The sequence below is a fragment of the Dromiciops gliroides genome, chromosome 2 (genome assembly GCF_019393635.1).
Source record: "Dromiciops gliroides isolate mDroGli1 chromosome 2, mDroGli1.pri, whole genome shotgun sequence".
Lineage (NCBI taxonomy): Eukaryota > Metazoa > Chordata > Mammalia > Microbiotheria > Microbiotheriidae > Dromiciops > Dromiciops gliroides.
Window position 1 is genome coordinate 30,659,228 of NC_057862.1, and position 288,358 is coordinate 30,947,585.

The 288,358-nt window shown below is 40.3% G+C and overlaps 4 protein-coding genes across 8 annotated transcripts; 2 read left to right on the top strand and 2 right to left on the bottom strand.

Annotated features, from left to right (window-relative positions):
• Positions 1–6,080: 6,080 nt before the first annotated feature.
• On the top strand, positions 6,081–41,907 carry SIRT1 (sirtuin 1). Its single transcript, XM_043985025.1, has 9 exons — positions 6,081–6,493; positions 9,436–9,549; positions 12,122–12,363; positions 15,859–16,011; positions 26,860–27,007; positions 28,574–28,653; positions 29,234–29,420; positions 34,055–34,600; positions 37,395–41,907. Exons 1-9 carry the CDS (start codon positions 6,124–6,126, stop codon positions 37,718–37,720), a joined length of 2,166 nt encoding a protein of 721 aa, XP_043840960.1. The 5' UTR covers positions 6,081–6,123; the 3' UTR covers positions 37,721–41,907.
• Positions 41,908–44,637: 2,730 nt separating this feature from the next.
• On the bottom strand, positions 44,638–136,502 carry HERC4 (HECT and RLD domain containing E3 ubiquitin protein ligase 4). Of its 3 annotated transcripts, XM_043985210.1 has the most exons (26): positions 136,297–136,502; positions 133,992–134,123; positions 133,180–133,479; positions 105,384–105,543; positions 98,871–98,947; positions 93,016–93,237; positions 90,429–90,520; positions 88,279–88,409; positions 83,984–84,144; positions 79,115–79,191; positions 77,994–78,118; positions 76,522–76,581; positions 76,302–76,413; positions 75,488–75,677; positions 74,445–74,617; positions 70,135–70,254; positions 66,927–66,950; positions 63,910–64,008; positions 55,507–55,674; positions 55,131–55,274; positions 54,283–54,449; positions 53,039–53,105; positions 51,955–52,037; positions 50,794–50,977; positions 47,350–47,452; positions 44,638–45,936 (listed from the first exon to the last, which is right to left on the bottom strand). In XM_043985210.1, the coding sequence occupies exons 3-26, from the start codon at positions 133,403–133,405 to the stop codon at positions 45,728–45,730; spliced, it is 3,174 nt and encodes a 1,057-aa protein (XP_043841145.1). In that variant the 5' UTR covers positions 133,406–133,479; positions 133,992–134,123; positions 136,297–136,502; the 3' UTR covers positions 44,638–45,727. The 3 variants fall into 3 exon arrangements, with proteins under 3 accessions (XP_043841145.1, XP_043841146.1, XP_043841147.1); XM_043985211.1 differs by lacking the exon at positions 133,992–134,123; XM_043985212.1 differs by lacking the exon at positions 66,927–66,950.
• Positions 136,503–161,881: 25,379 nt separating this feature from the next.
• On the top strand, positions 161,882–271,131 carry MYPN (myopalladin). 3 transcript variants are annotated; one of them, XR_006354972.1, is made up of 23 exons: positions 161,882–161,935; positions 164,640–164,706; positions 167,913–168,207; positions 183,144–184,055; positions 209,391–209,566; positions 210,013–210,064; positions 215,430–215,544; positions 216,715–216,786; positions 223,346–223,487; positions 224,024–224,047; positions 225,474–225,590; positions 226,989–227,355; positions 233,218–233,739; positions 236,776–236,914; positions 245,819–246,040; positions 246,344–246,493; positions 247,688–247,767; positions 250,900–251,026; positions 253,373–253,580; positions 255,821–255,986; positions 260,501–260,634; positions 263,636–263,920; positions 269,854–271,131. XR_006354972.1 is itself a non-coding variant. In XM_043987932.1 (22 exons), exons 4-22 carry the CDS (start codon positions 183,148–183,150, stop codon positions 263,803–263,805), a joined length of 3,891 nt encoding a protein of 1,296 aa, XP_043843867.1. In that variant the 5' UTR covers positions 161,882–161,935; positions 164,640–164,706; positions 167,913–168,207; positions 183,144–183,147; the 3' UTR covers positions 263,806–271,131. The 3 variants fall into 3 exon arrangements, 2 of the variants coding, with proteins under 2 accessions (XP_043843867.1, XP_043843868.1); XM_043987932.1 differs by having other exon boundaries at positions 263,636–271,131; XM_043987933.1 differs by having other exon boundaries at positions 183,147–184,055; positions 263,636–271,131.
• Positions 271,132–279,360: 8,229 nt separating this feature from the next.
• On the bottom strand, positions 279,361–279,816 carry ATOH7 (atonal bHLH transcription factor 7). The gene has a single exon (XM_043981534.1). The coding sequence runs from the start codon at positions 279,814–279,816 to the stop codon at positions 279,361–279,363; it is 456 nt and encodes a 151-aa protein (XP_043837469.1).
• Positions 279,817–288,358: the final 8,542 nt, after the last annotated feature.

Genomic DNA, 288,358 nt, shown 5'->3' on the forward strand with positions numbered 1-288,358 from the left:
GTCATATGCCTAGTTTTGCTGGATCAAAGGGAATATACACATTTGTGATTTTGAAAACAAATAAATTCAAATTGTTACCTCCTTCTAATTACTTTGTATTTCTTTAAGAGTCAGGTTACATGTTGCAATCCCAAAATGTAAGCTCTTTTGGGGCAGACTAGTTTCCTTTTTGTACCCCTAAACTTAAAGAAGTACTTTGTACATAGTTCACACTTAATAAATGCTTATTGAATTGAATCAAATTGAATTGTTAAATGTTTCCTCCCAGAATCAGTCAGAGCTGCATCCTTGTCTCAGTGATCAAGGCAGAGGATTTAGACTGCTAAATTCTATCCTTGGCTCATTAAGTAATCCTGTGTGTCAGCAATATGGGTCAAATTAGACTTATAGAACAGAGGCTTAATTTAGAATTATTTTTAAAATAAGAGGCAGCATTGTGTACTGGAATTCCAGTAGCCTGGATGTCAGGAGGCTTGGGTTCTAGTTTCACCCCTGGTTGAAGTCTCTGGGTCTCAGGTTGCTCATCCACAAAATGAGGTGGTCCAAATGATTGCCGAGGTGCCTTAGAGTTTTAAAGTTCAATGACTCTAAGGATTATGTAGACACATATACCTATATTGTAGAATTTGAACATGCTAATACAGAATACAATTATAATGGTCCCTCCCAAGTCCTGTTACCCACCCTTAGAATAGGTGAATGAATGTATGAAAGTGTTTACTCTGTGCTGAGTTTGGGGATACAGATAGGAAGGCAAGATGTCTCTTACCTTGAAGGGGCTCACATTCTAACAGGGAGAAATAATGTGAAGGTCATGTGGTCCTCAGGTGTAGCAGCAAAGCAGGTGGTGATAAATCATCTTTAATCTAACTTCTACTGATAAAACTGTATCAGTTTCTGATGTTGAAGCATGGCAGGGTCAAAGGCTTTGCTGGGGAGAACTTTCTTTTTCTGGTCTTCAGTAGCTTTGGCTGATGAAGGGGTATGGGGCTACAGCACTCCTGAAGAGGTAGTTGCCAGGTGGCACCTGCACAAGGGTTGATCCTCTGCAAGACATTTGAGGGAAGTGAGCTGGAACTGAAAGAACCTGTCCCCCAGGCATCCAGATTTGGGAGGACCCCTGAAGCCAAGCAGGGCAATCTCTATGTGAGTGGAACCTGACCCTCTACAACGGAAGTGATCATCAAGCCTCCCGGTTATGGAGAGATGACTGGTTAATGATGCTTATTGTCTATCTCTTCCTGGTTGGGTGTATATGGGTTTTTTTGTTTTTTGTTTTTTGTGAGGCAATTGGGGTTAAGTGACTTGCCCAGGGTCACACAGCTAGTTAAGTGTCAAGTGTCTGAGGCCGGATTTGAACTCAGGTCCTCCTGAATCCAAGGCCTGTGCTCTATCCACTGTGCCACCTAGCTGCCCCTGGATGTATATGTTTTAAGCTAAATAAAATAATTTCTAATGGTGGAGGAGATATTTTCAGGCAGGGAGAACTTTGGGTGTTTCTAACACACCTCCTCTCTTCTTTTTGCTATTTCTTATTAACCTAAATTACCTTAAGGCTTAGCTCATGTCCCTTGCCATATATATGACTTTTCCTGATCCCCAACTCCAACCCTGCCCAGTTGCCAGGGCCCTGGCCCTTGTAACTACTTATAAGCCAAGGCTAAAGTGGAGGAAAAGTTGGTGCATGATTTTTTTGCTTGCAGATGATTGTCTACCCAATGTAGCCTCTGAAGCTGAGATGCAACAAAGTGTGTATCTCCTGCTTGGGCTAATTTTGGCCTAACAATTATTGCTAAGAAAACACAGGTGCTTCACCAGCCAACACCACACCATCCATATATGGAACCATTGGCTTCAGCAAAGAGGGGAAATTTTAAGTGCTATGAATAAGTTCACTTACTTCAGCAGTTTACTTTCTAGGGATGTACACAAAGATGATGATCATGAGAACTAGCTCAGTGTTTGGGAGGCTCTAAAGGAAAGTGTGGGAGAAAAGAGATATTAGACTGCCTACCAAACTGAAGGTCTACAGAGCTGTTGTGCTGACCTTAGTGTCATGTGCTTGTGAAACCTGGATGGTCTATCAGAGCCATGCCAAGAAACTGAATTGCTTCCATTTTAATTGTCCTAGGAAGACTCTGAAGGTCACTTGTCAAGATTAAGTACTGGACACTGAAGTCCTTTCTTAAGCTAAACTGCCAAGCATTGAAAAGCTATTGCAGAGAGCACAACTCTGATGGGCAGTCTACACTGTTTGAATGCCAAACGTATATTTACCCAAAAAAACATTTTATGGAGAACTCACACAAGGCAGGTGCTTATATGATGGTCAGAAGTGATAGAAGGACACTCTCAAGGTCTCTCTGGCACAGGACCACCCAGCATGGTGGTCTGCCTAGTTCAGTGCTCTACACATGGTAGGCATTCAATGAATGTTTGTTAAATTAAGTTGAATTGAATGGGAGAAAATACAGGACTTTTCGATAGACTGGGTTTGGGGAAAAGGAGAGGGAAGATTCAAAGATGATTCCTAAGGGCTGTGTTAGGGAGAATGGTAGTAGAACCAAACTGATAAAAATGGGAATGTTGGGAAAGAGGTCATATTAGGAAGGACAATAGTGACTCTGACTTTGGACATTGAATCTTATCATTAGAGTTTGAAGGAACCTTGGAACCCATCTAGTCCAATGGTTTCATTTTACATGGGAAGAAACTGAGGCCCAAGAGGACAAAATGACTTGCCAAGGGTCCCTCCAATGGTAGAGCAGGGTCTAATAGTGAGTTTAAGGTGACATCTGGAAGCATAGATCTAGTTTAAAGGTCCAGGTTCTTGGTCAGGCTGGGAGGACATTTATGATCCATCACCAAGGAAGCAGTGAGGCTGAGGTACTAAAGAATATAATGAATAAAGGAGTGAGAGAAGGAAGGAGGAAGGAAGACAGCTTAGAAGAAAGTAGGTAGGAAAGGCCAAGAACAGAACCTTGGGAGATAGATACAATTATGGGACAGGAAGTAGGAAAGGAATTCTCAAAGAAGCTTTCAGGCAGTAGGAGAGGAATCAGGAAAGAGCATTTTGCTTTATTTTATCTCTAACCCTTTAATCCTGGAAAAAAAAAATACTATCCCTCCCATTTCTAGGCGTTGAGTCTTGGTCAGGCACCTGGATGGTATAGTAGATAGAGTGCCAGGATTGGTGTTCCTGACTCCTAAATTCAAATGTGGCCTTGGGCACTTAACAAGCTTTATTATCCTGGGCAAGTCACTTAAGCCAGGTTCCTCACTTGTAAAATGGAGATAAGAAGAGCATCTATCTCCTAGGGTTGTTGTAAGGATCAAATGACATGAAAATTGTGAAGCATCTAGCACAGTGCCTGGCACACAATAAGACCTTTGTAAATGTCAGCTATCATCGGGTCAAAGTCATCAGATTCAAAAATTTCATGTAAATAAGCTTTAATCCTGAGCGAGAATCATCCTTTTCCTTAGATTTAGGCAAGATTGGAAACTTTGGATTCTTACCTAAACTTGAACTGATTGAGGTAGAAGTGGCTACTGGGATGAGTTGAGAATATGTATCAGGATATTGATTTGTCCAGGAACTAGACCACTGTTTCTTGTTCTTAGAAAAACTCAGGATTAGTATTCAGGGTACCTGCTGTAAAACTCTGATGGACATGGGGCAGCTAGGTGGTACAGTGGATAGAGCACCAGCCCTGGATTTAGAAGGACCTGAGTTCAAATCTGACCTCAGACACTTGACACTTACTAGCTGTGTGACCCTGGGCAAGTCACTTAACCCCAATTGCCTCAATCAAAAAAAAAAGTGTAATCTAAACTCTGATGGACTATTACTTACATACTGTTATTTTAAGATCACAGGATCATAGATTTAGGGATAATGGAAGGGACCTTTAAGGTCATTTGATACAACTGCCTGTTTCTACAGAGAGGGAAACAGAGGCCCAGAGAGCTGAGATGACCTGCCTGGGACACAGAGTTACAAGTGCCAGAGGCAGGATCAAAACCTAGCACTTCTGGCCCACAATGTAACTCACTTCTCTCTGGGCCTCGGTTTCCTTCTCTGTCAAATGAAGAGGTCCATCTGTGGTGTAGGCACAAGATCACTGACCCCTTGAAATTGAACCAGAAACCCCAATTTAAGAGCCTTTCTTTTCAGGCCCTAAAATCCTTCCCATTATTCAAACCCTCTGGTCTTTTGTAAATACTCTTTATTTAGGAAATATGTTTACTCAAACTTACAAAGAAATTTAGGCTTGTAACAGAATGCATCACTTCCAAAACAGTAAGGTTTCATCTCTGTTGGTTCTCTTTCTACTGAAGCAGACTGCAATGATGAGATCCCCGGTTTAGAGCTGAAGGAGTTCAGGGGTCATCCATTCCACCCCTCTCATTTCACAGAGAGGAGAGAAAGGTCAAATCATTTGATGAAGGTCAGGAAGGCATTAAGTGACCAGTCTTCTGACTCCAAATGCAAATCTTTTTACTGTTCCATGCAACGTCTCCCACCACACTGTGGAGATGGTTTTGAGTTACTAGGCCAAAAAAACATGAGTTTCCTGGTGGTGATCAGCCTCCTGGTGATAAACTGGGCTACTGCTCAGACTGAACACTCGCCTCTCCTTCCAGGAGTGGTACTTGAAGTGTTTTCAGCCCGGCAGGACCTGCTAGAATAGCTCTATTTCCGTTGCCCTCATCCTAGAATAGGCACCAGGTGCCTGGACCTGCTTCCTTACGGCCTGTCAGCCTCTGCTTTCCTCCATCCTTCACAGGACTGCCACAAGTCTTTCCCACATATCAATATATATGGTCCGCGCACTGCTTAGCCCACACTCACTGTCCTCTCATGCCCCAGTCAAATGGATCCGCCTCCTCTCCTCCTTCCTTCCCAAACCAACGTGCACTCTCATTTCTCAGCGCCTTGGCTCCCGAAGTGGTTTCCTTTGACAGCAATGTCGTCCCTTCCACTCCATAATGTCTACCTCACGCGGCACTTCCTCCTGGAAGACCTCCTGATACTCCCAACCATCTGATCTCCACCCAACACCTTGTTAGCACTTCTTTAAAGCGGTTAAGTGATTTTTTTTTGCATTATTTGCAATACTGATCTTTGTAGCTTGTCTCCCCACCCTCACCGCCACCCCCTTAGACTTGTGGACACCAGGGGGGCTGGGCGAAGTCTTTATCTTGGCATTTGGCATGGTGCTTAGACATTGCTCTTCTCGGGGAGCTCCGAGCATGGCACCTCACTCAAAGCGATCGGTGCAAACGCGTCTCTTACGCAGGAGCCCCGAACGCTGCGCATTGCACCGCTCAGGCGCCAGCGGCCTTTGGGTCCTATGGGGCTTTGTCCCTGCCTAAAGCCCGGCTCCCGGAGCAGACGCGTTCCCTAGCCCAGCTCCCCGGCACGGGGCAGTTCGGGGACGCACGTAGTAGGAGCGCAAGGAGGGGGGCAGAAACGACTTTTTCTTTCTTTTTCCACTTGGGGCCCGGACATGCTCCGAGCAGGCACTAGACGCGCACGGTCTGCCTCCCGGGAAACAAGAGACCAAACTTATGCGCCGGCCCATATTCCCGCAGGGGATGAGCGAGCGAGGTGGGAGGCGGGGGCGGGAGGGGGGTGATCATCTCCCTTCCCCGAGCTTCCACCGAGTTAGAGGGGAGGATGGGGGGGGGGTGCGGGCGGCGCGAGCCAGGCACACGCCGGGCGGGCCCGGACTAGCGCGCGCGCGCCCGCGGGCCGGCCCGAAGCTGGAGCCCCGCCCCGCCCGCCCCTTCTCCCCCCACTCCCGCGCGCCCTAGAGCCGGGACACGTGACCCATTTTGTTGTGGTCCTGGCCCGCGTGGGTGTCAGTAGTGGCCCGGCCGGGAGGGGAGGGAGGGGAGGGGACGGGAGGGGCGAGGCGGGGCCGGGCGGCGCAGGTCACGTGACGGGGGTTTAAATCTCCCGCAGCCGGCGCGGCGGGGGCGCCAGAGCTGCTGCTGCGCGTCTGCCGAGCGGGTGGGCGGGGGCGGGAGCGGGCGGCGGAGCGCGGGCGGCGGAGGCGGCGCCGAGGCCAGGCCCAGGCCGAGGCCCAGGCCCAGGCGGGCGGGAGGCGGTTGAAGATGGCGGACGAGGCGGCGCTCGCCCTGGAGCCCGGCGCGGGCGGCGGAGGTCCCGCGGAGCCCGGCGGGGAGCCGCTCAGCAAGCGGCCGCGCAGGGACGGCCCGGGCCCGGGCCCGGGGGCGGAGCGGAGCGGCGGGGCGGGGAGCCCGGGCGCGGAGGCGGCGGTCGCCCAGCTCGGGGAGGCCTCGGACGCGGCCGCCCCCGGCGGGGACAATGGGCCGGGCCCGCGGGGCCCGCGGGGCCTGCCCCGGGAGCCACCGCCGCCGCCGCCGCCGGACGACGACGACGACGAGGACGACGACGAGGAGGAGGAGGAGGAAGAGGGGGGCGAGGACGAGGACGAGGCGGCGGCGGCGATTGGCTACCGAGGTGCGCAGGGTCCGGGCGGCCGCGACTGCGCACCGCCCCCCGCGGGCCAGCCGGGCGGGGAGGGCCGAGGGGGCGGCGGGGGGCCGGGCCTCCCCGCCCGGCCGGCCGGAGCGCCGCGGGGAGCTCCGGGGAGGCCCCGACTTGTGTCCCCGGCCCCGTTACCCTGGGCCGGGTTAATTAAGCTCCTCCTTCCTCTCGCCGCCTTTGCAGCCGGGTCCCTCCTGGGTACCCTCCCCCCCCCCCCGCGGGGTTAATTACGCCCCCCCCAGCCCTTGAGCTTTCTCTGCTGCGGGGTCACGGGGTCCCTTCCCTGCTCACCCCCCTCCCCAACTCTCTTCTGTGACTTGCGTCGCCTCCTGCGCAGGACCACTTGTGTTCAGGGGGTCCCGCTTTGGGGGCGCTTTTATTTATTCTGTGCCCCCCCTCTCCCCGAGGGTGCTCTGCTAGGACCTTCGTTCCCCTACCGCCCACCCCCCAATAAACATCCCGCCCCAGTGGAGAGTCTCGATGTTCTACTCAGTCCGAGCCCCGGGCTTCTTGACGTCGATAAGCACTCTCCATTGCTGCCTTATAATTTCCAGTTCTGATTGTTCAGGGGCTCGAGTTTTATGACCATCATTTAATTTTGGGATTCTGCTTTCCAAGAGCCAGACAGGTCTTGCAGACATATGTAGCAGAGCAGTTTCTCCCTGTAAATGGAGGTAGAGCTGTGGGCAAGGTGAATTGATGTCTCCTTTTGGTTTGGAGGTGGCTCTGGGCTCTCCAAGTTGGTGCCAAGAGGATCGTGAGGCCTGGACTGTGGTGCTGAACTGTAAAGAATGAACCCCTGTCCCATGGGACCTGCTTGGGGAGCCGGGAGAAGCTTCTCACCAAACTGGCTGCAGAGGGATTACTAGTTTGGCCGCAGCAACTCCCCTACAAAGAAGTTGGGTTCTGAGAGCTGAGGGAGTACTTACACCAAGGAATGGATCCTTGAAGTTTAAGGAATGTGGGGGAGATAACTGACAAACTTATTTATACTGAAGGACTTTTTTTTTTCCTCTCCAATCCTATTTCTTGCATGGCATTTTCAGCTTGATACTATTTAGAACTTTGTAAACCAAACACTACTTAAAAACTTGAATGATCCTTATTGTTAGGTATTTTCTTTTGCGGGAGAATAGAAGGAGAATTAATAGTTTCGTTTGTAGGCAGTAAATTCACAGGGAACTGTTTATTTCTGTTACTCATCAGCAGAAGTTGGGATCCTTTAGCAACAGTGAGCATCGAGTCATTTGAGACTCCTGTCTTTTGAAGTGAAGGTTACTAGCTCTTTGTGACCTTGGGTAAGTCTCTTAACTGCTGTTTGCTTAGTTTTCTTACATAAAATGGAAATAACAAATAGCACCTACCTCCCATGGTGGTTGTGAGTATTAAATCAGCTAATTGTAAAGTGACTTTTTTTTTGCACTAAATTAGATTGTTTGTTTGTTTTTTTAATTTTTGCAGGGCAATGAGGGTTAAGTGACTTGCCCAGGGTCACACAGCTAGTTAAGTGTCAAGTGTCTGAGGCTGGATTTGAACTTGGGTACTCTGGGTACTCCTGAATCCAAGGCCAGTGCTTTATCCACTACGACACCTAGCTGCCCCACTAAATTAGATTGTATAGTTGGATTGCTAATTTCTGGAAATCTAGAATGAGGTTTTTTTTGGCAGGTCAGTGAGGGTTAAGTGACTTGCCCAGGGTCACACAGCCAGTAAGTGTCAAGTGTCTGAGGCTGGATTCGAACTCAGGTCCTCCTGAATCCAGGGCCAGTGATTTATCCACTGTGCCACTTAGCTGCCCTCTAAATCTAGACTCTTTTGGATGAAAACACAATGCTAATCTCCTTAACTGTTTTAAACTCCAGTAAAAAAACTGTCTCGTAATAAGGAGGACCTCTGCCTACCCAAAGGCCAGTGAAGGCCAAGCTTAGGCACATTCTACCAAACTGGGAGTGTTGTGTGTTTTTTTCAGGTGAGGCAGTCTTGCAGCTAAGGACCAGTGATGAAGTTGGTCCACAGGTCATTAATGATTTTTAGCTACTGAGTCAAGAAACTCAATTTTGTTGGAGCTACAGTCTGCCTTGTTAGAATGAAAACAGGGATGAAAATCTTTTTTAGAAGTCATCCAGGGGGCAGCTAGGTGGCACAGTGGATAAAGCACTGGCCCTGGATTGATTCAGGCATACCTGAGTTCAAATCCAGCCTCAGACACTTGACACTTAGTAGCTGTGTGCCCCTGGGCAAGTCACTTAACCCTCATTGCCCCCCCCCAAATCATCTATATTTACTTAGGTGCAAATGTTGCCCCCAGTAAAATATGATACTGAAGATAGAGACTGATTTTTTGATCTATATATCTTCAGTGTCTTATCACAAGGGTTTGCAAATAGACATTTAATAAACAATTTGAAATCTTATCTGAAGTAGGGAAGGGAATAAGCATTTATGTGGTATTTACTGTATACCAAACACTTTTTATAGTTAGCTCATTTGATCCTCACAACAATCCTGGGAAGCAGGTGCTGTTATTAACCCCATTTTACAGGATGATGGAACTGAGGCAAACAGGTTAAGTGACTTGTCCAGGGTCATACAGCTAGTAATTGTCTGAGGCCTTGTACTTTTGAAGGTAATCATAATGGATCCTTAATAAGATGCCTTTTTGGGGGGGGGGGAGCTGTGATTTCCTACTGCAGGCAACTCATTGAGGAAATTTCCTCTGTAGCTTAGTGATTGTTTGCTAACTTGTCTTAGAGACTTAAACCTTTGGCACTGAGAAGTGACCTATAGTTTCAGAATCATATCTGTCTGACTGAACCTGAACCCTGGACTTGGAGGTCAGTTCTTTAGCCAGTATTCTGACCCTTGATAGAGATGTAGGCTATTTCTAAGGGGTTTTGTTTCTCTCTGTTTTGCAGAAAATCTCTTCAGTGATGAAATTCTTGCCAACGGCTTTCATTCCTGTGATAGTGACGAGTCTGACCGGGCCTCTCACGCGAGCTCCAGTGACTGGACTCCCAGGCCGCGAACAGGTGCAGGTTTGGGGTTGTTCTTATTCACTTTGTGGCCATTTTGAAAGTTCCTGTTGGTTTCTGTTGGAATGCTGCCCTAGCAGGGCCATGAAAGGTGTCCTTTAGTGGGATGGTTTTTTCTCGTGTAAACTTGAGTTCCAGGGTTCTCCTTTTTGGTTTGTTGTGATGTCTTTTCAGTAGCTCCTCAAGGCGGTGAAGGGGTTTGTTTCTCTTCCAAGGACGTAACATGAGAGTGTCTCAAACAGTTTTGTGCAGAAGTAAATTTGTCATTTGCCCAGAGCAGATACATGAAGGTGTGGCTTCCTGAATGTGAGGCAGGAGGTCTTTCCCATTCCCCAACACTAACTAGTTAAATGACTTTGAACAAGTCACTTAATCTCCTGGAGGTTGTGGCTCCTGGATACAGTGAAAGGACTGGAGTAGGTTGGTTTTTTTTTTTTAATCAAAGAGGACCAAAATGACATCACTTTGTTGGGGTCAAGGTACACGGTGTCAGAATATGGTTGACCGGACCAGTATAGGTTTGGAAGGTTCTACCACAGGTCGGGCACAAGTAGAAACATTTGGAATAAAGATGTCTTTAAATGTACGCATCTCACATTTCTTTTGAGCTGTAATTCTGCTATTGGCCATGCCATGCTGGGCTGTCCTGTGCCAGTGTCTCCCACGTCTCACAGTCAATTCCAAAGTTCTTCAAAGAGACAAAGTAGATAGACAGACCTTTGCAGTCCATTCCAGCTCCAGTACTAGAGAAGCCTTGTTGGTCTTGGATTTGTGTTATTTTATTATCCATGTCACCAGAGAGCCCTATTTAGGATGGTGGTTAGTACCCACCTAACTGGGTTCTTCACTTTGCCCAAACAGGAACCTCTACTGGCTGTGCTTGGCCTCCTTTTGATACTTCTTTAAAACCTCAGTCTAGAACCTTAGCAACCCTGATTTGGGGACACTCAAGTTGACTGATACCCCTATATATAGCACAGTGCTACCCTTTAGGATTTTGGTAGCTCCTGAGATAAAGCTTCTGGAACTCAGAGTCATATTTTTCACCCTGACATTTGTCAGGACGGTCACTGCCTTCTCTATCTTTTGCCATTCATGTGTCTCTTAACAGTTTTTGGCTTGGGCCTTCCCAGCTTCCCAGTTGATGTTTCATATTTGAAGGCTCTACATTTTTGCTTCGATATTAAATATGGTTCATTTTTCTAGATTTTAACATTTATTACTAAAAAAACTTTTTTCATAGGTGCATCTTAATATATCTCTAGGTTTTGAAATTCCTTAAATTCTCTACATTGTGATGCCAAGTTTTTTGGGGGGGGAGGGCTATAGAATTTCATTGAAGTCCTCCTCTTATCTTAGCACTGTGCCTGGCATATAGTAGGTGATTAATAAATGCTTGTTGATTTGATTCAACTCACTATCTCTGAAATGGGTATATGTACCTGCTGCCTCTGTGGGCTCTTTGAGATTGACTCTCTAGCTCTTCTGAGTTTTACATGTAAAGTATCTATAAGAGCAAGTATGAAACTGATAGGTCGTCCAGGAAAGAGGTCCCTTCTGCAGTTGTTCTCATAATTACGTCAGTGTGATAGGGAAGCTCCGTGCAAAAATTGGAACTTTGACCTTTTGGAGATATAGTGTCCTTCTCTACCAAGTCTTGGACTATTGACTATGAGAGTTTTGCTGATGAAACTCTTTGTCTTGCTGACATTTTAGTGAAGAGCTTTATTTTTTTAAGATTGTTGATTTTGGGGGCAGCTATGTGGCACAGTGGATAAAGCACCAGCTGTGGATTCAGGAGGAACCGAATTCAAATTCAGACTCAGACACTTGCCACTTACTAGCTGTATGACTCTGGGCAAGTCACTTAACCTTCATTGCCCCAGAAAGAAAAATTGATGATTTTTAAAATCTTAGATTCTTGCAGTGGTTTTTGTTTTTGTTTTGTTTTGTTTTTTTTTGCAAAGAATTAAAGGGATAGTATGTGGTATTCTCTTAATACCATAAAGTTTGAAAATCCTTGAGAAATTGGAAGAGGTAATGGTGGGGGCATGTTAACATTTTTTTGAAGGTGCTTTTGGGAGGTGAGGGGTTCTCAGTCTAAGTTTGTAAATGTTAACTTAAAGATGGCTCTCTGTGTGTGAGGCCACAGGAAAAGGAGGACTCGAGTGTTTGTGTCCACCTTCCACAGTCTGCACGGAGCTAAGGTGGGTAGAAGAGCCTGATGTTCATGAGGCTCCTTTGGCTACCATGTAGAAGCTCTGTGGACACTTGTAGCCAAAGTTCCCATTAGCAGGTGCTTTTTCTCCTGGCACTGTGAACTGGCTTCTTGTGGTTGGTGGGCTTGGCTCACTTGATGGCTAAAGTTTAAAGACTCAAATTTCAAGCATGTGAAAGATATCTTCAGGGGAGAAAGCTTACAAGTTTTGAGAATGTCTTAAGAATGAGTGGATTCTAACTGTAATTGCATTTTTTAACTTGACCAAAAAAAAAATCCAATTCAGAGTCGTAGAGGTCTTTAGAGTGGGGATTTGATGTGGTTTTCTTTTCTTTCCCCTTACGATCACAGGTCCTTACACTTTTGTGCAGCAGCATCTCATGATCGGCACAAACCCTCGGACGATCCTCAAGGATCTGCTGCCAGAAACAATCCCACCGCCTGAACTTGACGATATGACGCTGTGGCAGATTGTTATAAACATCCTTTCAGAACCACCAAAAAGGAAAAAGAGAAAAGATATTAATACAATTGAGGATGCTGTGAAGTTACTGCAGGAGTGCAAAAAGATCATCGTTCTCACTGGAGCAGGGGTACGTCTGCTCATTAAAAAGAGTGTGGTTTTCATGAGCATGTTTCTCTTCCTCCCTTCTATCCCAGGAGAGAGCTTAGGGCTTCTCATAATAAGTGTAGTTTTTGGTTATCCTGATCTAGAAATGAGTGGATGTGATTGATTGCAGGTACACTAAAATATGGCAGCAGGATGTCTACCCGTGGCCAAGTTAAACTTTTCCCCTCAACCTTCAGGGTGGAGGCTCCACAAGACAACAAGTGGCAGGTGGAATCAGGGCCTAGCCCTTCACCTGTTAGTTCCATACCATTGTTCCCCCAGAGGATTCAGGGGATTGGGAGATTACCTGCTATAGTGCCAGGGTGGGGAAGAGGAATCTAAGTCTTGTCAGCTTTGGACTGTGCAAAGCAGCAAGTAACTCCTGCTTCTCTAGGGGGATGAAGGGAGTGCAGGCATTTATCTTCCTGAGTGAAGAACCAGTTTATGCTATAAGGACAGCAAGAGATTTTGGTTTTTTTATTATTTTTTAAATTTTTTTAGTGAGGCAGTTGGGGTTAAGTGACTTGCCCAGGGTCACACAGCTAGTAAGTGTTAAGTGTCTGAGGCCAGATTTGAACTCAGGTCCACCTGACTCCAGGGCCGGTGCTCTATCCACTGCGCCATCTAGCTGCCTCTCATTTTGGTTTTTTAAAATCAGCCATTTAAATGGGGGTCGATTTATTGTATTCGCTTACTTTTCTGGGGCACATGGTTCTTGGTTTAAGGCCCTTTTCCAAAAAAAAGTTCAGAGTGGGACACTGGAGATGGAGCTTTCTGTTCTCTGGGGAAGGTTGAATGCAAATCCACAGGTTCTCTCAGGCGATCGATCACTGCCACCAGAGTCAGAGAAAGAAGGCATGTTCGGTAATGGTTAAGAGTATCTCCTAATTGGGAGATACTGAGGCAGCTTTTTGTGTTTGCCTGATCTAAATACCAGAGAGGCTTTCTTTCTGGGACCAGTATTCGGTCAAGCCAGGCGGCTATTACCCACCCACTTGGGGTGGTTCACAATCACCCACCACGCTGCTACGAGGAATTCTAGAAAGCGCTGCCCTCCCAAAGTGTTGGAATTGGCAGAATTTAGCCTGATGGTCTATTTGAAGTTGTGAGAATCGCAGTTGGATTGGATTTAGAGGTTTAGGGGTTTTTCTAAACACATTTTTAATGTGATCAGATAAAAAGATCTGAATAAAGTGGTAGAAGACCATCATCCTGGAAACGTAGCTGAAGTACTACAGGATTGGAGAAAGGTGAATTTTGTCCTGATGTGCAAAAAAAGCAAAAATGTTCTTGGAGTCGGACAGGTATAGACCAGTCAGCTCAGCTTTGATTCCTTACAAGATTCTAGAACGTCTATTGTTAATGGTTTCATGAATGTCTAGAAAAGGAAGTAGTGATGACAGAGCCTGCTTAGCTTCTCCAGGAACAGGTTGAGCCCAATGAGCCTTCTTTTCCTTTCCTTTTCCTTTTCCTTTTCCTTTTCCTTTTCCTTTTCCTTTCTTCCCCTTCCCCTTCCAGCAGGAGAATGTTGTCACTGGAGTTTATCAGAGCACCGGGTGGAAGGGGCCCACATGCTGTTGTGGACCAAATAGAGATGCCATAGCACAATTAGGTAGGTTCAGATTGAACTAAGTGGCTGAACCCTGAGTAGTCATTAATGGCTTCTCTGTCAGCTTAGAAGGAGATTTCTGGTGGAGAGAATGGCTCAAGGGTTTTATAATTGGCGATCTGTTGCATAAAATTTGGATCAACATTTCCAAAAGTGACATAAATCTGGGAGAGACAGCTAACACACCGGATGGAGGGTCAAGTTTCTAAATGATCTTGACAAGTTGGAACATGGGGCAAGATCTTGAACCTTAGGTTCAAAAACTCAGCAGCTGATACAGGAAGAGAGCTCTATGCTGGATAGTAGTTGATCTGAAAGGGCTGGGTCTGCAGTGTGACCTGTCAGGCCTGAAGGCCAAGGAGGTCATAGTCTCACTGTACACTTGCCTTTGGGAAACCTATGCTGGAGTCCTACAAGCTAGAGAGAATCCCCAGCAGGACAGCTAGAATGGAAGTATTTATCCTGAAAAGGCTGTGTTCACATAGGTACAGGGCTATCCTGGGGAAGAGGGCTTAGACTTGTTCCACCTGAAGCGAACAGGCTTGGAAGTTAAGAGTTAACTTGCAGAGTGTTAGAGCCCCTTGCCCCCATATGATGTGGGCCACCCCGGCAGGTATAATCCGGCACTCCCTCTCTGGAAGCCACTTGTCAGTTGGGGAGTAGGGATCCTCTTTCAGGCACCCAGCATTGGCCTGGTGGGTCCCAAGGCCCCTTTCAACCTCAAGAGTCCATGATGCCATTCCTTTCCTTGGAACAATGAATTTGTGTTCATTGCAAAAATGTTGCAAATTAACAGAGGCAAGAAACTGGAACAAAATCACGTTTGCAGGGCAGCTAGGTAGCGCAGTGGATAGAGCACTGGCCATGGAGTCAGGAGTACCTGAGTTCAAATCTGGCCTTAGACACTTTACACTTACTAGCTGTGTGACCCTGGGCAAGTCACTTAACCCCAATTGCCTCACCTTAAAAAAAAAAAAAAGTCACGTTTGCCACTTTGCCTGGTGAAAGCATCCAGGTGGTGAGTGTAAGACTCCAAAAGGGGTGCTCAGCTTAGGAGAAGCCAGTTTTACTCATGCAAGACTGGGTAAAATCCACCCTGGCAACAAACGTCCACTAAAGTAACATCAGAAATGCCTGATGACAAACAATGTGAGAAATAATCACATTTCCAAGTCTTTATCCTTATTGTATATTGATTTCTAAATGTTTATTGTGAAATGTAGATGTGTATGTATTTTAAAAATAAAGGCCAAATAACTTCACCGTTTGTGCCATTCTCTATAATCCAGACAAATGATTGAATTCTTGGGAAGGGGATCCAGACTCTGCATGTATAGAATTTACCTTGAGCTCCAAAAATCTTAATTTCCTTTAACAGATTATTGTTGAGAAAATTCTTAGCCCCTTTTGAATCTGAATAACTCTTATATTGTGGCCAGAGGCTGTTAAAATGACTTTCTTTCTTTCTTTTTTTTTGCGGGGCAATGAGGGTTAAGTGACTTGCCCAGGGTCACACAGCCAGTGTCAAGTGTCTGAGGCCAGATTTGAACTCGGGTCCTCCTGAATCCAGGGCCGGTGCTTTATCCACTGTACCACTTAGCTGCCCTAAAACGACTTTCAAGGCACCTTCTCCACACACCTTCTCCACTTTTGCTGTAGGCATAAGGAAATAAGTTGGCATCTGTTAATCGTGTTTGGTTTTTTCCCCTTTGAAATGATAGTTAGCCCATAGTGCTGTCCCTTCAAAGGATAATTGAACCACAATTGATTCCTTTCCTTTGCTTGTTTATCTCTAGTTGTGTGGTAAGAACCTAACTAATTATAGAGCTAGAATATCTAATTATAGAAATTATGCTATTCGTGTTCCAGGTATCTGTTTCCTGTGGAATACCTGACTTCAGATCAAGAGATGGCATTTATGCACGCCTGGCAGTAGATTTCCCTGATCTCCCTGATCCTCAAGCAATGTTTGATATCGAATATTTCAGAAAGGATCCAAGACCGTTTTTCAAGTTTGCAAAGGTACAGTCTTTTCTGGGATCAAATATAATGCTAAAGTGATTGCTATTTTATTGCTGAAATGAACTGTTTATTTTACAATAAATACCGCCTGTGGGGTAAGATAATTGAAATAAAGTGCTCATTAAGGTAACATAGGAGTGAATAACCTGACAGAGATGTGGCTCCAGAAGAGGTTTTTCCCACCTTTCTCCATCATGACTTCTAGCTGCTTATTTTTAGGGTGACAGGCTGAGACATGTAAACAAAGGGATAACTTGAAGAAAAATATTTTTTTTTAATTAGCATAGCTTCAAATATAGATTTCAATTAGGAATCCCTTAAAAAATTTTTTTTCTTTACAAATGCAATCTTGATTTGCTTCCAATTTTAATAGCTCAGCTTGAAGATGAGTTTTGGTTTGGGAAGGTATTTGTAACCTCAGTATTCAAGAAACCTAAAGTTTTCTGTTAATATTTTTTGGGGGGGAGATGCAGTGAGGTTTAAGTGACTTGCCCAGGGTCACACAGCTAGTATGAGTCAAGTGTCTGAGGCCGGATTTGAACTGAGGTCTTCCTGAATCCAGGGCCAGTGCTTTATCCACTGCACCACCTTGCTGCCCCGTTAATTTTTTTAAAAGTTTGATTTGTTACTGTTTTTACACTACCATCATTTTACTATATAATCCACTTCCATTCTCCCTTCGTAATAGAAAAAAAACAGTGAGGCAAATACAGTCAACATAGTGTATATCTGACAGACCGTGCAGTATTGCCTACCTTTCTATGTCATTTGTGCTCTGGCCCTGTGGTCGGCTATTAGAGTTATTCAAGGTCTTGTCAGATGATCAGGCTTTTCAGTGTCTTTGTTTACACTATTGAAAACATGTATATTGCTCTCCTCCTGTTTCTCCTTTTTTTGCTATACATTAGTACATAGTTGCCCAAGCTTCTTGAAATCCCTTTGCCTCTTAAAATGATACCATTTTCCATTATGTTCATGAATCACAATTTTTTCAGCCATTGTACAATCATCATATACTCAGCTTTTTGCTAGAGCCACAGGAGAGATGGGGGTAGAGTGGGGGGAGCTTGAGGGAAGAGAAGGTTTAGAACAGAATCTGTGGGGAATGAGACTGCCCACCACAGTGAGGACCCAGGGAAAGGTAGAAGAAATCTGGAATTTTCTGAAATTTATGTTCTTATTTTCAAATGAGACTATTAAATTTTCAAGCATGAATAATTCTTTCTTTTGTATATGAAAAGATCACTCTGTAGCATCACCACTTGTTCTAGGTATGGTATTACTCAGTCATTTTTAGGACCATGACGGGCGGCTGAAGCAGCCCTCAGAATTTAGGGTGGATGTACTCTGTGACCCTAAAGCAAAGTGAGCTGATCCTCTGAAAAGTTCAGCTCTTCAGAATCTTCACCAAGCCAGACCCAAAACTCTTGAGGGGAGTTTGTAACAAATTAATCCTAAACTAATTTCTTAACTGAACTAGAAAATAAAAATTAAAAGTAATGAACGTTAAACTTTATTTACATTTTTGCAAACAAAGTCATTTTCTCCCTACATTTGTCAGATCTATAATAGAAATGTACAAAATGAAATAGTGTGTGTACATATTCGCGCACCCCCCCCCCCTTTTAGCTAATATCTCATGTATACCTTTCACATATTGATGCATTATTTCAAAGAGCTGTCTGGTATGCCATCATGTTAGTATATTAATTTGCTTAGCGATTCTCTTGTTCTTGGAGCATTTCAGTAATTTACAAATTTTTCTTTTTAATAAAAAGTGTTGTTAACAAGCATCTTTGTACAAATTATTTTCTCCTTAGGTTATTTCCTTGGGAATGATCAGAATCAAGGTTGTGGACAGTTAACATATGGCCAAAGTACATGGGGTTTTTGAAATAAGTCAGTGATGCATGCGGGTTGATTTGTTTCCCAAATTAACTTTTGTCAGGAGGGCAATTATCATGATAGTGATGGTGACTGACATTTCTATAGCATTTATCCACAGATTTGCCAGATTTTTTACATATGTGATCTTATTTGAGATAGGTACTGCATATATTATTATCCTCATTTTACAAATAAGTAAACTGAGGCTAAGAGAGGTTAAATTATTTTCCCATGTTACACAATTGTCAGACAGAATTTGAATTGGATCTTCTTTACCCCAAGCTCTGCCTTTTATGTGTTCTGACTCACTGCTTCAATTTAATTTGGGTGGTATTAATAATACCCTAACTTGGCAAGAATTTCCATGTGTTTTGTTTAAAGACACATAGTAATTATTAGGGCTTGTCTTGTACATGTGATATAAAAGATTTAATTCAATAGTATATTTACATAATGTCAATAGAGACTTTTGCTACTAATTCAGAGGGAAAAAAGTAACGCAAATTGCCAAAGCTCACTTTCTACAATCAGCAAAACTCCTCATTTCTCCCAGATATCCCACTCTAGTTTACCTCTTAATATTAACAGTTAAGCTAAATATCTGAAATTCATTGTTACCATCTTATTGGTAATAGCTTCTAGGTACTTTGTTTTTAAAAGTACACTGCCTGAGTCTTGGAAAACCAGTGGCATCTGCATATAGAAATCACCAGGAAAGATGCTTGGTGGCTGAACAAGGATAGTCTAGTTTTTAGCATAACTTTGTCTTGGCTTACTGAAATAAGCAAAACGATTCTAAATGTCAAAAAAAAATTATGATAAACTGAATAACCATCAACAAAACAAATAAGCAAACCCATAAAATAAGGGGTAAAATATTGCAGAAAACCCATGGCATTTAACAGGATGGGAGCAAATGAATTAAGCAAAAACTGCTTTTGTTCTATGTTCCAGGTTTGTCCCAAGTTTCGCTCCCTCTAACTTTGTTTTCTCTTTGTTTCAACCAGATGGTTTTCTGATAAAGATAGCTCTTCAGAAAGAATTAAAAAAGATAAAAGAGATGTGTTCGAGTAAAAAAAATAGCATATGCACTATATTATTATCCTGTTTTGTGTGACATCACATATGTCACACAGAAGGGAAACAGTGAATAGAAGTTTGCAGAGGGAGAGGAGAGGGATCCTCTAACAAAAGTGTTGCCTGCTTGACTGTACTTTCAAGTAGAAATTAATAGCATCAGTAGAAGGTGACAAGGAACTCTTTCTAGTTCTTGAAGGTAACTCAGGCTAATGATTAATCAGTGGTATATGGGAGAGACAGAAGTAATTGGTCTTAAACTCTTGAGCAAATAATATTTGCTTTGGCAAAACATCCCAAGAATGAATAATTAATGCCCAGGGGAATTAAGATCAGCATATAAAAATGGGGGGGGGGGCAAAAGTAGGGTCATGTTTTTACTGGACTCATGAAGCTGTCTTAGCAGGAAAATTAGGAACAGAAATTGGCCACAGGCCAATAGTAACCTTGAGCAGAGAATGTCAGTAAAATGAAATTTGGGCTTTGCCAAATAAGTGAAGAAAGGAGGGAAAATTAATATAGTCAAGCTGTGAGAAGCTTCATTGTGGAAGAATTTGGAAAATAGTTCTTGCTTTGTTGGGAAAAGAGAGTAATTGCTAGACTTCCTCACTGTGGCCCTGGCACCCACAGAGACTGGTAGGATCCTCCATTCTCTCTGTGCCATGCCATGCGCCAGCCAGTAGGAATGAGGGTTAGATTTGGACCAAAGCACCTCCTCAGTAAAAGCCCCTATACATTGCTTTGTCCTTCACACAAAGGAAACTTCAGTTGAGTCTAACTGAAAGCTGTAAAGCAATGTCTTGTCATTTGGGGTGGCGGGAAGGGGGGCAGGGCAGTGAGGGTTAAGTGACTGGCCCAGGGTCACACAGCCAGTAAGTGTCAAGTGTCTGAGGCTGGATTTGAACTCAGGTCCTCCTGAATCCAGGGCCGGTGCGTCATCTACGGTACCTCCTAGCTACCCCCCTGTCATTATTCTTTTGGACAATAAGCTCTCTGGGGAAATTTAATTTTCTGATTACATTAGGAATGAAGAGCATGAAAATCCACTTCTGGTGACGGATGTCATAGATCTTGTACTTGGAGGCAGTGGAGGTGCAACGGTGTGAGGTACAGGGGTCCTGTTATTGAGATTTTGTACAGGGGTTGAAGTGTATGTGAGTAGACTAGCAGGGCTTCTGAGAGCTCATGTGCCAAAGTATTCACCTAAATGCCAAGTGTCCTGACTTGTGCAGAAAGGCTGTGACCCCAGGCCAGTGGGTAGATTATCCCTGCCTGCCTGTCCTCGTGGGGCCAAGGAAGAAGTTACTTTGTCATCCTGTAGCTATTGGCTCAGAATTCTCTGTATCTAGGTCCTATAGTAGTTTTTTGGGGTTTTTTTTTTTGCAGGCAATGGGGGTTAAGTGACTTGCCCAGGGTCACACAGCTAGTAAGTGTCAAGTGTCTGAGGCCAGATTTGAACTCAGGTACTCCTGAGTCCAGGGCCGGTGCTTTAACCACTGTGCCATCTAGCTGTCCCCCTATAGTAGTTTTAATTCGATTAAAACATGTTCATTAAGCAGCTCCTGTTTACTAACCCTTGAGATATAGAGCCAAAAAAGAAATAGGCTCTGAAAGAAATCAGTGACTTTCTGAAAGAAGGGCATGAAATGGAAGGACTGCCACTTGTCTACACAAATCAATACAAAGTAATTTGAGGAGATAACACTAATATTGGCACTCACCTGGGCTGAGCCTTGAATAAAGAGATGGATGGCTTCTGTTGCCAGGCCTGTGGTGTGGCTTGTAGGAAAGCACAGAATGCCAGGGCCGAGAGCAGTCATACGGGCCTTTCTTGGAGAGGGAGGGAGGCTTAGTAGTTAAAGGGTCTGATCTTGGAATCTTGAAGACCCAGGTTCTAGTTCAGAGTCTGAAGTGCTGCAAACTTCTAGCATGCAGATTCCCTTGGGATGTGCTAAGAAGATACAAGGAGTTGCTACTTTGCATGTGTGGAGGGGGTTTCCCCATCCCGGATAAAAATTCCCAATCCCAACTTCTCCCACAAATTACTATCAAAGTGTAAGTTATATTGGATTGATTAAAAACCCATGAACTAGTAATTCATTACTTTGAAAAAATGATTTAAATGAAAAGTCATGTTATTTCTTTTAAAATGATCTTGATCTTGAACGTTGTCCCTGAAAAGAGAACACTAAGTTCAAACTGAATGATTCAGACTTTGGGGGCACGTTTCTTTTCAGCTTCAGACACAAGAATGTGGACAGAGATTGATGTGCTCTAAGCTGTTTTGTTTTCATTCTTAGAATGTAACTTCAAGAAAAAAATAAATATATAAACCATGGTCTTTCATGAGGAATATTGGTTCCGTACATCCTTATCTCTAGCCCGCTGTGAAACCTGGAATATAGAGAGGTCAAAGGTGAACCTTACCACCCATGTTGTTTTTTAAAAATGTTGGGATAGTTCTGTGTGACTGAGTGGAAGGAGAGTGAGGCTCTTGTTGAATGGCTTTGACACAGAAGCTGAGGCTGCCCACTGCACACATGTAGGGCAGCCCTGGAGCTTGGGATAAGAAGAAAAGATTTGAAACGGGCATTGAGAAGAGGGGCTTAAGAAAGGATTATCCTACAGCAAGGGCCTAAAAGTTTCCAACCACAGGTTTGTAGTTGGTGAAAACAGCTTTATTTTGTGACCTATCCCAGTCATGTTCAATGAGCCCTGGAGCAAGGCCACAGATGACAATTTACAGTTTGGGAGTCACGGAAGCCCAGGGAAATGATGGGTTCCCTTGTCAGTTCTAGTGAAACAGCTGAGGGGCTGAGCCATGTATAGCCGTGGTAATGTTGGTGTTACTATCCCCAGAGGAAGAGGTGACTCGTGGGAAGGGGAGGGTGTAGCACCCTGCAGCTTGGCAGGAAGACAGCTGGAGCACATTGAAGTGGATCTGGGTCTGGCTGGGAAGGGTTGAAGATCACCAATCTATCAGGAGAACCTGGCCCCCAGGAGGGAGGGAGAGGGGCCACCCTGGAAGAGTAGAGGCAAGTGAGCCCAGCATCATGGAGATGGAATGGGCAAAGGAATGAAAAAGCATTTACCAAGTACTCACTACACGAGGGGCACGTTGTTCTAAGCTCTGGAGATTAAAAGGCAAGATGGTTCCTGCTCTCAAGGGGCTTTTTGTCTAATGGGAGAGACAATAGCTCCAAGTCCAGTGGAAAGGTCCTGTGGGCTTTAGGGCACAACATCAAAGTAGATGATAATGCATCATCTTTGGGTTTGTTTGTTTTTTTGTTTTTGTTTTTTAGTGAGGCGATTGGGGTTAAGTGACTTGCTCAGGGTCACACAGCTAGTAAGTGTTAAGTGTCTGAGGCCAGATTTGAACTCAGGTCCTCCTGACTCCAGGGCCAGTGCTCTATCCACTGCACCACCCAGCTGCTCCAGTGCTTCATCTTTAATGTCATTTCTACTAATAAAATTGTGCCCATTTCTGAGGCTGAAACAGTTGACATTGTCAAGGATGACACTTGATGGTGAGAACCTTCTTTTCCAGGTCTTCAGGAGCTATGGCAGCAGTTGCTAGACCACATCCCCATGGACTTTGCTGTGAGGGGCTTGGTCGGAAGCAGGACCAAGATGTGGGTTGGGAGATGCTGCTAGTAACCAGGGCTCTTGGGTCTACGTGGTCATCAGGGACAGTTGGTCAGTAGAGGTGGGTCAAAACAAATATGAAGGGTAGGTTTAATGTGAGTCAGTCATTGGGTAGAATTATAGGATGTTGAGAACAGAGGGTAGATGGCACTGTTTCGGATCTTTGAGGTGCAGCAGGATTGAGGTCAAGAACAAGGTTCAGATCCAAGGCCTACTTCTTGCCATCCATGTGATTCTGTAAGTCAGATCCTTCTAGGCCTCTTTCCCCATCTCTGAAATGAGGGGGTCAGACTAGATGGCCCCTGGGTTCTCTTCCCACTCTGAAGCTCTGATCACCTGATTCAATAAGATGCAGAAGTGTGAGGTGAGACTGCCATTGTGTGACTGAATTGGGAGAGAGGTGGGCAGCTTGCTTAGAGGCATCACCACATTGAAATTGTTGAGGTTGAGTTGGAGAGGAAGACCATGAACCACACACTGAAGTCTGGGAAAATTCGGTTGATGGTTTAGAAGCTGGTTAGGTGACAGTGAGGATGTTATAAGTTGTGCGCGTGCATGCACTTGAGGTGGGGCTGTTGAAGAAAGGTCTGGAAGTGAGAGCAAGAGCCAGCAGTATTTCTTCTATCCTAGTCCCATGAGGCACAGGGAATGAGGAGTTGTTTGTATTGAAGGATTGTTACGGATATGGCAGATCTTCATGGAGGAGATAGGTTTCTCTTGATGTGCTTGGCACATAGTGCATGCTTACTGACTGACAATGTATGACTTCAGATGAGTAGAATTTGACCCATAGAAGGTAAAGAAATAATTTAAGTAGCAAACTACTTCATTGGCAGCTGGGTGGTAGACTGGAGAGAGTGCTGGGCCTGGACTCAGGGAGACTCATCTTCCTGAGTTCAGATCTGGAAAATGAGTTGGAGAAGGAAATGTCAAACCACTCCAGGATCTCTGCCAAGAAAAAACCACAGGTGGGGTCATGAGGAGTTGGACATAACTGAAAAATGTAACTGAACTGAAACCACAAAGGAAAATGATAAGGAATATTTATTTTGACAGCATGTTTTCTAAAGAGATATCTGATTTTTAAAATACTTGTTCCAAGTTGAAAGGGAATAAGGTTGATGGTTTTTCTTTTGGTCTCATTACTAGTTAGACATCGTGGATGGAGGGAGGCCATGGAGTCTAGAATACTTAGCCTCAGATCCAGCCTGTGACATCTGCTGGTTGTGTGACTCTAGGAAACACAACCTGCGACCTCTGAAAACACTCCCCCCTCCCCCCAGCCATTCTAAAACTAAGTTACTAAGTTGCCACACTGTTTATGGAGGGAGTTTGCACTGGAGTTCTCTACACAGATGAAATCGCAGGTCCACACCGAACATTGATACAAATACTTTGCCATAGATCTATCTTAGGTCTTTATTTTTAGAGGAGAAACCTTTATTTGCTTGTTAAAGATGCACAGTACAGCCACCCACATTCATTGCCTTTAGCTACTCTGAGTGCTTCATGCCAGAGAAGGGACCTTCTGATCAGGAATTTACACCTCAGTTTTAGATTATCGAAGGCTGCAGTTTATTATCAAATGGCAAAGGAAAAACCGCCTTTTAAATGTTTGCTTTTCTACACTACTGTTGCCAGTGGCCTTTTCAAATTCTACAGTGATACTTTGCCACCACAGCTTTGAAACCTGAAGTTCTCATTTTTATCCATGTGCTCCCTTTTTTCTAAGAAAGAGCTAGACTCAGGTGGCCAGAAGAATTTTGAACAGCATAAATTGGTTCTTATTTTGGGTGCCTAGTGACTTAAAAACTGGGAGTTTTGTGGCCAGACTCAGCCCCTAGAAAGAAAACACCTTTTAGTTTGTTTCATTTTTCTGGGGGAATTCTGGTTGTTTTAGTAGATCAAAAAGATTTATCTGTTCACTTTAAGCATTTAACATCTGTTAGTACTAATATGTATAAATTACAATATCAGATAGCTCTGAAAAAGGTCAGACAACTAGGCCAAACCATGCTCTGGAAGATGAGCCATCAAAGGATAGGAAGAATCAGCGGTCAGAACAAGATTGGCCATGGCCAGCTCCTTACTGTGTAAAAGAAGGCTCCCCATCACTCATGGTCAAGCTGATGCCCATCAGAGTGGCTCGAGACCACTCCCCTCCCCGCATTCGCCCACCCCCACCCCCCGGCAGATGACAAAAGATGGGGGTGGGGGGGACTCATGCCATAGAAAGATGGATATGTTCATTAAAGAGTGTTGGAGAGTTCATGGTTATGATGTTCTTAACTATGAAGAAGTCTGCACCTCTAATTCAAAGCTGTGGTCTGGCCACTCTGGAAAATAGTAGTGACTAAAATTCTTATACCATCTTGGCCCAGAGAAGTCTCCTAGTCATATACCCCAGAAGGTTAAAGACAAAAAAAGTGCCCCTGACCCACCAGAATAATATTTGTAGCAAAGAACTGGAAACAAAGTAGAGGTCTACAGGTTGGGGAGCGCCAAACAATTTGTAGCACACAAGTGTGTTGGCTGATAAGTAAGAAACAATGGCTGTGATGAGTCTCAAGAAGACAGTTACATGAATGGATTGAAAGTGAAGGAAACAGAGGCAGGAAAACAAGAAAGGGTATTCCAAAAGTCTTTTTTTTAAAAATCATAAAAGTAGTATTTTCCAGTTACATGTAAAAATTGTTTTCAACATTTGTTTCCATAAGATTTTGAGTTCCAAATTTTTCTCCCTCCCCAAGACAGAAAGCAATCTGATATCAGTTATATATGTACAATCACATTAAACATATTTCTGCATTAGTCATGTTGTGAAAGAAGAATCAGAACAAAAGGGGAAAACCTCAACAAAACAAAAGTAGAAATAGTATGGTTCAATCTGCATTCAGATCCCAGAGTTCTTTTTTCTAGATGTGGAGACCATTTTCCATCATGAGTCCTTTGGAATTGTCTTTGAATCATTATATTACTGAGAAGAGCTAATTCTATCACAGTTGATCATCTCACAATGTTGCTGTTATTATGTACAGTGTTCTCCTGGTTCTGCTCACTTCACTCAGCATCAGTCCACTTAAGTCTTTCCAGGTTTTTCTAAAACCTGCCTGCTCATCATTTCTTATAGCACAAATAGTATTCCATTCCATTCATATATCATAACTTGTTCAGGCTTTCCCCAATTGATGGGCATTCCCTTGATTTCCCTTTTTTATGATATGTTTGGGATACAGACATGGTAGTGGTATTATTACTGGGTCCCATAGGCCTTTGGGGCATAGTTCCAAATTGCTCTCCAGAATGCCTGGATCAGTTCACAACTCCACCAACAATGCATTAGTGTTCCAATTTTCCCACAGCTTCTCCAACATTTACTATTTTCCTTTTTTGTCATCTTAGCCAATCTGATAGGTGTGAGGTGGTACCTCAGAGTTGTTTTAATTAGCATTTCTCTGATCAATAGTGATCTAGAGCATTTTTTCATATGATTATAGATTATAGATTTCATTTATTTGTCTGAAAACTGCCTGTTCATATCCTTTGACCATTTTTTAATTGGGGAATGACTTACACTCTTTTTTTTTTTTTTTTTTGGTTAAGTGACTTGCTCAGGGTCACACGGCTAGTAAGTGTCTGAGGTCAGACTGAACTAGGAAGATGAGTCTTCCTGATTCCAGACCCCTGGCACTCTAGTAAGTGTCAAGTGTCTAAGGTCAAATTTGAACTCAGGTCCTCCTGAATTCAGGGCCAGTGCTTTATCCACTGCGCCACCTAGCTGCCCCCATGACTTGCATTCTTATAAATTTGATTTCGTTCCCTATATATTTTAGAAATGAGGCTTTTATCAGAAATTCTGGCTAACCAAAACTCTTTAGTGTGGATTTAAACCACAACACTGTAAATGGAAAGAACACCCCCAAACAATGGAAACTTAATCCTATGGAACTAAAGTGACCAAGCTTGACCCCAAAGAAAAGATGGGAAGGTAGCTTTCTCCTTGCAGAGACGGGAAGGTCTGTGCAGATGGAATGTTACAGATATTTTCAGACTTTTTGATATGTTGGCTAATGTTATCAAACTGGTTTGGCTTTTTTTTTCTCTTTTATAACAGGTGTCTCAGGGAGGGAGATGTATAAGGAATACTTTGGGAAATTTAGGTGATGTAAAAACAAAAGATGTCAATAAAAGTTTGTTTTTTCAAAAGTATAAACTTGATAATTCTTTTATATTCTACAGGAAATCTATCCTGGGCAGTTCCAGCCATCTCTCTGCCATAAATTTATAGCCTTGTCAGATAAGGAAGGAAAGCTGCTTCGAAATTATACTCAGAACATAGACACACTGGAACAAGTTGCGGGGATTCAGAGGATAATTCAGTGTCATGGTTAGTAAATTCTTCAGAATTGTTTTCTGGGATTTTTTTTTTCATCTGCAAGGAAAAAATTAGGATTGCAAGAATATGTTATCAGTACAGTGACTGAGAAGTAGAATGAGGTGATAACACTGAATCAGTTAAGAGGCAATTATTACATTCCTCCTGGTGTACTATATGAAATCAAGTACTTGAAGGGAACTTTGCATTCTAACAAGGGCACCTGTGAGTATGTATGGGAGAAGCATAAAGAGAACAACAAGAGATAGAAAACGAATCCAAGGGGAGGGAAGGAGGGAGAGCAAGCCAGGCATGGGGAACTGCCATAGGAGGACATAGAGACAGGGAGGGATGACGGTGAGGCTGGGGAGGGGTGGGGCACACCAGGAGGGGCTTTGGAAGCTCAGCAGAGGGGGTTACATTTGATCTAAGCATCTATAAGAAGGAGCCACTGGAGTTGATTGAGGAGAGTGACATGGTCTCATTAGTCAAAAGGTCACGAAAATAGTGTGGCCCTAGGATGAAGAAGGCTGTTAAGCTAAGGTCATAGTGAATTGAGCACAAGTCCTGGAATCAGGAAGGCTTGGGTTCAAATCCTGATGCTTATTAAACTCTCACTCTGACCAGGTTACTTAACCCCTCTCTGCCTCATGTTCCTCATCTGGAAAGTGGGAAAAATAATAGACTCCACTTTCTAGGATTGTTGGAAAGGTCAATCGACATTTATGAAGTGTTTTGCAAACCTTAAAAGTGCTATCGCTAAAGCTGGCTAATATTGTCATTGTTATTGAAAATCAAGTTAAATGTAGACATTAAAGTGGGTCTTTCAGAGATAGATTCAGAAATTACACACGAAAAACTCTTCAATTTGGCTCTCTGTTATGTATCACGTTCCCCAAAAGTATATCATCCAGTTAACTGGCTCCTTTGGGCATTTCTAGATGAGTGACTGAGGAGAAAGGTGTGACCAGTCTTGCCTGGGATTTCTTTTGAAAAGGATAGATAGTTTTAGAGGTTTTCAAAACTATTTTCATGGTTATGATGTTCTTAACTATGAAGAAGTCTGCACCTCTAATTCAAAGCTGTTTAGGGGTTTTTATTATTATATTATATTATTAATAATTTTTATAACTATTCCTTCCTCATTTCAACAAAGTCAGTGCCAGACCCATTTGTACCAAGTGAGATATTTGCTGAGCCCTGTGTAATTCTGGGCACCTGTGTGTTTTTAGTGTTGAAAAAGGCTTTTGGTGTTTAGGGGGTCATTATGTTTTGTTTTGTTTTGCTTTGCTTTGTTTTTTTAGTGAGGCATTTGGGGTTAAGTGACTTGCCCAGGGTCACACAGCTAGTAAGTGTTAAGTGTCTGAGGCCAGATTTGAACTCAGGTACTCCTAATTCCAGGGCCGGTGCTCTATCCACTATGCCACCTAGCTGCCCTGGGGTCATTATGTTTTAAAGTCTATTTCAGCTATTTTGGTTGTTACTTAACTATTCTAGAATAGGATGAGAGAGTTTGTGCTCGTACACATGGAAGAAACTCAAGCATTCCTTCAGTAACATACATCTTGCTCTTTTTAGGTTCCTTTGCAACAGCTTCTTGCTTGATTTGTAAATACAAAGTGGATTCTGAAGCTGTACGGGATGATATTTTTAATCAGGTAAAGTCACTTGTGGTCCCAGGGGCTGAATTCTATTCCTTGAGCCTGGTAGAAGTATTCTGGGGAATAATGTTACGGCCTCTGAGCTGGCTCAGATGATTTGGGCACCTGTCGGGAACAGTGGCACTCACGTGAAAGGTGTATGTGTGTTCTATACTTGTCTCCTTTTTTTTTTTTTTTTTTTTTTTTTTTTTTTTAGTGAGGCAATTGGGGTTAAGTGACTTGCCCAGGGTCACACAGCTAGTAAGTGTGTGTTAAGTGTCTGAGGCCGGATTTGAACTCAGGTACTCCTGACTCCAGGGCCGGTGCTCTATCCACTGCGCCACCTAGCTGCCCCCTACTTGTCTCCTTTTTGAAGTAAAGGAACTGACTGTACTATTAATACCAAATATAGAAGGAGAAAAAAATATAAAGTAGCATTTGTATTAACCTAAATTAATCAGGTCTGAGAAAAGTTAAGTGGCTTGAATAACTTTATAATTGCCAAAAACTCATCCTCGAGTTTAAGGCTGGAAGCATTGCATTTTATTGACTTTGGGGGTTTTGTGTGTGCTGGTTCTGACCCGTGTTCCACATGTAGGTGGTTCCTCGATGTCCCCGGTGCCCAGCCGATGAGCCGCTCGCCATCATGAAGCCAGAGATTGTATTCTTCGGGGAAAATTTACCGGAGCAGTTTCATAGAGCCATGAAATATGACAAAGACGAAGTTGATCTCCTCATTGTTATTGGGTCTTCACTGAAAGTAAGACCAGTAGCGCTGATTCCGAGTAAGTTGGTGATGGGTCTCTGGGAGAGTAATAGGGTGTACGTGAGATTAGACAGCTAAAGAGAAGGGGATTCTTGCTATAAAATGACCCACTGGAGGAGATAGGTTTAAGGCAGTGGGCCCCCCCACTCCCCTTGTTCATAGCCACGGGAGTTAGTTATTGCCAGGAGCAGCAGTTGGGTCCTGCTTGGCATGGTTCCTGAGGGAATATTAGTAAATATGGTTTCTGTTTCTGCTTCTGCCTGAAGGAAATTAGGTGATAACACATTAATATTTTTGTGCTTTTGTGACCCTTGTTCTTAGAGGGCAATCAGACCCAAGATATTTAGAGACTTCTAGAAACAGGTAATGCAGTGTTTGGGGGGAGGCAGAACATTTCAGGAGAAAAAAAACTAGGTGGCTCAGTGGATAGCGCCCTGGAGCAGGGCTCAGCATGCCTGTGTACAAATCCAGCCTCAGACCCTTATTACTCTGTGAGCCCAGGCAAAAGAGCTTTGCTTCTGTCTCATTTTCATCAGTATTTCCATCTGTAAAGTAGGGGTAAGAGCACTTAATTCCCAGGATTACGGTGAGGATCCAATGAGAGAATATGTGTCAAGGGCTTTTACAAACTACAGAAATGACTATAGAAATGGGGCCATCAATGGTTGTTTTTAAATGCTGTAAAAGGCCCTTTATGTTTAAAGGGGAATTATGTTTTAAAGGAATTTCAGCTATTTTTGCTGTTTTTTATTCTAGAATAGCAGGAGAGAATTGGTACCTTGCTTTGTCAAAATCTAGATAAACTAGAGATGTGGCATTCCGTCATTTCCACAGGGGGAGCCTGGTCTTGACACCTCCTCCTCCTCATCCCTTTCCCCCAAGCTCTTGTCTGATCAGTGGGGTATATGCCACACTTCCTATAATAGCCAGTCATGGGGCTCTTCCTCACCATAACTACGTCTAATTCCTGTCCACTGCTTCCTTCCATTTTGCAAGCTCCCAACCTCCCTCTGGACAGTCACACCCTAAGGACCATCCCCACCTTCCTCTCATCATCTTGTGGCTGCATCAGGTTCTCCCACCTTGCCCAATGATGGGCCAAGCATGGGGACAATGAAAAACTGGTGGGTGGTAGATAGTCTTATCTTTATTTTCATAGTATAGTCCCTCTTGTTTTTAAGAACACCGCCCTGGCTCATGATCTTGTTATTCTCTCTAGTGCCTTCCGTTCCCTCACTGCGCCTATCCTCTCAGTTGCCCAACGCTGTCACTTTACCCATATGACATTTCTCAGATCTGTCCCCTTCTCTGTGCTCAGATAGCCACCATGTTAGTCCAGATCATCACCTCTCTCACCTCAGCTTTGGCAGTAGCTTCCTTGTTAGTCAGCTTGCCTCTGATTAGTCTGCCTTTGCCAGCACTTCCTCCGAGTGGCTGCCCAGGGGATTTTCCAAAGGTGCAGGCCTTTGCATGTTCACTCACTAAACTCCAGTAGGTCCCTACCGATTCTGGCATCACCTGCTAGTTCATATTGATCTTAGCCTTTTAAAATGTCTATTTCTTAGAAAAGTTTTATAATATGTTTTGTTATTCGTACAGTAACAGTATGACTCATCAGTGAGTACATATATACATGGGGGTAATGCCTTTAACTGATAATGGCTTAATTTTTTGCTGATCAGGTGTGATCAAAGAAGTCTTGGACACTGCTCTGATCTCTCAGTCTGTCAGAGAAAGGAAGGACGTTAGTCTGGCAAGACATCTTGATGAAGCCATTCTGGGGTGTTGTGATCACTTTCCTTTTCTAGATGTTCTAGATGTAATGATGGGGCAGTTAGGTAGTTCGGTGGGTAAAGTGATGGCCCTGGAGTCAGGAGGATCTGAATTCAAATCTCACCTCAGACACTGACCAGCTGTGTGACCCTGGGCAAATCACTTGACTCCAATTGCCTTAAATTAAAACACCTGGAGCCATCTCCAGTCCTCTTGATTTATATCTTGCCTCTGGACCCAGATGGCTCTGGAAGAGAAAGTGAGGCTGGTGACTTTGCACAGCCCTCCCTCACTTCAATCCGATTCAGTGCAAGCCATGACATTACCCCGATGTCATGGTCCTTTTCGAGAACGAAGGCCAAGCATCATCAGATGTAATGAATATCACGTTCTAGAATTTTGCCAGGAATTGAAGTTAAGCCCACTAATGTAGTTTGCAGACTTCCGTTTTTGGAAATTCAAGACAGGATTTTCCCCTCCCTGTTCTTAGGACACCCCTGCCCTTGTCTGTGATCTCTGAGGGATGACTGACTCCTTGCTCACATCTGCCACTTTTTCTTTCAGTTTGTCTGGGCCTGATGATTTGCACCCAAGGGAAGCCAGCCAACACTCAAGAACAGTAGGGAGATAGAAAGAAAGCACCTCCCTCTGCTCCTTCCTCTGGTCTAACCGTCAGCTTTTGGAGGATGAAAGAGTCATAATAGTGAGCCTTGAAAGTATTAGCTGCAGCAGGTGGACAGGCAGTTGAAATTCCCTTATCCCTCTGACTACTCTGTGATGTGTTTGCATTTGCTGCTCCGGGTGGCCTGTAGTACAGTCTGAGCCTCTTGGTTCCTTTTCTGCTCTCTCTGCACATTCTTGGCTCACCTGAGTCCCGGATTTCTACACCTTGGTGCATTCTCTTAGTATACTGTGCAACTCCTCTCCCCTGCTGTCTAGGTCTGGAGGCCAGTGGTGTTCATGAGCCCTGTGTAGATGCACCCTGTCTCTGAGCAGGAGAGCCCATGCCACCAGTATGCCAAGCTGTGGGCCAGAAATCTAGATCTGCTTCTCAGACGTCGTCCACCTTTTTTGACCTCTGTCCCTTGTGAATATCATTTGCTCTGGGGAAGCTCTTTTCTTCATTTGGCATCAGTGAGCTGAGCATTGGCTGCTCATTCTCCAGTCTGAATTTTCTTGCCCAGTACTTTGTTGAGTCCTCTCTGGAAGCATCAATTTGTGTCCATGTGAATCATCAGAACTTTGTGCTTCCCATCAAATTTGATACGTCTTCAGAGGTTTAAAAAATCTTTTTATTTTAACCTTTCTCTTTTTAAAAAAAATCCTAAAAGCCTTTTATTATTTTCCAGTTACATGTAAAGAAAGATTTTTAGTTCCAGATTTTTCTCCCTACCTCCCTTCCTTCCCCCCCTTCCCAAGGCAGAAAGCAATCTGATATATTAACCTTTCTCTTTTTCAATCTTACTGATGCTGCCCCCCACCCCTTTTAAAACATCAGTCAGTTCTCAGTGATAGCCACCTTCCTTGTACTAAGATATACAATTAAAACAGATGGTTGCATTAGTTATGTCTAAAAAGTGCACCCATAGCCCACTTCCTCCATGCCTTAACTGATTACTGCCTTATCAGAATTCTGAAGGCTTTACGAAGTACCTTTCCAAGTAATTTACAACTATCAGCTTATTTGTGCCCATTGTCAAGTGATGAATGCGGTTTTTGCTGTAGCTCTTTTTTTAGATTAAAGTTAAGTTTAAGAGAACCCACAAAACTTTAAATTGACTTGTTTCAGGGTTTGATCAATTCAAATTGTTATTGTGGAGAATTGAGGAGATCAGAACACCAGGTTCAAAATAACCACTTATTCGTTATAGAAGAAGAAATTGAACATGGGCAAACCTCATGTCAGTTCAGTGATGGGGGAGGGAGGCTTGTTCAAGTTCTGTCATCACTGAAGTATAGTGGTACTTTTTCTGCTGATCCAAATAATTTACTTCACTATGATGAGAGGCTTGAAAAGTCTGCGCCTTTAAAAACAGTTGGACATAAAGGTAGCAATTACTATGAAAGCACATATTCTTAACAGGGCCATTTGTCTGATTCACTTCAGTATGTGTTTGGGAAACAAGTACAGGTTACATATAGGTAGCTGACACACATAGGCTGTGGACCCCAAATAATATATCTTTGAAAGGAAAAGTACGTGTGTGTGTGTGTGTGTGTGTGTGTGTGTGTGTGAGAGAGAGATTAAAAACATACATTATGAAAGTGATGGTTTTGAACCACATGAAATCACTGAACTCTGCTGAGGTGTGGAGGGGATGCACTCTGCATGGGCACATTGAGTCAGATTTTTTAAAAGAATCTCTGCTTGCTTAATTGTAAGTGTTTTGTTGCTCCAGTGGAATGAAAGTTTTTTGAGGGCAGGAAGTATTTGGTTTGGGTGGGTGTTGTTTCACATGCTCACTCAGTGATTCGAATCCTGAATGTTTGTTGAAGTGGTTTATATTTCTTCCCATTCCAATAGACATTTTATTCATATTTCTCGTCATTCTTCTCCATCCTTTTTGTTGGTGATGTTTGAGGCCTACAAGGTATTTTAGGGAGGAAAGTAGGGGCTTCTCTTGCACTTAATAAGAGAGCTCTCAAGTGAATTTTGTGCCTGTCACTTAAAGTGTGGGCCTCTCCACGTTGGAAGGGTTTCTAGAATGCTTCGAAGCTGTCCACCAGTTGCCAAATCCCTAACACCAAGTTGTTGGGTGTTTTCTCTTGTTGATCGGTGGGTTCAGGTTAAACAAATGCACAGCCAGATTAGACTTCGGATGTGCGGTTTTGTCTGGTTGCCCAGCCTTTTCAAGAACCCTTTGTTCCTGTTGTTGCCAGGCTCTATACCCCATGAAGTGCCTCAGATCCTGATTAACAGGGAACCTCTGCCTCACCTGCACTTTGACGTCGAGCTTCTGGGGGACTGTGACGTCATCATTAATGAGCTCTGCCAGCGGTTGGGGGGTGAATACAGCCGGCTCTGCTCCAACCCGACAAGGCTTTCAGAGATTACGGAAAAGCCTCCACGAACCCAGAGAGAGTTTGGCGCTCATTGGGTGGCAATGCCCCCCACGCCTCTTAATGTTTCTGAAGACTCTAGTTCCCCTGGCAGAACTTCCCCACCAGACTCTTGGGCAGCTGAGAGGAGACCTGGGGATTCCGATGATGGGGCCACATCAAGGGGGGGCTGCAAGGCAGAGACACTGCCACCAGAAGGGCGAGCATCTTCAGGACACCCTGCAAGTATTATGGAACAGCTGGAGGATCCTGGAGCCAACAGTGGAGAAAACAGAGAGAAAAATGAAAGAACTTCCGTGGTGGAAACACTGAGGAAATGCTGGCCCAACAGGCTTGCAAAAGAGCAGATCAGTAAGCGGCTTGATGGTAAGTAAGAGGTAACATTGGTGTAAACCTATGTAGCTAGGCATCTTGGCAGGTGAGTTACCAGACCTGTGCTTGGTAGTTGGGTGGGACTCTTGGGAGAGGAGGCATTGAAAGAGACTCTACAGGGGCAGCTAGGTGGCGCAGTGGATAGAGCACCGGCCCTGGAGTCAGGAGGACCTGAGTTCAAATGCGGCCTCGGACACTTAACACTTACTAGCTGTTAAGTGTTTAAAAAAGACTCTACAGAAGCTGCTTCAGCAAGTGCTGTGAGGAGGGTGACCCCCATGCACAGAGCCCAGGAGGAGGAAAGGACAATGACCAGGTCACAAGGCTTTCAGATGAGGGGGAGAGCGCCTGGCAGCTCTAGCTCCTCATTTGGAAGAGGAGTCAGTGCAGCGCTTCTTAGGGAAGTGACCAGGATGAAGTGTGTATGACGTCAGTGTACATTATCTCCAAGTATGCGCCATCTCCCCTGGGCTACAAGTAATTCCCGTCATTTCCTTCTTTACCCGCACTTGACATTTAGTTCTCAAAAATACTCTCTAAATGAAACTGGCTTCTTTGCTATGAAACTGGCCTGGTGGCTCCAGCAAGGAAAGTCTTTGAGAAAGTGCTAATGAAGGTCTAGACACCCAGCTTCCCATATGGGAGAGTCAGCAGTGACATAAGGTGCCAGTCCCTGGAGAACGCTCCGAGAGCTGTCTGCCACTCAGTGCCCAAACTGAACGTTGGAGATGCTTTGTCTAATCTCTGCCTGGGGAAGGCTGCTCTTGGGACGAGATCACTTAGTGCTTGGACCAGGATCGGTTTGGGGCTTTTTCCTGATTATAATGTATGAAAAGCAGTAGCCTCTGTTTCACTCGCTTCTTTTTCTCTGTATTGGCAAATCTTTTGCCTGGTCCCCAGAAGACTGGCCAATGCCAGTTTCAGGAGGTAGACTAGATAACCACTAAGCCATTTATCTAGCACCGATATGACCCCTGTTTGCTCCTAGCAATTCTTATTTCTGTAGTTTTCTAAGTGGTCTCGTGCTCCTGGTAGGTGCAAGGCTCTGCTGATGGGAGAGAAATGAAGCACTTTGGGCAAAAGGGCTTGCCTTTGGTCCCTGGGTATTTTGACTTGTCACCAACCAGTGATAGTGCAGTGAGATTTTTTTTTTTTTTACCACATCAGCTCATAGTAAGTCTGAAGCAAAAGGGGGATGGGCTGGAGACTGCTTTGGTGGTATTGGTGCTCGGCTGGAAGAACCGTGGACTCTGGAAGGACGGCAGCATTGTTCATTCCTCCAGCCTCCTGGGCAGGCTCAGGGGCCTCTCCTGTTGAACAGCTGTCCTAGGCAGGGCTGCAGCTACTTGCTGCTTAAGAGCCTGTCTCTCCTCCCCAGCTCCCATTTGGTTAGCTTGCTGGTAATGATTTTTGGTAATGGTAATTTAGTGGAATGTTCCAGCACTCGTTTTTGTGATGTCACTTCCCCCTAAAGCTCCTGGGTTTGGGGCTTCCTCTGAAGCACAGAATTATACACCTTTGGGTGCCCAAGTAGACCATTCATCATTTGTCTGCTCTTTATATGTGACCTCAGTAGGGATGAAGGAAAGAGATTAGGGGATGTGAGAAATTTTTCTACCCATTCTCCTATTATTGTTATTATTTTGTGGGGCAATGAGGGTTAAGTGACTTGCCCAGGGTCAGACAGGTAGTACGTGCCAAGTGTCTGAGGCCAGATTTGAACTCAGGTCCTCCTGAATCCAGGGTCGGTGCTTTATTCTCCCCATTATTATTAAAGATTAAAAACCCTTGGAAAACTTAAAAAGGTTTTTGTTTCCTTTAGAGACCAGAGGAGAGGGAAGCAATTAAAACTACAAGGAATGATGTATAGTAGAAAGGGAAAGTGGGCCTTTGGAACAAAAGGAGGTGCCTGGGGAATTTTCTGGGGACTGAGGCATGAATCTTTTGGGATTCCAAGAGTAGGAGGCCTTGTTCTGGCCTCAGACCCAAGGAGGCACCAGGAATCTCACTCCTGCCTCCCCTTCTTTTCCACCCGTGTCCCTATTACCATGGTAGTGTTCTCAGCTGACAACTTTACACCATCGAAATATGCCTAGTGGTTAGGTCTGTACTGAAGATTCAGGTAGTCAGTCACGGAGTGGCCTGGAGCCCAGTGCATTGAACTTCTTTGATCCTTTGAGGAAAGGTTTTGAATATCAACTTCTTTGTAAGTTGAAGAGGGCCTAATGAGATGAAGTTTGTGAGACTTTTGTAAGGGCACACAATGCTTATTCTCTTTCCCTTCCCCTGTACTTGGAACTTCCTCCTTCAAATTTGTGAGTGATGAGACTGTAAGAACACGTTTTTTTAACTAGGCCCATTCTCTCTTCAACTTGTGGCATCCTTTTGGCTATTTGTTTTAGTGGAACAGAAATGACTTGACAGTGGGATTGTTCATTAGTTGAGGGAACATTGTTCTTTTTCTCATTAGTGAAAACTCAGAAAGTAAAAACTCAAGTTAGCATTGAGCATGCTGGATAAGTAGTAAGCAAGACTAAAGAGAAGCTAGAGAAATAACTGCCTTTTTCAAAAAGAGGAATTATGAACCTCCTTTTTAGAGAGAAGCCTCTGTCTTTTAAAGTGACAGATCTGAGGGTCCCCCTGAAATGTAAGTTATGTCCAGAGCTGGTTGTTATTTTATAATGGAATCAATTTGTGTCTGCATAACAAGAAACAATTGACATCCGAGTTCTCTTTGTGAGCAGAAAATAATATTGCTCTCCCTTTTGTCTCATGATCTGATTTTAAGGTAACCAGTACCTCTTTTTACCACCAAATCGCTATATTTTTCATGGCGCTGAGGTGTACTCAGACTCTGAAGACGATGCTCTGTCCTCCAGTTCTTGTGGCAGTAATAGTGACAGTGGAACCTGCCACAGTCCAAGCCTAGAAGAACCTATGGAGGATGAGAGTGAGATGGAGGAATTCTATAATGGCTTGGAGGAGGATGCTGATGCCCCAGAGAGAGAAGGACCTGGATGTGTGTGTGACAGAGATGACCAGCGTGCGGTTAACGAAGCTGCATCTGTCAAGGACGAGGCAGCTGAAGTTGACCATTCATCAGAAAGATTATAATGTCACCTTTGCCTGGTTACAGGAACTTTTCCACCAGCATTAGGAACTTTGGCATGTCAGAATGAATGTTTACTTCTGAACTTAAGACAACTTCAAGGGTGTGGTGTTCATAGACAGTTAAACCAGATTTTCATGTATAATTTTTACTTTTTCAGTAATTCTCTAATTGTACACTCAACACTAACTTTTTAAAAAGAAAGGTAAGGTACTAAGTATCTTTAGTCAGCTATTAGTCACTATGTTCACTTTTTTCCAAGATTCATTTTGTGTGATAATGCATCTGTATGTATATATAGTTTTGGGGGGATACCTAGTGAATTTCAGCATTTTAAAGTTTTCCAAAAGCCATTGGATATTAAATTAATATAAAGGGAACAGCTAATCTAGACCAAAGACTGGTATTTTCACCTTTTTTTTCTTTGTAACATTTTTTTTTCTTTGTAACATTTTGAATAGTTGTTTCACACCTTCATGCTTCTGTTCTGCTAAATTGTTTATTCAACAAAGTAGCCCCCTACCCCTTTTAAAAAAAAAACAAAACACTGGCATTTTCAAAGACTCTAGTGGCAGCTAACTTTAATTTTTGGTCTCAAAAACATGTCGTGTTTGTAGATTGAAGTTGATGATACCTGGGAAAGCACTAAAAGTCTTTGCTTTCATAAGACATGGGGCTGAAGAGATGATCAAGAATATTGTGTTTAAACAAAGGCTTTTCGAATTTCCTGTGGATGGGTTAGCAATGTCTGTACTGGCTCATAAAGCTAACATGGAAAAAACTTGGCTCCAAATGCTTCAGTGCGAGGTGCCCAGCTGGAGCCCCTTGGTTTAGAAGATACCTGACCATTATTGTGTAAATACCTATCACTGTGGTATAGCTCGCCTTGGGCCTTTTCCGGAAACATTCAACTGCCAAGATGTGAATATGCACAGCTTTTCTGAATCTGTAATAATGGTACTTCTAACAGGGGAGAGTATTCTCTCATTTATATAGATATATATATAGATAGATATATATAGATATGTACACATATACACAAATATATAATTTTTTTTTGGACTGCTGTTTTCCCTTCCCAAATACCACAGGAAAGTGATAGGAAGCTGATTATAATTCCAAAGTAATGCAGCATTCAGTATGGTCTGCCAGAAAGTTACGTCTCTGGGAGCTCATGCACATCTCCTATTTTGGAGGATTAATGCCAATTTCCGGTCTAGTATTGGACAGAGCTTGCCATAGCACAGAGGGTCAGCACAGTCAGTGAATGGAACAAGTTCCTGTAATGTAGCTTCGTTTAAATGTCATGTAGCCCTGCCTTAAAACTACATCTCAGTTCCTCAGCTACAGATTTTCCAGCTTTCTGAAGTTCCTATTTTATAAAATTGCACAATAAATAAAGCATTTATTTTCCAAACCACTTTTTCAACATGACCCAAAAACTACAGAGTATTCATACTTTGCTTTAATATTTATTACAATGTTTAGTGAAGGTTTTGAAATTGTAGCTGTTCTTTAAGCATAAGACACCAATTAGGACCATAACTGCCAGAGAAACCGAAAATTGTGTTTAAAAATGGACATTTGTTCATCTCAAAGATGTTGGCATGTTGTCTTGAAGTCTAAATTCTAAAAGATCTCAGACCTCATTTGGTTCCATTAAAGAATGCAGTATGTTTCGTTTTCATTTGCATGATACAATGTGTTTGTGCTATAGATGATATTTTAAATGGAAAGATTTCTGTTTTAAATTATTTTTACAGTGAGGATTGTTTTCAGCTCTTTTTATATTGTATATATAGTGTCTTTTATGTAATCTACTGGCATATGTTTTGTAGACTGTTTGAAATGACTGGCTCCCTGCAACTTTTGAAATACAAAACCAGTGTTTTATACTTGTACACCCTGTTAAAAGTCTATTAAAAATTGTCATTTGACTTTTTCCTTTCTGTTAAATACTTGCATTTTTCCAAGTATACAAATTGTTGAAATTGAGGGATTTTCCCACCTCTCCTTTGAGTAAATAGGGTATTTTAAAGAGCAGACACCTTGGTATTCCAAATTACTGCAAGTCATGGAAGGTTAGAACATGGAATGTTAGAACTTTTAATGGGTGAACTTAGCCCAGGGATTAAGTGGATGTCTGAGTGGAAGAAGCAGGACTAGAACCCAGGTCTCTGAGTTTCCCAGCGCCCGGGCTGCCACCTGACTACTACTTGTGTACCTTTTTCTCCTGGATGTCTGCCTTGAAGTGCCAGTCTACACACATGAGTGTTAACGCCAGCATCCCATTTATTCTAGTGACACCTTCAGCCTAATGATGAATGAAGCTGGTTCATGCTTTTAGTAACTTAGAGTTTGACACACTGGAAAAGTTCTTTTGCAAGAGAATACCGTAGCTGCCGTTCAATGTAAGAAACCAACTAAACAGTATATGGTGTGTGGAGTACAATTCCAAGATGTGCAGTACCTGGTGGTGAGGGGACTCCCGACACCTGCCAGTGCATATCTTTTTTCAAATACCTCTCAAGAATATGCCTGCATTCTTAGGATCTCTCTACTAGAGACTGCTCTGTAGCTGCTTCCCTTTCCTGGTCATACACACGTTTTGTGGATGTGTTAAAAAGCTGCTTTGTTCTTGGTAACTAACTCACTGCAACCTGCTCATGCCCACCATGCAGCTTTTCTTTTCATTCTCCTTAGTGTCTAAGATGGCACCACTGGGAAAATACTGTTTTGAAAAGAGAGAGGCTTTTGCAGTAGAAAACGATTTGGAGTTACTACAGTTTTCCAAACCCAGTCCAATTTGATCTATGCCCAGCTCACTACATTAATTTGTGTTCACTGTTAGGGACGGACGAGACTGGTTCATTCACCTTGGCACTATTTTGTTAAAAGAATTTGGTAAGGAGCTCTTATGATATTACAGGGCGTTATAACTTACCTGAAATGTTAGCTATACTTTGTGGATGCACTTCATGTTGAATTTATGCTGACAACATTTATATTAATCATATTCCTTAAAAGTCTGCTATTAGACAAACATAGTATGTAATTAATAAATAAGCATTTCTTTTAAAATAATTAGCTTCTACGTTAGGTCTTACCCCACTAGTATGGGATACACACACACACAAAATCCCAAGGCATAGTTAAGTGTTCCCTTACTTTTAAACTTCTGAGAGGATGACTGGAAAGGGATCAACAAAACAGAAAATGCTAATTTAATCAACTCAAAGACATTAAGGTGTTACAAGCATTTATAGAACAAGGTGGCAGAAACAGAGCAGGAAGCTGCTTCAAGGCCTCCCCAGATGGTTTTTTAGATCCAAATCCCACGAGCCCCAAGAAGCCTTGGCCTAGAGAACCTGACGGGAGAAGAGGAAACTGGGCAGTAACCAACTCTTTCCCTCTCCAGGCTCAGAGCCAGCCTTCCAGAAGAATAAACCAAAGAGTGTCATTTTGAGGTTCTTCCTACAGATGGCTTCTTTTGGCTTCACACACTCCTAGGATAGTTGCGGGGGACCAGAAGGAGTAGCAATCACTGACACTTTTAACGGTTTCCTTTGCTATTTATTACTTAAGCAAATGCTTTCCAATAGAGCTCAGCCTATCTACATTATATTCTGAGCTAGACCCAGAATTGGAAGGGCTATGGGCAACTAGAGGACAGAAGGGCACTAAATGCGGAAGGGGAAACAAGAAAGGTAGGTTGGGAGGTGAAACAAAAGGTATGGCTAAGGGAGCATGAAAAGGTAGGGCCCAGGATTGTGCATCTGTGTAGACTGTCTTAGGGTTGGGATGGCCATCCATCTACCTACCTAGCTATGGGCACAATACCTGGAATCGGGGCAACAAATCAGAGAAATCTGGGCTAAACTCTAGTATTACTTGTATATGACATATTGAGGGTCAGAGGAGGTGGCAACTGGGCAGAGGGGCTTTTGTGAGGCAATAAAGTGAAATATGCTTTTAATTCAGGACTTGAAGACTGTCTTCCTTCTATTCACTTGTATTCAATTATGTTGAAGTGTTGGAAATAACAAAGTATCTCAAGCCTATATAAGAAGTTGGCTGTAAACTGGAAAAAAGACAGTTGAGTGTGGGTCCTTAACATGTGCTAGTGAGAGGAGGATTGTTTTCTTGTCCTTGGTGTAAATCTATTGCTAATAAACTACTGCACTTCTGATATTAAAATATGCTAATTTAATCTAAAGACTTTTTACTTTTGTTGTCTTATGGATTTGATTCATTTAAGATTCTCTAAAAACCAAACTGGTTGGAGAGAAAAACCAAGTATTTCTTCGCTGTCTCCCCAGCAGCTTTATGGATACAAACAACCAAAGCCCCAAACTATAGCCAGACACTTCTCAATACTGGCCCACACCAAAGCCCAAGATGAATCTTCTTCTCTTCCCAGCCCCCAATTCACAACACTTAGCTGTTTATGCCATTACATTCACAAAGGTCAGGGGGTTTACATTCCATGTGAAGAGACTGAAAACCACTAGGGAAGCCAAATCACAATGTTGTTTTCCAGTTATCATTTAGGGTCACCGAGGAACCCAGAAATCTTGGACATCTCTCTGCTGATAATCCTGTTACTACTGCAAACTTTTAAAACTCCACTCATTTGAAGCAGAAAAAAGGAGAAAGAATTGGTCACAGTCAAGATAAAACTCAAACCCCAATCATGGTGCCTACTTGTATGTAGTAGCCCCTTAGTTGCCCAACACTTAACTGTTCCCCGCCTCCATCTTCCCTAGTGTTCTAGGTCTGAAGCCCAGTTAGAGTGCTGCACTCATCTAAGATAGCCACCCACTAAACACTAGCGGTGCTTAGTGTCTCAAAGCAGTTGCTAAGTGTTGACCAATCCACCACCACCAAACCTATTATTGCTTTGTAGAAATCAGTTCAGTGTAGGTTCTGCTACATGCAAATCACTGGGGATACAGAGATGAGAAAAAAACCAACAGTCCCTGTGCTAAAGAGGCTTATATTCCCCTAAATTGAAGGTGTAGAAATACTTATATGGTAAGTCTAATACAAAATGAGATGTGATGGGGGACAAGGGAGAGACATGGACCAAGTGAGTGATAACAGTCTAAGGCTGGTGAGATGGGGTGGGGGAGGGGGGAGATCGGAAGAGGCATGGGAAGGCTACATGGAAGCTATATCTGCAAAAAATTCCAAAGCCAAATCAATCTTTCCCCTTCTCCTTTGATAAGGAACACCAGTAGCCTCCTAGGCACTTAGCTTCACAACCTCAGTCACCCCTGACTCTGTCTCTATCCATCCCCCCCGTGATGAACTAAACGGGTCCCAGGTCTTATCAACTCCGATTCCACAAAATTCCTCCCTCCTCAATCTCTTCTTTCTCCTCACAGGGCTACCAAGTCTTCCTGGAGCCCTCCCCGAGAATCTTTGGTGACATCCTATTAAGGCTGGGATAAAAGACCCACTCCTCAGCTGGGCATTTGGATCCCTTCACAATCTTGCTTCAGCCTGAATTTACATGCTTATTTCCTATTAATATGCTTCACAGTTTCTCAATTTCAGCCAAAATGGTTATCTGAATCTGGCATGATTTCATGTCCTTGGTATATAATTCCAATGGCGGTCCCTTAGCAAATGCTGGTGTTCAGGCTCGTGATGCACTCCTCTCCTCACTTCTAGTTCTCAGAATCCTTAGCTTCCTTCAAGACCATGGGCAGCCCTTTTTTGTTCAGTAGTAAATAGTGATCAGTTTGAATCAACCTTGTCTTCTATTTATCTATCTAGAGGGTTTGTGGTTGTTTTGCTTTGCTTTTGTTTCACTAGTACCTAGCATGTTGATATGGACATAAAACCTGCGTAGGATGGCTCCTGGAATGTGGCAGGTACGTACTATTTGTTGTCTGTTGTACTGAAAGGTAGAAATGAGTCCAGGTGACGGCTTCTGTGAATCCACAGGTAGAAGCCACATCCAGTTTCATACATACTGAGTGCTAGACTCAAACTAATAGTTAAAGAGGACTAATGTGAAACAAGGTGTGATGGGGGCAGATAGTGGTGGCCTTTAACGCTAGGTTAAGAGGAGTCTGTATTTTCTCCTAAAAACAAAAAAGGAGGCTCTAAAGGTGCTTCAGTGATATGGTATGACCTGAAATTAGGAAGTAGGAAAATCATCTGGCAGCTCCATGAAAGGTAGACTGAAAGAGACAGAGGGGAAGCAAAGAAAGGCACAGAAAAGAGGCCTGCAATCATCCAAGTGGGTCCAAATTAGAATGAGGAAAATATGAATGGATAAGAAAAAGCAGCTTAAAGTGATTCACTCTGGCATCTGTTTATAGGGGTGGGGGGTAGGTGGAGGCATGTGCGTGTGTGCACATGGGCACAGTAGGTGCAAGTAGGGGAATAAAAAATGATCCCAAGATGTTCATACTGGGCACCTGGGGAGATGGTAGTGCTATTTGCAGAAACAGAGAAGACTGCAAGAAAGACCAGGGTCACAGTGGGAAGATGGGGAGACAGCACAATAATTACAGTACGAAAATGTCATACGCTTAAAGAGTCAGGTGAATGCTGTGAGAAAAAAGATGTTATGGATTTGAATGGTCACAGCTATATTCTGCAGCCTAAGAAAGGTTGGCATTTCAGGATGCGGTTGGTGCCCTGAACACTTATCAAAGGCAAAACCATGGATTCAGAGCTTCTGAATGCAACAGAGAACCGGCAGTGATTCTCTAGAGCATGTCATATTAAATTTACTGTAATGAAAGTTGAAAATATGTAAAGTTCATACATCTGAAAAAAGAAAGGAAAATAAAAGTCTAAGAGACCTGTCCTAAAAACCTTAGAAATTCTGTTTTGAAGAGCACTGGATCTTACATGAGAACCACTGAAAGTTTAATTATTAAACCAATAAATCTTTATTCAAGTATTTTATTTAAAGAGTTTTCATTGCATTTTATAAATTTAAAAAATAAATATCTGCACCATAGCTGAAAGTCACATGTATCGCATATCAACACACATTCCAGGACTTAATGACATGAGAAGAATAAAATCTGAAAGTGTTTCAGTCACAATCAGTATCTGAAAACTGTTTTCTTCAATTTATAAAACCCTGAAGAAAATTCTTCTACATAAGCCAGAAGCATTGTGGAAAATGTGACTCCAATCGAACCTTCACAGTTAGTATTTTTCAAAGCTTTGAGCTGGGGGTGCTGGATCTCATAGTGGCACATATTCCTACTCTTGGCAACCATGTGGAAAGCTCTATCCCACTGATAAATAAACCGTGCTTGATCATCAGTCCTCATTTAGCAACATCACAACAGTACTCCAGAAGGACCTAGAGGGTACTTAGCAGAACCCAGATCTGGGCACATACTAAGATACCAGAAGCCTGTCCTAGTACAAAACAAACTCTAAATTTTCACCCTTGTTATTTCTGCTACTTGAATTTCTAAGAAGGCAGAAAAAAATTTAATGGTCACAATTTTTAACCCATAAAAGTCATTCCAGTTCAATTACAACATAGAAACTGTAATGGTATCAGAATGTAACTATTTTATTACAAAAACTTTAACATTATTTACAAAATGAAAAATAATCAAGTGACTATTGCAAACCAAAGTTAAAGGTTCTTCACCCAGTGATTGAAAAGAATTAAGCAACCATTCCATGCACTCACACACCAAGATCATGTTTGTATTATGCAGACCATTAAAATTCATGTTAGTGAAACGTGAATGTATTCACAATACTTGCATGTTTATTAGGAGATGACAAAAAAAAGTGTCCATGGTTCTGTACAATAAGTCTAGGATTAACAGAGTTTGTTCATTTTCTTTTAGGACTTTTTGGCTTTCATGAATATTTGTATGTCACAGAACATTTTGTAAATAAGCAATTAATTCTATTATCACCTCTGTCACCTTGTCCACTGAACTCACCACCACAAGAGAGACACAAAGAATTAGTTTAATGCTGTTGCATTAAACTTAATAGTTATAATACCTCTAAAGTTATATTAGACTGAAGCCTTCATTGTGATCAATGGCCTGGATCAGTTTAGATCGTAGAGTTTCTTTCTCTGTGTATTTTGGAAGATCAAGAAGATTAAAACAGGTATGGGAGACTGGGAGATAGGCCTCTCCACCTCCAGTTGACTGAATGACCAGTTTAAGACTCTTCATACCAAGAATAGGAATCCGATCACTACCTGTCAAAAATACTATAACACACACACACACACACACACACACACACACACACACAAAGCATTTTTAAATGAAAACTCAAGACAAACATTTGCATTATAACAATACTGTGCAACTACATGTGATATTTAGTTATTTATCTACTAAAGCCACCCCAGTCAATGATTCTTGCAACTGGTTTATCCAAGGGGTGAGAAACACCCTAATCTACTTAGTGAAAATTTTTCACAAATTAGCTTTGGCTGAAGATATTGCTTATCATGATGTAAATGCAGATCACTGAAATATACCCATGAGATGAAGGATACTTCATATGCTAAACAACACAGTTCTCATTGCTTTTTGCCCACAGCTTCTTTCTGACCAAGGATGGTACCATCCAACTTGGCCACTTTATTCACCAGATTTGGTTTTTAAATAATTTTCTGCTGTTTCTAGAAATCAATGATATCCACTCAAAAGACAAGTGAAGATCTTATGCCATTAAGAGTATTCATGCTGAAGGCAATTCCAAAAGAGACGTTTCTACAATGTTTTGAGTAACAGTCACATTATCAGAAGCAGCAGCCACGTCTTCTTTGAAAGATGTCAACATTTTAATGTAAGTTATGGTTATTAGCTAATCCTCTCTGTAAGGAGAGGATCTGGTTCTGTGCTTCCTTGGTAGGGGGTATTCCCAGATGAGAAAACTCCTTTTACCAATGCAGGTCATAGTCTTGGAATGCCACCTTGTGTACGTCACTCAGTTTACTGACAGTCAACATGTGACTGAGATGGCACCTGAAGCCAGTGCCAGCTCTCTATCCCTTATGCCATACTGTTTCTTGTTATCCTTCAAACAGAATCTTATTTTAGAGCTAGGAGGGACTCTAGAGATAATGCAGTCCAAGCCCTCATTTTACACACAAAGAAACAAAGCCCCAGAGAGGTCATTTTTCCATTTTAAATAAAACATCATACATTTCTCAAGGAATCCAAACAAAACAACCAGCTAATCAATGATTTTTAGAATTTTTATGTGAAACATTTCATATAAAAGCTGGATGATAAGACTTTTTAAAAATCATCTTTTTTTTTAAAGTGAGGCAATTGGGTTTAAGTGACTTGCCCAGGGTCACACAGCTAGTGAATGTTAAGTGTCTGAGGCCAGATTTGAACTCAGGTCCTCCTGACTCCAGGGCTGGTGCTCTATCCACTGTGCCACCTAGCTGCCCCTTTTTTAAAATCATCTTAATCAATTATAAGACAACAGAACATTCTAATCTTTTTTGTAATTCAAGTAGTCACTAAGTGACTAATAAAACAAACTATACTAATACTAAAACTATACTAATCGCTATAAAGTTGTTCGATCTCATAAGGCAGAGATCAGATACAACAATTAAATTCCATTCTCATCTAAAATAGAATTAAATGGAAATACTTACAGAGAAATTGTTTTTTCTTTTCCAGTGGCAATTCATGAAAAACTTCCCAGAACATTCTTACTGTAGGATGATCTGCCCAATATTCCCCTTTGTATTCTGTATTCTAGAAACAGCAACAGAGCCATCAGGGCTTCAAGTTAGTAAGAGATTTCCTTGGATGTGAAACATTCATTCCATTAGAAAATGATGCTAAAGAGGGGGAGAACAAGGGCATGGCTCCTTAACTGGGTCGGCTGCCTTCCCACTACTTCACTGCCACAGACCCCTAAGAAAAAAACCATCCTAATCTTTACAGTTCACTTCAAATGAGCTCACAGGTAATGCTCACGTGTACATGTAGTAAAGGACAGCTCACCACCTGTCCTGCTGTCTCAGCAGACTACAATGATGACAACTGTGCTTTATCACACTTTGGATAAGGTAATTTATCCAAACACAAAAGTATCCTGAAATTTACCTTCTTTTTTTACTGTCTGTTTAAAACATTAGAAATTAGTATCCTGTTTCATTGATAATTATCTTGATAGACACTCTGTTCTCCCACAACTTATCACCAATCACTTGTGACAAATAAAAGACAGAAAAATATAAATTTTGTATTTCCTAAATTTTGGCTCGCCCTCATTTTTGCCTGAATAGTTCTTAGTCAATAATAATAATAAAAATATAATGTATATGTATGCATATATATAAATATATATAATATAATATTTTATATATATATATATATATATAAAATATAAAATGTGTCTGCACATACCCACCAATAGGAGTAGAGAGAAAAAAGTGGGAAGAGACAGGGGAATAAAAGTCTTTTAAAAATAATTTTGCTAGTGTATATTCAACATTAATAATATAAAAGGGTTTTTTCTAGGCTATAAACCTTCATTACTACAATAATGAATCAAGAGATATGATTCAAGAAAGAGGCACAAAGGAAAGTCTACCCAGGACGCCTTTTTTTAAATGTACTACTGTTGTACCTAAGACAGTTCCCAAGTTATGTTGTAATCATTCGCTATTATCATAACCCAAAAGATATTCTCCTTTGTCATGAATGTTACTCAGCATTCTGTGCAAAGTACTTAGAAGAAAACTTCCAATAATACTAGACTGGTGTGTAGATACAGTACTAGAGATAGTTTAGCTTGCTTACATAATTGACAAGATTTTCCTTTGCAATGGGGAAGATTTACAAATGGACACCTGTCTTGTAAAGAGAAATCTAAACCTTTCAACTCAGCTCTGAGCTTCAAAATCAACTTGTGGAAAATTATTTCCTACAACCATTAGCTAAACCAGAAATTGGTAGAAGAAACAAAATTGGAAGAATTACCAACAAATAGCAAAATTCCCCAAAAAGCAGAGGCAAAAGGGAAAAACATGACTGGAAAACCAGGCCCACCCTGACCCACAGGGACTGAGAGGTAGGCGTAAATACAAAGCATTCCCCAAACAATGTTCTCCCCTTTCTATTCAATGATCTAGTGTATGACTGAGAGCTGGGAAGGATATTAATGATCATACAGAATAACCTTATCTTCCACATAAGGACACTGAGGGCAAGAGTGGAGAAGGAATTTGTCCAAGGTCACACTGAGCTACTGCAGAGCTGGGATTCTCTTATCTAAATTATTAATTGTATATTAATTGGGAGCTACTAATAACAACAAAAGGCCTTTAGGCAGTTAGGCGGTGCCACTGTGCACAAAGCACTGGTCAGGAAAACTCAAGGTCAAATCCAGCCTTAGATACTTACTAGCTATGTGATCCTGGGCAAGTCACTTCACCTGTCTGCCTCAGTTTCTTCATCTGTAAAATGGCAATAATAACAGCACTGACCTCCCAGAATCGTGAGAACCAAATGAGATTATTATAAAATGCCCAGTGCAATGCCTGACACACAATAAGCACTGTAATAATTACTGACTTGTTTCCTTCCTTCCCCATCTATTAAGTGCTATGGGCCAGGCACTCCTTAGCATTGGCAATGCAAAACAAAAGCACAGACTCCCTGAGTTTCCAGAGCTCACATTCTAATGAAGAAAAACAACATGCCAACAACTAGTTCGCTAAGTTTTGATAAGTCAACTGTATCCTTTAGAATTGGACTGCCCTATTTATGGAATTATGAGGCCTCTGAAATCCTGAGATTTCCACTTGAGATTCTCTGAGTGCCACAAACATTTACCTCCAAGTCAACAACCAACCTTTTTTAAGTGTTTACTATGCACCAGGCACTGTGCTAAACCCTGAGGATACAAAGGCAGACAAAAACCAGTCTCTGCCCTTGAGGATCTCATGGTTTAATGGAGGAAACAACCTGCAGATGGCTTGTGGGCACTGAGACACACATGGGATAGGCTGGAGCCCATCTCTGAGCACAGGCGCTAGTGTTAAAAGGGCTGGGGAAAGGCTTCCCACAAAAGGGGGGATTGGAGTGAGACACAAAGGAGACCAGGGATGCCAAAAGGAAGAGGGGAGAAGGGAGAGCAATCAAAGGTCCTGCAGGAGGAGCACCAGGAAGTCAGTGTCTGCGGATCCATGAGGACGTGGAAGGGGCTGGGTACGTGCACTCTGAATACGCCTGAGAGGTGAATAGTTGTCTTGTTACCATTCTGCAGGAACTTATGCAGCTAAATATTTCAAAGAGGAATCAATGAAGATCTGCTGGAAATTCCCAGATATGGCTAAGAATACAAGGCTTCTCTCTAAGGTCATCATTCGTCCTTTGAGGAAACACTTAATTTTAATGCTACCCCTGATGAACAGATATTTCACTGCTAATCTAAAGAGAGATCCTTTCTGATAACTTGTATCATTGAAGCTCCTGAGAAAAGTTACAAATCACTGCTCTTTCAGCTATGAGACTGGTAGGGAAAAATGTAAACAAAAGACTTCAATACTGCAAGGGTTTCTCATAAACTTTCCTTCGCTAAAGTGGACAGGAAGGAAATCCACTCAGTCCTCACTGGGGCTGCCACCCAGCCAATGTCATGGACAACCCGCTTTTCAACAAGAAGAATGCCAGCAGCATGAAACACAAAAACTTTCATTCTCATGAAAGCCACGCCTTTCAAACACACATTTCAAAAATCATTTGCTGTTGGGGGGCAGCTAGGTGGCACAGTGGATAAAGCACTGGCCCTGGATTCAGGAGTACCTGAGTTCAAATCCAGCCTCAGACACTTGACACTTACTAGCTGTGTGACCCCAGGCAAGTCACTTAACCCCCATTGCCCAGCCAAAAAAAAAAAAAAAAATCATTTGCTGTCTAACATAAACTAGGGGTTTATTTTCCTTGCAAATACTAAGACCAATTTGAGTAAATGCAGGCCAATGAATGACAGGAAAGATTTCTACCAAAAACCAGTATTAGCTTGAATCCAGTAGCTTACTTGTATGTTGATCTTCAAAATTACCCACAAACTTGTTTCTCCTTACCTTTTCAAGTTCTTTCCAATCATAATTTGTGTTCCCAATCACCATTGCTTGTAGTTCATTAGGATGGAAGAGCTGAAGGACTTTCCCACCACATACTTTATGAAAGCCTTCATGAAAAGCATCAAATAAGGAAGCCACCGATTTATTGAATATGTAGTCCACATAAGCATCAACAAATTCCTGCCTAGAAATGGGGAACAAAAGAGACATACACAACCTAAAATGTTTTGCGGTTTTTTAAGTTAAAAGTTGCATTCCCTTGCTGGGAAGGCAGTGTCATCATCTATCACAGCAAGTGATCATTCATGTATGGAAGAGGAGTTCAAAAATGGCTGTCAATAGAGCTACCTATTACAGATAAAAACTGGGGGACCACCCAGAAGGACTCATAAAAGAACAAAAATACTTCCTCAAAAATGTGGCATCTGAACACCTGGAAAGCTACAAAGTATGTGGACCCACTTACTTTTGGTTCAGAAGATACTTGTACAAGTATAACTGAAACTGAAAGGAGTTGCTGGCTTCTGAACAAAGAAGACTAATTCTACATTTGGGGAACCTCACTCCATTTAACGGTCTGAAACCATTACAATCAGTGCTTGACAATCACCGGGAAATAATAATAAAACCTAAATACTGTCAATCATCTAGCTCACCATTAAGCTACTATGTGCCAGACAGTATGCTTAGCACTTCAACAGTGTCTCACTGGAGAATTCACAACTTAAAAGCCAAGCTGACTTCCCAAGGAACTAGGGAGAAAAAAGTAGACTACTCCAGAAAACTTCAATTTCATCCTCCGTGATGTAAAAAAGGGGGGAAAAAGGTAGGGAAACTGTGGCCTCACTAACAATCCCATGTTAATAATAATATTGCATCTGCATTCCCTTAGTAAAGCTGCCAAGGTGGGAGTACAAGACTGTTATTAAATACAAAACATGTTAACAAAAGAGAGTCCAAAGTACTTGGAAAACTTTTCAACTGGTTCTCCCCTGACCCTGAAGCTGTATTTTATATAAAAATAATAATAATATATTTTATATAATTTTATATTTTAAAATTTTGATCTGAAGGTAACTTTTCTAAGTTGAGATAATATAAGATGGGAAACATTCTGACCCACCTCAACGCTCTCCAGGATGCTAGGCCAAAGCCACTTACCGATTCTGTTTGCTAACAGCAGTGTCTGCCCCATTTGGAATCAGGTCTTTCACTTCAGTTGTGCCAAAGTTCTCGACAGTAATCTAGTAAATTTGTTTGAAAGTCAGGCTCAATTAAGCAGATGATTATTACTACTGTGATTATACTTAAACAATATTTCTGTTGTTCTTTTAAAGAGGCAAAGACACATACTAGTATCTGGGTGAGAATTTCTACCTTCTGCTTTTAATTCTTGCAAACAAATGGTACGTGTATACTATTTGTAACTGTCTAGTGATACCTCTGCTGCTAGGGAATAATTCTGTCTCTGGTAATAGCCTTGTACATAACCAGAGTGAAAGTGGCTTTCCCTGTGTCTCATTATCTCTGTTAGCTGGCTGACTGAGAACATACCCTCAATACTTCTACCACCATACTTCTGATCACCTTTTATGTCCTCCCTAAAAGCCCTTTTACTCCCGCTCCTCCACTTACTTAAAATTCAATCTATCCTGGGAAGCCCCAGTAAGTTTCCATCTTCTCTGTTGTTCTTCCACGGTCCACAAGGGAGTTTATTCAGCAGGCACACTTGGTAGCTCTCCTCTAGCACTTATCACAACCTACCAATCATCACAGAATTTTAGAGCTGGAAATACCTAAGAATGCACAATCCGACCCCCTCAGCAGATCTATAAACTGAGAGCCAGAAAGGCTGTATGACTGAACAAGATCACACAGTTAATAATTAAATGCCAAATCTGAAAAAAATGTCGTCCTTCAGCTTTTTGCTCACTGCTCCTGCCACAATAATACACATCTGTCCCTACTGTCTGTTCCTTTTTATCACTGAACTAGTATGGAAACTGGGAAGGCAGGGGTTGTACCTCATAGCCCTGTCACTTTAGTCCTGAACACAAGATGGTAAATAAAGGCTCAGAAGTTTCTTCTGAGTATTTGACTGAGAATCTAACTTTGACCAAGAAATGAGATAAAGGAAAAAAATAATCTATGTGTAAAGTGCTTTCCAATACTGAAATAAAAGGTGACAAAGCAACAGAGCAAGTGACGAGTGGCAGGTTATTCTATAACACCCCCCCCAACTCACCGTAAAATTAAGACAAAATGTGTCCTCTACATCATCTTCTGGATAATCCAATAACTGTTGCATGCTTCTGCAAAACAATATATAGGTTCCTTTAAGGTGAAAAAGGATAATCAGGGGTTCTGAATGTTTTGTCTATATAGATATCCAATTTTTTTTCCTAACACTAGCTAACATTTACATAGCACCTACCTACTACATGCCAGACACTAGGCTGAGCCTTTTACAATTACATCATTTGAGCCTCATCACAACCCTGCAAAGCAGATGCTATTATTATCCCCATTCCATATATGAGGAAACTGAGGCAAACAAAGGTTAAAAGTGACTCGACCAAGTTCACACAGCTAGTAAATACCTTAGGCTACACTTGCCAAGTCTTCCTGACTCAAAACCTACCACTCTGTCCACTGTACTACCCAGGTGCCTAATATTGCTTTTGGTGTATGTTGAAGTTCAATGAAATCTTTTTATCCGGTTGTACTTTGTGTCTCTTTCAGCATAGGGGAATCTTAAAGGCAAGCTTGAAAAATATTCTGGTTTCTTTTCTCTTGGTCCTTGTGAAGAAAAAAAAAATAACTGAGGTTTTGATTGCTTCTTCTGAATGCTAAGACAGGTGATGTGTCCATTTGGAGGACGTGTGTTTGTTCCATATTACATTTCTATTCCATGCTCTGTGTAATTCAATATGTGGTCAAAAGACATTTCTAAAACTTCCAGTTGGGAATAGAGGAAATAAAAAATAAAACTGATGTAAAAGTTTTCATTGAATTTTCAATTTTTTGTCCATACCATCAAAGATTTATCAGAAAATGCTAAACTCATAAATGTGTTCTCTGCTATTTGCAAGGGCCAGGGCCAACTTTTAAAAAACTAGTACAGAAAATACAAATCAGTCTCATTGAACAGTCTTTGATCTGAGGAATGCTCTGCAGTCATCATTAGAGACTTGCTTTTTCCATTCCATAAACTTTTGGTTTTTTGCAAGGCAATTGGGGTTAAGTGACTTGCCCAGGGTCACACAGCTAGTAAGTGTCAAGGGTCTGAGCCCAGATTTGAACTCAGGTCCTCCTGAATCCAGGGCCAGTGCTTCATCCACTGCGCCACCTAGCTGCCCCCATAAACTTTTATAAGTCATTTAACAATAATAAAATGAATCTGCTCATCTTAGACAAATAAATCAAGTTTCTGGAAAGAAGCTTTTTTCTTCCTCCTTACCCCCACTCCCACCATGTGTACCCACTGACCTCCCAACATCAGGCATTAGCTCCTTCAAATCATCCAGGGAAGCCTTCTTTTTCAACAGCTTCTTGTACAAAGCCAAAGGAAAATGGAGGTCTACAATAGTAAAGTTATAAATTGCTAATCCACAGATAACTCCAATCAAGTGGAACAAATCACTGTCTTCAAAGGTCTATGAATTTCAAAGGGAAAAAGAAATCAGTGATAACTTGAGGTCACAAAAATTAGTTCAAAAGTTTTTACTACAGTAAATAAAAATGAACATAATATTGCATCTTAAACACAGTCAGTTGGGCTGATTGGTGGGCTCATTTCAGTCTGAGACTCCTATTAAAAGGATAAAAAGAGTCCTAAATCAGAGCAGGAATGGCACACGAAATTCCATTCTGTGTACTGGTATTACAAAGATATGAGTATCAAGGTAAAGAACAGAAGCAGACTGACTATTATCGACTTCTTCAAATTCCAAGTTCTACAAGTGGAGTAAAGCATCTTAAGGAAGTTTACTCTGATCTAAAGGATTCATTTCTTAAGTGACAAAGCAGAGGAATGGCGACAGTGGTCTTTTATGGAACACAACACAATTACAATTCGTCTCAGATTTCAATTGTGAAAAAAGATTTCGGTGGACAGTCATCTGAAGCCACCTGCTGGTTGATCCCTCCCTCTGACTTACTAATGGAGTTTATGTGGGGTAAAGAGATTTAGATAATATAGACAAAAAGCTTTCTTAGTCTTGTTGACTATGAAATGTAGGCATTTTTACACCAAAGACTTTGAGTGATCACTGCTAAAAATGTGGTAGGTGTTTACTGTTATCAGAATAACTTGGGAAATTTAGGTAATTTCTTACCTTGTCAGAAAACCAAATGAGCCTAGAGTCTTCATGATACCTAAACATGCCATATTTTGGATCCAGCAACTCTCGCATGATAAGCAAGAAAAATTCTTTGCGTACACCTCCTGCATCGACAGCATCTTCTCCTACAAAAATAACCTACAAAGAGCACACTGATTTAAAAACAAATGAAACTATTTTGCATGGTATATATACAAAGCATGTTAACACCTTGAGCAAAATATTAAAACAAATTTTTAAAAACACAAAGAAGATAAATATGCTCAGTAAGCTACATGACAACATGAAACAGCACACACACACTAATGCCCAAAAGGACACAAGTCTTGGGATATGCTGCCATCAGAGAGAAAGAAAAATGTTCAATTACCTTGAGCGGCTTTTTGTAATCTATATTCTTTGTCTTCCTGAGGACCTCCATTGCATCACCTACAATATTTTCTCTACGTACTACGAGAATTAGACAAGGATTCACAGACTCAATCACAGGGAGAAAAAGGGAGGAAACGTTCTGTCTGTGGGCCTGGTCAATAGCCATCTGTAAAACAAAAGGTTCAAACTTCAGTGGTGGTATATATCGCCTAGAGGCTGCTTCTAGGAGTTGGACAGCATTTATCACTAAATTAATAAGCATTGTGCCAAGCACAGTACTAAGTGCTGGAGATACAAAAAGAGGCAAAAGATAGCCCCTACCCTCAAGTAACTCACAATCTAATAAGGAAGACAATGAACAAATATGTACAAACAAGCTATATGCACAATAAGTAGAATATAATTAAAAAGAAAGGCCCTAGAATTAAGTGGGGTTGGGAAAAGCTTCCTGAAGAAAATGGGACTTTAGTTGGAAATTAAAGAAACCAAGGAATCCAGGAGGTGCAGAATAAGAGGGAGAGCATTTCAGGCTGGGAGACAGCTAGAGAAAATGCATGTATAAGATAGTTGCCTTGCTTATGGGACAATAAGGATGTCTGTGTATCGCTGGATTGAGGTGTACATGAAAGGGGGCTATAAGGTGAAAGAAGAATGTAAAAGAAGGGGGGATAGAAAGAAATCATTATTAAGGGCTTTAAAGACCAAAGAGAAGATTCTATGTTGGATCCTGAAGGGGATAAGGAATCACTGGAGTTTAAAGAGTAGGGAGGCTGATAGGGTTGGAATTACACTTTGGGAAAATCACTTAGGCAGCTGAATGGAAAATGGATTTGAGTGGGGAGACAACACAGGCAGATCTATCAGGCGGAAGTTGATGAGGGCCTGCACCAGTATGTGGTAGCAATGTCAGAGGAGAGAAGGGGGAATATTTGAGATATGTTGCAAAGGTGAAATCAGCAGACCTTGGAGAAAGATCGGATGTAAGGAATGAGAGAGAGGGTGAGGAAGCAGGATTACTCCTGGGTTGTGAGTCTGGGAGGATGGTGGTGCCTGCTATAGTAACAAAGAAGATAAGAGGAAGGGAGGATTTAGGGGGAAAGAAAGATAAGCAGTTATTTTTAAGTAACAACTAAGTATGAATGAATGTGCCATCCCCAAAAGCAGTCTTTTTTTTTTTTTGCAGGGCAATGAGGCTAGTAAGTGTCAAGTGTCTGAGGCTGGATTTGAACTCAAGTCCTCATGAATCCAGGGCCGGTGCTTTATCCACTGCACCACCTAGCTGCTCCCAAAAGCAGTTCTAATATTCTGAGATCCACAACTTCATAGTCATATAATGCCATCAACACTAAGAATTTTAACAAAACTGATAAATTTGAGTACTCTGTTGGTCTCTAAAGATCCCCTGATAAGTGCAAGGAGCAGAGGCTAAGATTCTACAGATAATAAACTCACCACTTCTCGTTTTTTCTTTCTTACCTGTATTGTGTGATTGTAATTATATTGTCAATTAATTCACATTTTTTGCCGTCACCATTATCCTCAGTTGTTAAATCCATATGAGCCTCAGATTATGGGAATTTACCATTTGGGACATTCATTACCTTTATTCTGAGTTATTAGATCCTGAGCAGCCAAGACGCCACCCATCCATGAGAGGAATATATACAAGAGCAGGCATTGAACTGTCACAGAAGGGGAGACACACGAAGTCCAGGTATCACACTGCCTTGGGAATGGCCAAGAGATCGGCCACTAGCAAGAGCTGAGGTTGGATTCTCTTGGTTTAATTCTCCCCCACCCCCCAAATAGCACCAGAAGGCCGAGCTATGCCATCTCATTCTATGCCTGACTTTGATCCCCCCTGCTACATACCTGATACCACGGACATCTCAATCCCATGCATCTGTTTAAGCCTGACTCAGTTTCCCCTCCACATATTGCACTGGCTGTTTGCAGAGCCATAAAGTTTGGCAACGCTCATTTCTTTTACTTCTCTGTTCTTTTATGGTAATCCCATAATTATCTCAGATGTCATGATGGATACAATGTTGAATTTGGCCTTGACATGTTATCAGTTATATTAGATTCTTTAATTTCTCATAATGGCATGAGGATAATTAGGCACATGATGGCAAAAAGTGGTAAAATCAAGATATAAATCCTTTTCTTAATTAATTATCACAATTGTCTTAGCCCTGTATTAAAGAAGGCTATAACAGCATAACTTATGGACTCTCTTGCTTTTGGTTTTTGTTTTTGTTTTTTTTAGTGAAGCAATTGGGGTTAAGTGACTTGCCCAGGATCACACAGCTAGTAAGGGTTAAGTGTGTGAGGTAGGATTTGAACTCAGGTCCTCCTGACTCCAGGGCCAGTGTTCTATCCACTGCGCCACCTAGCTGCCCCTATGGACTCTCTTGCAAGTAATTTAAGGAGATACAAGTTATTATAATTTAAATTCATCTGACAATTTTTATATTACATCCTCTCAATTTATTCTCCAGAGGGGGGAATGTAGTAATATTAAGTTTTGGAAAATGTTTCAATTTTTGTTTTTATTATGAGTTTCATGTGTAACAACTGGACGATAATCATAAAATCTCTATAAGATTGTTAATTTATTTAGACATGTTGTTGTTTTTTCCATTCATTCATTTCGTATTTATTCACGTGCAAGGCCCTTATTACATGGAGTAGAGGTTCCCAAACTTTTTCAGCCCCCACACCTGGTAGCTTCCAGAAAACCTTCCCATACCCCCTCTTCAATATGAAAGGAAAGAAATTCTAGAGTTTATCATGTATAGGCATGCACACAAGGAATAATCAAATAAAGAGAATAGTTGATTTAAGGATAATATAGTTACTTAACAAACATTCCTCCATACCCCCCCCTTTTATTTTTGCAGTACAATGAGGGTTAAGTGACTTGCTCAGGGTCACATATCTAGTAAGTGTCAAGTTAGACATATGTTTTTTTGTTTTTGTTTTTATTTTTTTTTTTTTTATTTTTTAGTGAGGCAATCAGAGTTAAGTGACTTGCCCAGGGTCACATAGCTAGTAAGTGTTAAGTGTCTGAGGCCGGAGTTGAACTCAGGTACTCCTGAATCCAGGGCCAGTGCTCTATCCACTGCGCCATCTAGCTGCCCCAAGACATATATTTTTGAGAGCTCTCATTGTTTGACGTCTGCTAAGCATTCAACTTCCGGGGTGGGAGCTTAAAAGGCAAGGAGAGAATGGAAGTGATGTCTTTTTTCCACTCTCCCAGCCCACTGGTTTGCTCTGCACACACAGACGCTGACTGAGGTTCGACTCGGCCCACTTCTCCGTAACAGCACGTGCTTGACTGGGCTCTCAGCCTCAGAGGTGGCCTTGGGTTTTTGGTGAGTTCTATACGGAATACAGACTAATCTTAGATCTAAGACTATTTGTTTGTATTTCTACTTTCCTATCTCTCTAATCAACATCACTTTGTAATTCCCAAACAATAAAAGCCCTAACTAAAGATCAGAGGCTTCTTCCATGTACTGGTCTGGGAGATAAATAAGGGAAAGGTTAAAGGGGAGTTTAATGCTCTTGTATCCAAATTTAAATCTCACACACAGGTATTAAAGTCATGAAACAGTATCTGGAAAAAAACAAATCAAATGAGCAAACACACAGGAGATTCCATTCAAAGGCTCAAACATGTCATTAAACTGCGTACCCATCTTCAGAGTAGAATGTGTGTATCCATGTCCCACTACAGGGGGCTGGCCTTAGCTCTCACTTGGAAGAGGCCTCAGACATCATCGAGGTCAACCGTCCCTAAAGAATCCCACTATGCCCTTTCCACCACCTCTGGCCCCTCTCTAAGATGCCACTAGCACTCTTTCCAATCACATTTGCAGAGAACGACCTGGGGACAACGTGGCCTTTGGGCCCCGGGGAGCTTCCCAATAGGATGTGGCACCAGCTCAAATTTGAGCTCAACTTTGAATCAAAGAGGTCAGGTTGGGCTTGATCAGTCTGGTGACAGGCCACTTGAAATGTATATTCCAATGAACTGCAACTCAAAACACGATGCAGAAGAATAATTTTATTGCAATTTATTACTCTTGAGAAGTTTATTTAGGGTATCTTCAAAAGCTTCTATTGGGGACAAAAAAGATGAGACAACACCCTTCAAGAACAGCACATGGGTTAACAGGCAAGAAATGATTTGAAACTCACTGCCTTGGTGACATTTGAGGAGAGACAAGGAAAGTGTGTTTTAAGGAAAAAGACTTTGCAAACCTTAAATTGTTATACTCTTGGGGCAGCTAGGTGGTGCAGTGGATAGAGCACTGGCCCTAGAGTCAGGAGGACCTGAGTTCAAATCCCGCTTCAGACACTTAACACTTACTAGCTGTTTGACCCTGGGCAAGTCACTTAACTCCAATTGCCACACACACACACACACACACACACACAGAGTTATACTCCTGTTGTTGTTGATGTTATCATTATTTGGAAGGCGAGAGGGACATTTCTCTGAACAAGAGGCCCTGAGTTTCTGGGAAAAGCTGGAATCTGAGTTTCGTTTGGCACTCTAAGCTTATTCCTTATGGAGCTAACCAGAGCAAAGGAGCCAGTCAAGTTCTTTGAATACATCCTGATTTCATCTACATTATTGCTGAAGTCCAAAAGCCAGTACAGTAGAGCAAAGCAACAGGGGCTATCCACTCTTCAATTCAGACTTCTTGTGAGGGGGAAGCCACAACTTCCATGGCGAGTTCAATCCATCTTTCCTGAGACTTTGGCCTTACAAAGCCCAAATCTGCCACTGTAATTTCTACCTGCTGCTCCCAGTTATGCCCTCTGGGGTCAGCTGGAAGACAGCTTATCACGTCTCCTTGAGTCTTCTCGTATGCAGATTCAAGCATCAACTTCAGCCCTTTCTTAGATGCAATGGTTTGGAGGTCTTTTTCTGTGGGTCACCGCTCTTCTCGAATTTAGCAACATTTTAGACATGGCTTCGTTGTAGTGTCACCATCACAGCTCATGGCCACAGCACTAGGCCTTTGGAATGCTGCTTAGCACTACACATCCACTTTTCTTGCTATCATCATTTACTATTGACTCATACTGAGCTTTCAGTACACTAAAATCTCCAAATTTCTCAGACCCCATGTCTTGTGTTGATGAAGTTAATTTTTTAATCTCTATTAAATCAGGTCGTATTAGATTCTGCCCAATCTATTAACCTACTGAATGTCCTTGGATATAACTCTGTCATCCAATATGTTAATTATCATTCCAAGCTATGCCGCCTTCTGCAAATTTGAAAAACTAGCAACGTGCCTTCATTCAAGTCATTAGTAACCATGTTAGAACAGCACAGGGCCATGGAGAGGTTCTGGGGACCCTCCACTAGCGATGTCCTTCTAAAACGACAACAATCCACTAATACTAACTCTATGACTAAGTTCCTTCAATGAGTCTCAGATCCATCTAGCTACTATTAGCGTCCAACTTACAGCTCACCGACTCGTCCGTAAAAACAACACAAGAGACTCAGCCAAATGCTTTGTTCAATTAAATGACAGCAACAGCATTCCCATGAACTTCCAGTTCCAGCGACCTTTTCTTGATGAAGCAAGCTACTTATGTTTGTGATGTTTCCTTTTCTAGATGTTAAGTAACCATACCTCAAATAACATTATAAAATCTTGCAAAGAATGAAAGCCAGGCTCACTGGCTTATAGTTCATAAACCTCATTCTCTTCTCTCTTGAAAATAGAGAAAACCTGGTTAATAAGAGGATTCTATAAAGCTGTGAACTTATCACAGTTTTTTGAAACCATTCAATTAAACAAAGTAGTAATAAATATGCTCTATTTACCCACTGTCCTTTGTGCCAAAGTAAATTCCTCTATGTGTATGAGTGATCTCATCCCAACCCATCTTCCCCAGAAGATTCCTTTATCTTTCACCCCTATTCTCTCACTGATCTTTAATTTCTCCCTTTCTATTGGATGCTTCTCAAATGCCTACAAACAGACCCATACCTCTCCAATTCCTCAAATAACCCTCATTGATCCCACAGAGTCTAATGTAACAAGACTTCCTGTCTGGCACCATTTGACTTTACTCAATGAATTCCAAAGACTCTGTACACTTAGTGTGAGACCTTCTGACTGAATGAGATATGTTCTTACACAGTTATTTACATGGGACCTATCTCAGTACCACCAATGACTAATGACTACCACCTCCACTCAAATCCTAATGGAGACAGCCCAGGATCCTGAAACCAAACGCCTTGGAATGGCAGCAGTGCCCCCAACCACCGGCCCTACTTCAAATTCAGGCCTCAGAATCCCATCCAGGTGAAAAGGTTTCAGAGAAGAAGGGACCAGCTAGTGTCACCAAATGCCAGTCATGTTGGGAGCAATTCTTGTCAAGATGCAGCCTGGCACTTGTTCCCGTAGGTGCTACAATCATATTTTTTAACACCCCCAAAAGAAAATTCTATTATCCGAGTCCTTGGCCAATTCAAATGATAATACAAGATGAGAAATGGGTATGATTTTCTCAGAGGAAATGAAATTAAAGAAGAGACCTTACCATCTGCTTTGCTGCTGCACCCTCAGGACCATAGGACCTTTCCATCCGACTTGCGGCTGAAACCTTCCCTATGAGTTGTCTCCCCCATTAAAGGTGAGCTGTGGAGAACAGGGACTGTCTAACTTCTCTATTTGAATCTCCAGAGCTCAGCACAGTGCTTTGCTCAATAAATACTTTTATTCATTCTGTCCTCCCTTTCATGGCTAACTTCTATGAAAAGAGAATCTACAATCAGTGTCTCCACTTCCTTCCCTCTCACTTTCTTAATCCTGATTTTTAATCTCATCATTTAACTGAAGCTTCTCTCTCCAGTAACCAATGGTCTCTTAACTGCCAAATCAAAGGTCATTTTCTCAATCTTCATCCTTCTTGACCTCTCTGCAGCCTTTTACAGTGCCCATAACCCTCTTCTCACTGATAATCTCTTCTCTCTAGGATTCTGAGACACTGCTCTCTCAGGGTTCTCCTCCTACTAGCCCAGTTGACTCCCTCTCAGTCTACTTTGCCAGATCTTAACCAAGGTTACACCCAATTAATATGGGCACACCTGAAGGCGATCTCCTGGGATCTCTTCTCTTCTCCCTCTGTACTATTTCATTTAAAGATCTCATCAATTCCTGTGGATTCTAATATTATTTCTAAGCCAATGACTTGTCAGATCTCCTTATTCAGCCCTAATCATTCTCCTATCCTATGTTTACTGGACATCTGTACAGAGACATCTTAATTTCAATTTGTTCAAAACTGAACTCATTGTCTTTAGCTTAAAACTTTCCCCCTTTCAAACTTGCTTATTGTCAAGGGCACCATCGTCCTTCCAGTCCCCCAGGCTCACAACCTAGGTGTCATCCTTCCACTCCCTCACTCTCTCTCAACACCCCATATCCAAGCTGTTGCCAAGGCCTGTTGATTTCACCTCAACATCTCTCAAATATGCCCCCTTCCCTCCTCTGACACTGCCACCACTGGTGCAGCCTGGATGATTGCAATAGTCAGCTACTTGGTTTGTCTGCAACCTCAATCACACTGTCAAATTAATCTTCTCAAAGCTCAGATCTGAGCAGGTCACCAACTGTGCCTTATCCCCACCCACCCTCTCAATCAAAAAACCTCAGTGGCTTCCTACTACGCCCAGGATCAAATAGTAAATCTTCTGATTGGCTTTAAAGCCCTTCCTAACATAACCTTCATAACCTTTCCTCCTTTTCCAGTCTTCTTAGGCCTTAGGACCCTGAGGTAACTCATGATCCCAAAGCACTGGCTGCCCTGCTATTCCTCTCCCTTCTCCCCTGTCTCTTGGATTCCCTAGCTTCCTTCAAGTCTCAGCTAAAATCCCATCTTCTGTGAGAAGCCTTTCCTGATTCCCCTTAATGAATGTTAGTGTCTCCCCTCTGAGATGATCGTCCGTTCACCCTGTTTATGTCTTCTTTGAGAACAGTTGTATGTATGTGGTCTTCCCATAAGACTCTGAGCCCCTTGACAACAGGGACTGTTTCTGTCTTTCTTTGTATGCCCATGGTTATAACAGTGCCTGGCACATATGCTTAATCAATGTTGTGGTTGGCTTCCTGGAATGAAACCTTGGCAGTATTCAGAGGATCTTAGTTGTAAAGGACCACAGAAGTCTAATCATTCCATAAATCTAATAACAATCCTATTTTAAAGGATACAGTATACTTACCAAATCACAGTCGAACCAAAGAATGCAGGAATTCCCCCAAAATTTCTGACTACTAGTAAACTTAAAAACCATTTGCTATTTTGAAATACAAGGGATAATACAGTAAATATACCCAAATAATAAACAAAATATTTTTACCTGCATCTGCAAAACTGCATCTGTTTGTAATAGTGTAGTTTTTGCCTGGGCATCAAATACAAATGGATATGTACAAATTGTAACTGGGATTTCTGTTAACTGGAAGTAAAAAAAAAAATTAAACATTAGCCTATGGCCTTGTAAAAGAATTCTTTGTATGGCAAATTTCAGAATAATGACAAAGTTAAACAATGCCATAATAATTTATGTACCTTTTTTTATTTTTAAAATAACATTAGTTGGATTTTGCTCATACTGACCCATGTAAAAAGTGCTTTATTCTACCTCACATAACAAGATGTTGTTCATTTTTGAATACTACAAAATACTTAGTTAGCAGTGTGGAGACTCCCCCTAGAGATACCGATCTCAGTTCATCACTCAGCTGCGGCTGGAACAATGCAAAGCCACCCGACAGGCCTTTTCTTCATCTAACTAAGGTATGAAATAAATTTGTTTCTAATTATAGGTTAGGACAACAGTACTGAGGAGGTATAAAATGCCAAAGACGGGCATTATTCACTTAAAGATTAACAAAATTACCAGTTTAAGTAGAAGGGAGGTTGATCAAGGTAACTAATTCAATTTGATAGGAATACTTCTCTCTGTAAAGAGATGTGCCCACTGGTACTTTGTTAAGAGGACAAAAAAGACTCCCTGACTGATTTTCATTAAAGAGGGTTGCCCCTAAGATCTGGTTGGCTGGGACTCTTGGGAGAACACCAACTCCTGTGAGAAAGACCTCTCCTTTAGGCCGGCGTATGAAGCCAAAAACCGACTAAGCCCATTTTTCGCTTTTTCCTGTTCCAAGGACACACCAGACTGCAGCAGAGGGGACTGAGGTTTAGATGGTGGAGTTGAGGAAGTAAGCCTATGGTACCCATTAAAAGACTGGCAACGACTGCCTTTTAGTAGAAGCACGTGGGACTTAGGTGTGGTTCAGTCATCTCTTTCCTACCCGCTTGACAAGAGAAAGGATTCCCTGCTGAAGGACTTTTCTCAACCACAGAAAGAGCAACAGTTGGGGCACTTCAAAAGCACTTGGTAGGAGCATATGTATGTATACCTTCTTACATGGCCCCAAGCTGCTCATGGACAACGCTCCTACATGCAAACCTCCGGGAGAAGGGAGGAACTTCTTAGGCATTATGATCCCAGAATCTAGGATTCCCCATTTTCTGTGGAGGTGGGGAAAAAAGGCTGTCCTATGTCTGTCATGCATTTTGTTACCTTGAGTGCTTATATTGGCATTAGGAACCTCTTTCACCTACATTTGGAGATTTCCCATAATAAATGATGAGTGAGAGATTAAAAAAAAAAAACAACAACAAAAAAACAAAAAAGAAAATGGTCCCTTTGGATAAGGCTCCCCTAATCCCCCAAGTTTAGATCTGGGCTGTATAAGCCCAGGGTTGGGGGAGGAGAGCAGGTCATAGATTAAATAAATATTTCATTAACTGAGTCACATAAGAAAAAGCATCCACAAACTAGAGATTTGGAAGGTCACATGTCACTACTTAATACTCATCATTCACTTCTGCTACTGCCTGCCACAGCAAACAATTTCCCCAACTACATGTATTTAACACCATAATGATTAGCACTTAGCCAGGCTTAACCAATAATGTTTTGATATGGTTGTGTTCAATGATTATAATATCCATAAATTGAATAAATAAGTCACTAGGTAGAAGGGGGAAAAATGACTCAATACAAATGCAACCAACTAATTTCATATTGTCAGATATTAACCAGTTAACAGAGAATTCAAAAGATACAGGATAAGTATCTTCCACTACTAAGCATGTACTACTAAATGTTTTGATAAAGGAAATCTTGATGTGCTATTTCCTCCCAATTATAGGCATAATTCCTTCTATTTTTGGACGCTGTCATAGATTATACAAATGGATACCAGGTAAGGCTGTTTGTTTTTAAAATCCATTAAATTTAAGTGATAGAAAAAGAACAAATAAAACAAGAAGGGGTTTAAAATATTATCTTTTTACTTAAAGTCATATGTGTTAATGACATGGTTTGGTGCTGTAGAAACATAAAATCAAATTTCTAGGACTTTAAATAGCCACATTTATGAAGCAATATATAAAAGCGACAGAGTTGACAACAATCATTTGCCTATATTCTTTTACTTATAGAATTTAAAGATATGAGTAAGGGCAGCTAGGTGGCGCAGTGGATAGAACACCGGCCCTGGAGTCAGGAGTACCTGAGTTCAAATCCAGTCTCAGACACTTAACACTTACTAGCTGTGTGACCCTGGGCAAATCACTTAACCCCAATTGCCTCACTAAAAAAAAAAAAAAGTTAAAGATATGAGTAGTTCTTGGTTGTCTACTATATTTTCACTTCTTACATTTTGATTTTTTGGTATTGGGTGCAGTATAGTATTCTTTTAAATATTATTATGAGTGATTTTTCTTTAACATGTGATGTCAAATCTTTGTTGCTAAGTTTACCTGCTTTTTTGAGGTTTATGAAATATTTTTCTCACAACACTTTAAGACACATAATGTAAAGATCATAATAATATATAAGATATATAATACATAAAATCATAATCATCATTTTGCATATATGTAAAGTGAGACAGAGAGAAGTTGTTATTTGCCCAGCATCATACAGCTAATAAGTGCTGGGACTAGGGCTTGAACTCAGGTTTCCTGATTCCAAGAACACTGATTTCCTAGGAACACATTTCAGATTTTATGATGAGAGTAATTAGGAAAACAAGAATTCCTTTTATAGTGACCTTAGCTGCAACAAAAAGAGGACGGAATATCTGTAATGTCCACAAAGAAAGTCACTTTTAGCTAATTTCTCACAGAAAATGCTAAAGTTCTAGATGTGGTTATTTGAACGAATCCACGTTTCTTAGACCATACAGGATATTTAGAATCATAAAAAATGAAGAGGGTCACCTTTGGACGTATTGTCACAAAACCAAGACAAAGATGACTTGTTTCACTTTGAAAATAAGATTGTATTACCAAGCTTACCTCAGTCAATCCATGGTTGATATCCTAAGACAGCAATGTAGAATGTAGCAACAATGAGGAAACAGCAGTGTTAGTGTCCAAATTTAACTATTTCTATTCAAAGCAGCATTTCAAAATCTTTTTTTCTGTAGGTACTTAACTGAATTAACAGGACAATCGAAAATATGTGTACTTCTTTTTACTGTCCTTTTTACAAGGTGCATACAATGCACTTAATTTTTTTTTTTAATTCCTTTGCCTCAGCTTCTTCATCATTGTAACACTAGGGATGATGAACAGAATGAAGTTTGGTTTCTTCCCAGTGCATTCGACTACAGAGACACCCAAGTTCATGCTTTGCTATTTTCAGGTTATGTAAGCCCTCAAGAGCACCTTTTCAGGATTGTGCTGAATCAAGGCAATTAGGGGTCTCCTGGCACAACCCTGATTCAATCTTAAAGTCATGTTGTCACTCACTGGCTCAGTTTCCTCATCTGAAACATAGTAAGAATGTTCCTCAGAAACATTAATTAATCTTTGTAAAATGCTTCAAGTTTGACAGGTGCAAAGTGCAATGATGAAGCAACGGGTTACTTCTACTTTATGAAAAAAAAATCACTAAAGTGAATGGGAAACAGTCTATTAATAGTGAACTTCCTAATCAAAAGAAGTAAATGAAAACATAAGAAAGCAACCAAAACTTTTGGGTAGGGTGGGTTCTGGGCTTATGATTTCCTCGGTATGAAGAGCTACCAATAAGGACACTTCACTTACCACTGCAGATCTGCCACCTACTCTGCAGCTTATATATATAGCCTTGGTGAGGCTCCTGGGTCACTTAACTGAGAAGTGGTTCCAACCGATCAGAGACACAGAGCCAGAGCTATGTTCAAGGGGAACTTGAACTCAAGCCATTCTGGCTCCAAGGCAAGCATTCTACTAGACCTCTCAAACAAGACATCTCAACATAAAAGTAAAATTTAAAGCAAAAACCAAGGGAAGGTCCAAGGGAGTTGGAGGATAGAGAGGAGCAAGAGACAGAGAAGTTTATGAAAGAGATAACGGTTAAAACAGAAAGGAAGCTTTCCTCATCAAGCCAGAGGTGGCAAACTCAGAATGGCTACAGATCCCAAAGGTGCGACCCAACCACACAGATGAAATTTTATCACTGAATGATAAAAATGGGGCAAAAGAGCTAAACGTTCCTATACGTACAGATCTTCTTGCCCAACAGAGTTACAAAAGGAAAAAAAGTTAGAAGATTGATTTTAAGGCTCTAATTCAAAATTTTAATTTAAAGAGTAAACACAGTTAAGAGTAAGAGAACTCTAACTGCCATAGTCAGGTCCTCTGAAGAAGAAAATAAAAATCTCTGATTATAACTGATGATGACTGGGTTATGTGGTGAGACAAGTCACTGAATATAGCCCCCTTGGTGCCCCGACATCCAACTATTTCTGAGACAAGGTTGTTTTCCATCTGGGCTCACAGAAACGAGATCAGGATGGGCCTAATTTCAGTCTCTATATAACTTGGCAACATGGGCAAGAGAAACCTACAAGTAATCAATCAGAGTGACCAATCAGCTGTCAGGAAGACAAGTTTTAACCTCAAAGTTTAGTGGTTGGTTTTATTAGAAGTTAGAGAATACAAAGGGTTCCTTGTGACTAATAGAGGCAGAAGAGTCAACATGTAAAGAACTGCTTTGGAGTTTTACAACCACGATTGCAAGACTGAATTACAAAAACGGAGCTGGATGCTGAAAAGCCAGGGAAGGTGGCAAAAAGTTGCTATTACTAGAATGGTGGAAGGCCAGAGCTCCTAAAATACATATAGTAAACACCCAAACTTTAGCTTTAATGTTCACAAAGGCTTTGACTGCCAAGAAAACAACGCTATAACCCACCAAGATCAGCAGATGCTGTTCTTGGAGACACATGTGCAATTTAGCAAGCAATGGGTTAGGTGTTACCCCACTGACTTAAAGAGCAGCCCCTCACACTCATGCACTATTGGTGGAGTTGCGAACTGATCCAACCATTCTGGAGAATAAATTCAAATAAATGATCTAAGAGTAAATGATAAAATGGGGACCTGAACCCAGACCTTCTTCATAGGTGTGGCATTGGGCTCAACTACACCATGAATCTTCTCAGGGTAAATTAAGTTTTAAAATTCCAAACTACTTTGACCAGGAACCAGAGGATCAATCCCAAAACACCCTAAGGGGGCTGGGAATGAGAGTTTTTGTCCTAGTTCACAAGAAGAGGCATTTACATAAGTGCTTTATGGTTTCCAAAACACTCTACATATTATTTCATGAGGGAGAGTCTAGGTTTTAGCTCCCTTTTTCAAATGAGGAAACAGAGGCTCTGAGATGTAACATGACTCATCATGACCGTAGACCTACATGTTTGAGGCAGAATATAAACCTGAACATGGAGCTACTTGCTCCAAATTCTATTTTTCTAGATCAAATTTTTATGTAGCTAGGAAAATTACTCTTTGAAAATGACCTTCTAATGGATATATTTTTTAATTAGATGGTGCTTTTTCTGTCATGGGACTCAAGTAGCATTAATATGCACAGGAGTCTTGAAATCGTATTTTGTGGTTTCTTTGTTTAAAATATAAATGTGAACAGAGGAAAAGGGAGCAAAGTAAGTGTACGCTTATAGCCAGGTTTCCAAAACATCAACTATGAAAAAAGACAAATAGAAAAGAGAAAGGAAGGAGAGGAAGAGCTTAAAAAGAAAAAAAAGAAAACACACAAGAGCTGATGCTTCCTGGTATGGAGAACTCAGAGGTCTTCTTGTAGCCACTTTGAGATACTGCTCACCTTTACAAAGGTAAATGTATTGTCAAGACACTTCTATTACCAAGTAAATTCCATTAACATTTAATAAAGACCCACTACTATGTTAGATACTGGGAAACACAGATTAAAAACCACAACCATCCTTTTCTCTAAGGAACTTAAAACAGAAAAACATACAAATCCAAGGAAATACGATATCACATTTGCATTTTCTATAAGAAACCATTTGTTTCATTTCTTTACACAAGTGGAATATTGATTTATAAATCACGTGCTGTACATAACTTCTGTGCCATGTGTTTAAAATTTAAAAATAAGCGTTTAACATTTGTCTCAAAATATGGCTCCATTTTTTCAAAAAAAAAACCAGAAATATGAAAAAGCAATCACAGTACAAGTGAGGAGACGTACCATTCCATAGGCCTGCTGTTGAACCCAGTTGATGTAGTCGTTCCGTATGTCTATTAATTCTTGCACTTCATGAATATAAAACTTGTCATACTGTATAATCTGTCCTGTTCTCTCATTTACCTGTGGGAAGACGAGACTACTACTTATATATCATTGCATTACATATGTGTGTGTGTATGTATTTAAGTGGTCTAATATAAAGAACAAGATTTTTTCACAAAATGAGCAATCCTGAAAAACATAAATGCTCTGGAGCTTTTCTTTAACCTGTCAGTTTCATTCATTTATCAAAAATTCACTGTAGGCCCACTACATGCAAGGCACTGAGTGAGAAAACACAAGGGAATACAAAGGCACAAGACACAATCCCAACTCTGCAGGTACAATCAAGTACAGACAGAAGCCATATGGAGACAGATACTTCAAAAGAGAAAGCATATATTCTAAGATGGAGAGAAAATTGGCCCAGGAACCAAGAAGACCTGAATTCAAGTCCTGACTGACATAGACGGGAGCTGTGTGTCCAAGAGCAAGTCACGTAACCTTCCTTAGTTCTCAGACAACTCTAAAATTATTAAGGTGCAGAGAAGGGGTAAACCTGCATCGGTAAAGGCAGTCTTCTCATCTGGGAGTTCCCTATACAAATGAAATCTCAAGTCCAACTGTTATCCCTGCAATCCTATATATTACATGCTATGAGAATGATACAAAATAAGGAAATATAGATATTCTAAGGACTATATAATTTCTACCTAGTGTTGTCCAAGGTTTTATGAATCTAGATCTTGAAGGATGGGTATGATTGTAGTAGACAGACATGGCGCTGAGGAGACATTTTAGGCAGAGGTACCACCACAGACAAAACATATGGCAATAAGAAGGCCCACGCTAAGGATGGGGGGAGGGGGCCGTACTGAATAGTGCAGTTTAGCTGAAGTCGATGGCAAACATAATGATCTTCTGATACAACAGAATATAAAGATGGAAAGGTAGGTTGGAAGCTAGTTGTAGGGAACCTTGAATATTATGCTACAGTTTATGGTTTACTTAATAGACAATGGGAAGCTCCTAAAAGTTTATAAAGAAGGTAATGAAATGACTGAAGTATGGTAGTATAGCATGATTAGTCTCACAGTGATCTCAGAAAGATTAGAGCATGGAGAGATGAATGTAGGAAGACAAGTTAGAAAATTATGAGAGACCAGTCACAAAGGAGGGTCAGGCCTAAGGTGGTCACAGAATGAAGACTGGGAAGAAAGGAATGAATGGCAGACTATTACACAGGAATAAGTGACTAGAGTTGGTAATAAACTGGATTCAGGGATGAAAACAAAAGTAAAATTTAAAAGTATATGAATTAAAAAGGAGCTGGTTTGTGGGTAGTGGGTACAGAGAAGAGAAACTAAAAATCTGATTTATGATTTGTTGAGGTAGTAGTGCTGGCAGGACATTCAAATAGAATTGTTCAGGAGAAAAGACAATCAGAAAAATGGTACAGAAGCCTGAAAGAGAGAGAAATGTTAGCACAGGAAGCTCTCTCAAGACTAATTTTCAAGCACATAAGAAAAATCGATTAAGCTCTGGGTTGGTCTACTTTCCAGTTTCTCCAAAGCTCTGTGACATAGATTTCAATCAACGAAATGCTTATAATGTAACAGTTCACAATGAAGTACAATTCTATTGCCAGGTATAGCCCAAGAATAAAATAATTCCTTTATATCATATAAATGTCAACTGAAATCTTAATCCCATCATAATAATCCAAGGTCTATGAGGAAAAGCAGTTATTTAGAAATCATTTGGGAGACTATTTGGAAACCAGAAGGAAATGATAGATTCACACTGGGAAGCTAAAGAAAGAAGTCGGGCAGAAGCCTCATAAGGAATCCAAAGTTATTCTTTTCAAATTTATTTTTTAAATGGAGGATGTATATGGAATTCTGAAAAAGAAACAAGAATCCAGTGGCTCATTCACATTTTCAGACAGAGACCTGATATTTAAAATGTTCAATTAAAATCAGGCTCTTCAGGAATGTAAGCTTGTATTTCAAGAACATCAACCATCAGCTTTGCCATTAAGCAAAAACACCTGAGATTATGCTTTACCAATCTAATCTTTCTATTCCTTATAAGAAGGTAACTATACATCATTTTATATTATCGAAAGGGCAATGTGAAACCTTGGGCCAGGTGCACTGTGGCACCAGCTAGCTGCAGAATGTGCTGCTTTAATTCACCAGTTTGTTTTTCTGAAGGATCAGCCTTAATTAACCACTATCCCCAAAGCTGTGTCTCTCATTATTCTATCTGGAATATTAAAAAAGCTTTGGTCAATATATTTCCATATGGCGTGATGGGAGAGAGAAGAATATGCTTCTGCTAAAGGTGTGTTTATAAATGTTTCACAACTGGGGGGGGGGGGGAGGCCACAGAGATGGCATATTTTCAGTTTAATCTGCAGCATCAGCATTTCTCTATCACTTTTTTTTGTTTTGTTTGTTTGTTTGTTTTGCGGGGCAATTGGGGTTAAGTGACTTGCCCAGGGTCACACAGCTAGTAAGTGTTAAGTGTCTGAGGCTGGATTTGAACTCAGGTACTCCTGAATCCAGGGCCGGTGCTCTATCCACTGTGCCATCTAGCTGCCCCATTTCTCTATCGCTTTAAGCCTAGACAACAAAACAACAAATCAGGCCCTTGGTTCTCCTACCTGCCTGACCTCTCCTCGGTCTCCTTTGCTGGGTTTTCCTCCAGATCACACTGCCCAGACATCTGTACACTGTCCTGAGCCCTCTTCCCTTCTCCTATATACTGTATCACTGGGTGATCTCATCAGCCCCCATGGATTTAATCACCATCTCTATGCTGATGATTCTCACATCTACCTTTTTCCTGCCCCAATCTCTCTGCTGACTTCCAGTCTCAGATCGCCAATTCCTTTACAGTCATTTCAGACTGGATTCCAATAGATATCTTAAACCCGATTATGTCCAAACTTTCCAAAGTTCTCTATTACTCTAGAGGGTACCACCACTCACCATCCCATTGCCCTAGGTTTGTATATTAAGCATCACCCACCATGTCCAATCTGTTGCCAAGGCCTGTTGATTTCACTTCTACACTTCTCTTGAATATGCTATGCCCCTGTTTCCCCTCTAAAACTAGCACCACCCCAATGAAAGCCTTCATCTCCTCATGCCTGGACGACTGTAATCACCTACCAGCTGGTTTCCCTGCCACAAGTCTCTCTGCATTCAGCTGCCTAAGTGGTTTTCCTAACATGAAGCTCTGACCATGTTGCCTCCTCTCCTTAATCAATCCCAATGTTCTAGCCTCTATCAGGTGTTCGAAGCCCTTCCTAACCTGGCTCTGACACATCACACTCCCTGACTTCAGTCTAGTGGCACCGGCCCCTTACTTGCTCCATCTCTTCCCATCTCTTCACTCCAGGCATCTTCTCTGGTTACCTTCATACCCAGTGTTCTCCCTCTTCGTCCCCTCCTCTTTCCTGGTGATTCTGTGTGTGGGTGTTTGTATATGTTTGTTCACTTGTCGTCTTCCCAATTAGCTCAGGAGTGCCTCGTATCCCCAGCACTTTTGCACAGTGTCTGGCACACAGCAGGCACTTAATAAATGTTTACTGACTGACTGACTGACTTACCTTCATTCCGGGAGGTTAGGTCTAGAAACCTCCAACTGAGCTGGCTGAAAGAGTGAACAAGAGAACTAGTCCAGGTGGGTTTACCATTCCCTTCAAGGGTTGGAGACAAAGACTTTGCCATAAGATCACATCCTATGAAGCCTCTGAATAGTCTAACAGACACAGGACATGTCGTTTCTTCATCTATCGTCCATATTGCTAAAAATGTGACAGCACAGCATGGCAGGGAAGAGCTGGCAAACTAACGAACCAAAGCTATTTATGTCTCACCTGTCAAAAGCAGAGGTCTATTCTGACTGAAGCAATGAGCAGATAGGAACAAATAAAAATATGTTTAAATACCCAAAGCAATGACCATTCTCTTTCATATGACACTTAAAATTAAGGTGAAAATTCTGAAACTAACAAGACATAAATGTTTTCATTATAAAATGGGAAAGGGAGCCATTAGCTGTTAATTTGCTGTTTTCTCCCACAACAAATGCATAAGCATGCCACAGACAAATATGAGATGGCAATGACAAATACATCTTAAAGGGAACTAAGACTCCAGTAGCCGCTGATAGGAAGTTTGGGCTTCTATCTAGATCTAGAATGAAGCGGATTGAGAAATAAACAAAGCCACAGAGAAGGAAAAAGGAAATAAACCTACCCTATGCAGTATTTCCAGAACCTTCAGAGCAGTGTGAAGGAAGCTGTTGAAAACCCTTCTTTCGGAAGGAGGGATTCCGATCTTGTAGAGTTTCAAAAGATGAACCACAACTTCCTTGAACAACTCCACTATCTTGAGGAACAAGGGAGGTTCAAGTACAGACCACCAGTTTTCTGTCATTAAAGGATGAACATGTAAATAAAATACACACAAACCACCACTCTCACAGTCTTTTCTATCCTAAAATTTCAACAAATGGAAAAAGGGGCAGCTAGGTGGCGCAGAGAGCACCGGCCCTGGATTCAGGAGGACATGAGTTCAAATCCGGCCTCAGACACTTGACACTTACTAGCTGTGTGACCCTGGGCAAGTCACTTAACCCCCATTGTCCCACCAAAAAAAAAAAAAAAAGTATAACAGCATCTTCCTGGACAAGTTTTGCCTTGTTTTGCATCTCTGGATTTCTTAGTGTCCCCCATGCCTGGCATACTCTCCCACTTTACCCACTGACCTCCCTGGCTTCCTTTAAGTCCCAACTAAACTCCCTTCTTTTACTGAAGGTCTTCTCTAACCTCTTTTAATTCTAATGCCTTCCCTCTGCTAATTATTTCCTATTAATGCTACGTGTGACTTGACTGTACACATTTGTTTACTCGTCTCCCCAGTTATAATGTGAGACCCTTGAAGGCAGGCACTATCTTCTGCCTCTTTTTGTGTCCCCTGTACTTAGCACAGTGTCTGACATACAGTAGACACTTAATAAATGCTTACTGATTGAATGAATGACTGGAAACCCAACAGTACTCTATTATCAGCAATGTTTAAAAAAAAATTTATCAGAGGCATTCTGAAACTGAGGGTGCAATGCGCTGTTACATTCATCTAACATATTTAGGAAAAATAAGAAGAGAAATTACATGGGAGTGGCTGGAAATGGGAAGATAAACAGAACAGTGTGAGAGGCAGGGTGAATGAGGAGAGGCAGGAAGAGACACTCACACTGCTAGCTGTTCAGTATGTGCCTAGAAAATATCATGCCTTACCAAGTACTCTCAATGGTGCCTTTTCTAGATTCACAAGCGCTGTTCCAAAGGGAATGGCTATTGTTGTGAAATTATTGGAATCACTCATCAATGGACATTCAGGTAGAATGAGATAAAACCTCAAAGCTTCAACGTCAGGTAAGGAAGTGGTCAGTTTTGGAAGAAGATTCTTTTCCAAACTAGCGGCCACCTGCATTTTAAATAGAATGTAAAACCTAATTAATTCAAAGGGATATTATCCCCTCCCCCGCCAAAAAAACCCTGCAAACCTCTTCAATAAAGAAAATAGGAAATTGAAAGGTAAAAAGTACAAGATAAAAATCAGAAACTGAAAATCACTATAGTATAGCCTAAAAATCAATGTCTATGCTTTCAAAGATTCACAAAGCTTAAGCTATAACCTGTGCATAAAACTCAGATTAATACAGTTCCATCTGTGTCACTATGTAAGAGCTTAGCTTGTCATGGTTTGTTCAGCATTTTAATTACAGTTACACTCTACACAAAGCAATATAAACACACAACAGCTAAACTGCAGTTGCTTTAAAACAAAATCTCGTCACCATTATAATTAATAAACAAAAGTACACTGTATTTGAAAGAAAATCACATAGCGTACAAAATGGAGAAAAATTACTGGCTAATTTCATAATCACCTCCCCACACACACTCTTAAAGTTTCTGATTACTAATATACTATTGCCAATTAGAAAAATATTAAAATACTATAAATGTTTTAAAAAACTTTTTTAAAAGATCACAAAATGAGTTGCAGGACAAGTGATGCAAAATAAAAACTCCTTTAAGAACAAACCTGCTGAGCTATCAGAGGGTGGTCAGGTTGTATAAGTTTGTGAAAGAGAAGTCTAGCAGTATTCATATCAACCCCTGAGAACTTGGAGCCCGTTCTATAGTGATCATCATTGCTGAAAAAACATTAAGATAAAAAGATTCTCAGTAGGCAATAAGACATCATGTAAGCTTTCTTATTCAACAATTAAGTATGTTCAGATACAGTAAAGATTGACACTTACCTAACAGCTAAAAAACTGCCATTTAGACAAGCAGCCGAAGAAAAGGTTCCATCGATCTCACTGTTTACAACACAGAAATTGACATTAATTTTTCATTTGTTTGTTCATATTATTTATATGTTTAAATTCTCTTCACTATCACAGTGCTTTGAACTTGCTGCCCAAATAGTGAAACTGTAAATGATGCTAATAAATGGATATTGATTGTAAGGTGCTACTATTAATTAACTCTATGACTTTTGCTTTATTTACATTCATGTTTCTCAGACTCATTTTCTCAAAACAAACAGCTTTTTAAAATGCTGTGACTAAGATATATTTTTTGAACGTTGTGACTAAGATATATGCAATATAATAGTGGATTCTCGTGCTGGGATTAGAATCAAGACCTCCTGGGCTCAAATCCTACCTCTGCCTTTATCTGTTTTGTGACCCTGGGAAAGTAATGCAATCTCTTTATGTAAATTCTTAGGACTTAACTACTAACTACTGGTTGTTAAAACATGCTAACACTAAAGAACTTTTGTAAGTATTTCTAGGATGTGATGCATCTTTAAAAAATAGTTTTTTTGACATTACTATATGGGATTTTCAAAAATACTTTCAGTTTTGGAAAACATGGCCCCCCAAAACAGTTTAACACACAAAATATAAAAACCATTAAATAGGCCGTATTGTTAAAATGTGGGAAAGAGATTCTTTTGAAATTTTTACATGTGAAATATAAATAAGATGTCCATAATAATACCAGAAAGAATAAGTTTAAAAATAAAAGCTGATCAAAAGAAAGGAGACAATGAAAGATAAGATTTTGGTTGGGAGGCTGCATGGTATAGAGGGGCAGCTAGATGGCGTACTGTCTTGGAGTCAGTCAGGAAGACCCAAGTTCAAATCTAGCCTGTGTGACCCTGGGCAAAGAACTTAACCCTGTTTGCCTTAGTTTCCTCATCTATAATATGAACTGGAGAAAGAAAGGCCAAACCACTCCACTACCTTTCCCAAGAAAACTCCCCAAAAAGGGGTCACGAAAAGTCAGACATGACTAAAAATATCTGAACAACAAAAATATAGTGGAATGAGTGCTAAATGTGAAGGAACAACACCTAGGTTCAAATCCTGACTGGTACCTACTATCTCTGTGACCTAGGAAAATTCACTTCCTTGCTGAGCCTCAGTTTCCTCCTTCAGGCAAGAGATGTTGTTGGACTAGATGACCTCAGAGGTCCCTTCTAGCTTTAGAATAATTCCTAGCACATAGTAAGCATTTAATAATTCTTTTTTATTTGTTCATCTATGGGCCTATGTGACCTATAGCTACAGGCTTTCAAAAAACTGAAACATTCTCTTATATTTAAATGATTCTGACATGGTCCCCTAAATGGAAAATTCCAAGTAAAACCGATTCCACTTTCTACTTTCTTTGTGGCATATGATGTGTATATTTAATCACTACTGATAATTTTCTTCCTTACTTGGCTATTTCCAACGGAAACCTCCCAGGGGAGTAGCTCAGCCATCTTTGAATGAGAGATTCATTTACAGTCCAGATCTGCTTGGAAGGGTCAAGACATCTAAAATCATCTGGTGGCCCAAGGCTCTAAATTGTGAAAGAGGCAGACAAGTTTAAAGAAAACGAAGTGAGCTTTTACAAAAGAAAACAATAACAAACTGAGACTTTACTTGTCACCCTACAATTTAGAATTGGCCACATTAAGACAGAAGTGGATTATCACTAAAAAGTCTGAAGTAAAAATTATCCAAAGGGCTCTGACATGCACATTTGTTTTGTAGATCAGAAAGAAGGCCGACAGAAGGGGACACCTCTAGGGCCAAGCCAGAGAGGAACACAGAGCAACAGGGGAAAGGAGAAATAAAGAGCTGGGCTGAACACTGACAGAGATCTGGAAGGGGCAGTCCTTCCTTGCAGAAATAAGGGAGCTAAAAATTCAGGCTGAAGCTACTAGTTAGACCTATCTTTTCTATGAACCAAGAGAAATGAAGAAATGATCTGCTCTTTCCCCAATTTCCCTTCCAGTCCATATCCATTAACAGACACTGGAGAATATTCGACTAATTTCTTTACCCTCATGTAACCTGAATTTTTTCCTCAAGTGTACAGAGGCCAGGTGGTAGCCAGAGATAAATAAAAATTCCTATTAGGGTGTAAGTCAAATCTCTGCCTAAATGTTAGACATTTTCCTAACTAGGGGCTCTGAGATACTGTCATCATACTTCTAACTGTTATTTTCATATAAATTCCATAATGTAGCAAAGGAAGGGACCTTAATGACCTTGAAAGCAATTACATTGACCCAGGCTAAAAAAAATGAGTGAACTGCTCTAAAAGGATATGGCTAATTAAATCTCCAGAGACAAAAGGGATAGAAAAAGACAAGACACTGATTGTCCTACTGGTCAAAGTTACACCCACAATTACCAATTTGAAAGAAAGTACTCAATGATTTCTCATATCATCATAAACAACTTGGATACGTAAAGCATGTCTCCAAAGTAAAACTTCCAAGGATTCTTTGAAGAATTTTTAAAAAAGATATATAAGCTTGAAAATAGTTGACATGACTGTATTTTTTACCTGTGGACTAGAATAATGGGAAAAACTTTGGTCACCACCTGAAAAAATTCTTTTAACACAGAAGTATTCTTCACCATCTGTAAAAATAATAAAATGTTAATTATTTAAAATGCAAGCCTTCTGTGATGCATTTCAGAGCATCTGCTTATCCTTCCTGATAGTCTATGATAATCCTAACAAAATGCAGCCTTTTGTATTACATAATCATGGAGCCCATGACAGAAAGTCAAGTGGAACTCAGATTTCTACAGGGATTAGAATGATTGAATTAAGTACATCAAGGGTTGCCATGCAGGAACATATACTGGATTAACAAGCTCTCTGCAGGAAATGGCAATAGAACCTTGTCCAAATGTGTGCCCTCATTAACACTCAATTAGCCTTGCTATCTAAGACCACATAGGCTCCATTATTAGAATGCAAGTTTCTCAAAGGCTGGAACATTGGCTTAGTTGTTTCTATAGCCCTATCAGGATTTAGCATTGTACCTTAGAGATAGACGGCCCTCAAAAAAACCCGCTAAAAGTAAAGCAAATACTACATAAGTTCTGAATGAGTATGTCATCCTGAAAAAAACATTCACCAAAGGACAACTGAGCAGAACTATAGAAATACAATAAAATTAACAACGTTCGTTTATTTGCTAATAAAAATTATTCTTTTAGTCAGTATCTTACACTTGATGAAGCCAGGACATTTTTTTTTTTAATTTGCATTCAACTCATTTTTTGGTTTTATGGGGGGGGGGGGGGCGCAATGAGAATTAAGTGACTTGCCCAAGGTCACGCAGTGTCAAGTGTCTGAGGCTGGATTTGAACTCAGGTGCTCCTGAATCCAGGGCCAGTGCCTTATCCACTGTGCCACCTAGCTGCCCCTCAACTAATTTTTTTCTCCTTTAGGATCCTTAAGGATGAAGAGCTCTTCAGCCAATGGAGAATGTGTGTGTGTGTGTATACATAAAAACATAAAGACACACACACACTTGCCCTTAGTTCTCAAGTAGGACCATGACACCATGGTGATGTCATGACTTGCAGTGAATTGGATTTAAGTGAAGAAAGGTTGTGCCAGGTCACCAACCTCTCTCTCTCTTCCAGAGCCATCTGGGTCCAGTGGCAAGATATACATCAGTACGACTGGAGATGGCCCTGGATATCTGAGGCAATTGGAGTTAAGTGATTTCCCCAAAGTCACACAGCTAGCTAAGTATCTGAGGTGAAATTTGAACTCAGGTCCTCTTGACTCCAGGGCCAGTGCTTTATCCACTGCCACCTAGCTGCCCCAAGGTGGAATAAGCACTCATTAAGCATGTATATATCAAGAACTGTACTAACATAATTGAAGTTTTAAGTTAAGAAAACCACATTTCCCCCCAGGTCTGCCATTTCAATGGTCCAAGAAACTATTAATGAGGGAAAAGCCTCTTTATCAATTAAGACTAACACCTGTTCTTCCACTTGTCGCTTGGTAACACTCCCTGGGGCACTGCCAGGCTCAGTGATTTGCCTGAGGACACAGTCTCCCTGACTCAGAGGGAGACACACCATGTTGCCTTATAAACAACTGTGTTTCCCTAAAAAGGCATATGGATATCATGAGGTTGAAAGGGGTAAGTAGAGAATTCTAGAGAAAGGGCTAGTCTAGGTCTAGTAGCCATTCATCTCTTACTTTCTCTCTGAGTTTTTATCATTCTCACAATTCCTAGTAGATTTTTTTTCATCCTGCAGAAAGAGACTGGAACAGAACCAACTCTGTCGATCTCTAGGCCCTGAGGCTTTACACTAGCAACTGGTTTAACCCTCTGCAATGATAATTTACAACATCATGAACATACATTTTTAACATAATTACATTTACATATACATGGGAAATTACTGACTTTGAATTATAATCAGCAAATTCAATTTGTATAATATTTTGTACCTTTCAAAGGACTGGTTCATTAGTTAATTTATTGATCTTTACATCAACCCAATGAGCTAAACACTCTGAGTCCTTTTATGCCCATTTCACAGATGGGAGAAGAGAGAAAAGGGAATCAACTTGCACAGTTAGTTAGTGATATTGCTAAGGCACAAATCCAGGTCTCCTAACCCCCAACTCTAGGACTCTTTCTATACCAAACATAGATTTGTTTTTACATCATTAATCAGGATTTCTCAAAAGGGGTATCAAAAGTAATGTTTATAAAATACTGTTTTTCAATGAAATTGCATGTAATGTATGAGTGGCACTATACAACCAAAGGTATGATTTTTTATTAATTTTTAGATAGAGTTGAATCTTGAATACAATGGGCGCAACCACTGGAAAGACTGATTTTAATATTATGGAATGGATTTGTTACTAAGTTTAATGCTAAATGGCATTCATTTTAATAGACAATTACTTGATTCCCCCAATTTTATTTTGGGTGTTTTGCTGAAAGCAGGATCAAATATCTTTACTCTAACAAATCAAAATCCCTGAACTATTTATTTTTTTTAACCTCAGACTTCACCCAAAAAATTGTTTTTTAAATTTTTTTCTTCGCACTCTTAATATTTGTATATTATTCTCTGAATGAAGTCAACACTAAATCAGTATCTGTAAACTTTTCAGTGGAATTGTTACATACTGGTAGAATTAGGTGCTTTGAATTCAGTCTCCACATAGACAGAATCACTCTTTTGAGGGCAGTGTGCAGCTGGAGTGACTGTAGGTGCATGGGGTCATGGGGGGTGGGGGAGCGGAGAGTAGCCCACCCTTTCTCTAGCTTGATATGGTTTTCTTTGGCTTGTTTTTCCCCACACGTGCCTCACTCTGTGCCCAGCCCCCCGTCAGTGCCCTAAAACCGTCCTTGGATGCTGATGCAGGTCATGTGAAGGCACAGATTTTTAGTCTTACTGTCCAGAATCATTGTCCTCCAGGGTTGACTCGCTTCGTTACTCTATTCATTCAAACTGTTCCAGATTTCTCTGAAAAAGTCGCTTTTATCCCTCCTTACAAAACAACGGCACACTACATTCATAATTCAAATTTTTTTAGGCCATTCGAAATTGCTGGGCAACTCCTTAGTTACTAGTTCTTTGGCACTACAACAAGAGCTACTATAAATATTTTGTTCTAGATTTCTTTGAGGTAGAAGTCAAAGGAAATGTCCAGTGAAGTAATTTGGGGGGGCATAGTTTTAAACTACTTTCTAGAACAGCTGGAGCAAGCCACAGCTGCACCATTGATACATTAATGAGCTTGTTTTCTTAAAGTCCTTTCAATATTTGTCTCCATTTTGCCAATCTGATGGATGTGAAGTAGAACCTGAGAGTAGCTTTACTTTGTATTTCTCTATTAGTGATTTGGAGAATATTTCATGGCTGTTGATAATATGAATTTCTTCCTCTGAAAACTAACTATTCTTATCCTTTCGCTATTCACCAACTGGGGAATGGATCTTATTCTTATAAATCTGAATCAGTTTTTTATGTGTCTTGGAAATGAGACCTTTATCAGAAAAACTTGGTGTAAATATTGTTTTCCAGTTCACAGGTTCCCTTTTAATTTTAGCTAAACTGGTTTTGTTTGTGCAAAACCTTCTAAATTTTAAGTAATCAAAATTGTCCAATTACTCTTGTGGGATCCTCTCTACCCCTTGTCTGGCCTTGAATTATTCCCCTATCCATAAGTGCAAAGGTAATTTCTTCCTTGATTCTTTAATTTGTTGATGATGTGACTTTTTCCAATCTAAATCCTGGAGATACTGGGAGCTTAGCTTAGTATATGGTATGATGTCCACCAAGCTGATTTAGTTTTCCTGGCAGTTCAATAAATCCTTGCCTGTTTTAACAACCTTCTCTGCTTGTGACATTTGCTCTTTGCCACAATCTCCTTTGTGTTTGGCCTGGCCTATTTTCTTGATGCTTCTGCTTCCTCCCTTAGCTTGGCACTTTCACCAGCCTATACTCTTATAACACAATCATGTCTTACCCATTAACTGATGTTGGGATACATTCCCATTCTATGCAATGCACAGCTCGCCTGGCTGTTAATTTCTACTGTCTTGATGCTGGGGGGAATGGACGTGACAATATTTTCTCAAGCATTCCAAGATATGCTGCTTCCCAGGAGAACAAGGAACATTTATAAGTGATAAGTCTTTGGAAAATCAATTTATGATTACTTCTTATTGTAACCATGCTATTCAAACTGAATTATGGAGAAACTGCACCAAAGCCAGTTGTTAGGCTATTAGCTGCCACTTTCTCCCATGAAACTCATGATAAAACATCAAACATGTCATTCAGAAGCTCACAGGCAGGCTAATGCCTTTAAAATAAATGTGGCCTATGCTCTGAAACATAATGGGGATTAATAATTTCCCAGAGCAATCCTTCCCCATTTGGCTATGCAAAAACAAACATGTGACTCTATCTTGACATTTGTTAAAGATAAAGTATAGCTGAAATACCATCCTTTGGTTGGTCAAAAGAATAAAATTTGTCTATGGAGGGGAATCTTTGATGCTACTTCTTAAAAAATGCTAAAGGCAATTTCAAATGACACCCTTACAATATAAGAATCACTATGGATGAAGGACATTGGTTAAGTCTACTCCACACATAACAGAAACTTAAATCTTGCTTGCCTCAAAAAAGACTTAGAATTTTGCTTCTCACTAAAGGTTACCAAGTGTCATATCGGGAGCCAATAAGAACACATCTTACTATTTGGACTCAAGCATCACAACTGAATGAAAATCCCATTCAAAGGGATTCAGAGACTTATGAAAATAGGATGAAGAAAACAATTCTGAAATGGCAAAAGGATGGTCTGAGATAAAAGAAAAAATACTTTAGCTGTAGTAACTACTCTCAAATTAATGAACACACTTACCACTATTTGGTAGACACTTCCCACTGTAAGGGAACCAATTTCCTTTCACTGTGAAAGGGCTTTTTCTGTTGCTTGTTGATCCAGTTCCAAGCTGCCCATTGCCACCAAGCCCAAAAGAATAAATTCTTCCTGATGAAGGAACAAAAGCAGAAGTGTGCTGCCTAGGGCAAAAAGATAAAAAAATATATATATAGGCTTAATGTTACCCTCCAAATCATTCTTTTCTAGAGAATAAAATAGCTGGTTTTTAATTGATTAAGCAATCTTGGAGGGTTCAGAAGTTCTTCAGAAGGCATCTTTCCATGACTTCAGTCAGGGCACATTTTCAGTTATATAGCTTACTGAAAAGTGTAAAGAATACAAAATCCCACGGGATGTAGAATGTAAATGTCTTAAAGGCAAAGGACTAGCGCCTCTGGTGTAAGGCCTTGCCGAGCCCTTTTCATCAGGTGGTGGGGGTTTGGGGGCTGTCAAACACCTTTAGTGTCCACCTGACTGCCCCATCTCCTCTCACCTGTGGCTCCAAAAAGCTGTAGCATGTGCAGAGGTCATACCTTGTAAACAATCTGGGCAGACAGGCTAAACCAGGTTGAGAGTAACCAACAGGTCTCAAACCCATTGGTGAGTTAGGGGGATGTCTGCTCCAAGCATGTGAAGACTTTCCCTGGTGGAATGGCCACAGAGGCAGCTGAAGCAGGCACTGTGGAGCACTTAAGAGTTTGGTCAAACTTCAAAGATGGGAAGGCCATCCACTGCCAAGGCCAGGTATCTTCATTTTTGTCCTACCACTGTACTTTGATGGCCCAGGAAGAGAGTGAGGCTGATGACTGTGTACAACTCTGCCTCCCTTAAATCTCCCATGAGCCAAGACATCACCCATGATGCCTCTTTCAAAACAAAGTACAAACAGCGACCGTGAGAATGGCACTGTGCTAAATACGGAGGAGATAAGACAAAAGCAAAGTGGTCCTCCATTGAGAGCTTACACTCCACCTGCTGCCCACTGCACAGAATAGGCACTAAATCATTGCTGAACTGAAAAAGCATTAGACCTTGTAAAACAAAGCACAGCCTGAAGGATTTTTATCCAAGAAGGGGTCTTTCATGTGTACATTATAACTATTCCTTGATAGAGGCAACCAGAGAGATGAGATTTCAATAATCTCTTATCAATGTCAAGGAAAACATACAAAAAGGAGGTATATTTGCACAAAAATGTTTGTCACTGATGTAGAAGATGTGTTGAGAATAGTTCAAATTGAGGAGAATGTTGGGCTGACTGCAACAGACCCCAAAGCATTACAGGATCTCCTTAAATGAGATCCATGACAACTCAAAAGAGATGGCTTGATCTACATAAGAAAAAAATGGGTGAAGAATGTCTCTTCTATGGCTTGAAGCTGGCCAACAATCAAAAAGCATTTATTAAGTGCAGCAAGGATGTAAAGAAAGGCAAAAACAGACCCTCAAGGAGCTAAAATCACTTCAAAGATCTTGGATGAGCCCTATAAACTGACTATGAACTCTATCATCAAAAGATAGTGGTTGACTGAAGCATGCTATTTTTCACTTTCATTTTTTTCCTTTTAATCAAGTTTTCTTGTACAAAATGACAAATGTGGTAATGTGCTACATTCTATTTATTTACAATTTCCCCCACCTTACATGTAAAAACAAATTATAACATCAATTTTTAAAACTTTGTGTTCCAAATTCTCTTCCTTTCTTCCTATCCCCCCCTAGAACTCAAGCAATTCAATGTTATACATGTGAAGTCATGCAAAACATAGCAGACCAAAAAAAACTTGGTAACGTTTAACATAATCATACATGTATAACCCATATCTGATTGTTTGCTGCTTCAGGAAGAAGGGGGGAGGGGAGGGAGGGAAAGAGGAATAAAAATTGGAATCTGAAACTATAAAAAGTTTTCTTTTTTTTCTTTTTTTAAAGATAGTGGTTGAATTGAATTTGAAAAACTGTATGATCTTAAGCTGCTTCCTTACAAAAAAAGCCATCTATTAAGCACCAGAATTCTTCCAGAGTCATTTATGACCAAATCACAGAATTTCAAAATCTCAGCTCTCAGCCCAGTGCCTGGCAAAGAGTGGGCTCTTAATAAATAAAGAGCTGACCAGAACAATCAAAAGTACAGGAGATACCACAGGCAATGGGGAGATAAAGGGGTACATGTACGCATGTGGCCACACATCACCAGAGGTGGGATAGCCATTTATGTCCAGGCAAAACACAGCATAAAAGAGATCCAGGAAGTCTGCAATTGGAAAGACAAGTGGTGCAGCATGCAGCATGCCAACAAAAGTACAGGTATGGAACCCAAGGAAAGGATGGGCACTCAGGGAAGGGTGAACTGGGTAGATACCTCCCTGAAGGATTTATAAAAAGTGGACAAGAAATACGCAGCACAAGAAGGTATGGACGGGTTACAAGAAGCCCACTCAGGGAGTCCTCGTGTTGGTGAAACCATGGATACCTTTAAACAAGAATGTGGGGGAGAGGGTGACCATTACACCATAGGCTTGAGGAAGCAGGTAAGGAAAGCATCAAGGGGGAAGGTAAAAGGAATTTGCCTTAACAAGGTGAAGGAATGACTTCTTCAGAGACTGAGAATGATCATCTTTAGATGACGAGGACAAGAGCTACAAAACAAAACTTCTTCAGAATCTCAACCCTCTCAATGAAGCAGAAGTTTATCTTCTGTAAGTGTTGAAGGGAGGGGAATCTGAAGAGAAAACACATATCAAACAGTGGTGGTAACCCCCCCCCGCCCCGCCAGACTGGGAATTATGAGCGAGTAGAGCAGAAGGGTTACAAAGCCCTAAAGTAAAGAGGCTGAGTAAGTGTGGAATTCCTCCTTATTGTTAACTTTCTCCAAAGATTCACAACAGCCTAGAAGCTCGAGGAGATGCATCAGATAGAAGGACACACCAGAAATGGTGTCAAGTGTGGACAGTGGGGTAGAGTCTGAGGGGACTTCACTAGTCCAACCCAGGCTCAAAAGAAGTCCCTACTAGAACATACTAATCGAGAAGCTCTACCATCTCTTCTTTGACATCGCATCCCATAACGTGCATCCGTCGCTCCTGGTTCTGCCTTATGGGACCAAACACAGTAAGTCTAATTCTCTCCCCCATGATCATTAAAGTAGAACGTGCAATCACAGCTGGGGATGGAGGCAAATTCTAGAAATGGCCTGGAAGAGTAAGAAAAGGAAATGGCGTCAAAGGTCCTGTGAAGTGAGGGAGTGGGACAAGTGGAAGGGATCGCAGGTTAGAGGCAGAGAAAGGCAGTTCAGGTCCTCAGACATAGTGCTCTCCCGGAGGCAAAGAGGCCCAAGGTGTATCTCCACAGCCCAAGGCTAACATGGGGGAGAGAAGGTCTTTAAAAGGAAATGGCTGAGGAATCATGTAGCCCCAGTTTAGAAAGGTTTCAGACATGAATATTAATGTCTCTAAAGAGAATGGCCAGAGATGGCTTAGCAAGAAAGACTGAAAGCAGGATGCTAAGTCATCCAAGAAACTGGAAGAATGACGTGGACATGAAAGGTGAGCACTTTCGGGTGAGAAGAGGCTAAAATCAACAGAATGAATAAAGTTTGAAGGAGGACAGGCAATTAAGGCACAGTCAATGAACCACAAGTATTTATTAATTGGACAACTCTATGTCAAATACTGTGTAATGGGCTGGAGACCCAGAGGCAAGAAGAGTTCTGATGGGCCAGAAAGAAGAAAAGAATCTGTGAATCCCTATTCCTGACCCTTGGGAGTAGGCAGAGAAGAACAAGAGACATTCACCAGTGAAATGGGCTAGAAGGGATGCGCTCAAGGAAAAGCCAACTTTTCATTAACATAAGGAGGTAGTAGTACTGGAGAAATTGTTTAATCAAGCAATATATTTGAAATTTAACTTTTAATATTTTTGTTGTTGTTCAGTTGTGCCTGATTCTTCATGATGCCATCAGAACCACTAGAGTGGTTTGCCATTTCTTTCTTCAGCTCACTTTACAGATGAGGAAACTGAGACAAACAGGGCTAAGTGACTTGCCCACGTTCACACAGCTAGTAAGTGTCTGAGCCGAATTTGAACTCAGGTCTTCCTGACTCCAGGGTTGACTCTATCCACTGCACCACCTAGCTGCCTGAATTTTTAATATTACATAAGTAATACGTATAAAACTGTTCTTTATCTTAGATTGGGATACAAAGATGATAGGGAAAGAGAAATAATATGTTGGAGGAATAAAGACACTAGAATTGTTTTCCAATGTACTTTACCGTCCACAAGCAATCTGTGTGACAATGCTTCCCATAAGCTCAAAAACCTTTCTGGGGTTTATCTCATGACTGGTCGAGTTATGACCCAACTGACCATAGCCTCCAGCTCCAAATGTAAAGACCCCGCCTTCCTGGAAAAAAAAAATGCAAAGAACCCAATTTATTACAAAAGGACCATGCCTTGTAAAAATAAGTTTCTTTACAAGTCCATTCCCTCCCCCACCCCATTCCTATGCTTTCTCTACAAGATACTGTAATGTAAGGATGACAATTCTAAGTATTTTATAATTTTACTTACAGTTTTAGAATGAAGGCTAGTGGTACAATCACAGTTACTATTAGATTATTAATTTATTCATATAATTACTAACTTATTCTGAAATAAATATTAATCATTGTTACTACCCAAAACCATGAAAATACTCTTTTTTCTCTTGCCATTTTCCTTTATAACCATTATTATTATCATCTTAGTGGATTCTAATTATACACCTGCAGGATTCCACTAAACCTAAAACTGAAGTAGTTTTTATATTTTCATAACATTCTTAAACCTCTAAAATTGAAATCGTCACCAGGGGCATATGCATCAAATTATGTAAATGTTATTTTTACATTATTACAACTGAGAGATTATTTCAAAAACTATTTATTATAAATTATTTATTTAAAATTCTATCATGAAGAACCAGTTATGTTCTCAATTTTAAACCTAAGTAAAAGAGCCACAATTTTCTTCTCATTCCATATTACTAGAGATGGTGCACAAAAATTATTTAATTCAAATTGAGTAATTTTGCTTTTTGATTAGAACCACCTCAATTAAGAGCCTCAAACTGTTCAGTTGCAAAAATGTAACACCAGTTACCATTTCCCAAGATACATGAATAATCATTTTTAAAATTCCTATTTCTTCACCAGATATAAATAGTAACTTTGCTAAGTATGTGAATGACTTTACAAAATAAATTTTAGTTAACATAGTTAATACTATTAGTCTTCTTATATTAAATAAAAACCCTATAAAACACCTTGATTATTCTAATGTTTTCAGTTCTTCTAACTGCCAATAATTAATGAAAATTGCTAAAATTTTTGTTTGACTACATGATTTAATGATTGCAAAAAACCTGAGGATGAATGCTTAAACTCAAGCAAAAGCTTGAGAAGTAAACGTTTCATAGCTTAATAATAGCATTAAACTTGCAAATTTGTACTTTTTGCATTTTAGACATCTCAGATCGACAAATATTTGTTAATGACTAAGAATACCACTTATCATCAATCAATTTTTTAAAATCATAAATCGATCCTAAATATAAGGCAATATAAATTTTCAAATTCTATTGAGTACTTTATCTTTCCTAACCATGTCTATCCACCATGCAGAGCAGAAAAAAAGAGACAAGCATACTAAGTTCAAATCTGGTCAATGCAAGACCTTGCCAGTCCTCTTAGACATACACATTACTACAATAATGACCTTGAGAAGATTTGGGGGATCATGTCGATTGCTTCTTTGCGCTTAACTGCTGATCTCTCTATCAGACCAAGCAGCACTGACACTGAATCAGCACTCACCCCAAGACAGGGTGCTCCTTCCAGGTCAGGGTTGAAGCCACTGGCAAGATTGTGTGAGGAAAGCTCATATTGTAACTGCTTGCACAGTACTTGGCCTGTGGATAATAGAGGGCTTCAGTTTCCTCTACTACTTAGTGTAAAATATTTATAAGCCAAATGGATGTTAAATTAAAACAATACACAGCTGTACAGTATAATTTGGAATTAATCTACCCAGCATGGCAAGCCACAAATCACTGGAGAAGAAGCTTTAACACTGAAAATTTTATGTCTCAGCAATATTTAACATAGAGCTGTAAAATTATCAACAGAAAGTATTACGTGTAATGTCATGCCATTGTTTTTTCTTTTCTGACACAAAACAATGCCAACTGACAGAGAATGAAGACAACTTGGAGGTGACTGTTGAAAATTAGCATTTATAACATTCCCTTTCATTACTGATATTTTACTAACAATAAACATCAACTGCAAAAAGTTTTCATCATGTCCAAGAATTGTCCTGATTTTAGAATTACCTATATAGAATGAATACAAGAATGAAGGCGACAGTTTTATAAGTTTTATACCTTGGTAAGAGCTGCTGTATGATCTTCTCCACAACAAATATAAACTATTTTCTGTGATCTTAGTGACTTCAGCAAATTAGGAACAAACCTATCTGAAAATGTAAACAAAAATGGCAATACTTTTAAACACATTTAATTGTAAAATTATCTGTCAAAGATTTACTTTACAAAGTAAAGTTTTCCTTGAACACATCATTGGTGGGAACATACAAGGAATTAAAAATAATAGCTAACATTTGTGCAGCACTTGCTATGGACCAAGGAGAGGGCTAAGTAAGCCCTTCACAAGTCTTCTCTTACTTAATCCTCTCTACCACCCTAGGAGGTAGATACTGTTGTTATAACCATTTTATAAATGGGGACACTGAGGTAAACAGAGGCTACACCATTTTCCCATGTGTCTGAGGTCACCTTCTTGGCTCCAGGCCCAGCACTCTGCACACTGTGGCACCCCTATGGAAGGCAGGAGTCTTCACTCCCTCAGTTCCTAATGCAGTGCCTTGTACACTTACTCAATGTTTGCTGAAGTTATCTGTTGAATTTCCTAAGTGAAGGAGCAAATAAAGAGGATAACTGACTCACACTGAGAAGGCTGGAAGGGGATCAACTACATACACTCTAAATGAAGTACCACTAATACAAGGAAACATTATGTTGCAGAGACAAACTTTTAACATGGAATGAATGACAAGGTTGAACTGGTTTCTTGAGGCTGTAACCCCCGTTCTCAAATTTGAACCAGCCTCAAAGGTTAAAGCACATACTGTTATGCCGATTTAAAAATCCTTTCAGAAAAACATGAGAGGTGGTGCGACATAGTGAAAAACACCATGGAGTGGGAAGCAGGCAATGTGGGTTCTAGGCCTGGCTGTGTTTCAACCAGCCATTTGACTCTGTCCAAGATGCTCAGAGCCTCAAGCTCTTCATCACTAACACATCTTTCCCAGATAGAAGGTCAGGGCTCCATGAGAAGCTCACACTATGGAAGAGCAGGGATAGGGTGAGACCTAGAATTGTATCAGTGTGTGGATGTCCCAGGCAAGCAAAGTTCTGCTGCTAATGCAGGTAGGCACTTTCTCCACAACGGTCTGACTGCCCGAGAGCGCACAGAGACCATGGCTTGCCACTGTCAGTCAGTGGTAGGACTTTAACACAGCCTTCCTGACTTCTACTCTCTATCCACTGGTACCTACCTGTCCTTCAAAACTACTCACCCACTTCTTATAAATACAGAGCGAGACCTATATGACACAACTAGCCGCCAATCATATCACCTCTCTGTGGCATCAAACCCAGGCACAGGGACTACTAAGCTGTCCCTAAGGATCTCTGCAAGGTCGCATTACTGGCTTACTTTTCAGATGTCACATTATCTCTGTCCTGTTTTATTTTTGTTTGTTTTGTTAGCTATTTCCTAATTACATTTTAACCTGATTCAGGTCACACTTGGCAGTGTTGTGAGCTGCCTGTTGGACACTTTAGCTCTAGACAATTCTCTAAGACACTGAGTTGTAGGAAGGGTGTTGACCTGCACTGGGAGAGGGAGGTTCATCACCTGAGAGATTCTCCATAGATGGACTGGGCAGTCCCTATCCCTATGTCTAACAATAAACACATTCTTAATTCTTAAAATGCCATTTTCAAAGGCCAAAAAATTCTAAAACTCAAATAGAATGGGCTTTATAAACAATAAAATGTGATCAAAAGTAACAATAACTAGCTATTATATCATGCTTTAAGGTTTGCAAAGCACTTCACAAATATTATCCCATTTGACCCTCACAACAACCCTCGGAAGTAAAGGATGTTCTTATCCCAATTTTACAGATGGGGAAACTGAGGCAGTGGCTAAATAAATGATGCACCCAGGGTCACACAGCTAGGAAGTGTCAAAGACAAGTTTGAACCCAGGTCCTTCCTCCAGGCCCAGTCCTCTGTGAACTGTGTCACCTTTATGCCTAATAAATGTAAACTACTTTGTAGGAGATACATTGTTTTAAAAACAAACTTCCCTTTGTCAACTAGAGTCCCACAAATTGTACATGAGCATAATTATTTGCTTATGAAAACCAAGTGTTGGTGGGGATCAGCAATCCAAGTGCTGCACTCCCAGATAACTCTCACAACTTAAGAACACACATCTTAATATGCAGCTTGATGTGCTCACCACAAGTCAGGGGCTTTTGAAAGTCTAAATGTGCTAAACAACTGTTTTCATTGTTGAACCATTTAACATTACAACATCTGAGTTCCATTTCTGAGATCTAGCCAAGTGGCCCTTGGTCCTCTTAGAGACTCTGAGGGCTGAAAAGGAACTGAGAGTCTGACCCCCTTGTTTGGTAAATGAGAAAATGAAGGCCCTGATATGGCTGCCCAAGCTCCCAAGTAGGAAAGGTGAACCTAGAACCTCAGTTCTGTGACTGTCAACAGTACAATGTTCTAAGCACTGTCATGCGATGACTTCTGGCAGGTAAATGATCTTATAGGCCAATAATTATGAGGTACAAGCCTTGAGCTGTCAGGGGGCAGCCAAGGTTCAATATAAAAGTATCTACACTATTTTAAGTACAAGACAATGGGAACCTACCATTTTCATCATTAAGACCTAGCTGACCAAACTTGTTCCGTCCCCATCCAAAGATAGCTCCAGAAAGAGTGAGAACAAAACTGTGAGCTCCACCTGCGGCGACTTGCATGAAAGGGATTCCAAGCAGAGACTTAATCAGCTGTGGGGAACTCTGCCTTTTTAACTCGAACCCTAAACCCAACTGGCCATGTTTATTCTGTCCCCAGGAAAAGACTTCACTTCCTGTAAAAGGAAAAAAAAGTACATTTTATTAAAAATTTTTAAAATAAGTTAAATTTAAATTAATTAAAATTACAATTTTATTTAAATTATTTAAAAGTTTCTTCAACTGACAAATTATTCAAGGTTTTTCTTCTCTATCTTTTCTAAACTCCCAGAGAGCAGGGAATATTTCAATCTTTGTCTTTGTATCCCAGCACCTACCATATATTAGGCACTTGAACTGAATCAAATTGTAAATACAAAAGAGAAGCTACGCTGCTCATTACTGTCTTTATTTAACAGACACAACTAAAATTCAAATGGAAACAGAAGACGCTAACTAGTCAGATGTTCTGTGCTGGTACACTTTTTGAGTCTGAGTAGCTACATTAATCAGGCACAAATTATCACAAAGCATGGTGAGGATTATTTTACTTATCATCAATAACTGGAAAGGACAAAAAGAAACGTTCCTGTTACCAAATTTCAGCCACTTTCAAGCGGATGATGGTGCTAGGAAGTACACCACCCAAAAATAACACAACACTCCATGAAAGGATACCATCATGGAACAGTAAATCCTCTGACAGTACTGGCTACAAAATCCTATTTCCATAAATTAAAAGTGTAAAGATAATTATAAGGAAATGTCTAGATTGCTCATGAAAAACTTTTTTAGTAATTAGAAAAACACTTTAGTGTGTTGATTCTGCATGTTTCTTATCTATTCATTAATGCTGATCTAAGAGGACCTCTATTGGATAATACTTTGGGCTATTAAAAATGTCCATTAAAGTAATAAAATTCCATTTCTTTTACAGACAAAAAAATAAATCATCAGTGTGGAGGTTTCACCAATTCAAAATTCTCTCCTTCCTTTCACAATTGCCCCCTTCAGATGCAATCATGCTAGAAGTGGATACAAATCACAAATCAAAGTGTACTTTATTCTATAAGTGTCAAAAATGAATATCATCATGGGGCAGCTAGGTGGCGCAGTGGATAGAGCACCGGCCCTGGAGTCAGGAGGACCTGAGTTCAAATCCGGCCTCAGACACTTAACACACACTTACTAGCTGTGTGACCCTGGGCAAGTCACTTAACCCCAATTGCCTCACTAAAAAAAAAAAAAAAAAAAAATGAATATCATCATAACGTTAGCAAGTATGGCATGTAAAGGATGTCACAAAGTAATAACAGAGGAAAACAAGTAAGCAGTGGATAAAGTGCTGGGCCTGGAGTCAGGAAAACCTGAATTCAAATCTGGCCTCAAAAACTCACTTGCTAGGTGACCCTAGGCAAGTCACTTAACCTTTGTTTGCCTCATTTAGCTCAACTGTAAAATGAGAATAACGATACCTACACTTCACAGGACTGTTGTGAGGATTAAATGAGAACATTTGTGAAGCGCTTAGCACAGTGCCCAGCAAATGGTAGCATCCATATAATTGCTTATTCTCTTCCCTTTCCTCAAAGCAAAATGAGATTATATGAATGAATTTGATTAATCTAAAGATATCTTTTCCCACATAATAAATTACATATCCTATCACGTTCTTTCTTCTTCCTCTGTAGGAAACAAAAATAAGCAGTCTCAAGAGGCTTCTTACTCTCTTCCCTTGACCCAGACAAAAGTCAGAACTAAATATACTTTAGGCAAGCAATAACAGTAGAAGAAAAGGCCTGGGTCAAAGGCTCAACCTTCCTTAGAATAAGAGTTTAAAAAAAAACCCTGTGCTTTCAATGAATTTGAACTCATATAAATTGGTATTAATTTATCACTTATTTGGATCAGACAATTCAATTTGGTTGTTATTTTGTGCAGATGCCCCCCCCCCAAAAAAAACAGATTTCTTCTCTCTCAAAACAGCATGTGCTAAATGGTCTGGTCCAAAATTATGAGGCAGGCTAGGGTTCACTATACTCCTACTAAGCTGCCTGGTTTCAGTCACCTGACTCTGGCTTTGTTCTAAAAAGGAGAGTCTAAGATCTTGAGGTCATAAGCTCCAGTTTTGCCAACTGCCAGTAGCTGGCTATTCTGCAATCATAAATTTAAAACAAGAAGGTCACTTTGAAATGCATTAATCCAACCTGCTCATGTTCAACATGAGAAGAAGAGACCAGTGACCTGCTCAGGCCACACCAAGACCCTGAGTAAGGAGGCCAGCAGGTGATTCCAGGGCTCCTGCCTCCAAACCCAGACCTCTTTCCATTAGGCTACATGGAAACAATAAGCTCAACATAATATAATTCAACAGCAAACATTCAGGAAACTTTAAAAAGCTATGTAAATGAGAATAATAAATGATAGGGTAGGTACCCAAGCCCTGACTTCTCTCTCTTTTTTTTCTGCCGGGCAATGAGGGTTAAGTGGCTTGCCCAGGGTCACACAGCTAGTAAGTGTCAAGTGTCTGAGACTGGACTTGAACTCAGGTCCTCCTGAATCCAGGGCCAGTGCTTTATCTACTGTGCCACCTAGGTGCCCCCCCCCCAACTTCTAATAGATAATAAAAATAAATACACAGCAAGTTCTCTCTCTTCATAGTCTAATTCTAAACCAAGGAGACAAAATGAGCAGAACAGAGAACAACACAACAACAAAAAACCTCTTACTTAGCTCCACCTTCTCATTTTCTAAATTTAAATTTTCACCTGAAAAATGGAACTACTTCAGTGAGACAGAATCTAAAAGAGTAAGTAGTAACAGGGAATTTCAGATTCATTCTATTGGGGGGGGGGCTAGCTGCAATGATTTTTTTCCTTTAAAAAAACAAAAAAACAAAAAAAAACAAATAGCTTTATAAACATCAAGTTAAGAAATTATAGTGGGGGGCAGCTAGGTGGCGCAGTGGATAGAGCACTGGCCCTGGATTCAGGAGGACCTGAGTTCAAATCTAACCTCAGACATTTGACACTTTAAGCTGTGTGACCCTGGGCAAGTCACTTAACCCCAATTGCCTCACTAAAGAAAGAAACTATAGTGGGGAAAAATTATAGTGGGTTTGGTTCTATGTAAGAAAAAAAAAAAGCACTGGTATAGGAGATGTAAATGTATGGATCACTTTATACACTAATGCTAAGCAAGTGATCATTACGTCACTGTCATGTCATTTCCTGTGATGACATGATACTGTAGCGCAGGGTCAGCAAATGATGGCTCCTGGACTTTGGCCAGCCTTGCATCTGTATTTGCACAGTCCAAGAGCTAAGCATAGTTTTCACATTTTTAAAGTTGTATGGGAACACAGTCATCCCCATTGGTCTCCATATTCTCTCTAGCTGCTCTTATACCACAAGGCAGTCACATGATTATAAAAGACAGCATTTCAAATCCACATTAACAGTTGCAACCAATTTTCATGATAGGGGACATTAACTATGAACCTCAATTAAGCAAAACGTTATCCTTCAAAAGAGAATTCTAAGGGGCAGCTAGGTGACGCAGTAGATAGAGCACCAGCCCTGGAATCAGGAGTTCCTGAGTTCAAATCCGGCCTCAGACACTTGACACTTACTAGCTGTGTGACCCTGGGCAAGTCACTTAACCCCCATTGCCCCGCTAAAACACACACACACACACACACACACACACACACACACACACACACAACAACAACAACAACAACAAAGAGAGAATTCTATTCTTCTCTTTAGTAGACTTGTACTACACACACAAAAAGGTGTATTCAATTATGGTGATCATTAAATTTGCAATTAAGTCAATAACAAATTTGTGGAAACTTGTTTTCAGCCTTGTTACATAAATATCTACAGGATATCCTTGATTTTGCCCCTCAGCTTGCAAAGTCTAAGATAATTTATTATCTGGACCTTTACAGAAAAACTTTGCTGACCCCTGTGATTTACTCAATTTTTAGAAAGGGGCAGGATGATAAAATTCTAGTGTGAGGGGGAAAAATGAATGTAAAATACAGGTCTCCCTAAAGACTGACTAAAACGTACTTTTCTGGAAGCCTGGGAAAATGCAATTTCACAATTTAGTGCCTGTAATGAAATGTCTACATGGGAAAACTTACATTGGACTCTATGTTTGAATGTCTTCATAAACAGCACTCACTGCTCCACAAGGAACCAATGTCAAAAGTGACAGATGCAGGAGACCTCAAATACACTAGTGTGCCAGTATTTCAAACCAGACTACCTTCTGTTAACATATTTATCTTCTGTTTTCCAAACATCCCTATGTTGCCCTCAAAGACTGAGATTCTGGTATAACAGTGTTAATGATTTAATGGTAGCTTTAAGTAAGCATGGACTCAATCTGCATCAATTTGACAGGAAAAGCGAAGTGACTGCTCAGACATTTATTTCTCTGTGCTGATAATCAAAATGAGATAAAATCGATGATTAGCTCAGTTGGACAAAGTTGTAGTTTGATTTGGCCTGTTTATTAACATCAAAACAGATGGAATTTTTCTTCTTGTTCTATGCAGACAATAAATATGTGGCACCTGCCTCCCTGCTGAACAGAAGTGGGATATAATTTTGGCTACCTGGGCTGCATTATTTTTGGTGATGCATTCCTTGAAGAAACAACTCTTTCACAGTCTAACAAAAAGCTAGTAAAGTTGTTAGACTTAAGCTGTCTTGGAACATCAAAGAAATAACCCACAGATTACACAAATGGGTCTGACGCCATATATGTGAACATGTGAAGCCCATGTTATCTTTATAGAAGGAAGTTGGATGTGTAATGACTGGAATGACGCCACCTGCTGGAGACTTACTGTAGGAAAGCTCCGCCATGAGGAGAAGCATCTAAGGGCAAGACGTGTCTTTTCTTTGGCATCAGGAAGTGACGTTTGCATGTGGGAGGAAGGGGGGTGAGGCTGGCACTCTGAGGCTCTTTCGTGAGGACTCTGGTGGAGAGCAGAGCTAAAGATGTGCTCTCCCTTTGATAGATAGATGAATCTAGGCCTTTCTCTTTCTCTTCACCAAATTCTTATTCTCCTTAATAAATGCTTAAAAGTCTAACTCTTGCTAAAGCTTATAATTTATTGGTGACCACTCAATAGATATTTTAGACAGACTAGCTAGAATTTTAACCCCTTACAGATGAATTTTACATATGGTGCCTGAACAGTTAAAAGACTTATTTATAATTGACAAGAAGAGGAACGTGACTGAAACATCCCATCAGGCAATATAAAGTTCATTATGTTGTCAGTTTCACTGGATTGATATTTCATAAAAGAAGGACATTAGAATCTTCTCTCCAATCTTTCCAGCTCAGTTAGGAAAAGCATGTCACTGGACATTCCATTAAATAATGCAAAAATTCACTGCAGGGGAACAAAAGGTCACATAACTTTTGCCCTCGTTTATGGATATTTGTAGTAGAAATGAGGCCCACATGACACAATATGCTCTGGCTTTTCCAAAAACACTGTTCCTGAAAAAGCAATGAATAAAAGAAGAACAAAAAGGGGCAGCTAGGTGGCGCAGTGGATAGAGCACCGGCCCTGGAGTCAGCAGTACCTGTGTTCAAATCTGACCTCAGACACTTAACACTTACTAGCTGTGTGACCCTGGGCAAGTCACTTAACCCCAATTGCCTCACTAAATAAAAAAATTAAAAAAAAAAAAAAGAATAATAATATTAAAACAAACATACCAGAAAAAAAGATGCTTACCTTTTGAGAGTGCAAGGGAATGATAGTAGCCACAAGCAATCTGTATTATCTGAATATCTGTCAAACTTTTAATATTTCTAGGAGGGGGGAAGAAGAGAGCTCAATCAAACACAGATGTATATAACTGTTCAATGGCATTTTCTCATATAATGATCAGAGCACATTTTCCTAAAATTAGCAGATAAAATCATGAAAACATTAACTATTTTCTAAAAACAGTTTGAAAGGTGGACAGAGTACTGGCCCTGGAGTCGAGAGGACCTGAGTTCAAATCCGACCTAAGACACTTGACACCTACTAGCTGTGTGACCCTGGGCAAATCACTTTACCCTCATTGCCCCGCAAAAAAAAAAAAAAAAAATTAAATTTAAATCAAAATAAAATGTCTGCTCCCTTTTAAAAAATTTTTCCTAATGTTTTATTTCAAACTTAAAATTTTAACAATGTATTCTCCATGTTCAATATGAACTCTAAGAAAGCAAATGTTTTCTTAGGTGATTTTTATGTCTGGAGTTCTGGGAAAGTCTTATAAGCCTTATTTGCTCCTTTAAAGAAAAGCTTATTAATTTTTACATTTGTCAACTTTTTTAAACTACTAAAATCTAGTACTTTCCAATTTAAAACAAATCATAGACTGTTATTACATTATGTATAGTAATGAGGATGCTAAAGATTAAATAAAATTCCAACAAATCAACCCAGAATCCACATTAATGATTTTGCCAGTAATTACTAACAATTAGTCTGAAATGCCTGTAAACAGACATAATAAAAAGCTACACAAGTGTAAGAGATTGCTTAGTTAAGTAAACTTTTAAAAGAGGTTTTGTTTTGACCAAGTAGTTAACAGAAACTATTTTGAAACTATGAAATAGTGTTCTTTTTTTGTTTTTAAGAAAGAATATATTTCTTGATTTGGGTATAGGTATTATTTCAAATATTAAACCAAAGTGCTCACAATCAGGAAAAGCGACAGTTTGACATAAGTAATTAGCTACTCTAACAATCCACCCAAGTATGGCAGCAGTAAGTGGCCATAATTCTCAGAAATGCCATTTACTGTCTCAATGAGCTTGGCATAAAGCTCAACATGAGTAACAAAACCAGCAAGTTTGTGAAGTCCAACTTCTTTCAGTGTTTTCTTAAAATGTTAGTGTGAAAATTAAGATTTTAATCAACTTACTTTGAACTATTAAGGATAAAAACAAGAGTAAGTTAATATTTTTAAGAACACAAACCATCTTTATCCTATCGAAATTCATTGTTTCTTCCAAATTCCTCATTTCCACATATACCCTCAGCTGAAATCAGAGAAGACTTACTTATTAGGAGAATCTAGCAAATGGTCTAGGCATTGATGTTTCACCTGCATATAGAAGCATTTTTAGTACTACGTAGCACTGAGTTAAGTCCTTTATCAGGCCTTCTAGAAGAAACCCAAATTCAACCAAACCTGTGGTCTATTTCATTCCATTCCATAATTTAATGAAGACTCCAGATGCAGCCTATTGTTCATTTCTTAGGCTGACTTAAATACAACAGTACGCACCAGGAACCCCTTCACATTTCTCTACCCTCTTCTGAAAGGTATTTAGGCATTAGTTTTTACCTGAAAATCCTACCCACCTTTGCCTTCCCCACCCCTCATTTGTGTAGTAGGAATAACAGTGAACTAGAGGTAAGAAGATATCGTTCTATCTCCAGATCTGAAACTTCCTAAGCGAGGTGGCCCAGAGAAACTTTTGTCCTGTTCAGGTCTGTCACTGTAAATGGGAATAATGCCTCTTCAGCCTACCTCCTGGGGCCCCCTCAGGATTAAATGAGAAAAAACGAGAGTGCTTTATAAAATGAAAATGAAATAACAGAAGGCTGTATTACTGTTGCTGTGGTTTAGTTTAACATTAAATGGAAACAGTAGGTATTGATTAATGGGGGCCTGCTGGCAGCTGACCGTTAACGAAGTTTCAATTTGCAGGTGTCTAAAGTACTTTTTACATGGCTTCAGTACTGCTACTTGACACTGCTGGTGATTGCCTTTCATAAAAATACCTTTTGAAAGAAATATGAGTAACCCTTAAGAGGAATTCAAGTCCAGAAAAGTGGCAAGACATCAAAACAAATCAAAGTTTATCAATAAGACTCATTAAAAACAAACACCGGGGAAGCTAGGTGGCGCAGTGGATAGAGCACCAGCCCTGGAGTCAGAAGGACCTGAGTTCAAATCCAGCCTCAGACACTTGACACTTACTAGCTGTGTGACCCTGGGCAAGTCACTTAACCCCAAGTGCCTCACCCCCCCCCAAAAAAAAGTTGTAAAAACAAACACCACCCATAATAACTTGGTGTCGCGTAGGTTTTGAAAAGACAAAAGAGAGAAGTTTAGAAGCTGTAGATCTGAGTAAGATTTTCCCCAAAAAAGAGGGGGAGAGGTCATAAGTGTATCATCCAGTTTTATGCAATTTTCAAAATGCAATTTCAGTAACTGCTCCCTTCTGTCTCAATTTTTAAAATTCCTCATTTCTTTTCCACTCTTGATTTACTCAATTCTTTGTAGACATGAGAATCTGAAGGAAGGGTTATTTTGGGCTCCTACATTTAGAGTTTTCATCATCTAGTCCAACTGCCTCATTTTACAGATAAGAAAACTGAGGCTGAGAGAGGCTCAATGACTTGTCCTCGGCGGGACAGGCAGTGAGGGAGGAGACCAGGGGCTCTAAGCCAGCACTCCATTCATCGTACCATGTTGCCTCCCTGATGAAACCCACCCGGGCTGAAGGTGCACTGACCCTTTTGTAGAGACCAAGGCCATAGCTTAAGTGTGAATTTGAATTTTGGCTCAGCTTACTACCTCTGTCCCTGGGTGGCATTGGACAAGTCACCTTATCTCTCTGGGGCTGTCTCCTCATTTATAAAACATGGGCAGGGGGCAAGAAGAAAAGGAATGAGGTGATACCTCACTTCCAGCTCTTTGATCCTATAAACCCTATGACCCAAATCCTCTATATAAAAAGAATTTAGCAATAATGTAGAATGAGGAAGGAAGACAGTCAAGGGTACAATTCAGAAGGGGATTTGAAGGAGAAGGAGGAAAAGAGGAGATGAAGAACAATAGCCACTAAAAATGCTGCCACAAATCACTTTTAAAATACTGACCTAGAGGGGCAGCTAAGTGGCGCAGTGGATAGAGCACCAGCCCTAGAGTCAGGAGGACCTGAGTTCAAATCCAACCTCAAAAAGTTGACACATACTAGCTGTGTGACCCTGGGCAAGTCACTTAACCCCAACTGCCTCACCAAAAAAAAGAAAGAAAAGAAAGAAAAGAAAGAAAAGAAAGAAAGAAAGAAAGAAAGAAAGAAAGAAAGAAAGAAAGAAAGAAAGAAAGAAAGAAAGAAAGAAAGAAAAGGAAAAAAAAATACTGACCTAGAAAGGACTGACGTTAGGAGAGCTCACATCAAAGTTTTTTCCAGTCTTAAGAAGCCCACAGAAATCAAACTAAAGGCTCAAGTGAAAAGTTTTTCAGGAAAAAGGAAAGAAAGGAAAGAAGGGATTAGATGAGTGAAAAGAACAGTGGACATTGAGGTAGGAGACCTGGGTTCTAGGCTCAATGCTATCACTAAAAGCAGCTGGGTAAAATGTCTTCAAAAACAGCAGAAGTTGCATCTTTTTTGTTTGTGAAATTTTAAAATCGAAGTATCTTCCATAAGAAAGTGGACTGATGGGAGCAGCTAGGTGGCACAGTGGATAAAGTACAGGCCCTGGATTTAGGAGGACCTGAGTTCAAATCTGGCCTCAGACACTTAACACTTACTAGCTGTGTGACCCTGGGCAAGTCACTTAACCCTCATTGCCCTGAAGAAAAAAAAGAAAAAAAGAAAGTAGACTGATTTAAGCAGAATTAGGCAGCTAGGTGGTATAGTGGATAGAGTGCTGGGCCTGGGGAGCTGACACAGATCCAGCCCCAGGCAGGCCGTGCTAGAGAAATTTACCCCCAGAGCCTCTGAATCAGCTGCAGCACCAGCGTCTTCTGGAACTAAGCTCACAGTCTGGTGAAAGGGTCGAGCGGTTGGCTGGGGGAAGATTACAGGGGTCTCTGCTGGAGCTGAGGCAGAATTCGGTTGTTCTATACCAGCGGAGAATCAGGAAGCAATCTCAAGTGACAGTGGCCCAGGTGGGGGAAGGCACAGGCTCACCACCTTGGACCCCCTGGAAGCAGTGCCCCACTTTAAGAAAGAGTTAAAAGTCAAGAAATAGGCGGGCAAAATGAGCAGACAAAGATGTGGACCATAGAAAGTGTCTTTAATGACAAGGAAAATCAAGGTGCACCGTCAGAAGAGGATAGCAACATCAGGGCTCCTATATCCAAAGCTTCCAAGAAATAGAGTGCTGAGCCTGGAGTGAGGAAGACCTGAGTTCAAAACCAGCTTAAAAGACTTACTAGCTGTGTGAACCTAGATAGGTTGGCCTCTCCTAGCCTCAGCTTTGCCATCTGTAAAATGGAGGTAATGGGATGGGAAGGAAAAGGGAACAGGCATTTCTGTAGTGCCTATGTGCCATACACTACGCTAGCTAAGCACTTTTTACAAATATTTTCTCATTTGATCCTTACAACACTGCTATGAGGTAGGTGCCATTATTAGCCTCATTTTATAGCTGAGGAAACTGAGGCAGAGAGATGTTAAGTGACTTGGCCAGAGTCATACAGCTACTACATGTCTAAGGCTAAATTTCAACTCTAGGCCCAGTACTCTCTCCACTGCACCATCAGCTGCCTAATGACAGCACCTACCTTTCAGGGTCATTTTAAAGATAAAAAGAGCTAATACTTGTGGAATACCTTGCAAAAAAGTGCTATTACACAAATGTTAGCTATTATTATTTGGCTTTTTTTCTATGAATTCTCTATATTACCTAATTTGCCAGTATCCAGTTTAGCCTGAATTTCTTTGAGTTGTTTTGAATGGAACTGAAAGAAACACAATTTAGCAGCTTCAATTTTCACAGCTGTAGACAAAACTTTTACAAGCAACTACACTGTTTAGGAACATCAAGAGAGCTCAGGGAATTATGTGGGTCCACATTACTGCTGCTTCAGAAGAAACAAAGGATATGGAAAATGTCAAATGAGCAATAAAAATCATTATGTTAAACATTAAGAATTATTTAAACCTGTACTTCTACCTTACCAAAAAAAAAGAAGCCTTTGGACAAATACAGGAACATAATGAGATTTTGAAGGGACAAGCTGATTCATTTAGTTTAAATAGCTTCAAACAATAAAAGATTTCAACCTGACATAAATTCATCAGGAAGCTGAGAACTTGAATCCAAATCCTGCCTGACATCAATTTTTTTTTAATTTTTTTTTTAATTTTGTGGGGCAATGGGGGTTAAGTGACTTGCCCAAGGTCACACAGCTAGTAAGTGTCAAGTGTCTGAGGCCAGATTTGAACTCAGGTACTCCTGAATCCAGGGCTGGTGCTTTATCCACTGTGCCATCTAGCTGCCCCCTGACATCAATTTTGAACAAGTAATTTAATCTCTCTGGGCCAGTTTCTTCATCTGTAAAATCAAAGGATTAGATCACATGGCCTCTGAAATACCTGCCCAGTCTAGAGCTCAGATCCTATGAGATTTCATTTTCCTAATACAGTGAGAATAAATCCAAATTTAACGCTATTTTTTAATCTATGAAGAAGCATTAGCAAAGTGCATAAAGATAGAAAAAAGTCTACTTCAAATTGCTATTTTTTTTTTTTTGCGGGGCAATGGGGGTTAAGTGACTTGCCCAGGGTCACACAGCTAGTAAGTGTCAAGTGTCTGAGGCCGGATTTGAACTCAGGTGCTCCTGAATCCAGGGCTGGTGCTTTATCTACTGTGCCACCTAGCTGCCCCCCAAATTGCTATTTTAAATAAGCCTAAAATTATTTTAGTAATACCATGAAGAGTTTATTTCTTTTGTTCCTGTAACTATCACTAGGATAAGAAGCAAACCACTTTAAAAAAAAAAAACAAGACTTTTTGTACCCTACTACTTTTAGCCATCAAGAGAGAACTAGCAAGGTTTACATATTTGCATGGATTTTTAAAGTTTAGCTAATGGCTATCTCATATGTAAAAATCATAGATCTAAAATCTATGTAAAATTATGGCAGTAGGGAGGCAATTCCTATAAGACAGAATTTAGATTTTTAAGCAGGTCTACTCTACAAATTTTAGTAAAATAACTTCTATAACTAAACATTTTGATTTCTTAAATTAAAAAAAATAATAATCCTGACATTTCAGAACTACTACTCACCATACAGGAAATGAGAGCTCATCAAATGGCCTCATTCCAAACTCACAAAGGGGGAAAAATGTTTGTAAAATAACTCAGTTTTCCTTTGCAAAGCACAGGAGACTGGCAGAATGCTTAATAAGACCTTGAAAATAAATTTCACAAACGATCCTTTTCAATTTTCTAATAACTATTAAAAGGGAGAAAAAAGACCTTTTGTTGGTCCCCTTTGTTACCTGGGTACTTTGATATACTCTTCTGACCCTGGCAGACCCAGCTGTCCATCGGTATCAAGTCCCCAAGCATACACTTGGCCTTTATCGTTGAGTGCAAGTGTATGAGCGTCTCCACATGAAACAGCTACAATATTTTGGGCATCCAAGGCAACAACCTGCTCTACAGAAACCAAGAAGGGGAGAAATTATGTTCTAGTTTTGTACTTTTGATGAGAAGAATAAATAAAATTACCAACTGTATTCATTGTTCAGAGGGCTGTATCAGATCAATTGTTCTTAATACACCCTATAAACAAATCCAGTCTTTTGAAGATATAAAAAAACCATGACATGTTTTCTTTCCTACATATGACCTCATTTTTTATTAATGGTATAATTCTGGTTAATATTTACAAAATTCATTTAGCTGGGTCCTATTACACTTTGGTCAAGATTAATCAATTATTATATTTCAATAATGTTCTATCTATATTAAAGTCATTAGTGCCTGGGGTAAATAACATATTTTAATTTCTAAAAATGATTCCGTGTTTGTGTCTATCTATCTCCAAGGAAAAGTCTTCATTTTCCACCTGTTCAGGATACCATTTCATTTGGATACCGATAAATGTGTTTTAACTGTGGGGCAGAGATGTCAGCACAGAAGTTCATCTGAATTTACTGTGAGAAAAGAAAAAGTAAAACCACACTCAAGGTATAGACAGACTTCTCTCTTCCCCAAAGTTTTACTGTTTAAGCATCTGCTAATGAGCAGAGGTTGCCACAGCTGCCAGTCACAAGAAAGGGATCAGCTTCAGTTAATGGATAGACATAAACTCCAATCAGAGGAAAATCTAGGTAAAGTTATTTGCATGATGATATCCAAGTGAGTCAAACACACAAGACAAGCAAAACAACCGTAGCCCAGTGCCTGGCACATAATACACACTTAATAATTGTCAACTGATTGATATAAAAGATCAAGAATAAAACTCACCACATTTTTCCTATTTTGTAATATTGATGAGAAACAGAAATACACATCATCTGATTTTTTTCTTTTTAAAAAATAATCTTTTCCCCCAGTTACATGTAAAAACAATTTTTAAACATTCATTTTTTTAAAACTTTTGAGTTCCAAATCTTAGCCCTCCCTCACCTCTCACCTCTCTTACCAATATGGTAAGCAACCTGATATAGGTTATATGTATACAATCATGTAAAACATTTCCATATTAGTCATTTTTTGGAAGAAAACTCAAACCAAAAAAAAAGTGAAAAACAGTATGCTTTGGTCTGTATTCAGACACAATCAGTTCTTTCTCTGGAGGTAGACAGCATTTTTTCTCATGAGACTTTTGAGATTGTCTAGGATCACTGTATTGCTGAGAATAGCCAAGTCATTCACAGTTGATCATTATACAATACTGCTGTTACTGTGTACAATGTCTCCTGGTTCTGCTCACTTCATCTTGTATCCGTTCAAGTAAGTCTTTCCAAGTTTTTCTGAAATCATCCTGCTCATCATTTCTTATAGCACAATAGTATTCTATCACAATCATATCACTTGTTCAGACATTCCCAAACTGATCAGCATCTCTTCATTTTCCAATTCTTAGTCACCACAAAAAGGGCTGCTATAAAAATATTTTTTGTACAAATAGGTTCCTCCCCCCCCCCTTTTTTTGGTGGGGCAATAAGGGTTAAGTGACTTGCCCAGGGTCACACAGCTAGTGTCAAGTGTCTGAGGCTGGATTTGAACTCAGGTCCTCCTGAATTCAGGGCCGGGGCTCTATCCACTGCACCACCTAGCTGCCCCTACTTTTTTAATTAAAGTTTTCTTATACAAAATGACTAATGTGGCAATGTTTTACATAAACACACATGCATAACCTTTATCAAATTCCTTAGGGCCTCAGGGAGGCAGAATGAGGAGGGAAGGAGGGATAGAATTTGGAACTCAAAACTTTAAATGTTTATTATTATTTAAATAAATATAATTTTTTAAAAAGAATAAATTGTTTTCTTTCACAGTACAAGGGATGTGACGCTGGGCAAGTTACCCTGTTTGCCTCAGTTTTCCCATCTGTAAAATAAGCTGTAGAAGGAAATGATAAACCACTCCAGTATCTTTGCCAAGAAACCCCCACATGGGATCACAATGAGTTGGGCATGACTGAAATGGCTGAACAACAACATATACAAATTTCGACAAGTGCATACATTTATTTTTATTATTAGCATGCTTAATCTTTAAAATTAAAAGCATAATCAGTTAATTGCAAATTATTACCAAACTATGTTTCTGAACTAAACAACATAGCCCCACTAACCAGAATTTAGGTCCCTCTGCCAATCCAAATATATATACTTATATACAAGTCATAAATAAAAGAGGAAAAACAAAAGGGCATGCTTTCAAACCACAGATTTGTACTTATTCCCTAGCATTTTAAGAACAAAAAATATTAAAATTCCACTCATTAAATAAGGAAATATTAAGTAACTTACAGAAGCTGGTCTATCACATATACCAAAAAAAAAATCTTAATTCAGTATATATCTTGAAACTATACTTTAAGAACTCTCACAACATGAACATATTTTCCCAGTTTATGTCCTATTTAGTTAGATGTAATAGGACAAAGTCATATGCCTAGAAATGAAGCATCTGGCTGGTTGGATGTGGATACATCCTCACTTTCTGGGTAAATTCCACTTTCTGGAAATACCTATGTTGGTTATTTCAACAAATCTAGGAGAAAAAATTGGCAAAAAGATTCAAGAAGCCCTAGGACTAAGAGAAAACACAGGTCATCCTTTATTCCACTTCCAGAAAATGTAGTGAGTTCCCCTCCCAGCCATCCCACTTAAACCACTCCATCAAATGATACAAGTGGCTCTCCCTTTAAAACTGGACAGATGTTCTTGAAGAGTTGCTGAGGCTAAAAATAAATAAATAAATCATTCAGAATAACCTGGTGCTCAGCCTCTCCAAACTTAGCTAAGGCTAGATCTTCATCAGTAGGCAAACAATCTATCAGCAACTGAAGGCTGAAAGACAAAAATAAAAATCTGACTTCAAGTAGCTTATAGTCTGCTGAGGGAAAACAAGTACATACCTAAGTCAACACGACATATATACAAAGTGGGGGAGAGAGGCACTGGGAAGGGACTTGAGCTGAAGCTTTAAATGGAGCTAGGTTTTCCAAGAGGCATAATTTATAAAGAGAGAGAACATTCCACCAGATCCGATGAACTGTTTTGGAAAGGGTGAGTTTGAAATGCCCAGGGGAAATTCAGGTAGACATGTCAGGGGGAGCTAGATGGCACAGTGGATAGAGCACCGGCCCTGGAGTCAAGAGGACCTGAGTTCAAATTCGGCCTCAGACACTTGACACTTACTACCTGTGTGACCCTGGGCAAGTCACTTAACCCCAATTGCCTCACTAAAAAAAAAAAAGAGAGAGAGAGATGTCAGTAGGCAGTTGGTGCTACAGAAGCTCAAGAGAGAAGATGGCTGAACAGGTGTATCTGGCCTGTGCTCCTGGTATAGCCTGCCAAGACCTGCACTCTCTGGTATAGCCTTTAAGTTTCCCAAGTGGGCTCCGGGGCATGATGAAGCACTGATGATAGAACTGAATCCTTCTGTAATATACTAACAGAAATCTTATCTATCCTCCCATTCTCAATATACTTTTCTTTGGTATTTCACTTCAAGTTTATCCTGGTTTCTCTTATCTATCTACTGAAACTCTAAAACAGAGAAATTATCTGTTCTCCCTAAGGATTTTGGTCCACTAGTGTATTACTACACTTGACCTCAGTGTCACCCTCCTCCAAGTTCGGACGTCCTAGTGAAAGGCCTGTTTTCCCTATTCTAATTTTGTCTCTTTTCCCATGAGTCCTTTAGGTGTAGAAGGATGTCAAACCTCCTCCATTTCTCTCCTCTCTTCATCTTCCACTTGCTCCCTGTCATTCTATAGGTGTCTGAGACACGCTGGCTCCCTGAGACTACTTGCCAATTGGACAGGGAGTCAGCCTGTCGATTCCGGCGCTTGACAGTCATTCCACTTCTCTGGAAAGCCTCCTCCCTGGACAGCAAGAACAAAGGAACTTCCAGGGCTAAGTTTAGAAGCAACAGCAACTCCCAAAGACATCCCCAAAAAGAGAAAAAGACCTATGTGTACAAAATATTTATAACAGCTCTTTTTGTGGTGGCTAAGAATTGGAAATCAAAGGAATAGCCCATTAATTGGAGAATGGATAAACAAGCTGTGGTACATGACTGTGACAGAATATTACTGTGTTATAAGAAATGACAAGCAGGATGATTTCAGAAAGGCCTGGAAAGATTTGTATAAACTAATGCATAGTAAAGTGAGCAGAACCAAGAGAACATTGTGCACAGAGACAGCAATATTGTTCAATGAAGAACTGTGAATGACAACTATTCCCAAAGGACTATTGATGAAGCATACGATCCACCTCCAAAGAAAGAACTGATATTGACTGAACACAGACTGAAGAAGGCTGTTTTTCACTTTCTTTCATTTTTTTCTTTTATTCAAGCTTTCTTATACAAAATTACTAATATGGCAATGTTTTACATAATTGCACATGCATAACCTATATCAGATGGCTTACCACCTCACAGAGCGGGGAGGGAAGGAGGGAGAAAAGGTACATGAAAATGTCTAAGTGGTCTGTTGTTGTTGTTCAGCTGTGTGTCTGACTCATCATCAAAGTAGCTCATGGACCATAGCATCCATGGGGTTTTCTTGGCAAAGATACTGGAGTGGTTTGTCATTTTCTTCCCCAGTGGTCTACCTTCCCCCAAATACTATCTCAAACTACACCCTGTGGATCAGGCAGTGAAGGGGAGAAGGACAGAATTTGGAACTCAAAACTTTAAATAAAAATGTTTATTTTTTTTAAATGGAGAAAATTAAAAAAGAAGCATTAGCAGCAACCACCACTTCCAAAGAAAATTTGTGAAGTACAATATGCCTGCCCATTGCTGAAGCCATCTTCTTGATGCCCCATTTTTGTATCCCTAGATCTTAGGGCAAAGACTTGGTACACAGATCTTTATTAAAATCTGAATAGAGAGATAAAAAAGATGAATAATACAAGACAGTTCTTGCTTTACATAAATTCACATTATGCAAATTCAACTTTCCATAAAGAATTCTGAAAGAAATCCACATTCCAAAAAAATTACAAAAATCCTTTACACAAAACAGATGCTACATGATGAGACACAGTATGGTGCAGGCAACATAAATGGTGGTGAAAAGCTAGGTAGTTATCTCTGAGTCAATTCCCTGTGAATGAGCCTCTCACTGTGTTCAATAGTGATCCTTACATTTTCATCACGGCTGGCAACAAAGGTGCTCTCTCGAGGGGAAAAGCATAAGCCAATAGACTTGGAAATGAAAATGAAAATAATTTTAAAATTTGAAGTACAAAAATTGTCGTGGATAGCACACAAACTTGGGTTTGAAAAGTGGAATACGAATGCCACTATAAAGGCTGCTGCCCAGATAAAGAAGCGTACAAAAGGCAGCGATTACATGAAGTCAACTTATCTGTCGAAACAAAGAGAAGGTGCTATTCTAGAGATGGGAAAACTATTAACTATGTGGAAAGAAGAATATTCCTTTAAGTTTGATGACACCTTAAAGCTACAGTTCAAAGCCGCTTTGAAGATTTAAATGTGAAGTATCCTAAAGGAACACAGGTATTTACAGCAAGCAGTGGTTGTACAATTTAAAAACTGTGCAATATTATATAATGTGCAAACATCAGGAGAGGTTACTAGTGCAGATACTGAAGCAGAAAAGAAGTTCCCAGAGTCCCTGCAAAAAAATAATAGATGAAGGTCCCCACTTGCTGACGCAAATCTTTAATGTAGACAAAACCAGCCTATTTTTTCAAAGAATGCCATATCAAAACCACATCTTGGTAGAGTAAAAAACTATTCCAGGGCATAAGACTTTGAAAAAATACAAGTTATTCTTCTTCTTGGAGGGGATGCTTCTGGACCTTGTAAATTAAAACCTGTTCTTGTGCATCACTCTGAAAATTCTAGTGCACTGAAGGGAATAAGCAAGGTAACACTATCTGTGCATTATTTTGCTAACCCTAAGGTAAAATGATCATTTTTGAACAATGCACTGCTTCATTCCCAAAATTTTATAATGATAATGGCAATTCTTTCAAGAGTCTTTTGGATAAAGCCCCAGGTCACCCTCCCCATTTAGATGATTTTAATGAAAATGTACAAGTGGTCTGTTGTTGTTCAGTTATGTGTCTGACTCTTCATCAAAGTGACTCATGGACCATAGTGTCCATGGGGTTTTCTTGGCAAAGATACTGGACTGGTTTGTCATTTTCTTCTCCAGTGATCTACCTTCCCCCAAATAGTATCTCATTACTACCACCTGTGGATCAGGCAGTGATTGTGAATTTATATACCACATTTGCCCAGGCAATTTCGGCTTTGGATGTACATAAAGACTTGATGTTGAGAGGGAGCCTTGGAGAGAAGAGCTAGAGATCTTTCCCTCAGGTCCCCTCACCACTAAATCAAGTGCTCTTCCCAGTGCCTTAATTATACTGCTCCACAACAACCAGAGACTCTGAGAGACTTGTAAAGGAAAAAAAAAAACCCAAACAAACCCAACGCTAATAATGTGCTGTCTTTTGTATACAAAAATGATGCTCTTAACCTATAATAATATGGCCAAAGAACAGCTTATAAAGATTATTGTCCTGTTCAAAACTATAAAAGAGGTGTTTGGGAAGCAATATACATATTATGATGTTATTTCTATCCTTTTATCTATAGGCTTCAAAGACTTGTAAAAGTATTACATTAAGCTCACAAATCTTGTAAAATGAAACATGTATTTGCTATTCCTATTTTAGATACCACAGGAAAAACAGTAGGATCTCTGAGACAACTCCATGAGTCACTGGTGGAACTGTGTATTAAAACCAAAGAGTTTCTGATTCATAGTTCTATATGCCAAAAGATTTTTTTAAAAGATTTTTTTTTAAGTTTCAAGGGGGAAAAAAGACATCAGTAAATAAGAGACCTATTTTTCCTTAAGGTTGTAAGGGCTAAAATTCTAGCTATACTGTCTAAAATATCTAATGAGTGATCACCAATAAATTATAAGCTTTAGCAAGAGTTAGGCTTTTAAGCATTTATTAAGGAGAATAAGAATTTGGTAAAGAGAGAGAGAAAGGCCTAGCTTCATCTATCTATTAAAGGGAGAGAGCATTCCTAGCTCTGACACCAAAGAAAGCCACATGGTCCTGCCCTCAGAGGCCCTCTCCTCATGTTGGAGCTTTCCTACAGTAAGTCTCCAGCAGGTGGCGTCATTCCACTCATTACAAGGTTCTAAAGTTTACACAAAAATCCATTTCAAATTTTTTAAATCCTTTAGTTGTAATTGTGGTTAATTTCTAATAGTCCAGAATCCCTCAAAAAAGTTTTAGTTGTGTTTTGAAGATGCTACATATTTAACTTTTATGAAAAAGAAACATTCTAAGTAAACAAAATATCAGGAATTTATTCACAAAAATTATGTCTTGTGATCAGAATTCGGTACAGATTCAATCCAATGTTCTAAACATGCATTAAAAATAGTCCTCATGGGGGCAGCTAGGTGGTACAGTGGATAAAGCATGGGCCTTGGATTCAGGAGGACCTGAGTTCAAAACCAGCCTCAGACACTTAACACTAGCTGTGTCACTTAAAACCTCATTGCCCTGCCTCCCCCCCAAAATAGTCCTCATAAAGTGCTATAGGACTTACAAGGTCTACCACATAATTTCAGCAAAAATATATTTTGTGTTCTTCATTAATTATTACATGAAGTTTATCTTCCTCACTATGCTGTAAGCTCTTTCTGGACAGGGATCAGAAGTCAGACTTCCTTGACAATGCCCTCTTGCACAGTATGAGACATATAAATGTTTAGTGTCTTATTCTTTCTAGAAGCAAAATGGTTTCACTAATCTTCATGGTTTGGACTGGGAACCCAGTACCTACTTTTAACATTATTTCTTTTTTGTTTTTTTTTTAGTGAGGCAATTGGGGTTAAGTGACTTGCCCAGGGTCACACAGCTAGTAAGTGTCAAGTGTCTGAGGCTGGATTTGAACTCAGGTACTCCTGACTCCAGGGCCAGTGCTCTATCTACTGCGCCACCTAGCTGCCCCTTAACATTATTTCTTTAAGACTACACGTTACAGGACAGCTAGGTGGCACAGTGGATAAAGCACCGGCCCTGAATTCAGGAGTACCTGAGTTCAAATCCGGCCTCAGACACTTGACACTTACTAGCTGTGTGACCCTGGGCAAGTCACTTAACCCCCATTGCCCAACCAAAAAAAAATCTCTTTGAAGAATACACATTACAGATTTCAAAGTTATAAATATGAAGTGGAATATAACCCTTTTTTGGGTAAGCTGGAGTCTGCCCACCAGACGGTACTACTATTATATGTGATTCAGGCCAAGAAAGGAAACTTCTTAGTTCAAAGAAGCTAAGAAACTGACACATAAGTAAGTACTGATGTAAATAATTATGTGCTGCATTTAAACAAAAATGCTATAAACTTGAACAGTGTTTGTTGTGTCTACTCAAGCCCCCGTTTCTAAACTTTTAAAACTGTGTCTGTTGTCATGGACAAGTCACCTCTCTGAGCTTGTTTCCTCATCTATGAAGTAGAAAGCAGTGTATTACTTTCTTCCTGAGACTGTGGGAAAGCACAATATAAAGTGAGCTATTTATCGCAGTTTCTAAATTTTCCAAGAGTAGACACAGGTTAGTTAATTAGCTTTTGCAAAGCTAGCACAACAACCTTGCAAAGCAAGTGATTAACAAAAACTTTCATGACGGTACCAAGGAGACTCCAAATAATGATCATTAACAATAATGATATGTGGTGCTTTGAAGGAGGCTCCATTGCAAAACTCTGGTCAGTCAAAATTGCTCGATTCTACAAGAATTATTTCACGTAAAGTGCTTCCTGAGAATTCTTTCATGGTACATTTAGTCCTTTTATTTTTGTTAACAGCGTTTTCACTTTAAAAATATACATGGGGGGCAGCTAGGTGGTGCAGTGGATAGAGCACCGGCCCTGGATTCAGGAGGACCTGAGTTCAAATCTGGCCTCAGACACTTAACACTTACTAGCTATGTGACCTTGGGCAAGTCACTTAACCCTCACTGCCCCCGCCAAAAAAAAAAAACAACGCACAAACATACAATTCACATTATATGGCCATCCTATTCTATGTGGTTACAAACATAAGCATACACACACACACACAATCTCAATCCAACTAGTAATATACTATCCACTTCAATATTACGAATAGTTAACAGCCCAGTAATCCTGTTTTGTTGTGTTAGATACAACAAATTCTGCTGAATTTTTTAAAACAAATACTACACAAAATACCCATTTAATTATCAAGATTCAGTTGGCTTTTAGTAGGATAAGGATTATAAATGTACAGAACTCCCCACTATGGAAATTCCCCTATACCAAGGAAGATCAGGAACTATATATAACTTAAATCTTAGAGAGTTATGGATAATGATTTACTCCAGAGAATGTGTCAGACACAACTTGGACTTGGGTCTTCCTGACTCTAAGGTGGCCTCTCTGTCCACTATACTATGACACCTCTCTAACAGGTAGTAAGTGAAGCTACTATCCTTTCTCCATAGAAAACATGTCGAGTTAATTATCTGAATAGCTATACAATAAACTCAACAGAATGAAAGTCTCAGCATTAGAAGGACCACTCTCCCCCCACCAAAGGTCATCTGGTGTAACTTATCCATACTAGCGTCTGCTTAAACAATTCCAATGTTAAAAAACTCACTACTCCAAAGGATAACCCATTTCCATTCTAGAATGGAATTATAATTTCCCATGATTTTTAAAGTAGAAATGTGCCTCATTATTGTGGTAAAAATTATTTGTGGTAAAGATTAATATCGAAAGTTTTAGCTGAATCATTTGGGAGGGGCCACACCTGGCCCACCCTGAGATTAAATGGAACACCAGATCTCCCCTTTTGGGGGAGGAAAAACAGAACTCAACCGGAAGGGATGGGACTTCTGGGAGGCAGAACATGTTCAAGAAGTTCGCGTTCTTTCGGCCTGGCCGGTGATTCTGGAGGCGTCCTGGACCTGGCGGACGCACATGTTTTGCTCTGTTTCAGGTGACTGCGTTTTTCTAACGAGCAACTGTAAACTGACTGGAGTTGGTGAGTTTAACCCTAAATTCCTTTGAACTTGCTTAATTCAAACACTCTGGGACTGCATAGGCTAAGCTTAGAGTTAAGACTATCTATCTGTATTTCTACTTCCTTATTTCCTTAATTGATTTCACCTTTATGGTTTAATTAATTCCCAAGTAATAAAACCTGAACCTTTATAAACTAAAGCTCAGAGGCTCCTTTTCTTATTGGCCTGGGAGGAATATATAAAAAGGAAAGTTCAAAGGGGAGATTAAACCTAAAAGAGTCCCTCATATTTCTGGGACCCCAACATTAAGGTGAGTCGCCTAAATAACGCTCCATATATTGAATTTTGGCCCTCACACTGTAACTTCTCTGGTTCTAGTTCTGTACCCCAAAACTAAGAAGAACAAGTTAAGTCCCTCTTTCACATGACACCCTTCAAATTCTTAACAGCTGTTATATCCCCTATACCAAGCCCTCTCTTCTGAAAGCATACATTATCAATGCACGCAACCAACCCTTCTGGGGCAAAGTTCTCAGATTTCTCTTGATATATGGATCCAGATCATTTTATATATACAAGTTTTCTAATGGAGGAAAAGGAAGGAGGAAGGAGAAAAAAAAGTTCCCCTCCTGCACCCCCTATAGCTGTAGGAAAAATAGTTGAAGCACAAAATCACCTGAAAATTATTTTGCTAGAAATAGGATTACAGTAACAGAAGTTACTCATTTTCACTGACTATATTAAAAACTCTTATTTACACAGCATTTTAAGGTTTACAAAGTCATTTCCTCCCAACAATACTTTATGGGAAGTGTAGTAATATCATACCCACTTTACAGATGAGGGAAAGAGGCTCAGAAAGGTTAAGACTTAGCCATGACCTCAAGCTGGTGTCAGTGTTTAGTGCTAGGATTCAAAATCTGGTCAGCTAAGAGATCAAAGAAAAGAGAGAGTTACCTACTTATACAAAAATATTTGTATTCACTCTTTTTGTGGAGGCAAAGAATTAGAAACTGAGGGGATGTCGCTCAATTGGGGAATAGCTAAGCAAGTTGTAGTATATGACTGAGATGGAATACTATTGTGCTAAAAGAAATAACAAACAGGATACTTTCAGAAAAACCTGGGAAAATCTATGTGAACTGATGCAAAGTGAAGTGAAAAGCAGAAGAACATAGTGCATAGTTACAGCAGCACTGTAAGGATGATCAACTGTGAAAGACTTAGCTAGTCTGATCAATACAATGATCCAAGACAATTCCAAAGGACCCATAATGAAAAATGCTATCTACTTCCAAAGAGAAGTGATGAAACTGAGTGCAGACTGAAACACATTTTTTTCATTTTTTCTCTTTTGTGTTTTTTTTTTTGCAATATGTCTAATATGGAATTATGTTTTGCATTCAATAGTACAACTGATACTTCTCAACTGATGTCTTCTCAATGGGTAGGGGAGAGGAATATGGGTCAGAATTTGGAACTCAAAATTTTAAAAAATGAATGGTAAAAAATATTTTAAATATAACTGGGAAACATTTAACAAAATAAATAAAAATACATTTAAAAAAAAAGTCTTCTAACCAAGTTTAGTACTTTTCAACACCACTTCAGTTACATTAATGTCAAAGTTACATCAGGTGATTTCAAGGTCAAAGTAAATTATTCTCCTTTCCTCCACCATGTCACTTTGTGTGAGGAACAACTCCCAGTTGAAGAAATTCCCTTTACCAATGCAAACTGATGCCTTTTGGGCAAGAATCTTAAAGAGACTAAGCACCAAGAGATCACTGAGCCACAGTCACAGAGGCAGTAGGTGGTCAAGGTGAGGCTTGCACCTATTTTCAGAGGTCAACAATGTGGGAAAGAGGAACAGACTTTGGGCCAAGCACCTAGGTTCAAATCCTGTTTGGTCTACATGAAGTCATGTGACCTTCAGTAAATCACTTCTCTTTATTCAGGTGTCCCAATCTTTAAAATAAGGGTGGGGTGAGGGGTGGGGTGGGGTTTCATCAGATTGGCTAACTTGAAAAAAGGATAATGACAAATAGTAGAGAGAGTGTGGGAAAACAGGTACTTATAGCATTGTTGATGGGGCTGTGAACTGATCTAACCTTTCTGCAAAGTAATTTGGAATTATGTCCCTTGACCAGGGATACCACTACTAGTCTATATCCCCAATGAGATCTTTTTAAAGAGAGGATAAGGAACCATACACACACACACACACACACACACACACACACACACAATTTCTAACAGCTCTTTCTGTAGTGGCAAAGAACTGGAAATTGAAGGAATTTAGCTCTTTAGAAAGAGCTAAACAAGTTATGATATATGAAGGTAATGGAATATTACTGTGATATAAGAAATGATGAAGGAGATGGTTTCAGAAAAACTTGGAAAGACTTTTGTGAACTGATACAAATTGAACTGAGCAAAACCAAGAAAATAATTTATAACAATATTGCAAAGACTGGTCAAAAATAACCATCACAGTTCCAAAGAACTTATGATAAAACATGCTCTCCATCTCAAGACAGAGAGCTAATGGACTCAGGGAGCAGAATCAGACACATTTTATTTTCTTCTTTATTTTTATTTTTTGGATATATATGTGGGAATCGGCTGTGCATGTACACATATTCCTAATGGCTTTTGTTTTTCTTAACTCCTCAGGGATTAGGCAGGGATAGAACAAAAGAGAATTCAGAACTGAAAGTAAAATAAAATTGATTTTTTTTTTTTAGAGGAAGGGGTTGTACTAGATGTCCAAGCTCCAAATCTAAGATCCTATGATTCTACAACAGAAACAGCTTGGAACAGTAGAAAGAACATTGCATGAAGAGTCCAGAGAGCTGGCTTTTAGTTCTAACTCTGTACTAACCTGTATAATGTTGGGTAAAATCAACTTTACCTCTGATGTCTCCACTTTCTAATTTTTTTTTTTTTGCAGGGTAATGGGGGTTAAGTGACTTGCCCAGAGTCACACAGTTAGTAAGGGTTAAGTATCTGAGGCCGGATTTGAACTCAGGTACTCCTGACTCCAGGGCTGGTGCCCTATCCACTGTGCCACCTAGCTGTCCCCCACTTTCTAATCTTTAAAATTATGTTGGACTAGATCATTTCAAAGGACCCTCTAACTCTAATAGCCTACAACTCTATGGACTTGACTATTCATGTCAATGTCATTAAGATTCTTCTCATTTGAAAACTGAGTCATCTTCTCTTCCTAGCTTAAAAACCTTTAATAACTTTCCACTGCCAAGTGAAAGATAAAATCCACAGTTCTTGCTGACTTTGGTTTGGACTGTATATTCTGATATGCAGGAGGCCCTGAATGTGTTAAGAACAAAGTCCCAACCTGAGCTGACATAATATGTTGTCTGCATCCCAAGCTGGACTCCCTGTGTGTCCTTGGGAGACCATACAGTCTGCAATGGGCTGAGAAAAGGCTTGTAGATAAGCAGACCATCCTATCTTCACAATCTAACAGTTCCCAAGGGAAAAGAATGTGGCTTTTGCTATCCTCTTGCTCCTCCCATTCAGGAGGGATTTTGTCCTTTTGCCAAACTTTACTGCACCTTTCCCCCTTCCCAAGCCACGCCCCTTTAGGTGGAGATTCCTGATAGTTCCTCCTCCCTTTGTCCTACTGTTATAAACATGCAAACTTCCGTATGGATTGTGAACTCTTCTGCGCCCACATGCATGTTCATTTCTCTTGTAATACACCTAGCTTTCACATAAGTTTTATGAAACTGTGATTGCCTGTTGACATCTTCAACACAAACCTTTGACAAACAATCCATTTTTACCTACTCTAGCCCCGATTTTAGCCCACAGATTTTAAAGAAATTGAAATCAGATGAATTTCCAGGCCATTTGAAAGCATGTTTATCTCCATCTCTTCATTAAATTTCTACTTTTTGTAATTTGTAGCATGATGTAAGGTAGTGTTGTGATATTCTGTTTCTCTTTGGGATTTTTTTTTTATTCTGGAAGAATTTGCCTTCTGAGTTTATTATTTACTCAATGGGGCTAAGACTTCCAGACTGACTGGAAGTAAAAAATTTCCCCAAACATTTTCTGATGGATATTGTACATTGTGATGAAGAAGCCTGGACATTACAGGCTCACCTGAACTTTATCTGATAATGACTCCAGTATAGCCTTGAAACTGTTTCATCAGTAAAAATGACCATTTCCCAATCTTAAGTACTCCAGTCTTTATCTTGTCTCACCAATAACAAGTGTTTTACCTTCACAGCAATGGTTAGTAGTTGTTTTTCCACCTCACAAAAGCTCACATCGCACAGTACAGGACCAAATAACAACCTCTCCAGTTTCCAGATCCCTCTAGAAGTCTTTGCTTGTTTTCTAAGGATTGATTAGGCTATTTTATCATTAGTTCTTGCCTGTTTTTAGTTTTCATCTGCACTTGACTGTGCGTTTCAGCATGACTGATTCTGTTTCATCATGGGTTTACATGATCCTTAAAACACCTGAACCTTCCAAACCACTGGCACAATATACATTCTTAAAAGCCACAGAACTGAAAGTACAACAAAAGTGAACAAAGGAACACCCATATTTTGCACGAAATCTAACTCAAGCCTCAGAACTGAAGGTGAGGAAATCAGATTGACCTGGTTTAATCTGGTCAAGGTCAGACCCTCTGGGAAGTGCAAAGCAGAAATACAATGCATGATCATTAGTCTCAAAATTAAATCATATCAAATTTCTTCCCTTTCCAAGTAATTTGCACCCCTCTATATACATAAAAACCACATGGAATTATTTCATGCTGTTGTTCTTCATAGTTCTGATAAAATTAAAAACTGATTCCAAAAATGCAGAATAGTAATGATACCCAGCAAAATCAGAAAATAAAAGTTTGGCCTAGCCAAGTACAATACAAGAAATATAAGTGAAATGATCTGCTAAATAATTTAGCTATTTCAATATGAATTATTTTTAACCACATTAGAAATGGAAGGGGGGAAAAAGTAATTATATGAAAATAAAAATTACTGTCCAAATAATTATTTTAGTGACTTCCAGAATTCTCACAATTTAATATAATTTTATAAAGTCTTCATATACTCATAAACTACACAGGTTTTTTATTTTTAACCTGCAAGATACTATCAAAATACAATATGAAATCTGATTTCTTTCTTAATTCTTTTTTTAAATGATTTCTAAAATATTTAAATTTGGATTTTAAAAATCCAAAATAAAGTCTCTGTAGGAAGTTTCCCTCATCAGCACAACTCATATTTTTCAATCTATCCACATAATCCTTAACCCAGTGTAGGAACTTTTATAATTACATTTATATGCATATATTTCTGTTGACTATAGTATTATTTCTTCTATTAAATTGTAAGCTCCATAATGGGAGAGACGATAGCCTTTCTTTAGTATGCATTTCAAGAACCTGCTGTGTGTTCAAGAAGCAGCCCCTTGAAATACCTATCTTATGAGTACTTCATATGTACCGACTCTGGAATTCATCATGTGCCCTTCCCTTTTAATTTACCTTCTTCAAAGTAATATTGTAGAGGGGGAAAAATCATACAAAATTGAACACCCTTAATAAGTATATGGAAAGTATCATTTAAAGTTTGTCTTTATAAACACTACACTACATTACTTTTATCAGTTCCAGCAAGTTCCAGAGACACAGAGAAGGATCCATGTTTGAAAAGAACAGAAATTCAAGCAAGCTGAAATTTCCTTTCAACGGAAACCAACCTGGCTGCAATAGGAACTCTTGCTGACTGTTCAGATTGCCCATATGCTTCCTATTCCTTCAGGAATAGTACCTTTCATTCTTCCAAATGGGTTAAAAATACATGGACACAAAAACAGAATAATGTGATCCTTGGCAGGAAAGTCAACACTTGACTCAGGAGCCCCCTCAATGGTCTATCACCAAAGCAGCTTCCAGGTGAACAGCCCATTGGGGCACTATATAACTGTACTCAAATTCCAAGAGTTACCAATACCAACCCTAGAGTATCAGACAGTCATTGGACGACCAGCATTTGGAACATTATGGAGTGGAAAAAGTTTGCAGAAGGGGGTAAAGATTGAGTATTACCAGTGTTGGTTTCAAACTACTCATCTGATGCCATCTTATACAAGCTACTTTACCTTCTGGGTCTTAATTTCTTCAGCTGTAGAATGAGGAGGTTAGACTCGGTCATCTCAGGGGTTCCTTCCAGAGCTAGACCTTATTATGGATCCTATATCTCAAAGGGTTTTCTCAAGGTTAGCCTGACATCAGAAAGGAAACCTCTCAGATATACATGCAAAAATTAAAATTATATTAATAACCAGGAAGATGGCGTGATATCTGAGCCACCATTTGCTCTACTTTAAACAGAAGACACAAAATTAAATTCTAAACAAGCATATAATTTAGTGATTAAAGTAAGAGACTAGTAGGCTCATGATCTTAAGTTTCATTGCTTGTTCTTCACTACCAACCACTACTTACCAATTTGTGCTTCCCCTAAAGCAAGGAAAATTCTTGCTACTTATGTCATATGCATTTAGTAAGGAACCATAACTTAATTGGTAATGTTCTTGACATTCTTCAGATGTAGGATCCTATATAAAATAAAGTAGTATTATATATACATATAATAGACATCTCTCTCTGTTCATTTCCATTATGAAGATTTTTTTTCTACCCTAGATATGTTGGTTCTTATTTACTACTCTCTCAAAGTATGGGGTTTCTGAATATTTGTCTCTGCTCTAGACAAAATAATTTTTTCATTAGTTGCTTTTTAAAAAGTCTTCCTATTTCCTATATTCTTTTTTTCCTGGGGAAGTATGGTAAAAATTAATAATACATTTATACAACATACTGCGCTATCTAGATTACAAGAACTTTATCTCTTAGCTTTAAGTCTTGTTTTACTTTGGTCACATGAAAAAAATGTGGAATGATTGGGAAATTAGAGTACTCTTTAACCAAAACTGATTTTTCCCTAGAGATATTCCAATAGTCGTTGCAACTATTCATAAAATTTCGAATGACTGAAATTTCATCATTCAAAGATCAGCAGTATCTTATAAACAAAAACCAAGGCAAAAAAAGACAGGTGAGCAATCGCTGCTGTGGCACAAGGACGTATATAAGTGACCTGAAATCAAAAGCAGGTTGCGGATCTTAATTGTACAGCTGAGCACTGAGTTCAGAACGGATTTGGAATTCACCTCTTCATGGAAGTGTTAATCACGTTGAGAATGGAAGTTCTATAGTAAATCAAACTGAAATCGTGCTAGTTCATACAAAATGAAAACTGGCATTTTTACTCAAGTACTTTTTTCAGACAGTGCCATTACTTTAAGAACCATTCATTATCAGAGGAAAAAGTTTTCCCTTTGTTTGAATGTATGCACAGAAATGGATTAATATCAACTTGGTAATTTTTGCTTTTTATGTAAATTCAACTGAACAATGAAGAATTTAAATGCTCAAGATAAGATGTTGTTCTATGACATTAGGGAAAGGTCCTTTTCATCTAAGTAAAGGGGTATCATTCCACCGATCTATGAATATTTCAACAGATTCAGGCTCTGTGTAACGACATATTAAAAAAAAACATGATTATTACAAAAGATACATCACAAAATGTAAATAGCCACACACAAAAGATTATCTAGAACCACATGTTCTAGTTAGTTGTACATAAAATAAGTCAAGGATGAAACTCATAAAGGGTACTAAGAAGGATACACTTCCACTTGGTCTGTGTATCAGCTCTCAAGAAATGATTCTTGAATAGATGAAATAGAATAAAAATCTAACACAACACAAATTTAAAATGACAGATAAGATGTGAGATAGTCAATTTGCCTGTTAGAATTTGAACTGAAAAAGTGAAATAGGCAAAAAGTATCTAAGATTCTTTTAAGTTACACAAAGAAGGATGAAATGGAAGCATGCTATTCTAGATATAATCCAGAAAGTTAACAATAATAGGAAACAAAAAATGGACAAGCATTTATGGTCCTTCTAAGATGTCAAAAGGAAACACATGAATTAGGAACTTGTGATTTGTACTGTTTGTAGCAAAAATCGAGAGAGCCAAATAACCTGTTTGTATGGTGCCTAGGAATGTTCAGAATGGAAATTCATTTTAGTCTCAGGGAAAATGTATTTATTATATAATAAGCTTTCATTGGGACCCTCAAAGGGACACAACAGTGACGAATAGGAGGACTTAGCACTTCTCCCCACTTTCCAGCACATTCACAGTAATGTCCACTTCCTTTAAAAACTCCGTTCTTGTGAAACCTGGCTTCTCCTCTCTCACACCGGTATTAAATTCTAATTAAGTAGAATCCTATCCTGGGTGGCTCTAGCATTATGGCTGGACATGTTCAGAAATCAGGATATATTTTTTAAAACCATCTAATAATTTAGTTTCTCTAATCTTCATTCCTCACTGCTTGAGGGTCTTTGAAAGAGGAGATGGAGAGGAAATAGGCATTTAAAAGATCAGGGAATCAGCCCAAATTATTTCTAAAAGAACTATTTTTTTCTCAAATATGATACTCCTTTGTACTTCTTTAATTAACTGGATCCATTAATGTGGAGAGGTTCCTTCCATCCGCACAAATCACATCTCATTCCTGCTTTATCATCCTGTCCAGTTCTTGCCCAATATATTCCATAGACTCTTCACAATGAAGCCATCTAAACTATGGGGAAGATCAAATTGCTATATCTTTTAATATTTCATAGATATCAGTTGTTCATCTTTCCCCCTTCATTGTCACTATATAACCAGCCCACTTCCTTTTCCAATCATATAATTCCCTGATATTGTTTTTTTCTGTTAGCCTCAAAAATCAAAGAAAAATGAAGGAAATACAATAATATCCAATTGTGCTTATTGTTTCTTGACTATTAAAAAAAGCATGTGGGGGCAGCTAGGTGGCGCAGTGGATAGAGCACCGGCTCTGGATTCAGGAGGACCTGAGTTCAAATCCGACCTCAGACACTTAACATTTACTAGCTGTGTGACCCTGGGCAAGTCACTTAACCCCAATTGCCTCACCAAAAAAAAAAAAAAAGCATGTGATTAGGCATCTAGGAGGTGCAGTGGATGTGGAGTCAGGAAGGTCATCGTCTAATACAATCTCAGACAATTACTAGGTCTGTGTGATCCTAGTCAAGTTACTTAATCACTATTTGCCTCAGTTTCTTCATCTATAAAATGGAGATGATAATAGCACATACTTCTCAGGGTTGCTGTGAGGATTAAATGAGATAATACTTATAAAAGGACTTTTGTGAGCTTTTACCTGCTTTGCCAGTCTGTAAACTCCTGGCTGGAGCTTCCAATCTGTAAGGGGGGGGGGGGGGGGGGGAAGGTTTAAAAAATCCCCGAGGTTTGTTAAGCCCAATCTATAAGGGCCTGCCCTCTCCCCAACTGCTTCTCCCAAACTAACAAGAAATGAGATTTAAAAGCCTTCTTTCAATAAAACAAATAAACAGGGCTTATTGATAATAAACTTAGAGATGAGGACAAAGAAAAGTAGGACATATGGCCTGTCTGCCTCCCGCCGCCTGAGCTTCCTCTCATCTCCCCCTGGTCTCCCTGTGTCTCCTTCACTCCTTCTACTGACCCCACTTTCACTATTCCCTTCTCGCTCTTAAAAAAAACCTTCTCTCTCAGGTTATTCAAGCCAACCACTCACACACCCCAAGCTAATTCACTGGCACCTCCCAGGGCAGCATCCAAGGCCGGGGCACGGAGCCCCCGTGCAGAGCACACTTGGAGCTCTGGGGTTTCCGTGCATACCCCCGGCTGGGCAGAGGAACCCAGGGTGCCCCTGAGGCTTTCTAATTTTAGCCAAAGATGGAGGTCCCCAAATCAATTCTTACTTTGCTATGCCACTTCCATTAAGGAGACACCATTGAGATGTTAAAATCATCCAGGATTCCTTAAAAACTGTAACAACAAAGAGAATTTTGTTCCATGACCTTCTGATTATTATCAAGCAAAGTATAAAAGGAGACAAAAGCTCCCCAGGGGCATTTGCTATTGTCACAGGGGATGTCTAGCAAAGGATCTAACTAGAAGAGGGATTCCCTATAGTGGGAAAAGCTGTTCAGATGTTCCTATTTGCAAAGGCCACTGTGCTGATTGCATTATGCTCTGAAATACTACAAAGCCTCCTAGGTGGTGCAGTAGATAGTGTCGGGTCTGAAGTCAGGAAAACTCATCTTTGTGAGTTAAAATCAGGCCTCTGACACTTTCTAACTGTGTGACCCTGGGCACATCACTTAACCCTATTTGCCTCAGTTTCTTCATCTGCAAAACGAGCTGGAGAAGAAAATGGCAAATCATTCCAGTATCTTTGCCAAGAAAACCCCAAATGGAATCACAAAGAGTCAGACACAATTGAAGTGACTCAACAACTCCTAAATGAAATACTTAATCATCCAAAAGAATTTAGTTTAACAAAATGTTTGTTGTCTAGACCATGATATAAAATTATGTCAGAAATTTATAGAGCTATTCCAGAGGATATGCCTTGGACAGACACTGAAAACAGACAATGAATTGGGCCCAGAATTGAAGAGGAGGAGGGGAACTAGACAGCATTAAGGAAACTTTAGCAGGCTTTCAACAACCCCAAACTTCTTCCTGAAACAAAGGCCCATCTTTTAATCTCAATAATGTTGAATGGATGTGAGTCATGCAATATCAGTCTCTGAAGAATTAAAGATTTAAGTCACTCAAAGGGCAACAGTGTGATGCAGTGAGTAGAACATAATAATTACCAACAAAGAATAAAAATGACACAAAATACATAATTAGAGAAATATGATCCAGTAACAAGAACAAAGGAAAGCTGATAGCCTATGTGCTTCAATCATATCCACTTAATGTCAAGAGGTGTGAAGAAAATCCACACACACACCCCCACCCAGTACCATGGGTGGATCCCTAGAGAAGTTTTATGGCAAAGCTTGGAGAAGCTTTGACTAGGATGAGAAGGTATGGATGAGATGCAATCTGCACCAATGGAAGGAGTACCTACATCAATGAGTCACTGATGTAGAGCATGCTTGGAAACATGCTGCAGTCTCTCTGCACCCTCTGCGTCTGCCTCTGAGGCTTTCTGTGTTACCCACAACTCAGATTCTTCTAAGGTTAAGATGTTTCAAGATTAATAACCATATAGCACTGCCACAAGAACATTTTGTAGGCAACTAGGTGGCGCAGTGGATAAAGCACCAGCCCTGGGTTCAGGAGGCCCTGAGTTCAAATCCGGCCTCAGACACTTGACACTTACTAGCTGTGTGACCCTGGGCAAGTCACTAAACCGACACTGCCCCCCCCCAAAAAAAACTTGTTAAAAAGATAGGCTTCAAATAAATGAATGAATAAACAAATAAATAAAAAGATAGGCTTCTTGTATCAGAGAAGACTGAAATTGTCAAAAGCACGTGCAACTTACCAAATGAAATCTAGCCTGTTTGATCTTCCTGTAAAATTCTATAACCAAGTCACTGTTTAACTATGATGCTTAAGGCCCATATGAAGGCACTGATGTACTAACTGAAAGGACTGGACTACTACTACTACATGCTTGCTTACAAATAACCCAAAACGTCCTGGCTTTTTCCACCCAAACACATTGTATCAGAAAAGGGGAGGTAATACAGCAAGGGGGAAACTGAAGAAGTCATCACAGCAACCATCCTTGTCCCAGAAAACAAATCTTGCTCTAGTTTCTCCCAGCTCTATACCATCAATGTTGCTTATGACCCAACTCCCACTGAGCCTGGCCTCTTTATGGTAAAATGCTTCACTAGAGTATCTTACCACATTCCAACAAACTTAGTAAGTCCTTATTTCATTCTTATTTTCTGGGTATTTGTAAGCTCCTCCATACACCTCCAACTCAGTAAATCAATAAACCTTTAGTAAGCACCAGATATTACGCTAAGTCCTGAGGATACAGAAGGCAGCAAAAGATAGTTCCTGCTCTCAAGGAGCCTGCAATCTAATGGGAGACAACATGCAAACAAATAAATAGGAAATAGTTAAGAAAAGGAAAGCACTACAACTGAGGACTTCAGGAAGGCTTGTTGTAAAAGATGGGATTTTAGTTGGGGCTTAAAGGAAGCCAAGAAAGTCAGCGCATGGAGATGAAAAGGGAGAGTATTCCAGGTATGAGGGACATCCAAAGAAAATGTGTAGAGCCAAAAGATGGAGCGTCTTGTTCATGTAACAACCAGTAGGCCAGTATCACTGGATCAAAGTGTGTGTATCAGGAAATAAAGTAAGTAATAAGGAGCCAGGTTATGAAGGGCTTTGAATGCCAAACAGCACTTTTTAAAAAAATAACAAACATTTTTATTTATAGTTTTGAGTTCCAAATTTTTTCCCTCCCCTCCCTCCTCCCTAAGGCAGTAAGCAATCAGATACAAGTTATATATGTGCGATTATATAACATATCGTATTAGTCATTTTGAACAAAAAAACTTGAATAAAAGAGAACAAAATGAAAGAAAGTGAAAAATCGCCTGCTTCAGTCTGAGTTCAATCAATATCAGTTCTTTCTTTGGAGGTGGATAGTATGCTTCATTAATAGTCCTTTGGGATTGTCTTGGATCATTGTATTGCTGAGAATAGTTAAGTCATTCACAGTTCTTCATCAAATAATATTGTTCTCTCTGTGCACAATGTTCTCTTGGTTCTGCTCACTTCACTATACATCAGTTCATACAAGTCTTTCAAGACCTTTCTGAAATCATCCTGCTTGTCATTTCTTATAGCACAATAATATTCTATCACCATCATATACCACAGCTTGCCTCAATTGATGGGCATTCCTTTGACTTCCAATTCTTAGCCACCACAAAAAGAACTGCTGTAAATATTTTTGTACAAATAGGTCTTTTTTTCTTTTGGGTGATGTCTTTGGGATATAAACCTAACAGTGGTATTGCTGGATCAAAGGGTATGCACAGTTCTATAGCCCTTTGGACATAGTTCCAAATTGCTCTCCAGAATGGTTGGATCTTTTCACAACTCTACCAAGAGTGGATTAGCATCCCAGTTTTCCCATATCCCCTCCAACATCTAATATTTTCCTTTTTGTTATAAATATCTGTCACTCTGATTGTTGTGAGGTGATACCTCAGAGTTGTTTAAATTTGAATTTCTCTGATCAATAGTGATCTAGAGCATTTTTTTCATATGATTATAGATAGATAGCTTTGATTTCTTCGTCTGAAAACTGCCTGTTCATATCCTTTGACCATTTATCAACTGGGGAATAACTTGTATTTTTATAAATTTGGCCCAGTTCTCCATATAATTGAGAAATGAGGCCTTTATCAGAGATACTTTTTTCAAAAATTCTTTCCCAGTTTTCTGCTTCCCTTGTAATCTTGGTTATATTAGTTTTGTTTGTGCAAAAACTTTTAAATTTTATATAATCAAAATTATTTATTTTACATTTTGTTTTGCTCTCTATATCTTCTTTGGTCCTAAATTCTTCCTCTGACCATAAATCTGACAAGTGATTCCATACTTTCTTAATTTGCATATGCAAATAGCATATTTTGTATTTGATCCTGGAAGTAGGGAGTCAATGAAGTTTAACAGGGTATTGGGGAGGGGGGTTGTTACTTGCTCAAACTTACACTCTGGAAAAAAAATCACTTAATTAAATGGAGGAGGGATAGAAGTGGGGAGAGACTTGAAGCGGACAGACCCACCAGCAGCTGTCACAATAGTACAGGTACAAGGTGAGGGGGGCTGTGTCAGAGAATGGCTTGGATGTAGGAGGTAAAGATGGTGAGGAATCAAGCATGACTCCTAGGTTGGAAGCCTGAGATACTGGGAAGATTCCATTGCCCTTGGCATTAATAGGGAAGGAGGGGGGAGAGTAATGAGTTCTGTTTTGGACTGACTGAGTTTAAGATGTCTATCGGACATCCAGTTCAAGATGTCTAAAAGGCAGTTTGTGATGTGAGACTGAAGGTCAGCCAAGAGACTGGGGCAACACTGGTAGATTTGAGAATCATCAGCCGAGAGATGGTCATTAAATCCACAGGAGCTGCTGAGTTCACCAAGTGAAGCAGTACAGAGAAGGACCAGCACAGAATCCAAAAGGACACATACTTAGAGGGCAATCTGAAAGAGGATCCAACAAAGGAGATACAGGAATGGTTAGAAAGGTAAGAGAACCAGAAGAGTGGCCCCAAAACCTAGAGAGAAGAGAGTATCAAGGAGAGCGTGATCAATAGTGTCAAAGGCTGCAGAGAGGGCAGGGAGAATGAGGACTGAGAAAAGGCCATTGGATTTAGCAACTAAGAGATCACTGGTAACTGGAGTTAGATCAGAATGATTAGTAAATAGTTAGCATGTAATGGTTAGTTCCTTTAGAATGATTCCTATCATTTGGTGCAATGATAAGGTCGGAAGCTGGACTGTCAGGGGGTTAAGAGAGTAAAAGGAGGGAAACTGAAGTTATCTACTGCAGAAGGCCTTTTCAGCCTTTCCAAGGAATTTAGCTACAAAGGGCAAAAAAGATATAGGAAAAGAGTATGAATGAAAGGATCGCCTGAGGGCTTTGGGGAGGGGGGGCAGACATGGGCATGTTTGTAGGCAGTAAGGAATGAACCACTGGACAGAGAAAGACTGAAATTAAGTGAAAAGAATGGCAATCTGTTAGAGGAGACATGATGGAATGGGGTCACTTGAACAAGTAGAGGGGTTAGTTAACTTGCCAAGGATGGTAGCCATTTCATCATCTGAAACAGGAATGAAGAAGGGGAGTGACAGAAGGTATATGAGTGATAAGAGATGAAGATGGAGCTCATGGCAAATGACTTTAATTTTTTCTGTAAAATATAAGGTAAGGTTCTCAGTTGAGAGAACTGGGGATGGGGGACCACAGGAGGTTTGAGGAGGAATGAGGTGTTGGAAGAGCCACTAAGGAACATGAGATAGTGAGTTGATAAAGGGGAGGTATATAGTAGGACTGCCTCTCATCAATGAAAGCCCAGCTGAAATTATGTAACATAAATTTGAGGTGGACTCAGTCAGACTAGTTATGTGATGTGTAGGAACAAAGACGGCAAGTGGTAGGAGAGCTGAAAGCTGAGGCTTGGCTGAGACTCGTGGCACGGGAAGTGACCACTGATTCTCAAAGGTTAGGCCAGCAGACCACAAACTTTGGTGGATGCTACCAGGCTGAAATGACTTTAAGCAACAAACTGTTGTTTGAGGAAAAGAAGAGAGACAGATTCAGAGAAACTACTTTCAAAAGACTGTCTGTCCATCAAGGGAAGGAGGTTTTTTTGGCCACAGCAACTCATAAAAACCACTTTCTAAGTAGTAGAGGAACTGAAATCTGTGTCAGTAAAGGGAATACCAAGAGTGATGAAATCACAAATTTTTTCAAAGCAATCAGTCCTTATTTATATGATCCTTTGTTGAATTAAACTCAAGATCTTGTACCTCCTGCACAGTTTTTCCTAATTCTATCCCATAACATTTCTCTTACTTTGAATTCCCAAGTCCACTGTTACATCTCCTCCAACTTATCTACTGCTTTAGATCCAAATGGTTGTTTTACATATGAATCTTCCTACTCTAAATATAAAAAATTACTTTCTTCTTCTGTATCTTCCATAGTCAAGGGTGACTACGGGAAGGAAATGACATTCCCAGGTACATTAGTGGGGTACAATGTTAAGAGTAGGGACAACAGAGAAATCCACTCCTCTACCTTCAGTACTATAAAATGACACTTCTTAGTGTTGAATGTGATACTAATGTCACAATGCCTTCATCACAATGCTGATATGACCATAAAGAACACTAAAGGTCTTTATGGGTTCTCCGATGTGCACAGCCCCACTCCCAGGGTCAAAAGTACAGTACTAAATATTTCAGAATTAATACTGAAGTACAATGCTCAATATATTGTAGAAAGTTTCGTCTTCCAAAATAAATCTTCATAAGCCCCAGTGACTATGTGGACAAATTCTATTCTCCTTGCCACCCCACTCTTCTGTTTGGTGTACAACTCCCAAAAAAATAACAGAAATCGAGATGCTACAAACATACAGACAGATACTCAAATATGTGTTTTGGAGAATCAAAAATAAGGATGCTTATATCATAAATATGTACTATAGAACAAGTTAGGACAATGAGAAAAAGAAAGATTTATTTCTATTTGAAAAAGGCCATAGATCAATGAATGGGAACTTCTTGTTCATTTTTGTCAGCATGATCACCTTGATGCCAAAGTTTAAAGAAATATGACAGGATTCTCTGACACACTTGAGTGTTAAAGTACAGATGGTAATTAACAAATGCTGTAGTTACATATTGTATTACTTTTCTATGATTCAGAAAAAAACCCTTAAAATATCAAATTAAAGAGAAAAATAAGAGTAAAATGGCAATCACAAAAAGGTTTTTAAAAAACCTTACATATAAGAAGGTAAAGATGTTGAGACAATAAAGATGTAATAAAAGACAAAAGATCTCTTAATTTAGGGCCATAGCATTCTATGCTATTATTAGCCCTCAAAAATAGACTAAATAATATAAACTGCTTAAATAATGAGGCCAGTTAATTAAAATGACTGCCATGGGAAATATTCATGTCATTACTAAATTATTAAAGTTAGAAGGTGAGAACGAATTACAAATCTGCACAACTATCCAAGAATTACTTATGTTACGACAGCCATTTTGTTTCCATTATTAAATTAATTAATGGGGAGGGGGTGTGGAAAAGGGGGAAAGAGAGAGAATTTTACTAAATTTAGTGATAGCATACTATGAAATATATTTGTCCAATGAATCAAAATATGAAATAAGGCTAAACTTGTCAAGATTTTCAATAACCTAAAAGCCATTTACACTGTGCCACATTGAGACACTTTCTATTGATACAGCCTCCATTAGTTACTTTGCTATTTGAAAATCAGAAATTAAGACTGACAAATAAAAGTGCTTAGTCAAAATCCTAAGGGAAAAGGCCAAGCTCAAACTATATATGAAGGAAATAATTATGAAACATTTTTAAATGAAAAGCTTCACCCAAAATGTCGTTGACTGTTCGGTACTTAAACATAACTAGGCAGGTGATAAGTAGTAGTAGTTTGTGGTATTTTAAAGTGATCATATTATACCCAGGATACTGTTTTTCTGCTGCTTACATGTCATTAAAATTTTGCTATAAAACTAAAGCTTCCTCAGAGATGGTTGTGTCACTGGTAACAGATTGGAGATGTTTGGAAAGCCACAGTCAACACTCCCAATTCAACTTCCAATTCCCACATAGTTTTGTCCTTGGTTCCAAATAGAAAATTTAACTAGAAACTAGAATCAGGGAAGCAGATTTTAAAACCGTTCACTAAATATGCCAGTTTGAAAAAAGAAAAATTATACTAAGCTTCAAAAATTAAGCAATTATTACTGTTAAAACATGCCTTGAATAGGACAAGCAAATTAGAAAGTTAACTTACCTGGCTTCTTCCTGGACTTTTCATGACCCAATTGTCCTAGATCATTACATCCACAAGTATATACTGTCCCATCATCCAGGACAAATACTGTATGTCTGAGTCCACATCCTACGTCTTGGACCTTTTTATTTATGAAAAAGTCACTTTTCCTGGGCTCTAGTACGATTTCTTCATCAATTCCACCCAATCCTAGCTGTCCAAAGGATGCGTTTCCCCAGCACAACATGCTTGTATTTCTTCTGATCTTCCAGATTCAATGATTTTTAAAAACTCCCTCCTATATGGAAGTAGGATGTGTCCCTATGTGAGAGGAGATTTAAAAAAGAATGTCAACATAGCTTCAAAATAAACTTTATGTCAGTACCCTTTTTCAAGTACCATGCCTATTCATAATATTCATAATACACTGAGCACTAAATCTAACACCTCGAACAAGTATTGTTCATTTTCAAGGTCAAATTCTACACTTATGGATTGGAACAACTTTTCACAAACTTGACAACTAGTTTTGACTTTTCTTTTACCTTTTGATAGACTATATTAAGGGGAAATCATTATAAGCAGCTTTTTCTAACATGTCTTTTTATGGTTTTGAATATTTTCTAATATTATTTCAATTAGAATAAAACTCCCCACACACATAAAAATAACTTTATAAAGATATTATTTAATTATCTTATTGCAACTATTGCAACAAACTAGCAGAACTAAAATGGAAAAAACAAGTGCCTAAAGCTCCACTACACAATCCTATTCAAGAGTAAACTTCATCAACTTTTGTGAAGGAAACATTGTAGAAAACATATACATACTGGAGGTTCTGAGGACTTTATAGAAAACATCAACCACAGCACCCGACTTTCTCAGGCTCTTTACTAAACTGTCTTTTAGTTAGAACAGAATTAAGGCTGGTCCACATCAACACCAGTTGCATGAAGCAAGTTCTGCCCAACAGAAAAGAAGAGAAACAATTATAAGAACTTGAACTGTTCCATAATTAAAAAAAAAATCTTCCAGTTATTCATAAGAATTTTAATTTGTAAGGCAATAGGGAAATAACTTTTTCATCATAATGTCCTATCAAAACACAGACTTATGCCGGTCAAACCCAATGTATTTCCACTTCATTCTAAGTTTAAATTTAAAATGAAAAGAACAAGCCACAAACGAGCAAATATTTAAATTGTATGCAGTTTAAACTCATGGTCTTTCCTAACAAACATTTTCTATGCACAATAAAAATAAAATTCCAATCCTGTCTTCTATTTCTCTGTCTAATAAGACTGATTTTTTTTTAAGTAAATAACATAGGCACAGCCAACTTTTTCAAGGATTGGAGAGGGGGAAGGGACACTCATAGTTTACACTGGCGGTGAAATCCCTGGAACTTTCCAGTTCGACGATTATTCCTTTACTATAAAGACAGATTAACAGAGGAGTCCAATTCAGCTAAATAGGCAGCATTTCTTAAAGACACTGCATTAGTAAATCATACCATTTACAGGAAGTCAGCATTTAGTAGTCAGCTCCATTCCTCCCTCCCAACTAACAACAAGTTTCAAACCCAGTTTTCCTATATCCATGACAAGTCCAGATTCTGCTGAGTCTCTATGACAGACTCTTTCAGAGGATTGGAGTCCACTCTCTACAAGTCATGAAGGCAGAACTTGACATGACTCTTTAATTTGGGAGAAGGATGTGTAGAATGGTCATGGATCTTCAAATTAAACAAAAATTGGGGGTGAAGGTGGCAAATGCCTTTATGTCCCTTTTGCAGCACAAATCCAAGCGTGAGATGAAGCTATTTTTAGCCTTCTCTGAGCCTTGCACCCTAAAGAACAACAATATGGGAAGACTGGAGTGGGGTGAGGGGAGGGTCCATACACACCCAACCACAGGAGGCCAAACCAACTGGGAAAAACAGCCAACGAGGCAGCGACACCCCCCACCCCACCCCCCCCAGGGAGACACAGACAGAGCGAACTTTAAGAGCAGGAAAGGTCCTCAGATCATTCAGTCCAGCCTTCTCTTTATATAAAGAAAGTGATGCCCGGAGCTTCTAAGTAACTTGCCTAGAGGAACATTACAAGGATTTAGCCCAGGCCGGTACCTTAAAAAAACACCAGAGGTGTCAAACTCGTGGCCCTAAGCTGCAGGTAAAAGTGAGCGCCGCCCCAACCGGATAAAAATGTAACTGGGTCATTTTAACAGAAAAAATAAGAATACACCCCCGATCATTTAATTTGTGGTTTTCTGAGTCAAAAGGCTCCGGCGAGGACCCCCTGTTCGGGAGCTGGTCACCACTGCTGCAGACCCAGCCCTCGTTTTCCAGAAGTGGCCACTGAGGCTGGGAAGTTGAGGAACTCGTCTCGCGGGACAGGGACCCACCCCCCGTGATTCATAGCAGGTAGAAGGAGCCTCAGGGATCCCCTCGTCCCCTCCCTCACCTACTTGTACGCAAAACCACGGAGAGAAGAGCGGCTGTCCGCCTGAAAGTGACGCCGCCAGGCTTAGAAGGGAGGGGGAGAAACTGAGTCTGGAAAAAGGTCGTGACCACTCGCCTTCCACACAAAGACTGGCCAAGAAGCCGGGGACCCCCATTGTCCAGAGGAGCGCACGGGGTTCGGGACCAGAAAGGATCATTTCACAGAAGGGGGGAGGGCTGTCGGGGCTTGCCCCCAAGACACTGACCCCCGCGGGGGAAAGGGGTCTCGGGGATCGCCCCCGCCAGGCCCCTCACTCCCCTCGGGCGGGGGACACTGTGTCCAGGGAGGGGAAGGGGCCCCCGCCCCCAAATAAGGGGAGGGAAGCCCGGGGGCGACCCCTGGATCGCAACCCCGGAAGGTGGGAGGGCCCCATCGCTTTCGGCCGAGGCCCGGAAAAGTGAAGTGACTTTCCAGGGAGAAGTCCTCGATTTAAAGGTCGAGGGGCCCCGGGGGGCGTCGAGGCCAGCCCCCGCCTTTTACAGAGGTGGAAACTGAGGCGCCACCAGAGCAGGGAGGAGGGGGGAGGGGGCGGCACTGGGAGAGCCCCACGGGGGTGGGGGGTCTTCCGCCCCGGCCCGCGCCCCCCGCCCCGGCCCCCTCCCCCTATCCCGGCGGGACCGCACTCACTCACCGGGCTCCGCAGGGAGGGCAGCGGAGCCCCGGGACGCGGGGCCCGGCCCCTCCCGAGGCCGCTCCTCCGGCGTCGCGGCCGCCGCCGCGGTCGTTACCGCCGCCCGCGGCTGCCGGGAAACTTTCGCAGGTCCCCTCCCCGGGCGGCGCGGGCGCAGGGGGCGCGGCGGGCGCGGAGCAGTCGAGGCGAGAGCGAGGAGAGGAACCGCCGCTGCCGCCGCCGTCCAGTCCCGAGCCAGCGCCAGCGACCCGGATGGAGATGGGGGAGGGAGGAGGGGAGGAGGAGGAGGGAGCGGCGAGGAGGGCAGGGCCGGGAGGGAGAGGGGCGGGGAGCCCGGGGAGGGAGAGGAGGGGGAGGAAAGCCAGGGAGGGAGGGGCCGGAGCCCCGGCCGGGCGGAAGTGAGCGGAGGAGCGCGCTCCCGCCCACTTCCTCGCCCCAACGCGCCTGCGCCAGAGACCACAGGGTCCCTCCCCCTCCTTTTCTCTCCCCTCCCCCTCCTCTCTTCTCTCCTCCCCTCCGTGCGGGTGTAGGGGGAGGGAAAGGGCCGGCCCTGGACGCCCTGGCGCGTGCGTCACGCTCGCTGTCGCCCAGCGTCGGAAGGTGGGGCTCCCAGGCCGAGGGAGAGAATTCCAGACGGGTGCTGGTCCGCTGGGTCCTAGCGCTAACGCTGAGGCGGCCGGCCTGCCCACCTCCTCTGGTTCAGTTTTTCTTTTGGAAGGAAGGGAATTGCCCAAGGCTACCTACGCCCCAGCCTCGGCTAGCGGAGGAGATTTCTGAGGGGGAAAGAGCTCTGTTGTGGCCGTGAAGAGCGCCTCTTTCCAAAGCGCTTTCTTCCCGACTTTCTCGCGGAAGGCTGGGGGAGGGGGCGTCGTTCTCCTCCTCTCCCCCTCCCCCACCCTGGAGAAGGGCCCAATGGCCGAAGCCGCAGACCTCCGGGGGGGACACAAACGATAAAATATGTATATATTCCTTGTGTAGCCCACGTAGGGGCGCACACGTGTGTGTACTACGCGGGCCTGGAGTCTGGCAGCGCTTATACATGCTATATGTGCTGGGTGGGGGCTGAAAGGAAGGCCCCTCCCCACCCTACCCCCAGCTGAAGGCATAGATTAGAGGTCATTTAACCGCTTTTACGGAGGAGAAGGGCCCGCACTTTGTAAATATTACCTCGTCCGGTCCTCACCACAGCCCTAGGGGCTACTGTGCCATTTTGCAAATGAGGAAACTGAGGCGGGCGGCCGACGGGGGTGACGTGACATGCCCAAGGTCACACAGGTAATACGTCACCCTGACTCAGCAGGTCCTTTGACTCCCAAATCCAGCCAGTTTCCCCAGCTAAAATGTAGGCGAAATGCTTTGTAAACTTTAAAGCGCCACGTGGCTGTTAGCTCATCCTGGAGACCCGAAGGTCGATCGGCATAACAAGCAAACGTTTATATCGCGATTATTGCGTTCCAGGATTCTCTGAGCTGCGAGCCATTATTATCCCCACTTTACAGATTAGGAAACTGAGGCAAATAGGAGTTAAGTGCTTCTCCCCAGGAGTCACACAAGCAAGTAAGGATCCCAGACCTTCCTGACTCCGGGCACTGTGCTCCATTCACTCACTGTATAGTCTCGTCAACTCCCATTTGTTTCTATTAAGTTAAAATTAAGTTAGCCTCTTGATTTCCCAGGTAACTAGTGTGTAGTTCCTGTCACTTCTTCAAGAAATCCTATTTCCATGAGATACCCCAAGTTTATTCCTTCGGGACCAAAGGATTTAGAGTTGGAAGGAACTTTTGAGATTATCTAAATCCTTCATACAGGTGGGTAACTAAGGTCACAGAGGTATTAAGGAAAGAACTGTCAAGACACATCTTCAGATTCCAAACACAGTACTATTCTTTCCCCCGTACCGAATGCCTTTATCTTCTTTGAGCAAAACTTTGAGGTAGTTTTATCAGTGAGTTGAAGGAAAGGTTCACAAAAATTATAGCGTAACCCTACAGAAATTCACCTCAGCAAAGAAAGTCCTTGTATGCCAAGGATGAAGGAGGTCTTGTTTAAAGACAACTAGCATCCCAAAAAATGGTTACTATCCTTAATGGTGAAGTGGAGTTTTTAAATGGCTGTATCAGCCATCTGGAATATTTGAATTGGCAACAACATTCTTATTTTTCTAATTACCTATATTGTTCCCCCCCAAAATTTCCTGACGTAGGTATTAGTAATCTTAGTATATCAGTAGTCTAGGTAGAACCAGTGATCAACTTGAACCTAGAATGCATTGCCTCTTTTTTTTTTTTTTTTTTGGTGAGGCAATTGGGGTTAAGTGACTTGCCTAGGGTCACACAGCTAGTAATTGTTAAGTGTCTGAGGCTGGATTTGAACTCAGGTCCTCCTGAATCCAGGGCAGGTGCTCTATCCACTGCTCCACCTAGCTGCCCCCAATGCATTGCCTCTTAATGACTTTCAGTCAAAAGGTGAAGTTCAGAGATTACTCATAATGTTCATGTTCTGATAGTAAAATAATGGCAGCACGAGGGAATATTATCTCGATTACTCCCTGTTTGTTGTCTTTGGATTTTTGTTACGTCTGTGCACAAAAAAAATTCGTTGGTGGTCACCACTTCGCTTTGGAAGGAAAACCAATTGTTTTTAGAGTCTTCTCTTAAAATGTATGAGTAGACAGGACCATTACTGTAAACACAAGCTTTTACAGAAATCCACCAGTAAGGAAGGGGCAGTGGAGTCAGGAGGACCTGAGTTCAAATCGGGCCTCAGACACTTAACAATTACTAGCTGTGTGACCTTAGGCAAGTCACTTAACCCCAATTGCCCACACACACACACAAGAAATCCACCAGTAAGCAAAATCTGAAGAGAAACAAAAGGATTTAACACATGCAAACTGATACTGAAATTTCTAGCCTTTGTATAAAATACTCAATGCGACCTCCATTTGTCCCACTGTGTGCCTCCTTGTGGCCAGAAGGTGAGTCAGGTTCTAAGGCTCTGCCAGCAAAGCGCTCATTCAGGCAGGTTCTACCAAGTTAACAAGCTCTGTCTATGGGCCTGTTTGATGTACCATGTGTCTGTTGTCCAAAGACCATTAAATATAAGTTCAGGGAGGCTTATCGCTAGGTTTTCTTCCCAGTGATGAATATTTTAGCCACAACAACTCCTGAAAGCTGTCTACAATCAGTCCTCAACATTCAAGGCTTTAACTTTGGCAAATATGATTTTATTCGTAACCTCATTTTCACTTTCGAGTTTGCAGCCTCCAACATGTGTGGCTATGCACTGTAGAGAAAAAAAAAAAAAGAGAGATGAGATTTCATGTAAATTTGTAGAGTAGCTGGTGTCCTACTAGGCATTTCACTGGTCTTGTTCACCCTGTCACTGTGGCCTAAAGAGCTTCCCATGCATTTCATTGTTTGCCTTTAAAACTCAAGTTTTGTGTTGCAGTTATGCCCCCAAAGTGTAGGGCAAGACTCTTGGGACCTCACCAGTCTCTGCATCTTCCAACAGCAGCAACTGAAGTCCCAGAAACCCCTCCCTTGGTTTTCAGAGGGTTGCCAAGGTAGAGAACTTTTACAGAAGTATAGTATAACAAGGCCCTTACACTACCATCTAACACACTGGAAGGTAAGATTCAGGTTTAAAAAGTTTCGTTTTAAGAATTTTATTTGCCATGCAGTATTTATGATACTGTTGATTTCATGTGTTATGAAAAGTGAATATCGTCTGAAATCAGTTGGTTTTTGTTTTGTTTTTTATTGAGATGCTAACTCAAAAAGTCATAGATTCTAGGGGATTACTAGCAAGTAAAAATATTTCGCAGGTTACCAGTTTTATTTTGTATACTACATCTTATAGGTTATTTCACGCTTACTATGTTAGGAAAAGTACATATTAGCAGAATTAGTGTTTTGTTATACAGAATTTTTTTGCAGAAAGGTGTATTTTTAGTACTCTCTAACAAAAGATTACAGTTTTTGGTGGTCAGGGAACCTAACCCTGCATTTCCCATAGGTTCAGTGCATCCACATTCACGTCTTTACCTTCATGCCTGTGAAAGTTGAGGACTGACTGTACTAAGCTCTCAAAGAACTTGCAATTTGCATTAGTGGCGGGAACATACATATCAACAAAATTATAGATCCTAAAAAAATGAAATATGGTAACTTTTGCTGTAACTCAGCTTTTAAATTTGGGCCAGGTGAAACAGGCCCATTTCCTTATCTGGAGCTCCTGTTAAAAAACATAGCTACTGAAAATCAGCCCATACTTTTAGCAGGTTGCTTTGTATGCCTTATGTTATTAGCCTCTAATCCACAACAATTTTTATTTTATTATTTTAAGTGTAGTGTTTCTGTAGGTTGGCTCTCTGAATCATTCATCCGCCATTTCTTGCTCAATATCCCATTCTGGAAAAGTAACACTTGTAAAAGCAAGCTCTTTCAACATTACTGCCTTTCTTATCACTATCTTCCTTTTGTTTCTTTTCCAACACCTATTCTCATCATTCTGGGGACATTTTAGCAAGCATTAAGCTGAAAAATCAGATGTAATAAGTCCTTTGGCCAGCATGTGGAGATGTGTTCATGCATTTGAATTCAACCTTACTCCACTGAAAAGAGAAAAGTCATTATATTTGTGGAAGAGGAATCAAAATAGAAAACAGGAAAATTACAAGTTTAATTCATCTCTAAGTAGAATAACTTATTCATCAACAGTAGTATTACCTATACTGTGAAATCAAAAAGCTTCCCACCCCAAGCATGTTAACAATGTCAGTAATTGCACATACAAGTAATAATACTGTCATTGTAATATCAAAGATCACAGAAATTTCGTCCTTTTGAAAAACAATAAAATTAAGGATACTTCCAAAAGAGGAGGAAACCATTTCTGATGCCATATCAGATATATTTCTCCATAGTAAATAAATTTATCCAATTGCTGTCCTTTTAGGGTCAAGGAGCTTTGTGAAGGCATTTGAAGTCTTAATTTCATTATTAGTAATATGAAATATATGTAGGTCACTTTATTTCATTCCAAGGTTATTCGATAGTATGAGATTTCAAATGGTGTAAATAATCTGGGGCACCTGATTGGCACAGTGGATAGAGTGCCACGCCCGAAGTCAGAATGACTCAACTTCATGAATTCAAATCTGGCTTCAGATACTGCCTGTCTATGTGGCCCTGAACAAGTCACTTAACCCTCTTTGCCTCAGTTCCTCATTTGTAAAATGAGCTGGAGAAGGAAATGGCATACCATTCCAGTATCTTTTCCAAATGGGGTCACGAAGAGTCAGACATGATTGAAACAACAGCAATAACAACAAATAAATGATCTCATAGTTGTCTAGGTTTAAATAAATGTTGGGACCTTAATTTTCCTCTCTGTCCCTCTTCTCAAATAGGTACAAGGACTAGTATTAACTTTAATTACAGTCACTTTGCACAAGTATTATTCACAGCATCATCACTTGAGACCCTCATTAGCTGGCCAACTTACATTAAAAGCTTCGCTTGGCATTCTATGTGACTATGATTTCTTATTTTATAAGGGGGACATAATATTAAAACAACACGGGGTGGCTAGGTGGCACAATGGATAGAGCACCGGCCCTGGAGTCGGGAGTACCTGGGTTCAAATCTGGCCTCAGACCCTTAACACTTACTAGCTGTGTGACCCTGGGCAAGTCACTTAACCCCAATTGCCTCACTTAAAAAAAAACCAAAACCACATAATATATTCCTGAAGCTTGATGCCTGATGTGGAAGTCAGTTTATACATCTTGCAAATGCTGTACAGAAAATATTAAGGGGGCAGGGGAGGGAGGGCAGCTAGGTGGCTAAATAGATAAAGCACCAGCCCTGGATTCAGTAGGACCTGAGTTCAAATTCAGCCTCAAACACTTAGCACTTATTAGCTGTGTGACCCTGGGCAGGTCACTTAACCCTTATCGCCCCAAAAGAAAGAAGAAAGAAAGAAAATGTTAAGAAGTAAAGAGATGAAAAATGTGAAAAATTCTGCTCTGAAACCCACTGAGAGAAAATGTTTTACTTTTCTCTTGATATCTTCAGGATACAGATAACTTTTACATATACTGCCTGTTTGCAAACTTTAAAAAAATTTGGTTGTTCATTTCCTTAGCCAAAATAAAAAAGATTGTCATGACAGCTGAAAGCTAGAAATAGATAGAATACTAGCATTTTTATGGGAAGATTTTCATTAGCATTTGAGCAATGTGTTCTTATAATCTCCATATGAGATCTGATAGCCTTAAGGAAAACATTTAAGCAATAGTGACCAGAAAAGGACAGAGCATTCCTAAAAGACAAATTATAGTTACCACCTTCACATTCCCCAAAGACAATTTAAGCACATTAACATGACGGAAATGTTTGTCCAAGAAAAATGTCATGCAATTTGAGCTGAATGTTTTTTACCCCAATTTAAAAAAAAAAAAAGAAAAAGAAAAATTACTTGCAAATAACAAAAGGACTATGAAGAGGTGAGTTGAAGTTATACTATTGCTCCCTTTAAACAGAGCTCACCAGTTTAATCTTTTAAGGAAAGCATTACAAAGCACACCAACGTTCTCACTTCCATAAGGCTAGCTTTAAACCTCTCCCATCAATCCGACAGCTATAGCAGGCTAACTAGAAAGCAGTAATCCTATGGAACAGTGGGGATGAGGAATTGTGCCATATGCTGAGAAACAAACATTATGATAATCAAAAGGTGGTTAATTTCCCTTGGTATATGGATTGGGGCTATAGAATCATTTATTGAATAAGTATTACAGAAAACAATAAGGAGAAGGGATTAATTTTTTCTTGGGAGTCTTTAGTAATCAACATGATTAGCAAATATAAGGTTTCCTTCTGATTAATGAAAACATTCTTTTTTTTATTCAGGTTTATTATGCAAACAAATCTTTCTTTGCACGTTTAGATGTGGCCCATTTGAAAATTTCCTCATCCTGTGTGTGGCCCTTCCAGAGACTTCTATATCTCTTTCATCATTGTGCACATTGTCACCCAAGGCCTCTACAATCTGATACCAAAGTACTTTTCAATCGTATCCTATTTCTGCCCTACAGGAATCCCCTGTTCTAGCCAGGGTAGTGAGAGTACTGTTCCAGAAGCAATACACCTTCAAGTCCTATTTGTATATCCTCCCTGAACCCTTCTAGACCCATCGCTGCCCACAGTAATCTTGCTTTCCTCTGAACTCTAAGCACTATTGTCATGCCATTCCTTTGTCACTTATGCTCTATTTGTAAATTGTCATTTACCAGGCCTATGGAGCAAAGTAAGATGCTAGGCACGAATGGAAGTAGAAAGAAAATTAAGATATGCTCCATATAGGATTTATAGTCTAGCAGGGGGAGATATGACGCATATATTTAACTTTTGATGTGTGTATCAGTGTCTTCTCACCTATCACAGTTCCTTACTCATTATAGGTAATGATTAAATGCTTCAGAATTATAGGGCAGAATTTGCCTCTGTTTCCCATAATATACTTTGTAGGATAATTGTTCCAGCTCACAACTTATAATCATAGGATTTAGAGGTGCTCCTCCTCCCTGTTCCTCCCTCTATAGAAGCGCAGTGTTCAATAGTCCAAAGACACTATTCAACAAAAACTACTGGAAAAATGCAAAAGGAGAAATACAAATTAAAATGGCTCTGAAGTTCTACCTCACATACACATACATTGGCAAAGATGACAAAATGGCCAATGTCAATTGTTGGAGAGCATATGAGAGGCCAGATGGATTAAGGCTTTCTTAGTGGAGCCATGACTTGGTCTACCCATTGTGGAAAGCAATTTGGAATTGTGCCCTTAAAAGTCACTCATTTGTGCACACTCTCTGACCCTGCAGAGTCTGACTACTGCCAGACCAATACCCTAAAGAAATCAAAGAGGAATGAACACGTATATGCAAAAATATTTATAACAGATCTTTTTGTGGTGGCAAAGAACTGGAAACTAAGGGGTACCCATCAATTCAGAAACTGAACAAATGGTACATGAATGTAATGGAATACTAATGTGCTATAAGAAATTATGAAAGGAATAATTTCTGAGAAACATAGGGGAGATGTTTACATTGAAGCAGAGAAAAGTGAGTGAACTGGGTAAACGATTTAAACAATAACTACAATACTGTAAAGGCAGACAACTTTGAAAGATTTTAAAACCCTGATCAATACAATAACTAACCCTAATTTAAGAGCCCCATGATGAAGCATGCTTCCCACCTTCTCTGATGGCTTTAAGATGCAGAATGAGGGGGGCAGCTAGGTGGAGAAGTGGATAAAGCACTGGTCCTGGATTAAGGAGAACCTCAGTTCAAATCTGGCCTGAGATACTTGACACTAGCTGTGTGACCCTGGGCAAATCACTTTTAACCTTCATTGCCCTGCAAAAAATAAAATAAAATAATATAATAAAATATACTGTGTCTAGGTTTGTATTATTAAAAAATATGCAGAATGAATTTTTGGACACCTTCATTGTGGAATTTGTTTTGCTTGACTATACTCTTATAAATATTTTGTTTTTCTTTTATTTAATGGGAAAGGTAGGAGGGAAGATATATGTTTGTTAGTTGAAAAAATAGCATAAAAGTTACATTTTAAAATAAAAAATAATTTGGCATTGAAAAAAATCATCTTGTTGCCAAGCTAGTGATAACTCATTCCAAATGTAGCAAGCCAGGTGCTCAGGTAATTGCTGTTGTTCAATCATTTCAGTTGTGTCTGACTCTTCGTGACCCCATTTAGGGTGCTCTCTGAAAAGATAATGGAGCTGTTTGCCATGTCCTTCTCCAGCACATTTTACAGATGAGGAAATGGAGGCAAAGAGGGTCAAGTGGCTTGCCCAGGGTCACACAGCTAGTAAGTGTCTGGAGCCAGGTTTGAACCCAGGAACAGGAGTTTTCCTGACTCCATGTGCAGTGCTCTATCCACTGTGCCACCTGGCCACCAGGACAATAGACATATCATAAAGATGATACTCTAGATTAGGACTTTAGTGAAAGCAAGAAGCCAATAGACGAGTACTATCTTTACAGTGTTGTAACAGGAGTTCTTCTTCTAGATCTACAGGCTTCATCTTGTATCACTTCATGTAAGTCGATGTCTTCTATTTGCACCTGTTCTTGTACTGGCAAGTTTCAGGTCCTCCTGGATCTTCCTGAGTCAGAGTTCTGGGGGCTTCAGGCCACACAGGAGTGCTGGTTCAAAGTGCTGCTGGATCTAGGCTCTCCTGAAACATTCTAGGTCAGATTGCTGTGGTCTTCGGATCGCCCCAGAGCATCTGAGTCAAAGCACTGCCTGCTCCAAGGTGCACCCACAGTCAAAATCCCTTGGATTTCTGACCCCGCTTCAGGAGCTTCCCCATCAGGGAAATCTAAGGGTTCATGCCCCCTGGAAAAAAGTTCTTCAGGATTTGGTGCCTCTGGAGTGACTCTGGGTCAGAAGACTGGCAAACTCTCGCTTTATTTTTCTGAGCTTGCTCTGGATTCTTGAAAGGATCCTTTTCCTAGTACCCTCAGGTTTCTGGCTGTAATTTTGTAGAATGCTCTACTGTATGAAAGAGTTTTTTAAATTTCTTGATCGTTATTCAATCTGGTACCTTTGTTTAGATCTTCCCTTGAGTATATGTTAGGGAGCTAGGCACCTCTGTGACCCTTCAAATTGCCACCTTAACCAGAAGTTTTCTATTCACAGTTTTATAATAATTATTAACAGAGTGAATCAATCAGTCAGCGATCCATTGTCTCTCTATGAATTTTCATTAGGACTTCGTGAGTGACATTTCTCTAACTTTGAATACCCAGATGAGAAAAAACTTTGCTTAGTGGATAAAAAACTGGACATAGAACTATCCTGGATTCGCTGCCTCAGATATCATTTAGTTGCAGAAGCGTGCATGCCAATATTTAGGCAACAAGTGGGCAATAATTCACTTAATTGTTCTGAACAATCTCCGAGGCAACTCCCTAACTCTTGAAGCTGTGGGCACTTTATGGTCTCCTTGGTCTTTATGGGACCACCCAGGAAATTGGAGGTCCTTGCTATATATATTACACAACCACTGTGCGTTTTTTTAACTTTTTTTTTTTTTTTTTTGCAGGGCAGTGAGGCTTAAGTGACTTGCCCAGGGTCACACATCTAGTATCAAGTGTTTGAGGCCAGATTTGAACTCAGGTCCTCCTGAATCCAGGGCTGGTGCTTTATCCACTGCACCACCTAGCCTCTCCACCCCCCCCCACACACACACACACTGTGCATTTTGAAAAGACTCTTCATGGGAGTGACCATGTATTCTAATTTTACTTTTAAAAGCTCTGATTATTCCACTGATTTATCAACAAGCTTCCCAGAAATGAATTGGAAGTCTGCATATGGACAACTTATAATCCTATAGGGTAAAACTAGAACCCAATTTTAAACTTTTGCTTTGGTTCTTAATCAAATCCACATAGAAGAGATGTCCTTGTTTTGTGAAATAGCTTAGCCTCATAGATCAGGATGAGGGGCGAAAATAAACAAATGAGGCTCATGAGAGAAAATAGCTGCTCCAAGGGGAACCATACACTCCAATACCCATGGCAGCAGCATGAGGAAGCAGCCTAAAATTAGCAGGAAGGGAGAGCAGTTCGCCACTGTAGCCCTTGCTGCCTTCATTTAGTGGGGAAGAAACCTACATCCTGGTTTAGGTGGTGGAGTGAAATTCTCTTTAGCAGGAACAAGGGGAAGTCCTCACTGGTACCACTCCCCAGGTAAGCCGCAGTCTATGTCCTCTGGCACTTACAGATCTGGATTGAAGGTGAAGGGAGGCAAAGCAAGGACAACTCTGCTCCCTCTGGAGAAAACTGAACATGTTAAAGTTAAGTGGGAACCTAGGAAATGAGATGGCAGAGAGATCAGGCATATCCTTGGATATACTCCCCCTCACTCAGTGTTAGGCTTACATGGAAGAAGTAGCCCTGACTAATTCCAGAAGTTGGGGTCTAGAGGCTGTTACTTTGGTTGAATCCTGGGTGGGAAAGGGACTGTACAATCGCCTTAGAGATTTGAGAAAAGTGTCAAGGTGTATATGAGGTGGTGCACAGCAAGAAAGGCAGTTCAGGGATAAAAGCGCACAGTTTACTTAAGTTAGAGTCAGAAAGGAATGGCAGGGTGATTTAGTGAATGGGAAGGGGTCCCCTTAGCAATTCTGTAGCCAGTGATGGCAAACCTGGCCACAGTTCTCTCAGTGCTCAATGTGGTAATGAATTGTATCTGTAATAGACTGTGATTGAGATAGATATGAATTCTTAATTAAGAGCATTTCCTATGTTCCATCATTACTTATTTTTGTCCCTTCTACTTCTTTTGACTCTGGTTTTTGTGTTTTCTACTTTGTTTTTGGTTTTCTGGCTCTCCATTAATAGTAAACACCATACACCTCTCCTCTTCATGCAATTATGTAAGGTTTAAATCCTCAGAGGTAGACCATCCAATATCTCTGGGATATGGAAACTTTTTAATATTTGGTGGGGGAAGTAGCTTAAGATGTATACTGTTAAATAGGAAGAACAAAAGCAAAGTCACATCTTTTAGTTAACACATCTATTCATTGACTTATCATTAGCTATTCCCATACTACTTCTTTTTAAGATGAAGCAGAGGCAAAAATAGACGTTTATAATGGTTTGTTGTATTTCACAACTTGATTTATCACCAAATGCAACTTGCTGTCTCACTTCTTCAGGATGGGAATGCATACGTATCCTGTTTCCTTGAGATTTCACAGACTCATAGGCTTGGAATCCATAGAGTTGGAAGAAACTGCAGAGCCTCTCTGTTCAGTGATCTTGCTAGTACAGAACTGTATAGAACTAGATACGTAATGGTTTTTTGGAAACAATTATAATTTTACCACGTGGCAATCTTCAGTACTTCCTTTTCCCTTTTGACCCTTCATAACTTTATATTTCTCTTGTCAGAATGATACCATTTTACATAGTGTTGTAGGTTTTTGGTATTCTTTGGACATATTATAGCTTCTTGAAGATAGAGTCCCAAATTTTATTCTTTATATCTCCATAACATCTAATACAATGCTTTGCCCATTGTAGGCATCCAATATATAGTTATTGAATAAGTGAGTGAATGAATGAATGAATGAACATGGGATGAAAAATTCTGATTTCCAAAGATTGATAAGAAGTGTTTTTTAGAATCTATTACTTCTGCAATAAGTTAGACAAAGTCTCATCCTAAGAGGAACTCTCTTATTCATACTAAACCAAAACCTTACAATTTCTTTTATGGGCATTTTTGGAAAGCAGAAGGAGTAGATTTAAAGAAAAGGCAATATGGACATACTAATCAAAATTACAGGGTGTTCCAAACGTTTTAGTGTGACTTTGAGTGATTAAAGAATAGATTTAAAGCTAGAAGAAACAAAGAGGTAATCTAGTACAGCCCCTTCATTCCAAATGGCAAAATGGAGTCTCCAATTATATGACTTGCCCAAGGTCACATCTGTAGCCAGGAACAGAGCTGATACATGAGCCTAGGTCTTTTGATTCTAAAGCTAGTATTCTTTTCACTGTTCCATTATAAATTGAGAGAAGCCCTCTTTCTTCTTAGTGACATCCCACGGTAGTTGCTGATGGACCACCTTATAAAGGAAGTCATTTTGACAATGGAGGAACAAAACTTGAAGGCATCTAACAGACCTTTTTTATATTGAATTCTCCTTGGAAGAGTCCTGCTAACATATATTACTTTAACTTTCCAAAACAGTTTAATAATAACAGCTTATGATCATTTAGTAGTTTTATGATTAGAAAGTTTTTGAGACCATATTACATATTTGGAAATCAGACTTTACTAAGATTTTTATTAAGCCCTGCTCATAGTGAGTGATATAATAGAACATATTAAACTAGAGAATGTGTTTATGGTCTGCATCATATTATAGTGAAAAGTGTAGTGGATTTTGAACTAGAAAACCAGCTCTGCCATTTATTGCCTGGGTGACCTTGGGCAAGTCTCTTCATCTCTCTAGACCTCAATTTCCTTAGTTTGTAAAAGGAGAAAGTTATATCAGATAATCTTTTAATTCCCTTCCAACAGAGCCTGAACCAGGGCAGGGTCATCAGGGTTTTGTTCAGGGCACCAAAGTTAGGGGGTGCTGACAGAAGTTAACTCCTTTAGAAACAGAGAACAACTGTGCTTGTCACCTAGTTATCAAGAATAGTTAAAGTAAGAAGTTAGAGATCTCTGCTTACAATAGTCAGTGTCCTAGTGTCTCTTTCTACCTCCCCTTAACTGAATTTGTCTTTAAAAGTTTATTTAAGGTTATCTTTCTAACAGTACTGGGCACCTAAACTGCTAGTTATAGCTCTGCCTCTCAATAGGATTCAAAAATCCTATGATTCAGGAAAGGATAAGGGGAAAATCATTTTTAAAAATAAAGACACTGAAACTGGTGACATTCACATCACCAATATAGCAAAATAATTTAATAAAACAAACACAAATTGAATAAATATTACATTAAGAGAAAATAATATTTTTATACTCTCATTTCTCTTCCACCATTCAGTTGCTTCGCAACTCTGGGCAGGTAGATTAATGTCCCTATACTTTACTCATCTATAAAATCAGAATATTAAAGCAGATCTATTCACATTGTTCTGCTGAGGAATAACTGATAAAAAGGACAATAAAAAGTTTTCAAATACAAATTATAGTCATAATATTACAAAATTAATTACTCAGAATGTCGTAATTTTTAAAAACTCCTACGTGATGTTTATATGCAGTTAGAGAGAATATAATAAGATTTGTAATGATACAATTTCTACCCTTTATAATGGCATTGCTAACCTCACTAGGTCTCTCTTCTTCAAATCACTTACCTTAACTGCAGTCTTCCCATTATAGTCCAAATACCTTGCCTCTTCCAATAACTCTTTATCCTGTTAGATGAAAAATACTTACACATAACCTTAACTATCCCATCTCCTTGACATAAAGAAAGCATGTATTCTAGTGTGGATATACTGCCCTGTTATTTGTCACCACTTGACTAATTTGGCCAAAGTTAGTTTGTTTGATACCTGGGTTGTCAGATCAAGTTATATTTGAAATCCTTTAGCTATGTTTAGCCCCTTGGCATTGGATGATTTGGGAGTTTACATATTTAGGGAGCAGATGGCTCTGAAGCCTGGTAACAAGATATGAAGCATTTTAGTCCTAGGTCATTGGTTTAAATCTGGACCTAACTGATCACTCTTGGTGGTCCCTACAAAATGTAATAGTGATCTTATACCCATGGCTAACAGACAGCACCCCATGCAGGAAAATGCATCATTCTTGGCACTAATTGGTAGTCTTATTGCCAGCTTCAGTAGAGAAGCCAAGAACTGAATCAGTCAGGAAATCTTAACTACTGATGTATCTGTCATCATTCTCTGACCCATTCAGCCTTTGGCCCTTTTGTGGTTTCTAAACCTTTGAGTTCTGCTCAGCAGTCTTACGCCCAAAGTCCAAGTGACGTCATGAATCTAGATTGAGATGTGATGTACTTTAGATATATTTCTGTACAATATGTTCTAGCATTTGATAGTAATACTTGTTCTTTTGTTACTTCTTCACTACCTGAAAGTAGATCTTTTCTTAATTTCTCTTGTCAAGGCTTCCAGAAAATCCTCAGTGCCACAGCTATAAAATTGTCTAGCTTCCTTGTCATTATTATTATTATCATTCCTATAAACTTTCTGTGCTTTTGGTGATTCCAGGTTTCTTACAGAACTTAGATCCTTTTCCTAAATTCAAACTTAGTCAACTTAAATGCATGTTAATGAAATACATAGTGTTATGTAGAATTATATACACATTTTAACATGACCAATATGGGAATTTGTTTTGCTTGACTATATTTCCTGTAGGAGTTTTTTCTTTCTTTTTTTTATTTTGGGGGGAGGGGATGTTGGAGGGAGAAAATGTGATAATCGAAAAAAATATTTAATTTAAAACAAAAATAAAGTGTGTAGATTTTCTTAAAAAGAAATACACAGTGTTTCAAGACCTGAAAAAAAGTAATTTTACTATATTCCCCCTGATCTTTTTGTGTGTTTTCATAGATCGACCTAAATGTGGCTATAGTCACTTATATTAATAAATGTTTATATTAATGGAGAAGATCCTAGAGAAGAAAATAGATGGGGAAACCTGTCAACTGCATTTTGCCTCATTCCATATAAGCATAATCTAGTTTAATTCAACTCATTTATTAAATGCCTCTCATAAGCAAAGCAGTAGGGATACAAAGACTGATTGCTACAGACCCCACTCTCAAAGAATTTACAATCTAATGGAGGAGGGTGGCAAGAGGAGAAGGAAGCAACTTATATAATTCAATTAAACCAACACTAAGTCCCTTCTCTTTCCAAGATGCTGTGCTAGGGGCTAGGGATACAAAGACACAATACAGAAATCATTTTCCAAGAGTTTACAATATTACTCTGTGATCCTAAGGAAGAGGACACAAATAACTCTGATACAAGGCTGAGATTGCTAAGTACAAAGGAGAATTCCCTACAGAAGCCTAGGGGAAGCTTGAGATATACTAGAAAATTCCTAAAAGCTTCATGAAGAAAGTGGCACATGGCATGGACCATAAAGGAAGAGAAAAACTTCAACAGACAGAAATGAGGAAGACATCACTTTGATAAGGGAAACAATAAACAAAGGCCCAGAGAGAGGCAGACTACTAGTGGGGGAAGTGGGCACAGACATGGTCCAGATAGAGAGTTTAGTGGTATTATGTATTCAGGGGAGAGTCACTGAGGTACCTGAGCATGTGAATAATGTAATGAGAAATTTCTTTACCTATAAAGATTGCCTTGAGAGCAGCATGAAGGATGCTTTAGAGAGGGAGTAGACAGGAGGCAAGAAAACCAATTAGGACTCTATTATGATCATCTAGATGAAAGTTGTTGAAGGGGGGTAGCTAGGTAGCACAGTGGATAAAGCACTGGCCCTGGATTCAGGAGTACCTGAGTTCAAATCTGGCCTCAGACACTTGACACTTACTAGCTGTGTGACCCTGGGCAAGTCACTTAACCCTCGTTGCCCCACAAAACAAAACAAACAAACAAAAAGTTGATGAAGGCCAGAACAAGGATAGTTGTAGTAGGAATGGAAAGAATATATGAAAATTGTTTTAAATATAGAATCAGTAGGAAGCATCCAAATATACACCCTTCCTCACCTTGCACCCAAGGACTGTATCTACCACGTGCCTTCCATGTAGAAATGAGTGAAATAGGCAGAAAGAGCAAAATTCCAATCACACACACACACACACACACACACACACACACACACACACACACACCTTGAGTTCCCCCACCCCTATATTCTGGGCTCTGATTGGTTAGCATTCACCTTCTCTTGCCCAGAACCAGCCCATCATGCCCCTTCCCAGCAATCTCCATGCCATGCTGCCATGGGTGTTCTACCTTTTCCAGCCCTAGCTCTGGGAACAGTAATGAAATCTACACTAACTAACATTCCTGGAAGGATGTGTCAATCCATGGTCCTATGACTCATAGCATCATTCCCTGTCGAATACATTCTTCCCTGGATACCACTCCCAGCCATGTATTGTCTTCCTCCAATAGAATGCAAGCTTCTTACGGGTAGGGACTGTCTCATTTGTTTGTATTTGTATCCCCAATGCTTAGCACAGCATTTGGTACTTATTAAGCACTTATTACGTGCTTTTTTTTATTCATTCACATATATTGGATCATTTCTACCCACTGAGAGGTGAAACTAGGAAACGGGGAAGTAAATATATTCTTAGTCTATCTGAATTCAGGTCACCATTTCATTTCATTTGTGACGTTTCCCACAGCACCCAGGGAAAAATTTTAGAAGTCATAGAGAACATTCTTATCAAATTGGCAGCTGGCAAAAAGCTAGGAGGGATAACTAACCCATGGAGTGACAGGATCCAGAAAGACCATGACAGGCTAGAAGACTGGCCAGGCTCTAAGAGGAGATTTAATAGGGATAAATGCGAAGGCTTACACCTGGGTTCAATAAATCAGCCACAAGTACAAAATGATCACGATGATGATGACAATGAGCATTTCTATAGTGCTTTAAAATTTGTAAAAATTCTTTTCAAATATTATCTCATTTGATTCAGCAACCCTGCGAAGTAAGTGCTATTATTATTTATTATTTCCCATTTTACAATGAGGAAACTGAGACAGAGAGGCAAAGTGACTTGCCCAGGGCCACTCAGCTAGTAAGCATCCTATGGTGAATGCCAGTTTTTCTAAGGCTAGGTCCAGTACTCTATCAGTTGTGCCACCTAGCTGCCACATAATGGGGGAGAGATGGTGACACCAAAGTCAATCAAAATTATAGGGGTTTTAGCTCTCTCCATTGACATTGTCATGGCTGTGGTACATGCCCTCATCACCTCCCACCCAGACTGTTGCTATAGCTTTTTGGTTAGTCTCCCTGCCTCAATTTTTTCCCCACTTTACCCTCCACTCAACTGTCAAATTAATTACCCTAAAGTACAGATCTGACCACATGACCTCCCTATTTAAAAAACTCCCTATCACCTCCAGAATCAATTATAAAATCCTCTCTTTGGCATTCAAAGCACTTCACAAAGTGGTCTTCTCCTACCTTTCCAGTCTTCTTAAACTTTCCTCCCCTTCACATACTCTTCTATCTAGCGACATTATCCTCCTTGCTATTTCTTTTCTTTTCTTTTTTTTAGTGGGGCAATGAGGGTTAAGTGACTTGCCCAGGGTCACACAGCTAGTAAGTGTCAAGTGTCTGAGGCCGGATTTGAACTCAGGTCCTCCTGAATCCAGGGCCAGTACTTTATCCACTGCGCCACCTAGCTGCCCCCTCCTTGCTATTTCTCTCACTTGGGCTAATTAGATTCTCTGTGACCTCTGCTGATGACAGAATTTCTAGGGAACACATGTATCATCTTTGAATATAAGCAGTTTATTCTTGTTTAGTCCCTTATTGTTTTTCATTCATGTTTACTTTTTCATGTTTCTCTTGACTCCTATGTTTGAATTTCAACATTTCTACACAGCTCAGGTCTTTTCATCAGGAATATTTGAAAGGCCTCTATTTCATTAAAAATCCAATCTCCCCCACCCCGCGCCCCATAGCATTATATTCAGTTTTGCTAAGTAAGTTATTCTTGGCTATAAACCTCTATACTTTACCTCCTGAAATATCATATTCTAAGTTTCCTGCTCCTTTATAGTGGTGGCTGCTAAATCATATGTGATCCTGACTATGGTTCCTTGGCACTTGAATTCTTTCTTTTTGGCTGCTTTCAGTATTTTTGCTTTGACCTGAAAGTTCTGAAATTTGACCCTAATGTTCCTGGGAGTTTCCATTCTAAGATTATATTTTCAGAAAGTAGATGGTGGATTGCTTCAGTTTCCACTCCGCCCTCTGCTTCTAAGCTCGCTGGGAAGTTCTAAGATTTTTTGAAATATGATGTCTAGGCTCTTTTTTTCTTTTATGGTCATGGCATTCAGACAGTACAATGCATCTTTTTTTTTTTTTTTTTTTTTTTTGCAGGCAATGGGGGTTAAGTGACTTGCCCAGGGTCACACAGCTAGTATCAAGTGTCTGAGGCCAGATTTGAACTCAGGTCCTCCTGAATTCAGGGCCGGTGCTTTAACCACTGCACCATCTAGCTGCCCCAGTACAATGCATCTTAATTTTTTCCCCTCAGTCTGTTTTCCAAGTCATTTGTTTTTTATATGAGATAGCTTACATTTTCTTCTATTTTTTCCAATCTTTCAATTTTGTTTTAATATTTTTTTGGCTCTTGGTGTCATTGGTTTCTATTTGGTTCATTCTAATTTTCAGGGGATTTGCTGCTTGGATACAGTTTTGTACCCCTTGTGACAAGCTGTTTTTCCAATTCTTTCTTCCATAGCTTTCATTTCTTTTACATTTTTTTCCTCAGGTGATCTCATTTAATTTATAAAAACATTTTTAACTCTTAAAAAAAACCCTCTTGCTTTTTCTCTTCTGGAATTCTCATTGAGTTTGTGCCCAAGTTATATTTTCCTTAAGGCTTTGCTTATATATGTTTTGGAGTCAGGCTCTTCTAGATTTCTGTCTCGAGCTTCCTTGCCACCATAATAGTTCTTTATGTTAAGAGGGGGGGACCTTTTTTTTGTTTGCTCTTTCTTCTAGGCTACTTCCTGACTACAGATGTCTAACAGGTAGTTGGTGATGCATGATTGGAGCTCAGGAGAGAGACTAGGGCTGCATAAATGGATCTTGGAAATCATCTGCTTAAAAATGATAATTGAATTTATGACAGCTAATGAGATCATTAAATGAAAGGCCAAGGATAAAGCCTTGGGGGACTAACATAGAGTGAATAACATGAATAAAAATACAGCAAAAGAGACTAGGGAGTCTCTCACATAGGGAGAAGGAGAGAGGAGAGTTATGAAAACCCATAGAGGAGAACATTTCCCAGCCTCTCCCTGGGTGCTCGAGAGCTGTGGAGAGCAACAAGCTCATGCTCTAACCCTGTCATCATCCTCCTCAAACTTCTGCCTCTTTGCCCATGCCAACCTGGGATGGAATAGTGACTCACTGTTATTTTTTAAATATTTCCCTATAAGGATTTGGTCTAATTCGTTGCTTGATTGTATTTGGGGGAGGGTTTTTTTGGGGGGTGGGGGAGCTCACTGCGATGCTTCCTGCTACTCTAGCATCTTTGCTCTACCCCCTCATTTTTCTTGATACCTGATCAGCCCACTGACATTTATAGTCATCCTGTTCTCTAGTAATGTCATTTCAACTGTTTCTTGCATGGACATTGTGGTTGGTAACATGAATGAATGAATGAATGAATAGCATTTATATAGTGCCGAGAACTATGCTAAGTTAAAGGACTAGAAATTAAAAAGGGAAACAGTCTCTACTATCAAGGATCTTTCTTTCTACCTGAAGGAGAGTTCAGCTTCAGGGTAGATGAAAAAACCCAGAGGTTCTTAGATCCATCAGCATCATGTCTGGGGTTCTGGAGGGCACAGTGGTACAGCAGATGGTAAGGTCTGATAGTTCTTAGGGTGCAATGACAGGACAGACGGTAAGGCCCTTTACCAAAAAGATTGTAATCAGTGACTTAGCACTCATGAAAACCTTAAAGCTCATATCCACCCTAAAGTTAGGGAGCTCGGGGGTCCCAGGACCACAACTGTTGGAAAAAAGGAAATGAGACCAATGGTTGAAATAAAGTAAATACCCTAGTTTCCTTCCTACAGGGTAAGAATAGAGGTGAATGTACCACTGGGAGGGGGAGGAAAGGGAAGGAAGTATTGGCAGAAGGATGTGAGGAAGGGAAGAGCCTGACTTCCCCCAAAAGTTCAATGGAGATAAATTAGGTGGCCAAGCAAGCAGTTCACCCATCTGGGAAAATGTCATCTAGAAACCGTTAAACATGGCCAAGTACCCATCTTATTAAACCTTAAAATGAATTATTCAAAATTCACAAAATTAAATCAGAGTAAAAGAAATTTAAATAATTAAATATTTAAGTGATTTGTTTGTAGCGTTTATACTTTGAAAGTTATTAGGGCAGCGAGGTGACGCAGTGGATAGAGCACTGGCCCTGGATTCAGGAGGACCTGAGTTCAAATACAGTCTCAGACAGTTAACAATTACTAGCTGTGTGACCCTGGGCAAGTCACTTAACCCCAATTGCCTCACAAAAAAACAAAAAAAAACCCAAAATTAATTAATTAATTGTGGGTTTTTTTTTTTAAGAAAGTTATTAAAGCTGAAAACTGCACTAAGACCTTTGGGACACCCGGGATAGGTAATGCAACACAAACGATCATGTCTGATCATATATTTTGTTTGAAGTAAAGTCGAGATAAAGAAACAGTGTAAAGGAATAGCAAGGAGAGTCATCTAAAAGCACGGGTTCAAAACAGCGATGGGGAAGAGGAGTTGAAAAGAATAAAACCTTCCCCATCAGACTTCAAGTCTTTGAAAGCTACTCCCCCCCCCCGCCCCTGACCCCCAGTTTTTTGTATCTCCAGCACTTAGCATAGTGCCTAGCACATAGTTGGTAAATGTTTGTTGACTGACTTTCCACAGGTTACCTCAGTTCTTAAAGGGGTAACCACACCCAGCGGGTTCAGTCTGAATTCTTTGTTCAGTGCAGTGGAGGCTTGCCCACAGGCCAATCTGTTATTCTTAGTCCCCAGTGCCTGAACACAACACAGTGCAAGATGCCTGCCAGGTCCAGATCTCCACAACTCTCTAGCTAGTCCTCTTCCAGCCCTCAGGCAGAATGCTTGCTTCTCAGAGTCCAAACTGGTTCAAAATTTCCCTGGATCCACAGGAAATCAGACCTCTGGCTCAGAGTAGAGTCAGAGCAAGAAGCCAATTCTCTCTATAGGACTGCATACCCCAGAGTTCCCAGTGGGAAACTCAGACACTCCCACCCACAGGGCAGTCAGTCCAAACACACAGGAATATTGCAGTGTTGTCACTAGGGGGCTAATAAATATTTTATAGGCTAAGAAAGTAGGGTCAATAATCCCTGACTTCTTCTTGCTTACTTAAAAAAAAAAGTCCCATGTCTGATCTTTTCTATTTTAGAGGAATTCTTTCCTAAGATATTATCTGTGCCTCTCTTTTACCTGGGATAACTGAGGTGGCTGATCTTTGGTTTTTTTTTGTTTTTGGGGGGTTTTTATGAGGCATTTGGGGTTAAGTGACTTGCCCAGGGTCACACAGCTAGTAAGTGTCAAGTGTCTGAGGCCAGGTTTGAACTCAGGTCCTCCTGACTCCAGGGCCAGTGCTCCATCCACTGTGCCACCTAGCTGCCCCGTGACTGATCTTTGAACCTATGTATTTCAGCTTTGATTAATTTCAAGAAATATCAGCACCATCAGAATGATTTTTCAAGCAATCAACCCTTTTATAGCCACTCAACAAATTGTATTGTGTCCATAGGATGTATATCACAAACTAAATTGTACGATTCTTCTCTCTACTTACTTCAAAGCACAAAAGTGAAGAATGCTGTTTAACATATTTTCCCTCAATCAACTATATGAAACTAACAGCTGAAAGCAATTCTTTTTTCTTTTGTTAGGCTAATAGAGAAAAAAAATCCTATTCAGTTGGTTAAACCGAGAGTGTTTTCCCTTTCATTGCTATTCCTGATTTAATTAACATTTAGGCCTAATCTGAATAATTACTATTTATGTCATTAGTGATATTGTAGTTACTTGTGTCATGTGTAAGAACACTGAGCTTTGTTTTTAGCCTTCTGAGATGTCTACCATCCCTAAAAATAGAATCTGATTGAAATCACCCAGGGCCTGGCATCCTGGCATTTAAAAGATTCACTGCATAATGTTATGAATAGAATATTCCCAAACTGTTATTATCTTACATATGACTTGCAAAAAAAAAACCCTAATGACAGAAAAAAGTAAAATGTTTACATTTCATTTAAAAGAACAAAAGTTCTAAATTATATCATCAAGTATATGGTAAGGAAAAGAAAAGCCAATCCAAGTCAGAATTATTTACTTCAGACCTATTTCCAATTTCCTACCAGCTGGTCACACCTCCTCCTTCATCCCCCCACCCTGCCCCCCATCACATGCCATTGATACAATTGCCCCAGTTTATTGTAAAAAAAATATAAAAGACCTCAGTAGGTCCCTTGGTCCATCCATAATTTATCCATCTATAATTTCATCTATCATTTCTCTCAGGATGATTGCTTTTGAATTTCTTTTCTGTCTCACAATTAAGATTCCAATTATTAACTGGGTTCAAAAGTACTTGTTACTTTCCAGGGTTTTCCTCCCACCACATTTTCCTTCCTTATTTTCACTTTTTGCAATCTCAAAGAACACTTCAAGGTTGCATTGAAGAATAATGTATCTTTCTAATCAAGAAAATTGTGAATTTGTATTCCAAAACAGTGCTCCCAAAGAAACTGCCCAAAAGATATAAGAAATATTGCTTCAAATCTACTTATACCTCATAAAAGTATTACCAATACAGTAATATACACACCTTTTGCAGTTCAAACATTCCAAATACTGTTTTGATTTTCTTTAGTAATATACTGATCTTCATAGGATACCTATTTTTAAATTTTAAAACATTTTTTAAATGAGTTTCTTTGTGGAGAAAGATAATTTGCAATAAATTTTGCAAAAGCAAAATTTAGACTTTCAGATTAGTGGAAAGGAACATATAGGAGAGATGTGAAAGTATAAAAGACAAGATTTGGTAATGCATTAGATGTAGAAAATGAAAAGTTAAGGATGATACTAAGATCTCGAGCCTTGGCAAATGAGATGATGTTGGTACCCACATTTACAATAGGGAAGATTTAAGGAGAAAGCTAATGAGTTGGGTTTTTTTTGTTTTTTTGGGGGGGAGTTGGGTTTTTTCTTTCTTTTTTTTTTTTTTTTGCGGGGCAATGAGGGTTAAGTGACTTGCCCAGTGTCACACAGCTACTAAGTGTCATGTCTGAGGCTGGATTTGAATTCAGGTTTTTCCAAATCTAGGGCTGGTGCTTTATCCCCTGTGCCACCTAGCTGCCCTGAAAGCTAATGAGTTCTGTGCTGGACATGTTGAATTTGAGATTCCTGTGGGCTACCTAAATTGAGATATCCACATACATAGCAGTATGAGAGATCAGGAGAGACAAGAGCTGGATATATAGATCTGAGAATTACCTGCATAGATATGATCATTGAACCCATGAGATCTGATGATAATATAGAAGGAGAAGAGATAAGGGCCAACCTTGTAAAGATACTCATGGTTAATAGATTTGATCTGAATAAAGATCCAGCAAAGGACACTGAAAAGGAGGTATTGAACAGATAGCAGGAGAACCAGTGTCACAAAAGGAGCAAGCAGTATCACAAAAGCTTTATAAAAAGAGAACATCCTGGGGTAGCTGGTGGCACAGTGGATAAAGCACCGGCCCTGGAGTCAGGAGGACTTGAGTTCAAATTTGGCCTCAGACACTTACTAGCTGAGTGACCCTGGGCAAGTCACTTAACTTTTATTGCCTTGGCCCCCCAAAAGAGAGAGAGAGAGAGAGAGAGAGAGAGAGAGAGAGAGAGAGAGAGAGAGAGAGAGAGAGAGAGAGAGAACATCCAGAAGGTAATCAATAGTGGCAGATGTTATGAGAAAGATCAAGAAGGATGGGTGATGAAAAAAGGCCTTTGGATTTGGCGATTGGGAGATCACTAGTAATTTGAAGAGGACACTTTCAAATGAATGATGGGATCAATGGGATCAATTGCCAAGGGTTTAGAAGATTGCAAAAGGAAAGGAAGCAGAGGCAACTAATGTAGTTCACTTTCTCAAGGAGCCCTCCCAAAGGAGAGGAAAGACAGAGGACAGTAACTAGTCACAATGGTAGATCTGGCAAATGGTGCAGATACATACGGACATACTTGTAAGTAACAGAGAAGAAGACAGTTAAGGGAGATGTTGAAGATAACAGAGGAGGAATGACGGTCGAGGAGTGGGGAGGGAAGGGGATTGAGGGTGCATGTAAAGGGGTTGGCTTTGGCAAGGAGAAGGGCCCACCTCTTGCTGTGGGATTGAAGTGGGTGAGGTAGTGGGGAAAGATGAATGCTATGAGATGAGCAGAGAGAAGAACCTCATTTCAGGGGGTCAGGTATGAGGCAGGTCCTCAGCTGAAGGTGGAAAGACGCTTGAGGAGACACAAGGTTTGGGGAGGGGGATATTTAATGGTTTGGGGAAGAACGGAATGTTTGGCCACTGCAGGGAAGGAGGTAGATAAGTCATTGGAGGAACAGAAACACTAACATAAGCAGTTTCTATTTTATAGGTAGATTTTTTTTTTTTTAGGTGAGGCAATTGGGGTTAAGTGACTTGCCCAGGGTCACACAGCTAGTGTTAAGTGTCTGAGGCCGAATTTGAACTCAGGTCCTCCTGAATCCAGGGCCGGTGCTCTATCCACTATGCCACCTAGCTGCCTCTATAGGTAGATTTTTGATCAGGAGAGTGACAAAGCCACACTTATACATGAGGAAGATTATTTTGGCATTCATGTGAAGGGGTAGATGTTAGAGGAAAGAAATAAGAGGAAAGACAACAAGGTAAAAGGTTATTACAATAGCTCAAGTCATGTCAATGAGCATTTATTAAGCAGCTAGCTACCTTGTCCCAGGCACTGTGCTAAGCATTGAAGATAAAAAAGACAAATGCAATCCCTACCCTTAAGGGGCTCATAATCTACCAGGAAAGACAATATTCAAATGACTACATACAAACAAAATGTTTACAGGGGAGATAATCTAAGAAGAAAGGTACTTCCGTTAAAGAGAACCAGGAATGCTTTCTTTTTTTTTTTTTTTTTTGCAGGGCAATGAGGGTTAAGTGACTTGCCCAGGGTCACACAGCTAGTTAAATGTCAAGTGTCTGAGACTGGATTTGAACTCAGGTCTTCCTGAATCCAAGGCCAGTGCTTTATCCACTGCGCCACCTAGCTGCCCAGGAATGCTTTCTTGATGAAGGTAAGATTTTAGCTGAAACTTCAGAAAAGCCGTAAGGCAGAGGTGAGGAGGGAAAGCAATCCAGGCATGTCAGAAAACCCCTGTAAATGCATAGAGTCAGCACATAGGGTCTCCTGGAGAAGACTTGCAAGGAGGCCAGTGTCACTGAATTGTAGAGTGCATAAAGTGGGTAAGGTAGGAAAAGACTGGAAAAAGAAGAAGGGGCCAGATTGTAAAGGGCTTCTAAAGCCAAGCAGAGGATTTCATATTGGAGCTACTACAGTTTGTTGACTAGGGAAGTGACATAGTCACATCTGTACTTTATGCAGATCTGAGTAACTAAGTGGAGGATGTGATGTAGGAGGCAAAAAAAGGGGTTAACAGAAAAACCTAAGACCCAAGCTCTAATTAAGATATTAGCTCTAAAAGGGAGTCAGACCCCAGTTAATGGATAACTTACAAGTCAGGATGCTAAATTCTCTTACCCACAGAAATCAGTGCCCATAACAGAACAGAGGGAGAGAGGCCATGAAGGCCTAAGACTAGAACAATGATACATTGACAGGCTATAGAAACTTAGACTTGAAATGAATGATAAATGAAGATGTTTTGAAACTAAGCATGGGAAATGATCCAATATAACTCTGAAGAACTTATGAAAATTGCAGTCCATCTATATATAGATAAAGAACTGATGGTATCTGAAAATAGACTGAAACACTTTTTTTTTTTGATAATTCCTTAATCTGAAGTTTTGTTTTTATCTGTTTTCTCTCAAAACCTAGCTAATGTAGAATTGTTTTCCATGACTACTCATGTATAATTTTAAAAAGAAAAAAGAAAAGAAACTAAGCATGGAAACCAGAAAGAGACATGCGCAGAAAAGGCCAAATTTGTCCCCAGATTCACCTTATGATGTGTAAACCCCAAAAACACACCTCCACAGAAAAAGGTACCCACCTTGGGGGTTGGCTTAGGACTCCAGGAACTCCAAATTAGGATAAGCCCTCCCCTGTACCTCCCAAAGGTGGATAATATAATGAGTAGGACAGGCCCTCCCCTGTACCTCCCTAAAGTGGAGATTATTATAATGAGACTGATAATCAATTTATCTATACTATAAATATAACTGTCTTTTCTTTCACTATTTGAGTGATACCTTTCCACTATTCTGGTTCTCTCCCTGTGGTCACACACAGTATTGCAATAAAACTTGGGAAACTGAGTCACTGAGTCCTGCAATTCTTTGGGGACAACTCACGATCAATTTGACCCTAATTCCAGCTCACATCAGATGGACTAGAGTAGGAAGACATTGAAGCAGGGATCAAGAGATGGTGAGAGTGTGAATGCAGTGATGGTAGAAAGTGTAATATGACAGAAGAAATATTACGAAAATATGAGCTACAGAACTTGACAGCTGATTGATTGTTAAGAAACGAGGTGATGATGGTCAGGTTTCCACTATGGGTTATCATTTCTACCCAATACAAAACAAACATATGCCAGTTATTCATCTCCCCAGGTGGGAGGAGGGCAATCCCAGCCTCTGATCCTGGAGACCAGGAAGTCAAAGGGTCTAAGATGAAAGAAGAGTCAGAAACCAGAAAGCAAGGCAGGGTTCATTCCAGATGTCTGCATAGCACTAAGATCCAAAAGCTCAGTGGGTGGTAAAACTGTGGTAGATCTATTCAGAGACCTACGAAAATTAAGAAGCCAAAATGCAAAGAATACCAGGAAAGTGACCGTTATTATGATTCAACCTGATTCCCTAAAACTTCAGTTTCTTTTTGGGGCAGCCCTAATTAGCTCTGACATGCCAACGTGACTGTGGCCAGTATCCATTTAAGGGTCCTTTGGAATCAGTCGTCCCTGTCAGGCCATAGTTGCATTTGTGAATGACTGGAAGGATCATGGCCACCCCAACAGAAATAGAGAAGTTGGGAGGAGGGATATGTTTGAGAGAGGTAATGAATTCAGCTTTTGACATTTTGCGTTTGAGGTGCTCGAAAAGTTTGTCAGAGTTGGGAATGCAGAACTGGAGCTTAAGGGAGAAATTAGGGTAGGGGATAGAGATTGGAGAGTCATCTTCATTGAAATAGTGGGAGTGGATGAGATCATGCAGGTAGATAGTGTAAAGAAATAGGAAAGGAGGTCCCAGGGCCTCCACTTATAGGAACCAAGAGGAGACTGATGAACCAGTAAAGAAAGATGAAATGAATAAAAGGGTATTCCTTCTCATGGAAACTTCCTGGTAAAGCTCATAAAAATACCTTAGAAATGTCCTAATTGTCACTTTTTTTCACATTTGCTCCATATCGATTCAACATTTAACACTGTACCAAATAGAGTACAAGCCCAGGGATTTACATGTGTTCTGCCAACATTCGGTGCCGTATCTCTTTGTGAATCTTTTTTTTTTCTCTAGAGATAGTATATACAAGCCTGTTTCTGTTATCATTCTCATTCATTCAGTCAGTGAGCATTTTTTTGAGTCTCTTCCTGATTTTTTGGATCATATGTGGGTGTTTTACCTCCATTTGTTACAGATCAAGATATTAAAGTTAACTTTCAAAGAGCAAGTTGTTCTAAACGATTGTTCCCTGTATCTGCAATGGAATACTGTAAATAAATATCCCTCATTACTTGACAGTCTCAAATTTCTTTAATGTTACTTTTTTCTTTCTTTCTTTTTTTTAATGTTACTTTTGTTATGCACAACAAGCTAAACAGTTAGACTTGGATCGCTAAACGTGCCATTTGGAAAAGGGAAGGTACTGCCACCAAAAGAGGTAACTCCAACTTTATGTGTATCAGCTTTTCAGAATTTTCTGTTATATTTGCTTTTAAAAAATTCTAATGTGAATATTTCTCTAAATGCTTTCTATTTCTCCTGACCAAATATTTTCTTTGCAATTCAGTTATGCTTCTCTATTGTCAGATGAGATGTTAGATATAAAAGTTTTGTAAACCTTAAAATGCTATATAAATGTTAACCATTACTGTATTCTTTTATCCAAATAATCTTAAATGCATTTAATAGTTTCCAGACATGAGTAAAATGATACCATCATGATTAATTGTATTTTTAAAATAATATGTTGTTCTCTAGCAAAATTTAAGACCTATAATCTACTTCTACCTAACTTTTTAGAAAGCCAAGTACTAACCTGTAATGTGAACTTTCTCTTTTGAAAAATTTTCAGGAAGAGATTCCTTATGAATTTAAACAACCAAATTGCTTTGAGCATTTTATTTTAGAAAACTCTATTTTATAGTTTAAGCAGGTATCAGTCCTCCATATGCATAAAGACCAAGAGATCATTTTTGCCCCTGAGCTAGAGGTCGAGGCAACAAAACTCTCTGAGCACTTCGGGCTCAGCATATAAAAACTGTGCATGTCAAGTATTTTTAGAAAATTGAAACATAGCAGGGATTGGCAAAACAAAACAAAATCAAGAAAATAAATCAACTTTAATAACACATCATTCCAAGTGCTTACCAGCCAAGCGAAGACTTCCTTTGTCACAGATCTTCTGATTCCTTGACATTCCTAGGGATCATGTCAACCTAAGTCAACTGTTTCTGTAGCTGAGAAAACAGCTGAAAGGCCAGCTCAGGATCATTCTGGGTGTGACTCACTCAGACAGAGATTTGCGTTCACTTGCTTCTCTCTCCCTCAAAAAGGGTTTGCTTTTACCTGTGGGATGATGAAGAAAAACATTTCTAAGATTAACTTTTTTTACCCCTTTGCCCTAGTAAAAGAATGGAAGGCAGAGGAAAGTGGCATCATGTTTGTACCAGTTATTGAATTATAAGAGGAATTATGCACTTGAGCGAAAAATAACAAAAACGTTGTGATCTAAAATGTGGATCTGTGGTTTCTTTGAGAAGACATTCTTCATTGCTATATTAGCTGATTTTGAGTAATCATTTCTAAAATTTATGTTATGTCTTTTTTCAGAAAGTTCAAGGTACTAAGCCAGAAAACTTCTTATGTAATGTATGCTCAAACATAATAGTAAAAAGTAAAGTATTAGTAAAAGTACTTGGATTTTTTCTGTGACCCTTTTCTTGATTTGTAAAATGATTTTAACTCTTTCCACATTTTTCCCTCAATCCCATTTTGCTATCCATTTTACTCTCCTTTGCAGTCCAGGTCGATTCTCACCTCAGTATCTTATGCCTAGACAGAAAGGAAAATATCACTGTCACACCACTATGTTAATTTACTGTGTGTGTGTGTGTGTGTGTGTGTGAGAGAGAGAGAGAGAGACAGAGACAGAGAGACAGACAGACAGACAGAGACAGACAGAAAGACAGAGACAGACAGACAGAGAATAGGCATGTCCTTTCAGGGGAACCATCTAGAGCACAGCTGTGAAGAAAAGAATCATCCCAGCTATGCTCAGGTCATTCCACCTTCCCTTGGCCCTATCCAAGTCTTAGGATATGCTTCTTTTGAGAGTTGTGTACCCTGGCAGCACATGGAGACCAGCACCTCCAAATCCTGGCACCATATCCAGGAATTAGGGAAAGTGGGGAAGCTCCTCCCCCACATATCCCTCAAAAAAAGGTCACCTTATGAAAAGCCACACCTCCTATTAAAAACAGAAAATATAACGAGGAAGTCTAGAAACTGCTCAAAGTATATTGCTTTTTCGAAATTGTAAAATGTTAAAGATAGGTTAAGAAAAAAATAATTACGGCAAAATATGACCCCTCTTTCACAGTTTGGCATGACTTTTTTAGCTTCCTCTTTTATTTTATCTATGTAGATATGGAAATCTGTAATAAAATTTTTATTGCAGTAATTAATTTCAGTAAATAAACATTTGGTTTCTATCCTAGGCTCTAGGGATAACAATCTCAAGGAAACTTCAAAGGGATTAAAGACCTTTTACTCAAATTGGAAAATTTACACCAAAAGAAAATATGTTGATTTTAATAAGAAAACTAGATTTGCATGCTAAGAAAAATAAGAGAATGATTTTTTTTTTAGGATCAGGAGTCTTTAAATCTGAATTTTCCAAATCTTGGGCATTCACTAAGATGAATAATGTTTCTGTGACCCATGATCTATTATAAAACCATGTATTCTAAAGTTAGCAATATAATGCTTATGTATTTGGAAAAGTATATAATAACCAGTGGCTTCAGGGGAACTCTCAAAGGCAGAACAAATTATAAATGGACTAAGACTGCAATTAGTGGAATGAATACTGATATCCACAGGAGCACAGACACTTGAAGCATCGACCTATAATAACAATATAATCTCAGAACCTGTACTTTGATGAGGTAGATATTTGGGAATATATTAGATTAGGTAAACACTGTTTACCTACTAGGTTTGGCAACAAATGTGATAGGAGACATCTGCTTTCTTTGCTTTTCAAAGGCATTTCCTAAAATATGATTTCAGGTTTTGATGGACGTGAATGAGAACTGTACACTCCAAACCCATATTTGAAAACATTTGGGCTTTGAAACAGTGTCCAAAACAGTCTTTCTCAAGTATTCATATTGTCATATTCTTGTATTTCTCAGTTTGGTTGTTTTTCCTCTTCCTTTTAGAAGATCTTTCATTCATTTCTTTTAATGTTAGTTTTCTTAGACTTTTGCTATTCAGACAGCTCAGGAACACTTCCGTCTATAAAATGACATGCCAGAACCTTCTATCGGCTTTGCAAGCTTATGGTTTGATGGGTTCTTAAAATGTATGGGTAGCTTAATGCGAGAAATCAAGACCTGAAAGTTATGAAAAGAATGTATAACAAACAAAAGTCTACATTCTTAAATTTCTTTTAAATAAGTGCTTTTTATTTCAACAAAATGCAATATTGCCTGTGCTTTGAGCGTTGTCCCAAAGATGAATTAATAATATACTCTTTGAGCATCTCTCTTTAGGTGAAATTCTACAATTAGAAAAACTCAGTGCCCATAGGTGCTGATCTGCAATGGAATCCCTTTGCTCAGTGTTCTTCTGCCCAATCAGGTGGAATGTTTCACAGGCACATGGTTTATACAGCTCAAAATAACTTGGGACCTGCGAACTGACAAATGCTCTGGCTTCGGTGGTGACAGGTTGTCCAGCTTCTTGCAGCCATCTTCACTGAAACGAAGGTTGTTAACTCCTCGCTCTCTGTGGACGGCTACTTTCTGTGTCCAAGGACACAGGACATCCCATGTTCCTCCTGTCCTTTCATCTTCAAGTCCTCCTGGATAATTGGCATCGCTTTGAAACACCAGGGCTAGAGATTCTCATCTGGGCCAATTAAGAAAAAAGCAAGGTAATATATGGACTTAGTTCACAAATATGTTTTGCTAACACTCCAAAGAGCATTAATGGTGGATGAAAGGGCTATTTCAGAATGTTTGTTGTTGTTCATAATATAGATTCCGAAAGTGAATAGCTTTCTTAATAGGTGTGTTGTACCACAGAAAAGTAGCACAAAAAAGAAACCAAATGTTCTTCAGAATAAGTTGGAGAAGGTTGATATTACTCCCCTGCTTCCCAACCTCCCCTTGAAAGCTAGTACCTATTTGGGGCCTAGCGGGAAAAAATCATCAGAATGAAACTGTTACAGGTAACATACATATTATGTATGTGTGAATGTATGTATATATACATATTTACGTATACATATTTGATATTATTTAGATATTCGCTTTCAATCACCTATTCAAGTAATTGTGTACAACTATACTCCACTAGAATATCCATTTCCTTCTTAAAGAAAAGTAAACCTAAAATAATGACTACATAGTTAAGACTTTCATTTTAATTTTTTTATCATGTAAAAGGATATGTCTTGCTAAATTTAGTATTGGGAGATCTGCTCCCTGGATTAATGTACACAACAGCTGCAGAAGCAGTCCGACTCAGAGGGCATTGCTAGTTCTTTCCCCCATTCTATCTCTTGCTGTCTTTTCATTTCCATCAGAAAGATACGTGACTGTCAGTGGCAAGTGTTTGGCCTAAGACGTTATAATGTTAAGCAGTAAGGAGGGATATATCTGATTTTTAAATTGTCTAAAAATATATAAAGAGTTAAGAAGGGAGAATAAACCAAATAGGGAGTTCTGGCTGCCCTAAGAGATGACCATCACATTAAGACCATCAGGAAAGTTAATTACTTTAGCAATAACATTTTAGTTACATCTTAATTTAAGGAAGCTATCGTTCAGCAAGAAAAAAAAATAGCTGAAGGAACTAGATTTACACATCAACTCTTCTTAGTCTTCCTTCTAATAAATTAATAAGTTTTGAGCACATTTTGCTTTTTGTTTTAGTACATTATTAAAGTATGACATGCCACACTTGTTTAAACCAATCTAATTGCTTTTTTATTCTGTTATACAAGAACTACAAGAATTCTGATAAATAGTAAAAGCCTTTCTTTGTAAATTTAAAATTTCATGACATACAATAGGATTAAGAACCACATTTTAGACATGAGAGACCTTTATAATAATAGAGCATGACACATGCAAGTGGTCACAGTCTACATTCACCCATTTTCCTCTGCTTATAGCCCTTGGCAAGTGCAAATTAGAACTCATCACATTGTTTTGAACATTCTGGTCTTCTTATTAGTGTTATTATTATTAGATAAATTTATAATAATAATAATTATTATTATACCAGTATTATTATTTAGATCAGTCTCTGAAATCTAGGAAGACTGCATACAACCTTATTTTTCTTGCTCTGTTATGACTTGAGAGGGCATATTCAGTGAAATTGCTCTAGACTAGAACCTACAGGTGATAGGGAATATCCACTCAATCCCAAGCACTGGCCAAACCAGATGAAAATGTCATTGAGAAATGTTTTACAAAATAAGTAAAAATACGACATAGATAATGTTAATTTGTGGTTTTCTAAGTTAATATGTGGCCTCTAGGGATCTGTTTCTATATGAGTTTGACACCACTGATCTAAACAACTAATTCCTTAACATAGGAATGGCAATGTGCTTATCGCGTCAGCCTAGCATGACAAGTAGATTTGGTGAAACTGATTCCAGAAAAATAAATTCCTCTGTTCATTTCATAATGTAAACGTTCAAATCTATTCATATGGGTAAATACAACAAATATGATGAAGACAACTCAACATTAAAGTCACCAGATGATTTTAAGGCAACATGTCCTCGTTCCTTTTGAGATTATTTTACATAGGTGAGTTTTATGACAGAAAGTAGCCATAAAAGCAATTTTTCTGGTAGGAATATTCCAAAATTATAAATAATGATCATTTCCACCTCCTTTAGAAATAGAATTTATTTTTTAGAAATCTCTCATATTGATTTATTCCTCTTACATGGAGCACTGTTACATGTCATTTTAATAAGTAGGCATTGGCCTTATTATAGTCTTTCATAAAACAAATCCATAATATGAGTCAACTTAAATCAAAATAATACTACTGTTTTGTTCCAGTTGAAAAGTTGGATAATGCTTCCCCTTGAAATTTGTCTTTTAATGGTTTCCTTTTCTTGAGGCCTAAAATGGAATGATTTTGCATCTTTCCAATTCAATCTGAATCCGATGACATCTCCCATTAGCTAGAGAATAGAATTCCACTTGTATTACCTATGGGGTAGGTAAATCAGATCTACCTTGAAGGGACCTTACTGGTTTTTTCCATCTAGAAGTTGTGAGCACAGCAAAGAGACCCACATAGAATCTCCATCTTATGTCACCAAGAGTCCTAATTTTGTCTGGTTTATGCCCTTCCTGGCTAATGTACAGCCTTAGCTTACCCCCAAAGTATAGTAATAGAAGTTAGAAGAGTGTAAAAATGACCCAGAGGCTCAGGGCACGTTTTAGACCTTTGTATGGGGGGGGGTGTTTCTCTCTTCTTTAAAAAGGAGAAGAGGGCATCTAGGTGGATTAAGCACTGACCCTGGATTCAGGAGGACCTGAGTTCAAATCCAGCCTCAGACACTTGACATTTAATAGCAGTGTAACCCTGGGCAAGTCACTTAACCCTCATTGACCCACAAAACAAAAACAAATTTAAAAAAACTCTCTAGAAAAGAGAAAATAAAGCTAGAAGATGATAATGATGAAGATATCTCATATATATATATATATTCAGTTTTAAAGTATGTTAAAAAGTAATAGGATATCAAACATCCGTTTTAAAGGGAACAAGGAAGTATAAGTGGAATGATGTGACTGTAAACCTAGGCATACATTTATAGCATTTGAATTTATTTCTAGATTGCTCATTTAGCACAAATGTTTGTGTTATTGCAATCCATAGAATTCATGTGCATTCCATTACAATCACTTTACCATAACACAAAAAACCCAACACATTTATATAGTACTTTAAGGATTACAAAGTTTTCCTCAGAACAACCCTATTAGGTAATTATTAGTATCCCCATTTTTTTGAAGAGTAAACTGAGGGGGCAGCTAGGTGGCGCAGTGGATAAAGCATCGGCCTTGGATTCAGGAGTACCTGAGTTCAAATCCAGCCTCAGACACTTGACACTTACTAGCTGTGTGACCCTGGGCAAGTCACTTAACCCCCATTGCCCCGCAAAAAAAAAAAAAGAGTAAACTGAGGCTCAAAGAGGTAAAATAATTTGTCCAAGACACGTCATTAGCAAGCATCGGAGCCAGAGTTTGAATCTAGATATCTCCTAGTCCAACTTTACAGCTACAATGAAAATAAAAAGTTCTCTATGTTTAGAGCAGTGTCATACGAGCTTGGTCGTGCTCTTCCTTTCCTACTTTGCTCTAAAATACATAAATGATGATTGGGCCTTAGCTTCCTTAGATCTTTTTGACACCCCATTCCAGTTCCCATCCAATCCAACATCTTTATCACTTTCATTTCACCACAGAATTAAGGGTTTTTAAAATTCACTTTCAATCACCTAAAAAGTGGCATGTGTTAAACATACTAAAGAAAGAAAACAGATGGTCTTGTTCTTAATTTGATTTATAGGATTTCGATTAATTTTATGATTGAAATGAATTAATATTATTCTTTAAGAATTTCCTAAGCTATGACTACATATGTATAACTTATGTTGAATTGCTTGAGTTCTTAAGGGGAAGGGGTGAGGAGGGAGGGAGGAAGAGAATTTAAAACACGAAGTTTTAAAAATCAGTGTGAAAATTTGTTTATACATGTAACTTGGGGAAAATTCCAAACAAACAAATAAATAAATAAATAAAAATAATTTCCTAAGCTAAGTGTTTCACTTCTAGTGACCACTTACCAGTAAGAGACCTCAACAACTTGTCTCTTTCTGTGCCCCCAACCAAATCCCTTTTTATTCTTGGACTATTTTATTTTTTTGTCTACCTTCAGTGACTCCAAATTTTTCTACAAAGTATACTTAAATCATTCCCATGCCCACCACCTCAATTATGTCTCTTAAATCAGGAGTCTTAAACCGATATCTGTGCCTTTGGTTATTTAATTCGTTTTCACTATGTTTTGATAACTATATTTCAATATAATTGGTTTCCTTTGTAACCTCATATCTTTGATCCTATGCATTTAAACATATTTTTTCTGAGGAGTCTATTAGCTACATCAGACTGCTAAAAGGTCCATGACACAAAATACAAACAAAGCCTAAGAACCTCTGTCTTAAAAGGACCGCTATTTCCTTCCAGATTAGTTTGGCAGTGACCTTCAGTATTCTCTGCTGGCTAGCACCGACTCTCTCTCCTTTTATGTGTTCAAACTACAGCCTTCTAGCCAGCCTTCCCTTCCCAACCACCCCCATCCCCATCACATCAAGTTTTTCAGGTCTTACCCAAACCATTAAACTATTTCCACTGAAACATATCTCAGTATTCTTTTATTTTTTTTTAATCTTAAAAGTATTTTATTATTTTCCAGTTACATGTAAAGATAGTTTTCAACATTTGTTTTTATAAGATTTTTAATTCCAAGTTTTTCTCCCTCCCTTCCTCCTTTCCCTCCCCTCTCCCCAAGACAGGAAACAATCTGATATAGGTGTTTTATACATATACATATACATACACATACACATACACATACACATACACATACACATACACATACACATACACATACACATACACATACACATACACATACACATATACATATACATATACATATACATATATATGTTTTCCTTTACCTCAAAATTCATATCCTTCCCCCTTTAGGAAGCTTTCATTGACTAATTTGATTCCCACTTTGCTGCTAGTAGTTTGTGAATCAATACACTCCTCTTGTCTAAACATGCTTATACAATGGTTGTACTTAGTAGGTTTTTTGCCTTGTTTTCCTTTTCAAATTGTAATATCCTTAAAGGAAGGGGCCTTGCTAAGTCGTTACTAGATAACATAAGTGACTATAACTCTAGTGCTATACACCCCGAATTTACTCACTATAGATCCTTGTTGACTGAATGACTAAGACCTCTCGAACAAAATAGGTTAGACTTTTCTCAACGTATATCCTGCCTCATAAAAATTTAAATGCTATTTTCAGACAAGCCTAAAAACCATTTGTATCTGACATGTCTAGGACCAATTTCTATTAGCTAAGATTGACTTTTTGACTTAGCAAGAGTTTCTTCGAAGCACCTTCTAAGGATAGTTATGTGGTATGCAGGACAGCACTGATCCAGTCAGCCACAGAATCCTGGACCTAGAGATGGAAGGACATGAGAAGCCATGTAATTTAACTCCCCTAATTTTACAGCTGAAGAAACTGAGGTTGCAAAGAAATGGGAGCCAAGAGAAATGTACTGATTATCTTTTTCCTAGAGGTTATTCTGCTAGCAGTAACTAAATATCGGCAAATTATAGGCTACAAAGAATATAATAATAATAATATCTGTATAAAACTTTACATGCATATAGAGTTTATACACATTATTTTGTGTAAGTCACACAGTAACCCCATTTTATAAAGAGGTTCATAGGATCAAAGAGATTAAATAGCTTGCCCAGGGACACACACAGTAAGAATCTAAGGAGGGATTTGAATCCAGGTCCTGACTACAAGTCAGAGACTTTATCTGCTAAGCTGCATGGACTTGAATATATATGCAGTTACTCAAGTGCATAAAGGATTGAGAAGAGGCCTGTGATTTCATTGGTATAGGGAGCTCCTGATTCAAGTTATTCCTTTTACTAAGGCAGGTTGTCACCTTCTCTGCAACTTATAGACTAATAGAGTTGCCTAGAGCACAGAGAAATTAAGTGGTTTACCTAGTGTCACACAGTCAATACGTGGACAAAGCAGAATTTGAACTCAGAGCCTTCCTGCGTTCAAGGCCAGCTCTTTGTACACTGCTATGCCATGTGGCCCCAAAAGTAAGGAAATCAGCCCCATTATAGGCCTTTTTTTTTTAAGTGAGGTAATTGGGGTTAAGTGACTTGCCCAGGGTCACACAGCTAGTAAGTGTTAAGTGTCTGAGGCCGGATTTGAATTCAGGTCCTCCTGAATCCAGGGCCAGTGCTCTATCTACTGTGCCACCTAGCTGCCCTTGCCACCTAGCTGCCCCGGCCTTTTTTTTTGTAGAGAGGGAAATAACTAGACTTAGTTTTCCCATTTTTATTTTTTTTTATTTTTTTCTGATAAAAGTATTTTTTTCCAGTTACATGTAAAGATAGTTCTCAACATTTGTTTATACAAGCTTTCCAATTTCATATTTTTCTCCCTCCCTCCCTTCCCACCCCTCCCCTAGACAGCAGGTAATCTGATCTTGAACACCACATGACAATTCATTAAATCTAGTAGTTTTGTCAAAACAGAGAAAGAAAAGTATAGACCAATGTCCCTAATGAATATCAATGCAAAAAATCTGAAACAAAATATTAGCAAGGTGATTACAGCAAGTGATCACCAGGATCATACACTATGACCAGGTGGGATTTATACCAGGAATGCAGGGCTGCTTCAACATCAGGAAAACTGTCAACATAATCAACCACATCAGTAACAAAACCAACCAAAATCATATGATTATCTCAATAGATGCAGAGAAAGTGCTTGACAAAATACAAAACTCGTTCCTATTAAAAACACTAGAGAGAGGGGCCGCTAGGTGGTGCAGTGGATAGAGCACCGGCCCTGGATTCATGAGTTCCTGAGTTCAAATCCAGCCTCAGACACTTGACACTTACTAGCTGTGTGACCCTGGGCAAGTCACTTAACCCCCATTGCCCCCCTCAAAAAAACCAAAACAAAACAAAACACTAGAGAGCCTAGGAATAGGTGGAGCTTTCCTTAAAATAATAAACAGTATCTACCTACAACCATCAGCAAACATTGTATGTAATGGGATAATTTAGAGGCATTCCCAATAAGATTAGGGGTGAAATAGAGATGTCCATTATCACCTCTATTATTTAATATTGTACTAGAAATGTTAGCTTTAGCAATAAGAGGGGAAAAAGGAATTAATGGAATTAGAATAGGCAAAGAAGAAATAAAACTTTCACTCTTTGCGGATGATGTGATGGTATACTTAGAGAATCCTAAAAAATCAACTAAAAAACTACTTGAAACAATGAACAACTTTGACAAAGTTGCAGGATATAAAATAAACTCACAAAATCCACCAGCATTTCTATTCATGACCAACAAAGCTCAGCAGCAAGAGATAGAAAGAGAAATGCCATTTAAAGTAATGGTAGACAATATAAAATACTTGGGAGTCTGCCTGCCAAGACAAACCCAGGAACTCTATGAACACAATTACAAAACACATTTCACACAAATAAAATCAGATCTATATAACTGGAGAAATAGCAATTACTCATGGATAGGCCAAACTAATATAATAAAAATGACAATCCTACCTAAATTAATATACTTATTCAGTATACCAATCAGACTACCTAAAAATTATTTTATAGAGTTAGAAAAAATAATAACAAAATTCATCTGGAAGAACAAAAAAAAAGTAGTCTTTCTATTTTAATTCAAGGTCCTAATGGCTTTTCCCTCAACCCCTTTCTTAAGCATTCACATTCACAAGAGAAAAATCATTGTACATCACCCTTATTTCTCTAGTAGTATGGCCTCTCCAGAAGTTCGGACCATGTCTAAAAATGAAAAATCAAAACAAAATGGATCAATAACCTAGAAAAACTGTTGCTGTGTTCATGTAACCTGTGAAGTCTGCCCCCCAAAGTATATATACTTTCAGCGAGTTCGCTGATCTCACACTCTTTTCTAAAGAAAGATGACTAGCAGGAGGTAGCTAGAGCGGGTCAAACAGACGAGATAGACAACTAACTTTGCTATTTCAGTGAACCTTTGATTGCACCAGTGTGGACAATTCCTCCACCAGAGCCACTGCAGTCCATCCCTGCATTCTCTGGCTAATCATTGTTCCAGTTTTCTATAACTCCTCCATTGAGCATCTACACAAGCTAGCGGCTGTCCTTTGGGATTTCAAAGATTTCATGGCTACCAGTGTAACACTTCCACTCTCCGTTCATCCTCCCTTAATCTTACTACATAACACCCTACCTTTTCTAGTTATCCACATCCTTCATTATATATTTCATATCCTGTCTTGAACTCCATTCATATCTGGTAGCATGATATAACATACTGATGCCTCATATGTCTTTGCATTCCCCTTTGTATAACCAACAACTTTGACTCTTCTAAGAAAAATGCTCGTTGAATAGATGAATCAGTGAGATGGTTGTTTCATGATTTGTAACCATGTACCATCACCAAAAAGGATTACTACCACAAACAAAATGGCTTTGGCAGAAGGGAGCTGCTTGGATTTATTGAAAGTATCATGCAGTTTCAGATGCATTCTCATTCACTTTCTATTCAATTCTGAGCTTAGCTCACTGTCCACTTGTAGTGCCTGTCCCAGGTAAATGCAGTTGTGACTCAGAGGGTTTGCCAGCCAACTGCATATTTGCATATTGGGACAAAATGCTTCCTTATTCTACTAGGTGTGGTGGCATGGACCCCTATGGAGCAGCCACAGATTTCACTGATGAGGACCCACTCTGTTTGGAGGCTCAATGTTATCCACAAATAGGAGCATCTGAAGAAACTCAAGCACCTCTCATAAATCCTTCCATTTGAATTTTTTTTTTTTTGGTGGGGCAGTGAAGGTTAAATGACTTGCCCAGGGTCACACAGCTAATAAGTGTCAAGTATCTGAGGCCGGATTTGAACTCAGGTCCTCCTGAATCCAGGGCTGGTGCTTTATTCATTGTGCTACCTAGCTGCCCCCCTTCCATTTGAATTTTGATGACATCCTTCATAATCAGAAAATTGTTCACCAAGTTTATCTCTTAGGTTCCTTCTCTCAAGGAATTTTGTACAACCAAATGAGAGAATGCATTTAAAGTCCCATGGAAATGTCCAGAGAACACAGGAGAATCTTGTAACCCCTATCCTTCTCAATGAAAGCTATGACTATGAAGATGTCTGCTCTAGGAAATAGTGAAATTCTGCCTGCTACCTTCTCATATTTTCTTCAAGAGAATCCTCAGGAATATTTTCTAGAAATAAAACAGTATTAGATAATAATAAACAGTGTAGCTTAGTGGAAGAGCTGGCCTAGAAGATAAAGGCTCCAGTCCAGCCTCAGATATATCCTGGCTCTATGACTCTGGGCTTGTCAATTAACCTCTTGGTGCTCTAAGAAACTCCTTAAGGTTGCAGAGAAGGAGCTGACTTGGATTCGTAGAGGTAATTTCTTTACCTAAGAATTCCCTATACCAATAAAATCACAAGATTATTTTTCTATTTCCAAAGAAAGTCAGTAGTTGCTCTCTTCTCAGTCACCTTAAACACACACACACACACACTGTTTTCTATTATCTTTTCCATTTTTTGGGGGGAAATTTCTCTCCTTTCAGACATCTTTTTTTTTTAAGTGAGGCAATTGGGGTTAAGTGACTTGCCCAGGGTCACACAGCTAGAAGGTGTTATGTGTCTGAGGCCAGATTTGAACTCAGGAACTCCTGACTCCAGGGCCAGTGCTCTATCCACTGCGCCACCTAGTTGTCCTCCTTTCAGACATCTTGAAAATTAATCTTTGATTAGTATTAAAATTATTCCATTTTCAGCTTGGATCTTTCTCTGTATATATTTGGTCAGGTCCAGCTACTTTTCCTTCCAATTTCATATTACTGAGTGTCATTTCGATTTCTTCATATAACCCATAAGGTATTATAATCCAAACATGGTAGTTCCACTGTCAGTGCTAATGAGAATAGGTCTCTTTAGACATGAGGGCATATCTGTTCCATTTCATATCTATTTTCTGTCTTTTCAATTTCATCTATGAAAATTCTTGGGACCTGCCAGATTTGGGTCAAACAACAAGTTTTCAATAGGTTCATTTTCCTCTCAACTTCTTTTCATTGATTTATGAGACAATATTGCTAATAATGTTCCATTATCTTCCTTCACAAAGTTTTGCAAATGAGTTTGTAGTCTAAACTTGTTTCACCTTTATGTTTATCCATTTTTTAAGGGCATCAAGTGTTTTTAGGTTAAGGCATTTTTATATTCTTTTGGCTGCCTTGCTATAACAGATGTTTTATATCAATTCAAACTCCGAGAAATGGCAATAGAGACTTTATCCATTTCTCATTTTTCAGAGCCAGCAACTTAATTAAATAAGTTTGGTTGGAGCTCTTGTATTTACATAAAATATTTTAATTTGGTGCTGATTTTACACTTTGCTTTGATGTTATATTTAACCTTTACTTTAACAATCAATATCCTTCTGCACACAGACTTATATAAGTGAATAAGTCTTACCACCTTCAAAATGGTCACCTCACAAGCCAATACACATTGATCCTGCTATTATTGTTCATAATATTTTGGGGCTCCTCCAAAACCTGTAAGTTCAGGTGGCAAATTTTCATTCTTTAAGAATGGACTTGAGTTTTAGAAATAGCCCCAAATCGTTCAGAATGAATAAGGTAAAAATGATCAAGCTGAACAAATTTGTTTTATTTTTTTAAATTATGACCTATAATAAAATAATTTGATTATATTATTTCCTCTCGTTCTACCCAGAGGCAAGGCCAGGAGCAGTCACCAAGAAGGGCCCTCTGTGGTTTGGGCTTCAGTGCCAATGGGATTGATGGAGGAGGCCAGAAAGGTTAACAAATAAACTAAGACCTGAGTTAGCTAAAAGGGTTAATAGAGAAACTAAGGCTTGAGCTCTTATCAACTGTTACCCGGAAGTTTGAGTCTTTATCACCCAACACTATCAACAGAAGCTTAAGGAGACAGTAACCAGGGACCATAAACCATTAATAGCCATTAATAATTCTGGATGACAGGAAACAGAAACTATACCTAGATACCAGATCTTAAAGTAAAGAGATATCCTAAACAGAGAGACCCTTGGGGTCTGACAAGTTTAAATATGTTTTAGGAACATGTACAAAAGGACCAAATGTGTCCTTAGGTGAACCTTATGATGTTTAAACCCCCAAAACACAACCCTGGTGAGAAAGGTACCTGTCTTGGGGGATGTCTTGGGACCCCAGGAATTCCAAAATAGGATGTGAACCTCCCACAAGGAGGAGCTTAAAATAATAAGGAAATAACCTACTTTTCTCACTATAAATATAACCATGTCCATCTCCCTGAGATACCTTTCTCCTTTGGGGTGTTCTCACTGTGATCATCACAATCTTTTAATAAAACTTAGAAACTGAGTCACTGAGTCTTGTAATTCTTTGGGATGCCTCACAATCAATTTGATCAATTAAATCCATTCCCACTTCAGGATGACCTGATCTGAGCAATGTCAATCTGGAAGAGTAGTGAGGGGCCAGAAACAATTAGGGGGTGGTTTGAAGTCAAATAACAGTCAATCAGGGGCCAGGGGGCAGATGCTTGGTCCAGAATTACATTTTAGAAGTGTGACAGTGTTAGAATCCAAGGAAGCAAGAGTGCAAAATACTGCCCCAGGTTTCTCAAGTGTTCAAGGAACTAGGTCACCAAGCAGATACGATTCTGATTTGACTTTGTATGGAGTTATCGTGCTAATATCCTTTTGACTCTTGCCACTAGTGACTGGCTGTCCCTGCCCCTTTTTGTTCTTCCCCCTAAGCTTCCAAGGGACAACTCCCATAGGCTTCTAGTATTTTTCTTGAAGGAAACTTGTTTGCAAATGCAGACTCTGCTTTTCTGGTGGACCTCATAAATGAGTTTGGAAGATAATGCCAAAAGAATTTTGTGTACTTGCTTGCATTCTGGTATGGTGGGGAAAACACTGGATTAAGAGTCAAAATACTTCTTTAAAAAAATTTTTTTTGGTCTAAAAAACAGTAATAGTGACCCTGCTCCAACTAGAGTATGACAGGTAAACAAATGTAATCTGGTACTATTTCCTCATTAATGGACTATAGGGACAAATTTGTTGATAAATGAGGAAAGAATCTTATTTTACTCTACATTCAGAGGAGGGAAATGTAATGGTTTGTATAAATAAAGAATATGATTAAAATTGTAAAAACCCAAAACCCCCAAAATGCTTGGGTTCTAGCCCCAGGTCCATAACTCAACCAGTTGGGTGACTTCTACATTTACTTGACCTCTCTAAGGCTGTAAATGGAAGTCGTGACACTACTTACAATACCTTACAAGGTTGTTTTAAGGATAGTAATTTGTAAATCGTAAAGCACATACAAATTAAAACCAATCTCAGTACTCCATAAATATACTGCATTTAAAAAAAAATTTCTATTTTTATTGTCTCGTGTTCTCAAACAGACACAGACATAGATACATTTGTAAGCGTATGGTCACCAATCACATTAAAGTCTTTTTATTTTCTTGCAATCTGGAAGTTTGCTTTTCTTCTTTCCTTATAGGATCTACCTAATAGGAATGAAAACTGCTTCTTTGTGGGTTTTAAAATAAACATCTATTGACAGTTTCTGTGTTTATATCACCCACATTTATTTTCTCTATGAATTTTTCTGTATTATGAGCATAAATACTCACATTTCAATATACAAAGAACAAAAAAGGCAATTGTGAAACCAAGAGTTTCTATTTACCTACAACTTTTTTTCCTAACACATTAATACAATAGTATCAACATTGCCCTACTTCTCTGCTTTCCCTTCTGAACTTTCACTTTCTTCTTTGTAATTTAAACATCCTTTACTTTTTCTTTTTTTCTGTTACATCAGTATCGATGCCTGCCCACTCTCTCCCTCAATGCTCCCCCACCCTGCAGAAAAATAAAAAACATTTTAACAAATATGTATATATATGTGTGTGTGTATGTATGTAGTATACATATTTGTGTGTGTATATATATATATATGTGTGTGTATATATAGTTAAAACAAATTCACATGTTAGCCATGTCAGATATTACCTGCCTCATTCTGCTCCTCATTCTATTACCTCTCTGCCAAGAAGTAGCAGGTATGCTTCAGCATCAGTCTTTTGAAGACAGAACTGGTCACTGCATTGATCAGATTTCTGAATTTTTTCATCATATAATTTTTTTTCAATATATTCCTTTCCCTCACCCTCCTAGAGAGCCATCCATTTCTTACAACAAAAAACAACAGAGAGAGAAACAGTTCAGCAAAACTAGCCAACACAGAAAAAGTATAACATTATATTCAGTGTTCCATACCAGTAATCCTCACCACTATAAGACAGTGGGAAGATACAAAAGTACTTCTTTATAGGAAAGTACTTGTCAACTGGACAGAACCAGATTCTAACCTATGAATGGCCAGAGCCAAACAGAGCAGGTCAGGGACAGGTGAGTCAGGAATTAGAAAGAAGTTTTATTTTCAGAGTGAGGAAAAAGGCTTGCAAGCAAGAAGGAGCTATAGACACTTGTGCCAGGGCCCCACCCCAAGTTGGGGAGATTTGATTTGTTTGATTCATTGCAGGACTTTCCGAGTTTGTCTAGTGCTTGTCTTTGATCAGAGAACACCTTGTGAATTATGTGATTTTGCCAGAGGGTGAGATCATCCAGAGGGTGATCAAAAAGGATTGTTGTCCTGCCAGGCTCAGGGCACAGCTTGCCTGCTGGGCCTTGGTGCTGGAAAACCTCTAAGTTTAATTTTTTCATAGTGAACAAAGAAAAACACTCAATGTTAATTGGATGTTAATAATACCAGAACTTAGAAAATGAACCTGTAATATTATGGGATTTTGGTTTTTTGGGGGGGGAATGAGGATTAAGTGACTTGCCCAAGGTCAGACAGTCAAGTGTCTAAGGCTGGATTTGAACTCAGGTCCTCCTGAATCCAGGGCCAGTGCTTTATCCACTGTGCCACCTAGCTGCTCCTATTATGGGTTTTTATGATTCAAAATGTAGTACTCATCATATAAAAACAATTTCCATTTGCAAATTTTAAAATCCTTAAATATCTGAAGTGCACAGTGTTAATATCTATTCTTTCCTGATAAGGAAACTAAACTTATATACCTTGTTTCTGGTCAAAAGATAAAAGTGCCCCTATACACACACACACACACACACACACACACCTCCTCTAAGTGAGATTAAATATTCAATTTTGGTGATCATTTCAGATTTGCCATATATCATACCTGTAATTACAATCAATTTCCATTATAACTGAAGTAAATGTGTGGGTTAGAATGACATTTGCCATCACTTATAATTGTGTCATTAGACTGTGAGCTCCTTGAGGTCTCCTTTGTCTCTTCTTGTATCCCCAAACTTAGCACAGTGCTTGGCACATAGTAGGCTCTTAATAAATGTTTATTGATGGATTGATTTGAAACACAGGGTTTTGATGGTCAGGGACTGGCACATATTAAGTGGTTAATAAATGCCTATTGCTTGTTGACTAATTCATGTCTGTGTTCCCGATTCTAGTCAAATATCATGTAGTTTATAAGATCATAGAGCTAGACCTTCAGAGGTTCTCTTTGATGTAAATTAGGTGCCATCACTATCTGACAAAGAAAATATCTCATTTGGAGTTTATGTTCTTAAGAATCCATTGTGTAGGGGCAGCTAGGTGGTGCAGTGGATAGAGCACCGGCCCTGGATTCAGGAGGACCTGAGTTCAAATCTGGCCTCAGACACTTGACACTTACTAGCTGTGTGACCCTGGGCAAGTCACTTAACCCCCATTGCCCTGCCAAAAAAAAAAAAAAAAGAATCCATTGTGTAATATTAAATACAGACCTACTACTTCCCGCAAGTCATCCAGTTGTTCTTTTTTGCTTCTGTTTTCACTTTGTTAGCAGCATGCAAGACGACAACATAGAAGCATCAACTTCCATATCTCAGCTTCTAAGGGAAAGTTATTTAGCTGAAACCAGGCATCGGGGAAACATTGAGAGGAGTCGTGCAGAGTCTACCCCCAATCCTTTCCACCTTGGTAGTCTTGCTGGAGCTGCTGGAGGGGGAGGAGGTCAAGATGACCTTCCAGATCTTTCTGCCTTCCTGAGCCAAGAAGAATTAGATGAAAGTGTCCATCTCGCAAGGCTGGCCATCAATCAAGACTCTGTGGAGAGCAAAGCTGATGATTCCCAGTCTAGAAAACATCTTTCTTCTGATCCGGTGAAGAATTCAACTAAATCAAGTTCTGACCCTAAATTCTACCCGTATCGCCCTGACACTCAAGCCAACTCCAAAGAAAGCACTCAAGAGACAAAGAAGCCGCAGTATAGTTCCGAAACCCAGTCCAAAAAGGTATTCCTAAACAAGGCTGCTGATTTCATTGAAGAGCTATCTTCCCTGTTCAAAGCCCACAGCTCCAAAAGAATCAGGCCCCGCACCTGCAAAAACCACAAAAGCAAGCTGGATTCTCAAAGCAAAGTTCCACAGGAAAACAGTGCCAGTTTTTCTGGTCTATCCGAAAGACGAGAAAGATCTTCTATTCCCATTCCCATTCCTCAGGACACCCAAGATAATGAAGTGAATCATGCCCTCGAACAGCAGGAAGCTGAGAGACTACAGGAAATTGAGCGAGTTGCCAATGAAACAACCAGTCCTGACGTCACCCCAGATTCATCACCTTCATCTTTGTACTATGAAGAGCCTCTGGGACAACCACCACGGTTTACCCAGAAGCTCCGGAGCAGAGAAGTCCCAGAAGGAACCAGAGTGCAGTTGGACTGTATAGTAGTAGGAATTCCTCCGCCTCAAGTAAGGTAAAAATATCCCACCACCTTCGCCATTCATTTCTAACATTTCTGACGTTCCTTTTGGGACTGAGTTTTGAGTAATTGGGTGACCAAAAGAAGTTATTTCTATTGATAAAACAGGAACAGCCTGAAGCCGGTAGCTATGAGGATGTATTTACTCTGATTAATCATTGAAAGCCAGTGTAGTATTCTTTGAATTTTAGAAGAGAGGAAGATTATATTATTTGTGGGAGATTTTGTTAGAATAAGTATTGTAGCTAAGTTGTGAGCCAATATAAAGGGTTAATGTTTCAAATTTTCTTTATCATGGATTGTTTTTAACATCAGGTTAGTGAAATGTCAGTCACTCCTAATAAAATTAATTTGCAAAGAGGCTCATTCGTTCTTTTAAGATCCTACCTAGGACACACTTAGTTGACTTTATTTCTTTGCCGCTGATACCTTAAAGGCCTACCTCCTTAACTTGTGACTTAGCAGCTAACATCCCAAATTTATAAGCAGGAACTATTTTTCCTCAACTAAAGGGCATTTTATAGAATTGAAATAGTCATAGATTACATGTGTCTTATGTAGTAGGCATTATTATTTGTGCATATATTTGTACATGTACAGATATATGTATATACTATGAAATTAAAAGACACACTTAAATTTTTATTTATACTTTAGAAAAGATAAGAATAGTGAAATAAGAGTAATACTCCAAATTTAAAAGGTAGTTAATGATTAGATCTCAAATCAGAGTGTCTTCCATATGGTAGGTACTTGAAAAATATTGGTTTTATTAAATTAAAATCAGACTTAAACCTACAGGCTGACCATTATTAAATGCTGTGCTATAATCCAAATATATTTTCTCCAGGGTATTTCCCTAGTCTACAATCCTGACAAAAAGGAAATAAGGTTATTCCGGCTTGACTTGTTCTTAATGAACCCTTGCTAACTTATAACATATAGCCCTTTATTTTCTGATTGTTTGAAAACTCTCTCTTAATGACCCCTTTGAGAATTTTATTAAGAATTGAAATCAAGTTCTAGTTGGAAATTCATCAAGTTAGAACTATGTAACTTCTTCCCTTTAAAAAAAATGGGTGGATTCAGGAGGACCTGAGTTCAAATCCGGCCTCAGACACTTGACACTAGCTGTGTGACCCTGGACAAGTCACTTAACCCTCATTGCCCTGCAAAAAAAAAAACAAAAAAAAAACCCACCAAAAAACCATCAACAGTACAAAACTTAAACTGCAATAAAAAAAATGGGGCCCGGGGCAGCTAGGTGGTGCAATGGATAGAGCACTGGCCTTGGATTCAGGAGGACCTGAGTTCAAATCTGGCCTCAGATACTTAACACTTACTAGCTGTGTGACCTTGGGCAAGTCACTTCACCCCAATTGCCTCACTAAATAAATAAATAAAATGGGGGCCATTGTCCAGTACAGTACATGAAACATAGCAGGTAATTAAGAAGTGCCTGTTGATTTACCATAGGAGTGGCAACATGGAGTAATGGATAAAAGTCTGAACTCAAATCAGAAAGACTTGAGTTTGAGTCCCACTTTTGATACTTACTAGCTGTGTGACTTTGGGCAAGTCATTGAGTCAATCTGAAGCTCAATTTTCTCAGTATCTACTTTGTAGGGTGGTTCTGAAGCTCAAAAGAGATAATCAATGTAAAGTGTTTGGCAAACCTTAAAATACTATATGAAAATCAATTATCATTCTTTGCCCTCTACCAATCCTATGGCGCTTTTCTCTCCTTTGACCACAATTGCTTAACAATCTAGCATTTACACCCCTAGCACCTTGTAACACAGTTCTTATAGGGTACATTGAATGCCAAAAGGGATTTTAAAGATCATTGGGTTTTCTTTCTTTCTTTCTTTCTTTCTTTCTTTCTTTCTTTCTTTCTTTCTTTCTTTCTTTCTTTCTTTCTTTCTTTCTTTCTTTCTTTCTTTCTTTCTTCTTTTTTGCAGGGCAATGGGGTTAAGAGACTTGCCCAAGGTCACACAGCTAGTAAGTGTCAAGTGTCTGAGGCCAGATTTGAACTCAGGTACTCCTGAATCCAGGGCCAGTGCTCTATCCACTGTGCCACCTAGCTGCCCCTTGATTCTTTTTTAATATCAATATTCTTCCAATGACTCTGAATGGATGTAGGACATAGAATACTACAGTCTCATAAAAATTAAAGTTGTAGGTCACTCAGAGTTCAATGGAGAGATCCATAGTGGGTGTGAATAGGCTATAGCAGTGTTATCAATCTCAAATAAAAAGGGATCCCTGTGAGCCCCATATTAACTTAGAAAACTACAAATTGAAATTATCTTTGCTGTTATATTTTTATTTATTTTGTTAAGCATTTTCCAATAACACATTCATCTGGTTTAGACTACACTGAGGAGGTTGAGGGAGGAAGAGGCTACAAATTTGACACCTTTGGGCTGTAGTATATTTCCCATGAAGAACTATGCAAGGAAAGTGGCATAAAATATATTATTAGAGAGATATGTGACCAAAAAATAAGGCTGCCTGATGGTCTACTAAGAGCAAGATATAACCGATAGATGATCCATGTGCTTCACTGGTATCCATACAATGTCAAGAGATCTAAAGACCAGTCACAGGGTGTCAGGGAGATCGCCAGGGTAGGCTTTCTTGAGGATACAGATAAGAGTTACACAAGATGGGAAGGCACAGACAGGTTATGATCAGATCAGCTGAGGAATCTACAGTGGTAAGATCACAAATGCATCCAAATATGAAAGTATTTCACTGCACTGTACACTTCTCCATTCATTATCTTTTGTGTGACCTATAACTCCTGTTCTTCAGAGACTGTCATATTCCTTGATTCATATTCATATGACATCACTGGTAGCATTAAAAATATGGAACTCTGTGGCATCTAGGTGGCGCAGTGGACAAAGCACAGCCCCTGGATTCAGGAGTACCTGAATTCAAATCCGGCCTAGACATTTGACACTTACTAGCTGTGTGACCTTGGGCAAGTCACTTAATCCTCATTGCCACCTATAGATAGATAGAGATATAAATGTGTATGTATGTATATGTATATATGTATATGTATGTATATACACACATATATACGTATATACATATATGTATATGTGTGTGCGTATGTGTATATATATAAATATATATATATGAATCTTTGTTTCAGGGAGAAATCTGAGGTCATTAAAAGCACTGTGGAATTTTCCAAAATAGATCCCAGCCTATTCTTCCACCTTTATTTGGAACATTTTTGAGCAATTGTGAATCTCGTTTTGGAGGCTCTACAGTATTCTAGGACTCGATGATATCCTCATAATGTCATAACACAAATGAGAATATCTGAAATATGTAACCAATTATAGGAAATTCCTCTTTCCTCTTGATTCTGCATTGGACATACTCAGGAACATAGGCTAACACCTCTAGAGGGTATATGTCTTCCTGTTTTATGCTTCACTTTATATTAATAACCAAAGGGTCATTGAACAAAATTATCTGCATTACTGAGTCAAGAAATCTTATGTGATTTTTATGGGAGATACCTTGTTAACAGAGAGCTCTGAAAGTAGCATTTTGCTCTACCGAATCAAATGCTTTCTTATAGACAAGAGACACAGTTATATCTTAATTCCTTTCTGGTAAAGAGTTGGTCTGCAATAGAATGTTGTTTGAAAAAGCCTCCTGTTCCCTTCTCCTATCTTCATTAAGTATGCTCTTGCTTTTTGTGTAAATTATTCTCATAAAAATGTTGTAGGAGGAAAAAAAGCATATGAATTAATTGTTATTGGTAATAATAATAATAGCCATGATTTTCTCAAACCTGTAATGTCTTCATCAGTTTCATATTTGCTGAGAATCAGTTCTTCAGTGGCCCCCAAATTGTGTCACTTTTAGCACAGATCCCATCTATATATACTTGGACTTGTCCAGCTGCTTTTCCTATGGTTCCTGTTCATTTTTGTTTGTTTGTTTTTGTTTATTTTTGTGAGGCAATTGGAGTTAAGTGACTTGCCCAGGGTCACACAGCTAGTAAGTGTCAAGTATCTGAATCCAGATTTGAACTCAGGTCCTCCCGAATCCAGGGCTGGTGCTTTATTCACTGAGCCACCTAGCTGCCCCTATTCATTTGTTTTTAATGCCACTTCTTTCTAATATTTCCTGAATGTTGGGGAATAAAAGAGTAGAGCTCAAATGTGGTGACTGCACTGGCACAGGTGAATAAAACTATTTGTTTTAAAAATACTTACAACTCTTTTCTTTTACTGTGCTTGTTATCCTCCCAATTTCAGCTTGAAATGTTCTCAGGGTGATCATGCTTAATTTAGGACTCCTGGCAAGCTTGCTCTAAATTGTTTTTCCCCTTCACTGCTTCTCACAGTTTTATGTGGTAATGTTGTTTATAATCTTCTACCATCCTCCTAGAAATATTTTATAAATGAATTTATTTTCTAACCAGTGTTGTTCTCTGTGCTTGTCAGAGATCAAATTTTTCTTAGATAAAGCAGTTTCTAGGGCCTGTTGGCCTTTTCATTTTTTTTTTTTTTTGGTGAGGCAATTGGGGTTAAGTGACTTGCCCAGGGTCATACAGCTAGTAAGTGTCAAGTGTCTGAGGTTGAATTTGAACTCAGGTCCTCCTGAGTCCAGGGTCAGTGCTTTATCCACTGCACCATCTAGCAGCCCCTTTTCATTTTCTTGATTGATTTGTATCAGTTTTCTTTGGAGAATGGTGGTGATCATCTATGTTGGTGTTGAAATTATTTTAATTGTATGCCATATCTTCTCATTTTATTACTCTAGTTTTGTATTGATTTTTATAGTCACTCTAAAAAGTTGATGCTTTGATTATACAAAGATAGCTGATTTGGAAATGACTCCCACAGCAGCAACTAGGTGTTTCTCCTCTCCCCTCTTAGAATATAATCAGTTATTTTTTTTGCATGGAATTTTTGGTGTTTTATGCCTAGGACCTCCAAACTCTCTCCTTGAAGCAATTATTCATGATATATAGGTATGAGACTTCCATTTAGGCTCTAATACTTTGGTTTCTTTTGCTTCTTAATCCCTAGTCTTAATTTCTAAAACTTTTTTTTTTACCATCTTCCTCTAAGCCTACCTTCACAATGAAGTCACCAAGTATTCAAGTATATATTAATTGAAATTGGGGGGGGTCTAATTGAGTATTTCATTGAATTTCATCCTCTGCAACAGATGTATGTGAAACCACTACAATTATCCATATAGTAATCTTTTTTTTCTTTGCAACAAACATTTATTTTATTTTTTCCAGTTACGTGTAAGGGTAGTTTTCAATATTCATTTTAATAAGATTTAGAGTTCCAAATTTTTCTCCCTCCTTCTCTCCCTTTCCTCCCCCCTCCACAAGACATCAACCAGGTTATATATGTACAATCCACAAGTGCTCTTTTTTTCAGTTCTTTATATGGGGGTGGATAGTATGCTTCCATCATTAGTCCCTTGAGATTGTCTTGGATCATTGTATTTCTGAGAGTAGTTAAGTCATTCACAAGTGCTCATTGAACAATACTGCTGTCACTATGCACAATTTCCTCTCAGTTCTGCTCACTTCACTATGTATCAGTTCATATGAGTCTTTCCAGGTTTTTCTGGAATCATCCCATTTGTCATTTCCTATAGCACAATACCATTCCACTACAATCATATACCACAACTTCTTCAGTCATTCCTCAATTGATGGACATTCCTTTGGTTCCCAGTTCTTAGCTACTACAAAGAGTTGCTATAAATATTTTTTGTACAATTTCCCCTCTTTTCTCTTTTTCATGATTACTATTTTTAACTGTTTCTCTCCATCTTATTCCCTTCCCCATGATATTTTCTCTATTACCTATCTTCTTTCACACTATCCCTCTTCAAAATGGATTTGCTTCTGTCTGTCCCCTCCCCCACTCTGCCCTCCCTTCTTTTGCCCCTCTCTCTTTATCCCCTTCCCCTCCAATTTTCCTGCAGGGTTAGATTACTACACCCAATTGAGTGTGTACGTTATTCCCTCCTTGAGCTAATTCTAATGAGATTGAGGTCTTTGAGCCATTTCTGATGAGTGTTAGGCTCATTTCCTGCCCAGATTAAATAGATTACTCTACCTAATTGGGTGTGTGTGTTAATCCCTCCTTGAGGCAACTCTGGTGAGTTTAATATCTTTGAACCTATTCTGATGAGTGTAAAATTCATTTACTGCCCTGCTCCTCTCTCATCTCTTCCCCCACTCTATGAGCCTTTTCCTGTTTCTTTCATGTAGGATTTCACCCCATGTTACCTCTGCCCTTCCCCCTCCCCCAGTGTATCCCCCTCACCCCTCAATTTAACCCTAAAGATGTCATCATGGAGGAGCTAGGTGACACAGTTGACACAGCATCCACCTTGGAGCCAGGGGGATCCCAGCCAAAACCCGGCCTCAGACACAAGACAATCACCCACTGCGTGACCCCAGGTATATCCCCCAATTCCAATTTTTTATGGTTCTCTAGGGTCTTGTATTTGAGAGCCAAATTTGCCATTCAGTTTAGGTCTTTTTATCATGAATACCTGAAAGTCCTCTTTTTCATTGAAGTCCCATTTTTTCCTCTGAAAGATTATGGTGAGTTTTGCTGGATATGTGATTCTTGGTTGTAATCCCAATTCCTCTGCCTTCTGGAATATCCTATTCCATGCCCTCCAGTCCTTTAATGTAGAAGCTGCTAGATCTTGTGCTAGCCTGACTGGGGCTCCACAGTACTTGAATTCTTTCTTTTTGGCAGGTTGCAATATTTTCTCCTTGACCTGAGAACTCTGGAATTTGGCTATAATATTCCTGGGAGTTTTCCTTTGGGGTTCTCTTTCAGGAGGTGATCAGTGGATTCTTTCAATTTCTATTTTACCTTCTGCTTCTAGAATATCAGGGCAATTTTTACTGACAATTTCTTAGAAGATGATGTCTAAGTTCTTCCTTTGATCATGGTTTTCAGGTAGACCAATAATTTTCAAATTCTCTCTCCTGGGCCTACTTTCCAGGTCAGTAGTTTTTCCAATAAGATATTTCACATTGCCCTCTATTTTTTTATTCATTTGGATTTGCTTTATTGTGTCTTGGTTTCTCATAAAGTCACTAGCTTCCATTTGTTCAATCCTAATTCTTAGGCAATTATTTTCTTTTTCTTTTTTTCTTTTCTTTCTTTCTTTCTTTTTTTTTTTTTTTGGTGAGGCAATTGGGGTTAAGTGACTTGCCCAGGGTCACACAGCTAGTAAGTGTGAAGTGTCTGAGGCTGGATTTGAACTCAGCTCCTCCTGAATCCAGGGCCAGTGCTCTATCCACTGTGCCACCTAGCTGCCCTGGCAATTATTTTCATCAGAGAGCTTTTGTACCTCCTTTTCCAAGCTGTTGACTTTTTTCTCATGTTTTTCCTGCATCACCCTCATTTCTCTTTCCATTTTTTCCTCTACATCTCTAACTTTATCTTCAAAGTCCTTTTTGAGCACCTCTATGGCCTGAGACCAATTCATATTTTTCTTGGAAGTTTTAGATATATGGGCCCTGATGTTGACATCTTCCTCTGAGGGTGCACCTTGATCTTCCTTGTCACTAAAGAAACTTTCTATGGTCCTCACCTTTTTCTGTCTGCTCATATTGCCTTTTTTACTTGACTTTTAGCTCCTTAAAGTGGGGCACTGTTTCCAGGCTGCAGTATCCCAAGCTTCAGAAGTCCCAGGTAGTATGATTTAAGGAGGATCAGGTTCTTCACCCGCCTGGCTTGTTCCCTGGTCCTAGATGACTCCAGACCAACTTGCTAATCAACCAACTTTGTGTGTTGTGGTTGTCAGCTCTGACAAGCTTGTGCCCCTCCCCCACCTGGGCTGCTGCTACTCAAGCCTACCTCCTTTTTCCCAGCAGGGGTGAAAAACCCAAGTTCTGCCTCAGCACCAGCAGAGACCCCTGTAGTCTCCCCCCTGCCAACGGCTAAGCCCACTCACCAGACTGTGAGCTTAGTCGCAGACGACACTGGTGCTTCAGCTGATTCAGAGACTCTGAGGGTCTGCTTCTCTGGTCAGGCCTTCCTGGGACTGGATCTGTGTCAGGGTGACTATTGGGTTGGGCTTCAGTCCTGTCTCAGCACAGCAGCTCCCTCCTTCTGACCTTCCAAGCCATTCTTGGTTAGAAGATGATTTCAGCACATTCTTCTGTGGGTTTTGCTGCTCCAGGCATTGTCCTATGGCATTATTTGGATGTTTTTTGGAGTGATTGTGTCATGAGTTCAAGAGCTCACTGCCTTTCCCCCACCATCTTGGCTCCGCCCTGGAAGTCTCCCATATAGTAATCTTTTTACAAATGTTTATCATAAGTACTGTAAATCTACATGACCGTATGCCTCATGAGATGATGCTCCCTGTTGCTTTGTAATACATGATGAAATAAACTCCATCAGAGTCTTTATTTTCCTCTTCATGAGAGCCCGTGAGCCATCCTTCCATTTAGCTTCAAGTTCTTTTTGTCTCCTGGTTTTCTTTACAGCAAGACTATGAATAGAAAAGGGATAGGTACTGGACCTGTAATTTCATTAGTATAGGGAATTTCTGAATGTGTAAGTTCCCTCTGCCAATTCAGGTCAGCCCTTCTCTGCAACTTACAGCTTTAGAACACAGAGGTCAGGAGACTTCTCCTGGGTCAAATAGCCAGTATACATTAAAATAAGGGTTTGGACCCAGGTCTTCCTACTGTGTTTCAGGGACTCTATCCTATTATATTGGATCTAAATCCAGTTTTTTATCTACTCCTCCATACCACCACCACCAAACCATAAATCAGATGTCTCTACTTAGTCTCTAGCTAGGTGTGGGCCTGAGTTTTCCTTGGTTCAGCTGCTGTCCCCATCATAGCATAGAAGTATGCCACCTTAGCTCCTTCCTAGTTTTTGTTTTGTTTTGTTTTATTTTGGTGAAGCAATTGGGGTTAAGTGACTTGCCCAGGGTCATACAGCTTGTAAGTGTTAAGTGTCTGAGGCCGTATTTGAACTCAGGTCCTCCTGAATCCAGGGCTGGTGCTCTATCCACTGTGCCACCTAGCTGACCCCTTCCTAGTTTTTTATGTTGTTGCTGTTCATTCCTAGGGATTTGCCACTAAAATATAATTTTGAGATGATTCAATTCTTTCTGTAGTATGTCAACTAGTTGATCCCCAGACAAGAATCTCCCATTTAAAAGAATCTTAATCAATAGCTTGCACCAACAATTCAGTTAATGTTTAAAGATGGTCTAAAAATAATGTTATAGGGGCAGCTAGGTGGCGCAGTAGATAAAGCACCGGCCCTGGATTCAGGAGTACCTGAGTTCAAATACGGCCTCAGACACTTACTAGCTGTGTGACCCTGGGCAAGTCACTTAACCCCCATTGCCCTACAAAAATTTTTTTAAAAAATTAAAAAAAAATAATGTTATACTTCACACTTTAAGCCTCTTTTTCTAACACCCTGTCACTGTCACTGCAGAAGCAGAAAAAGACTTCATAGAACTGACGGCAATTTTATATTTTTCTTTGTTTTCACAGATTGTCATGGACAAAAATATTAATGACCTAGTGGCCAGCCCTAGTAGTTATGAGCCTCTACATACTTAGGTTTGTCCTCAGAAAGCTGGCATAATGTTGAGCCTTCATGGAATGATAGAAACTTCCAAAGCTTATACTCCACTGGAAAAGCTTTTGAGATCTCAGAATTACACCCATACCATGATGAATTGGGGAGGTGGAGGGAGGAACAACATGCAAACAACTTTGTGATAATGAGCTATGTGCCAGACTAATGGAAGATGGTCAACAGAGCAAAGGCACTAGAATTAAAGGGAATCAGGAACAGCTTCTCATAGAAAGTGAGATTTTGGGGGCAGCTAGGTGGCACAGTGGATAGAGCACTGGCCCTGGATTCAGGAAGACCTGAGTTCAAATCCAGCCTCAGACCCTTGACACTTACTAGCTGTGTGACCCTGAGCAAGTCACTTGACCCCAATTGCCTCACCAAAAAAAAAAAAGTGAGAGTTTAGCTGGGATTTGAAGAAAGCCAAGGATGTCAGGAGGTAGAGATGAGGATACAGTGCATTCCAGGCATAGAGGACAACCAGAGAAAATGACTAGAGTCAGGAGATGGAGGGTCTTGTTCAAGAGAGAGCAAGGAGAGGATGGGGTAGCTGTGGATAAAGCACCGGCCTTGAATTCAGGAGGACATGAGTTCAAATCCAGCTTCAGAAACTTGACACTTACTAGCTGTGTGACCCAGGGCAAGTCACTTAACCCTCATTGCCCCACAAAAGGGCAGGAGGGCAGTATTACTGGATTGGAGAGTACATGGTGGTCTGTTGAGGGGTAGGAAAGGGCAGGGGTCCAAGGCGTAAGAAGACTGGAAAGAAGGGGCAGGTTATAAATTATTTTGAATGCCAAACAGAGGGTTTTATATTTAACTCTGAAGGTGATAGGGAGCCACTGGAGTTGACTGAGTAGGGGGTGATATGGTCAGACCTGTGCTTAGGAATATCAGTTTGATAGCTTAGAGGACAATGGATTAGAGTGGAGAGAGACTTTTGGCCGTCAGACCAAGCAGCAGGCTAATGATGGTACAAGGATGAGGTGATAAGGAGAAAGATGAATGAGCTGTCCAACTGAAATAGTATAGAAGGGGAAGAGAAAAGGACCGAGGAAAGAATTCTGTGTTCTGGCTTAGTGAACATCACCTGGATGAAGATCCATCAAAGGAGACTGAGAAGGAGTGGTCAGATAGGTAGGAGGGGAACCAGGAGAGAACAATGCTATGAAAACATAGAGAGAGGAGGTTATTAAGGAGAAGAGGCTGATCAATAGTATGAAAAGATGCAGAAAGGTAAAGAAGGATGAGGATTGAGAAAAGGCCATTAGATTTGGCAATTAAGAGATTGTTAGTAACTTTGGAGAAGAGTTTCAGTTGAATGATGAGGTTGGAAGACAGACCAAAGAAAGTGAGAAGAAAAGAAGAGGAGGCACCTACTGTAAATGACCTCAGGGAGTTTAGCCCCAAAAGGGAGATGAAATATGGGACAATAGCTACCAGAGATGGCTGAATCAAGTGAGGAGTTTTTGAGAATGAGAGAGAAATAGTCACATCTTACTGAGGAAAACATGCATCCCATGGGGAAGCAGCCCAGTAAACAAGAGAGACTAAAGATAAGTGAGAGAGTGATGATGAGCAAGGGGGCAATCTGCTGGAACAGACAGAATGAATGGAATGGGGTCACTTGTGCGTTTAGAGATACTCACCTTGGAAAGGAGAAGGGCCACCTCATTATGTGAGGCAAGAGTGAAGGAGGTGATGGCAGCAAAAGGTGATGTGAGATAAGGAGGGGAGGAGAAGACAGAGCTCCTGGCAAATGGCTCCGTTTTTTCAGTAAAACATGAAGCCTGGTTCTCAGCTTAGAGTTTGGGGGGTGGGAGAGGTATAGGAGGATTGAGGATGACTGAAAAGTTTTAGAAGGGATGCTATGATAAGTGGGAGGGTGAATTAATTAGGAAGGTATGAAAGGATTGCCTCACAGCAGTGAAGGCCCTGTTGAGGTTATTTATCATATATTTGTAATGAACTCAGTCAGCAGAGCTTACTTGATTTTTTCCAGCTTTGTTCAGCAGCACATGTGTAAGAGCAAAGGCAGGGGATGGTGGGAGTGATCCAAGCTGAAACTAGGAAGAGTGAGACTGGCAAGAGGGCAAGGGAGCAAGGCTTTCAAGAGAAGAAGATGGTGTAGGCTTGGAATCGAACAGTGAGGAGACTAGCCTGACAGCAGTGAAGGAGGCTGGGACCAAATTAGCCAAGACCTTGAAAGCCATACAAGAAAGATGAGAATGGGAAAGAAAAGGGAAGCAATGGAAGATTACTGAGCAGTGAAGCATCATGATAAAAGTACATCTTTTTCATATACAATAATACTCCACCCATACCTTTTACCTGTCTTATACCTTTTGGATAAAATATATTCCTCCAGAGCCATACTCAGCTTCGGTCCCACCTCCCTAGTCTCAGTAAGAAAATACCTCTCAACTGCCTTTGCATATTAAGATCTCCAAGAGATAATATTTGTAAAGACTTTGCAAACCTTAAAGCACTATGTAATAGCTATTATTATTATTATTATTATTAGTCCACCTTGCTCTGTACATCTATGTTTAGATATCTGATACCATAGGTTTTATGGTTGATCCTTTTCTTGGATTTCATCTCTTGTAAATTTCTGGGTGTCTCTGTCTTTCTTCTTCATATATTGTGTCTGGTCTTTGGTATCTAATTTGGTGGGTAATTGTAAACAGTTTTCCTTCTCCTCCTTCCTTTTTGATTTGAAATTTTTTTTATTAGATTTACAAGGTTCCAGACATATGCCTTTTTGCTAGCCCTTCTTACAGTCACTCTATCCTAACCAAAAGCCCATCTTATAACCAACTGTTCATTCTTCAAATCTGCCCTTGCCTTAGAATCTCCAGCAGTGATGAAGAAATACCACTTATGTCCCCACAACCTTCAATTTCTCACATATGACTTTAGAATATGGCTTAGAAGAAAAAATTAAATTTCAATAATTTTATTTGTGTGTTGATGTATCCGGTGTTAAAATGAGACCAAAACACTTTTAACAAATGGGTTGCTGTTAGTTTTTTTTCCTTTTTATTATGTGTTAAACTTGGCCACATAGTTTATGGGACCACAGAATGGATTGCCAATTCCCCACAGATGAAAGGGTTTACAGGAATTCACAGCAAATAGTTATAATTCCCTCTTTCTCGCCCTCCCCCACATCTATTCTGCAAATGCTTCTCCTAAGAATGTACAGCTGGGCCATTCAGAAATATGTTTATTCTCATAGAACCTTCTAAAGCATTAAAAATGAACTTTCAGTAGAAACAGATGCCTGAAACTACTACAGCTTTCTCACTACAATGATGAAAGACTTTAATCTGCTCTTTCTCATCGTAAGTAGTAATACTGAGGAAAAAATAAGGAAGAAATTAGAATTGGGGGCAATAACCACTGGAATAGTTCTACTGCAGCAGGTAAAAAGGTATCTCACCTAATCTAGTAGGTCCATGATAATGGTACAGAGGGTTTATCTCCTTTAATATTCTAGCCCCTTCTTTGAATAAAATTATGCTGTTTAATGACTTTTTTTCTTCCATTGTTGCTCTTAGTTAAAACTGCATAGCCAGGTAGTGAGAGCAATTGAAGGTATTACATGTAATTATCATTTTAATGAATATTATAACAACTTTAATCATTTGTATCACTGATAACTTTTTGTTCTGTTGCTAATGTTTCCATGCAGAATTGTTTCTGATGCCAGAATGTTTCTAGGGTATAATTTTATGGGCTCTAAAAGATCTACTTGTCCCCAAATTGCTTTCCCATCCCAGTACTGAAACTGACATGGGTTCCCCTGGCTTTTAGGAATGAATTGTTCGATATCATTTGGATGTGTCCCCATATCCCAGACCATTTGACTCATTTTTGTTGGGTTATTTGAAACTCATATATTGGGATCGTTCCTTTGGCTGTCATTGCCTATTCAAGGATATTCTGAAAATGCATTTATTTTCATTATGGCAAAACACGAATTCATTAAAGTCCATGTATACATCTGGGAGCTGGGCCCTGAGGCAGCAGAACTTTACAATAGGTAAATTTTATTTATTTATTTATTTATTTTTGCAGGGCAATGGGGGTTAAGTGACTTGCCTAGGATCACACAGCTAGTAAGTGTGAAATGTCTGAGGCCGGATTTGAACTCAGGTACTCCTGAATCCAGGGCCAGTGCTTTATCCACTGCGCCACCTAGCTGCCCCCGATAGGTAAATTTTGACAAGGGCAGTGTTGAGAAAGGCTCTACTTAGGGAAGTCAGACTACAGTGGGACACCATTTTAGGGTGAGGGGTTGCAGGAAGACAGGTCACACATAAAGTTCACATTGTTCTCCCTTTGGGTAACACCTAGAACTGGGTATGTGATGAAGAGATAGTTTTCTTATTACATAACTGCCTATTGTAAGATACAGATCATAATAGCATCTCCCTCCCAAGGTGTTGTGAGGGTAAAATGAAATAATATTTGTAAAATGCCTTTACATGGTATAGAAATGCTCGTTATTATTATTCATGTTGTTACTTTTTTAATAACACCTACATTATTCTAATTAGAGGAACATGATGGCTCTAGAGATATAATTTACACCAGGTTTTTATTTTCTTTGGTGTTTAGAGAGGACATAAAGAACTAAAAATTCGAATTCTATTAACTAAGCAGCTCTCTACCCAAAAAGGCACTAAGAAACATGGAACTAAAATGAAAGACACTATGGGGAAAGCTAACATGGCTTTGAAGTGTGTATAGACAAAGCTGGATGTAATACACAGGGACATTAGGGAACCGAACATCTGGTCAGAAAGAGATTCTAGGTGACCCCTGTGCTAGCACTGGCTACACTCAGTAAAGTCTAAGGTCTAAGGGAATTGTTTATATAGAAGAGATATTTAGGAGCCTGGAGATATATGGAAATATGCCTATATTTAATACAACACATTTTAGACAGTGTTTCAAATATTATTTATTCTCTTACATAGTTAAAAATTGGGCATTTTTTTAAACCAAGCTATCCAAAGTGATCTCACTGCAAGCTTCTTTGCAGCCGCCATTTTCCTGCTTTTCTGTCAACTTGTTGCAATATGAAGCGAATGCTTAGTATGCTAATTTGATATCATAGTGATCCTATTTTAATGTGCTAATAATAATCATTATGTTAATAAACTTTATTGGTAGTAGGCCATGATAATGTATTTAAGTTAGATTTTGAAATTCTGAATTAAAAGTGTCATAATATTTATCCAGGCAGCAATTCAGGTCAGAGGTATGCAATTAGAGAGGACTTAACAGCATCTGAGAGGTATGTCCCTCTTTGGTATCTTCTGCATTCAGCTTAGTAGCTAGCTACTTAATAGCTAGTCAAATGAGCAGACCAGGACTCTATCCCCTTGGCTGATTGGAGATGGATTCATTTCTTCTTTATCATTCAGATAGGTCCTCATATTTTCCAAACCATTTGACTCATTTCTGCTGGATTACTTATGAATCATGTCTGGCATTCACTGGCATCCTGTGTCCTGAGAATTTAAAACCCTAAAAACAAGGCAGCCTGTCAGGGCATTTCTATGAAGGCATTTCCTGACATATAAACAGGCAGGTGCTTAAGCACCTATACAATGCATTTTCACATCACATCATCCTCAAAAGTCTTCACTACAGCTGAATAAGTTGTAATGAAGTTTAAGAGCTGCATGACATCTGTTTTTTTTTTCTGAGCAGTTCATGCAAGTATTTTTATTGGTTTTAAATAGAATAGTGGATGCTGATTCTACTTTGTGTCTGTCTGAATCTGTCTGACCTCCACAGAAGCTAGCACTGCTACCTAGGTCAGAAAGAAAATGCTTGTGACAAAGACTGTTGGTGTTTTTGTCATTCTACCTTTTCCTAAGTCAATATCCTTGCATTTTCATCGTAGACACAAAAAGTATTTTTTATCCCAGTAAGGAAGAAGAATACAAATTAAACAATTAAAAGGGTCTTTGAGCTCAAAGACAACTAACTATGCTCTCAGGCTGAAGAAAATCACCCAACCCAGGAGGTGAGAATAGGGGCTTTTGATTTAAATATGAAAGGATATCCTCTGGAGGTGATGATCAAGCTTTTACTCCATGAAATAGTCTACATTGACTGTAATCAACTAATAACTACTTATTGTACAGTTACTATGTGTTCAGCCATGTGCTAGGCATTGTGAGGTATATAGGAGTGAAATACTATTCATGATCTCAAGGAGATTACAATTTAGAATTAGAAACTTTTAAACTTAGAAGGGACCTCAGAGGTCTTTGAAAAGATCCATTGGCTCCTTCTAGCTCCAGGAACTTACTCTTCCACTTGCCTTTTAAAGTCCATCATAATCTGGTTCCAACCTAACTTACCAAAAACTTCCGTTCATATTAGACTTCTTTCTCATATACTCCTTTCTTCTAACCTGGGAAGACCTAATGAGGAAAACCTGACTTCCCTACGAGATACTACATTCCTGGTTCCCCTCTTCCATATGGAATATACCATAACTCATGCCCCTCTACTCACTAGGCAAGAAGATGAAGTAGACATGCTTCTTGTGCCTCACTACCACTTCCAGATTCTGCTTCTACCACTGTCACTCAAGAGCCTCTTTTGCTTTAAGAACTATTCCATCCAGACTGATCACCCTACCCAGATACTTGTAGTTGATTTCTGTTGGCATTGTAGATATTCTTTCTCCTTTTCAAGGAGTTTAGTACCTGATTCATAGTCTTCCTCTCTACCCCAAATCCTGCCCTTTTTCTTAGGGACTTCAATTTATATCTTGATGTCCTTCCAAATATCCTTGATTTCTTTGATCACTACCCTTAATGCTGCCAAACATGCTTCAACTGAAGCATGATAGATTCTCCCCAGCCTCCTATATTAACTCTGTGTGTGTCCTTTCTATTTCAAATGTGTCCTCTTGTGAAACAACATATGTTGGATTCTTGCTTCTAGTCCATTCCACTTTTTACTTGTGTTTTATAGGTGAATTCATCCCATTCACACTCACAGTTATGGTTGCTAACTGTATTTCCCTCATCTTATTCTCTTTCATTTATCCTTCTCTTTTTTAACCGTGTTGCCTCCTCAGAAGTCTGTTTTGGTTCTAATCAGTGTATCCCTTAATGTACCCTCACTCTTATCATCCTTCCTCTCTTATGAATTCCTGTACCCAACTCTGTGTCTGTAAGTACATATCTGTGTGTATATATACATATATACACAAATATACATACATATACATACACACATGCACACACACACATACACACACACACTTTCCTCTTTGAACCAGTTCAGATGAGAGTGAGGTTTACATGTTGTCCAATTCCCTCTCCTCCTTTTCCCCCTCTGTTGTAAAAAACTCTTCCTTGAACACCTCTTTTATGAGAAATAATTTCCCCATTTTTTTCTTCTATCCCCCTTCTCCTAATACATTCCTCTTCCTCACCTTTCTAATCTTCTTTTGAGATCATCCCAATATAATAGACTCACATGTATCCACTTTCTCTAAGTAGACTTCTTTTAGCAGCCCTAATGATGATAAGTTCTTGGGGATTACATGTGTCATCTTCCCATATAGAAATGTCTAAAGTTTAACCTTATTAAGTCCTTTATGATTTTCATTTGATGTGTATCTTTTTATGCATCTCTTAAGTCTGGTGTTTGAATGCTGAAATTTCAATTTAGCTCTGGTCTTTTTATCACGAATGTTTGGGCAGCTAGGTGGCACAGTGGATAGAGCACCGGCCCTCTAGTCAGGAGGATCTGAGTTCAAATGTGGCCTCACACTTGACACTTACTAGCTGTGTTACCCTGGGCAGGTCGCTTAACCCAATTGCCTCAAAACATCTGGGGCCATCTCTGATATATATCTTGCCACTGGACCCATATGTCTCTGGAGGAAAGAGTGAAGCTGGTGACTTTGCACAGCCCTTTCTCACTTAAATCCAATTCATTGCAAGTCATGGCATCTGTCATGGTTCTCTTTGAGAATGAAGGACAAACAACAACAACAATTAGGAATGTTTAAAAGTCCTTTATTTCATTTTTCCCCTTTTTGTCCATTTTCCCCCTTGTAGTATTATAGTTAGTTTTGTTGGACAGGTTACTCTTGGTTGGTAATCCTATCTCCTTTGCCTTCCAGATATCATATTCCCAACCCTCCACTCCTGTAATGTGGAAGCTGCTAAATCTTATGTAGTCCTGATGGTGGTTCCACAGTACTTGAGTTCTTTCTTTCTGGCTGTTTGTAGTATTCCTCCTTGACTTGGGAGCTCTAGAATTTGGCAATAATATTCCTGGGGGTTTTCATTCTGGGATCTCTTTTTGGAAGTTACTGGTGGATTTTATTAATTTTTGCTTTGCCCTCTAATTCTGCACTATCTGGGCAATTTTCCTTTATAATTTCTTAAAACATGATGGCTAAGCCCTTTACCATAGCTGTCAGGTAGTCCAAGGACTCTTAAATTATCTCTCCTTATTATATTTTCCAAGCCAGTTGTTTCCTGTGAGATATTCACATTTTCTTCTATTTTCTTCATTCTTTTGACTGTTTTGTTGTTCTTGATGCCTTATAGTATAATTGCCTTTCACTTGAGGAATTCTAATTTATAATGAGATATTTTCTTCAGTGAGGTTTTGTACATCTTTTACCATTGGGTCAATTCTGATTTTCTAAAGGAGTTATTTTCTCATTTTTTGTACCTCTTTTGCCAAGCTGTAATTCTTTTTTCATAATTGTCTTGCATGGTTCTCATTTATTTTCCCAATTTTTCCTGTATCACTCTTATTTGTTCTGTTTGGGTTTTTTTTTTTTTTTTGCTCTTTTTTATTTCTTTCTTTAGCTCTTCTAGAATTCTTGTTGGGCTTATTCCAAACTGCATTTTTTCTTTTCTTTTCTTTTTTAATTATAAAAGTATTTTATTATTCCCAAACTGCATTTTTCTTTGAGGCTTTGCTTGTAGATGTTTTTTTTTCTTTAGTAAGGCAATTGGGGTTAAGTGACTTGCCCAGGGTCACACAGCTAGTAAGTGTTAAGTGTCTGAGGCCAGATTTGAACTCAGGTACTCCTGACTCCAGGGCCGGTGCTCTATCCACTGCGCCATCTAGCTGCCCCCTTGTAGATGTTTTTAAGCCATTGTTTTCTCAGTTTGTATATTGAGCTTCTATGTCACCACAGTAACTTTTTTTTTAAGTGAGTCAATTGGAATTAAGTGACTTGCCCAGGGTCACACAGCTACTAAGTGTTAAGTGTCTGAGGCCGGATTTGAACTCAGGTACTCCTGACTCCAGGGCCGGTGCTCTATCCACTGTGCCACCTAGCTGCCCCACCACAGTAACTTTTAATAGTCAAGTTATTTTATTGTTGTTTGCTCATTTTTCCAGCCCATTTTTTGATTTTGTACTTTATGTTAGAGTTGGGTTCTGCTCACCTGTGGGAGGGATGACTGTCCTGAGCATTAGTCTTTTATGTCCTTCTTGTGTTTTCACAGCTAGGTCTGGGGGCTTGTAATTTTTTTGAACTTCCAAAGTGGTATGATCCAGGGAATAGTCTGGTCACTGAGTTTCTGGTCTATGTCCTTGTCCTTACCTAGCTAGGGCCCCTACTCCTTCACTATTGTAACTACTCCCCTCAATGGTGGAATTATGATCTGGAACTGGGTAGTGGGCAACAGGGCAACTAAATGACACCTGGTCCTACAGCCAGTGCTAGCACAGGGGTCACTTAGAATCTATTTATGACCAGATGTTCTGTTCCCTAATATCCTTGTGTATCATGTGCACCTGGTACTTGTCAAACTATGTATGACTTTCCTCTATTACAAAATCTTAGAGAGAGTAACCATTCTCTTCCTCCACCACCCATTTTCATTTTATTAGAATTATCCCAAAGTTCTAGAATTTTAAAATCTTTTGGGGCCACTGCTGCTGACACTGCTACACCACCCTGCCTGACTTCTTGTTAATTATCTTGCTCAGAATTCAGTTTGACACACTTTTAAAAGATGTTTAGAGGAGTGCATTGAGAGAGCTCAGAAAAATGTTCCCTTTCTTTGCTATTTGGCTCTGTCCCACATAGGTTATACTCTTTTTTTTTTTTTTTGCGGGGCAATGGGGGTTAAGTGACTTGCCCAGGGTCACACAACTATAAAGTGTCAAGTGTCTGAGGCCGGATTTGAACTCAGGTCCTCCTGAATCCAGGGCCGGTGCTTTATCCACTGTGCCACCCAGCCGCCCCCATAGGTTATACTCTTAATCTCATCACGACCCTGTTATGGCCTACCTCCCATAATCCATAATCAAATCCTCTGACCATAATATCCAACCATGTTTCATTTGCCTCACTACTCACCTGTTCGTCCCCTCTGATTGAGCTTATCCTACTCATCTCAGTATCTGTTACACCATTATCCTCTCTCCGGCCCACCTACATCATCTCTTCTCCACATCCCCCTCAATAGAGGAATTGTGTCTCATGATTCACTGTAATAAATTGAAGTCAATTCATACCTAAACAATGTGTCTTCTTATTTGACACTTTTAATCACCTCTACATCATTTTTTACTCTCACTCCTTTGCTTCACTTTTATGAGGATAAAGTACCTTTTTCCCTCTTGCCATGTGCTCACCTCTCTTGATCCCACCCTTCCATGAAATTGTCACATTGATCAACCCCTCTTTCTCTTAATTTTCAATCTGTCTTTATCTTTATGCTTTTCTTTTGCTTATAAAAATCCCCAGATCTCTCCCATCCTTAAAAAAAACACCCTTCATTTGATTCTGCCAGCCCCTCAAACTCATTCAGAGCTAAATTACAAAAAGCCATCTTTACACACTGCTTCTGTTTTCTCACACATCGCCCCTTTCACTTCTGAACTCTTTGCAATTGGCTTCCAACTTCATCATTCAATAGAAACCCCTCCCCAAAGGCTGTCATTGATCTCTTAATTGGCAAATTTAATAACTTTTTCTCAGTTCTTATTCTTCTTGATCTTTCTACAAGATTGAGGAAGTCTTCCAAAATATGACCTTGTCCTTGACTTTTTGTGACACTGCTCTCATTCTCTCCTGTATCTCTTCCTGCCTGACCATTCCTTCTCCGACTTTTTTGCTGATCCATGCCTCACTGCCTTTTTGTGGACTCTGTCCTGGGTCTTCTCTTCTCCCTTAATATTCCTTCTCTTGATGATTTCAATAGCTTCCATAAGTTAAACTATCTTAATTTGGACAACAACCAGATCAACAGAGCCAGCCTGTCTTTCTGAGTTCAGATGCTGTATCATTAAATGCTGCTACATATCTCCAACAGAATGTTCCATGGGAGTGTCAAATACATGTTCAAAACTGAGCTCATTATCTTTTCCATAGTGCCCCCTCCTCAACTTCTGTCAAGTTTACCACCAATGTCTCAGCCTTGAAGTTATGTTCAACTTTTCTCTCACATCTATTGAAATATAACTGTCTTCTTCCTAATTCCCACTTGCACCAGTAAGTTGGGTCCTCCAGAGCAAAGCCATATATGTCTCCCGCAGGGATCTAGAAGCAACCATGAGTGGTTGGGAGTTGTCTTTCTCTAATACCATCAGCTTGATGATAGCTCAGTGTTTTCTCCCACCAGGTAACAATATGTCAGCCACCAGGTATCAGCTATTTTTATTTAACCAATTAACACCAATTAGCTTTTACAGAGGGGATGTTTACTGAAAATACAGAGCAAGAACAGAAATACAAACAGTATTCTCTCTCCACCCAATCTGTAGGGGAATACATTCCCCAGCACCATCTCCATCCCAGGGAAGAGTGAGTTCAAACTTATAGTTTCTATATAGCATTCTTTCCCACCAAGTTCACTTCTGAATGTGGCATAGTCCAATGAATGAGTCACTGTTGACTCCCTCTTGGCTGCCTTTGATCCACATCTTTGTTGGGCCAAAGCAAGTGCTCCAACTTCCTATCTTCACCAGGTTCGGCTGTCGGCAAAATCTGGCATGGGCTCCAGCACTCAGTCCCTCATTCATTACCTACGAAGGCAGTCCCTCCATTTTTAAGAGCTCTAATCATTAGGAAGTTCTTCTGAGGCAGCTAGGTGCCACAGTGGATAGAGCACTAGTCCTGGATTCAGGAGGGACCTGAGTTCGTCTGGCCTCAGACACTTGATATAGTAAGTAATATAGTAAGTATGCTGTGTGACCCTGGGCAAGTCACTTAACCCCTCACTGCCCGCCAGAAAAAAAAAAGTTCTTCCTTACCTATTGAACTGAAATCCACTTCATTGTTCTTTCCATCCATTGCTCATTTTCAGCCCTCAGGATCCAAGAAGAATATATCTAATTGTACTTCCAAATCAACTATTCAGGTATTTGAAGCTGGTGGTCATGTCACTGTAACTCTCCTATCCAGGCTAATCTCTCCTGCTCAGTTCAGCCACAAGCTGGCATAGGTACCATCTCCATCCCCGGGAAGAGTAGGCTCAAGTTTAAAGCAGTCTCTCTATAACATCCTCTGGATGGGGGCAGCATCACACCTGCAGCAGGGGCAGAATGCCTGCCATGGACCCCCCCTGCCCCCCACTGTGCTAGACACTAGAAAGAAACACAAAGATAAACACAAACAAACAGTTCCTCAAGGGCTTTATGGTCTGCCAGGGACTCTCTTCACTCTGCTCTCTATGGCAGGGTTTTGAGCCCTTCAACATTCTGACCTTCCTCCCCTGAGCATGCTTGTCCGTGCCCTATAATAACAACCAATGCGCTATTCAAGATGAGTCAGATGAGGGCAGACTGCAGACAGAATACCATCTGCCTTGCTCAGGACACTATCATTCTGTTAGGCTCAGGTCATGTTAGTCTTTTGGTTGCCATGTCACATTGTTGATGCAAATCAGGCTTTCGATCTGCCAAAACAGTCAAGTTTTTTCATGAACTGTTGTCTAACCATGTCTATCCCTTCTGGAATGATGCAATTTGTTTTAACCCAAAATGCAAGATCTTGTGTTTATCCCTATTAATTACTTAATGATGCCTATTAATGTGGTCCAGTATTCCAGCCTGTCAGGATCTTTTTGGATGACAATGTGGCACCAAGCTTCATGTCATCTGTCTTCACAAATTGGATAAGGATGCCATCTGTGTTTGCATCCAAGTATGATAAAAAAATATTGAATAAAACAGGGTCAATGACAGAGTCCTGCCAACGTCCCACTAGCTGGGAGACTATATGTGTGTGTGTGTGTGTTGTGTGTGTGTGTGTGTGTGTAACAGTATAAAAGCTTAACCTGATGTCATTAAAGCACTAAGCAGTTTCATAGGTAACTATGAGTACACTAAGAATTTTAGAGAAGAGGAAGAGATCGTTGAGGACCAGAAAGATTTACAATGGAATCAGGGTTCAATGTGGGATTTGAGCTGAGTCTTAAAGTCAGGAACTGCCCAGATAAAGAGGAGGGACATTCCACACGAGAGAAATGAGGAAAAGCCTGTTATGGACCATTAAGGGGTGTATAACGGGGAAATAAATATAGTTACACCATTGGGAAAACAGCCCAAGAGCCTGGATTTTGCTTTCCCTTTTGCTTTGAGGCTGTCTCCGTCTCTTACCCTGGCAGTGGCCATTCTCAGAGCTCATCCCACTACCACTTGTCACAGGAGTTCTGACCAGCTCTACTTCTAACCTGAGCCACTTCACTCCTCCTTAGGTGGCCCCTTGATCACCATCTTGGTACCAGACTTAGTGTGCACAACAGATCAGCTTAACACACTACAATTCACAACTGCTGAGCTCAAGTAATCCACCAGCCTCAGACTACCTCAATAGCAGTCACCTTGTCTGGAGAGTTTGATTTTTGTAAATATTTGTTAGAATTCCATTTTTTTTTTCATTAAGAAAGTCATCAATGGCTCAGTAATAGTTTCAAACAAACACACAAGTAGTCAGGACAAAAATTTGGGTTGTTTTACCCAGTGCTATGATGATACCACTGATGCGCCAGACTCTGAAATTCTCCACATTTACATTTTTGTGCATATCTATTTACCTATATATCTAAGAGAGCCAATTAAAACTGCACTAAGACTTTGGGGCACCCTGCATATTTCTTTTCAGCTTCACAACAGCTCCCAAGGTAGCTATTATAGCTACCATCAACCCCATCTTACGGATAAAGAGACAATGGTTTAGAGAGCTTTAGTGGCTCCTCCAGGTCATACAACTACTAAGTGTCAGAGCTAAGATTCAAAGTCAGGTTTTTCTTCCTACAAATACAACCCTCTATCCATTATACTCTATTGGCCTCCATTATCCATTATACTATTGTGGCTAATAATAACCTAAGGGGCTTTCAGGAATTCTTTACCAACTTCCCTGAGCTATACACTTAAACCAAGTAATTTTATGGGTATGAGAGAGCAATATGTAGTCTAGCCTCAGAAAACAATACTATTTAATAACCATAATTGATTAGGCACAAAATCCACTAAAGTAAACATATGCAAGCAAATAGATAAGCATGAAATAAGCTTAATTTAAAACCAAAATCTGAGTGTGAAAAAGAAACTTGTTTATAAAAATACAGGTAAGATTTCTACACTGGAGACAGGGAAAGGAACGTCTTTTTAAGAGGAATGTTCCATAGGGAAGGAACTAGAGGTTGGGTGATAGATTAAAGAAGCATGTGAGCCGGGTGATAACTACTAGAGCAACAACTTGGGAGGAAATCAAAGGTACATGGGATTTGCCTTAGAGGAAATGGGTAGAATATGTCTGTGGCCTGGTTTCAATGTCGAGGAGCCAGGAAGAGAGCCAGAAGGGGACACTTGAAGGGATGGAATGAATACTAGATTTAGAGTCAGACCTTGTGTGAACTTGAGCAAATCACTTGATCTTTCTGGGCCTTAGTTTTCCTATCAATAAAATGAGGAGGCTGAACTAAAGTAGTGGTTCTTAACCTTTTCTGTGTCTCGGACTCTGTTGGCAACCTGGTTAAAGCCTACGGATCTCTTCTCAGAATAATATTATAAATGAATAAGATAAAATACGTAGATTACAAAGGAAATCAATGATTTTGAAATAATGATGTAATGTTTTTCCCCTCCAAGTTTATGGACTCCCTGAAATCTGCCCATGAACCACAGGTTAAGAACCCCTGGATCTCTGAAGACCTTCCAGATTTCAATCTATGATCCAACAATGATGGTTTGCTTTACTCTATCAACCCCACTTAGTGGATTTGTCTTAATTTTGCCACCTCAAATGTCATCATTAAGGTTCCACTAGAGTTTTTAAGAATTCAGTAGTTATCCATGCTATATACTTTTGACTTCTATATTAGATCAGAGTTTTTATTTGTTGCAGAAAATAGAACCCTTCTGTTTATGTGGAGAGTTCATCCCAAAAGGTTCCCATCCTTTAATTTGCTTGCTTCTTGAGCCCTCTTTAGGGCTTGTACTAACCTTAACAGGAGGAGCTTTTTAATTCCATAAGTAACTTGTTCCCTTAGCATCAATGCTACACTGCTGAGCACTCACACTCTTTATTAGAGTAATAATACCATCCATATGTTATATATGTATATCCAGTTGTTTAGTGTTTTGATTCGCAGTTGATCTTGCCCCGGGGGTCCCTTCTTCTGGGCCCTGTGACAGGCAGCCCTCTCTTTTCTCATAGGTGGTACTGTGAAGGGAAGGAGCTGGAAAACTCACCTGACATTCAAATCGTCCGGGTGGGAAACCTGCACTCTTTGACCATCACTGAAGCCTTTGAGGATGACACAGGGCGTTACTCGTGTTTTGCTTCCAACATCTATGGGACAGATTCAACTTCTGCAGAAATTTATATAGAAGGTAAAAAAAAAATGAGCACAAGTTTTCATTGAGCTATATTAGTATTAGTATTTCATTGAGCAATATTATTTGCTCCCGTTTTTCTGGTTTTGGCAAAAGGACTACAAACAGCCTTACTCTGAAACAAAACAAAACAAAATAATCAACTATATCTCATTAATATTAGGGCCAGACAGAGGCGCATATACCTACAATGTTTGAAATCTACTTTAAGCCCTTTCTTTCTTAAATCTGTGACTTATGGACTAAAGTGAATTACAGGACACTGGCGAATGGCCTTACTTTTCAAGGCTGTGGCTGGCTAATCTAATGAGATTCATTCCTAATCAATTCTCATTACAGGCAGTGAGTTTTAAACACAGGAAAACTGGAAAGTTAAAGCAGTTGCTTAGAGTTAAAATGCTAAATAAAAATAAAGTGTCATATCTCTCTTCCCCCTCTCCCAGGTGCTTCATCGTCTGACTCTGACGGGGACATTAGTAAAGAAGATATGAATCGGTAATGCTAGTTAAATTGATTGTTGAAACTTTTTGCTTTATTGGCTACAAGGTTGTTTCTTAACTTTCATGCAGTCTTCAAAAAAAACTATTAATTGGTTCATTCTTAGTTTTGTTTTGCTTTTTACTTCAAATAGAATTTAAAATCTGTAATGTTAAGGATAGGAGATTAATGCAGGTTCATAGCTGTATGGTTTCAAAAGAAAGGGTTAAGCTGCATTAGGTGAACAATCAGCTATGTTTTCTTTTCCTTTGGCTTAGTTCTCAGACTAATATCAATATTTCTTCTGTAAGTCTAATAGCAATATAAATATAAAACATGCAAGGGTGAAGAAATAATCTTTATGCTGCCACTGCTTGATATTTTCTGATTAAATAATAGTAACAACAAAAGCAAGAAACAAAAATGATTCCAAGTCATCAAGAAAATCTTGAACTATAGTATGTGATCTTAGACAAGACACTGAACTCTTGGTTCAGTTTCCTCTTCTGAAAAAACAAATGAAGGAGTTAATGAAGAAGATCCCTAAGATCACTACCAACTTCAAAATCTACAAAGCAAACTTTATCCTTGGTATAGAATATTGTTTATTCAGCTGGCACTGCCTAGTAAACTGAATTCTATTGTATTGTAATGTATTGTTGATAGAGCAGATGATCTTGGCAACTTAACCCCATTTTCTCATCTATGAAATACAAATATTTTTTACCTCCTTAAATTGATAGCATTCAATAAAATAAGTCCTAAAACTTGGGCTTTTTACAAACACAAATACAACCAGACTTTATTAAATACCATGCGTGCTTGAGAATTATGCTGATTCTTAGGGGAGATACCTACTTGCCCTCACGGACCTTATAGTCTAGTACTGCTCAGAAGAAAAATGCTCAAGAACTAAAATAAATTAGAACATTAATTCAAGATTTAGCAATTATTATCATCAAAAATCTGAATCTGAGACTTCATTGGTATAGAGAACTCCAGCTATGGAATTCTATCAGTCCAAATTTGTAGGTATTCTGCAATATAAAGTCTTAGAAAATTTCTTGGGTCATTACAAGGTTAAATGACTTGCCCGAGATTTCAGGAGCCAGGATATGTCCAGGTGTTCCTGGATCCAAAACGGGCTCCCTATCCATGATGCCCCTTATGTCATTCTCTTGAGTTGCCAGGCAAAGTAATTCAACTATGATTTTTGCTTTTGTTTTCTCCAAGATTTTATCTATCATAATTGTTCCACTCACTGTGGGATTTACATTTATTTGAAGCAATGTGGTCTAGGACATAACCTAAGAACATTGAGGTAAAAGTCAAAAGACCTGAGTTTTTAGGCTGACTTCATTACTTATTACTTCATTATTGACAACTAATACTACTTGCTAGCAGTATGACTTTGGGAAAGAAAGTTAGCTTATCCGAGTTTCCATTTTTTAATCTACAAAATAGAAATAATACCACTCACTCTGCTTATCTCAAAGGAATGGATGAGAGAGAATGAAAATGCTTTTATATTAAAAAGCAAAGCACAAATACTAAGGTTTTATTTTAAGTTATATACTGAGTCACCTCAGTGCATGTCTTGCTCTGATGCCTCATTGTGCCATAAATTCCCAAAGTTTATGCCAGTGGAGTACAAATTCTGGAAGTTTATGCCAAGAAGAGTGTAGGTATATTGGTAGACATGTGTATTCTTTTAAAAAAATTATATAACAAAACAGACATTATAGTTTCTTATACAATTCTTCATTTTTCTTCTTTGTATGTTGATATATTTAAGTCTGTTTATAATTAAATTCTCTCTCTCACACACACACACACACACACACACTAAGAAAATTTTAAATAGAAGAAGAGTCTACCAAACCAGATTTCTGGAATAATCTTAGCAACAGACTAAAGATAAGCCTACTTTAGTGAGGAAAGGCTCACCATTAAGTGCTGAATTTTTTTGTATATGGCAACCCAAGAACCAAAAGAAAATACAAAATGGTGTCCTTGGTTTGATGTAGGCTGCTTTTGCAATGATCATAGTAGAGTGGCAAAAAAGGGGGCTTGTTGTTCAGTTGTTTTTTAGTTATGTATAAGTCTTTGTGACTCCATTTGGAGTTTTCTTGGCAGAGATACTGGAGTGGTTTGCCATTTTCCTTCTCCAGCTCATTTTACAGATGAGGAAACTGAGGCAAAAAGGGTTAAGTGACTTGCCCAAGGTCACACAGCTAGTAAGTATCTGAAGCCAGATTTGAACTCAGGTTCTCCTGATTCTGGGTCTGCTGCTCTATCCACTGTACCACCTAGCTGCCCTGAAAGAGGGGATAGAGGATTCTAAAAAATGAAACAAAAGAAAATTATAGTAATCTGTTTGTGCTCTAAATGTGAGATCCTTGTCCAGTGACCTGTGAGTTGATCTGTTACTGGAGGGACTGAACCAGTTGGAACATAATGGGTAGAAAAGTGATCCTTAAACCAGGAAGACCTAGAAACAAAGCCCAGTTCTGACACATATTCAGCAAGTCACAGAACTTCTCAGTGCTCTATGCCCTAGTTTCTTAAACTGTGGCTCCCAACCCCATATGGGGTTGTATAACTGAATGTAAGGGTAGCAAAAACCTTGGCAACAGTAAAAGGTTATTTATGTATACGTATTTTATGTACCTCAAAAATTTCTCAGACGAAAAGGGGTCATAAGTGGAAAAAATTTTAAGAAGCCCTGCTCTAGCCAATTGATTGTCTAAATCATCTGCGATGGTAAAGGGAGTTTCCTAAACTAAGGAGTTTTCTATAGCAATGAAGCCACAGGTCCAATTGCTATCCTAACTACAAGTTAAACTATGTAAAGCCTAAAATTCTAGCTGTGATGTTTAAAATCTAATGTGTGGTCGCCTTAAATTAGAAAAGCTTTAGCACCAGTCTTTGGGCATTAAGCATTTATTAAGGTATATATTAGGAGTTAGCAGAGAAAGAGAGAGGAGAGAGAGGAAAAAGCTGCTTTCACCTAGCTATCTAAGAGAGCGAAACATGCCTCCCACCAACAGCCTGTTCTTGAACGAAAGACCCCACTCCTCAGCCATTTCTTCAAGAAGCCCCCTGTGAAAAAGGGAGTAGGGCTGTCCTCCAAGCTAATTGGCTGGTAGCTTTGATTGACATAACTACAGGTGGTTCTATAGATGTAACTTCCGGACGCTGGGCAACTTCTTCATGCTGGGTAACTTCCGGATGCCAATCCCACCTTCGAAACCCCAGAAAGGTCACCTCATGCTTTCTCCTCAGGGCAGAGCTTCCCTGCAATGTCTTTCTCAGCAGGTTGGTGGTGCTCTAATTCTCACAACTAGAGATCATAAGAAAGATTACCCAAAGTCTCTTTCTATAAAAACAAATAATTCCCAGTTTATTTTATTATGGACATAGGAAACATAATTTCAATTCACCTTGAAGTGCTCATTATTAGCTAAGCATCACCAAAAAACTGAAATTAGCCCTATCTTATCAGGCAGGAAATGACTGGTTAACCACGGGGGAGTCATTTCCAAACCAATTTTCTGTGTATAGTTAAAGCATTGATTGGTTAAAGGCCAAAATCAGAAAGAAATTAAAAGAAAGAATAAAGATGAGAACATGTTGTATGCAACTACAACAGATTCGACCTGCTATATTCTATCTATTCGTATAAAAAGAGAGAGAAATGTATAAAGGAAAAGAGTGATTCTGAACTGCCATTCCAAACATTTACCCAATATAAAGCAATGACCACAACAAGAAGACCAAAAAGAGTCCAGAAACTGTCCTGGCAGTAAATTCTTGATCCCCTTGACCAGCAGAGAGATAGAACAGTCTGGGGGCAATGCTGGCTTAGGTTATACACTCCTTTTTAAAACATTACAGAGGTAGATTCAATTCAACAAAGATTAGTTAAGCTCCTACTATGTGTAAGGTACTATGCTTGGGGCTGGAGATAAAAAGCTAAAAAGTAACCAGTCCCTGCCCACAAGAAACTTACATTCTACTGGTGAGAGGGGCAAGGAATCCAGCCTCTGCCCCCCAAAATGTAAGGAAAACTGAGACTAAGAATGCATTAAGGGAGGGGCAGTTAGGTGGCGCAGTGGATAGAGCACCGGCCCTGGAGTCCGGAGTACCTGAGTTCAAATCTGGCCTCAGACACTTAACACTTACTAGCTGTGTGACCCTGGGCAAGTTACTTAACCCCCGTTGCCTGGAAAAAAAAAAAAGCATTAAGAATTGGGAAGATCAGGAAAGACTTCAAGGAGAAGGAAGTACCTTAATTTTAGTCTTAAAGGAAGCTAGTGATTCTGTCGTTCAAAGGTAGGGAAGAAGTGGTCTCCAGGAATAGGGGATGGCTTATGTAGAGGCACAAAGGCAAAAGATAGAATATTGAATTCAAGGAATAGCTGGAGGTCTGGTTAGACCAGAACACGGAGTACTGCAAGAAATAAGGCTGAAGCCGGTATCTAGAGGGCCTTAAATACCAAGGTGAAGAGTTTGTATTTTAACTTGGGGGCAAGAGAGCACCACTGAAGGGTTTGATAAAGGAGTGGCATGGCTGCAGGGTCTTAAGAAGATTAGTTTGGCAATTGTGTGGGAAATGGATTAGTGAGCTACTGGAAGCAGGGATACCAATTAGGGCTTCACTGCACTGGCCCAGAAAAGAAGTGATAAGGGTCAGAAGTCAGTTGATGACTATGTACTCAGAAAAGGAGGGGACAGAGACAAGAGATGTTGTCAAGGGAGGAAGAACAAACCTTGACAACTGAATGGATGGGGGGTGGGGAGGAAAGAGGAGGGAGAGGAAGAGTCTGTGATCCCAAGTAACTAAAGGATGTTGGTAACCTTGACAGAAATAAGGAAGTTAGAAAGAAGAAAGCTAATGAGGCAAAGTTATACAGTTTTCCTTGAAAAGATACAACTCCAGAGGTAACTTTGTTCAAGGACCCTTCGTTTACTGATATCAAACGAGATATAAAATAAGTATATTTACCAGAGGTATCTGCCACTTTCCTAGACCATGTGATGGAAAGAGGGACTTTCTATAAAGGTGAGGTTCTCTGGATGTTCTAGTGTGCAGGTGACACCACTGATTGCATCAAACTGCAGGGTACCCTGAGGCGGCCTCAGTCAGACCCATAACTCTCTGTAGCCCTCTGCTGCCTCCCTGGAGGAATATCACCCTGCTCATTTGTGAATAAATGCAAATAAGAAGTACATACAATATGCAATTTTACAACATCAAATAATTATTTCATTGTCTTCAAATGTAGCCTATTGTAACTTCCTTGAGAGAATTTCTCTTCATTGAGTAAAGGGCAAATGTGATAAGACTTTTATAACCTAAATGGTTTAAAATATTTCACAGGGTCCAGAAGCCAAATGAGGTGCCATCACCTCCTACTAATTCTGCAGTCATCCCCCAGGAAGGAGCAGAATCACAGCCTAGAGTGGTCCAGCCTAATGTATCTACCATTCAGCAGGTACGAGAATCTAGGCATAATACAAGAGCCTTGCACCCTCCCTACCTGACAGATTCCATGCACTTCTGCTATGGCATGATCAGGCCTCTCTTTCTAATACTTCCACATCTATCTTTGGTAATTAATTTCCACACCCAGAGCAGTCTATATACATATACACACACATACATATATACATACATACACACATATGTCTATGTATGTGTGACATGGGAAAGGGGGATTCCAGCAGCTCTACCTGCCTTGGGAGTATCTTTCCAAGCTCAATTAGTAAATGAATCAATTCCCAATATTTTATTGTCTCATGCCACAATTTAAAAGGCAGAAAGTCCATATATGGGCGTGAGGGTAGACACCACCCTGTAAGATTTGATTTTCTATTTACTAGAGCCCAGAATGGTTCTCCTGTCTAAGAGAACCTGGGTGGTCTAAAACCACCACAGCTATGATGGTGGTCTTCATAGAACACTGTTTTCTTTTGGCAGGGGCTGGGTGCTCTAGTGTTGTTTTATTTTCATCTGTGATAGGGGCTCATTTCTATTCATAATTAGTCCTAAAGGAAGAAATTTTTATTATAGTCCATTAGAATACTTCTGTAGCAAGTAGGGAAATTATAGATAACAATAATGAAATAATTTATATCAAATTAACAAAATTAGTTAATGGATGTTAAATTAACAAAATGAGAGATTTCTCACCAAATTTATAAAAAATTAAGACAGCTCTTTACTCGGTCAGTTAAAAACCTGTGGCTTTTCATGTATTAATATTCATTTTAAAATAATTGAGTAGATTCCCCAAAAGAAAAGGATTGGGGGCAGGTAGGTGGTGCAGTGGATAAAAGCACCAGCCCTGGATTCAGGAGGACCTGAATTCAAATCTGGCCTCAGACACTTGACACATTGTAGCTGTGTGATCCTGGGCAAGTCACTTAACCCTCACTGCCCTGCCCCCCCAAAAAATTTTTTTTAAAAAGAAAGAAAAGGATTGACTTTATGTCCAAACTAGTCTCTATTCTACCCATCTTTAGGGTTGCCTTATATATCCCTCTAGGGAGAAGCTGCTCCTTCTCTGCATTAAGTGGTTTAGAGGCCAGTTTTGTAGGGAAGGATGGTGTTTTCTCAGTAGCTGTGGGATTCGTCACTGTTCCTCTTTCTTTTAATTTTTCAGTGTCAGAGCCCCACAAACTACTTACAAGGACTGGATGGAAAACCTATAATAGCAGCTCCTGTGTTCACAAAGGTAATTGAAACTAAATCTCCTCTGATAATGACTTTAAAGAAACTGCAATGACTGTCTATACCAACTCAGAAAACAGAAGTTGTTGTGTGTGTTTGTTTTTTAATGTTGTCTCTGAATATAAATTCGCCAGGAAAAACTTCCGATTATAGTGACAGTTACAATCCCAACTTTCTAATAATGGCTTCCATCTCAGCCGGCAAGTCCTTATCCACTCACCATATTCTTTTTTGTTTTAAATTGCTGCCAGGAGTCTCTAACACATCCTTATTGGCCCAAGTTTCCATTCCCAGTGAACATTCATCCCTGCTGAAAGCAGATACCTTTGGATCTTATCAGTCTGCTTTAATCTGTATTTTGGTTTTCACCCTGAGTTTTTCAAAGTTGGGTTCCAAGGTTGAGTCTAGAAAGGCACAAATAAAAGTCCAAGTAAATCACACTGTACACTTCTCTCCTTAGCTGAGCTTCACTTGATAAGGCTCATCATCACCAGGCTGCCCACCAGCCGATGAGGTTCCTTCTGCCACTGCAACCCATCAAGCCACCTAGGAAAGACCCCTAGGCATTGTGAGGAGAGTGCAGGGTTAGAGCCTTGAAAAGTCACCTAATTTGTCAGGTTTTGTACCTGTAAACAGTGAATCAGAATTCTTGTCTAGGGTTGTGAGGACATCACCCCAGACCATAAAGAGTTGTACAAAAATGAAGCCTCATGACCATCAGTGCTGTCCACAGTATGGGCGGTAGTGATCTGGGTCAATGGACAATATGCCTGTGCCTATGAAGTACCAAACAGAGCATTCGCCCGGCAGTATTTGGGGCTTGTCTTCCAACAACTTGCTTTAGGACTTGGGGGATCAAGACCCTGTTTAGATGCTGTGGGTTTGAGGCGATATCCCTCAAGGAAAAGTCACAAGCAAGGCTTTTCAGAACGAGCCAGAGGATGTGGCTTCTCTTTCAGCTCCATAAATGGAGCACAGGCTCATCCTGCTGGGGGGGGGGAGGGGGGGGTGGGCACAGCACACTTGCGTACTCTCTGTCAGGAGGGCATTGCTGAGGTCAGTCACTGCCAATGTCATTAGCCACACATTTCTCTGAGTCAGAGCTCATGTGTCCATGAGCCATGGTAACAGGCCCGCTTGTACACCTTCATTCAGGCTATTCCTGGTTGGTTTCCTCACCTTTGTATCCCAACCTAACATCTCTCCCTCTCTCCCTGTTCTGTCCTGTAATAATGGCTTTTTCCCATTGATACCGAGAAATCATTTGTATGTTTACAGCATGTGTGCTGACCTGGAGTGCACAGGTCTTTTTTTAAGCACCATAGCATTTCTCCTCAGACTTTCTTTTGGAGTTAATGGGTGCTCATTATCATCATTTAGAGTTAGGAAAATGAAGGCCCACAGGGCGATCATGAGTTCTCCAACAAATGGGTGGTGGAGTTTGTGACTGGACCATGGAGTTACTTCATCTTAGTTCAGGCCTGGACTGACAGAAACCATCTTTCACGAGCCTTTTTATGTGACTTTAGATTGGGAGAGGCCTCACTAATAGAGTATTTTCCTACAGAACCAAACAGTACAGTTTGAAGTGTTTTTGCCAGAGAAAAAGGGCACTAACTCTTGATGAGGGTGAGAGGCTGCTGACCCCCTCCCCACGCCCACACCCATAGCAGCTGCTGCTCCCGTGCCTGCTCTAAGGCTCCAGCAGCTTCAGCAGTAATTTGAAGAGGGCTGGGGTAGAACAGGTGGGGGAAGGGAGAGGTAGAAGAGCAGGTCTGTTATATAACAGCAGAGACAGGAAAACCCAGAACAACCGGGCTAGGGGTCTGAACCAAAGTTCTAACCACTACATGGACAAACTTAGACCACTCTTTTCCCAGATTATTTTCTGGCCCAACACATGCACCAATCTGTGGTAGAAGTGAAGTTAATGAGAAGCAGCTAGGTGGAGCAGTGGATAAAGCACTGGCCCTGGATTCAGGAGGACCTGAGTTCACGTCTGGCCTTAGACACTTGACACTTACTAGCTGTGTGACCTTGGGCAAGTCACGTAACCCTCACTGCCCTACCCCCCAAAAGAAGTGAAGTTAATGGATTCCTAGCTTTGTGTCCTCTGTCCTGCAGGATGTCACAAATATGACAGAGGCACCAACGAAATATCTTAAGTTGTGTAGGAGGGCTGCAGCTGAACCTAGAATGTTAGTAGAGCATGAAAGGGTACTAGCTTTGTTCTCCCATATATATATATATATATATATATATATATATATATATATATATATATATATATATATATCACCCCTCATCTGGTCTTTGCAAAAGAGATCTCTTTTGATTTCTGTCCTTTCCCCTCTTCATTCTCCTCTCCCACCCCATTTCATAGATGAGAAAACTGAAGGTCAGAGATTACATGAAGAGGCAATTCAGTAAGACCCTCCAAATTAAATCAGCACATTTTAATAATCAGTCATTTCAATGCAAAGATGGAAATAGGGGCAGGTGAGGGAAACTGAAACATTAGAAATATGGTCGAGGGGCAGCTAGGTGGCGCAGTGATAGAGCACCGGCCCTGGAGTGAGGAGTACCTGAGTTCAAATCTGGCCTCAGACACTTAACACTTACTAGCTGTGTGACCCTGGGCAAGTCACTTAACCCCAATTGCCTCACAAAAAAAAAAAAAAGAAAAGAAAAAAAAGAAAATATGGTCGATATATAACCTATATCAGATTACCTGCTGTCTAGGGGAGGGGGAAGGGAGGGGAGGGAGGGAGAAAAATCTGAAATTGGAAAGCTTGTATAAACAAAAGTTGAGAACTATCTTTACATGTAACGGGAAAAAATAAAATACTTTATTAATTAAAAAAAAAGAAAATATGGTCGAGGACTGAGGTAGCATGTTACAGTGAAATGAACACAGGGTATGAAACAAGAGTACCTAGATTCATATCCTGACACTACCACTTACAACTTGGGTGACCTTTGGCAAATCTCTTCATTTCTTCATCTGTAAAATGAAGGGGTTTTATTAGATGATAGCAAGGTCCTCCCCCCCCCCAAATTGAGGATCCTTTGATCCTAAAACAAAATAGGTCAAAGAAGCCTACAGAATATGTATCAAATATATTTTTCCTCAAAAAAAGCTTGGGAGGCACTAGACATGGTGAGCACAAGAACATCACACAAAAATGAAGTTGATTATATCAGCATCAGATTATTACCATTTTCTAAGAAAAAGTAATTACTAAAATCAGTTGTCACCAAGAGATCAAAATTTTAGAAACTGGCTTAGCTAAAAAACATGATCTTCTTGCCAAGCAAAAAAGATATGGCAGCCAAGAACAATCTTGATCTGGAATGTAAACGCATTTGTAGAATCCTGAGAAGAAGTATTGTAGAAGAGTATGATTAAGATAAGCTCATAAAACAGCAAAAAGTAGAAAGAAAAACAAGATTATAGATAAATTTTGTAAAAGACTCACATTATGCAAATTAAGCCAGATTATCACAAGAGTACATAAGGATAACAACCAACAAAAAAAAAAAAAATTGGAAATGATCCGTCACAGTTACCTAGACAAATAATTCCCTCCATCAGTGACAGCAACATTACCACATTTGTACTCCAAGGTCACTGTCCCCAATGTACTTTGTGAGAAAGTAGAACTTTCATGCATGAAAGGTAACAAAATTGGAGAGAAAATTGGATTAGTCCAAGTCTGCCCAGAGGAGAAGGTCTGGTTTAGGGGGGTTACAATTTTAGGGTCACTGAGAGAGAGACTGATTTTCAGGACATCTAAAAAAAGGTATGATCTGACAAAATACTTGAGCATGCCTTCTTTCCCATCTCTACATAATTTTCATGACAATAATCTGCATATATATCAAAAGATTCCTTGATAAAAGATGTAAGAAGGAGATGTGGGTAATTCCACAACTGATACTCTATATCAGACCACATATCTACAATCATATGGCTGCCTGAAAGGTGCAGAGAATGCAAGATCCCACTGTTGTTGACTATAAAATTTTTTTTATTTGGTAGAGCAAAATGTTGCCTTATAGCCTCTTCTTCAACAAGGTGCCATGTTTGTATTTGGCAGTGTGGTACCCTGAATAGAGCTCTGGCTTTGGAGTAGGAGGTCTTAGGTGTGAATCTTGGCTCTGCTACTTATCTACCTGTGTGACCCTGGGCAAGTCACATCACACTCTAGACCTTGGTTTCATTATCCATAAAAAGAAAGGGATAGGCTAGATTGCCTCCAAGTCCCCTTCTGGCTATAAATTTATTATCTTAAAATATGTTAAAATCATACAGGATTTCTTCAAAGTTGCAACAACAAAGATTGTTTTCTTTTATGACCCTTTAAAGCACATAACAGGGAAAGGTATGCTGACATCAGGTGTTTGCAGCTATCTTGAGGCTAGTTAGCAGAGTCCAAATGGAAGAGAAATTCCCTAGAGAAGATAAATTCCTCTAGATGCCTTTGTGTTCAGGTGATATTGTGCAGGTAACATCAATGCCCAGAATATTGCAAAACCTGCTAAACAAAATACATAATCACCCCCAAAAGGTTCATCCTTTCTTTCCTCACAGGTAAACCCCAACAACAAGTAGATGAAAAGTGTCTGTTGTTAAGATACATAATCGAATACACAACCCAAATAGCTGGTACATGAGTACAAATGTCTCGTATGTACAACATACAAGGGCAATAAACTGAGCACAGAACTGAACTTACCAGCTCCATGGGTTCAGTTATCATCTCTGGGCACTAAGGCCACTTCTCTGGAATTCTAGTCCCACATGGCCAAATGCTTCCTATGCATTAGCTAGCAGCTATGCATTAGAGGCAGCTAGATGACAGGATGGAGAGAGTACTGGCTCTGGACTTGGGGAGACCTGAGTTCAAGTCCAGCCCCAGACACTTATTTTCTGTCTACCCCTGGCAAGTCACTTAATGTCTGTCTGCCTCACTTTCCTTATCTATACAATAGGAATAATAATAATAGCATGTATGTTGCAAACCTTAGTGTGTTCTGTAAATGCTAGGTCTCCATCTCTACATGAAGGTCTCATTGCCACCTCAAACTCATCCTGCCCAACATGGAGTTTATTATCTCTATGCCCTGCCCCCAAAGCTTCTCCATCTCTAAAGTTGTATATTTCTTTTGAGGGAACCACCATCATTCCAGAAATCCAGGCTTATAATCTCAGGGTCATCCTCAAGTCTTCTCTCTTTGTTCTCCACATCTAATCAATTGCCAAGTCTTTTCTCTTTTTGACCTCCAGTATATCTCCAACACCTTCTTCCCACTCACAGAATCATTAATGGAGTCTAGACCTTCATCACCTTTTACCTGGATTATCACAATCATCCTCTCACCTGACTCTTTGCTTCCAGGCACAAAGCAGACAAAAAATCAAATCTTCCTAGAGAGCTGATCTGGCTGGCTCTCTTCTTGGAAATCTTCAGTGGGCCAACTCCTCAATCTGGTGTTTAAGGCCCTCCCTCTAGAGCCTCAATCCAGCCCACCTTTCTACACTCATTCACATGACACCCAATCCCAGTGCCATGTTCCACTTACTCTGTTTTGCTCTTCCTAAAACTCAGAACCCCACCTGTTGCCTCTGCTCTGTGGTTTTCTGTCTGCTCTCCCTTGTCAATACTACCTTTACTTCTTGGGGTCCCTGCCCTGTCCTTCTAGCTGGCCTGCTCTCTTCTTCCCCAGACTCTTTCCTGTTTATCTGTTTACTTATTTGATGTCTGTGGGAATCAGCTCCTTGACATCAGAGACTGAATATGCTTATGGAACAGAAAAGAAGGGAACGGAATTAGGGCTTGATTGCATTTGGGAAAATTTTCAGTACTTTTAATGACAACATATACCTTCCTGAATCAAAGGCCAATGAAAAACAACAACAAATACTGTTGTGGTGATAAGCTTTGTCTCTGGACACATCCCAGTCTCCAAATTGCCTTCTCAGTGGGTGGGAGAGAAGAAGAGAGAAGCAAATTTAAAACTGAGATTTTTTTTAATTAAAAAAATGTTTTAATTGAAAGAAAAAAAGACAACTGTGCAACAGACTAGACAGATGAGGAAAAATGCCAATGATAAAGCCTGAAAGACCCAATCATTTCTTTCATTCATAAAACTATACAAGAATACTTATATAATATTACATTCTCTATATAGACTATACTCATTGATACTCTTTATGGCATTTTGCAGTTCTTAGAAGCCAAATCCCACATGTGCTCTTAAAACAGAGGTACTTACTATGATAAGTGGGTAAACTACAAAGTGTTATTCATGATATATGGCATCATCACATTTTTTAAAAAGCATATATCAGATAGGGGAAAAGAAAATGCAGTAACCAAAATGACTCTGTCTTTAAAACACTCTTGAGAGATCTTTCAAGATTAAGCCTGAAAGTCTTCAATACATGATGACTTAGAAAAAGATAAAATATTGAGAGAAATAGTATCTTCTAGAAGCTGGCACTAAATTGCAGAAAATCCATCAGTTCTTTACTTTTACAATATACTTTCCCACTGCAGATGCTGCAAGATCTATCAGCCTCTGAGGGTCAACTAGTTGTTTTTGAATGCAGAGTTAAAGGAGCACCATCCCCCAAAGTTGAGTGGTACAGAGAAGGGACATTAATAGAAGATTCTCCAGATTTTCGAATTTTACAGAAAAGTAAGTTGATTTTATTTAGTGCATTTCATTTGTTGGATTTTAGACTCTCTAATTCACCCCAATTTGGAGCATATAAAAGTGTTGAAATGCATTTAGACCTTTCTCTCTGCACCTCAAAAAATAGTAAATCTTTACAATTCAGTTGCCATTAATTGTTCTTCTTTATCATCATCGTCATCTCCATATTTCTATCCTAAGCAAAGTTTGAGGTGCACTAATAAGGTATCCTTGAGACACAGCACAGTAGATATCTCCAGTTTAAGGTTCTCGTTCAGCTTCCTAGGTAGGATTTATTCTTGGTGGAATGTTCAGGTATGTATGTTTCAAGGTATATCACTTATTTATTTGCTGTTCCGCTCCTGCTGTCACAATCGATGTTTATTTCATTTTATTTAGCACTGATTTACAGAGCTTACTAAATCACTTCTAAAATTAGGTGCATATAGAGTTCCCTAAGAAGTCTTAGAAGAAAATATAATACGCATAAGTGGATTTTCTTAGTCCAGTAATTTTTTTTAAATTATTTTTCTTTTTAGAACCACGGTCCATGGCTGAACCAGGTAAGAGGCCATTTGAAACTTAACCTCTCTCGATCTCAGTTTCCTCTGCTCTGTAAAATAAAGATAATAACAGCACGTATGTCTGAGTTGTTGTGTAGATCAAATGAAACAATATATGTATTTTTAATTTTAATTTTTTTGCTGGGCAGTGAGGGTCAAGTGACTTGCCCAGGGTCACACAGCTAGTGTCAAGTGTCTGAGGCTGGATTTGAACTCAGGTACTCCTGAATCCAGGGCCGGTGCTTTATTCACTGCACCACCTAGCTGCCCCCTACATTGAATTTTAAGATTTTAAAAATACATATATTGTATTATATATAATCTTATATAGTCTTATTCATATAATTCTGTTATCACTCATCACTGAAGGGTCAAATTGCCACTGGGCTATTTTTGGTTTTAGATGCATCTGGTTTTTGTTGCCAGGTCAACTGGGTAATCATGTTAGAGAACTAGGAGTTTGTACTGTGCTTGTGCCATCAGATATCAAGAAATGTCTGGTTCTAACTTCTTCAGCCTCTATTAGTATGGTCATAGTTGGTAGTTGGTAGTTGGTGCTGAGGCAGCCTGGGGTAGTGCAAAGAATCTTCCACAAGAGGACATCAGTTTGGCTTTGTTCTGTGCTATCTCTGTAACCAAGGCAAGTGATTTCACCTGTATCTTTCCTTATCTTCAAAATGAAGAGTTCTGATGGTTTCAAAGGTGCCTTCCAGCTCTAAATCTAGGACTCTACTTGGTACAGTTTAGTTATTCTCACCTTCTATGTCGAAGAGAATTCTTTCAACTCAGCAATTCGTCAAGAATTATCTTAGCATTCCAGTGGAGGAGTCGGTTCACTATCTTTTCATCCAAAACATTCAAAGTACTCTACAAGGCATAAAATCTAATCCGAAGAGACTAACAAATGTTTGTTTATTTTCCCACTTTAGAATTGTGTCCCTTAGGGAAAAACTACCTGAAGAGTTATCTAGGTCACCATGGTACGGATGAGGTGTCTCAAATTAAAAACTATTCCATTTGCTTCTCTTGGGGGAATCCAGTCATCACATTTTTCTCACACAAATATACTCACATTTTCACCTCCTTGTGTGTTTGTGAGGTCTTAAGTTTGTTATTGGTTAGTCATGTTATTCATGGTTCAGATTCATCTCATAGAATCCTAGAAATAGAATATGGGAAATCATCTAGACCAGCCCCCTACTAATACACAGGCAGTGTTTTTGGACCAGCCAACCCATTTAGTCCAACAACGGATTTGATAGATTTTGTTCTCATTGGATTGACCAGTTATTTGGATTAAATCAATAAGTTGTCTTGGCGTTATATAGGCATAGCATCAAACCAAGTCATTTCTGGTGTCCCTAAAAGTGTGAACACTTCCGACATTGTCCCTTATCAAAAAACACTCTCCTTTTCTGGTTTCTAGAGGAGATTTGTACGCTGGTCATTGCAGAAGTGTTCTCAGAAGATTCTGGGAATTTCACTTGTACAGCAAGCAACAAGTACGGCACAGTGTCAAGCATTGCACAGCTGACTGTGAGAGGTATGGACTGATCCTAATGGCCTTTTCACTTGAAAATGTCAGAGCAGCTTAGGGAGTGCCATGAAGTATCAATGTGGAGATTAATGTTAGCTTTTCATATGCAGCTGTCCTTGGTATCTTTCCTAAGTCATCGAATCATTGGGGAAGGCATTCTTTGGACACATTCCAGTTATTGATATCCTCTTCCCTCCTTAGTGAGGACAGAATCCCATTCCAAAGGCACCTGTTGTGCTTTCCTCTATTACGCACAAAAGGAGACCCTCATCTCTCTGGTCTTACGTAAGCTATTCCTAAAATACTTCCCAAAATAGCAACTCTTTTTTTTTTGCCACAGCATCATCACACGGTGTGCTTAGATTAAATTTCTAATCCTTTAAAGCCCTAGGGTTTCCTACGTTCTCCTTTTCTGACAAGTGTTCTCCCATTTGCATATCTACCTGGTAATATTTAAGACATTCTGGTAAAAAAAAAAAAAGACATACTGGTCTTTGGAGTAAAAAGGACAGGGGTTCAATTCAGCTTTGCCACTTACTAGCTGCTATTGGGCTAGTCATTTCAACCCCTCTGAAACTCAGGTTCTCATATGCAAAATAGGGATGTTCCTAATATGGAAATGTTTTTCATTATAAGTTTTACACATGTATAATTTATATTGAATTGCTTGCACTCTTAAGGGTAGGGAGAGGAAGGAAATGAATTTGGAACACAAAGTTTTTAAAAATGGATATTAAGGGCAACTAGGTGGCTCAGTGGATAGAGCACCGGCCCTGGATTCAGGAGGACCTGAGTTCAAATCCGGCCTCAGACACTTTACACACTCACTAGCTGTGTGACCCTGGGCAAGTCACTTAACCCCAATTGCCTCACTAAAAAACAACAACAACAACAACAAAAAATGGATATTAAAATTGTTTTGGGGGCAGCTAGGTGGCACAGTGGATAGAGCACTGGCCCTGGAGTCAGGAGTACCTGAGTTCAATTCCGGCCTCGGACACTTAACTCTTACTAGCTATATGACCCTGGGCAAGTCACAACCCCAATTGCCTCACTTAAAAAAAAATGTTTTCATGTGTAATTGGAGGAAAATAAAATTCTAAATAAAACTATTCTCAAAATAGTGATGCTAGGGTACTATACACCTTGTAGGATTATGGTAAAGAACAAAAAAAAAATTTACATGTCAAGTATCTTGCTCCAGACAATTTTTTTTAAAGTGCTATACAAATGTAATCTTTATTATTCTTCAATCTGTTGTCACTCATCTACCAGAGTATGAATGTATTATCACATCCCTCTAGCCCCTCCCCGCCCAGGTCCACAAATCCTTGGGCCCAGGTCCCATACTTTTTGTTCTTTTTTAAAAACTGTATTGATTCCTTCCTGTATTTGTTCTTTCAGGGACTGAGGACCATAGCAATAATATGGCTCATCACACAGCCAATTCCATGGGCAACTCAACTGTTGTTGAAAACCAATCACCCCCACCTAACCCAGAACCCCGTTCCATGGAACTCCCCAAACCCAAACTTGAAGGGGTTCTGGTGAATCACAATGAGCCCAGATCTAGCTCTAGGATCGGTCTTCGAGTGCACTTCAATTTACCTGAAGATGACAAAGCAAGTGAAGCATCTACAGAAGATGGAGCAGTGCTGGACCAGATCCAAGCTGATCTTTTAGAGGATCGGTTCAATGGGCAGATAGCAAGGATACCTGAGCCTTCTTCACCTGTCAAAGAGCCCCCTCCGGTACTAGCTAAACCAAAACTGTGAGTAAAAAGCAAAGTGACAAGACATTTCCTCTCTCATGCTTTCTTAAAATCCTAGGGATGGAAAGGGCCCTGGGGAAAAGGAATTGTTAGTGGGGGATGCTCTGTATTTCTGCTTTTGTTTTTATCCATTCCTACTCCTAGTTATCATTGAGACAGAAGTTACTGGATGCGAATGTTGGGAGAGAGCACTAATACCTCTTCTTACCATCAAAGTTCTAGATTTTAATGGAATTGCTATTAAGACTGGTGCTAGGCAAGGCCAAGTGGGCAGCAGATTTTCTTCAGGTCCCTCCATTTCCCCTTTTTTACATCCTCCTTCCCATTAGCCCCCTGGACTTCCCATGTTCCCACAGGTAGCATCTCACCTAAGAAGTGATGTTACTCATTTTGTCCCACAAAATTTAACTGCCCAGGATCCCATTCCCTCCAAATTTTGCCCACAAAGGGACTGCCTAACTTGAAAAATTGGTTATATCCATAGTATTAATGACAAATAACTGATATACATGTGTATGTATACCCCTCCCAAATATTTAAATTTTAACGGTGCCTTCAATGCTATAACCAAAAGGACTTAGTAATAGGAAAAGTTAAAGCATCCTGGGAGAGGGAGTAGGGGTCAGGTAAACCCTTTCTAACACCCCTCAAAACATAGCTTAAATGGTGGCTCCCTGCTACCAAGGGAAGAGAACGAAGGGGAATAAGTGTTTACATAGCACCTTCTTTGTGCCAGGCACTGTGCTGAGTGCTTTGCAATATTATCTCATTTGATCCTCACAACAATCTTGGGAGGTAGGTGCTGCTATTAACCCCATTTTACAGATGAGGAAGCTGAGGCAAATGGATGTTAAGTGACTTGCCCAAGGTCATACAGCTAATAAGTATCCAAGGCTAGACTTGGAGTCAGATCTTCCTAACTCCGGGCCCAGCACTCTATCTACCACCTAGCTGCTGGAAATCCAGCTCTGATCAGTATATTTATGAGACCTAGGCTCTGCTACTCCTCTTAATCTTGGGGGAGGTGGCAGAGAATAAAAAGTGGTAACAGTATATTCTCCATATACAAATATGTTGCCCATTCTCAGCTTCCAGTGGTTTTGATGTTTTCACTAGGCTTTTTTCTCTACTCTTACTCTGCCTTCCTCAGAATGAAAAGATCACATTTGCAAGGTCCTCTGCCACAATTTTAGCTGTAGTCTATGGCCATGAAGCCGTTTTCTCCATGTGAATCTAATATGTAAGAGCATTATGTCCATGAGTCCTTTAGTCTCATTGGCCTAATTAGCATTCCATATGAAACCTGCATGAATACTAAACCAGAAATATTTAATGTATATAATTTTTAAGGAAAATTTTGACCCCTCCAGAACCTATAATGCAACAAAGTAGGAACTAATATGCCTTTTGAAATTAAACAAATAACAAACCCAAGAACCATATAGCTTAACTTTTTTTTTTTTTGGTGGGGCAATGGGAGTTAAGTGACTTGCCCAGGGTCACACAGCTAGTAAGCGTCAAGTGTCTGAGGCCAGATTTGAAGTCAGGTACTCCTGAATCCAGGGCCAGTGCTTTATCCACTGCGCCACCTAGCTGCCCCCCATATAGCTTAACTTTTATCTGAAAGGAGCTAAAGGAGAATAAAACCATTTATCACTAAGAGACTCTAGCCCCTATTTGTTATCTTTCTGGGAGGCTCGCTGCTTACATTTCATGTTACCTTTTCCAAAATAACATGATAAATTCCTCAGCAACATCATCAGATCAAAATTTAACGAGACTGCAACATGAATAAGGCCGAAAGCTATTCCCCAATAAAACCCTCTTCATGGAATACCAGTTACGAAATGTAATCTATGGAATATGGCCTGTTTGCTAAAATGATGAAATCTACTAACAGTAAAAAGTTGTATGCAAGCACACTCCTAGACTGAATATGCGTCTCGGAAAAAAAAGGAAAAGGAATTCACTGACCCAGGAATGCTGGAGTGAAAGGAACCTGGGCCCAACCCTTATGTCTCCAATATGTGGCCTTAGGCCTTTGAATAATTTTAAGGGGACCAGAGTTTCCTTATCTGTATAATGAGGAAGAAGAACTAGATGATCTCTCTGGTCGCTTCTAGCTCTGATGTTTTATGATTCACATGGTTAATTCTTGTTAACTCTTAGTGCCTTAATGCCTCATGAATGAACAATCAACTTCTTTGACACAATCTAACTCTTGGCTGACAATGAATAGAAATCAGAAGATGCCTCTGTTTTCTGAGCATTTTTCTTTGTGGTAAAGGATAGATCTATTGAGGATACTGGAAAAAGGAAAAAGTGACTGGTAGAGAATCTTAGGTTTCTGGAATTAGAAAGCTATTGGTTAGTCTTGCTATTATGAGCTTCCAGAGGGCATAGGAGGAATGTGCTTTCTGAACTCAGTGAGTATATTAGCCCAGGCCTCAAAGCACTGGGGGCATAGTTGTCCTTCTGCCTGCCAGAGATTTAATACTCCTGACCTATTTATGCACCTACACTTTAAAGCACCATCCATTCTTCTAAAAAAAAAAAAAAACTCTCTGGGGAGAAACGTAATCGTTTGTAGTATTATCCAACAAGTGCAAAAAAGCTATTCTCATTAGGAGACCTACGTGTTACCTGTTTCTCAGTTTCCTATAAATGAAAAATATACTCCCTTTTCTCTGACAAGGATAAGGAAAAATAAGCCTAAGATACAATTTGTAAAGTTTTTTAGTTCCTCAGGGATGAAAAATATGTTTTTGAGAAGGGCAAAAGAAACACAAAACACTACCATCTTTTCACCGATGTAAAAGAGGAAGCATCTTGAATACCAGGCATTCCATCCTTTTGCAGCTAAATTCTTTCCATCCTATAGTCTGAAATGTAGGGTGCTGGTTTCCACACTGCCAACAAGAGGATCATTGTGTTTCTATGGCCATAACTAGTGACTGTAATGTGGAAATGTCGGTACCAGTTCTACTAGCTTAAGTGAACTTCCGAACAGTTGGACTAAATTACCTTTTTTTTTTTTTTGGTGAGGCAATTGGGGTTAAGTGACTTGCCCAGGGTCACACAGCTAGTAAGTGTGAAGTGTCTGAGGCTGGATTTGAACTCAGGTCCTCCTGACTCCAGGGCCTGTTCTCCATCTACTGTGCCACCTAGCTCCCCCTAAATCATCTTTTAACAACCTTGCAAATAGGTGCAAACATTTCCTGGATCCTTCCAGGATCCGACACTTACCAATATCTCAGTAATGATGCATCAGTTCTGAGTAAGAATCAATAACTAAAGAAGTAAAATGCCAAGGTTGTCCTTCATATCCATTTTAACTTAAATTCTTGCCTACAGGCTGATTTCTTTTAGGCCTTGCCCAAGATTTCAGGGCTTATGGACAAACATTTTGGTGGCATGTTACAGGATAGAATATCGAAGAAACAGACCCTCGTGATCTTTATAAAGTATCTCCCATCAATCAATCAACAAGATTTTATCATGTGTCTACTATGCTCAAGATGACACACAATGCCTCCAGTAGCTGCCCTGCATCATGTGTTTGAAACAGATTACACTTGATTAACTAGGGTTTGTTTTGAATAGGCTATCCTGCATTCATGTCACCACTAGACATGGTTTTGTATCATTAATGTAGTCACCCTTAAAATAGGCTGCTCCAGAAATAGCAGCCAGCTCCTCTTCAATTTGAACTAAAGGTTAGGTTAGGTTAACAGTTAACAGTAACTCTTCTCAGAAAATTTGTGATTCAACTTTAGTCTTGTCTTTCCCACTTCTTCAAATGCAAAATAGTTGTAAATATTCAGAATAAGTTCCCTAGAATTTTAAGACTAAAAGAATAAAACTTAGAGCTGTTTTACCCATTTTGGATTAAAAATGCTCATTTGACATGATTTCAAGTAAAGAATTTGGCATCTAAGTCTCTAAAAGTAAAAGAAGACCCTGCCATATACTTAAAGGGTTGGTTTGGAGTTTTAGTGAAATGAACCAAATTTTAGCATTAGTGCCCAAAACTATATTAATAAAAAACAGGTTAAGGCCAAACCTTGGCAATAAAAGTAAATTCATCTAAACAAATTGTCATACCATGTTACCGCCTCCCCCTTCTCCCCCCACTTTTTGTAACAAGGGCTTATCCAAGATTAAGTCAGGCAGTGCCATCTAGAATGTCTGGACTGAGGTGAGGATAAACAGATATAGGGTCAGTCTACACAGTAGGATAAGCAGTTGCCTATAATTTCAAAGGCATCATCAGGAAGGTTCTCTGTCACTTGCCAAATCCTTCCTATACTCAGTGGATGATTTCTGGATTTCCATCATTCTGTTTACAAGGCTTTGATCCCTTTTAGTGTATAACATTTTATACTATTATCAATCATTTGTACTTGAGTATGAATAAATTTCCACCCCTTTCTTAAGGAGAAGTGAAGAGGAAGGGGGGGGGGGGTCCATGAGAGGACTGGGTGCCTAAAGTGAATCGGAAGGAGAGTACTTACTAAAGGGCTCAGAACTAGAAGTTACAGGGTGGTGGGAAGAAATCATCTAATTCTCAATTTTACCTACAGCTGATCTTGCACCAAAAAAAAAAATTCACATATGGGCTTATTCATTATGTCTTCAACATTTGAAAATAATGAATCTATTTATTCTGACAGGGAAGCTTATTCTCAGAAAATTATACCAAAGAGTATTTTATAGTCAGTTTCCAAATTAATATTTCTAAAAGCAGGAAAGATCCTAACGTTTTTAATTAAAAATATGTTTTCAATGTAAGTCTAGTGGAGAAAAACAAAAAAAACCCTTTGGATTACACTAAATTGATTTTCAAAACAACAGCTCCCATGAGGTGTAGTAACTGGCTCTTTCCAGTAATATTTAGCACAGACAGGGTTGAAGGCAATGCAGTACAATCACAAGTGGAAAGGTAACCTGTAGGGGGCAGCTAGGTGGCTCAGTGGATAAAGCACTGGCCCTGGATCCAGGAGTACTTGAGTTCAAAACCGGCCTCACACACTTGACACTTACTAGCTGTGTGACCCTGGGCAAGTTACTTAACTCCCATTGCTCCGCTCCCCCCCCCCCAAAAAAAAAAGAAAAGAAAAAAGAAAGGTAACCTGTAGTCATTTGGGTCAGGAGAATGTAATACAATTACTGCGTGAATATTACGCAAAAGCAGCAATGCAGCAGGATTTGAGCCTGCTCTTCACATTGAAGATGCAAAGGGAATAAATGCAGAGAGACAGAGGGAGGGAGGGAATAGAGAGGGAAGGGCGAGGGAGACAGAGGATTCAGGTTTGGTTCCAGTTCCGGAGGAGCAGCACAAATAGGATGTTCGGGGTCCTCCCCATGTGTGTCAGCATAACCCGCTGGTGCACCACCTGTTTCTGGGAAGTCTCCAGAAAGGAGCGTGCAGTGTGTGTTCTCCTGAGGGTGACTCATGCATCTGTCACTGAGCTGCTCAAGTGCCTTGAGGTTTTTGTAGGGAGTGGTCTCTGATGAGTCTATCTATATTCAGGCTCAGAGAACACTGTATGCCTGATCGGCTTCTTCTGAGGTCACGGATCCCGCTTTGGAAGGATACCAGTAGGAGGTAGTAATGAAAACTGTAACTAAAGAAAAACTAGCCTCCTCTGTTCCATTCTGAAGGGAAAAACCAAAACCCCAACTCGTCAAGGTTAGGTAGTGGCCAACCGGTCGGAGCTGCGCCACAGGGTCGGTCTTGCCCCGTCCTCCCCGCCCCCATCATATGCATCCTCAATCATCGATGCATCGATGGCCTATGGCCGCGCTCTCTGAGCACGCGGTAACTGCTTGTCTTTCTCTCCCGATATGTTTTGTTCGCAGTGATTCCAGTCAGTTACAACAGCTCCACAACCAGGTGTTACTGGAGCAGCAGCAGCTGCACTTCCCCTCTTCCTCATCTCCTCTCAATCTGAGCACAACCAACTCCGCTGCTCCGTGCAAACAGACCAAGGGCCCCCGGCCACAGGCCTTCACCTTCCCGCGGCCCAAACCGTTCTTCCCGTCTCCGAATCCGCCCGCGTCTGCCCCTCCGGCCATGCAGAGGACGGCGAGCAAGGAGAGCCTTTTGGGCCCCCACGGCTCAGGGCAGACTAGAGTCCTCGCGGCTTCGACCAACCCAAATGAGCCGCCCTTGGCCGGCGCCCCGGACCCCGCTCCGCCCCCGCTCGCATTCGCCGTCTCCAGCGGGAACCACTTCCAGCCCCGCTGTGTGTCCCCAGCTACAGCCGTGTCTCCTACGAGCCGAATCCAGAACCCGGTGGCCTTCCTCAGTTCCGTGCTGCCTTCGCTCCCGGCCACGCCGGCCACCAACGCCATGGGCCTCCCGCGGAGCGCGCCCTCTGTGTGAGTGCGGGGAAGGGAGAGGGGAGGAGAAGGGAGCGGGGAGGGGAGGGGACCCCACTCTGCGCTTAAGGGCCCGGGAGGAGCTCAGGGCAGCCCGGTCCTGCTCCTTTCAGGCACAGTCAGCCAATTAACAAGGACTTTTTCAGTACCGAAGGTGCCCCTCGCTTGTCCCGAAGGGTCTCGGTCTGTGGGGAGACAGGGAGCAAAGAAATTCGAAGGTGTCATCACGCCGAGGGGGGGGGGGGTCTGACTGAAACCACAGATGATGACGCTACATTTAGCCGGACCTCGAGGAAGACTCGGAAGGTCCCGGGTCTCGGCGGCCCAAGAATGGCCACGTACTTCGTTCATTGCAAACGCATCTCAGTGGGGCCCTCTACGAATGTGCGTCGGCCTGGCCCCTTCCCGAGGCTTCCCGCCGACAGAAGCGGGGCCTTTGGGGCCGCGACACCCTGAAGGTGCCTGCGGTCGCTCCCGTTCTGAAGCCCACGTGCTGTGGCAGCTCGGGCGGCACAAGGCACACCGAAGAGCGCAAGGCGCAGACGTGGCGGAGGTGGGGCCCACGCGCCCGGGGGCCAGACTCGGGGGACTGGGCCCTCCCAGACTTCAGCCCGAACCCCGGTCAACAAAGTGAGGAGACACCCCAGAGAACGGGCCTGAGGGGGAGGAAGGGCCCGCAGCCCCACGTGTGAGACCCTGACACGCTTCACGGGGAGAGACGCCTCAGGCCGAAGGCAGGATTGGCTGGTATCTACAGCTCCGCCCTCGGCGACACCCGCGGAAGCGAGGCCTCGGTGCGTGCTTTCATTGGCTCCCCAGCCCCCGGAGGCGGGCCTCTCTCCTCATTGGCTGAGAGCGGGGACAGAGCCGCCCAGGAGAGCCCGGTCTCCTGGCCGGTCTCGGCTCGCATGAAGTGTCAGTTCCCGGAGGGCACCAGGACTCGGAGGCGGCTCGGTGGTCCAGTTGCACCGAGGGAGGGGGTGGGGGGGAGGGGTGTGTGTGGCGGGGGCGGGCCTTTCCGCCCTCCCGCCTCCCAACTCCAGGAAGAGCTGCAGACCGAGGAAGAGCTGATGGGGCCGTCTCTCCTAGGCGGGGCCGAGCACCTCTCCGCCAATGAGGAGAGAGACCCGCCTCCGGGTTCACGTGGGTTGTCAAAACTCTCTGGGCTGGAACCGGCTTTACCTCTAGTCAATATCTGTCCACGCGACCCCTACCTGTAGGGAGGAAGCTCGATGATGGCTCAGTGCGTGAAAGCTGGGCCTGAAGTCAGGAAGACCTGAGTTCAAACGCAGCCTCAGACACCTACTAGCTTCGTGGCCCTGGGGAAATCACATCTTCACCCTGTGTGCCTCAGTTTCCTCATCTGTAAAATGAGCTGGAGAAGGAAATGGCAAACCAAGAAAACCCCATGGCCAGCATCAGACAGCACCCTGCTAAGAGCTGAGGATACAGAAAGAGGCTAAATAGCTGCCTTCAAGGAGTTTACAATCTAAAGGCAGAAACAACATGTATTTGTTTTTTGGGGGGGGGTGAGGCAATTGGGGTTAAGTGACTTGCCCAGGGTCACACAGCTAGTAAGTGTTAAGTGTCTGAGGTCGGATTTGAACTCGGATCCTCCTGAATTCAGGGCTGGTGCTCTATCTACTGCGACACCTAGCTGCCCCCCAGAAATAACATGTAAACAAACACATAAATGGGCTATGTACAGAATAAATAGGTATTAACCCCCCAGGGAAAGCACTGAACTTAAGAGGGCTTAGGGAAGGCTTCCTGTAGGAGCTGGTCTCTCCCTCTGCTATTTTTAATCTCTTCTTGCTACTCCCTGTATCACTGCCCAAGCTACAAATACCTTCTGAGTATCTGTGACAGGTGGAAGGGAAGGTCTCTGACCAAGAAGAGTGTGAAGTCTAGTTTAGGAAACCAGCCGTGCACATAGATGAATTCTTACCCAATTAATTTTAAAACATTTATTGAGTATTTACTATGTTCCAGGCACACAAAAAGAATACATACATTCAATTATTCCACCACCATATAGTGTTAGTATGGTACTCTCCCTCTGCAAACTGGAATCATTTCCTAAACACTTGTTGAATGAGTGAAAGAATAAAACAATAAGCATTTATTAAGGGCCTGCAATGCACTACTATGCCAAGCCATCCAGGATACAAACACAGGAATGAAATAGTCTCTGCCCTCAAGGAACTTACATTCTATAATGAGATAGATCATGGACACAAGCATGTGTATATACAAAATTAATACAAGGTAATTTTGGGGAAGTGGAATTAGCAGCTAAGGGGGATTAAGAAAGATGAAGTAGGGGAGGAGGGCAGTTAGGTGTCTAAGTGGATAAAGCACCAGCCCTGAATTCAGGAGGACCTGAGTTCAAATCCGACCTCAGACACTTGACACTTACTAGCTGTGTGACCCTGGGCAAGTCACTTAATCCTCATTGCCCTGCAAAAAAAAAGAAAGAAAAAAAGAAAGATGAGGTGGGTTTTGAGCTGAGCTTTGAAGGAAAGTAGTGATTTTAAGAGGCAGAAGCGGGAAGAAAGTACCTTTTAGGTGTAGGGGACACCCTGGGCAAAGGCATGGAAATAGATGAAATTTCATGACAGGAGATACAGCAGGAAGGTTAGTTTGGCTAGACTTGTTTGAAGGGGTATAATAGATGTTAAGGGTAGAAAGGTAGTTAGCAGCCAGGTTGTAAAAGTCTTTAAATGCCAGAGGAGTTCATAGTTGATTCTAGAAGTAATAGGAAGCCACTGGTTTTTATTTAAAAGGGGAAGGACATGGTCAGACCTGTACTTCTGGAATATCACTTTGGCAACTGAATGAAGACACAGTATGAAGCATTTATACTTTATAATGTACACCTTTATGAAGGTAGGATATATTAAATTTAACATTAAGAACACTAGTTGGGTCTTATTCAGCCTGCTGCTTTTATTTGAGTCACCCTGATTTTATGTAGTCCTTTCATAATAGGCCAATACTTTTCATTGCTATGTTAACTATGGATTTCTTTTGCAGGTCATCCCAGGGAGTGATAAAGAAAAATCTAAAGTCTCCTCAGCTAGTGACAGATGAGCATATTCGTGAAAATAAAGCTACAATGATTCAGGACTTGGAAAAAAAAGTGCATTTCAGTGATATCCGATCAAGCCAGCAGGTAAGAGCATTGGCAGCCCTGTTTGGGGGAACAGACTTGTGCACAGTTGAATGTTTAAGCTTGTATTTGTCCAATTTGTAAGCAAGGAATTGTAGAGCCAGGTCCTCTTAAAGATATCCTGGGGGAGAGTTATCATTGGCCAAAAGTGAACTCAGAGAACAGAGGAATAACTCCTTCAGCTTTATGTTATTTTGGAGCCAGATGGTTGATTGGCATTTCAGCCCTTTAAAACATCAGTCTGGGAACATAGGGACTGAATTCTGCCTTTGTTTATCCAGAACATTTGTCTGACTTCAGGGAAGAAAATATTAGAAGGCAGAATCTAACCTGAACTGAGACTACCAGAAGAATTCCTCAGTTTACATTTTTGACTGACCAAATAATAAATTCATTAAAACTTTACAGGCAAATGTTATGCATGTCTAGCATAGAATAAGTTATGGAAAGAAGAAAGTTCATTTCTTTTCCCATGGAACTAACACTCTTCGTCTTGGTTTATCCCAACAATCTCTTATTAGAAACACTTTGATGTCCAATCATTTCAATAATCAAAACCCAGTAGGACCTTTCTGCATATCTAGCCCAATACCCATCCTCCTATTGGATGGGCAGGGGGTTTAAGGACTTGTCTTACCCCATTGTGGTTTTCAGTGTACTGTGCCATTCACTGACTGAGCCTAATGTGATTAAAGTAAAGTGCTTATATTGGGGCAATTAGATGTAGAAGCACCGGCCCTGGATTCAGGAGTACCTGAGTTCAAATCTGGCCTCAGACACTTGACACTTACTAGCTGTGTGACCCTGGGCAAGTCACTTAACCCCAATTGCCTCACACACACCCCCCCCAAAAGTGCTTATCTTGTGGTTTTGGTCACTGGTTTCTTTCTTTCTTTCTTTCTTTTTTTTTAAGTGAGGCAATTCAGGTTAAGTGACTTGCCCAGGGTCACACAGCTAGTAAGTGTTAAGTGTCTGAGGCCGGATTTGAACTCAGGTACTCCTGACTCCAGGGCCGGTGCTCTATCCACTGTGACACCTAGCTGCCCCCGCTGGTTTCTTTTTCTGAAAAAAAAAATTATTATGTTAATTTCCCAATATATCCCTCCCAGAGAGCCATCTTTTATAACAAAGAATAAAAAAAGAAAGAGGAAGAAGAACAGTTCTACCAAATCAAAGAACACATCATCCTCATCATAGTTAGCATTTATATTGCATTTTAAAGTTTGCAAAACATTTTACAGATATCTCATTTGATCCTCACAACAACCCTGCAAGGTAGGTGCTGTTATTATCCTCATTTTACAGATGAGGAAACTGAGACAGAGAGAGGTTAAGTGACTTCCTCGGAGTCACATATCTAGTATGTGTCTGAGGCTGGATTTGACCTTTATTGTGTACTTTGTCTTCCCATGTTTTCCTGTATTTGTAGCCCTCATTTCTTTTTTGTTTGTTTGTTTGGGGTTTTTTGCTTTTTTTTTTTTGTTTTGTGGGGCAATTGGGGTTAAGTGACTTTCCCAGGGTCACACAGCTAGTAAGTGTCAAGTGTCTGAGGCCGGATTTGAACTCAGGTACTCCTGAATCCAGGGCTGGTTCTTTATCCACTGTGCTACCTAGCTGCCCCTCTAGCCCTCATTTCTTACAGGTGAATAGTATTCTATTACCTTTCCCAATCGATGGGTAGCTATCTTGCTTTGAGTTCTTTTACACTACAAAAAGTGCTGCTGTAAAAAATGTTATCATATATAAGACATGAAAAAAGTGTGCCATCTTTGTCTTCCCTGGGCTGTGTGTCTGGCAGGGGGATCTCTGTGTCCAAGAGAATGGATGTTCTAGTCATTTTCTTTTTAAAATTCCAAATCACTTTCCAAAGGAGTTGGACAAATTTGCAGTTTCCCCAACAATGCATAGGCATCCCTGTCCTTCTGAAGCTCTTTCAGCATTGCCTGTTTCTGTCTTTTGTCATCTTGCCATTTTGCTGGATGTACAGAGAAGCCTAAGAATTATTTTGAGTTGCTCATCTCTTGTTATTAGTAATCTGGAGGAGAATCTTTCATACACTTATCAACAGCTTGTGATTCTTCTGTTTATCACCTTTGACCACTTAACCACCGGGGAATGATAGAGAGGAAGAGGAGGAGGGAGAGGAAGAAGAGAGGGAAAGAAGGGAGAAACAGAGAAACAGAGACACACACAGACAGAATTATTTTCTAGGGCAGGAATGACAACCAGCCATTCTACTCAATGAGCATATGCCTAGTGACTGGTGGCATGTGAGATGGGAGATGTGGAGATGTAGAGGCAGGCACTGGTGCAGAGTCAGTCCAAGCCACCCCACTTTTTAACCTTGCTTGACCTTTGGGGACGTGGGCAGCCAGCTGTTAGGAGAGGGCAGTTAGCATGTGCACTCATCCCATCTCTTTAGCCCTCATCCCATCCCCCTGTGAGGCTGTCATAGGGGAGGAGCTGAGGTGACACTAATCCCATCTCCTCATGGAATCCAGATTGTTTTACCCTTACATGGAAATTGCTTTGGGTGCTAATAAAGTCTTTTGGTCTTCTCTCCCAAGTTTGCCTTATTGACCAGAGCTAAGCCTGCACCAAGATTTCTTATAACACTGGAAAAAAACTTTAAGACCATAAAATTCAATCTCATTTTACAGATAAGGAAACTGAGGCCTAGAGAGAGGAAAGTGACTTGCTCAAGGTTATGCAAAGGATCATAGTTGAATCTGCTCTTCCCTCGCTCTCCCTTCCCGTGTAGTGTAAACCTTTTACCTGTGCTAGAGATATTTCTAAATGCAGGCTGGTCAAGGGAATGAAGACAACCATAATTGCTCTTTCTAGCATTTCCAGTCTACAAAAAGCACCCTGGGTATCTATCCCCTTTCATTTTCTGATGTCATCTCTTCACCTCCAGGTGAAACAGGAAAAAGAAACTCTTAAGTGGTGGTATCACAACCCTCCATGATAATCATGCATGTGGGAAGCTTTTGCAATAGAACTCCCCCTCCCCACCCACCCTCCACCATCAGTTTTCCTACCAGTTATCTTTCTCTGGTTTGGTTTTCTTCTATCCGAACAGAAGTCCCAATTCCTATTTCTCTCCGGACTAATAACTTCAATATGTAGAAGGAAAAATAAAATGTAGGTTCAGTTGTTGCCATAGCAAAAAGCCATTTGCTCTCTGATCTTGAACAGCTTCTTTTCTGGAGACCCTGGCCCTTTTTCTGCCATTGCTGTTTAAAGATTCAGTACTGTCCTTAGTCATCAGTTTAAGAGGTTTTCAAGGGTGATTTTGCTTTCTGCCTGGCAAGCTGGACTCTAGAACCTAATGCCCATGAGGTAAAGGTTCACTTTAACCATATCCCAATGGGATGAACTCTTTTCTCTGAAGCTCTTAACAAGATCTTAAGCAAAAGTGCCCTTGTGTATTCTGTATTAGACCAGTTCTCTGTTGTTGTTTTCTTCTGTTGAATGTGTGTAACCTTAAAAGGAAACTGATTTATATACATTTTCCTACCTCTTCTGGCCCTTCACAAATCTGCTTATCAAATAAATGAACAGAGGACTTTTTCACTTGATTTTCACATTATGATTTTTTTTTTTAGGTTTGTCTTCAAGATACAGTTTTATACCTAAACAGCTTGAATTCTCTTTAATTTCTTTTTTTTTTATAACCCCAGCAATGTTGCGCCAATGTGCCTGCTCTTCCATAGCCTCTTCTTTATTGTCCCTTTTTTTCCTCAGCTTTGCAAATCTTATGTCTGTGGGGTAAAGCATCAGAGTTATTTTAATTTTAATTTTTCTTTTTGTTCATGATTTTTTTTTTCATATTGTTAGAAACGCAGCTAACAGCTCAAATACTGTTGTGCAGCTCTAGTGTTAGCAGTCCTAGTGTTGCAGCTCAAATGTTGGCAGCTCTAGCGTTGCTAGCAGGTCGCCGCTCAAAGAATTCAAGCTGGCAGCAGTTGGTGGGTGAAGGCTTCTTTATTCATCTTAGGGAAGATGGGCACGCTTCTGAATGTGCTGGAGAGTGCACTGAAAGTGAGGTCCCTCACCTCTATTTATACCCCTCAAGGGGCCCCCTCTCATCAATCACATTAAGGTATTTTACTGTTCCTCATTTACATACCACTGCCTATCAACATAGGGCATAACAATAACAACCAATCAGATTGTACCGAGTGGACCAATCACAGTGCTAGAAACTAGTCAGGTGGTACCAGTTGAACAATCAGATTTTACAAACTACAAACCAGGCCTCAACCTATTCTGGGCAAGAGTGGCAGCTCCTCCTCACAACAATATTGTGTTTACTATATAACTCTTCAAGAAAGAAAATCTGACTTGGGGTTTGACCAATCAGATTGTGGCACTAGGCTCCAACCCTATGCTGGAGTAAGAATGTCCCCATTCCCCACTAAACAGTGCTTGTGTAATCAAAACCTTTCAAAACAAAACAAAACTCAAGTTGGGGCTTGAGCTCCAAGTCACATGGGGATCACCTCCAGCGCAGCAAAGTGAACTCCCACAAAACCCAGACCCTTCTTCAGGCCCTTTTCCAGCCTAAGGCCCAGGAGCTTCAGTTCCTCAGAGTCCCATGTGCTGAGAGGCCCCCTGCTGGGAGGTTTGGGGCCACAAAGCTGTAGGGCCTGAAACCAGACTCACTCTCTGCCTTTAGGGATCTGAGAAGAGTCCAAATGTGGTCTTTTCTCTCAATATGGTGGTTGATAACTTGAGAGGCAGTATCATATAATGGACAGAGAAGCCAGGAACACCTGTGTTCATGTTCTGCCCTATACTAATGAAATCACAGGTCTAGCCCCTGTCCCTGACACTGCTGATAACTTTCTTTTCTTGTTTTTGGAGAACTGAATGTTCGTGTCCTTTGACCATTTTTGCACGGGGGAAACTTGTTTTTATATATTTGAATTAATTCCCTATATCTTCCAGATATTAGACCTTTATAGTGCTTATTTCATTTCCAGAAGATAGACTGATAAACTACTTGGAAATTTTACATAGAGGTTTCTGGCATGAATGTAACAAATGATGCCAGGTTTGTGAAATAAATGGCAAGCTCTCTGGTTTTCCTTCACCCTACAATATTTCTGGAAGAGTCTTTCATTAGGCATTATTTAAAACATGGCTCTTTTAAAAATTGCTTAAAATTGTTGAATAGATGCAAAATTATACTTTCCATACCTGAGTATGCTTCTCATGTAACATCCCACTTTATTCCTAGCTGTGTGAAGTAAGCAAAAGGATAAATGTTTTCTTCTATTTTATAAATAGAGCAATTAAATCATAGTCACATGGTCTGTGTCAAAACTAGGCCTGGAGCCCTGTTTTTCTATATCCAGGTTTGTGGTCATTTTCCTTGAAATTGTTCTATCCCCTCAACTTTTATGACATTACTTCTCTTTCCCCTTCCTCTACAATGCTGATCTTTCTATTTCAGAGATTTGTTTCCTCCCTTCTACCCCGGCCTCAACACATTTAGACCTGTGTGCAAGCCATGTCATTTAGGGCTCTCAGAGAAAGAGAAAGAGAACCTTACAAAAACACAAGCATATCTTTAGCACACAATCTCATTGACTTTATATCATTACCACCCCCAATACTCATAATTATTCTATGTCTAGATGTACCCACCTGCCTAACTCAGGCCAAAGTAGGTCTTTTTCTTTCATTTATTCAGACAGTTGGCTGCTTTGTCCAACTGACCTGGAAATATAGAAATTGAAGAAAACACTCAAAATGACTTCATAATCCTTTACTACAAAGTTAACCTATGGCTGAAATCAAGAATTAGTAACAGGAGTTTTAAAAATGAGCTGGTCCCTTTCTATCTGAAGATCTATGCCTTATATCCATCTCATATCCATACAGAGGCTTGTAATAATCATAGTTGGTGTTTTTGTTGAACTTAAAGGTTTTCAGGACACTTTACATCATTATTTTTTTTAATTTTTTTTTTGTTTTTACATCATGGTCATTTCTAAAAACCCCAAGCCCTATATTATCCCTTTCTAAAAGGTCAATTATAGAAATTTCCTCAGATTGTGGCTTGAGCCATGCATATAAGTAACAAAACTCCACCAAATCCATGACAGGCAACTAAGATTCCGGTTTTCATGGAATCCTTGATGATGATATAATTTGGGGGGAAATGTTAAGAAACAGGGCATGACATAGAACAGTCTTTATCATGGTGTCTGTTGTGCTATATAAAAAAGACAACCTCCGACCCCCACCACTGCCGCCACCCCTTGGAAAAGGATAGATGGATGGATGGAAAGATGTTTCAGACAATTAAGAGAATATGTTGTGGCGAACTTTTGAAGTAAAGAAGAAAGAAACATTTGTCTAAAGTGGTTTTATCTGAAGCAACTAACAGATAAAAAAGAGCTTTTCACATTTGGAGATCATGTAATACTCAGGCTTTCCCTTGATAATATTATACTTAGGAGGGGCTTCTAGGTGGCACAGCAGATAGAGGACTGGCCCTGAAGTTGTGAGAACTTGAATTCAAATCCCACCTCAGACACTTACTAGCTGTGTGACTCTGGGCAAGTCACTTAACCTCAATTGCCTTAAACATCTCCAGTTGTCTTGATATATATCTTGCCAGTGGACCCAGATGGCTCTGGAGGAGAGAGTGAGGTTGGTGACCTTGCACAGCCCTCCCTCACTTAAAATCCAAGTCACTGCAGATCATGACATCACCCTGATATCATGGTCCTCTTCAAGAATGAAAGACAAATAATAACAACAACTTAGGTGCCTTCATCCCATATATATGAGATTGGGTAATCAGAACAATTGCTACTTCTCTTATTGGCTTCTCATTTTAGTGAACAGGTGCAAGATTTCAGTAGAGGAGAATTTGTTTCCTTCCTTCCTACATTCCTTTCTTCATTATCTTTTTAAAAATTAATTTAATTTTTTTTCTAGTTTCTCTCTCTCGCCTCCCTCTTTTGTCCTTTTCATCTTTAAAAAAAATTTCTTTGGGATATAGGCCTAGTACTGGTATTAATTTGGGGGGTATAGTTACTAATTGGTTTCCAGAATAGCTGGACCAGTTCACAGCTCTACCAGTTGGGCACCCACTGTGTCTTTTCTCACAGCCCCTCAACATTTGTGATTTTCCTTTTTTGTCAACTTTGCCAATCTGACAAATATCAAGTATAATTCTGGAGTTACCTTAATTTTTATTTCGTACTGCACAGAAATATTCCATTATATCCATGCACCACAGTTTGTTTAACCATTCCTCAGTCAATAGACATGTATTCTATTTCTAATTCTTTCCTATCACAAAAAGTGTTGCTATAAATATTTTGGCATATATAAGGACTTTCTTCTTACCAATAACCTCACTGGAGTGTATGCCTAGTAGGCTCTGGGTTCAGTTCATTTCAGTTTCTTTATATAATTCCAAATTGTTTTTCATAATGGTTGTGTGACTCCATCACAGATTCACTAATATGCCAATCTTCCCACTAACCTTCCAATGTTGATTATTCCTGTCTTTTATTATTTTTTCCAATTTGCAGGGTGCGAGGTGAAGCCTCTGGGTTGTTTTGTGTGGTTGTTAATAGCTTGTAATTCTTCTTTTGAGAACTGTTCATATACTTTGGCCACTTAGTTATTGGGGATCAGCTTTAATCATATATGTACACATGTGTCACACATGTGTGTAAATATGTTTGTATTGTAGTCTTTATGTCACATAGTCTCTAGGTTTGGTTATATGTGAATTTTTTCATATATTAGACATAGGAACATATATCTTGTAATATGTCGGTACTTTAAGTAGGCTGATGGTGGGAGAAAATTCCTAACAGTGTGAGCTGCCCAAGATTGGAATGGGTTGCCTCAAGAAGTAGTGAGTTCTCCCTCCTGGAGGTCTTCCAGAAGAAGTTGGACAATTATTTGTCACGTCTATTGTGGGGGAGATTCCTTTCACCTCTGGTTTGGACTGATGGTCACAGAGATTCCTTCCAGTTCTAAAACCCTGTAATCCTTATTGGGCTCTTCTGCTTATCCTCACAATGAACACTTCAAGAAGAGATGGCCAACTCTTTCATGAAATGGAATTTCTTATTGCCTTCTGGATCAGCATGAAACCAATCTATTAGTTACTTTTCCCACAGAGACCCTGTGAGTAATCTGTCCATTACTCTGCAGTTGATATATCCTGGTGTCATTTAGAGCAAGAATGCTAGTACTAATATGGTTCAGTAACTATGTTACAGTATCCATGTCCAATCTGTTTTCAAGTCATGTTGTTTTTCTGTCTTCAGACATCTCTCACATCTGCCCCCTTCTCTCCTCTGACACTGCAACCCCCTGGTCCAGTGAAGGGAGGGGAGGAGAGTTCAGTCTTGGAAATGTTGAGTTTAATAACTCTATGGGACAGCCAGTTTGAGATATCTACCAGGGAACTGGATATAGGTATTTAAGAACACTTCATAAGGCTTCAGAACAGACTATTCCTCTGAAATTGGGTCGTTTTTTGCACATAGTAATGATTTTATTTCACCTTCAATCTATACCACCACCCCCCTCAATCCCTCCATACAGCTGGGAATCTCATTAGGGATTCATGTCCCAGAGCAAAAGTCAGTATTCTGTAAGTTTGGGTGGGAGGAGTGGTGCTGGAACCCTCCCCCTGGCCTTCCAGCATGACTCCTGAGGGTCCAAAGTGGGAGAGAAGGCCTGGGATTTCCATGAAATTGTAGTGGCTAACTTAGATTTTCTTAACCAATGGGGGCTTCATTCTAAAGAACATTGACATAAGGACATAGCATCTTCGGTATGCACATCTCTAAATCATGCAGACAGTTTCCTTTGTGTTCAGGGAATAATCTTTAGATCGAAACCAGTTTGCTTTTTTAACAGGAGTACAAGATTTCAAGCTTTGAGCAGAGGCTAATGAATGAAATAGAGTTCCGTTTAGAACGTACCCCTGTGGATGAATCCGATGAGGAAATCCAGCATGATGAAATCCCTACAGGCAAATGCATAGCTCCCATCTTTGACAAGAGACTCAAGCATTTCCGGGTCACAGAAGGCTCTCCAGTGACATTCACCTGCAAAATTGTTGGGATACCTGTTCCAAAGGTAAGGGAACGTTCATCCATCAGAAAGAAATCTTGCTTCCTGAAGCTTATAACCAGCCAGACTCTGAAAATAAGGGCAGAAAATAGGGCAGTCACAAGGGGGTGGGAGCATACATACATATATATAAAACAAAACTGGCATATTTTAATGTTTGGCATTTTATCGAATCCATATTCTATACACTTATTTTAAGAGATTGGCCATTTGTATGGAGATGATAATTGCCTCCTTAGGGTCCTTGAACTCACCTTACCATTCTCCCCAGGCATCAAAGGATGTATTTTTTGTTCTCTCTCTCTTCAGGTTTATTGGTTCAAGGATGGAAAACAAATTTCTAAAAGAAACGAACACTGCAAGATGAAGAGAGGGGGGGATGGGACATGTTCTCTGCACATTGACTCAACCACCAGCAATGATGATGGAAACTACACAATCATGGCTGCCAACCCACAGGTAGAGACTTTCAAGCAGTTCTTCAATCCCTGAGCCAAAGTCGGGTACTTTGATTCTCTTGAACATAGAGAGGGAAAGGTGTTTATTTCATTTCGAGGGAAACCTTCAAAACTGCCTAGTTATCCAGCACAAATTAGAAAAAGGAAGGCGAACACCATGGCTTCGTGTGACTCGTGTGAAAGATCCTACCTCATTACAAGACCAGCTCTCCATTACCATTCTCCTCCGGCTTCTCCAGTGAGTGAGGAACAAGTTGCTTGACCCTTGTGTGGGTTTTTATCTCATTTGATCCTTACAGCAATGCTATGAAGAAAATGCTATATCCATCCATCCATATATACATCCATACGCATGTAATGCCTATAGAGAAGGTGTTATCTATATGTTTAATATACTATATTATACATTTTAGATATAAACATATACAGTGATACATATATACCTAATTACTGTTATCACTCTTTTATAGCTGAGGAATCTGAGGCTCAGAGAAGAGAAGTCGTTAACTAGTAGGCATCTGAGGCAGGATTGAAACTCAAATCCCTCCTAATTCCAGGCTCCATGCTTTTTCCAACACATCCTGCTACTTTTCCTTCTACTGTTACTTATTTACTATATTCCCTCTATGTTAGTTGGATAAAATCTTGGATGTGCCAGTTCTTTGAGTTAATTGAAAAAAAAATTCCATAAAACGATCATAATAATATATTTGTTTTTACTCTTCAAAGAATGAATGATCAAACTATTTGGCCAGAATAACTGAACTTCTACCAGATTACATGACAACCATGTAAATGATCTTATAGTTGCTCAACTCTTACTAGAAGAAGAAATGTAGAGAGGCTACAAAATATTGTTCCCAATGTTGTTTACAGATTTGACCTGTGTGTTTCTTTAGGCTGAAATTTGTTTTAAAGAGGAGAGCAATCTATAGCTAGGTAGGGAAGGCCAAGAACCTGGCTATGCTGTGACTGTCTAATAGCCATAATGTGGGTGGCAGGATAATGACAATTAGATCTTTTTCTAAGGACAAAAGTGTTAGGAAGAGCTCTTCATAAGCATATTGCAGCATTTTCATTTCCCCAAAACAATTAATGAAATCTAAACTAAATAGCCCCAAGCCATATAGAAGACAACCAGGTACAGCACGGCCCTAATTTTCATTAGTGTGCTCATTCATTCTCTCTTTCTTAGGGGAGAATTAGCTGTTCTGGACACTTGATGGTACAGAGTTTGCCCTTGCGTGGTCGACTTACACCAACTCATTCTCACAGGTAAGCGAAATGATCAAGCTATAACTCACATCTGCCCCTCTTTTAAAAAAATATATAACACATTTTTAAAGGGATGCTGCAAAACTTTTGAAGCACTAAGTAATACATACATAGTATGTAAAATATGCCCTTTCAGCTGGCTCATCTTCAGAACGAGAGACGACAAAACATTTTAATGATTGATTATGGCAACCCAGACTCACTATTTAGGGCCATCTTATAAAAATGATTCAGATCAAAAGTCTAGAGCCCAGCTTCCTCCAGAAGGTTGGAGCCACAAACAACAAACAACAGAGCCTCTATCGGTGCCACAAAGTCATAGCAGAACATGTCACAACTGCCGACACAGAGTGAATTAATATGACTTATCAGAGAAACAAAAATAGTGACCCACATTTCAGATACTTCACATCCTGCATTTTACCACCCTTGCAACCATAACTTTACAAAAAAGTATTATGATTTGTCTGTCCTCTCCAGTTTATGTTTGTGAACCATTTTGTTTTTTAAAAATGATCTGTCATAATTTACAGGCATAATTAATTTAATTACTCACCGGGCCTAGAAAGTACAGCTGCCTTGTCCCAGGTAGTAAATAGGGCTTCTCCTTTGGCTCTTGTTTGGAGATTTGGAATGAATGCTGATTTATTTATTTTGAACAAGTACAACTGTTGAAAGCTGGAGCTAAGAGAGTGATGGCATTTAACCCAGAATGCCTTCTGAGAAAAGGAGCCAGGAGCTGGTTTATCGAGTGACAGATCTCTTAAGATCACCCTATTGCATCACTGGAGACACACTTAGCACTTTGTCTGTGATCCTAACCCCGTATCAGGTTTTCTCTTACTTGTTTATAGTCCAGCACAGTAAAATATTCCCTTTGAGCCCTATAATGAACCTCTTAGGGTGCCGCCATACTTGAATGACCTGTGTTTCATCAGTGGATGTATTCCTTCCGCTAACTTGGACCATACAGTATTCCTTTGTCCTTTGCTGGCCAACCTTCTGGGGAGGAGTCTTCAGACTTCCCTGGGCTGATCCTATAAGAACACACACACACACATACACACACACACACACACTCACACCATCACCAGGGCCACACATTAACATTTGTTGATTCTTTGCTGGATTGTGCTCTCATCCTTGTAGGATGCCCTTAACTGCACAAATTCAAACCAAGACACATGGTCTCATCTCTGCCTTTCTTGTCTATCTTTCCATAGGTCCTCTGTAAAGGCTCTCTCTACCCATAGAAGGCTTTCTTCTAGGTCTTTGATATTTTGCAGATATTGGAACCCATTCCGCTCTTGTCTCTCACTCTTACTACATGACTAGCTTACCTCCTTTTCCAGCCAATCTTTTCTGCTTCATTTCTCCTGCAAGCTGCCACTGATGTTGCACTGCAATATGCCTGTGTCCAATACGTATCTTTACACTTTCCTTTGGAAAACCTGTGTCATAAGCTGGACAACATGCATTCTTCTTCATTCAGTTGGCTTTGACTGGATCTCTAAGCTAATCCTTTTAGTGCTTGTAGGTTTTATTGCAGAGGCCCTGTAGTGTTTTAGGATTTAATGCAATGATCACAATGTCATCAGCGAACAGGAGTGAGCTATGAGCAAGTTAAAAATGATAGAAAGAGTTCGAAAGTTATTTTTGATTCCTAAGTACTGAAAATAATGATAAATGGTGGTGGTGGTAGTGGTGGCAGCTGCTAAAAAGTAAGAGGATTGACAAAAGGTCCCAGAATACGTGATAAGTAGGTTAAAAACTCACTGAAATGCTTTTGGAACACACTTCATTTAACCAAGCAATAGTAAAGGCTAACATTTAATACATTCCACTGGATTTGTCAAACTTCCACCTAGAGCCAATGAAATAGCCAAGATTCAAGAGTGGAATCAAAAGGAACCCCCCATGGCTAACATACATAGGAGCTCAACCAATATGTCAACTAAGAAGCAGCAAACAAATGTCTTGTTCTTGCAGATACTTACAAATAAAAACTTAGGGTTTTATGATGGCAATTTGGGATTCGTCATCAGCACCACAAACTACAGATGGGTTATCCTTAAGGCAACTGAGCCTACAGATAAATGTTAATTATGGGAGGAAAGCATAGAAACTGTGCAGGTTGGGAAAATGTAGCACTTACTAAATATTTAGCAAGGCATGACATGGTGGCTAGAATTTTACTTCAGAAGCTCATCATTTTTCATAAACTCATACAATAGTCTTTATTCTACAAATACATATAGTAAAATATCCTTAACAATTCAACAAATGAGGGGCAGCTAGGTGGCTCAGTGGATAGAGCACCGGCCCTGGAGTCAGGAGTACCTGAGTTCAAATCCGGCCTCAGACACTTAATACTTACTAGCTGTGTGACCCTGGGCAAGTCACTTAACCCCAATTGCCTCACTAAAAACAAAACAAAACAATTCAACAGATGCTCTGTCCTGGAACTGGGGTTTTATCACAAACAAGACTTGACCTATTGATCCATAAAAATTTAAGAATAATGTCTTAATATATATTCCTATAACAAATACGCACAATCTTTAAGCTTCATAGAATGAAAAGCTTTCAAAATAAGGAGATCCAGTGGAAGGAGTAAAGACCATGCAGGAACCAAAAAGTTACCTGTTGTCCCCAGCATCCTGTCTGCCATTGGCACTGTCCTAAAGATGCTTGCAGCAAGCCCACAGAGGTTGAGCTTCCCCCCACCCACCCCCCACCACCTAATTTAGTTTTTTTGGTTGTTTTCTTTTTCCCCTCAGTGGGGCAATGAGGGTTAAGTGACTTGCCCAGTGTCTGAGGCCGGATTTGAACTCAGGTTCTTCTGAATCCAGGTTGGGTGCTTTATCCACTATACCACCTAGCTGCCCCCCACCCCCACCTAATTTAGTAAGGAAAAGTAAGTCATTTTATCAACCTATGCAATAGTCCACACAACACTAAATATAAGAGAATAGGAGCAGGATAGTTACTTGTCCACAGTCTGTTTTATCTGAACTCCATCAAAAAGCTGGGAAGAATAAGATAGTAACAATAATAACAAAGCTGGCATTTATATATCATTTTACCAAATACTTTAGTTACAGGACTGAAGTTGTGTTGTATTGATTACAGAGGGAGAACCCGGATGCAGGAGGGAGATAAAGAACCTTTACAGGAGCGATTTTTCAGGCCTCATTTCCTTCAGGCTCCTGGTGACATGGTTGCTCATGAGGGCCGGCTCTGTAGACTGGACTGTAAGGTAGGCCACATGTCCCTACTCTTTGGTCTAACCACCTTTGCTTTCCAGGGAGGGCAGAGGTACCATTTCTGTCTTTCCTTCAAATACTTCTAGGAAATGTGTCTCTTTTAAAAATTCATACCATATGAAAATACTCTACTAAGCCTCTGACGATTTATTCTCAGATCTACTGAAAGTGCATTTCTTAAGATATGAAAACTGACTGAGGAATGAATGGAGAGTGTCTTTGACTACAGACAGAACTGAACAATAGACCTCCTAGTACTGTTTGCTGGATCATCAGCCACATCCTCCCCTACCTGTGGGTGTTTCTCAAGGTTCTGTCATGATCCCTCTTCTCTTCTTCCTTGATATGTTTTCTCTTGGCAACCTCAACAACTCCCATGGTTTTAATTTTCAACACAATGAAGATTGTGATTCCCACCCTACTACTGGGAATTGACAAACACTAAGATTCCCAATGTACTTATTCAGCCCGACTCTCCCCTGAGCTTCAGTCCTACGTCACCAACAGCCGATTGCATATTTCGTAGTATATGTCCTGGAGACATCTTAAACTCAAGATGTCTAACCCTGATCTCATTATTTTTCCCTGCAAACCCTCCCCTCTTCAAAATGTCCTCATTTCTGGCAAAGGCACCACCATCTTTCCAGTTTCTCAGGTTTGTAATCCAGGCATTATCCTCATTTTTCACTCTCTCTCCCAGCAAATCTCATACCTAGGTCCAGGTTGTGTAGGGATTTAAAAAGTAAACAGAGGGAAGAATGCTTTATTTTAGAGGTAATAAGAAACCAGTGGAGTTGATTGGGTCACAAATCTAGGCTATACACTACTGTCTGTCATTTTCCTTACGCCCAGCTCCACTGGATATTACTCCTCTCTCACAGCCCATTATCCAGCTGTTCTGGTCTTCTCTTTCCTCCTAACTCACAACAACCCCACTCCCTCCCTTCTGCCTCCCATCATCCTCTCTCTTCCTTTAAGATACAGCTCAGACACCATCTTCCACTTCTTGCCTAACCCCTGAACTGCTAGTTCCCTACACAAACATAAAGTGAAAAGCAACACAGTGTGATAAAGCAGCAGTCCCAAGACCCAGGGATCAAAGAGTGGTGAAAAGAACACACGTGCAAAAATATTGATAGCAGCTCTTCCCATAGTAGCCCCATACTGGAAACTGAGGTACCCACCTCCTCAGAAATGGCCATGAATGTAATGGGCTACTAATATACCATAAGAAATGATGAAGGGGATGACTTCCAAGAAATATGGGAAGACTTGTCTGATCTAATGCTGACTGGACTGAAGAGAGCCAAGGAAACAATGTATATAGTAACAACATTATAATGACAAATAACTTTGAAAGACTTAAGAACTCTGATCCATGCAATGACCAGCCACAATTTTAGGGGACGAATGATGAAACATACTACTTACCTCCTGACTGAGAGGCAGATGCAGATTGAGACAGACGTATTTGAAGGAATTTGTTTTGCTTGAGTATGCATAGTTGTTATAAGGACTTCTTTTTCTTTTCTTTGTAAATGGAGGAAGTAAGAGAAGAAAAATAAATGCTTAATAAATGTTAAAATATTTTAAATGAAGCTAAAATCAGAGAGAGAGAGAGAGAGAGAGAGAGTTTTAATCTAGGATCCTGGAGACGTGGGTTACGGTTACAATCCCAGCACTGTCACTTTGGGTGAGTTACTTCACTTTTCTGAGTCTATTTCCTCTTCATAAAATGAACTAAATGATCTCTAAGATCCCTTTCCTTTCAGAAATGCCATGGTTCTATAAATAATGAATTAATGAATTCAATTAGTTGAATTGAAGCTAGATAGGACAGTGGATAGAAGGTGAGACTTGGAGTCGGGTAGGTGTGAGTTCAAATTCAGCCTCAGGCACTTACAAGCAATGAGAATAATAACAGCACCTACCTCCCAGAGTTGGTATAAAGATCAAATGAGATATTTGTAAAACACAATGTAAATGTTAACTGTGATGGTGGTGGTGGTGGTGAACAACTACTAATTACACCTGTAATTATTTGTAATCCAAGTTCATGAAATGGCATCTGTGTAATACATGACAAATTTTTAACTGATTCATTTAATCACATCTGCAGTTAGGAGAGAGGAATACAGTTCATGACAGCTGCTTCTCATTCCTTGTTGTAACAAGTCCAGGAGTACCCTAAGTAATGCCTTTTCATGCCCACACTACTCTGTAGCTCAAAGGTTTGTCCTCACTATTTTGTATTCAGTGAGGATAAAAAGGTTGAGCCACCTGATAAATTAGCTTGTTGTCAATCTGTCATTAGCCTCAGCTGTCTCGTTGTTTATTAGGTGAGTGGCTTACCACCCCCAGAACTGATGTGGTTGCTCAATGGTCAGCCAGTACTGCCAGACAGCACCCACAAGATGCTGATTAGAGAGACCGGAGTCCACTCTCTGCTTATTGACCCTCTTACCCAGAAGGATGCTGGAACCTACACGTGTGTTGCTACCAACAAAACTGGACAAAATTCATTCAGTCTAGAGCTCACGGTAGTAGGTAAGCTTTGTCACTCAGATGATTAATCTCACTTCCAGAGTATTCACTGGGGCTAATGCTATAGATGTGAGGCTGTGGTAGAATCCTATTGACCTCTGCCCCATGAGGCCCAAGCTCAGCCATGCCTTAACTCTATACAAACCCAGTAGTGAAGTCTGTGTTCCCATTCCACTCTCAGGTCTCTGGACATGAGCTAAAAGGCTAGGGCCTAGAACCTTGCATAAAGTTGATAATAAACAAATAGATGTTGAACAGATGAAATGAAACCTTATACTACTTTTTTGAGATGGGTGGGCAAGGACTATCATTTACCCTGACTTCAGATGAACTAGCCAAGTGAGTGGAAGTGAAGTTGGGAGTAAGTACTCAGATCAATAACACAGCCAGAATGAGCACTCACACTTTCTTACTCCCAGGCCCAGTATTTTCCTACTTTCGCTAGGACAGCAGTTCTCAAAATGATTGGTCTCCAGAAGGCCTCAAAGAGCTTTTGTTTATGTAGGTTCTATCAATATTTACTGTATTAGAAATTAAAATAAGCACATGTTTTTAATATTAATTTGTTCAAAAACAATAGCAAAAACCATTATATGTTAACATAAGTATCTCTTTATTAAAAGTAAGAGTATTGTGGGGCAGCTAGGTGGTGCAGTAGATAAAACACAGGCCCTGGATTTAGGAGGATCTGAGTTCAAATCCAGCCTCAGACACTTAACACTTACTAGCTGTGTGACCCTGGGCAAGTCACTTAACCCTCATTGCCCTGCAAAACAAAAACAAAACAAAACAAAAGCAAGAGTATTGTGGAGCAGCTAGGTGGCGCAGTGGATAGAGCACTGGCCTTGGAGTCAGGAGGACCTGAGTTCAAATCCGGCCTCAGACACTTGACACTTACTAGCTGTGTGACCCTGGGCAAGTCACTTAACCCCCCCATAGCCCCGCCAAAAAAAATAATAAAATAATGTTAAAAGAGTATTTTCCAAAACAAAAAAAATTAGTGAGAAGTGGAATTGTTTTACCTAATTTTGCAAATCTATTTAAAATCTGACTTCATAGAAGACTGCTGAATTCTCATCTCTGCCGATAATGTCTTAGTATCATCATGAAAATAGTTTTGATTTCACTGACCTCCTGAAAAGGTCTAGAGGTCTCTGAAGCACCCTTTGAGAACTGCTGCTTTAGGGAAGGCCGTCTTAAAGGAGAAAATAACAGTTCTGGAATTCAAGGTCAGCTCTTCTTTTTTCTATTTGCTGCCCTCCTAGAAAAGAGCAACTGAAAAGGAGGAACTCAGATGCTTAAAGGTTGCTTTGATAGACATGCCCTCACCATGTGTGCCTAATGCTACTTGGCTAAGATGTCAGCTGCCTGAGTAGGGAACTTGTCTGTCCTACCAAGAGCATCCATTTAGGAAACAATTTTAGTGTTTTAAAAAATAAGGAACTCCCTCAGAAAATAAGTTCAATTGAAAAGTGGCTGCTTTGCTTTTTATTAGATATGGGTTTTCAAAATTGAGTGTTGTAAAAGAAATAGGCAGCTAGGTGACTCAGTGGATAGAGTACTGGACTCATTTTCCTGAGTTCAAATCTGGCCTCAGAACTTACAGCTATGTGATCCTAGGCAAGTCACTGACCCTGTTTGCCTCACTTTCCTCATCTGTAAAATGAGCTGAAGAAGGAAATGTTAAGCCACTCCAGTATCTTTGCCAAGAAAAGTCCAAGTGGGGTCATGAAGAGGGAAGGGACTGGGGCCTCATAGTACCCTAACACAATTCTGTCAGTGTGGTAGAGAGAAGCAATAAATACCCATTGAATGAATGTATAATAACTCCTTGGTGTTGCATCTTTTTTTTTCCTCACAGAAGGTATAGTTAACTGAATGAGTGAGAATTCCCTGTACTCTTTAATTTTTTTTTTATTTTTGGTGAGGCAGTTGGGGTTAAGTGACTTGCCCAGGGTCACCCAGCTAGTAAGTGTCAAGTGTCTGAGGCCAGATTTGAACTCAGGTACTCCTGAATCCAGGGCCAGTGCTCTATCTACTGCGCCACCTAGCTGCCCCTACTCTTTAATTTTTTAAACTATTTTAATGTGTATCAAAGCAAGTATTCCTTATTATAGATGTACAAAGTGCCAGAGGAATGGCCGAGGGGGTAGGTGTACAGAGAACTGTGCATCCATCCATAGACTTAAGACAGAGACATTTGTCCTCATTTGTCAGAAGATAACGCTACTTCTCTTATCTAGCCAAAGAAGTGAAGAAAGCACCGGTGTTCCTAGAGAAACTACAGAACAGCGGTGTGCCTGAAGGCCATCCTGTCCGGCTCGAGTGCCGCGTGGTGGGCATGCCGCCCCCAGTGTTCTACTGGAAGAAAGACAATGAGACCATCCCTTTCACCAGAGAAAGAGTCAGGTACAGTACAGTGGCCTCTGAGGCTAATGTCAGACTGGGTGCCTTCTCTGAGATCAATCCCATTCCTGCGGTCGGCCTTTGACAGTGTCCTCACTGCTGCTGTTTAGAATGCCATTGGGCTGCCTGGGGAGCTGAGGAGGCCCGCTGGGATCCACAGGGTAGAATGCAGATTGTCCTCAGTCTCTTAAATGTCTGATTAAGAGCTTGGGACTTCAGACAAATATGGAACCTGTAGCACCACTTTCCACTGCTTGACTTGCTTGGCAAGATGTCCAGAAGAATTTGGACTGTATTAGGAACTTAGGACCAGAAGTGACCTTAGCAATCTTGGTCCATTCCCCCGTTTGAAGAGAAAAGAAAACGTACACCCAGAGATATAAAGCAAGGGCTTCAGTAAACAACTTGATTTCACCTCTCACATGGTTCATTTTCCCCCAATAGCCAAGCAGACACAGGCAGTAGTCTGTGAATAGTCAGGATGTAGCTAGTACATGTTCAGTCAGGAAAACATGGACTACCTGTCCACACACACACACACACACACACACACACACACACACACACACACACACACGTGTGGGGGGGGGGGGGGGGGTCTCACCAATTTCCAGGAGGGGTGGAGGCAGCTTTCTGCAACTTTTAGATTTTGATGTCATAACTTGTAAATATGATAAAAAACAATGTGTAAATGACATTTGAAAGCACATTTATTAAAGATTTGAAGAACACAACTTCAACATAACCATATTCCTCTTTGAGAGAGCACACAGTTCTGCCTCTAAACCTTGGGAATGTGAAGTGCATTGTGGCTTCCTGGCCTTCCATTCTGCCAAAACACATTGTTGTCAAACATTGTTAATGTGCAATTTTTTAAAATTCCATGGCAGCATCTAGTTGGGTGAAAAAAAAAATAGCCAAACATTTGGCCAGTATCCACCACTCTGCTTCTCTGGGAAAATATAATTGGGGAAGTGTCATTGTCAGAGTATAATTGCACCATGCCCCACCCATGGGAAGGAGATGGCAGACAGACTTCTTGGAGCATCTGTGTGCAGCTGCCGGCCCTTCCAATCCTATAAGCTCCAAGTCTCTAATCTTCTTCATTGCTTAACTTCTGCTCTCAGCAAGAAACTGAATTTCTCTGAGATGCATCTCTCTGGTGAGGAGCAATGAATGAAGCCATAGCACACAACAGACTTTCTTCACAGGTCTTTTTTCTTCTGTGCAGAATCCAAAATAAGAATTATTTTTGCACAAGGGGATAATGGAGTCATCCTAAACATGAACAAGCTTGCTTTGAAATGTCATTTGTCAGTCGTTTGTATCATACCCACAACCTAAATGATTAAATCTTAGGTAGTCCAGCCTTGATGTGTAAACCAATGCATGCCCCTTTCACACATACTTCATACTCCAAAGTATCTTATGAAAACCTTTCTTTGCAGTGGGAAATAATCAGTAAAATACTCAGCATCTTTGTTAGACACTAAACAGGAAAGTAGCTAGAATTTTTTAAGAGTCTAACCCTATTTTCTCAGTCCACACTAAGCCCTTCTCCTCATTGGAAGCTTGTTGAGTAACCAACTCTTTGAAGCAAATGTCCTGATACTAGTGGCTTATTTGTTCCTCTTGCTAATGATTTGCATATAACAGTCGTTAGGTAAATTATGTTGTTGAATAAATGACCACATATATGCATCCATGCATGCATGTGTGCTTCCTGGTCTCAACAACTTTATTTCTTCACTCTTCCAGACTTCAGCTCCAGGGAACAAGAAAGTAAGCATATATGGCACCTTCTCAGAGTCCAAAGCCCCCATGGGAATGCACAGGCTTTGGGCCCCAAGAATAATACCAAGGAGTATCTTCTTCAGAATGGCAGGATTTGACCCTTAGAACCAAATAGCTTTTTTTTTTTTTTTAAGCGAGGCAATTGGGGTTAAGTGACTTGCCCAGGATCACACAGCTAGTAAGTGTTAAGTGTCTGAGGCTGGATTTGAACTCAGGTACTCCTGACTCCAGGGCCGGTGCTCTATCCACTGTGCCACCTAGCTTCCCCACCAAATAGCTTTTAAGATATTTTCAAATGTTGCCATCTTAGAATTGCATAAAATAAAAACAAAACTGCTTTTATTAGCAAAACTAAAAAGTACTAGAAAACACCTGATTTGTACAACCAGAAACACAGTGAACCAGGTTAGAGAAAGTGCACATCAAACTGCCGTGTCTGTGCACTTCTAAATCTTTCCAGTTCTAAAACTAAAATATGGTTTTATCAGATAAAATGTTATGACCTAGAACTGCTTCTAGGAAAGGTTAGACTTCCCTTCTGTGTGATGATGCATCTCTCCCCTTCTCCTTCTCATTCCCACTGTGGGAAGCTGGGGGAGCCCAAGGGAAGGACACTGCTTTGGACCACTGGAGAGAAAGATAGAAGCCTTGACCGGCTGTTGCTGAAGGAGCTGAATATAGTCAGATATACACTCCATGCCATGAGAAAACGACCCTTTTCTGCTCATACTAGAAATTATACCCTAAAAATTTGGTACCGTTTCCCTATTTTAGAATTGTAGCAATAGGGTTCTGGAAGGCCTCCTCCTCCCTCCAGGTGGCACCTGAGTGAAGCGAGTGTGAAGCCAGTGGGCGGAGCTAGTCACCTGAACTAGGAAGGTCTCGAGCTGTCTGTCTGTCACCTTTGCCCTGCACATGAGCTAAGAGCTGGATGTCCCCTTCAGTCAGGAAGCAGCTTTGGTGGGCAGAGCCAGCCAAGAAAAAGGAATGAGCTTTGGCACAGAAACAAGGAGTGTTCTTCAGGCCCTTAGGAGGAGCGGGCAGGATGCAGACAAATTCCAAGAGAAGAAATAAGGTATCCATCAGTGGGGTACAGTGGGTGAAGAAGCCAAGCTTCACCAAAGAAGAGAACCAGGTTCAACCACCAGCTAGTAAATAGGCTTTCAAAAAAACCCAAATAGCTTAGAGGAAAAGAAACAAAGAAAGGACCAAGATAGGAATTCTAGGACCCAGAGTCACCTGGCCCTTCAAGAATTCAGTGTAGGATGACCTGAATATGAGGGTCAGCTCTGTGGGAGCCAGAGAAGGAACAAATAAGCCACTAGTATCAGGACATTTGCTTCAAAGAGTTGGTTACTCAAGAAAGACAAAAAAGTAAAAATGGTGTGGGTATAATTTCTAGTATGAGCAGAAAAGGGTCGTTTTCTCATGGCATGGAGTGTATATCTGACTATATTCAGCTCCTTCAGCAACAGCCGGTCAAGGCTTCTATCTTTCTCTCCAGTGGTCCAAAGCAGTGTCCTTCCCTTGGGCTCCCCCAGCTTCCCACAGCGGGAATGAGAAGGAGAAGGGGAGAGATGTCTCATGGGGAGACACTGGGGGGGGGAGGCAGCAGAACAGTAGCACAGAGTGCCTTTTGAGGGAAACTGAGCACACCACCAGTCTTGGGATGGTACCGGCACAAATACCCATCCAGCTGTCAGCTAGAAGTCTGTGTTGCCTAGTTGAATAGCCACCCTTTCCCCCTAAACAGACTGAGGCTGCCCCATTAGCCAGCACGGTGGCTAGCCTTCAGTTGTTAATCAGTTTATTTTTTTTTTTAATCTGCATCCTGAGTCAGTCTGTTTCTATGCTTCCATCTTTGTTTTCTTATCTCAGATTTCCTAGTAGACATTCTTTAAGAAAAAGCCTAACCTTGTCTTAATTCAGTTAGCGTTTACCAAGCACCTACTGTGTGCCAGTACTAGGCTAGGCACTCAGGCTACAAAGACAGAAACGAAACAGTCTTTGTCCTCAAGGGGCTAAAGTGGAAAAGTTTGACATTGTCTATGATGTGGGATAAACTCACAGTGACCAGGTGCCACTCATTCATTCACAAGCATCTAATAAGCACCTACTATGTACAAGGAGCTGTGACTTCAGGGACAAAAATTGGCCATCTCAGCCCACGACCTTCGGGGAAGGGAATGAAGCTGAAGCAAACACAGACTAGGGAGTCTAAGATGGAAAAGGTGGGAAACAGGTGGCTGTAGATCCCCTAGCACCTAGACTGTTCTTAATTCCTCCAGACTGTACCCTTTCGTGACTTCTTTTTTAAGGGTGCCATTGATAGTCACCTAAACCTGATTTTTTAATGTTTTTGATGGTAGGAGGAAGGGGGGAAACATGGTTTCATCAAGATGAGGGAAATTTCTAATGTAGAAACTTCTACTTTCAAAAATTTGTAATTTAATACTTACAGAGTTGTCTGGGCATTGGGAGATTTGATAACTTGTCCACAGTCACACATTAGTATAGGTCAGTGGCCAGAATTGAACTTGGGTCTTCCTGACTCCAAGACCCTCCTCTAGCTATTACTCCATGTTGCCTCTTCTCCTGCTTTCACTTGCATAGAAATGGTGGAGACCAACATAAGGATGCATGCTAGGGATTACCCTAAAGCCTACACCCAAAGGTACAGCAATATCTCCAGGTAAAAAGTTTGGGTTTTTCTTCTTTTTCAGCATGCACCAAGATACAACAGGTTATGTCTGCCTCCTCATCCAGCCAGCCAAGAAATCAGATGCCGGATGGTACACACTATCTGCCAAGAATGAAGCTGGCATCGTGTCCTGTACTGCCAGGCTGGACATCTACGGTGGGACTAATGTGCTTGTTTGTTTGTTTGTTTGTTTTTAGTGAGGCAATTGGGGTTAAGTGACTTGCCCAGGGTCACACAGCTAGTAAGTGTCAAGTGTCTGAGACCGGATTTGAACTCAGGTACTCCTGACTCCAGGGCCGGTGCTCTATCCACTGCACCACCTAGCCGCCCCTAATGTGCTTGTTTTAAGACAGCCCAAAAGAGTGCATAGCATTTAGTCATTTAGCCCATAGTTGCTGTAACAGGTAGCTTGCTTGTTTTCCACTAAAGGACTGGTCAGATTAGGATTTTCATTCTAGAAGATAGAAGTTTTTTTCACTTAATAGTATTTTTCCCCCCAATTACACATAAAGATAGTTATCTACATTCATTTTTTGTATGGGGTTTTTTTGGGGGGGTGGTGAGGCAATTGGGGTTAAGTGACTTGCCCAGGGTCACACAGCTAGTATGTGTTAAGTGTCTGAGGCCGGATTTGAACTCAGGTACTCCTGACTCCAGGGCCAGTGCTCTATCCACTGTTCCACCTAGCTGCCCCCTACATTCATTTTTGTAAGATTTTGAGTTTGAAATTTTTCTCTTCCCCTCCTTTCCCTCCCCAAGACAGCAAGTAATCTGATATAGGTTATACAGTACAGTCGTGTTAAACATATTTCCACATTAGTCATGTTGTGAAAAAAAACCAGAACAAAAGGGGAAAACCACAAGAAAGACAAAAAAGTAAAAATGGTGTGGCTCAATCTGCATCCAGGCCCCATAGCTCATTCTCTGGATGTGGGGAGCATTTTCCATCCTGAGTCCTTGGGAGTTCTCTCACATCATTGTATTGCTAAGAGCTAAATCTATCACAGCTGATCATCATACAATGTTCACTGTTCAGTGTTCTCCTGACTCTGCTCACCTCACTCGGCATCAGTTCATATAAGTCTTTCCAGGCTTTTCTGAAATGTACCTGCTCATCCTTTCTTACAGCACAGTAATAGTCCATTACGTTCATATCCCACAGCCACAGAAGATAGATCTTTCAAAGTGATTTCAATCTAGCTCCCAAAGCCTCTTTGCTCTTTTGTATTTTCTGAACCCTGGAGAACTTGAAATGAAGAATTGTTGAGTCAGACAGCTATTTAAGAAAAGCAAAGAGGGAATGATTATCTAACTTGTGAATCATCTGCAGTACTTCAAGGTCTCATGATTTCATCAGCATGAGTATGAGTATTCTGTCAGTTGGTACTCACAAATTATCTATAAGTGTCAATAGATCATCGGCAGTAAAATAAAGCTCAAATCAGTCGATTTTGCTAAACACCGCCTAACATTCCTTAGTAAAGCACTAAGAAGAACTCCACATTATCTTTTATAACCATTTTAATCCAAGAAGATAAGATTTATTCCCCACTAGTGAGAGCTTTACAGTTTAGAAATATGCCATCTAGTGGCCAAAAAAGAATGCTGCCTTATACTTCTCAGCTTTTTAACCACGAAAATATGGAGGGATTCTGTGATAGAAACAGAAATTACTAACGCTATATTACTTTGATACTAATTATTTTTTCTAGTGCGTGTACAGTCATTATCTCAACTCACACTGATGAGTTTCGTCCCCAGATTATGGCCACAATGCCATATGATACAACTACCCTTGAGGGTTTGGAAATTGTATATCTAAAGCTGTAGCTTATAAGACTCAAGCAATATGCTTCCCACATGATAACTGGCTCATGTAAGTTACTCATCCAGCCTCAATTAGTTTTTAGAAAAGGGTATTTACTCAGGTGGTATAGTAAGATCATTTGGTATAAAACATCCCCCCCCAAAAAAAAAGTATGTGACACAGTCCCCTACCAGTAATACAGTCCAGGAAAAAGTGGGCTCAGGCCTAGAAAGCATGTATGACAGTAGGGTGATTCACAGAGCCTGGAATTCCTTTTTCTGGAATCCTCAAGATGTTCCTCTTTAGGCATGATACCACCCTGATATTAGATCTACCTGAAATGTTTCAGTATTCACTCTGACCCCATTGAGATTTGACATTTGGAATTTTTGAATATGTCCAACCCTAGACAAAATTACTAAGCAGATCATGTTTGCTTGTCATTCATCCCTCTGCCCCACCATCCAGGTACACCTCACTTTCCTTGTCTGTCTTCCTTTTTGAAACCTAGTCTCTTGGTACTCGGTTTAGGAGTGCTTAGCTATGGAGCACTGCGTAAGGCTGTTATTCCTAGGCAGCAGTGCATTCTGCCGACCCTTTCTGACTCTTCCCCCCTCAGTGCTTTCCTAACTTGTGTCCTGAGCCTTCAGACTCTCTTCTTTATTTTCTAAAGAAATCTGATAAACTAATTCTTTGGGATGTTTTAGTGGCTTGAAGCTTGTGTAGACCCACCTGTGTATACCTGTGTATTTTCACCACAATGTAAAGAACTAACCAGTTCAGGCTTTCCCTGTTTTCCTGGTTGCCTATGGGCAGCCTCCAGTTGTGAGAGATGCTGGTCTTTGCACTAGGGCTTTGGGTGGCAGCTGCTGCCCTCTTGCCCCAGTGATCACTCCATCCTTCTTCCTTAATTGTAGCCATAAAATAAGTGACTAATGCCATAGGCTCTATGGCAAGCCAGGTTGGAGTGCAAGGTAGAAGAGAGATTTTTCTAGTACGCTTCTGGTATCCTTTTAATCATAGCAGTCTGTCTTTTTTTTTTTAATAGCTTGTTGCTGACTTCTTATATTAGAATCATTAAATTAGGGAGGAAAAAAGTCTGACCTTAACTTTGGCAGCCCCAAGCATTTTTACCTCCAGTTTACAGATAGAGTAAATGATGCTAAGCGAAATCCTGCCCAGCCGTCTCCTCTGCAGTCTAAGAATCACAATATTTTCTGAGGCCTAGACATGAGAAGGCCAAGGCAGAGACTAGAATCTATGTTTCCTGACTTGTCCATCCCTCCTTCCCATATTCTAAACCAGCCTGAATGCAACTGAGCCTAATATGTTCTGTTACTGATTTTCCAGCCCAGTGGCACCAACAGATTCCACAGCCCATGTCGGTACGACCCAGTGGCAGCCGCTATGGATCCCTCACCAGCAAAGGACTTGACATTTTCTCGGCCTTCTCATCTATGGAGAGTACGATGGTGTTTTCATGCTCTTCTCAGAGTATGGTAGAAAGTGAAGAACTTTAAAAACCTCAGGGCTCCTGCTGTGGAGGTGAAGGACTGTTGAGAGAAGAGAAGCCCACTGTCAACAACATGAAGAGATAAGCCAAGACCTGGGAGGTTTCCAAGCAACTAGTTTTTAGTAAGTTATCACACAGCTAGACTTGTTGCAAGGAATACTCTGAGCAAGTAGACTGGGGAGTCTCCCCGTCACAGCAGAGGAAGAAAGGGAGTGACAAAAGAGAAATGTGGAGAGACAGGATAATTAAACCCAAAACACCACACGGTAGTCTGCCACTACTCTGGGCAAAAGCTACTGCTCTGTCCACCCCATGCTGTGTTAGAGACGCGTAGTGCTACACAAAATATTCTCGGAGGCAATAAGCTTGTGCGTATGAGGTAGGCACCCTAGTGCCCCTAGAGTAGGGTTAACTCATCAGATTCGGGAGGAGGGAAAGAGGCTGAGAGATCAGGGCCTATTCTCTCCAGCCATGCCAACAGTAGTAATTTGAGGAGAGCTCACCAAATCCACTTTGTTATAGCGTTATAAAGGAGTAATGTAGAACATATGCACGGAAAGAAACAAGGTCATCTTTTTCATCTTGGGCAAAAAAGTGAACTATACAATACATGGCTGAGAATGAGTAATGTGTTTATCATAGGCCTCCAAAAGTACACAATGAGGTATAGTAACATCATGTAATGCACAGACAACCACTTTGTGATTGGCACTGATGCCTATCATGTTACCTGCTTCATTTTCTTTCTGTTTCTGAGTTTGACTACTAAATTATAGTCACCAAGGACTGATTTTCCAACATATGTCATAACTAGTTTATTCCTGATTTATTACACCCCTGTAGCATTGAACTAGTAGAGTACTTTGGTTGAACTAGCCAAAGAGGAACCATGGAGAAATGCTGAGAGATCTCCAACAGCATTTAAAGAACTACTAACATATGTTCCTGCTTCTCAAATGGGAAGAGGTCATCTCATATTACAGCAACAGCTTAGCGCATAAAGAAATCAGAAAAGAAAGACCTCATCAAAACCTTTTAAATGTGGAATTCTATGAAGAAAGAAGAAAATATCAAATTAAGTAGAGGAGGTTATGAAAAATTCTTGGTTTTAAATTTCTTCACCAGGGCAATGGGCTGTTAGAAAAAGCAGGCAATCTCACATTTTTAACTCCTTTGAGATCCCTTGCTAAAATGCGGCATCTAAGTAGAAACCATTGCGCTAAGGTAAAAACGAGAAGAGAACTTCTCATTCATCAGTTCAGACTCTATCCTGGTCACGGATGAATCTGCAGGGTCATGAGTTGATGGTGTCTCTCTGTCCCCAGCCACTTGTCTTCAGGTAAAGTCTCTCGTGTCCTTTTCCCAAGCTTCCCCTGGAGGCCTAGGGATTCAGGAGCCTGGGGAAAGCTTTTCATTTGTTGAGCTATTAGTATGTGAAGGGCACCATGAAAAGTACAGAGATGAACCGAGCATGATTCCTGCCCTGAACAGATGAAGCAGCCACACAGATGACTGGCATTCCTCTAGGCACAAGCAGTGATTGCTGAGTCAGAGATTCCCAGTGAGGCTCGGTTTGCCCCTTTTCTGACTCTAAAAATCACTTCAGAAATGGGTCGTAAGATGCTCGATCATTGATTGCTAAGGAGTAATGGTTTTACTTAAGTTAATCAGAGAAAATGCTGGACTTTTTATTTGTCCAAGTAAAACCTCACAGTACAGATAGTGATATTCTGAGACCCTGCAGCAAAATGGACTACAAAGCCAATTTTGACCAAAGGAACCCTATTTCCTCATTGAGTTCTATTATAAAACTTGAAAAGTTTTTGTTAGAAAAATATTCAATAGAATAAGTTACAAAATATTTTTAGTAATAAGAGGCTATTAATGCATATGCATGACTGTACTGACTCCTCCCTCTACACCTCCATTAGCCTCTCATACCCCATTTTTCCTAAACCCCACAAATTTCCAAGGCTGGAAGATTCTTGGATTTCACACTTGAATCTCTCAGAACTCAGATTTCCTTCCATGTCATTATTTATTTGTTTAATGTCTGTTCATGAGCTAGAGTGGAAACTGCTTCAGGGAAAGGACTGTTTAGGGATTTCTCTATCTTCAGCATCATCAAACACAGGCTCTTGCACATAACCCATAACTCATAAATATCTGTTATATGAATGAGCCCCCCCTTTTAACTAATAGATCTTGCATTGTGATCCAGAATGTATTTCAACCTGTAGATCTCTTCCTCAAGTGTGAGGTTTGGGTGTAGGAAAAGCGAATTAGTGCCCTGTGAGTTTGAGATTCTGTAAAGAGTTCATGCAAAAGATAGAATATTATTATGAGAAATTTAGTTCTGGAGAAGGGGGAAGGGGAAACATAAATTCCATGTAAATCACTGGATCTCTAATACATGGCACTGACTCCATAGAGAATCACTTTATCACCCTGAACCAAGCAATTTTACTTGACAGATGTATCTTAACTACCTACATATATGCCAGGTACAGTGTTTTCTAACTGACTCGATAGAGTGAAATAAAGTCAGGACCCTAGGTCTTAATGCTGAGATTACTGAAATGCAGGGTCCCCTGCCTTATTGCAGCATTGAGCGATTGCTGAGTTAATTACAGTGAATACTGACAAGGTTGAAAGACTGCTACTGACTTCAATAAAGCTTCATTTTTGTTTTTTCAAAATGGTGCATAGCATCTGAAAGAGGCTGGTACAACCAAGCTGGCCTTTTAAGTAAACATACCGTAGAAATTCAATAATTGTGCTTCTTCCCTAGCACACTAAAGGCTCCTTCTATAGCCAGTTCTTCTTTAGGCATCAAAATCATAAATGGGGAGAGTATAGGTAACTAAAATTCACAGATAACCCTCAAATCTCATTATAGCAAATAGTTCAGACCCCTTTCTTTGATCTTTCAAAATCTCCCAAGAGACAATAATATTGATAGGAGTGCTCATTCCCCTCTCTGCCTCTGCCTGTCCTTTTGTAGTTACCTAATGAAAAGGGAAATAGCCAAAAAGCAGGAGAGGAAGCAAGAGAGCTAGATTAACCACTCGTAGAACTCTGGGAAATATACACAATTCTCTCTCTTCAAATACAGTAGGTTTGGTGACATTGTGTTGTTGTTGTTTTTCATCAGAACACATAGCAAGCATGAGAACTACAATCCAGTCCCATGAAATTAATTTCCTCAAGCTACTGTCCAAGTCAGACATGATGCCATTTTAGCAATATTGGACAAGCAACCAATGGGACCCCAGTATAAAAAGTCCCAAATTTACAAATGGATAGTATTCCAGAAGTTCATTTATAAGTCAGTGGTTTTTCATACAAAATGCCTTTCCCCCTCCCCCTGCCAAAAAAAATCATGTTAAAGTGGTAGTTAATATCCCAGACCAGCCTGGCTAACCAGGGAATCTCAAACCCACAGTTCAAGGCTACTTCATAGGTTTGCAGCCTTCCAAATCATATTACAAAGCCTTTTGAAGGTGATACCAGTATCTCACATAAATGTTTTTGTGATGAGAAGCAGATATTTAGATTAATAACAGAAAAAGACAATTAAGTTTGACACCACCGAATTCACCTCTAGTGTAGCACTCAGAGTAAGTAGTCACTTGAATTCTGAGCCCTGGTAGCAGGGAGCTTTGTGATAGAAAAATAAAAAAGAGAAGTATACTCTCCCTTCCCTGGGTAGAGAAAAGGCTAATTCAAGGCAAAGTTTTTAAGTCCAGCTTGTCTTTGGTGCCATCTCACCTCCCTTTTCAAAATCCCTCTTCTACCCTCACTAGAGGGCACTAGCCCCTTTCTCTAGTCCCACCATGCTACCCCCCCAAGACCCCCGATCAATTTCCTTACCTCAAGTTCTCCATGCTACAATATCACTTCCCTGCTCTCTCCAGCTCCCAAACCTTAGAACGCCAGCAATCACAAAACCAATAGGGTTGCACCTAACCCTTCTCTGAGAGGTCTTAGACCTTTTTAAGAGAGGATGCTTGCTAACACAAATGAGTCTCTAATGAGCAGTAAAGTATATCCATGTTAGGCAAAGTAAGAGAAGGTATTTTGACCATCAGAAGTCGGTTCACACAGCTAGTAAGTGTCTGAGGTGGGACTTGAACTCCTGAAGATGAGTCTTCCAGATTCTAAGGATCTAAGTTTGTCACCCCCTAGCCACCTTGTCTTTGTTTAGTAAATACAAAAGAGCTTCTGAACCCTGACAACCCCACCCCTAGCCTCATCAGCATGCCAGCAAAGTTGCTAATATTGTGTCTTTAAAAGCAAAAAAAAAAAAAAATACACATTTTGAAAATGTATTTGCCCCTTATTTCAGCCTGATTACATCAGTGAGCACACTAGGTACCGTAGCAGCAGAGATGTACTGTTTTTGTTCATGTGTAAATAGTGGCCACTTCCTTCTGAGAAAGAATTGCTGGCCTTGAAATTGCAAGAATCAAAAACTCCTGAATTTCAGTCCTCTGAGAATTTTGCCATTGATGCTTAGACCAACCATCAATGTGAAGACTGTGGTAGGCATTAAAAACCACTCTGAGGAGGGATCTACATATGACCAACAGAACATTGTGGCTGACCATTTGAAAAGAAAGGGTTTGCTATTTATTATTTACTAAATTTTAAAACTTAACAAGATTATAATAAAATGGAAATGAAAAATATTTTCATGTTTCAAATAAATCTGCATTTTTCTTTGCAGAAAATAGCTGGTTTCAAGATCTAAAGGTTGCCTTGTAAAAATGAACAGAATTGGGATTTGCAAACCTTCAAATAGCTTTCAAAAATGAATCATGTTCAAGTAATTACCCAAATGTGCGTTATGCAAATTATGTTAATAACTGCATGGTTCATCTTGGTCAAGTTATCTTTGCAATAGTTAAAGATCAGGCCAGCTTCTTATCACTTGAAACTGAAATCCAAGTCTAGAATTCCACAAGAATGAGGAGAAAGCATCACATTCTGGGAAGTTGGGTTAAGTCTGCTCTACATATCCCACCAATGATGAAAGAGGCGAAACAGAAATGGAGGTTGCAAGATAGGGTGGCTAATTTATACTCAGGAATAATGGAGATATCAGTGAAGCTGAGTGGAGTTTAATCCCCTTGAGAAACACTGGTTAGTTCTGTACCAGCATGGCAAGGTGAATCACCCTGAAGTACAGGGTTATTTTAGAGAGATTCAGTGGACTCCCAACCAGAATAACCAACTCTTGGCCATTTCCCCACAGTTACTGTTGTGACAAATTAGTCAGGTGTCTTGGCAGCCAAAGTGGTGTCGAATTTTGCTATTTTAAGCAGTGTAAAGACAAAATATTGACCCCCTACAAAAGGTGTGGAGATAACTTTTATGCAACTGTGTTTCTCCACATCATCCCCACAACAGATGTATCCTGAAGAGTTGTGTGTAAATCAAATGAGTATGAATCAAGTACCAAAACCATGATTTCTTTGAATTACCTATTGATTTCGAAGATCCTTTTATCCTGTTTTCTCAATGATCTTCAATTGGCAGTGGGAACTCCATCCCCAACGTCTCTCTCATTTACTTAACACTGAAAAACACTTAAATGCACTAGAAAAGTACTAAGAGACAGTAATTATGTGGCTGATAATCCTCAACCTGAGACATCTGGCAGTGGTTTAGTTAGTTTAAGGAGCATCTCAGAGCTCCGGTACTTGATTTTTTCAGTTTTTGTTGCCTCCTCCCAGTCCCTGCGCCAAAAAGTAATGAAGCAAGCATCACAGTAGAAACCCCCCAAAGTGGCAAATTTAAAAGAAAAATAGTCAAAATCTTAAGCAAATTTCAAATTAAAATGCAGATCAATTGAGGTGATTTTCAAAATTCAAATGTATTTTCCTACCCCACCATTTTTTTTCTTTTGTTAACTTTTTTCCAGGCAAGATAAACTATAAAGGTGAAACTTCTATATGTAAAATCATAACCAATAAATCATTTGGAGAAAAAAAAAAGCCCTCTTCCAAAAATGCCCTACCTTTTTCTTACAAACAAATTTCTGTTTTTCCAGATAAGCCAGGGAAATTTGTTTAACGACAAGACACTACAGCCTGCCTCAAGGAAGAGTTCATTTGTCTAAACTCTGCCTCCTGCTTTTTGGGGCCCCTGGTTACTGGCTGTGGATTTGATTGAGTTCCCATAGGAAGACCAAATGCAGTCCCTGGTTTCTTTTCTGCTGTAGAGCAGGATAATTCCATACACTATTCTAGACATAGTCACGAAGAAGCTTTGTTATGGGTTCTGGTGACTTCTCACTAAGTGACCTCCATGTTGAAATCTGGAATTTGGCACTGAGAATTACAAACCAATATGTGTCCTCAAAGATTGGTATCTCATGGCTTGGTCTCTTCTCAAAATATTTTTCATTCTTTTCAGATGCTTCCCAATCTGATTTTAACCCTAGCAAGTGTATTTTATACATCAGGACTTAGCAATGTGCTTTTAAAAAGAAAACCATCCTTTGAATTCTAGTCCTGAAAGCAGTCATTTTACTTGCTTCACCCCCAAACCCCCCAAAAGGTGAAATGTTGTTGATGTTTCCTTTCCATCAAGCTACATGAGCCCACTCCACTTGAACACACTCCATTCCCCAGAAGGTTCCCAAATATGGCATATCTCCTTTGGAAGAAGCTGGAACCAAGTAATTTTCTCAAATATTTTGGATGTTAAAATCTCAAGGGTGGGGGGGGGAAAGTATAAGTAACCATCATGAAATGATTAAAATACCTTTGTACTGTATATTTTGCCTATGTTGCTGAAAAAAAGAAATAATTCTGGTCTCTTTACCTGTTACCTGACATTGTGCATGCTGGGTTTTCTGTCAAGCTTGGAGCTACCACCACCTTAGGGCAAATTGTACCTATGAGATGCTACTGACCCCTCTCAGAAGGTTGGGGGGGGCTGTACGTACCCTCATAGACCATGTAACTAACAACTATGCTTGTTGCTATTATCTAGACATGCTTTTTTGAAGTTTTGTTGGTTGGTTTTGTTTTGTTTGGAAACTGCTTTTTAAGCTATCATGGAGCAGCTTAGTAACTTTTAAAACACACACTCAAAAAAATCTTGGGATCTATGTTCCGCTCAAACTGATCATTTTAAAGCAATTTAGAATATATGACGGACTGTTTCTTCTTTAAATAAAGTTTTGCTTATTGTCAATTAATTGGTTTTGATCCCAGATTCATTATGCAAAATGAAGGACTTTACATTAGACTCTTATTTCAGACTTCCTTCTTGCTACCTATTGGCTTTCTTTGGCCCTTGAGTATTCTTTGGATTTGCCACCAGTTTGAAATAATAGTTGGGAAGCCTATGCTGTTTCAATAAAATATTCCTTAAAGCTTGTTCACATATGGTATACAAAAAGAACCAGGAGTCAGTGCGTATTAATTCTGGGGACACAACTTTGGAGCCTCTCCAGACCTGAGCTAGCAGCACTTACCCTGAGATAAGGGTGCAATGTCATTCAGAAGGAGAGTACTTAGGGAGCAAAAAAGGGGAAATTTTTCAGGCTGGGGGAAGACTACAGAGGAAAGCCAGCCAAGGTAGTGAGAAGTAAAAAGAGTATGTTCCGGGGCAGCTAGGTGGCGCAGTGGATGGAGCGCCGGCCCTGGATTCAGGAGGACCTGAGTTCGGGTCCAGCCTCAGATATTTGACACTTGCTGGCTGTGTGACCCTGGGCAAGTCACTTAACCCCAATTGCCTCACCAAAAAAAAAAAAAGAGAGTATGTCCCAAACGCCAGGGCCCCAGAGAGCAGAAGCTCTATGCCACCTTTCACAGCTCCCTTATTCAAGGGCACACAGACTTCTTGGAATCTCCTCTCCTACTAATGATGTATATTTCTTTCTTCCTTTCTTTCTTTCTTCCTTCCTTCCTTCCTTCCTTCCTTCCTTCCTTCCTTCCTTCCTTCCTTCCTTCCTTCCTTTCTTTCTTTCTTTCTTTCTTTCTTTCTTTCTTTCTTTCTTTCTTTCTTTCTTTCTTTCTTTCTTTCTTTCTTTCTTTCTTTTCTTTTCTTTCTTTCTTTCTTGGTAAGGCAATTGGAGTTAAGTGACTTGCCATGGGTCACACAGCTAGTAAGTGTCAAGTGTCTGAGGCTGGATTTGAACTCAGGTCCTCCTGAATTCAGGGGCAGTGTTCTATCCACTGCGACACCTAGCTGCCCCTGTATATTTCAATCGTACAGAAAAGAGCCTTTTCCTATTGTGAGGACATGTAAGAGGGTAAGGCCATGTTGTGTGGTATCCCCCCACACCTACCCCCCAACCTCCCCACCCCCGTGCCTCAGGACAATGAGGGTTAAGTGACTTGCCCAGGGTCACACGGCTAGTAAGTGTCAAGTGTCTGAGGCTGAATTTGAACTCAGGTCCTCCTGAATCCAGGGCTGGTGCTTTATCCACTACAACACCTAGCTGCCCCCGGTTGTGGTTTAGGTTCCTAAACCTGCCTTTTAGAATGGAGAAGTGATTAGGTTAAACCAAAGGGGAGATAAAGTTAAGGGGCAACTTCTAGTTGATTCCATCTGCAAAATAAGTGAAATGACATATTTTACATTTATTTTAACATAGTCTTTTTTTTTTTTTTTTTTTTGCTGAATGGAATGAAGCTGTATTATTCAGCCCTATAGCCTGGTACAGTGAAGGGAATACTGAATTTGAAGTGTGATAAACTGATAATTCACATTCTGCCGCTGCTACTTAGACCTGTGCAATCTTGGATAATAAATCATCTTCATGGGGGAAGCTAGGTGGCGCAGTGGATAGAGCACCAGCCCTGGATTCAGGAGGACCTAAGTTCAAATCCGGCCTCAGACACTTAACACTTACTAGCTGTGTGACCCTGGGCAAGTCACTTAACCCCAATTGCCTCACTAAAAACAAAAACAAAAACAAAAGAATGATAAGGTATGTCAGCCAGATTTGTTCATTTTTAAATTTTGTTTGTTTTCTTTGCCAAAGAGAATGATCTTTGAACTTGGACAGCAGAACAAAAATGACTGACTGGGGTTGAAACCAAGATATGTAGGAAGACAATAAGAGATTACCTAGCTGTTCTTGATGAGTTCTTGATGAGGTCTAGATGAACTGTATCCCAAGGTAATGAAAGAACTGGTAAGTAGGACTACTGAGCCGGTCAGTTGTCTCTCAAAGATCATAGAGAGTGACAGAGTTTCATGACTAGAGAGGGGGCAAATGTCTCAATTGTCAAAAGAAGGAAGGAAGGAAAGAAGGAGGGAGGGAAGGAAGGAAGGAAGGAAGGAAGGAAGGAAGGAAGGAAGGAAGGAAGGAAGGAAGGAAGGAAGGAAGGAAGGAAGGAAGGAAGGAAGGAAGGAAGGAAGGAAGGAAGGAAGGAAGGAAGGAAAGGAGGGAGGGAGGGAGGAAGGGAGGAAGGAAGGAAGGAAGGAAGGAAGGAAGGAAGGAAGGAAGGAAGGAAGGAAGGAAGGAAGGAAGGAAGGAAGGAAGGAAGGAAGGAAGGAAGGAAGGAAGGAAGGAAGAAAAAGAAAAGAGACTGCAAATTATGGACCAATGAACTTGACTTCAATTCCTGGAAAAATTCCAAAACATATTAATTAACAGATGGTTAGTAAACATCTAGAAATGTGATTACCAGGGGCCAGCAAGGCTTCATCAACAACATATCATTTATCATTTGAAATTTACCTTAACCCTACACACCTTTGACAGGATTCTTAAATTGTTAGATCGAGGGGGGTGGTATTGTAGAGATAAAGTGTACCTAGATTTCATTGAAGTATTTGATAGTCTCTCATCTGATTCTTATGCAACAGATAAAGAGATGTAGGTTACGCAATAGCAGTTAGATGAACTAAAAAATGGTTGAATGGCTAGACCCAAAGAAGAATCAGAGAAGATAGTGAAGTAATCCAGGGAACTGTCTTTGGTCTTCTTGTGGGCCACAAAATTCCAATCTATAACTAAAATCACTGAGACAGACCTCAAGAATGATCAATCAACCTATTACAGAGTCCCTAAGGTGATCCCTAATTAATTGGGTCCAAGACCTTCCTCTTGACCAAGGTGCCCTCTACTTAAGGAAAATTTGCTTTTATAGCCATTGAGAGAATACCAAAAATAGAATAAGGCAGTACAGTTCCATGAATGGTCAGTTCTAGAAATGGGGAAATCTTATGGTTGGCTAAGGGAAATATCCATCAATCACCAAATCAGACTTTCCTCAGGTCATGAGACCTTCCACAGGTCATTAAACCCCACCAGCAGGGTCTTGGGCCTTCCACAGCTTATCTCAGCAGGGCCTTTCCAAAGTTCATTAGACCCTGTCAACAATATCTCAGAACCTTCCACAGGTCATAAGGCCCTAATGATTGACCAACAGTATCCTAGGGTCCAAGGAAGTTGTGGTTTTGAAGCAAAGGTCACTAGGGAGTGATTCACAGGGGTGGAGAGGCAAATGAACTGGGTAGGGAGAGCATAGTGTAGCAAGTCCACTCTTATGACAGACTTAACATTATGAATCTAGCTGATAAATCAAACACAATTAATATAATCATCAATACACAGTGGATTAATCAATCATAAATCTTATGCTAACCGCATTAACTAATATAACTAATTCAAACTTAATCCTATTATGCTTAATTCACTAATACAATCACTGATACCCATCAAATCATAATGAACAAATAAATGATGGTTCAATTGAGTAGGGATATCAAAATCGTCTCGACGCTCTGCCCTTTGGCATTTTTGCCAATGACTTGGATGTAATCACACACATAATCCCAGATGGTGGGAAGCTTGAAAGAATGGCTTCCACCTTAGATCTTGGAGTCAGGCTCTGAAAGATCTTGACAGGCTAAACCAGCGGACTGAATCCACAAGAAGAGAATGAAAAGAGATCATGTAAAGTCTCCAAACTGGGACCAAAGAGTCACCTTCATAAGCACAAAATGAGGGTGGTGCAGGGAGGCAACAGTTTGCCTGAATAAGCTCTTGGGATTTTAATGACTTTCTGCTCAATATGAGTCAACAGAATGAGAACATAAAGAGCCTGTAGTCTATTCCCAGGGCAGTGATGGGCTCATTCCTCTCCCCGCTTAGTGTGATCACGGCCAGAGCATTGTCTTCATTTCTAGACATCACCTCCTAGAAAGGACATTGATTAGTTGAGAGCTTGTCCAGGAAAGGCTGACCAGAATGGCCTCAAGAGCCGGCCATATGAGGACTCGTTGAGAACGGGATTTTTAGCCCAGAGAAGGGACATTAAAGCTATTTCCAAACATTCGAGAAGAAGAAATAGATCTGTTCTTCTTAGATCCTGAAGGAAGTAACCCCCCACCATGGTTGGTACAAGTGAGTTGATGAATAATTCTCTGTCTATACCAAGTCTCTTTACACAACCTTTCTGAGGCAATCGGGGTGACATGACTCGCCCAAGGTCACACACACAGCTAGTAAATGTCTGAGACTAGATTTGAACTCAGGTCCTCCTGACTCTAGGGCCAGGGCTCTATCCACTGAATCACTTAGCTGTGCCCACAACTCCGTCTTTCTCCTCCTTATCAGAACGGGGTTTCTTTGTGTTTTCAAAATGTCATCCTTGAGAGTTTCCCATCCCTCTGGAGGCTGACTTCCCTTGTGGAATTTTAGCCTACAACACCCTACCCACCCTTTCCCATTGGAAATCCAATCTTGCCAAGTCTATAATGCATGGTAGACTCCACTCTGCTTTCCTCTTCTCTATCACCAATTCTAAAGGGGATGATTCATTTCCCCAACATCATTTCTGTTCTACTATCCAGCTCAGTTTTTCCTTTATGGGGAGAATCAGCTACAAAATAACAGTTCCCTCATTTATTTCTTCCACCTTTCGAAGGGTGAAATTATGATTAAGGCTCGTCGAGGAATCGTTACCTGCTGGTTTTGGCAGGTCTGGCTAATTGAACACAACTTTCTCCTGCTCAGATGGCCACAGATGACAGTATCACTTCTGTCTCTTCATCCTTCAGTCTTTGCCCGAATGAGCTTCACACACTCCCTGCCTCTGATTTCTGGATTTCTCCACTTTACTTTCTGAGAGCAAGAGGGGTCTGGAGAAACCCATGCACCTAGTGTTTGGCTGACTCGATCCTTAAGGGGTCTTCAGAGCATGCGGGTCTATTCTAAATTTGTCCTCAGTCAGCTGATTAGGTGGTGAAGAAATGGTCTTTTGATTGGCTGCTGAGCTGGAGGTAGGCCAGCATTCAAATGGCACAAATCAATTCATAGGGCAGCTAGGTGGCGCCATAGTGAATAGAGCAGGGGGGCTGGAGTCAGGAAGACTCATCTTCCTGAGTTCAAATCTGGCCTCAGACACTTGACACTTACTAGCTGTGTGACCCTAGGCAAGTCACTTAACCCCAACTGCCTCACCAAAAACAAAACAAAACAAAACAAAAAACTAGCTTAAAAAAAAAAAAGAAGAATGAAGGACAAACAACAACCACCCATGATGTATAAGGCAACCCTTCTTGACATGGATGGTCTTTAAGACTTGCCATGGTCAAAAGAGTTATGAACCTCAAATCAGCCTGGTAGTGAGCCTCCCCGTACTCAGCTAGTCTGATACAGAGGAAGAAAGCACACAGTCCATCCTAAATTTCATGACCAGGGTTATAAACACTTTAATATTTAATGTATCTAAAATTTTATCTGGCTAAACATGTCCCTTATTGACACAAATTGCTATCCCTCCATGACTTTGTGTTATTTTTTTTTTTTTGGTGAGGCAATTGGGGTTAAGTGACTTGCCCAAGGTCACACAGCTAATAAGTGTTAAGTGTCTGAGACTGGCTTTGAACTCAGGTCCTCCTGACTCCAGTGACTTAGTGTTATTGAAGAGTCATTGTGGCTTAAAAAAAAAAATCCATCACCTTGTGGCAGACCTAGTAATGAGGGTTTTATATCTAGATGAAAAAAAACAACACAGGCTTATAGACCCAGAGTTAGACAGAACCTCAAGCACCAACTACTTCATTTTACAGATATAGAAACTGAGGCCCATAAAAATGAAGATCAGAAAGGTAAATTAAAAAAAAACAAGAACAACAAGAACCCACCAAAGGTTAGATCTGGCTAATTAAGAATATGTAAAATGGTACAGACAGTAGATCTTACTGGAGGTCTTTTTCAGACTTGTTCTCATTCACCCTCACAATTTGTGCTATACTTAGCACTACTTATAATCCTTTAAAAGTTTAAGGAATTGGGGCAGCTAGGTGGCACAGTGGATAAAGCACGGGCCCTGGATTCAGGAGGACCTGAGTTCAAATCCAAATTCAGACACTTGACACTTACTAGCTGTGTGATCCTGGGCAAGTCACTTAACCCCAATTGCCTCACCAAAAAAAAAACAAAAACCAGTTTCAAGGAATTAGATTATTATACTCATTCCTTTGGGGGTGGGGTGGGGATTAGAGAAGCAGAGAGAACTTGAAGAACTAGCCAAAACTCCAATTTGGTTGTAGTGATGGAAAAGAGGACAATCTCAGAATCTCTATATTTTGTTCATTGTTGTGCCCACACACCTCACACCTGTACCAGGTGACTTATCAAAAGATTGGACATTTTGCTTTATAATGTTAACAATGGGGATTCAAAGTCCAGAATATTTATAGATTTGTCCCTTCCAAGCAGTTTGAAAGAAAGGGAAATGCTGAGTATCAGTTATTTGATGATTTCATAGAAATTCAATTTTATGATTTTTTTTTTCAGTTTCAACCTGTGGATTAGAGAAGATATTTCCCTTGCTTTTGAATTGAAGTGATTCCTATTTCCTAATGATAGTTGAGGCAGACTTGTGGATGTATCATACACTGTGGTCAAATTGTAAATTGGAGAAAATTAGGCATGAGCAGAGCTCACACTTTTAAAATCAGAATCTAATTCATTTTATTTCATTTTTAACAAATCCCAAATGTACAGAGAATGAGATTAAGAAGTTCTCCGTAAATATTAACAGTGCCACCAACCACTACATCTTTTCTTTAGACTAAAGAATTGTATTTATTTATTACAGAGCTAGAAGATGTGGGGCGATTGACAAAGGGAATTCAGCAGACTCGTCTCTGAATTTAGCCCATCAGCCCCTCCTATCTATTTTGAAGGGAGAACTCCCCCCCCCCTTCTCTTCCTGGTACTAACTATAGAGAAATCTTTTCCAAAATCAGTCTCTCTCTCTCTCTCTCTCTCTCTCTCTCTCTCTCTCCCCTCCCCTTCTCCCCCTCTGCATTTGCAATTCAAAATATGTCTCTGAATATTTGTATAAATTAATTTACATAATTGTTACAAAAGAAACAAAATAGGAAACTCAGTCTAGTTTGAAAGGTAAATGATACTTGGATAGTAAATATTAAACACACACACACACACACACACACACACCAAGTAGATGTGAATTTCAAAGCTGGCTGAAGAATCATTCTCAAATATCCATCTAATGATCACAATGTTCCCAAGGTGGGATGAGCTGCCTCATAAAGTCATTAGCTCCCCATCACTGCAAGTCTCAGGTGGAGGCAAGGTTACCATTTCACAAGGAAGTCATAGGGGCAATTCCTGATCAGAGACAAGTTGGACTAAATGGCTTCTGAAATCCCTTTCTGCTCTCAGATTCTGTGGACCATCTACCCAAGTCAGTATTGTGGGCAGCACCAGCAGCCATCACCACAGAAGAATATTGCAAGACTATCAGGAAATCAGTGCAGTACTAATATTAAAAAGAAACAAAGGAAAGCCGATATTTTATTCATTGTTTACAAAAATCTATATTTTAAATCCTATATGGAAGCTGGTTAAAAAAATACAGAGAATCTATGCCCATAATACTCTACGAAAAAAGTCTACGATTTTTCCTCATGCACACACACACACACAGAGAAAGAGAGAAGTCACGCTATAAAGGTATTTGCTTTGACAAGTAAGTGTAAAGGTTCACATGATTTGCACAAGGTAGAATCGGCTCCATTTTGAGCATAGACAAGAAATATACATGTAACAAAAGCAAGGGGTATCCAGAACTTGATTTGAAACTTATCAAACTTACAAAGTTTACACAAGTTCGTTCTCTGAGGACTAAAGCTGCAGAACAGTCTCATCTTATTTTTTTCTTGAAGGTTGAATATTTTTCCTCAAAGCCATCAGAAAAGGGTGGTCAGAAAAAGTCCTCAAACAAATTTGCACGATCAATTCATTTAAAATTTTCACAGCAAGCAATGAAATGACTCAAAAGATTGATTCTATGCTCTATCAATTTTACATAAATGTCAGTGGGGGAGAAAAACAAGGTTATGAAGTCCCTGGATTGATAAACTTTGTTGTGTGGGGTTTTTTTTAAGTTATAAATAGCTGACCTGCTAGAAATGCAACATTCCTCAAACACAATCTATTTCTAGGACCCCACTTCAAGGAATGAAGCTGGAAAGCCCCAAACCCTGCAGCCTCTTTGCCTGATCCGCTAGCTTCCAGCAATGATAAGAGGATGAGGGACATCCAGTGGCCTTAATTGGCCATCTGAAAGTGTTCCGGCTGATAGCCAAAGAGTCTCTGGGCATAGTGCTCACTCTCACCCGGCAGCTTGGGTCCCAGGAGTGCGTGGTAATTGTCCTGATTGAAGTGTTCGCAGTGCAGATTAATCCAGTCCCTCTCTGTGCTGTATCTCTCTGCTTCAGCCAGGATTCGGGTCAGAGCCATGATGTAACTGAGGGCCATCTGCAGGGTCTCATACTTGGAGAGCTTTTTATCTTGGCCCCACTGGGGGACCACTTTTCTCAGGCGATCGAAAGCGGTGTTGAGCCCTTGCATCCGCCGCCTCTCCCTGGCATTGGCTGCCAGTCTTCTTCGGGCAGCGTTCTCCATCCTTTCAGAGCCACCCTTCCCCACACACTCGATGCCACCTTTGCACTGGGGCTCAGATTCCAAACTGGAATCCAGGGAGTTTGCTTTGCAGGATTTCATTTCTCACGAAGTTTTGATTTCACAGCACCCCCCACACTCCCAAAGTTTTGGGCAGCAAAGAAAAGATAGCAGGGAAGGGAATGGACAAGGGAATCCTCTCTCTCAGGATGGAACTGGTTTTTTTGTTTTTGTTTTTTTTACCTCTTCTGAATGTGGCCCGACTTGAGCAATGAAGAAGGGAACTTAGGAGAAAAGCAGTTCATTTGTGGGAGAGGAATTTGCTGTCTTAAGGCAGAGATTCAAGGCTCTATCCAACAAGATCACTAGCTTGATGTTTCTTCACTTGCCTAAATTTGAGGGAAATTGAGATGCTGAGTAGAGCTCCATCTTCCCAAAGTCAGGTTCTAAACAACAAAGGTTTTTTCTCCTCCGTAGCACTTTCAGGCATGAAATAAATGTAGTTGGCTTGATTAGAGGTCCTTTCGGGTCCTCAAAGAAAGCATCACTTTTCAGTAGAATGTATTCTTTCATGAAGAAATAGAGAGAGAGAGAGAGAGAGAGAGAGAGAGAGAGAGAGAGAGAGAGAGAGAGAGAGAGAGAGAGAGAGAGCGCACTTCTTTCTTAGTAGCAAACACCAATATCTTTGAGAGAGGAGGAGGAGAATTTATAGCACAGGCTTGGGGGATTGAACAGGTGGTAGCAGGTGGGCTGGCGTCCCCCTGACTCTATCTCAGCACCTTCCTACCCTGGGAACTGCAGGGAGAGAGGGGGGGAAGTCCTGGTAAAATCCTGACATTACTGCTTTTATCTGTTGAAGTCTCTCCAAAGCCATGTCTGTCCAGCCCTAACAACACACCATCTGGAGCAGCCTAGCTGTCCCCAAAAGAATCACAACAGTCAGGGGAGAGAACAAAAACGACCTTTCCCCTTGGATAATCATTTTCCATATCAGCCATCAGCATTTGTAGTCCGAATTAAGCAAAAGTCTTTTTCATAATAATTATTTAAAATTATTTGCTTTATTGATGATGTGGGGGTGATGTATTTAGGTAGCATTTTAGTAAATGAAAATTTGGCTTTAACAGAATAAGAAACTTGATCCAAATTATGTTGGTTAAATAGATTGAACCCTCTGATTAAGTCTTTTAGTCAAATGGGAACAAAGTAGAAGGTTCTAAGATAATCTCAGAACAGAAATTTTCTTGTAAGAATATTGGTACCTCTTTTCTGCCAGAAATAGTGATAACATTTCTAAATATACAGCGGACATATCAAACATTTTCATTTAATCCTTAATAGATTGTGCTGAGCCCTGGGCAAATGAATTCAACATTTGTCCTCCATTTCTTATTTTGCAGATTCATGAATAATGTGTTATACATATGGGAACTTTGGGTATGGATAGCACATTTAAATTTGGGATGTTTAAGTCAATGTAAACTAATCATAATGCACATTATTCAAAAGTGTATCATCCTGATTTACAAATACTTTATACTCTAGGAAGTTTAGAATGGACTCTTTAAAGCTACAAGAAGAGTTCCTTTGTCCCTTATGAGACTAATAATTAGCAATCCATCTGGAAGAGACATGTCAAAACTACCTGGGTATTTCCATTTGTTTTGACTATACTCCTGAAACTGTCAATATTTAATTTGTTAATTAAAGAACAAAAACATAAGATTGATAGGTAGAAAACAATTAAATTTCATATTTCATCTTCCCTCAGCTTGTTTCTGATCCCTGAGGTGATGGAGAGGTCTAGAGAGGTCAGCACCTCTCAAGGATGGAGAAGAAGAGGGAGGGAAGAAGAGAATCTGGAACTCAAAAAAATTTTTAAATCAAATGTTAAAAAAAATGTATATGTAATTAGAAAAAATGAGTGAATGGACTGTCAAAAGGAAAGGAAAGGAGAGGAACAAAGAGGAAAAGGAAAAGGAGGGAAGAGAAGAGGAAAGGAGAAGAGGAGAGGAGAGGAGAGGAGAGGAGAGGAGAGGAGAGGAGAGGAGAGGAGAGGAGAGGAGAGGAGAGGAGAGGAGAGGAGAGGAGAGGAGAGGAGAGGAGAGGAGAGGAGAGGAGAGGAGAGGAGAGGAGAGGAGAGGAGAGGAGAGGAGAGGAGAGGAGAGGAGAGGAGAGGAGAGGAGAGGAGAGGAGAGGAGAGGAGAGGAGAGGAGAGGAGAGGAGAGGAGAGGAGAGGAAAGGAAAGGAAAGGAAAGGAAAGGAAAGGAAAGGAAAGGAAAGGAAAGGAAAGGAAAGGAAAGGAAAGGAAAGGAAAGGAAAGGAAAGGAAAGGAAAGGAAAGGAAAGCCCATCACCACACTCATCTTCACAGGATTCCTTGATTCTTTGGGGAGAAACACTGGACTCTTATTTTTCTTCCTTTTGAGATCTGGTTTATGTCATTGAGGAATTCAGATTTGCCCTTGAATTAAACTATAGATGAGCACTCACAAACTGTGAGCCTTTTCCTGAGGACTTTGAGTTCCCCTCCCCACCCCTCATTGTTCTCCCTGTGACTTTGGAGTCCCTGCTTCCCCAGGGACAGTTGATTAATCCCTGGTTGAGGCCCTGACAATGAAATGGAGTTGAATAATAGGAAGACAAGAGGATGCAATTGTACATTAATGGACTCTGGCCTAACAGATGTTGAATGCAGGCTGGCCACTCCTCCCAATGCCTTGGCTGTGATTATGGGAGCATGGTGGACCTGCTATGATGGAAGCTTAGCGCTGCTTTGGTACCAAATTATGCACTATGCAGTTCGGATCTCTGTGGAACTCTGGCCAGATGCTCTTAGTGTTCCTCATATTCCTCCATTTCATCCCTTTCTCATAGGAACTCTGTCTCTGTCTCTCTCTCTCTCTGTGTCTCTCTCTCTTTCTTTCTCTCTCTCATATGCCCCAGGAACATCACTTAGTAGGGCAGCCAGATGTTACTTTGAGACTGTTCTGACTTTTTTGTCTAAAGTGTCTGTCCCCTTGCAGGGACAGGTCATCAGATGTCTTTCATAGGCTGTCTCCCATTAGATTAGAAGATAGGTTGTTTGCCTGGGGTACCCAGAAGTCGTGTGTGAAGAACAAGGAAAAACCTACTCCCATCTCTGGAGCATGGCTATACATCAGAGGGATTCCTGACATTTTGAGCATCATGGATTGCCTTGGCGGTCTGGTGATGCCGAGGGACCCTTTTCAGAATCATGTTGTCAAGTGCATAAATTAAAGCACATATGATTACAAAATAAACCATCATCTTGAAATGCAATTATCTTTTTTTTTTTCTCAGACACTCCTTAAGTAAGACCTCCTGCAATATGAGGCATGTGAATTCTGGCTCATAAAGTCCTTATGAGTTTAAACAGTCGTGTCCAACTCAACTAGAAATGGATCCCTGCAGGCTGCAAATTGACTGGGAAAACCATAAACCAACATTATCTGTGTTGTATTGTATTTGTGTTTATTCAGTTTAACATTTCCAAAGGACATTTTAACCTTGTTCCAGGTACTCTAGGGAGTTTTGCTGGATGTGGGTTTGACACTTCTGGGCCCAGACCTCTAGAATGTTAGTGCTGGAAGGGACCTTATGGGGATCCTAGCTGAACTCCCTCATTTTATAGAAGAGAAAACACAGGCCCTAAGAAGAAGCATGGGCCCAAGTGTCATGGAGCCAGTCATAGGGCAAGCTCCAGCAGCGGCCAATCAGGGTATCTGGTCTGATCACTGGGGTAGGTGATGGAGGAAGAACAAGATCCCAGAGTATCAACTTGTCTTGGGGTTTATCGAGTTTGCCAGCAAAGGAGCCCCATCCACACAGGCAGAAACTCCCCAAAGTGAGCTTATATGAGGCCTGTGTGTTCTCAAAGCACCAAGGAGGAGGAAGGCAGAAGGAGGGGATTTTGCAGGAGATGGTTGATCATGCTGTACCTTGATCTGAGTGGCCAAGCTGGTTGCTGAAATCAAGGAACTTTTGAAGTCTCCCTGAACTTATGTCACAGTACAGGATGTTCTAGTGGAGGGGTCCTGGGGTGGGGAGCATGGCTTAACATAAGATGGAGGGAGCCGTGCTCAGTTTGTGATCCATACAGGATACAGAATGAAAGGGTCTGGGTTATAATCTTGCCCCTGATTCTAACCTATGTCTTGGGTAAGACACAACATCGAAAAATCCCAGTGTCTATAAAATGAAGGAACTGGACAGTGTTATTCCATTGTTTCAGTTGTGTCTGACTGTTTGTGACCCTGTTTGGGGTTTTCTTGGCAAAGAGACATGAGTAGGGAGGCAGCTAGGTGGCACAGTGGGGAAGGCACCGGCCTTGGATTCAGGAGGACCTGAGTTCAAATCCGGCCTCAGACACTTGATACTTACTAGCTGTGTGACCCTGGGCAAGTCACTTAACCTTCATTGCCCTCACCCCGCCAAAAAAAAACATAGTGTCTATTTAAAAAAGGGGGACAACTAGGTGGCACAGTGGATAGAGCACCGGCCCTAGAGTGAGGAGGACCTGAGTTTAAATCTAGCCTCAGACACTTGACCCTGGGCAAATCACTTAACCCCAATTGCCTCACAAAAAAAAAAAAAAAGATACATGAGTACTTTGCCATTTCCTTCTCCAGCTCATTTTACAGATGAGGAAACTGAGGTGAACAGGATTGACTTGCCCCAGGTCGTCACACAGCTATTAAGTGTCTTAGGCCAGATTTGAACCCAGATCTTTCTGATTTCTAGTCAGCATTCTGTCTACTGTGCCATCTAGCTATCCAGATGGTGTTGGGAGTGGGTAAAGAACAGTAACATATTAGTTCAAGCGAGATTTTGGAATAAATTTTAAAAGTGCATTTGGGGGGCAGCTAGGTGGCGCAGTGGGTGGAGCACCGGCCCTGGAGTCAGGAGTGCCTGAGTTCAGGTCCGGCCTCAGACACTTAACACACACTTACTGGCTGTGTGACCCTGGGCAAGTTGTTTAGCCCCAATTGCCTCACTAAAAAAAAAAAAGTGCATTTGGTCCACTGTAGGTCACAGAAGTTCTCAGTTTCATATACAGAGTTTTTCCATGTTCTTGTATGATGTTCATATTTGTTGATACTGAAATTCATGATAAAAAAGAAATTTGTTGTAAAATAATATTCTTTAATTGTTGAATCTGCGTTACTCCACATGTGGAGAAATGGTGATTTTTTTTTTAATCTGTATATGTAGGATTACATAATATCTGTGCTATGCTGATGGGAATTTCAATTCAATTCAAATCAATATACATTTATTAAGTACCTACTACATGGCAGTCACAATGCTAAGGCTGGGGATAAAAAGAGGTAAAAGACAGTCCTGCCCTCCAGAAGCTCACCATCTAAAGGAGGGGAAGGGTGGAGACAATATGCAAACACATATATACAAAGCAATCTACTGGAAAATAGGAAACAATTAACAGAGAGAAAGCTTCCCCCAGAAGGTGGGATTTTAGTTGGGACTTAAAGGAAGGTAGGGAGGGCTGTAATACTGGAGAAGAGAGAGCAGTCAGAAAGAATGCCAGGAGCCAAGAGAGGGCAGATCTGCCTCGTGCCAGCAGTGTCCCTGCATCAAAGAGTACACAGAGGGAGGAAGGCATGAGAAGACTGGGAAGCTAGGAAGGGGAGAGGTTATGAAGGGCTTTGAATGCCAAACAGAGCAATTTGTATTTGCTTCTGGAAACAACAGGGGGCTGCTGGAATTTATCGACTAGGGGATGGCATGGTAGCCGAATGGAGGATGGATTGGCGTGGGAGACACTTGAGGCAGGCTATTGCCATGACCCATGTGTGCGGTGATGAGGGCCTGCGCCAGAGTGGTGGCAAGTACTAGGTGAGAGAAGGGGCATGTTGGAGAGATGTTGCGAAGGTGAAATTGATAGGCCTTGGCACCATTTTGGATATGGGTGGTGAGAAAGAGTGAGGAATCCAGGATGACTGCTGGGCTGTGAGCCTGGGGGACTGGGAGGATGCTAGTACCCTCTGTGGTAATAGGGAAGATGCCAGAAGGGGGAGGTTTGGGGTGGGGAGATAATGTTTTGCACACTAAGCTTAAGATGTCTACTGAACATCAGACATCTGAAAGGCAGGTAGAGATGTTGGATTGGAGGGCAGCAGAGACAGTGGGGCAGAACAGGAAGATCTGAGAAACATCAGCATGGGGATTCAATTCATGGGAGTAGATGAGATCACCAAGTGAAATAGTATGGAGGGAGAAGAGAAGAAGACCTAAGACAGAATTTTGAGGAACACCCACGATTAGAAGGGGTAATTTAGAGGAGGATCCAGCAAAGGAGACAGAGAAGGAGAGGTCTGAACGGTAGAAGGAGAACCAGCAGGGAGAGGGGTGTCCCAAAACCTAGAGAGAAGAGAGTATCAAGGAGGAAAAAGTGATTAACAGTGTCAAGGGCTGCAGAGAGGGCCAAAGACAGAGGACTGAGAAAAGGCCATCAGGTTTGACAACAGGAGAACGTTGGTAACTTTGGAGAGAGGAGTTATCGGTGGGCTCCAGGAGAACTCTCCTGAATAGATGTATGTTAAAAATGTGCACCAGCAAAATTTAGTGGGGATCCTTTTCCTAGGAATCTGAGCAGTTCTGCCTGGTATTGATGGGCAATTAAGTGACCACCAAAAGAAAGAAAGAGGGGGTGACCTTAAGGCCTAGAATGAATGATAGGCGGCCTCTGTAAAGCGCTTTATCTCCTTTGAGCCTCATAACAACCCAATGAAGTGGGCAACCCAAGTAGAAGAGATGTAGCCTGGTCTGTGGCTCTGCCAAGAGAGGTCTCAGAGGTCCCGCCCTACTGGGAGAGGTGGGCTAACGTCATGTTGAAAGCTCTAGGGGCCATCCCTGACCTTGACCTAGAGGTCAAGGGGGCCTGTGGGGGAAAAAAGAGAAATAGAAGCAGGAGATATGAGCGCAGAGGCCCGGAGAGCAGACATCTAAGCGATGATGACCATGGGCATCTAAGGAATGATGACCACACTCCTCCTATCTCCTTCCCTCTCAGAAAGTCCCAATGGATTATTTACTGTCCTTGACTTCCTGTTCTTTCTGTCTACCCCCAGGTTGTTTGAAAAGGGCATTTAGGGATTTCCCCATTTTCCCTTTCCTTTAATTGTTCCTTTTTGTCTCTAAGCTTTGAACGTGGGATAAGAATGTGGACCCCCACAATTGCAAACTGAGTGCTACATTTTACTTCTTCAGATTGACATGGGGCTTAGGACATATCAAGGAGTCAAGGGACTATTAAAGTTTAGCTTGGCCAACTGGATATCAGAATGGACACACCTAAAGAGTAAGGGGAGGGGGCAGCTAGGTGGCGCAATGGATAAGGCACTAGCCTTGGATTCAGGAGGACCTGAGTTCAAACCCAGCCTCAGACACTTACTAGCTGTGTGACCCTGGGCAAGTCACTTAAACCCCATTGCCCTGCAAAAACAAACAAACAAAAAAACAAAACAAAAGAGTAAGGGGAGGTCAAATTCTATAGCAGGAAAGTCAGTTAGTCGTGGCTACCCCCTGAGCTAGGAGACCAAGATAACTCCAGAGGTCAGGCCCATCATTCCAAATCTAAAATTCCCCTGACCCTTAGGAATATGACAAGCAGCCAAGCATATTATTTCTTTTGGTTTTTGTGCTGTTGTCTTTTGAGGCTTTTCATTTTTGCTCTGATTCTTCTCTTATGACTATTCTTATGATTATTCTCTCATGAGTAATGCAGAAATATGTTTAATGTTATTGTACATATATAACCAAATCAGATGCTGTCTTGGGGAAGGGAGAGGGAGGGGAGGGAGGGAGAAAATTTGAAACTAGAAATCTTATAAAAACAAATGTTGAAAACTATCTCTAACTGTAACTAGAAAATAATAAAATACTTTTATAATTAAAAAAAAGATCAGTCAGTCAGTCAGTCAGCAAACATTTTTTACGTGCCTGCTGTGTGTCTGGCCCTCAGCTAAGTGCTGGAGATATAAAGACAAATGCCAGTCCCTGCCCTCAAACAGCACTTTATCTAATTTGAGCTGAAAAGCAGCAGGAGGAGAGGAGGAGTGAAGGGCAAGTGGGCCTTGACTGACTGACCCTCCCTGCCCTGGAGACAGTATTTGTTTGAGGCCAAGTGAGAAGCCTTCACTGATTTCCAAGCATCAGGGAATTTCATTTGCCCTAGAGTCAGGAAGGGTTCTGGGTTTAATGCCTTCCTCTGACGTTAGATATGTGACCACTCTTCCTTTCTGAGTCTCAGTTTCCTCATCAACAAAATGGGGATGTTAATACCTCTGGTACCCACCTCAAAGGCAGGGCAGATAAAGAGCTAGCCTAGGCTCAGAATAAAGTTCCGTTCAGTACATGCTGGCTGTATAGCTCTCACCAGGAGCTGACTATGCTAATAAATTCCTGAGTCCGGACCAAAACCAGGCTGCACAGGTGAGTTTGTATTTGATAAGAAACTTGAAGAGGGAGGGCAGCTAGATCGTGCAGTGGATACAATGCTGGGCCTGGAGTCAGGAAGATCTGAGTTCAGATCAGGCCTGGGACACATATGGCAGGCTGTGTGCCTCTGGGTAAGTCACTTAACCCTGTTTGCCTCAGTTTCC

Excerpts from the sequence above, each read along its gene's own strand:
- SIRT1 (XM_043985025.1), top strand. The coding sequence starts at position 6,124 with ATGGCGGACGAGGCGGCGCTCGCCCTGGAGCCCGGCGCGGGCGGCGGA. Across the intron at positions 16,012-26,859 it reads CGTTTTTCAAGTTTGCAAAG|GAAATCTATCCTGGGCAGTT; the intron begins GTACAGTCTTTT and ends TATATTCTACAG. Across the intron at positions 29,421-34,054 it reads ACCAGTAGCGCTGATTCCGA|GCTCTATACCCCATGAAGTG; the intron begins GTAAGTTGGTGA and ends TGTTGTTGCCAG.
- HERC4 (XM_043985211.1), bottom strand. The coding sequence starts at position 133,405 with ATGTTGTGCTGGGGAAACGCATCCTTTGGACAGCTAGGATTGGGTGGA. Across the intron at positions 55,675-63,909 it reads ATGCAGTTTTGCAGATGCAG|ATGGCTATTGACCAGGCCCA; the intron begins GTAAAAATATTT and ends TTTGTTTTACAG. Across the intron at positions 50,978-51,954 it reads GCTGTTAGCAAACAGAATCG|GCAGGAATTTGTTGATGCTT; the intron begins GTAAGTGGCTTT and ends CCCCATTTCTAG.
- MYPN (XM_043987932.1), top strand. The coding sequence starts at position 183,148 with ATGCAAGACGACAACATAGAAGCATCAACTTCCATATCTCAGCTTCTA. Across the intron at positions 215,545-216,714 it reads ATGTATCTACCATTCAGCAG|TGTCAGAGCCCCACAAACTA; the intron begins GTACGAGAATCT and ends TTAATTTTTCAG. Across the intron at positions 255,987-260,500 it reads TTCACCAGAGAAAGAGTCAG|CATGCACCAAGATACAACAG; the intron begins GTACAGTACAGT and ends CTTCTTTTTCAG.
- ATOH7 (XM_043981534.1), bottom strand. The coding sequence starts at position 279,816 with ATGAAATCCTGCAAAGCAAACTCCCTGGATTCCAGTTTGGAATCTGAG.